This window comes from Paralichthys olivaceus, chromosome 9 (assembly GCF_024713975.1).
Source record: "Paralichthys olivaceus isolate ysfri-2021 chromosome 9, ASM2471397v2, whole genome shotgun sequence".
Taxonomy (NCBI): Eukaryota; Metazoa; Chordata; class Actinopteri; order Pleuronectiformes; family Paralichthyidae; genus Paralichthys; species Paralichthys olivaceus.
The window spans coordinates 13,992,588-14,280,945 of record NC_091101.1 but is presented as its reverse complement, the minus strand read 5'-3'; the positions used below and the strand labels follow the sequence as shown (position 1 = coordinate 14,280,945).

General features: G+C 39.8%; 2 protein-coding genes and 2 long non-coding RNA genes across 6 annotated transcripts; 2 read left to right on the top strand and 2 right to left on the bottom strand.

The window, feature by feature from the left end:
- The first annotated feature begins 132,170 nt into the window (after positions 1-132,170).
- LOC109632228 (uncharacterized) lies at positions 132,171-237,626 on the top strand. 2 transcript variants are annotated; one of them, XR_011244157.1, is made up of 3 exons: positions 132,171-132,252; positions 132,332-132,729; positions 236,661-237,626. It is a non-coding gene; the product is annotated as an uncharacterized lncRNA (long non-coding RNA). The 2 variants fall into 2 exon arrangements; XR_011244158.1 differs by having other exon boundaries at positions 132,179-132,252; positions 132,569-132,729.
- Positions 168,618-174,897, top strand: LOC138411481 (uncharacterized). Its single transcript, XM_069531954.1, has 10 exons — positions 168,618-168,834; positions 169,417-169,514; positions 169,705-169,839; positions 169,966-170,144; positions 170,394-170,530; positions 170,752-170,845; positions 170,978-171,307; positions 171,412-171,583; positions 171,811-171,950; positions 172,066-174,897. Exons 2-10 carry the CDS (start codon positions 169,421-169,423, stop codon positions 172,387-172,389), a joined length of 1,605 nt encoding a protein of 534 aa, XP_069388055.1. The 5' UTR covers positions 168,618-168,834; positions 169,417-169,420; the 3' UTR covers positions 172,390-174,897.
- On the bottom strand, positions 201,042-206,329 carry LOC138411538 (uncharacterized). The gene is made up of 2 exons (XR_011244159.1): positions 202,110-206,329; positions 201,042-201,477 (listed from the first exon to the last, which is right to left on the bottom strand). It is a non-coding gene; the product is annotated as an uncharacterized lncRNA (long non-coding RNA).
- Positions 237,627-247,040: 9,414 nt separating the features above from the next.
- On the bottom strand, positions 247,041-282,984 carry tsc22d3 (TSC22 domain family, member 3). Of its 2 annotated transcripts, none has more exons than XM_020085845.2 (3): positions 281,806-282,984; positions 249,459-249,510; positions 247,041-248,814 (listed from the first exon to the last, which is right to left on the bottom strand). In XM_020085845.2, the coding sequence occupies exons 1-3, from the start codon at positions 282,147-282,149 to the stop codon at positions 248,527-248,529; spliced, it is 684 nt and encodes a 227-aa protein (XP_019941404.1). In that variant the 5' UTR covers positions 282,150-282,984; the 3' UTR covers positions 247,041-248,526. The 2 variants fall into 2 exon arrangements, with proteins under 2 accessions (XP_019941404.1, XP_019941420.1); XM_020085861.2 differs by lacking the exon at positions 281,806-282,984 and adding an exon at positions 249,993-250,433.
- Between the last annotated feature and the right edge of the window lie 5,374 nt (positions 282,985-288,358).

The following is a 288,358-nucleotide window of genomic DNA, read 5'->3' as shown; positions in this document are numbered from 1 at the left end:
AAGCTAGGACACCAGGTGTCAGAGGCAAATACTTATACACCAGAGTCACCTTCCATACTTTTACTTCCAGCTGTTATGACCTTCACACATTGTTTCCTGCATTCATATAAAATCTAATCTAGTTGGCAATAGTCTGCCCCCCAAAAAATGTAATTGCTTGTGCAGAATAACTGCATATGAATGTAATTATTAGCAGATTGTTTTGCAGCCGAGCACAAGGAACACAGCTCCTATACGGGATGTTGTAGATATTGACAGAGACCGGACATATTGATGTCTTGTCACTTGATATCAATAGGTCATTCAGGCTGATTTGTTGGGTGATTTGTCAAATGTGGTTGTACAATAACCCACTGAGCTTCTGCAGAGCCTGTATTACGAGAGCAGTACTACAGTTGATGCTGCAAATACCTGTGTTAGTACTACTAATCATAATAAATCAGGATAGTAGGCCGTGTATACGATTTAAGGAGATGACTTTACCTGAAAGTTACCATAGTGACAAGGTCAATGGGATTTCTAATGAGTTTCTAATTTCAGCCGTCAACAAATTCTCAGTATACACGCTGCTACTCTTATTTTATCCTTGTCTAAATCAATAGTGCGGGAAGGCAATTATAGAAATTATTTCAAGACATCCCGCAGCCAGACAGCAAATCCATGGGTCAGTTGTCAAAATACAGTAGGCTAAGGAATGACTTCCAGGGAAGGAAAAAAAAAAAGGTGAGTAAGCCTGGACCTAAAAGCTTAAAATAGAGCCAGATATTATTTATTTTATCCCCCCAAAAGGTGCCCTTATCTCTACCTCTCTCTTCTTCTCTCTGTTTGTCTCTACCTCTTTTTCCGTTCCATCTATCCTTCGATCTATGTGCTGAGTTTGCTAAAGTGGAGTTAACGAGGATAAGTGGACCACACATGGGCGAAATAGTTCAATAACGAAAGCTGGAGCAGATGTTAATGATTATGGATTTACAAGAATGGGCTGGAATGCATAATCACTCCTCACCTGGTTCTACAGCTTCACTATGTGCCTTTACTTTCACTGAGAAAGTCTGGAGAAAAACATTTAATTCACTGTTTTAAAGTGCTTTCAGGAAAAAGGACTCACTGGAAATCATCAGACAGTTTAAGCGTTTAGAGTTACCTTTATGCTGACTTCACAGCATATTCTGTTGTGCTGTAAGAAAATATCCCAAACAATCCAAAAACTTTCATCACTTTGTATTTGGTGACTTTTTCCCCCTCCAATCTCTGTGCCAACACATTATAGAATGCTATCAGTTCCACTACCTTGCCTCATATTAATTTTTCCCCTGGTTGGTTTTATATCCTTTCTCTCACCCCTAACTCTTAACTCTCCCACATTAAGGCTGCATACCAATCATTCCAGTTTTAATACCCCGCTGAGATTAGCAGGTACAATATTATGGAAGACATCCACAGGACTGTAATACAATGGCCAGCAAAGTGCCCAAACTTGCACATAGTAATTTATTATAGGGCAAACTATTTAAAGATTATACCTTATAACCCGATGAACTGTGACACATAACCTTTAAATACAATTTAGTGTATCATCACACATCATCAAAGGGTAAATATGCAGATAACAACAACTAATGATGAGCGATGAAACTATATACTTTTGATGCCACACAGCAAAGTTTATACTTTGAGGGGTGGGGCATGGGGATGTGAGCAGTCCAACCTTTCCACAGTTGAGCTGCTCATTAAGTAACAAAACAGGTCATTGATTTTACAGCTTTGTCCAGGGATTTTATGGGACATAAGTGACTCTCATAAGATTTCACTATGCATCATTAAATCAGAGATGTAGATGATCCCCCAAACATTTTCCCTTCTGTAATGACAATCAGCCAAAGTCCTTAACGTTGCCCTCAAAGAGGTGCGGGGCGCGCGCAGAGCTGAAAGGACGACTCAAGGTCAGCTTAGCATTCTATTCCTGGGCTCACCCACACGAGTGTCAGGCATACAAGTGTATCATTACTGGAATGAAGCTAAATTTAAATTCTAAACACTTTAATGGCTGTATTATAATAATGGTTTCTTTTTCAGAGTAAACCAGCTAAATATGGTAATTCAGCCACAGCTTGTCCAGTGAAGAATGAGACGCACGTGCCTACCCCCCTTTTTAAAATTAATTTCATAATACATGAAAAGGCTTTTAAAGCCTTGCATAGCTTAATGGATGACCTTCTTCTGAGACAGTTGCAGTGAAGTGCAAAATTGTTGCTTGATCCCTAAGAGTGCTGGTAGACATGCAAATGGTGCCATCTGTCCACTTTGGAATTAATATCCTAATATGGGAACAAAATTAGACTTCACAATATTGATGAGGTGCCCTATTTCCACCATCATCATTTCAGCATTTTTTATTGCACATGATGTTGCTCACTTAACCTGTTCTGTGAAGGTTTTTTGAATTTAAAAAACGAGCTGTACTGCAAATATATAAATATAATATGTGTGTCTTTGAATTGTATTAATTATGAAATACTGTTAACCACATGATGTAAACACATTTGATTAATTTTTTTCCTCAAATACTTTGTTCAACTTCCTCTTTTGTCCCTCATTGATTTCATCGAATGATAGACCAGCCCTCTGAAGAGGCTGCTGTACCACATGAGCTTTTTGCTAGCAGAATACAGTATATGACTGGAGCTGTGCACATGCGGAGACATATAGATATATATGAGTTGATTGCTGGAGTTGTTAGAGGACTTTTACGGTAATGAGGTGAAACAACGCATGAAAGCCACACTACAGGCAGAGAAACAAGTCAGACACCTCAACCCCTGTGATCTCTGCACTGGCTGACGGTGGGAACTGCTCTTCTTTTTTGTCATCTCTCCTTTCATTATCAAGAAACAGTGCAGCTTTCACAATACCAGTCAGGTCTCATTTTGCATATATATGTATATATATGTTTATTCTAATACTGTAAATAGCCTACTACAGGTATATTTTCTCTAGCACCTCAGATTTATTTAAAATATAATGATTGAAACAGTACACAGCCATCCTCCATGAATCTTTAATTATGATTCAAAGATTTAGAAATACACTATGAACACTTTTGCTCAATATATTTAAAATGTGAATAGGGAATTGAAAGAATTGAAAATGTACTGTGTCAAATCTAGCTTGAATTATGAGTGTTTTTTTTTATTTTGTGGACTGTACTCAGTGGAATCAATGTTTATTGATTTATCTGTTGGCTTAACTGAATTTTAATTGAATGTGCTTTTCTGCCACTGCTAGAGCTGTATGGAAATGTTTCCATGAGCAGGTGAACGCCATGTTTTGTGCTTAGCTACAAGGAAGCATGCTCACATGCATAAGAAAGGGAATGGTGTGATATGTTTCTGCTGACTAAATAGGGCAGTAAAAGTTGCTAGGGGCGACTTTTAACCCTACCTTTATCATGCTAATTGCTACAAGTGGATATAATTGGAAGAGAAGCCTGAAGAAAACATTAACAGTGGACAATTTGCAGACATTTTAATAGGAATGTTTTGTCTCATATTTTAATATACAAGGTAATTAAGGGAGTGATATGTTCTACTCAAGCATATTTTTGTGCTGTAGGTGCGCTGTATTGACTGGCGTTCAGCACACAATGTATTTCTTTTATGAACCACGGTTGAGAATGGGCTGATCTCTGCATGTCAAGAGAACATACTGTACTTTCTCTAAGTACTGCACTGTAAAAATATTATACATGAATACATGATGCAACCATTTCAGATTTTCAAGGAACAAAGCATCCCAGTAAAATCCCTGAGACTCCAGTGATGATTAGAGCTTTTGCACAAAAAGTCAGTTGGAGAGTTGAACATGAAATAAGCAAATCTATTGAAAACTGGAGGAAATTGGTTTAACATGGCCAAACATGTCCCTAGGGTGCGATACCTGGAGTTCTCTCCAAAGGCAAGGCCCTTTTTGAACTCATTAAAATGTTGGTTCGGTATTGCTGACAGTCGTTGGGGGGTGACACATGCAGATGTGAAAATGGATGTGAAAATAAGATCAAACAAACAATGTAGAGCTGTCGTTGCAGGAGGCTGGATAAAATTGCATCTGTAAATAGTTTGATATGATGTAGTTTTTGACCAGATACTGAGTGTGACCCAGAGGGTACATAAAGAAGATGAGGAAATGCTATTTGGATTATTATGATTTACAGCTACTTGGCACAACAACGGTAACCAGCAGATCGATCCTAAAGAACGCAGCACTAAAGTAATTTAAATCTGACTCATACTTGATTGCAGTCAATGCAAAGGTATCTCTGTGATGGAAATACTGCATTTGTATCTTAACACAAACAACAATTTCATTTAAACTTTAATCAGACTCATTATAGAGCCATATAAAGTCTGGTTAATAGAAGTATATCAACACATTTGCATTTTAGTTTTTTGACCATGTTAACTTCCCAAATCACAGCCATCATTGTTGTTGAGTTGGACAGTAACGTACAAAAAAAATGCTTGGTAATCCACTCTTGGTCTTTTCATTACTTCCCTGGTTTTGTCAATTACTTTGATTTGGGCCTGTGCTTGATGAGGTGCTCGCTTGTCCAAAGGGATTACATGTCTGGCTGGTGTTGCCAGTGGCTACGGTGGTGCGGCAGGAGTTGCAGCGCAGTTATTCACTGTAACTGGGAGATAGCATCTAAATGTTTGTCAGATCCATTGCCCACTGTTTAGTGTTGCCATTACTTTTATTCTGTCAGGATTGTCACTTTAGCTCACTGTTGTCCCCTGAAGCAGAATGGGGGGGGGGGGATACAGCTTTCCACTTCTCAAACAGCCAGGCCTTCAGCTGGGAACTCTGGGTAATGCATCTCAGAGCAGGCTTTGTTAAGAATTATGGATCCTATGTCACAGAGAAAGTTTCATGATTTTGACATAAAATGCTTACATGATATGAACGCTGAACAATATTTACAACAATTTTAGTCTCAGAATTGGCCATTGTTTCTGTAGACTAATGTGTCTCAGCCACCTCATGGGCAAACAAAGGGAAATAATGAAATAAAAATAAAAAGCCTGTTATTTATTTGCTTCTTCTGAGGCATTGAAGTAACATTTCATGAATTAGTTGTCAGACGTGTTTTATTCTTTTTTCAGATCCTAATTTATCGTGTAAAGATATGCCATGTAGGTTCATTAAGAACACTCTCTTTTCACCTTGATGATTTTAAGATTGGCTGCCTCATCTCAAAATGCAGACAAGTGTCAGCACATGATACACTGAAGCTACCAGTTAACGGAAATTGTCTTTCTCACATACACCCCCTTCATCTGTCTTTATTTAATGTGTCACCTGCAAGATCCCAAAGCTAAAGCAATTTTTACAATATTGTCCTGAATTCAGTCTTGTATTCATTTTGTAACTTATCTGAGAGAGTGGTGGAACACTGTCAAAGCTGAATTTACAAATATATATAATTACAAGTAGAAAAATGTATATGATGCTTCAAAGAGAATAATAGTATGGATATTCAGGTATTAAGTTTAAAATGACCACGCTTATGTGCTTTTGCTTATGTGCAAAATATTACATTAATCAAATTACTTTGTTTGTTTAGCATCTAAGCATTTATAACACCATGCAATGATTGGCTTGATATAATATGGCTTTTAAAAAATATATTTTGTATACTGTCCTGACATGATCCCTGCAAAGATTGAATGTTGACATACAAGGGGTTATTGATAAGTTTGTGGCCTAAGGTGGAGGGGGATGAGTTATAAACAGCTCTTGTCACATGCTTGTACATCTTTTTGAGATAAGGCTGAAAGTTTAAAGGTAATCATTTTATGGGTGCCTCTTTATTTGAATGATCAAAATGATAAATTTGGCAATATTGGCCTTTGTGCAGCTGGCACTCTTGAGGCGTTTGGTCTTATCACCCTAAAAGATTCACAAGTAGAATGTTGAAAAAAATATGTATGCTTAAATAAATTACTTGATCTCAATTATTAGTTTTTGTGGCTCATTTCATGAATCAAATGCAAACTTTGCAATTTTATTCTTTATGAAAATTATTTAGTGCCAACCTAAAAATCCATGGAGGTAGAATGATAATATTGAACGTTGTTACAAATAACAGGAGGGATGTGGGGAGACCCACAGAAGAGAGAGAGAGATAAAATTTTAACAGTCCATGAGGGGACATATAATTTATAAAACTCATTTTGGTGGCAATAGACCAGAGGGTAAAATAGAATATGAACACTTAAATGTGAAGCAGAAAATTTCATCATTTAAATTATTATGTGTAAGGCCTTGTTCGTACCAGGCATTAACAAGCATCTTGGGTGATCTGACCACAGATATACCTGGAATAAAAAATGTGAGACATGAACACAAACATGCAGGATAGAGTTCAAAGGGCAAAGATGTAGCTGATAATCAAAAACGGTGTTACACAGGCAGTCTGAGCAGAGTGGAAAAACAAACATTAGTAACAAAACAAAGGCAAAGAATACATAAGGAAACAAAGACAATCTGGCAAGGGAACTATACACATATATATATGTATATATATTTACATGAGGTTGAATACAAGGAACATCTTGGGTAGAATGGGTAATCAGAGAAAAGTGTGGCTGATCAAGGGTAGGATTGTTGCGGGTGAAGACCAAGGCAAGGACAAAGTAAAACAAAAAAGACAGGACTGCCCAAGAGGGTGGCGGCAAAGGCAGGACCAATCTGCTGGGTGGCAGCAGAGGTGGCATCTCTCTTGAGGCAGAACAGGTGAATAATGCTGAAGACTGGATATCTCAAGAGCACAAGACTGATGGTAAAGGCAAAGTCACTTAGGAGGCAGAGAAGGAGGCAGACAGCAGATCCCCCCTAGATGGTGAGCTGGAGGCCAGCGTTGCAGGCAGTGGCCAATGGCGAAGACAGGATACCACCAGCAGAAGAACAGGAGGCCAATACTAAAGAGGGGTTTCCCTCAGAGGAAAAGCAGGGGGATGAGAGTAAAGACGAGGCCCGCAGAGGCCAGGCTCCAGCTGTGCATTGATCAAGGTGCTGGCCAGAAGCTCTGTGAAGCTGGTGGGCATGTGGAATCAACACCTCCTGCAAGATCAGGGCGAAAGCCTGGGAAGTCCCAAAGAAGACTGCTCAACGTTTAGGATCAGATGAGGAACGAGATGGCACAGCAACTAGACCAGACAGCAGACTGACCCACTGTTAGGTGTTAGGCTCACAAACCTGAGTTAAACAATGAGCTGGGGCATAAAAGCTATAGCATGCCGATGCATAACATGCTAGAGACAAACAGGACTGTCCAACTGGAGTGGTTGCTGGAGGCTAGCAGGTCGTGAGCTGCCTGAGAATCGGGGGTGTTAAAGTATGAAACACAGTGTGAACAGGGCCAGAGAAAGAGCAAAGGATTCTTCACATGTGTGGATTTGCTGCACATTATTGAAATAGATTAAGATGTCTCCTATCAATATATTTTTTAATATTGACTGAATTTTTTACTTCAACTAAACAATGCTGTGCTACTTTAAAAGCATATGTAGTTGGAAAATAATGATGCTTTCTGATCTTCTTTGTCGGATGTGTTAATATATAGATGCAGCAGGAATTCAAACATGTACAGTACATCTCGCAGCATTCAGAACAAGTATGTCCAATCATTTAAAATAATTTACTGTTCTTCAGTTGGGACCGAGTCCAAATGTTTTCTCACATTCATCGACTCTCCACAATATTATGTGCTAAAACATAATGTTGTATTTTATTCAGACTATTCCTAACCACAGTGCATCATTAAAAATGCCAACAGCGTCCACAACCATAGACCTTTTTATAGCATGGCTGTGCCGAGACACAAAAGGTTTCCACACTGTTCAACCTGCAGTTCAAAGACTGTGACATCACAGCACCACTACTCTAATCTGCTGGCGCCATAGTGATACATGTGGGCTGCTAGACAGATACATAACGCCTTATAGTTGCCCTCTGCAACCCACATATACTTTTTCTGAGAAATGAAGGAAGTTAGTGAGAAACAAAACATGCACAGATCATACAGATGTTATGAACCAGGGATGAGGTCAGATGAGATTAGCCTTCTTGGCTGTGTCAATGTTGTTGGGAGGAAAAGAATTGTTGTACTTGACCAAGTAAATACAGCAAGTGAACAGGCCTGTGGATTGCATAGCCCGAATGAAACACAGAAAATGCATAGTTTAATTTACTGTGAATTTCTGTTCAGTCAAAGCCTTGATCACAAGCAGTTCCTCCCAACATCTGCACTGTTCTTGTACTGCAGGGTTGATAAAAGATTTATTTCAGTGGGAGCTGCCAACAGCAAATGAGAGCCCAGATTACAATGAAGTGACCCAGAAATGGTAAATCACGATTGTAATCATTGATTACATAAAAGTGAGAACAATTTGGAAACTCCCTCCCTAAAACTGTTATATTCCTAATTTAACTGCAGCACGTTTATAGAAAATATAGATATTTTTACTGAAATGAGACAAGAGACTGGGTCTCCTCAGCCAAACTTTGCCCAGACCTTTGCCCAAGTCCTTCAAATACCTATTTTCCTTCTCCATTCACTTTGAAGTGCATACTGATGTTGGATCCCTGCATGATCTATATACACAGCAGGATCGTCAGTGACAGGTACATGCAGCAGAATCACCTCATTATCTGGTGCGATCATATTTAAGGCAAAACAAATCTTAAAGAGATTCTCTGTGAAATCTGTCAATCTGTCTATAATCTAGTTTGTGATGCAATGCATTTCGAAACTGGTTACCATTTAGAAGTCTTGTCATATGCCTCTAGAGTCGGGTGAATGCGGTATGCATGTGCACAGAAAGGCACTAGACGGGCTCTCTGTGCCCTCCTTGCTCCACTGATCTGAGTCCAATTTGCCCTTCTTTGAATATTTGCTGTGGGAATTCTGCTGCTGCTGGTGATCTCTCCCCACCTATATGGCGAGGTGAGTACACCTTTGATTGGCAGCAGCGATGCCTGAACTGAAACTGAAATCCCCCGGTCTTTAGAACCCACCTGCTGGCACGGCTTTCCTGATTGCCTGTCGGTAATTGACACATCCCTTTGTTAATTATCAATGTGATGCGACATATGTACTCATAGAGATCAGTGAATCTGCATTGCAGACACATTCTCTTCTCAGCGTGTCAGCAAGGTGTCCTTTGGAAGCAAGCCTCTGTCTCAGGTGATTAAAGATCCTGTCATGTTACATCTTACAGGGCCAATAATTAAAACAGAAACATAAAGCAGGGCCTAATGAACTGCAGCTCGATTATTATTTCATCAATAAATACATAGCATTTAGAACTATTTTTGTCCCTGAGTTAACATCTTGCTTGCACTTTCAGGGGAATGTCAGTAATTGCATGGGGCAAATAAGTCATCAAGAACAAGTGTCTTAATTGTAGAGACCTGTAACTGTGTGGGTAATGTGTTTGTATGTGTAATCAGATATATCATCACAGTAATTGGAATGTGTTTACACTGTAAATAGAAGGTATAGGGAAAAAAGAAATTTTAAGAGCTGCTGTTTTCACAGTTGATAAATTCACTTCAGTCAAATTAGCACAAATTTGAGAGCTGAAATTTTTTCCATTAACATTTTTTAAATTTCAAGTAAATTAAACACTTGACAGTTGGCTTTTCTATTCAAGGTTCAATTTAAGGTTCAATTTATTCATCCATAAAATCATTAAAATATGACAAAAGCATAAAGACCATGAAAAGGATGCCATCGAGAAACTTTTCCAAATTGACTTTTTGGTAAAAAACCTTGAAACCACTGTCATTACAAGGTTTTAATGTAATTATGGGGTCTTACATGTACATGTCAAATCGGCAGAGAAGTCTCAGACTTTTAGGTTTTCATTTAAGGAGTTTCTCAAACATCAAAATTGAGTTACATTAATTCAAGCAGAGGCCGTCCTCAACAGTAATGACAATGTGACATTGATGCTTGAGTGGCAGCCCTTCTGATAATACAGATTTTCATGTTTTGGGAAGTGAGAAATGCTAATGTTGTTTGAGGCCATGCTCAATATCTCATTCAGTAGGCAAGTGAATTATACACATAACTGCTCGTACCTAATAATTTTCAATCCCAGTTCCAGCATGAATGCAGTGTCAACCACTCTATTATATACAGAGTTGTCCCTCATACTGTATTTAAAGTTAGGCCGACATGTTTAATTCAGTGGAAGTCATTACATGATAATAAGGTGCTGGAGAGTGGACGGGTAGACTGGTGACTCAGCTGGTGTCAGACAGAATGAGCTCCTTTCCTAATTAAGATCATTTTGTTTTCATGTTCCATCATATTGTTCTGGAGTATTAACGCTTCTGTATAAGAAGGTCACAGCGAGCTCTCCACACACTATGGCTCATATATTAGGGCATCATCAAGCCTCAGGCACAAAGCCAAACGCCAACCTGGATGAGCGTGTCTGTTCCACTAATGATGGCAAGTCTCATGCATTTTCATCTAAGGCCTCCTATCTCCATGTACTTTTAAAGGGACAGCGAGCCAGAAAAAAGAAAGAGGCATAACTAGCCATGATCACATCGATTTAGTAACAACTTCAATGGTTGACAATTTTTGAGGAGGAGGACAAACAAGACAAATGTTTTTATTAAATAATAAAATATTATGTAAGAAAAGTGTTTTATGATGATGTAAGACAAGTTACAATACTCAAGTTAAAGCTCTTAAGATATCAACAAGAATAGTGGCTTAGAAACTGTCAAAGCAATGTAATCATGAGTGACTGATTATAGTATTCAATTTAGCACTTTTACTGTAAATTTAGAAGGATAAATGGAAACAGGGGTGAATGTACAAGTTCTACAATATCTCTGCTTGTACTCCTGCACACCAAGACTCTTCATTATTTTTGCACGACTCAACAAACCACGAAAAGGAAAAGCAAATGGAACTGGCACGGGTGTTTGAAAGAAAACCGGAGTCTACATATTTGGCTGTGGTGTGTATGCTTCATGGCTAACATGGCGGCATGGTAAGGAGGGGAAAGATAAGGGCTGTGGTCTTTTCACACAGCTGAGGGCTGTGAGAAGGCTCAGGAGTGATATGTGGTGACAGCACAGTGCTACGCTGTTGACACAGCATGCATCTCCTGGGTACTGAGGGCGGGATCGCCCCAGGCTTGATTATTTACAGGCCTGCGCACCTTCAAAAAATGTTCTGTAAGGACATCCTTAGAAACCTTCCTTTGCGAGGCTTTTTAATTGGATCATGGCTATCATTTATTAATGGGACCGACTATATGCAAGTCTAGTTTTATCGTACCCATGATTATTAATGGCTGCCAGATCAAAAGACTGATATGACCTGTATGGTACTCCATGTCAGCCTGAAAGACGAATACATTTCCATCACCAAATTGCATGAGTTGGAAGGGGGGGAATCTGCTGTTCACACAAACTTGGGGGGAAGCTCGGGATCTTTGGAGTATGTTGACCCTGTAAGACATGCATGGTAATTTCAGTGAAATCATGTAAAATTCTGACTTGCTTTGACTTGCATCATACACTGATTTTGAATGGAGGGTAGAACGGATGTTCATCCATATTGAAGGTTCAATACAGTCAGTCTGCTCCTGAAATCTCTAGGAAAATCGTTGTTTCGAAGAACGATTGTTGATTGTTGGAATTGTTCTCAGAAAATGTGTTAGACCATAGAATGCAATTCATTTGCTTCAGACTTGTTCTTGTTTGCACGTCGGCAACATCGATCATCAAGCATCATATGATGAATTTCATTCTTGCAATTTTAATTCAGTTGATTATTTCTGTTTGTCATTTGAGGTTAAATGCTGCTTTTGGGAACAACATCATAAAGAAGAGTAACATTCAGTAAGAATATTTTGATGATGTGTTTTTAAATGCTAAACTCAAGCTACATTAGACTACACCTCATCAACCAGACGTATATCTCCACCACTGTTTAATCTCGCCTTATAGCTTCATGTAGGATACTCTGTAACATATCTACATATTCTCATTGATTTTGAAACTGAGAAACTGAGAGTGCTCCTGAAATATGTAACAAATGCATAATGTGAGCGAAGAGAATTAACAAAATGAAATCCCAGGGTTGAACATCACTTCTCTGACTGAGATTCACTAACACATTTGTGTCACCGTGAAACAGGATATCTAGAGAAGCCTTCCAATCGGATCCTGTAAGCCGCATGTTTCGGACTCATCATTGTCGCTCAGCACAACCAAATGAGACGTGACATTCTCTTGACTGCTTACTTCTTCAAATTAATTATTCATAACCTGTGTGGAAAAGTGTGTCAGAGTGGAATTTAATTGTCAAAGTCTCATTATGCTAAAGGGCATTTTCTTGTCACTCACTGGACTGAATCGTCTGATTATCCTCCTCAGGACTCTCATCGACGAGAGAATATTTAATGTTGCAAAAATACAAGAACAGACTATTTATGTAACTGCGGAAATGAAATGCGAGAATTTTGTGCAGCTGACATGCCGTACACACAGTAGACAGGATATGCTAAGGCTGGCTATTGACCAAGTATTTTCAGTTGGGACAGAAATGCATCAGTGTCAAACAGGGACCAACAAGGAGACAGCTTCCAGCCATTTGCTGTCCCTATTAGTTAAAAATGAAGAGTGCATTGAGTCTGCCACTAGCCCTCTTTAGAATGCCACTGAGGATGATAATACCATACGTCAATCACTTTTAAAAAAGAAGCATAAGGGTGACAGTCACAACATGAAAAATAAAATGCAAGCACTCATCTTGGAAAAATAGCAAACCCTGCTTGTAACCTGTTTGTAAAGGTATTACCATCTCCACACTGCGGTGAGGATGCATCAGTATATTTTTTCACTTATGTCCCGGAGCTCACCTTTTATCACCAAATACAAGCCTGCTACAAACACGTGTTTATGTCCCTTACAGTCCTGTACCACTATGTGTGGCAAAGCTTGAAAGAATGTTTGAACCCTAAAGTTCAACATGATTGTTTGATTTGACAGATGTGAGAATAGGAGTGGGCGGACTTGACTGATGTTGAGCTCTCAGCGCTGTGCTATGATTGAGACTGGAATTACAGCTGTTGTGAAGAAAGAACCCGTGCCGACTTCTGACTGATGTGCTTGTGTGTTAGTGTGTGCATGCATGTGTATGTTTATGTGGGCCCAGATGCATTTACGCATCAAAACAAATATACTACTGATATGAATTGACAGCTTGTTGTCTACTTACTGAGTAAAAATCCTGTTGTTTCTGCAAATAACAGGTATGTCTGGTTTAAAAATATCATCCTTTTTTCGCAGGCTTTTAAAAACGTGTTATAATTCCAAACAGTCACAAGGGTGCTGTCTTGAGTGACGTGCGGAAAGAATCAAAAGTACAACATTAATACACAATGACTGGGGGTCCTTCATGTAGCAAGTGTTAATGTGCTAATGAGTTCAAACATGCTGTTTAACGCAAGACTGTCAATCAAGCTTTTGGCATTTTGGCATCTGACAGTTGGGTCATGTGTTCCTCTGAGGGACATGAGCAGTTTGTCCACACTTGCCATTCACACAGATTGCTCTGTGGATCCCCCGAAGGAAGGCTTGTACTTTACACTTTACACTATTAACAGCACTGAAATGCTAGTTCATTTCCATTGAGTTATCAATTTGGTTTGAATTGTTTTGTGTAATCTGTTTACCACGATGCTGTATCATTGAAATATCCAGCCCAATTGTGTTCAGCCATTATCACCACTATGTGATGTGATGCGATTTTGTGGCTCTGATCTGCAATAATTGCCTTGACCCACAGCAACTGAGCTGTTGTCTATAGTGAACATCATTTTCGTTGGTTCCCGTGGAGATAAAATAAGAGTTTAACTTACAAAACATATTTAACTACTTGTATTTTTTTAGCATCAGGACTATAAATTAATCAGGAGATCCCTATAAACTTTTCACATGGGATAAATATTTAAAGTATTTTTCCTCACATCAAACAACAATGATTTATGTGTAGACATCTCCTCGAGTGGATATTAATGATAAATATTTCACTGTCTGCTGAGGAGGAGACACAAAGATGTTAGATGAGGGGACTGATGAAATTAACGGAAATGTTAGAATTGAATGCTTGCATTGAACTATTTTAAAAACATGTGATACCTATAATTAAGAAATTATCTAATATAGGGTAAATATAGCTATTCTATCTTTGGTGACTATAGAGAGTGCGTTTCTTTCTTGCCCAAAATTTTTGTTTAGTCTGGACCCCAAACACACAGGGAATATATGGCACACTAAACCTAAATACTGAAATCCATGACAGTCATGTCGTACCTGCTTGTGAACATTGTTATCTTTAATCGAACCGAAATGAGATTGTCTGATCTACAGAGGATTTTCTTGATCCACGTGATTAGCTCGCCCCGTGTTGCCGCAGACACTGAGCAACAACGCTGTAGTTGCCTCTTGGTTTTAAAAATTGTACCATTTGCTGTTCAGTTGAGTTGAAGCCTGATACCTTAATTTAAAAGTGATGTCTCTCATTAAATGCTGCTGCCATTATCTCTTAGGAAAAAATGTTATCAGTGAAACGCAATAAACACCTATGATAGGTTGGCCTGCGAGGGATCCAACTGTTGGAGCCTTCGTTTCTCAGGGATGAAAGGTTGCATTTGTCTGCTGCAAGTCTTCACAATAGGACAGACTAGTTGAGCTACTTTGATGCAATTGGTCTTTAAATGCAGTCTAGGAAGGTGGTGGCCCCTGAATTGAGATGCTTATGATTTGAAGTCTCCTTTTTTCAAAATTTGCCCAAATTTGATCTGAAAGTAGATCTGCCTCCAGTGGAATGAGTGGGTGTACTGAATTCATGAGGATATGTGTTTTCTTTGAGTTTAGATGTAAGTTAGTTACCTAAAAAAGAAGGGGCAAGAGTTTTGATTTAATTTGTTGTTAAAGGTTAATTCCAAAAAGTATTTTCCATTTTTCACTGCTACAGTAACTGTTAATGTCTTGTATAACAACCTTCCCATTTCTTCAGCATTGAAAGTACAATGCTGCATTACTCATAAATAACTGTGAATTGTAATAATGCATGGATGACCCAATAATTAAACAAGAGACATGCTCACACAAATAAAAGAAACACAGAAAATGCAGAAGGGTGAGAACGCCATAGAAACTCAGGCAGTTTATCTTTCAAACTCACTTGTTCTGACTGTTCTGACAATAAGATTTGATTTCTCAGAGTCAACTCTCAACGTTTGGCATTACTTTATCTCTGTCATTTTCCTCAGCTGAGGTGAGACACGAGAGGACTTCACAGGGAAATTGGTCGGAAGGTTAGTCATCTTGAGCCCATGGAAACAAAGAGAAGGAGCGTGACAGCACCTCAATACTTTGCCTTGTCACAGGGGTCTTGAGAAAGTGACTGAAATTTTATTTTTGGAGTCGCTAACTTTTGACTTGTCAGGTTCTTGCAAGCTGTCATCATTTCAAATGTGTCTGTGGGCCGCCACTGCTACCTTAAAACTCTGACTCGAGTCCTGTATAATTTCCCCATCTTCCTAGATCCCTCTGTGCTAAATTGCATTGCAAGATGGATTTTTGGCATCTGAGGCTGTCAGGTCTCAGCCATGGAAGACTTTATGCACTAGTACACCCGCTATGAAAGTGAATTCTAGAGGGATAGAGGGGTATACGAGTGGTGAGTCAAGTACTGCTACTCCAGCAGGTCTTTGGGCATTTTTCTGACTGTGATTGTGGGCTATTTAACAATAATGCCAATGCTGTAGATCTCCCACCTTCTCATCTTTCCTTTCTCTGTCTCTCTCTTAATCTATTTCTCCCACATACCCTCAGCATCATTCTCTCGCAGGTTTCCTAATGATGATAGGATCTGGTCTGCCAGCAATCTAAAGACCATCTTCATTCCCGACTGAACTATTATCTTCATTTTCATTACAGCTATTGTGGTTTGCATATACATAGATTGTGGAACATATTTTAAATTATAGCATGGCCTGAAAGAATATGCTATTCTGACTGGCTGAAGGGTGTTCGTTAATTTTCGATAACCGACCCCTCCAACGAGATGTAGCTATCATCAGGGATGGAATTTTTTCTCGTCTGCATTGGTAAAAACAATGTGTCTGGCAAGTTGAATTTAGGGATGTCTGTGCTTCAAAGTCAAGATTTCCATTGTCTTCTCTGTGTCACAGTCACAGCACTGACACTGCTGTGATAACAATGTGCAAATCCAAGACACTGTGTATTTTTTTGGCATCAGCCTCTTCTTTCCCTACCCCCATTCCCCCTCCTGCTGGATGTTATTTGTGCAAACAAGACTCCTCCCTTCCCTGTATGTTCAAATCCCAATGTGTGCACGAAATGAAAAATGCATCACAGTTTTAATTCCCTTTGTCCCTGTGTTAATTGTTCATTTATCTATTAGTAGATAGTTATTTGATAAATCTTTTCAGAAAACCAATATCATTGTATTATGTCCATTAAAAGTCATGTCCTCTCTATTCCTGTGAAACTGTTTGACAACTGTTAGAGGCATTTACTAATTTTTCATTCAATGATAATGCTTACTTACTCAAATTTTTAAATCCCTATCCCTAACTGTAAATGCTTCCAGTTACCAACCAGTGCTCATGGATGTATAAGCTGTCCGATTCATCGGTTAAACCCACAGGCGTAGGAGGTGAAGAGAAGTCCTCAACAACTGGGAACAGGGTGTCGTCATGTCTGTCCATGTTAAACTGCCAATTACTGTCAACTATGCCGTGGGGGCGTGAAAAACATTCAGCGCTATTGGCGACTGTAAACACCAATCAATATCTACGACAATTCCAACCATAGCTTTGTATCTTTACTGGAAAATTAAATATTAAGATCCGAACAACACTCTGACTCTGACTTTAAAAATGTCTTTACCTTCTTTACGTTATTTGCTAAACACGCCAAACTCATTTGAAAAGGGATGAGAGTGAAAACGAGAGGCTTTCAAACCAATCAAGCTGCTAATGTTTGCAAACAATTACTTGACAATATTAGCCTCCCACTGTTTGGAAGAAAAAGCCTGATGTTGATGCTCATGAAGAAGAGAGGCAACCAAAAGGACTCTGAGAGGTCAGAGAGCTGATATTCTGTATTAACACGTATGCAATGCATCCATTAATGGCAGTCACTAATTAGGTGAACCGAGATATGGCTTGTATCATGAAATTTTTAAAATACTCCACTGTGGGCCACAGTATTCAAAGTATGCAGAGATCATCTGAAATATTTAGACCTAATAATTAAGCCTCACAGGGAGTCTCTATGGACAGTTGGTACATTTAAATGCACAAGGCTTGCACTGATGGATTTCATTGATATAGTGATACGTTGAGCTTCATGCATAACCTGCATGACCACTCTCACTGTGATCTTGGGGAAAAGGGACTTTATGTAGGTCAACACACTTGAAACTGGGCATCTACTTAACCGGCTGATTTTAATTGTTTGCTTAAAAGCCTTTGTCTTAGTTAGACGTGAAGCTAACAGAAACCTCATACCTCAGATTAAAGGACTTTAATTTACAGCAAGAATAAAAGGTGCTAGTTCGAAGTGTACATACAAACAAATGCTATTATTTTTATCACGATACAAAAACAATAAATACATAACAGGTTGTCTACATGATGTCACCTTCAAAAGATGTTTGACAGGTAAACTTGTCGAGTGCTAATTCTTCCACCTTCTGTGATAAATTAGTGAGGCAAAAACACGTCTAAAGTATAAAACATACTGTTCTCCATTTTAACTGGTGGACATGATTTTAGAGTTTCAGGACAATGTCAGGGGGACTTGCTCCTTTGTCCACTAACAACACTTAAAGGCCACTCTCCCCCCATTTCAGCTCAGACTCACTCTGCGCTCTGAGGGGTTTTCTTTCCAAGACACAGGCTAACAATGACTGATGGGTAACAAAGCTCGCTGGAAAATGTCACTTTCTATTCCACTCATGTGTGTCAAGCCATGTGTGGGTAGGGGGGGGGACGGTGGGAGGTCACCAAGGTCAAATGGGATTTAACGTGTACGTCCAATCTGTAAACAGCAATGTTTGTTTTTGATGATTGGTCACAAAGGATTGACTTTTCACAGAATTCACAGCAGAGCACAATACAATACATGAGCCTCTCTCGTAGAGCAGCTGATCAGAGGTAATTATACAGAGGAGCATGTTTGTATTGGTCAATCTCCCGTCTCCTGTCGTGGCATTAAGCTGGAGCAGTGTTTTGGCAGCGATTGTAAATCCAGACGTGATTGACAATGCGTAACAACACAAGTGTGGACAGATCAGTTGGATCAGTGGTGAGCAACACAGTGAAACTACTTTCACGCATCAGACTGTTTATTGCTTGTTTAGCCTAAAGTGACCCACAAAGTGTAGTGAGAGGGTGTTAATAGTGATGTCGATCAATATCAGCATCTATGTGATTACTGCAGGTTTTCTGGATTTTTGGTTCTGATGATTTTTTTTTTAACCTGTTCTATGAAAAAGAACATAGCAATTAGTTCTAGTTATATCGCCCAAGCAGAAACAATATAATATCTATTCCCTTTAGTGATGATATGTCTCTGGCGTATACACACTGGATGCAGACTTTTCTTTTCTTTTTCACTAAAGAAATAAATCAATCTGCAGACATCTTCCTTAAAATTGGTGACAAATGAGACCACTTTTCACAAACTTCCAGCAACATGCTTAAACCCATGTAATCAAAGTTAGAGGTTTGATAAATCCCTTGTTTTTACATTGTATAATTCAAACCACTCAGCAGAACTAAGTCTGACCCTGATAGACTAGCTTTATCCAAACAACATACAGAAACCAAAATATTTTCCCTGCACTAACAGAACCAGAGCGATTCAAACTTCAGTAGAGTTAAACCCCACACAACTCAAACCAAAAAACACTTCTCTGATTACAGATGAAGAATTCATACAGCTATCAGACCCTTAACACAACTCTCTATTCACAAAATGAAATTATATAGCTATGGTATGTACAAGTTTTCTTTTACAGCATTTCTTGGATTTTGTACCTTGGTAACTGTATAAGACACAGCCCTGAAAGAAAGTATGTATAGGCTGTGTGGATTAAAATGCTGCAGCTTAACCATGTGGTGCTGTTAGCTTGTATAGGAGCATCCAAGTGTGTAATGTTTCGCTGAAATTACTAATTCATGTGCAGAAATTAGTAAATTGTTCTGTTGAATAAATAATTTGTGTGCATAAATTACTTAATTTGTGCCTTTAAATTTATAATACGCATCCTCAGATAACCCATTCTTTTAAATTTATAGACACAAGTTGTCAAGACTATTCTGGTCAGTGAGCGAGATGCAAAAATCTAAGAAAAAAAAATTAAAGTTCAATGACAGCTGTAAAGGGGGGGCCTTAAAGAGACAGGTGCCAAAAGGTGTTTCAGACAGAGGTTGGACAGAGGATTGGCAGCAGGAAATTTAAATAAGATTATTATATATCTCCTTTAAACACAACAATCTGATAACTTGTGTAACATCTTGTCTGATCCAGTGTAAATTTGTGCAAGTCTATTAGGCCTTTTAGGTGATTTTCTTTATTGTCACAAATCATCAAACATTTTGCTCTGAGGCTGAATCCAAGTTAAAGGCCTTTAACACACACAAATAAATCCCATTAGAGGTGATTTCCTCCATAGTCAATTTAGAAGTCAATTAGTCCCCATCTAATGGGTGAGGACAAAGTTTCCCTGTTACTCAACCAACTTTACTCTCACACTGTCAGCAGGGTGCATTTGAGTACATGCTGTGGAATATAAATACCCACTGCCATTCATCGTGTTCCAGTGCATCTGAACTGCACTTTACAAACATGACACAAACAGGTCCGACCCTTACGTAACTATAATCTATCCTTGTTCCCTCACATAAAAAAGACTGATAGATCTCCTCTGTCTGTCTGCACCCCGCTCTCTCTCCTCTTTCTCTCCTCTACTCTCTTTCTCACCTTATGTTTGTAGAGCAGCAACATTCCTTGTCATTAATTTCTTTCAGGTGATATTTTCCTTTGCTGTCGCTCTTTCAGGGCCGCCTCTGTTTACATCCTCAGATGTTTTGGACTATGTGTCATTGCTAAAAGTCAAGTAATTAATGAGAAAAATGTTTAGCTAAGGTATAACACGGATAAGAACATCTAAACACATATTAGAGACATTCATTCAACAGGAAGTTCGCCTAGACAAAGAGGTGGTTGATCCTAATTGTGGTGGCTTGATATGTAATATGCCTAATCAGATACTCAACGTTTACTGACAATAACTCCTCTACATTCTTGTTCCCCTGTTAATATATATTTTTTCCCCCTTGCTTTTGGGTTGAGGGCAGAGGATGCCACACCTTGTTAAGCCCTGTCATTAAGTGAGATTTGTCAATATGGGCTATATAAATAACATTTGATTTGATTTGATGTAAATGTTTTCAGTCAAAATTAAGTGTGTAGCTGTGATAATAACAATGCTTAATTTCTTAATATCCACATATACATAATATGCAACATTGTAGCCAATTGTGAGACACACTACAAAATCATAATAGGCTTTGAGCAATGTGTTTTTCATTAAAGAGGGACTGCAGGCACGCTGACTTCTGTCCCTAGTCAGCCACGCTGAGGGCTGGCATCACTGGAACAAATATCAATACAACGGCTTTGGAATTTATTAAATTTAGGTTCTGAACAACATTGTGCGCGTTCACCACTCATACTTAAGCACAGGGTTCTGTTTTATGATTTCTCTCCTTGAAGTTAGGAAAGTTATAAAACAGGAACAATTTAAGGAGCTCTTTTCATCTTATGCTCAACTTGCTACTTTACAAAGGAAAAATATCAATGTGCAATGCTGATTAGCTGCCTTGGCTATATCAGCCACTCTCAGCAACGCTGGATCTACAATCAAGCTGATCTAGTGCGCACACAGATGCAGTGCATCCTGGGTGCACTCATATTGGATAATATGGTGGCATGAATTAATTTGATGACACATGTACTACAAATACAAATACAAATAAACTATACAACCAAATAGACTGCAAAAGTGTCTTTGTTGTGCGGCTCTTTTATCTCCAGCTAAGGTTCAGGAGACTGATGATCGTTTCATAAACCTTCAGCTTTATGCTGTACAACATTTTATCCAGTACAATCATGGCATAAATTTTTCTTCTAAAAGCTTTGAGGTTTCATAATGACATCTTTTATGCTATTTAATTTAAACCAGGTATGTCAATGTGCCCTTGTGTACAAAAATAGGAGTGAACAGGAGATGTGCAAGGTTTCTTTTTTGTTCTTTTCTGTTCCACATCAACAGAAGGGCTATGTTATGCTCGATATATCTATATGAAGGATATGAAGGTTTCATAGTTCTGTGAAAAGAAGAAAAAATCCTGTAAAGACATCGGCAAACATCTCCCCTGACCTGCAAAGCTCGCATTACTTGTTACAAAATATTTTATTATGGATCAAGGCCCTTAAACGCTCACTGGCCCTGTGTGGTCTTAATCCAGCCACTGCATTGAGTCACTTTAATGGCTGCAGAAAAATAAATAAATACAAAGATCTGCATGCCGCCAGATCTATGGGGCTGAGCTTCTGCCTGTGGTAATTTTTACTGTGCATTAAAGAACAGAACAGTGAAATGTAAACAGGACTCTTGGGGATGTTATTTTTCTTTAAGTACAGAATGTAAAACCAACACGTAGAGAGGGTTTATGAGTGAGTGAGTGAGTGAGTGAGTGAGTGAGTGAGCGAGCCAGGATGAGACATGCTCGCTGAGAACCGTGAGACTCGGCTGTAGTTACTCTGTCTGTCAGCTCTTAAATCAAGAGACTCTCCACTATTGGTAGTCTTACTGAGACACCAGGGTGATTTCAAAAGCATCGGTCTCCACAGTGGTTATCTGGAACCAGTGAAGCAGAGAAAGAGAGAGGTTTCAATTCTATCTCTTCTCACCTAGAAATTCTAAGAATGAGGCAATTTTAGTTCCCTATGGAAATAAGCTGATGATGTACTATCGGGCTTTACTCTGCATGTATTGGTCGCTGACACTGATTTATTCCCTCTAATAAAAGCCTTTTGTGAATTTATGTCACTAATGTATTATTCTGACAAAACTTTTGAGGTATATTTTCAATTACAAATTGCACCTGGCAAAATAAAACTTCACTGTTCCCTGAGGAGGCCCAATTGAGCTTTTCGGATGATAGCAACTTTAATTATTTAAATTCTTGGGTCATTACCCTGTACAACTTCATGTAATTCCCATCAAAGTTATATATCAGAGAGCTCAGCTGAGCTTGTGCAGAATTTAGTCTATAAATCATGTGAATAGGTAAAGATGCACAATATTTGCTTGACCCGTGGCTCTGCCTGCTGCAATGCTCTGTGCTCAATGGAGAAGGTGAGCCAGGAGCCATGATCACTTGCCAAGTAGCATGCCCATGGCAAATAACTGCATAAGCACCATGCCAAACCAAAACAGGCATTTTCTTTTCATTGAAAAGGTAACTTACCGTTTGCAAAGCACAGCTTTAAAGCAATTTACTTTTATAGAACCTTGTTTATTGTGCATTTAATTCATGTAAACACTTCACTTCAATAATGGATTGTTATGTCTGCGTATTAGATTGAGAAGAAAGTAATTTTAGGGCATACTGAAAAACAGACTATTAAAGAGTGAAATTTCCTGGAATAGAATGAGAGCTCTTAACTGAGAGTTGAGCTTAATCTGCGGAATGTGGGTTTCTCCTTCAGCATGATTGCTGTCCTTAGAAAAACTCCAAATGCAAGGTGCAGTTATTAGTCAGAGTTTGTTCGACTTCTGCCAGGTTTAAAGCAAAATCCCACCGGGATTGGTTTAGCTTTCATGAGACACTTTCGCCTCACTTTCTCTCTTCTGTTTCAAAGAGGATTACATGCCAAAGACATTAATGCCATAAAATACATTTCTGGCATAAAGGTGACTTCTACCAGAGTTAGTTTTTTTTTCTCTTTTTTCTTGTTTGAAAATTTACTTTCATAATAAATTCATGCAACTTTGACACGTCCTCAAAATATCTAAATGAAACGTGCAGGTATAAATGGGAATTAGGAAGCAGATTAGAGGCACAGGTTGGTTTTTCTGCTGTTGTGGATTAAATATCCAACTCTCAGCCAAATTATCTATGACGCTGACAAAGCTGTAACCCTGGAGGAAACATAGAGCTATGAATACTCCACATTACTTTTTAGTTTGTGGAATTTAAAAGTTGTTTTCTGTACACAGTTGAGTTTTTAATGTGAGTATGTTGAATTACCAGGGTTTGCTTTCTAATTGATAATGACTCTGTGAGTTACAGTTGGTGACTCTGAATGTAGATGTTGTTGGTGACACTGGCAACACAGGCAAGCAGGATGTTACAGAATTATGCAGCTGTCTTTTTTACATCAATAATCAATCAATCAATCAATAATCTCATTAAAGTGTCTGTAAATGACAGACACTGACCATCTCTCCTTCAAAACGTCTAAAAATGACCCCAGATTTTAATGAATAGTCTGATTGGTCAACACTATACATAGTTAAATAGGTGTGAGATGACAGTGAGGGGAAGAGCGAGGAAGGGAAATTAGTTTGGTGACTGGCAACAGAGGTATTCTGGGATAAGATGACAATGATGTGTTTTTTTCACCGTTTCTCTCTTATCTCTTGATCTCAAACATGCAAATGATTCTTTCACACTATTAAAGTTAAGTGGAGAAGATGAGCAGAAAGCGAGGGATTTGGTCTGTCATGGTTGAGCGAGTGAGCGAGTGAGGCAGACGCCAAGACAGAGGGGGAGAATACAAACTAGATGCTTATGTTTTGGACATGATGGCCAACAAGAAATGGGTGTTAGTACGCGTGTCGACCAGGGCCACACCGCCTCAACCTAATGAAAATTGGCTGAGCATAGAGAAACTGTGACAAATTAAATGGGCCATCAAAAGCACTGCTCGTGTTAGAAAGAAAAGGAGCAAGCATTTCCTGATGGAATTAGAATCATTGCACTTAATCTTTAACTGCCACCTAAACCACATTTCTTGTTAGACAGCACTCGAACATGCTACAGGGACGGAATGAGAAGATGGGATGAAATAACCTTGTATATATCGGGGCACTGGATACAGAGGGCTGACTCTACATTATGCCGACAAACTGCTGCTGATTGTTAACCGTATGTGTTTACTTTGCAAATATGAATAGTTTCTTTTTACACAATTCTGAATTCATTTGTGACATTTTGAAGAGGATCAGGCTCAAGTTATATGAGAAAATAAAGACTCAACATCTGGTCACAACAACCCTTTGGTCCTGGTAAAAGTTATTGTGTAGTAAGAAGTATTGTGTTGCTGCATATAGAGATGGACAATGTGTCTCCACTTCCTCCCACTATCGGGGGGATAGCGAGGTCCTGCAGATATATGCACCAAACCAATCACGAGTTAGTCTCAGTTGTCCATCGTGATATAACAATTAACTAATCAAAATTAAGGTTTTGACATAAATCAATGGGATTAGAAATACATTAAATGACAGAAACCATCTTTTAGAAAAATCTAATTTTTGATTTGGCCTATGTCTCATCTGTTAACATGGAGGAGACGGGGATTTACGACTTATACTGCAGACAGCCACCATGTGGTGATCCAGATGCTTTGGGTTCACTTTTTGTGAGCCATCATTTCGTCCATCTTTATTTACAGAGTATACTGACTTTTAGCACCTGAAGAGCAGTGTACGTATAGTAATCTATTCTAAAAGAAAGTTCACTATCCCACGCATTGTAAAACATTATATTAAACCATAGACCACATTAATATTTCCAAAATATGCAATATTTGTCATTGGGTATTCTATTTATTGACATATAGAATTAAGAAAGCATATTTTAGGTATGGGGTAGGCAGGAAGGTAGATTATCATTAAACAGGACCACATTACTCCCACTCTAACAATGATCTCTTTCGTTACACACTGCAAACCCCCCTGTTTTACAACATAACAGATGGTCGACATGTCACTGTCACTCACATCTCTTTTCTAGCACATGACACATATTGTATGGCTGAACGGATGGATGGATGGATGGATGAGATGGATGGATGGGATGGATTGGTGGGTGGACCGGTGGGTGTGCAGTTAAGTTTAGGGAACACACTTCACTGGTGACACTTACTTTGCTATTCTAAGGGGTGACGCTGTGAGAAATAAGCGGGCAGTGTAAAAAGAAAGTGACAGTGCCAAATGACCAATCCTCTTCTCCGATTCCAATATATGTGTTTCTGAGTGATGAGTGAAACCCGAGCGGAGCGGTGCTGACAGCCAAGAAATGATCTCTCAAATAGATTTCGAGAATGATGGTACACACTGCTAGGTGGGCGTGGATCGGTCAAGGCTACGGCTACAATGAGACACACATTTACACTTGCCATACAATCAGTGGATCAGTAGTGAGTGCAATAATTAATAGGAGATATAAGGAGATGCAATGAGGTACTCGAGGTCTTGATCCAAAGATATACGAGGAGCGGCTTCATCTCAAGATGTTAGGCCTGTTGTCCATTGACATCAGCTTTTAGCTTAATCAGACAGCATAAGCACCGTAAAAATGGATTGCAAATAAGTTTCCAGGTAATAAAGTATTGATGTTTGTCAGGACTTGATGTGTAAACAGCACAGTAATTCATAAGCTCTGCAGAGTGCTGACAGGCGTCCATAAGTCACGACTATGTGTCATTCACACAGTGTGTTCGAATCTTGTAGTTCAAAGCCTCCTCATTGCTATTATTTTTCATCTTTGCGCTTTTAAATGTATCACCCTGCACATCCTTGTAATTGTACATAGGAAATGGGAGGATTAACAGAAAACACATGGAGTTTTAAATAAAAATCACGACCTATCTTCTTTCTTTCCTATTTTTTATCTTTCTGTTTTTAGAATATGATTAAACATCTTCTACAGTTGCCAAGTTATGTTTCTGTTATGTTATTGAATTACTCTTAACAATAAAACATATTTAGATGGCTTTGTTTATGGATTCCAATCAACTGCTGCTGACTCCACTTCAGTACTAATTGTTAACATTAAAACATAATTAAAAAGTGACGATCAAGCAGAGACCCTGTGCTTTGCTAATTTCAACAATAACGTAATCCCCGAAGTATCGGTGTGCATATGACTGTTTAACGGAAAAGTTTCTAATGAGCACAGTAACGGCACTCTCACATTGCATCGTATTCATATATGGATATACCATAGAGCACTAATTAAGAGGTAGATTGGCTGTAAGTGGAAACAAGACAGAACATTGCTGGTGTGACTAAAGTAAAAGTTAAGCGCTCTTTTCCTGTGGACATGTGCACATTACAGAGGACAAGATTATCATCATGTTCCTCTACCGAGGGAAAGACGTCTCCTGCATATTAGCATGTGAGGTGGTCTGGCCCCGGTTGCATACCATCAATACATATTCATCAGTATAAGAGAGCCATTCATTTGCCAGATTGGAAAATGGGCAGTGAAGAGAGCTTGACATTCACTTTGTGCTGAATTGTTCTCACTTGACACCCAACTTGCTGATTGATGAGAAATATTATGGCTTGGAGGAAAAGCAAAGTGAAAGATGAATGAGTGTAACGCCGGGGCTCTCCTCACATCTCACAACCACAACTCTCTATTAATATTTTGTTTGGGCTTGTACCTATCCATCCCTGTTTATGTTACACAAGTAGGATTGGATCTGTCATATCGGGTATTTACTGACATTTGTCTCATGGCTCTCCAGTGTGTGTGTGTGTGTGTGTGTGTGTGTGTGTGTGTGTGTGTGTTTGGGTTCACATGCGCTAAACCAGTGTATTTAAATCGGTCTTGGGTCCAGTCATTAAACTGCTTGATAGTTATACTGTTAGCTGTTTGTATTGTTTTGCAAATGCGCTGCAACAGGAGATTCAATAACACGTATCAGAATCTACACTGCACTGAGGGACATGCAGAACATGAGACTGATATCGTCTGTCCAAGAAACAAACAATCAGACAAACAAAGCACTGCAGATCTTTATCCACAAAATCCTCCCATTTCAAAAACAGTTTTTTTATCCGCAGCCACAAGGACTCTGAACTCGTTGCAATAACTAAGATGGACAAGCACTTTAAACACTTTGCACAGTTGCTATAGAAGAGAGAAATAGAGAAAGAATTCATTCAACACAGAAATCTTGTCAGCGTCATGCTCTTGTTTTCTTTAATATCTCAGGGAACACATCACATCAGCCTCCATTGTTTGCTCATATACATTAGCATCAGTGCAAAGTTATGATGTAGTTAAATTGTATTGAGAACTCATGGATGCACCAAATAAAACATATGTGCAACGGCTGGATGCGCCTTCCCATCCAGAACAGGAACAATGGAGTTTGCTGTAAAATCCAGAATCATCAAAGCAGACCGGCGTAAACCTCACTGTTGCGAAAAGAAGGAACGGCTTGTGTGTGTAGGTAAAAATAAAAGTGATGACCATGACGGCCCACTTTACTTGACTGGTGATAATAAATCTCTGCCTCTCAAGGCTCTGCGTCGGGGGGGGGGGGGGGGTCACTTTTCCCTCCCATGCTCATGTGATCTGACTATTCACACTATTGTATTTGTGTTCAGGGGCAATTTGTTGAACTATGCACAATCATCCTTTCTTGTCTTTCTCTTACTTGTTAGCCTTTCTTTATCACCATGCCCTCCCTAAAGATGCTCCTGGATTGTAAAGGCAGTATCAATAAGAGGCTATTACCTGGATTCACTTCACCATTGTGCTTTGTAAAAAAAATATAAGTCCACTAAATGTTTACTTTGGTAATTAAACAGATTCCCCATATTTCAAATCTACAATTCACTACCTTCATATCAACATTAAAAACTAAATGTTGCTGGCTCTGTGCGTTCACTTGTTCCCCGATCAAAATCAGCAGCTCCATTATTCTGGCCTTAGACGCAATGGAGAGAAGCACGTTGTTATCGGTTGCTACAAATCATCACAAATGCCCCGATCGGCACATTAACGTGAATATTTCACAGCTCAATGAATATGATATGAAGTGAGCGAAATACAAAGGAGGGTGTCTATCAGGGCACACGTTCCTCCCTTCATTTTTAATTTCATGGGCATTTCCTTAACTTACAAGATTTTATCCTTTTTTCCACCAGCCCCCCTGTTAATTTCTGGCCCTGCCAATAAAATCCAAATTGTGATTCATCCCGTCTTTCTCAGCAACACGACACACGCTACTGTCAGACCCTCTTAAGCCCCCATGCCAAGTTTTAAGCCACGGAAAAGGTCAAGTGTCTGGGTGATATTCAGTGTCAGCATATTGATAGACTTCTTAGCCCAGGATTGATTGATAGATTGAATATTGATCAGCTCACGTCAAGATGATGTTTTGCCTAATCATTTCCCACACAGTTTATTTACGTTTTTACGTGCTTATAATGACAAGGGTGGTGGACATGTTTTCTCTTTACTATTTGGTGCTGGCTTTTGTGAAAGTGCAGCCCATTATCTCACAGTGGTGGTGTTTGAGATATGACATTCGGAAAGGTCATTGTGAGCTTTATGGTCAGTAGGGTGGCGCAGTGTTGACGGACCATCCTATAATCAGCCCCGTAACCTGCCTCGCTTAAGTGTCTCAAGTAAGACACTGAATCCCTCCCAACTACACGGGCATGGCTTTGTGCCCGACCCTGCACTCCGACTTCTGACCTCCCTGTGGAGAGGGGACAACACATTGCACATAAGAAAAAAAGGGAGGCAGAAAAGGAAGCGGTCACTTTCAAAAGTGACTGCAAGCACTGGGGTTTTTTTGTTTCTCCAAACTTAAATCAGGTCAAACCAAAGTTTCCCTCAAAAATTTCCTCAGGGCACAAGTGAAGTGAGGTTTGTGAGGTGGAACCCTGCGTGTCAGCCACTTCTGCCAGTACACTATTATTTCCACTGTGGCTTCGCTGTTATGCCAGAAAAACTGCAGTAGTGTTTATCTCGGGCTTAACAAGGGCTGAAAAAATGTATTTTGTCTATGCAGTATTTATTGAGGAATATAATCTGAAAATATTCCTGCTCGGTTTCAACTCTGACTTCGTGAAGTTGCTTTGTTAAACTGTGACTTCGTAATGAGGAGGCTGATTGAAGAACCTAGTTTGAGAATCACAGGTCAGGCTGATTTGCTTGATGTGTTCTTTCTTTCTGTACCACAGAGTGCACAACCAACAACTAGTGTTTGCGTGAAAAGATACCCACCAATTACTCATCTAGTCTTTTAGCTTGGAACAAGTGCAATCGACCAAACGATGCAGCAGACTGAACCCGTTCCACTTTGAGGTTTCTGTAAAGTGAAACATGTTTTGAAGACGCACGCTATACAGCAGGCTGCAGTATGGATTTTGCAGCAGCCGGCCCAAGAGCTATGGTTAGTAAAGGACAGATTAAATTATGTGTATACTGCATTTTATCCTTGATTGGCCTGTTATTAAAGCACCGGCAACAACTCTTTTGTTTTTGACAAGATGGTGATGAAGTCAGTGCAAATAAAAGCTGTAATTTTATTTTCTGCGGTTTTGTTTCATTATTAATGTCCCTGAAGTCAGACTTGTAGGAATGAAGCGAGTTAGGGGAACAGAAGTGGCGTAATGGCTTGCGCCCAGAGTTCTGCGCTGTGCTGATGTACTTACAGTAAATCTAACACTCAAATATATAAGCTTGCATTTGAATTTGAACTTTATGTAAAACCCAGATTTTTTTCCCCCTCCAGCAATCCCACAACGAAAGCATGGGCACGCATCAACGAGATTGTTGAATGTGTATAAGATAAGTTGATATGCTTGGACAATCTGAGTTTGTATAGTCCTTCCACTGTGCATAAAACAACAGAGATGGATCAGCATTTTAACTACAACAGTGCTCACAGAAATAGTATCTGCTGATTAAATTCTAATATCTGCAGAGCATTTGTGCAGAGGTACGCTGTGGCCTCATTTTTCACATGTCAAAAATAAGCTTTTATTTTCTTTTGTTTCACTAACTAATGGTAAGTGATGAGCAAGGTAACACCTAAATACCACTGCTAAATTTACAGAACAATACACAATGTGTATATTATTAAAGGTCTCCATGACCTTTAAGAATCCCTGAAAGTTTGTAGATTTAAGAAAAACAAGCTTAAATCTTGAAAGCTTTAAAAAATAAATGAATGGCCTTGAAAGTAATCAATTCTTTATTAAAACAATTTCAGTTCCTCAATGTGCCTCAGCTTTCTGGACCTGGCTCCCTCTGAGAATCATCACTGCACATCCTGAGGAAATTAATAGATATTTAATTTCACCTACATTCAAAAGCGAAGATTCCTCCTGTGTTCGTGTTGTCCTAGCCCATAGCATGGTGACCTTGACTATATCTTATTTCACAGTGAAATGTTATTTCAATTTTGGTGTTAGCATGAGTTGATAAAAAGCATAGTCCAGTTAAAAGTTACATCATTAATTCGACTACCCCATTATGTGCAATATTCTAAATTATTATTTAAAACCCCATCCTGATATTGCCTAATGTATGATGCAACCATCGATTTTTTCATTCTAATCAATCAAACTCCTCCAACAGAATGTTATGATGCGATTAAGACGTATACATGTCTACACAATGCCACTAAGGTCAGAATACTCTAAGTCTTAATTATCGATTATTGCTCATTCCAAGTATGACCTTCTTCATGTAAGCGTAATCAGAAAACGCTGTGAACACATCAGTGTTTTATATAATTTGATTATGTTGTTTACATGAGGTGTAAATAGTTTATGCCATTAATATTCCTATTTACAACAATTGTACATGTCGATGTCGCAAAATGCTGTGAAAACTCCATTAGAACATTATATTGTGATCAAGGTGTATATATGTCCACATAATACAACTAAGATTTGAATACTTCATGTCTTAGTTCAATTATTGTTTAATCAGAAAATGCTCCAGGTCTCATTCAGACTATTATCATAACTGTGTTAATGTAGGAATGTTGGTGTCAATATAAACATGTCTGGAGAGCACTGGAGCTCTACGAGTAAAGACCTTGAATGTCATTGAAGAGCAAATATGTTTTGTCCAGGTGAGAGGGGAATCTTGAAAACAGATAAACACTGACCCTTCTTCATTACAACATGGCCAGAGGCACATAGAAACAAGCTTCCAAACAGCTAGCTTATTCTAAGTCCTTCAGCCAAATGCCAAAATATAACATTTTATAAATAAGCAGTAAATAATTGATCAATGCATCGGCTCGTTATCTTAAAAAAACATCACAGTGATAAATTACTTGTGGCTTGATGTGTGCAGGTGTAGCCCAGAGCTTTGACCTCGTAAGACACAGTTGACACTGAGCTGATGGCAAATATTACCTTGGTATTAAAAAATAAAAAAAGTATGCAAATGATTTGTGTAATAATAAACTGTGAAAATTGGGATCCAACAATATTGTTTTGGCTCCTGCAAAACAGTATAAACAAGATTATGCTGCATTATGTTTTGTGCTGAATTCTGCCAGGAATTAAGATAATTACTTTTTCCCAAAACATCAACTGTTTACATTTTTAATTACTTTTCTATTTTTGATTGTTTTGCATGGGCGAAATGCACATTCAGCATCACATATTGAAACTTTTGTTTGTGTCCAGCAGCATATGCACTGTGTCCTGGTAATATCACACAAGTTTGTGTCAGTTCAGTCTCCTGTCTCCTGAGCAAGGGACTCACACTCACACATATCAGAGAGAGACAATATTTCATTTATTAAGAAATGATGGCAGGCCTCGTTTTAGCTTTGTTTAGAAGTTCAGCTCTCTAAAGACACATATTGAGAAATCAAATTTAATTTGAATGGCAGGATGTCAGTACAGGCTCACAGCTTTCAATATAACCTTGCTTGTATAGCGTATGAAATGCAAAGTGATAGAAAGAGCAAAAAGGCTATCAAAGCACTGTTAGGTCAGCCGGTGCATTGATTCCTGAAATAATATATTCAGGTACGCGGCCAACATCAAACAATGCATTATAATCAGGATGGAGCTGTTTACTATACATGTGCATACACACTTAATGTCTGCATAAGACAAGCGGAAGATATTCTCCTTAGCATAATACATACTATTCAATAGATGGCACAAGGAAAACAGCACAAGCAACATTTCAACCTGTTGTTAAGCTTTAATATTAAAACCACACTCTCTCCTCCCTGTAAAACGAGGGATCATTTACACCAGAATAACTCATAGGCTCATTTTATTGTTGCACGTCCCTCTCACATCCATTCTTTCCAAAGGGTAAATGAAGTTCAAAAGCACACATTCACTGAATTGCCGATTTGTCCTGGATGAAAAGAATAGTGGAGGAATGCACAATGGCTCCCTGCACGGCAATCACGAATTGGCCTGAATGCGCAGGAAGCCATGCCACCGTGGGTCTGGTCCAAGCAACTCTATTCAAATGACTACATCCATGTCTCCCTGTAGAAATGGCTCAAATGAGCCTGTTAGCCTTTAAACGAGTCGGAGAGGAAAACAGGACATGTCAACCAGGGAGAGATCAACAGGGAAACAAGAGGAGCATTCGTTTCCGCCTCGGGGAGTTGTACTAGCCAGTATCCTCCACTCTCCCCTGCACTGATTTGACAGTCAGTGCTGATCCCCCAAAATACTGCTGCATGTAATGAATGAAAGGCAACTTCACATAGTTTTATGTCAAATTTGTCTTCTGGAGTAAAACTTTGTTTCCGGCATGTTTTTTTTTTTTTTTACTCTTCGTCATGATGGCCTACCATAGACCATAGACATTGCATGACAATCAGTTATTATTAGAAGAAAAAAGGTGTCATCAAAACAAACAAATCCTAACAGTTCATTCTTTCCATCTGTTTTTCATTTTGTTAGTTTTTCCTGAAAATGTAGCACTGCATGCTTGATAAAACACACGGCAAACTGAAAATAATTGCTGTTACAGATTCATAGCAAGAATGTTTTTCTGGTCCGAAGCCAGTTCCTTGGCAAACGTGCTGAAAAGGAAAGAGTTTGCTGGCTCCATCACAGCTCCTCTGCTGGCAGCAACACTGTGTTTAACTATCAGCTTGACTGCTTTAAGCTCACTTGAATCAAGGTCTCTTAGTTTTGTTTTCACCTGGTCAACAACCAAATGTTATACCCCATGAAACTCATTTCCTGGTGTTTTTCCATTGCCTTGCATCATAGATTAAAACAACAAGAAGAAAAAAGGCTTTATCTAATTGTGGAGCGATGCCTTTCATTGTTCATGCAGGAAATTTTTGTTTAACACTGGAGATGAGAATTGGAATCTGTGCTACTTTGAGCAGTGGAGGTGAGTGTGTTGGTGTGAGGAAAGAGACGCCTCTTCCTCCCCAAGGGATCAACAACATTCACAGTTACTGTGGTGACCGATGATAGACTGCTCTCCCCTTGCCACATAAACCTTATTTACTATCGCAGCTGTTCAATTTTGCAACACCAACCCCACCTTTTCTCTTATTTGGTGTTCATGCCTGAAGAAGTGCACCTAGTGACTTGTCTCCACTGCTAAGATATATGCATCTGAGAGCCCTGCTGCGGCAAGGCCTCCATCTCCAGGTTAGAAAAAATGCTAATTGAGTGTCTTAAAACAATAATTAGAATTCAGTATATCAGTCGTTTTTATTAGAGCATTATTTAGAGTCTTGCCATTCACAATTTTCATTATTAGATTTATTTTGGTCCTCACAGGCTATTATTTTCTATGGGCTTTGCGTGATTGTCTGTTTATTTTCTTGAAGAATCGTGTCCATCACAGAGTGGACAGGAAGCATTACAGGCCTTGACATGGACACGCACTCACAAACAAACCCAGATAAAGTCCTGCCCACACAAGAGTTACTACATATAGCTGCATACTGTTGTGCAGCAGTTATTTTGCTGCAAACATACACAGACGGACTCACATGCTCATATGCCCACACACAAAGCATTACTTCCCCTCCGTCCTGGCAACTGGCAACGTTCTCAACGGAGAGAAGATTGTGACGCTAAACTAATAAAGTCAGCATGGTGGCCACTGCAGGGGCTGCTGCACTGTTGTTAGTAGCCCCCTGAGCTCCAGCCGCACTTCCCTGCTTTCTCTTTTTTGTTCTTGAGCACATCGTGCTGTGATTATATCACATGCTTGTGCCAATGTGGTCGCAGCCAGAGCTTCACCATCAGTGCTGTGACCTAAGAGACCAATTTAAATGGGCAAATGGTGTGTTAATGAATCACATAGTAATATAGCAAATGAATGAAGTGCTGTCTTATGTCTTGCCATCGTTTTTTTTGTTGTTTTTTTTACAAATGCACACACAGCCTGCAATCGCTTACGGGAAAGTTACAAGAAAGTAGTTTGAAATGCCAAGGCACTAATGCAATTAAATTATGCTACTTGGCACTGTTTGAGATAAGTCCCTCTTTTACGTGAGGCGCAGGAACATTCCAGTGAATAAACGGTGCGATCTGTGATGAGGGAGCAAGCCATAATGATAACGCGACCGCCAATGTTAAATATTTTCATTGCGATGAATAAATCTGAGTGTTAATGTAGAATTTAGCCTTTGGCCAAAAGAGCAGTCCACCTTGCAGGTGCTGGCATTTGTGTCATCCCGCAGACAGGAGGCACGCTGCAGGCACAGAACACTCGTCAGGTCTTGGAGGGTATGGGAATTAAAGTCCATATCTTGTTTCCTTTTAATAAGCAGAGTCAGAGCTCAAATGCAAATCTCCATTATTAAAAGTGCAGAAAAGTTTGGAGCAGTTAGAATGAAAAGATGATGTCAATCACCATCAATTGTTTTTGTTTTGCAGCGAGCACACCCAGATTGTGGCCTCTGCACTGCTTGGTATTTCTTAATGACCTGGCTTACCATCGAGTACAGTGACACAAAAATACATTCAAATGAGCTGCATGACTCTCAGAGAAGGAAAAACGCAGATAAAAGAAATTAAATGATTCTTCTTTTTAAGCAATTTATCCATGGAAAATCTGTCTAATCAAAACCAAGAGGACAATTGTGTCTGAGGGGTGATCTTAATGACTATGTAGAGGAGTAACTTTTTCAACATGTGGTGAGTGTGGGGGGAAGAGTCTAGAAATAGAAATGTGTTTAAATCCAGTGTCATGAATCAAAGTATGAGGCAAAAAAATGAAAGTGACCATATTTTGGAAAGTACAAAGAAAATAAAAATTTTCTTTTGAAGCTATATGGTTGGACAGAACCTGTAGTTGGTTTGCAGACACGTTAGAAGTTTCTGTCTTTCTCTGAGCTGTATATGTTTCTGCCTGAAAGGAAACAATAATAGGAATCCTTTATGGGTAAGACACAAAAAATAACCGAAGTCTGAACAGCACTTTCTTTCCCTGGGGAGTTGTAAGAGCAGCTCATAACTATGTTTCTGGGTTGAGCCTACAATAAAAATCAAAATGTTATAACACTGAATAAAACCATTATGTTTTGTTGACCTCCTCAGAATCACCTAGACTCGGCCAGACGACTTTCAAACCCTGCAGTTTACCTCATCTGTGAGATTATACACTTCCACTGGTGTTTGGTGTTTTTTCTGTGTTTGTCTGCCCGGAGTTAAATTGTATTTGTCAAATTGCACAAATGAAGAATCGATATATATGGAAGCATGTTTTCTGTTGTTGTAATACTGATTCAATTTGAAGTTTTGCTTCCTTCCTCTTGACAGGAAATTGCTCCACTATAGCATTATGAAAGCATCACCGCCCGCTCAAAATGCCTTTTTAAACACAGATGCGTATTGATAGTCAGACAGGCATGCGTGCGACTCAGTTATGCCACAGGATTTGTTCTGCCTGTGGCTGTCATGCTTGTTAATGTTGCATGTTTGAGTGTAATACATAGAAAATGTCTTTATCACAAACTCAATATCATGGTACATTACTTGAGTCTGAGTTCAGAATTAATCTCTGTGTCATCTGTGAGTGTTGCTTTTTAAGCTTTCCATCACGGTTTTTTTAAAGGAGACATCACTGAAAATCTCGACCCAAAGATTTTGTTCACCAAAATATAAAATATATCTGTCAAATCAAACACCAGTAGTCATGGAATTTCATTTCAGAGTCTTGGGAATTATATTCATAAATTCTGCTCCTCACGTAGAGTCTCTCCCTGTCCAGTGGAACTAAGGAGCAGCTGCTGCTTCTGGAAGTGTTTTTATTTTTTGTTTTTGTTTTTTACCTGCTTTGTATTCTGATGTGGTGGCACAGTGGTGAAGTGGTTAGTATTGTTGCCTTGCAGTCAGAGGGTTTTTGGTTTGAATCCTGGACTGCATGGCTTCCTCCCACGGTCCAAAATCATGCAGATTGCGGTTGGAGACTTGAAATTTGGTGTAGATGTGAAAAAGGATAACCGGTAAAGAATATAGATGGATGGATTTCAATGTGAGTTTTAACCAATATCCTAATGATACTTAATATAAAAGCTTTCCCAAATAGTGTATGAGCATTGAAACCAACCTTAACCATTCAACTTTCAATTCTGAGAAACACTTTTCCATAGGTCACTTTAGTACATCATGTGTCTCAATACTGCAACACCCATGAGCCTCTGCTGCTTTTGGAAAAGAAATCAAATAGCTGTTAATTTAATAGAAATCAAAACAAGGTGCCATAGATGCTCAAAATAAGCAAAACCAAGAATTGTAAACTGAATTGATTTAAGCTGTGGATTAATAATAATAATAATATTTATTTGTATAGCACTTTTCAATACAAGTAACAAAGTTCTTTAGAACAAACAATATGAAATTCATAAACAGAGTAAAAAATAATAATAAAGATACAGATAATAAAAGTAATAGACATCATGCAATAAGATCTTTTTTCATGGAGATGTGCCTTAAGAAGAGAGATAAACAGCTACCTGATTCTGTTAGTTCAATATCTTCCTGCAGATTGTTTGTGTGTAGGGGCCCTCACGGCCAAGGCAGATTTTGGAATTGCTAGCTACGCCTTACCAGAGGATTTCAGACTGCGCCCTGGCTCAAAGGGAGATAAAAGCTCTGAAATATAGGGAGGGGCCAGCCCATGCTTGGCTTTTAAGAGAATTAAAAGAATTTTTGAATAAATCCTTAAATAAACAGGCAGCCAGTGCAAGGATACTAAAACGGGGGATTCTTCAAGGAAAATAAGTTTGATTTTACCCCCCTACCAGTATTTTAATGATTTGATGTTTTTTGTTAATTTTCTTCGTTAAAATCTTTACTTGTATGTTTTTTTGTTGCTTATTCCCCTAATCACACCCAAAAAAGTTTATTTAATGATAAATTAACCTTTCCTAACTACTAACTCATAGAAACTTAGAAATAGAAAAAAATTGTCATTGAACAGAAAGAATATCACAAACATATTTTAGGGTTTTTTAGAACTTTCCAATATGAACATTCGTCTCTGGTGATTGAGTTGGGAATTCTTGGCCTCAGTGACGTTTTTCTCCAAACACAAATAATAAATAATAAATGTGTTGTATCTTGCAGATGTTTCAACTTTGGACAGAATAACAATAATGTGTAAGCATTCTCCAGGCACTTAAAAAAGCTATTTGCAAATTCAGAGCAGCTGAATGAATTTCAAAATTGACAAAGATTGCTGGAGAAAGTGCTAAATCATTAAAAAAAGAAAAAGAAAAGAAAATTGATTCACCTCTGCAGGACTCTGTATTGACTTTTACTCTGAAATGACTTCAGGTGTATTCCTCTAAAGTCTCTTCTACTGCAAAACCTTGTCCAGCAACAAAATGTTCCATCCAGCTGATGTCTTAAAAAATCACTTCTCCCACCAGTAATACAACCTAACTGCACTGCAATCCTGCAGATTTAAATCAGCATTGTTGCAGCCATCTTGTGGGAAACTGAGAAAATTAGAGGATACTGTCCATTTTGTCCTCAGTGAGGCATGATGTTGCCAAGCAATCTTTCAATTCGCACCTATGATGAGTATTAGCACCTGCTCAATCACTGGGATAAAGGCGCGGGGTCACCTTTAATGTTGTGCAACAAAAGACCATACTTAAAGGTTTGGTGAGCCACTGAAGTCAGATCAGCACTATAGCCCAGCCGCTGCAATGAGAGATCCTTTTTATGTCGGGAAGCTTGGCCTGATTGAATTCCTTTGCGTATCAGTGAATGGATCAAGTAAGAAAGGGGGAGCAGATTTGTGCTTGTGATAAACTATAACCTCCACTGAGCCGAGGATCTACAGCAGGCCCCGTTGATGAAATCCACTCCTGCAGTGTGTGCCATGTGGCCACTAAGGTATTTTTAACAGCCATGCATAATCCAGATGCAGGAGCTGCGAACACAAATTACCAGTTCAGGTGTAACGAATAATTAATGTTCTCCTCTGTGCCACCACAGTCATGTTAAGTGCTTGTGAAGCTTATTTTACTTATCTTGAATATTTTTATTTAATGTTACTTTATACAGACTGGGTTTAGCCTGTAGGCCACACCACAGTGACACAGTTTTGTGTCGTTCCTTTAAATCTAATGAAGCTATTAAAGGAAAACAATGAACTCTTCACAAAAACAGTCAATCTCTGTCGTAACCTTAAGAAAGAAAGAAAGATAGATGGATAGATGTGTAGATGTAAAGCTTTATGGATGTAGGCCTGAAGAGAGATGTATAAATAGATGTAAAGATAGATGTATAGAGAGATGTAAAGATATATGTATACACAGATGTAAAGACAGATGTAGCGACAGATGTAAAGATATATGTTAAGACTGATCTAAAGTAGGATGTATAGATGGATGTAAAGACAAACAGACAGACAGATAACCACCTTGTGGGAGAGTTTCTCCATTTGCCTGAATTGGCTTTTTAATAGTGCTGGAGATGTTTCTGACTGTGTTTTGGGCCATTTGCTGTGTGAGCATGTCATAGGGACACAGCCTGCAGTGAGCTGTGGCTATCAAGATGAGACTGCAGGAAAAAAGTAATAGCAGCCACAATAGCTGAAACCAATAAAAATAGAAAGAGCAGAGAAGTCTTATGTGCAGCAGGAAAAAGGCTTTTTTTTAATATAAAACAGGTTGAACATGAGCACTGTTTTTCAATGTGCAGGAGACAATTAGGGAGAGAAGCCTGTACAGGAAACTTTCCTCTCAAACATGGAGGGGTGTGTTTCTGAGGCTGCAGCAACACTTTTGATTAATGCATAAAAGTGTGACAGGCATTAAAGACAATAATGTATCGCTTTTTTTGGCTGCTTTACTCCCACAGCCAATCGCAATAACATCAATCTGAAATCACAGCTGAACGAGTTTTCAAGGCTTGGGCAAAATCACTACATGCAGGTTGGAGGCTTTGAGTCTGGGTGTTTAGAGTGTTATTATTATTGTTATTATTTGACTGTGAACACACATACTGGGATGATGATAATAACTTACACTATGGTGCTGATTGTGTATCATCTTCTGCTTTTTTGACTGCATCTTAAACGCTGCACTCAGTTGTAACAAGCTTACTCACCTCTTGACTACATTATTGCCAAATCCTGAGGTGCTACAGCAAAGTGCCCATTACATCTTGATGCATTTGACCACATGGAGGCAGACATGTGGACATGTACTGCAGCCCGTAGGATTTGAAGGTCTTGGCTGTGTAGTCAATTGTTTCAGTACATTCACTCACTGTCTTTGGGGAAAATAATCAGTTTCTCTTCAGTGAATGCTGATATTTCACAACAATTTGTGTCGCTACTTTCTTAATTGTAGATAAAAACTGAGTGATTAATCTAATTTGAACAGATTAATTCAGTCTATTGGTGTTTTACAACAATGGAGCGTTGGGATGTTTTCCCTCTCCACTGTTCTGAGTGAGATTGGTCCAAGCAGCAGCTGCAGTATACAGTAAATTCAAACGGTGATGATCGTGTCAATCATTTGCAATTCTCCCACTTGTCCTCTAAGGGTCTGGAAAGCATTTGATATAATAGATACAACCCATCTAACATTTCTCTATAGGTTTTAGAATATTGTCAGAGCTCAGGGAGACAGCCAGTTTGACAGTTATTTCCAGTAAGTCCTTTTTTTTCCCAATGCATCATCCCTCCAGTGGTTCTTAGTGTTCTCCAACCTTCCAAATCCCACTTAAGCCCCCAGGAATAAGGTATTGTGCCTCATTTTCCACATAGGTAGCTAGAAGCACTAGATTATCCTACAGAATTCAGCAGTACCACTGCAGGAGTAGAGACACCTGAGATAGTAAACTACAGAAGCACAACTTTAAAAAATATAGGTAATAATACACATAAACTTTGTAAGAAACAGTCTGTAGTATGTCCATAGTGTAAATTACAGGAGACATTTTCTTCTGAAACCAATTGGTTGCCATAGCCACAACCATAAAAAACCTCTAACCTTTATTGGGACCATTTATACCTCCATTGCCCCTGCTGATGGTATCGAGCAGTAACTGTCCTGGATTTACAATGGGCGCCCTACACTCTGTTTCTGTCCTTCTCCCCCTCCATCCCTCCCTCCCTCTCTGGAAAAATTGAGGAAATGGATTTACAAGACTTTAATTTGATCAGCATGGTTTGTTTGCTGAACACCATCAGCCAGTACATTTTTTGACATGTTAAATGAAATGAGCCTGATGGAACGGCAAATTCCAGGCAAATGTTAATGCAGGCCTAAGAGAAGATCTGTAATATGCTGCCGGAGGTCAATCTTTTTTAATGAATTTGTAGTAAATCATTTTTCCACCTGTATGGACTTTCCAAAATCAATTAGCCTACATTGCAAATTCTCTGTTTCTGACACCCTGTCCACACTCATGCACATATTCTGCAAAGCAAACCACTTCCTGTGTTTAGGCCTCTCGACATGCAAACGCTTTTTTAAATCACTTGAAATGAGATTATTACAAACATCACAAACTCTAAAATACAGATTTTCAAAAACTCCAGTGACACAACCATAATTTACCGACTGATGCATAACGTTTGTATTGCTTCATTTATTTATCCTTACACCTGTATTAATATTTGGTGTCAGTAGTCTTTGTTCATCTTATTTCTTTGTTAACTGATTACGACTATGTCTTTATAGCGTGCTCCAAATGTTTTTCTCTTGTATTTGACAGATAGTTGATTTTATCGCCACCTACTGGCCGAGCATCTTTGTTTGAGACTTTGAAGTTCTGTTTGTGTTCTTGTTTGGATGGAGATGTCTCGTAAAACAAAGGTTCTGAAGGAGAATTGTGTTTTTAAACTGGAGTGGAAATTAAGGTTAAAAAAAAAAAACAACTGCCTGAAAACTGAGCTGGCCACATACAGGCGAGACAGTGGTAGAGTGGCTGTCACCTCACAGGAAGTAGGTTCTTGTTTTGAATCCCGGTTCCTTTCTGTTCCCTTCTTTCTGGAGTCTCTGAATTGACCATGAGAGTGAATGGTTGTTTGTCTTTGTATGTCCGTCCTGTGATGGACTGGCGACCTGTGTACCCCGCCTATATTGCCCAGTCAACTGACATTGGTTCCAGCACTCTGTATAGATAATAGATGGATGGATGGATCTGATAGATAAAGCTAATCATCAGCTCAAACTTCATAAAAACATTAAACCATATATTGTTTCAATTCTTGATGCAGACGAATAAGCCAGATATCTTCTTTGAACCCTTTTAGTTAATTTATATTGCTGAAAATGTCATTCACTTACTTGCAAAGCGTCATTATGTTTAATCATTGTTGAAGTAATTGCAGAACCTAGACGGAACAAAAACAGACGACCTGCACTGTGTACTTCATGGAATTCACAAGCATCTTCCACAAAAGGATCAAAATGCTTTGAAATGTTATTGGCACATCATTTCACTGTGTTCCTTTTAGTCGACCACGTTAATCATCTTTATGTTGTCTGAGAAGCTCGTCATTCAGAAAGCCACAAATAACTCTTTTTACCCTCGGCCAGCTGATTTCTGTGTTTCAGCTATGCTTGTTTATTTATGAGCCCTGTCACTTTTGTCTAATGGTATTTACATGATTTAACTTCCGAAGATTCACAGGAATTTATTTGAATATGATTGTTTTTAAGGCCTCTGCTGTATAACGTTAGCACTGTGCCTTGTTACACACATAGTGAGATCAGTAAATTTGATTTCTTTAGATGTTTAGATGATGCATAATGTGCCTGCACATTACAGGTGCTTGTTAAAAACAAGCTGGAGCTTCACTCAGCGCTGTAAGTGTTGACACCTTTTCTTTTCATGGATTACCTTAGGTTCCCTCAGTTCACTACAACAAATCAATTGATGGGGAGAGTAGAAACACTGACAGCACCGGTCATATGTTGTCAACGGCTGTTTCTTGCTGACATCTTTCAAAACTTTCATTCAAATAGTTTGAGTTTCATAAGGAAACCATTGAAAAGGACAATAAGTTAAAAACTGAGTTAGTCCTGTTCTCCTTTTATTGATTGATTGATTATTGTCATAAAATATCAGGAGATTGAAGGATTGAAAAAAAAAAAAATGAAATGGCTCGCATATCTCAAGAACTGTTCATCAGCTTCAACTTGGCATGTGTGTTAAGGAAGGGCAGTGTCGCATTTTGTACAATTTAGAATCGTGTTACCTTCAAATATTGATAAGCTTTGAATAAACAGGTTAAAGGATCTCTGTAGCAGCTGCGACTTTGACTCATCAAGTTACGTTGTCGATCGTGACAACAGTATGCTCATGACAACATGATTCTCCAGTTTGAGGTTCTGCATACTGACTGGAGCTTCACCGAACTTTGAATAAACAGGTGAACAGCTCTTTGTGCAGCAGCGGTGGTGAGGCCTCAGGATTCTGCAGACAGCTCAGTCTCTCAGCTGGTCTTTACTCCACTCAATTTGGGGAAGGTCACTTTTTAAGTTTCAAAAAAAGAAAGCTGCAAACAGCCCATTCAAAACAAGGCAGGTTTCTGCATGGTTTACAAAAAATTGAGTTTGTTGGAATCATTCACTGAGACAAGTTCATCGCAGCAAGGCTAATATTGTCTCCCACATTAACAGCAGTTGAATATGTTCTGGCAAACAAAGATCCAGTTGTAGTGTTGAATTATACTGACACAATGTTGAAATACAAAGAAAATGTACATGTTCTAAGATTAATGTAGAGAAAAATGAGGCTGTCAAACAACCCCATTTGTGCATTTTACAATATACTATAGTATTTAATTCATGATGTTCTCCGTCTCATTCATGCTCTGATAGAAAAAATTCCCTCCAAGCTCATGTTAAATTCCTGCCTCTTGAATCGTAATGCGAGTGTAAAAACAATGGTCCTTCCTCTGTGGTGAAGATGCAAAATATAACGCTTGAGAAAGTAAAGTTGAGAAAACATGCTCCATCCCTGGTGGCAGCTCAGTCCTCTTTCACGCCATCACTGCAGGCCTCACGAGCACTGAAACATCTGCATAGCCAGAAAACTCCTCAAAAGAACTGCAGATTGTCTCAGGGCAATACCAGAAAGCATAATCAGAGGCTGATGCTTTGTTCCTACCCAGAGTGTTGTGCACTGTGGGGCCCTGCCTCTGAGCTCATATGAAGCCATGTCACATCACAGTAGGCTATGGGATCCTCCAGGCTTTAATTGGGACACGGGGAAATGAATTTTTCCAGCTATGACCTGTCTAGAATATGCAGCCGGGGCAAAATGACAACACTCCTGACTACTAAAAAAAGATTTCATCTCTTTGTAATCACAGAGAGGCTTCCCGCAATGAACCCATTTCCTTTCAAATTCAACAATCTATTATTTAATTGCTATCATTTATTCTGACAGAATAACTATGCAGAACATGCAATCTTTTTCTTTTCTTCAGTTTACTCTTGATGGCTCGCCACTATGAATTCTGTCTTATCAGAGGATATGAGATGCAGAATCTGAGATGATTGTGACCATTGTAAACTTGAACCAAATGTTATCTGTTTCCACTTTTCTGTACTTTATCAAAGAGAAGCTGAATAACTGTAAAAATCAACAGATTCCAGCATGCTCACCAGTGTGAACACACATTATTCTTATCTTATACAATACCCTTGGCAGAAAATGAGTCATTACATTGTAATTTCATGCTGCCAAGATGTTGTGCACCCTTCTGGAGAGCTTGTGTCATGTTCGTGGGGACAGGATATAATGATAGCCTTCACATAACAGTACATCGCCTTCTGTTTGCTTTATTCACCAGGGTAAAAGCATTAAGCTAAGAAACCCAGACAGACAAGCATTAAATTTGTATTACCTTTCCATATTCGGGTGGATTTCATTATTATCCTCCTTCCTTTTTTTTTCTTTTTTGCATTACTGTCTGTCCTGTGCAGTGGTTTAACTAAGTGATATTATTTATGAAATTCAGCCACACACCCTTCCTGCAGTTGTGCCGGACTCCCTGTCATCAAATTAACAGGAGCATGAGACAGTGAAGTAAAAAATGCTTGCTGCCAGGGACTATCATAGTCATTGGCTGCAAATGCACCAAGCTCTGTCATGCAGATAATCATCCCTCTGCTGCAGGGAATCACAGGGCTACATGGTGGTGGGTGTCAGGGGACCAACGGGCGATTGGACTCCCCTCTATGTCCTCCTCCACCACCAGACCTGTCAGAGGCCCAGAACAGTCCTGGTCCTCCGGTGTGACAGGAGTGACCCGGAGCTTGCGATCCCACCGCCGCCATGCCCCCACCCCCATTGCGTCGGTGACACTCGCAGGCCTAATCTGAAAGCAACATCGCGATGACGGGGTTCGGCACCACTGGAGGCCACACAGCGAGATCAGGTCATTACTGCAGCGCCCTTCAAAGCGAGTTCCTCGCAGTGCTGCTGCCTTTCCCCACTCGATCACACTTGGCGCGGGGTGCTTCTCATGCCTGCTGAGCATTTTTACTGACACTTTACACCCTGACGGGGGGCCGAAAGGCCTGGGTAGGGCCAGACTTCTGCACCCCGGAAACCTAGGCCTCCTACTTTTAATAAATGTGTATTCACAGCGTCACTCACACTAATTACTGTATTTAAGAACAATCCGTTATACAGTGGGAGGTGCACGTTACTGTCATTTAGAAGGAAAAAGGGAGGGGGAAAAAATCATCTTAGTGTTGTGTCTTCATCGCCTTGGTGATGCCATCCTCGGATTGCTCCGCTTTACATTCCCCATTTGTATCTAATAATATATTTCAAAGAGTATGACAGCAAATGCTGAATAGTTTTTTTAGTTCCCTCGACCCCCTCCAACCCCCCTCGCCTCTTCTTTGCGTTTTAAGAGGCATGAAGTCGGCTGGGTTTGTCAGTAATGGTTGATAACTAATTCATTGGTCCTCTCTCTTTTTCAGAACCCAGTCGTTTTCATCTTATTTCCCACTTTCCAAGTTTCACTTTTAATCTTTTACTTGGTTGGTCTGTCTGGATGCTTAGTCCCAAGCTGGGTGTTTTATATATCCTGCCAACAATAAAACCGCCTTCATGAACTCATTGCATCTCTTCACTTATTGTCCCCCAGTGCAAGAATGCAAATGCTCGGTAACTTAAATAAAAAGAAAAAAGTTTTACATTTTTGTTTTTGTTTGTTTAGATTAGTGTCTAATTAGTATGTAATCTTCAATAATTCCAGCCTGAGAAAGGCGAGTCACTTCCAGGGTTTTAAGGAGAACAACGTGGTGCATAATTTTTCATATCAGAGAACAATATCAGCCATGACTGGAGGCTACCTGACTGGAGAGCCACCTCAGGCCAGTGTTTTTGAGACTGCAGGCAGTATCTATCATAATCAAAGGCTTTTTTTATGCAAATCTGTGCTGACTGACTCTTTTAGAAGTAGAAAGGCTTTTGTATTTCCTATTGAGAATCACTCTCATTAGGAAATGGAAATTCCTCCCCTAAATGAGCTGCAAAAGCAACTTACGGAGCGACCGCCTTTGCCATGTACATCTTTACTGCGCCACACTTGCAAATTTAAAGCTACACGAAAAGATAATTGTTATAAAAGAAGAGACTTGATGTGATCTCTTTGAAAGCGTGCAAACAGGTAATATGCACGCAGCTTCACAGCACATCAGTATAGATGTGAACTGATCAGGGCAGGCAGTGGCACTTTGATGTCTGATGTTTTGCCAGTTGATAGCATGATAGTCACAAAGGATTAAAACAGGGAAAAAATGTCAGAGCAACAGGACTGAGGCTGATGTGCACACATTCCTGCTTTGACACGAGGCTCTGTTAGCAGTTGCTCAGAAACAAAGCTTCTGGTCACGTCAAATCAATGTCCAAGTTGAAAGCATCGGCTATTTAGTGCAATGTTAAAGCAGACATTCTTTGCTGCATTCAGAGGCACATACTCTTCAAGGCCAGTTGTTGTATTGTAGCAGTAAGCTTTTGTCAAATGTGAAACGGAATGTGGCTCTGAAGAAAATGTCACAGCTTCAGAAAAATAAAAAAACAACCATTATGAAAGCGAAGATAAGAATTAGTGAGTTAAAAAGACAGATTTGCCAATCTGAGCGATGGTGTGAAATGCATTATGCAATAAACTATTGCCCTCTGTTGGGCATCGGTGCGATCTGCATTCGTTCTGGCATGCAGTGGAGCGCTTATCAGAGGAGACAGACTATGAGAGCAGCATCTCTCCTCCACCATCACAGTATTTAATGTGAATAAATAAGGAAAGTAATTCTTCTACAGGGTGATTTTTCTAAAAACACATATGACTTTGATGTGCATGCCTTTGCTTTCTGTGAGTACATTCTCTGTGAATCTTCAGTTGAGGGCAACAATGTTGCCAGGACTCTACACCTTCCACTTTTTTAATGTAGTTTAGGTGGATAATTGGATAACACAGGTTTATCCTCGGCAAGCACTTTGTATGAGCAATCCAATTTCACATCCTCCTGAAGGGAAACCATTATTCTTAACCAGGGCTTGATACTCCTGTCACCCTTGCACTGAAATGCAGCACAAGGTTCTTCCCAAATCCTATCAGCTTCTAACCTCGTTACCAGCCAATCTGTATTATTGTGCTATAATTCCATATTTTGCCCTGTCCTCACTGTGGCACCATCATTTGAAAAGATAAAGCTTCTGCTGCCGTTTTGTTGACAACAATGCCTGTGTGGACTGTTTGTCTTCTATCTGTGAACATTGGCACGTTCCACTGCACTGTTCAAACCTAAGCGTCTGGTGAGCATTTAACTATTTCATGTTCTGTTTCAGAGACAAATGTCTGCACGCATATCACAGTCACATTTTATTTTTCATAAACACACACACACATATATATATATATATATATAAAAATATGAATACATAGGCTCTACATGAATATGACTAATACCATGCATATACATCCGTAGCATCAGTCTTGTTCAACATTCTTATATTAATATATATATATTAAAATATGAATCGATAATTACTTATGTTGGTATATTATTAAAAACTATACATTATACAACATTAAAACATAATAATATTAATACTAATAACAAAAAATTAATAGTAGTGATAGCACTAATAGTGATAAACAATGAGTTATACAAATTTGGATTCAAATACTGAGCAGTAACTCTATATGAGTCTCAGTTTTAGGGCATTTCTAATTCGTAACACATTTGTGATTTGCACAGAGAGTTGCTTCCAGCTATTGCTGCCATTTTTGGGCCAGTTTTGTTCTGTTAAATTGGATGATTGACTTCAGGATCGCCAGGTAGTCGGCCAGATAAGCGAAGGATTTCAGCTTGTAACTTATGAGACTTTACATGTGCTGCAGTGAAGACTGTAGTAAATAAATTGTTAAGCTCAACAGCAACAAGGACCTTTAATATCATTAACATCACACCAAATTCTTCATCCTTGGAAAATTTAAACCTCCAGACTGGAAGTGATTGAAATCTCTGAACGCCTATGTATGTGCTTCGGAATCAGATCTTTCCCATCATTTTTGTGGATGTATGTTATCATGGTGCAGTGTCAAACTAATATGCTGTCTATTAGAACTGGTCTCATAACTAATGCAGTGTTCTTTCCAGTTGTATTAGGAGATCTAGGGCATTTGTTTCTGGCATCTAGCGTACTACCACTTTTTTGTTGTTCCTGCCTTGTTTACTCAAAGTACAATAGGTGTTGTTCAGTACGATATTTGTTCATCTGGAGGGAGTATATGGTGAGAAAAATAAATAAACAAATAAAAAATGTCTTTATGCCCAGCACTCCGGGAATGTGAGATTGAAACACAAGACACGTCTTAGTTGGGGATTTTCAAAGATTCACTGAGAACATATCTATATAAGCCACATTATCTGCTGCACACTGCTTTCAATATTCGCATTCATGCACAGAGAAGGCTGGTGGGTAGCTAGTGTCTACTGCATCCTGGAGTCTAAGAGAGATATTGGACAAGCTGTCAAAACACGTCTTCCTGTTGGAGGTCAGATTCGAAGATAGTTTGAATAGTTTACATTTTGTGAAATACACAAGATGCTAAGTTTAGTTTGTATCTCATGCTTGTTTGTTAATGATGCTAGAACATGACTAGCCCTTTTTACTGAAGCATAAAAAACGCCAGAAATCAGCATATTAACATTTCTATTTAATATTTCTGTTTGTGTATGAATTTAAGAAACAAGTTTGATAAATATTTAGGTATTAATAATGACAGAGAAGGACAAGCTTTGTAACTCTAGTATTTTCATCTGCATTTGTGCGTTTGTTAGTTGGCAAATAATACTTCATGGATTTCCATGAAACTTGGTGGAAGGATATGATATAGATCAGGAAAAACACATTTGAATAAGTGGACAGATCCAGGACATTTTCTATTCACTTTCTTTAACATTACAAGATCGGTAGTTTTACAACATTGTGTATAATTTGATCCAGATCCAGATAAAAATCTAGTGAATTTAAATATGGTTTCATAAGGAGACTGTTGGGCTGAGTGCCATTCTTCTTCTTCATGTTAAATTGAAGTGAATCAGTGAATCTGATCATGAACAAAAGAGGCTCAAAAACAGCACATTTATAAAAAATTTACAAATTCTCTAAACATTTTCTCTAATGAATGCAGTTGTATAAAATACTGTATCATATTATTATTTGACCAATTACATTTAAAATACTAAAGGAGAAGCTAACACCAACATGGCCACAATAAATTGGTGATTATCTTACATGTGTGGCTTTGGTAGGGACTGTGTTTGTGCAATGTAACATTGGTAATGAGAACCAAGTCAGTGACCTAGCTGGCAGTACATAGCATCCTACCCCAACTATCTTCCCTCTCGCCTGCCATCTTGAACATTTATGACAATCTCAGTGTGTGAAATGTATCGGGGAAGGTAAATTGTATATGGAATTCTGCAAACAAGCAGGTGTGTTTTTGTTGGTTCACAGGGTCCCGGAGGCCCTATCCCCCTCCATGTTTTAGGGACTTCAGGAATTATGATCAGACGTGCCATACAATATTGTGAGCAACACAGAATAAATACACAAAATAACAACTTCAGAGAAAGATGTAACAAGGCCCGGTGCAGTTCAAGAAAGACTGGAGACATCTGTGTCCCTCGGAGATTTAAATGTGTGTTGTTAGGCCTTTTATTTTTAGACCCACAGCTCCCAGTGGGGGTTGTAAGCGTGTAATCCTGTGTTTGTATATACCTGCAACTAAATAACTCACTGTCAAATACAACCACTCCGACTTTCACTTCTGCCTGAATAATCCACACACCTAATTTTACATTTTTTTAAAAACATTTCTACCACTCCAAATGGGCAAAGGAGTGTCCCCCTGGGACTTATTACACTGTTGGCTTGTAAGCAACTGTTCAGGAAATGGAGGCATTTCAAAGAACAGAGAGCCATGATTTGTTTACAAGTTTCACTTGTCCTATCTGTGCTGCATAAACAAACATTTCTTTATATACTAGATCACCGCTTAGGTTTGGTCTTCAGGTGCAAATAAGGAGTAGGAAGCAATGTCAATGATATTCAAGTGTATTCAGGCAATAAGACCATGAGACAAAAAAATATGTGGTATGATTATCTACAATTCAACCACTGTCAAAGAAAATACTTTTTCAATTATTATCACTATTTTGTTATCAGCTATTTCATGTTGGCATTAAAACTGTTAACTATATTAACTGTATCCAGTTAAGAGTCACTCTGCAAGTGCTTTGTCAATAGCTGACAGTTTTCCATGGCACAGTCACCAAGGTTGTAGTATTGTAGACTTCAAAAGCCAAATTCAGCTTCCACCTGGAAGAGAGACACTTCACTCCTCTGTAGTGGCTTTGTAGCTTCTCCCACACTTACACACCATGGAGGGCTGAATGAGAATAGATTTAACAGATCACTTTAATGTCAATGCAATATGCATTGATAATTACCCAGCGTTATATTATATATTACCAAAATCACTTTGGCCTTGCAATTGCTATGATGCATTAAAGGTTTATCAAAGGTAAAGATAGATGTTACTTTAGTTAAATACATTTATATAGCTAGATTAGCACTCAGTAGAGCAAATACCTCCACCAAGGCTCAACAGTCCTCTTGTGAATCCACATTTAGCACTCATAAATATCAGTCCCCTAAACATGCCTCAGTTTTTTCATCAAGATCCATCCCCTTTGAAACCAACGAATATGTTGAAGAACACCATGTCTCTAAATGTTAAAGGGAAAAAGTGAACAAAGAGAAATCTGGCCCCCTAATCCGGATCAAAATTTTAATGAATCCAAGATTCGTGATGATCCGTCCAGTAGTTTTTGTGTGATAATGCAAACTGACACACAAACAAACATGGATATTATGACATAAGTCTATTACTCACTTGTCTTATGTCCTTGGTTAATGTTCACGGCATCATCATGTCGTCTGCTCTCAGACTGTTTGATCAGCGCACAAAACAAAATGAAATAAATCAAATTTTACAACACAAGTCAAAAGGAAGCTGCTGATGTTATTTCCTCAAAGTTATATTGGGCTGGCTTGTGTGTAAGTGCAGATTAGTCTTTTTGTTCTCCAGAGTGCAATTGCATACATTAAAGTAAACAAGTAAGCAGATTCACAAAAGCACATAATTTTTTTTTCTCTCTCTGATTTTAATATAACAGCACCACTGGTAATCATCTTGTTTTAACTACAACACAATTCTGTGAAGGCAGTTTTATTTCTCCATAGACAAGGACCTGACATGTGTTGTATGTCAGCAAAATAATAAAAACAATTTGTTACATGTATAGCGACAACTTGTACTTTTCGTGCTTCACTTAAAGCCCTACCCCCGTACAGTGTAATAATAGATTAAAAATATCTTAGTATGTAAGCCTTTTATTTGAGGAGTATTACTTCACAATTGTACCACGGGGCATGCTTCTGCTCTGAGCCTCTAACAATGCCATATCTCATAGCTGAATGAGGCATTTTCAGTCTTATAAATACTGCTTTTAATGTCTCACCTGAGACCGCTGCTCTGCCTTCCCCGGGCTACATTTCTACACATGTTGCCGGATAAGGTGATAAAGTGATACATGCTGTTTATTATGCCTGCGTTGACTCATTAATACCACGGGCATATATACCCCCTCTTTCACTTCATGTACTGCCGTGTCTTCCTCACGCTCAGGTGTGAAAGGGGAAATTTCCACAATATGAACCATCACTCTGTCAAAAGTACCATATGTAAAAAATAAAATCTCATGGGTCATGTCCATTATTGATTTAGCTGCCACTCTACTCACAGTTCTGGTTCTATATACTACAGGAGCTGTCAGACGGAACATACAGGCTCAGGCTCCTCTCCACGCGTTAACACATGTAAGTCTACACCGCATGTACGACCCTGCAATTCCAGTAAACAACACCATATGAGCCATTAACATTTGTCCATTAATATTTTTACAAGATTCCTCATCAAATATTCATGATGCATCGCATGACTGCTGCTCTCTGTGAGATTTTGACACAGTTCAGCTCTCTGGCAATGTCTGGTCTGGCATTGTGAGACTTGAGGCAGGATGTCTGTGCCACAGCTTTTGAAGAGGAGAGCTGTGAGAAGACACCAGGGACACAGGAGGTTTGAAGACGATGACAGATCATTCAGTACACACATAAAAAAAATCCTCTCATAGACCTTAAAATATTCCTTTAATAAAATCAACATGCACACAGTGTAGCTAAACACGCATATTAACACAAGAGGCTATGTCGCTGCAGGAAAATGCTAAATATCTTGAGCAATGTAAAAGTCAACAGCTACAGTACACATTTATTTCATATTTGAAATAGCTGAGTTCTGTTATTTGGTTCATATTTCATTTAAATGTTTTTTTTCCACTTCATATCAGTCCATTCACTATTGCTCATACTTCGCGGCGCAGTGTGATTATGTCAAGAAATCTGCCACTGAAAATGCCTCAACCGAACATATTTCATGCACATTCTCCTCCAATTAACATCCAACAAAGCTGCAGTCTTTTTCATATCTGATGAAAACTCGGGGTGGTTACCAATTAGTCTGCTGTTAATTATCTCCTTCTCCTTTGATCGCGACTATGAGTGCTCTGTCAGACGCACTCATTTATTCATCTCCTTTGCTTGGTGAGATGGACTTTTTTAGAGTTTGCACAGATTGTTGCACATTAAATGTGCTTCAGAAGCAAGCTGGGGTCTTGTGAGTGCGCACACATGGCGGTTGCATTTTCTTTGTATGCCTGTACATCCTCTTGCATCGCCAACTTCCTGCTGTGTGAAACCCAGACTATGTGAGTATCGTGTATATTTTCTTTTCTCATCTTTGGATGTTAGTGCTTAAAAAAAACAAAAAGGAAAAATAAAAGCACACGTTGTCTTTTAAACTGCCTCCACAGCGCTCACAATGAATACTGTCTATTATTATGCTCTACCTACAGCCAATGTTTCCTCTGATACTCTGCTCATGACATGAAATCTCTACTATACACATCAAACGAGCCTCCCCATGTGCAGGGAAGGAAGTGAATATTTAAGCAGTGCTCACACTGATGAACACGGTGGCACCTCCGTTTGTGTCGGCAGATAATATTCTTAGTTCTTCCTCTGTGCAGTGGACAGCAAGTTGAATCTGTATGACATCCGGGATTAGCATTAGCGTCAACACGAGAGACAACCTTGACAACTGCCACCCCGCAACAAGAACTAACATGAAAGGGGAAAAGGAAGATGTATGCTTTGTAGCACAGTATGGCGTTCCTGAAACATTGGGGGTAGTTTTAAACTTGCCAGGAGTTTGAGGAAGATTATTTTGAAAGAGCTACAGCACATCTTGCCATTCACACCAATGCTGCTACTTCCACTCACACCTTTATTCACATTAAAACAGATTTCCGCTTGCCGTGAATTGGCAGTCAGCCCGGATTTCTCAATGGCATTGACCCAAACGGGTATGTAAATGAGAATTGGCTCATGCATTTAGAGCTCTTTGATTTAAACAGAATACTGTATATACAGTGCGATGCTATGCGTGTGCTGCTTTTTCAATGAGCCATTAATGTGCATTATTAAAGATGTACCTTTTCACACATATCCACATACACCACGGCCTGTTTCACAGGGAAGAGAGCGAATGGAGAGAAAGCAGGACGGATAGAAGGGGGAAGAGGAGAGTGGAGAACGAGATGAAAATCTGTGTCCCTCAAGCCCCATCTTTGAGTCCCACCAGTGGAGAATCCCACTCAAGGGTAAAGGATAATCTCCAGCTGAGAGATGATTCCGCAGCTCGGCCAAAGCCTCGGCTGTAAGAAAGAAACAGCCCTCTGATCACTGCACAACAGGTTAAACAGATTACAAATAGCTAAGTGGGAAGCGGCACACAATCACAAATTAAAAAGCACTGCAGGACACGTCCTGGAAAATAGTAATCTACAGTTAACATAAACAAGCACAACCAGGGGAAAAAATATTTTTAGAAAGGCTGATTGAAGCCCAGTCATTTTAATTAAGCAGATAGTTTTATGAGAGAAAATTAATGAAAACATAATCATTGTTGCTGCCGTGCTAATCTGCACTTCTCTTTTTTTTGTTATGTGTTCATGGAGTGGAACAATTAAGGTTTGATTGCTTTTAGAATGAGCCATATCTCCGAGGTAAGCTTGCTGTCAAACCTGTGGCAATGATTTCATTTCACTCAGTTAATTTCAATCTGCTGTGCTCTTCACATTCCCGGTGCGAGTGCAGGCAACGTTTTGAAGGAACGTAAAAAAAACCAAACAAATAAAGCCAATTCATATCAACTTTGTTCAGTTTTATGACTCCAACAAGTGATTTTCATGCTAATGTGTGATAATTCTTTTATAAGGACACACACTGTAAAGGGGTGTTCGTTTTTGTCCTGTCTACTTGGAGAAGGATGTCATTGCTAATGTATGGTCTGGAACAAGCACGTCCTCCTGGGACGGGGTTAATTATGTGTTCAGAGTCTACAGCATGGTTCTCTGGGCTTTTATGCCTCTGTCACTTCTCATCCACTCAGCTGGATTGAATATATCCCAAGAACAACCTACAGCTCCGATTCCCTCCACAAAAACAGGTCACAGTGAGTTCGCCGAGTGTGGAATGAGTCTAATTATTGGGGTGCAGACGGCTGCGGAATACGTAATGGAGGAGCATGCTTTGACCCCCACCACCTACCCTCCCAAGACCCAGCACAAGTTTCACCGCTGGCTTTTCCACAAGGCACCCCCAGCTCGGTTACAGCCCCAGATGTTGGCTCGACTGCTGCTAAGAAGATCCAGGGTGTTACACACCGGGCATTCTTGGTCTTTGGGATTAGGATTTCTGGATCAACTTGGATCAGCCGCATAATGTAATCTTATTGACACGAGGACGCGCTATGACAGTCTAAACCAGAAATACAATAATCTGCATTAGAGAGAAGAAAGTAGTGCAGTTTCATTCTATGAGATCGTGTTATAGCTTATCCTGTTAACATCAATGTCTCCACATGTGACAGAAACTGATCATCGCTTTGAGTTTTCAGTAAAGCTGCAGAGTTCTTATTATGATCGTCCGCCCTTTGTGAGAGCTCAAAGTCAAAATCAAGCATGTTCTTAAACTGAGCATTGCCCACTTTTATTCTTTAACCAAAAAGGGAGAATGAAATGGTGATAAATCACAGTTGACACCCTGCCCCGAAATGCAACTTTCTTTTTCTATGTGCACCATTTTATTCCTCTCTAATCCTGAAAGGTAAACTACAGTCCTGGAGGGTGGAAAACAAGTCCACTGACAACCTCCAAGCCCAAGGGATGCAGTTGAACGCATGCTTGGTTTGTTGTATTCGCATGTAGACCCTCCCAATTCCCTTGTCTGCGTGTGTCTCTGTCTTCTGTCTGAGGGGCAGTGGATCAGAACCTCCTATACATGCAGTACACAGTTAGCAGGTCATGGTTCTGGAGCCCCACATAGCTGTCAGTGAGCCGGGCCTGCCAGATTTATCATAGTTTCTGAATTCTGTATTGCAGGCTTGTGAGGACAAAAGTTGATGCTGACGTTCTGAGTGACAAGCTGCTTTACCGTACGGAAATTCCAGCTGGACGGTTCCATATTCATGAACTGATTTAAATTCTGGCACTGTACATGGGTTCCTACAAGATATCAAGGAAGACAGTCAGTGTATCCAATTCAAATCTCACACAGCTGCCTTTGTGGAACACTGCGAGCCGTACGAGCCCGGGTGAAGCACACTGAGCAACAGGGATGTAAGTTTGTTTGAGTTTCAAAGGTTATTTCTGCGCAGATAGCAAATCGGTTTCAGGTATTGATAGAGTGAAAACACATATGTTGCAGACAGATGTTGATGGGTAGAAAGATTCCGGTGTTCAAACACAGTGCTTTGATACTAAAAGCATTTGTTAAGTTTCCTTCAAAGCTCTTGTATCTCAAAGTCAGACAGTTTTGAGGTATCTGAAGACATTTAAATATATTTTACAGCTGAAATGAATAAATCCTGAGCATCCTTTGTTATGTGCATTAAGAGGAATGCATTGATGCAAAAACTGAAAGACCAAAAGACCATAAGGCACATTTTTATATATATGTCACACAAATGTAAAATTTTGTTCATTTAATGATGGTTACTTGATGGGAATAAAGCAGGCAAAGATATCACAGATTCAAAGTTTTAAACAGTCAGGTGCCAAGGATCCTGACACACCCCAGTTTTATTCTTTACAGTTATCGTCTCACTTATCTTTTCTGTGGATTTAATGTCCCATTATGTTGTTTAAAATTTAGTTTGGAAGCCTACCTCACACTGCCAGGAATAAAATTATGGCACAGATATACAGGACCGGGCATCAAATCTCAAAAGTATCAACAAAAATGTATCTGTGGCGCCAAGTATTGAAAACTGTTAAGTATCCAAAGGTGGAATTGAATGCTTGGTCAGATACTTGGCTTGTGTGTATATCCTGATCAGATAATTCCTGAGTCACATTAGGAAACTTTCCTAACTTTAGGCTGCATTTGATTCGGGGGGAAATCCTTTTTTCAACCACTTTGATATCAAACACGGTTAAAATATCTTCTCTGGTATTGGTGCTGTATTGGCATTGATAGATGCCCAGCACTCTCTGATTTACTTTCTGTTGACCTGACAGTATTAAATTTGAAATACTGACTCAAATAAAACCGCGTTAGCTGAAGAATATAAGTCTTGTACACAACACCACAGTAAATGCCCTGCACTATAGCAGTCATCAAATCCTCCCATTGCATTCGATGCCACAACTAAATCCTTTCTTCAAATAGGTGGAAAAAATATAATATTTGTAGGTGTAGCTGTTTACGACATGTTGTGTTCACAGTTTGGAGGTTTGGGCAAGTTGTAACATATGCCCTGGAAGCCGAGCGAGGGATAACCAGAGCACGGACCTGTTGTTTGCATGTTTTATTGACTAGCTCCGGGGTCTTCAGCAGGGTCTCGCACTCCTGCGTCCGCAAGACTAATCGCAAGCTGGTCCCAAGGTTGCAAGGTAGGAGCACACCAGGCAGCATAATAAACAAGTTCAAAGTATGACTCTCTTTGAAAGACACGCATGAGTCACATCCCCAGGCCAAATATGATGTGTGTGCTGCCACAAGTATTACATTACAGAAAATCTATGGGAGCGAGCGACTGTCTGAGTGCATGGTGAGCCTCAACATTGTGTTCCATTTGCACAATGAGATTTTGTTGAAGCTCTCTGTTCTCCGGCGATGCAGCTCCTCAGAACCAGAGAGTCTGGGCTGGGTTTGTTTTAAACATTTCTGTCACCCTCTTCAGAAGCAACACATGTTCACACAGTGACAAATAAGATTTTATTTCTAATCTAATGTTAACTGTGCACGCTGCAAGGAACCAGGTAGGATGTGCGTGTTCAAGCTGTGCAGCTCTTTGATGAAATTACTGTACATTGATTTGTCACAATGATGCAAACGCACAAGTCTTGGCTGCTTTATTTATGCCACTTTATCCAACAACAGCAAAGGACCGTGAGAATCCTGCCACAGCAGTGAGAATAAGTGGAAATAGAAACTATCACATTCTCCAGTCACATGTGAGAGAGACTTGAAGAAACGGACATAATGTTCTGTACCAACAAATTACTCACATTAAATATTTTCTTGAAAAACCCATGAGACATGTCCCTTATCAAAAATACGACGAAGCCCGAATTCAAATTTTGACAGTTCAAACAACCCATCATGTTTTAAGAATTGATGTGAGATGCAGGGTTGCTTCACAACTCTCTGGCTTATTTAATTTAATTTAACTTTCCCTTTAATTTGCAGCTTCAACTGAAATATTTCTGAAATATATCAGCGTCATAGTTTAGTACTTTATGAATATAATGTATGATAAGAGGCAAGTATGTCAGAACGAGGTGATTAAGAATCTCTGTCTTTTCTTATTTGGACACCTATACTTGGCCATTTATGACATGTTTTTTAGAGTAGAGAGTTTGTAGAATATTAAACTCCGCGGTATGACTTTCACTCATTGTCTTGGGATCCTTGTGGAAAATTCCCTTTGCTCTTTCTAATAGTTCAGTCTACATAAAGATAATCCTGTCATAATAAAGCTACCGGTCTTTTGCTATAAATTTCTCCAAAATAATTGTTTTAGGGTCATTGGGGATGGGTTCCTAATTCCTTGAAGCTTTCCCAATTTACAGAGAGATTATTTAATTTCCTCTCATGAATAAAACAAAATGTGATATGCGGAGCGCCTCGACGGACGGTTTCCACGGCTAATGTTTTGCTGCTCTCCCTTGTTAGATGTTGTCTCCCGTCAGACCGATCATTGGCGTACCCAGGGACAAACAGGTTAGAGCCCACGTTGGACGGCGTGAGTAAATCATTGGCTTTAACATATGTGTGTGTGAGCTTGCATAATATCCCTCCCGGAGACCATTTACAATCTGACAAGCAATAATGAATGCCAGCAGACTTATTGCCCTGGAAGATAAACTTTAATCAGGCTCCTTTGCCTTTCCTCTGTTTGAGCATGCCCTGGCATATCCTGTGTTGTATGCGTCACAGTGAAGACAAATAGCAAATGGGAAGTTATTTAAGATTTTTCATTTAAATGTGAAGGCCTCTGCTAATATAATCACCTACGAAATTGCCAAGAGTGACCCTCCAATCAATCTCTGTTTGATTCATTTCAACCACAGACTGTTGTTCCATTAACTGACGCACATGGGCTGCACTTTTAAATTTGTAGGATGGCTAGACATTTTATATTTACATTTTTTAAAAATTGTTTAATTTGCATCTATTTCTTTATGCATTTCTATATGAAAGTAAAAAATATGTTTAGTCCAATTGTGTGTTTTAACAAGTTTCCCTTCAGACAAGTAACTGCACAATTCTACACAATCTTCTCAGTACAAATAATTATTTTAATTCAAAACGAAGCTAAAGAAAAATAAATGTTTTAAGAAATAGCATAATTAAAAATTCTCAAATGATTGAAGTTAAAGACGATTGTTTTCTGTTTTATATAATGATAAAAGCAATGTGTCATTTAACCACATCTCCATTGCAGTTAATGTTGTCAGATAAATAAACTTAGATCAAAGGGAAACATATTTTATTGTGTTGTCACAATTAGGACATAAACATGTGTCAAGTATCTCTCAGTCAGTCTGCGAGAGGCGTGATATGCATCTGCATGCTCATGATTATTTTAATCATTAATTCCATAAATTCTATGGAGAACTCAATTCATTTGTCTTTTTAATAATGCAAAATTTAATAATGAATCCAATTTGCCTCTCCTCAGTGGCCCCCTGGATTATCCTAGGATGCAGAATACCATCCTGGCATCTAAATGTCTTCAATACAAGATTAACAATTGACAAAGGGTTGTGGGTTGTGGGGTGATTATTGGCTGCGGGCGGAGATTAAAGCAAAGCAGCAGCATGGCTGACAGTTTGGTTATCTCTTTTGGACTAAATGAAAATCATGGCCTGAATCCATCAAAGAAGATTAGGAAAATGTGAGCCCATTACTGATGTCCTCTCACAGGTTGGCGTCTGTATGTCTGTCTTGTTTTTTTTTGTTTTTGCTTGGAAAACAAATGTGTTGATTCACCTCTGGTGCTCGTGAAGCAGACGTCTCCTTCCACCAATGTCAGCCACATCATTTGTGTATGCGCTTGAGAGCTGTAGCTGTAATTTTCTCCAGCGAGCAGCTGTTTACAGCTAAAAGAGAGGGAACTCTAAAAACCTCTAAAATACAGAGCTGCTTGAGATTCTGTGTGACACTCACCTATAACAGATAATATAACGAGAGTTGGGAACACACACACCAACTGTAACTGTTTAGTTTTTTGTTACCTGAAAACTTTGCAGGTTTATTTGTTGAAGTTGTTAAAGAACTGCTTGACTCTCACTCGACTATGAGACATCAGGAGGGTGGACTGCCCTCCAAGAAGTCTGCAGCACCACGATGCAGTTTGCCCACCGAGTGACAAAATCACAGCTGACGTTCGGACTGTCAAGGGCACATTTCCCTCAACTAGTGGAGAGATCCGCGGGGTAAAAGCGAGCGAGTGCATGTGTCAGGGAAAACAACAGTGTTTTATGAATTTCTCGGCCACTCACAGCCCCCCCCCCACCTCTTCAACTCATCGCTTCCTCAACCCTTATCCACTCTTACCAGGAGAGAGGAACCCACTAGATGCACTAGATGTTAAATATGGGGTCTTAGGGCAGTGTGAATGTAATAGCAAGCCTGTTGTCAAAACCAATTTTGTATATCACAGAGGGGTGCCACACATTATCATAACCCCGACTCAGCAACTAAAGCTCTTGAATTCATAATATAACAAAGGTGAGCAGGAGAACATGCTCCAAGGTTTCCATTTAGATGTCTGATATGAATGGATAGGAAATAACAGTGAGAAGTCACAGTAGAAGAATCATACAATACAATGAAAGATGATCTTGAGCTGAGTTGTATCAAAGGTAGAAAAGCATCTGAGGGTGTTGACAACTTCAAGTAATCTATTTTGTTATTTCAATCATTCATTAATCAATCAATTGATCAGCTACTGGTTCAGGCTTTGGTGCTGTGCAGTTATCACTTGAGATGAATGGATTGCAGTCCTAATTTTTTAAATGAAGTGATGTGATTATTTCAGCCAAAACAAATGTGTTTTCTAAACAATCCCCAAATTCATTATTTTGTGATCATAAGAGGAAGATTACTTTTATTTTGTGATAAGCGTTCATCATGCTGGGTTTCTAACACAACACAATATAACTGGAAATCATTTTGCAATTAAATAGACAGCTTATTGAGACAACAACTAAAGTAGAATTAAAGAATCATGAGAACATTTAAAAAGAAAATGCAACAAGCAGTTTGTTTTTGGTGTTTTGTATTAAGCGGCATAGTAGGTCCAGTATCAGGTCTGCTTAAAAACACTGATTAACAAAGTCGCGTGTAGTTAGTTTATCTGATAAATACATTGTAATCTATTGCTCCTATAACAGAATAAATTACTCTTTACATTACTTCAATATGCAAGAGCAATGACAAAACCTATACTGAAAATAGATGAAGTACATGATCAATTATTCCTTTTGTCTGCCTCATGTGAATAACAGGGACACACACGAGCTCAGACAAAACACGCACCTGCAGAGTGATTTTGACAGTGAAGAGTCAGACATGGTTACAGGAGGCATGTGGTAGAAGCACTTACCGGCTCCTCAGCAGCACGCTGCGATTCTCCATCCAGCTCCACCAGGAAGTTGCATCTTCCAACCTGCGATAGTGACAATTCAACCCAACCTTAGATCAGACTAATTAACAACAGCAAGAATTTGTTTATATAATTATTCTGCTCAGCAGAGCCTTCATTTTAAAGACATGCATGTCTAATGATAAAACAGAGCCAAATGCCAGTTGTTGGTTAAGCACCCGCTCTCAGGCCAGGCCTGTCATTTGTAACATGGAGGAGCCAGTGGTGTGAGACAGGGTGAGGTGGGAACACTTTTACTGCCATGGAATAAACAAAGAGTGGGTCAAAGGTTCTGACGCAGCCAAAGAGAACACATCGTAACTTTCTGTGTGTGTCGCAGTGCTGCAACCTACATCATGCTCATTAAAACAGAGCATCTTTCATGATGTGCGAGACATTTTGTATCAGGCTTTATAACAATGTATCTTTGTAAACCACAAAGTACTTTGCCTCATAATGGAAGCCGAGCAAAATCTAAAGCTGACTTGATGTTCAAGGAGGCTCTATGACTTGTCGAGGGATAAGAAATCCATCCGTGATTATATCTAGGGTTGTTAGTATTAGTACTGCGGCACACTCTATCCTTGGATAAAGGGAAAGACTTTGCACTGGAATATGACAGGAAAGACAAAAAGGACTTCCCAAAAATAGATTTAGTTTATCTTTTAGAAAAGAGCAGACACAGATGTCAATGTCTGTTTTTAATCCTCACTGTCGATATTTGGATCAGTTGTGTTGTTTGATTATGTGCTATGAATGATGTGATCGACCTCTTGACATGACCTCCTGCTGTACATAGTTAATATATTAGAGAGCTAAGACAGTGGGCGCTGCACAGGGGGATTTTAGCAGCATATACAATTATACAATAAATTGACAATAAACTCTTTTTTTTATAGTAATTCATCACAACAGCAATACTGTATCACTGAACATATCACTGGGGATGTTTACATGAGGACAATCTAGTGAGACAAAAAGGTTAAAAGACACATTTTATGATAATGTTGCAAATGAAAATGTGCTGAGGTATGCAGAGAAGCACCTCTGCAATTCCTATGAACTGTGGGGGTCTGAAATAATGGGTCCTCGGCGGTGCCTGCACTCCATCTCCGCACTCCAGCAGATCGACACATAAATGCCATTGGACAGCTCATACTTATTATGCTCGGATGGGTTTGGAATGAGACCCTGGCTGTTTTCTCAATTTGGAGCCTTAAGGCGATGATTTAAAGATTTAAAGAGGCTAAATTCAGGCACAAAAGCACTGTCTAATCTATCATTGACACGACCTTGACTCGCAAAGCAAACGGAGACACGAATCTCACGGAGGGGCATTTCCAAAGTTAACTGAGCTGATGATACAAAGGCGGAGTGCTGGGTGCTCTGCTTCTTACAACCAAGTCTCTCTGATAACTAGTGATATCTGCCCCGCTAATGAGGTCACTTGAGTATGCGTGTCAATGTAAAACCATATCGAGATACATGGGTAGATGGATAGTCGTACACACACACACACACGCACACGCACGCACGCACACACACAGCGACTGTCCTGGGTTTAAGGCAAAGTGGCTTCAGGCCAAACCAAGTTGAAAAAAAAGATAAAAACTAAAAAATGCTTTGAACTGCTTTGATAGATATAATTAAGATCAGCCCTTTCCAAGGGTTAATAACTAATAAACCCCATCCATGATTTGAACACTTTTTCTCACACACACACACACACACACACACACAAAACGACTTTAACCTCCACAAGAAAGAACCTTGGACAGAGAAGCTCACTGAATATGATGCATCATTAATTTGGCTTAATGATTCAGATCATAGTAGTGTGGTGTGCTGATGCGATAGAAGTGCAGGATTTTAGATAAGTGGAGGCCTCAGGTTCAGACCATGGGATGTTTTAACAGTCATTCTCCTTGATAAAAGCATCTGGATTCAGATGTTGAAAGCTATCAACACAAATACCAGAAGTGATGAGAGCTCTGTAGTTGTAATTCAGCGCCTTGTATAAAGTGGACCATGTGTCCTTATATCAAACAATGGGCAGCTGTGGCTCAGGAGGTCATTCACCAACCAGATCGTAGGAGGCTCAAAACCCCCATCTAATCCATTCCGCGTGCCGAAGTGTCCTTGGGCAAGATACTGTGCCCCTGATGCCTATTCCCAATGGTGTGAGTGCTGTATGATAGAGAAAGTGTGTGTGAACATGTGTGAATGGGTGAATGCAAAACTTTACTGTAAATCAATCACCAAAACTAGAAAAACTGTGTAAATACAGAGAGCTGTGTTCATAATTACACAAAATAACCATTAAAACTAAGAAATGTATTTGCTCCCAATTTGAAAAAGTCCTGCACAGATTTTTTTGCATTCTGTGGCAATTACAAAAACCCCACAAATGGGACACCTAATACATTATTTAAATAAGAATATTTATCTCTATAAATCTTGCAACCCACGCCATGAGATTTTCAGCAGCGGAGCTTCCTTTCATATTTTCTTTCCTCAAAAGCCTCTGATATTTATTCGCTTCCCTCCATTGTCTATCAACCTCTGTGTCCCTGTCAGCTGTCCTTTTCTTGACATCAGCGACTGCCATCTTCTCACACAATGATCTGATTAGACAGTCTGTGCCAAATTAAAGAGCAACAACCTTGGGCAGACTGTCAGGCAGGCATGTTACAGGACATTGTGGATAAATAGTATAATGTGCCTCCGGGCGGATCATGAATACTGACAGCATCCTTGTTCTAGCTCATATTCAGAAAAACTAAATGATTATGAACTCAGATTTGCACAAGTATCTCAAACAAACATTTATGAGTGAGGAAACATTTTTGAAGCCGAGCAACTATGGTATATATACTATTTGCTTTATTCTCCTAGATTTCAGTAAATGGTGAAACTCTGCAGATATAGCTCCATTACAGGGCTTTTCATAAAGATTGCAATAAAGGTGCTGCACCTTTATAATTCTCCTGTAGCACCATTATTCCTTTTCCACCATGTGCAGTACTTGCTTTTTACCTCTGCCAAGGAGATTATGTTTTCAACCCTGTCCGTTGGTCTGTTTGTTGGTTAGATTTTTTTGTTTTTTTGTCAACAGGATTAAGCAAGAAACTGCTGGACAGATGGGGGGGCAGATCTGGGTGTCGGTTCAACTTTATTTAATATTGTGAGATTGAGCATTTTTTGAAATTTTCATCAAATTCTCAGGAAATAATTCATGGATCTTGATAAAAAAAATAATTAGACATATGTTGGGGACTGATATGTATGTGTCTACACTTTAGAGTGGCATGCTCAAAAGTAAAGGGACTGTTTTCAATTTTTAAATGAAGAATTTTCACACTATTATATACAAAAACAACTGACACACAACCACAACATTTGCGCAACACAAATCTAAATGACAGGAGGAAGTCTGACCATCAGACTAATTTATCAGAGGCATAGGTACAAAGAACATTTACAAATTCAAGGCGAGAAAATGTCATTATGCATGTAGGAAAACCAAGAGGCACTTCAGCTCCAGAATGTCCATTTCCCATCAATATGCAAATCGGCTTGGTAAGATGCTTGAAATCCAATCAGAACTTTGCTATTTTACAGACGGTACCTGTGATCGAGAGGTGAAATGATGTACTCACATACTCTCTTTGATTTCAATCAGCAGAATGAATCCAACATTTTGGCCTTTACTGTGTTAATATATGTGCTAATTTATCCCATAAATCCCATACCATTATCTGTACTACAGAGGACACATGTGATGTTGGTGTGCAGCCTACATGGAATTCTGTTCAGAAGAAAACATCAACACAAATCTACCCACAGACAGACACAGAGATGCCCCCACAATGACTTAATGTCTTGTAAACAGTGTGACATGCTGACAGGATATAAAAAATGACACTGTCATGTGTCTCGCTGCCACACACAGGGAAACAACCGATACACAGAAGACAGAGCTTCAAAATAAATCTCTAGTTAATGTCTGTTGGCCTATTGACCTGTGAGACATTTCCAACTCTCAGATGACCTGTGCTTCAAACTGTGCACAGGAGGGCTTTGATTTCCATGCTTAAGCAAAGCTTCTTGTAGATCCCTGAAGAGTTGCAGACAAGTAGCACTGTTTGTTTGAATAAAGGAGCATGCATGCACATGCATGCTCATGCACAGTTACTGTAAGTTGCAGCTTTGAATGTTGTGTATAAGGTGAAATGTTGTTTTTTTTCATATTACAAATGCATGAATTGACAATGAGAATCATTCAATCCACCTTAAATATCAATATGACAACTTGGACTTATCAATGTGTTTTATTGACCCTGTTAAATGACATATGCTTCAGCAATAATTGGACCTTAAAGAGGTGCAATTATAAATTTCAACCCAATTATATGAACTATCATACTCTGTTTTCTCACTCACACACGACTGCTCCCTGTGTTACAGTTACAGCTAAGAAGTCCTTGTTCTGGTCATATTTTGTGCCAGTGAGGTAATATATCGGTCCACTCTCCCAGCAATGTTAGGTTATGTTACTAAATTTAATAGACTGATTCATGCACATGGACAGAAAGTTTCAAACAGTAACATCGGAGGAGACGCAATGAGATTGTTAGTGTGGCAGGGGACCAGAAACTGGGGTTTGCATCTTCAGTCTAGTCTGGAGTTAGGATTAAAAAAACAAATCCACTTCAGAAACCACAACCTTCTACTCATACTTTTACCAAGTGTGGGTGTTGAAAACATTTGCTGTTGTCATTGTGGGTCTACTGACGCGACCGAAAAGTTCTTGTCCATGCGCGTGAATCAATACATACAATCTCATGGTGAGAGCAAGAACACTCCAGCAGTAAAACGTAAAGAGGCATAGATTTTTCCAGTGAAGCTGCTGTGACCCACAAAGAGAGAAATAGCAAGTCCTGAGACATAGTCGCAAGGGTTCCGCAACTGGATCTCACATCAGTGAAGTAGCTTGACAGCAATCACAGCTAGTGCTCTACAGGCAGGCATAGTTTTCTGCGGAACAGCCAGGTTGTGTGATGGTTTATGGCTTTTACTCAGGTGAAACAACACGTAGTTAAAACCGTGTCATAAAAATACTGTTTAAAACTGGATAAAACCTCAATTTAAAATTAACTTCTGTCGGACATGGGTATTCAAAAGTTGAAAATACATACAAATTTTACGTTTTAACGCTACATCCATTTGCATTAATTATTGTATTCTTTCAAAGGAAATGTTTTGCCAGCATGTATGGTTTGGAATGTCTCTGTGTGATGTAGTAACAAGCCGAAGCATGTTCAGTGCATCTGTCATGGCAAAAATGGCAAATTTGTTGTCGTGTACAAAAAATGAATAGATTACATTCCTGCATGTTACTCATCCACTTATTTGTTGTTGGTAAAGTCTATGCTTATAGCGACTTGAGCAGTTGCTCAATGAAACCACAATGACGCCCCCACACCTACCACCTCACTCAAGTCTGCAGCCACTCCACGTTTTTACAACATCTGATTCAGAACAGATGGCTCCTGCATTTTCCATAAAATATAAACCTGACACTGACAAATAGTAACACTGACAGATGCAGTCAGAGAAAATGTAGTCTGTGATAATCTCATTCAAACAGAAAAAGTGATAGAAGCAATCAAGAGCATGTTCTATAGATTTGACAACAGTGTTTAAAGCATGTACACAAGGAGACGAGGATGAGCTTTACAGGAGATTTCTAGTTTTTTTCTGCTACAACAGACACGGTCCAGTGTTAACATGACTCTCAACATGAGTCTGTCTATTACGTTCCAAGAAATTGGTCCCTGATGTCCCAATGATTGGAAACTTCATGCATGCACGATGTCCGCACAGCAGCCCACTTGGCTGAAAGCCTGTACACATTTTAGTCTTGCTGGGACACGGGCAAAGGGGAAGTGGTCTGCTACACAACAGATAACTGTACAAATACAGTGGCTCCAGAGAGGAAACTGGGATGATCTTGGTTCAGCTGTTTTGGTCCTAATTTTAACCTCTCCATTACGAGGAGCCTTTCCTCTAAGTCCATGTCGATCATGTCATGGATGAATGTTAAAGTTTTGTGAACATGCAGCAAGTTAATAAAGAGTGACGGATCAACCATTTTTTGCGTATTAGAGTTTTTCAGTCTAATGTGCCATCAGGAAACCACCACAGTCATGTCAGAGGAAAGCAAACCCTCTGCAGCTGTTATTATCGTGACAAAAGCTGAATAACAACTATTTGCAATGTGTGCTGTATCATTAAAAAGATTTCATCAGAATGGAAAAGAATTGTACAAAGCTGCTGCAATGAAGCCCGGTCTCCTAGCATTTTCATTTAAACACAGTATCCAAGTAGGCTACTGCATCGAAAAAAAAAATTATTTGGGAAAAACAACAACAAAACAAACCACAATATCACCAAATATTTGGGGATTTCATTATTCATGAGCTGTGGCATCTTGAAACTCTCAAATGTAAGATGTATTCACAGCAGGGACCCAGTGGGACTCATTTTCAGCCCGGGAGTTTCATGCATCTGACCAGCTCACTTTAGATCATACTGGACCTAGTGTACATGTATATATGTGTATGTATATATATATATATATATATATATATATAGTACAGTATCTTAGCTGTTCCAAGCACTGTGCTTTTCTGGACAGTGGCTTCAGAGTCAATCGAAGTACTGAAGCCATACAACTCTCAAACATGACTAAATATAGAATTAGTGCACTGCTGCGGGGACACAATAATCTATTTTTCCATCTTAGCTTTTCTTTTTTCATCCCCACCCTTTAGCGGATGACCAGCAGAAAGAACATTCAACATACTGTAGATGTTAAATTCATGTTTGAAATTAGAAATATTACAAAACATGCATACACACAAGATTCAGAGGTGTTTTTGTGCAGTTCATCTGTAAATGTGAATTCTGTCCTTTAGAATATATGTTTTATTAAGTGATCATACCTCAAACTAACTGACATAGTTTACATGTGAACACATCATTGTTTGTTTACAAAGAATCTTCAGTTTTAATGTTTCTAGAGAGTACATTTTAACAGTCAAATTCATGCTCTGGACAAACAGCTGTCACATCTTATAAAAGTATAATATTAAGCTGCAGGTTTCTTTGGGTGTAATACTTGGTCATTACGCCAGAGCTTGAAAGGATTGACAGCAAATTTGTCACATCTGCATGGTCAGACAGTTAAGTGACCTCTCGAGCAACAAGCTTTATTAAAGCAGCTGCTAATTTCCCTTCGATGAAGCGGAGATCAGACGGGCTGATGTGAGCCGATGGCTTGACACTCCAGTGTACAAAGGGTCAGGAACTGTAAGCTGCACTATGCCATCCCATTTTAAATCACTATGTTAATGTTCGGAGACTGGAGCTAATGTGAAAGATGTGTAAGTACGTTAATTCTTAATGCCAGTTTTAGCTTGATTCTGAAGTTATCATCATCATCACCATCATCATCGAGCACTGGCACTTTGCTCCATTAGGCTCTTTGAACACTCAGGGTCATTAGAGATTTGCAGACATTAATAATAATTCCGTCAGCCAGTATTTCGATCTTATATTTTGTAAAGTCCCCCACCTGGTATTTAGTTTTGAATTATCTGAATGTGACTTTAGAGAACACATCACATCTAATACATATTGAATAATATCTTTACGAGGTGATGAATTTAAATTATGCAAGATAAACATTATCTGGGTTGTGATAAACATATTTTAGTTATTTTACTGGTATCACAAAGATTTACAGCCCTCATTAAAGTGCCTGCTTGTTTTCAGACATGCATTGAAGGTTAAAATAATCACCAGGGGGGCTGTATGCGAGAGCACAAATGTTGGTTGCAATGGACGTTGTCAGGAGAATTTTATGCCGGACCCCTTGTAAAAACTCCAGGGAATGTCAGAGTGAGCCCATGTGAGAAGACAGCATCAATATTTCCAGAGGATTCATTGCAAGCATTGGGGCACTTTTCTTGCATGCAACAGACACAAAACAAAAAAACATAAAAAATAATAATGAAAATACAAAAATCTTAATTAAAAAAGCATCATGCATGTCAAAAACACAGGCGAATGTCAACTTCAAAGGATGAGATTTGAGAGTTTTTGGTGATAAGGGCAGACGCCGGTGTTGATGTGTTGTAAACAATAACGTGATTTCCGCAGCAGAATTCCGTCACGTATTTCTCCTTCGTAGCTGACCTGGACTATCTTGTGCTGCGTTCTTCATTTGTAAAAGGCAAAGTCCGGGAAATATCTGCATCCAATTCGGTTCATACCGAAAAAGATGAATGATAATACAACATGCTGTTATGTCCACAAGAGAGTCCCTCAACAAGTTTAATATTTAATTATTTTTTATGAGTTAGCAATAACAAGATAAAAACCTTGCCATTTAAATGTCAACATCAAATGTATACATGTGCCACATGCAGTTTACATCATCATCGTCTTCAAGGATATGTCTTCAAACACAAAAAACAATGTTATCTTTCTACCTCAGTGTTGCTCTCCGTCTATCACTTCAACATTTTCTTTCCTTTTCAAATCCCTATTTAAAGCCCAGAAACTGGATGTTGCAAGCCTTTGTTGCCATTTCTGTTTCAAACATTTGATATGTGTGACTGAAACCATAGCTTATCCGCGCTTACTGGAGCATTCAAAGCACAGGCGTGGTCTTTGTGAGTGTGTATTTGCATGATGAAAACTGTGCGAGATAAGGAAGTGACTGTGCAGAGCTAATGCCATGAGGGGTGGTGGTGTATCTTTCAAAACCAATTCTCACAAACACAAACATTCCAGGATTGCTTTTGCAAAATTACCGTCATTTTCATTCAATCGTCTGATATACGCTTTCAGAAATTTGATGATGTACTTCAAAGAATGAAACAATACTTATTTCTTGCTAGTTGACACTATTGTTGATTCAACTGCCTCAGAGAGTGTTTCACTTTACTTGTATACCTCCTGTAAGGTCAGAGAGGTTTTTCTCTGAATCGGTGGTGGATACAGTGTTGCCATACCAACCATATACTGTACTCCTTTGATACATGCTCATAAAGACGTGAGAACAAAGGAGGCACTGTGCGCTCGATGTATTGTTTTAACAATGAACACAGATGCTGAGATAATTGCCCACCAGCAAGTTTGGTGATTTGTGCATCCACCAATTAAACAATTTTTAAAATGAATATGCAAAGCAGAACATTCATTTCCTATTCACTAGGTGTTGTTGCTATTCATTTACAATGTTAATGGTTTGTGATGATGTTAAGTAAAAAGGCGAAACATTTGTAATCATCCGTAAGGTGATAACTGTGCAGTACATGCATACTGGAGAATTAGGCAAAACTCCAAGTCCACTCTCCAGGGCAGGGCTAATCATGTTTCTTTATCACTCCCCAAAAGGCAGTGGTGTAATGTGGGCTACAATACACCATGATCTCTCTCTGCATGAATCCACTTAACATTCTAAAATAATAATAATAGAATTTCCTGACTTAGATCGTAATGTTTCCCCGGATGTCGACTCAACTATATTGCATGTGCATTTTCTTAATACACAAAATATACAACAAAATGTAACACAGGGGACACTGTGCCATAAATGTTTAAGATAGTATGATGCTGATTTGTGCTCTGTGACTTTATTTCAATTAATGAATAATTCAGATGAATTTGCAGGGTGTTTCATCAGAAATATACTGTATTAATAAAAAGGAAAAATTCCTTGAAGTAGAAATAACCCAGCATAAATGTTTCAGTGCATTCTGAGCGCTGAGTTTTTTTCTGCATGCAGGAAGGGCCACCACTGACATAAAGGGGGTGTCTGGGTCTCACACTAATATCAAGCTCTAAAATATTTGAATAATGGAAGAAACAGAGTCTCCCTTTCAAATCGTCAAAGTGAGTTTCTGTCAGGAGGGAGACAGGGAGAGAGCCAGGCGGTGAGAGACAGAGGGAGAACTTTGGTCAGTATCCTCTCTGACAGGGATGACATTTCTATTCTTGTTTGCTTGACAGAAGGCTATTGTTACTGGCTTTTCACACTGGTTAATGCACATCAGTCCTATCATAGAACATAAGCTTGATTTCTTTGTATCTGTCAAAACAGCCGGTTACAGTGCGGGGTAGCTGGGCTTGCCCCGTTTACACACTGAAAGACAAAACCACATGTAGAGTATGACGATGTCCCTTATAAGACCAATTTTAAGGTTAACAAATGACATATCAAATTGGCTTTAGGCCGGTTTGAATCATCATCATTGTGCAACTATGGTTGAAACAGTACCGTTTTTATTCCTGGGATATTTTGACCTGTTGAACTCCTCCACATACACTCCCACAGATTTTTACATTCAGTACTTTTGGGTGTGCACAACACTTAGCTTAAGTGCATGAGGCTAGAGAACAAGGTGGAATGGAAATGCAAAGGATAGCTAATGGACACCATGTTCTTCATCATATTCATATTTAAAGAAAGATAGATTGCCATTGCAGTCACCGCATCACAGCCATGGCTGCCTGAAAGCCATTACAATAATGCTGCGTTTTCACAGATTATTTATTAATCCGACAATGAAAGGTGCAACGAACCACCTTGGATGAGGCACCATCCCTCCAGTGAAGGTATAAACCTGCAAAGACTCTTTTCACCCTGCACCCAGCGTTGGGTTTTCATTGTTGCCGCTGTCAAAAGCTGACAGGCCTGAAACACTCAGTATCCTCAAGATATGTGCCCTCTCTGGGCTTCAGAGAGAGCTTGGAGGGACCATTAGAGACGTGAAATAAACTTTTGTGTCCTTGATGGGTGACTTTAAGAGGGATGTTTCCATACTTCAATTACCTTTGAACACTTTTCATCCCAAGGAGACTTTGTTTTTGGTGTGAGTGGAGAGGGTGAACAGGTGCTTTAGTGTTGGGTTTGGTGAAACTAAAATGCAGCTTTCCGTCTAAAACATAATGATTAACACTGAGGGACACCCTCATTCCTCTAGCTCCATGCTACCCAACACATCTGTGCAATTCTGAAAGCCAATTATTGAATCAAAGCCTAAAATGTACTTGCATTACAGGAGACACTGCACATATGGTACATGCATCACAACGGCAAACATTGATCTCAGTGGTCTTCAGTCAAAAAAATGTAAAGCCCAACATCTAGTGGAAAAAAGAGAATATTTTCCCTTTGTTGTTTCAGTCTGGTGCATATCCATTAGAGGAAATAGCTGTAACAACACTCAATGAATCAATACACTCTGAAAAAGCAGGATTGAAACAAACACCTCAACAAGTAAACAAATGAGCAGTAGTTTTCAAGCCAGGAAGTGTCAGTGTATGAGCTGTATTTTTCTTAATTATTCTGACAATACTGTGAGGGGACGAAGAGCAGAGTCTTTCTGGGGGATTATTATTATTATTTTAATTATTGAGTTAAAACCAGCAAATTGTGGTTTTGATATTGAGGCTTAGAGTTACTGGCTATTCATTGACCAATGCCTGACCATATCTAATTAATTAATTTGTATGGAGCAATTAATTAATGTAGCATGCAGGTTATAATATGGCATGGGTCTTGAAAGAGAAAACTGCAATTCAATATAACACTGTGCCCACACACTGTGTGTGTTTTTTTGCATGGTGGAAGGTTTAGTAAGTTCTGATATATAGCAAGACATATACAACACAGACACACACAGACACACACAGACACACACAGACACACACACACACACAGACACACACACACACACACACACACACACACGAAAATGGCTCAAAAAGAATAAATGAGCCACAAGGCACGTATTCCTTCTTGCAAAATGGTTTCTTCATACAGGTGGCCCCTTATGCCACTGGATAAAATCAGATCATATGCTAAACAAAGGAACGCACATATAGTAAAGATGAAGAGCGGACTGCTATTTTGAAAAAGCAGCTCTAATCGTTGATATTCTGAAACAGCTCCCACACAATTTCGCATACCCCCACCTCCAAGCTGAGACAAATATTACACATCCGACCAACAGCCACGGTTGAAGAATTAATAGAGTTCGGCTGTTGTCACTTGCGTCGCATTTTCACCGGCCTTACTCCACCGCAGCTTGTGGGGAGAGCTGAGACTGATTAAATTTGATAGAGGGCGAAGAAAAGGGAATATGTACATAGGGAAATTATCTGCAGGGGAGTTGTCAGCTTAGAGAATCACTGTATGTTGGTCAAAGTGATTTTGTTTAAAGTAATCTGAGAAACACAGAAGGGCTGGGTGGCCGGGTTTTGACTTGTGCAGATATATTCACTAGGTAGGGGAGGGGGGGAGTTGTGGATGCTATGAATTATGATTCCATTGTGGAGTTTTTTCCCCCAATATAGGATGTGAACAGAGCCTGCCCTGCTAACCTTGCTTTCACCACATTATGTGTTTTGTCTATGTACACTGAATGCTTGATCTCCTCCTGCCCCCCATCCATCAACGAATCAGGATTCACCCAGAGATCCAATAAATAACAACGGTCCATCATTGAGAAGATTAGGTGTCAGCTAACTTCCGCTCCGCCCCACGTGCCATGTAGAAGCCTCGGGGGGCCTGTGTCCCAGGAATGATGGGTAATAAAAATGAATCATAGATGAAGGCCAGAGACGGGGTGCTACAGGAGGAGTCTTGATGCATTAAACAGGAACAGTCGATATGTCCTCTTGTGATAATAGAGCATATAGGAGCTGCCGCCAAGCTATTTAACGCTTGTCAGTCTAAACCACAGAGGGTATCGGGGGCTGCACCAGCAGTCCTGACAGTGTTTCATTTGGGAGGTTAGGATGATGAACTTTTACACAGGTTTAATCGAAATTTTTCTCACCTCGAAAAAATCAGAAGTTGCAATATTAGTTAAACTATTTGTGAGAAAATAAAAACAAAAACAGACAATGGTATGAAATTTGCATAGCCAGCCTTCTCATTTGTCAAATACAGACGAAAAATGAGCGGGTTTGATAAGAAAAAATGCTGATTGCCTTACACTTGTGTGAGCTACTTCAGTAATTAACAACAACACAAACCTAAGTGCTGCATCGCAATAAGATTTAGAGCCCTGTGACTTTCCTCCCTCAGTAGTTAATTGCTTCTGATCTCACTTCCTTCAGTCATCATTCCGAGGAACGCTCTCTGCAAACGTAAAAGCCACTTCCTTGTTCCACCTTTCAGGAATAATTATGTTCCCTACACACTGATGGATATATTAAGAGCAGAGGCAGAGAAAAAAAAAACACTAATCCAATGCTTTCTCAGAACCATTTTGTCTTTCTTTTTACGTCGTCACTCAATGCATGCCCTCTCTCCCTCTTTGCAAAACTGCAAGTGTATTGGATTTGCCCATAGCTATAAAATCTGTTTAGAATGTCACTTCCCAGGAAGTAAGTACATCAGTTAAATCAGCGTCGCCTCTAATTGAACGGAATATGTCAGTTGTGGACAGCTTTTGCACCAAATGGTTTTGCATAATTACATTAATATGATGCATATTTACATGACCTTTCACAAGGAAAGTGAGGCTGCCACCAATCACTGTCAAACTCAGTCAGCTGACCTATGAAATCGAACCATGATGTGCGAGGCGTGACCTCCCGGTGTCCTCTGCACAATTGTAGCTACATGCTAACAATTATTGACACTTTCCCATTAAAAATGCATTCAAGACATAAACATACGCAGGAAGAAAGAAGGCGGAAGAGAGCTCAGGGTTCATGGTCAGTCAGTCTGCAAACACAAATACCAAGAGTTGAGCTTTGAAAAACACTTTTACTTAAAGGAGAACTTGTCTACCCGGAAACTCTTGCATTTTAGAAGTAACTTATTTCTTAAGAATAGCTGTTATTTCCCAGCAAAATGTTGTAATTTACAACTCTGTCCCTCAATCTGCCTTCCACGTCTGTTTTTCTAGTTAAAAAGAAGTGACAGATGGAGGAGAGAACAATGATGTGTTGTATCATGGTCATTAAATAAATAAAAATACAGTCCAGGTTTTCTGTGCAACCTTTTGCACAACAGCAGCACAGAAAAAACAATACAACTCCTGGACAGGTGTGGAGATTAGCACATTTATTATTCCACATTTTTTTATGCATTTATACTTCCTTTAGCTTCTTCACAATAAAAGCCTTTGGGCAAAGAGAATCTATTAGCTTAATTATAATAAATTATCATTGCTAATGTTTGTTAAGTAACGAGTGAAGGAACTGGCTCTAAATTTCTACATATATTTATTTTTCTGGCTAAGCCCCATGTAGGGGCTGTGAAAATCTTGGTTACTTTCCACTCAAACACATTCCCAATTACTCAGCCTGTCATTGAACTGCATTCTAGTGTGTCAAAGTTATGATGAGTGGAAAAATGATTATGTATTTTAAACACTTAACTCTCTGTGACTGTTGGAGGTTGGTAGAAAATAGTTTCTCTTTTAGAAGAAGAAGTGTCTTTTAGAAAGTTACATTAAACTCACACATTAATTTTCTGAATTGAAACCCACCTCTGGTCTGCACACTTGAATTTGCTTTTATAGCTGTAAACTAAATTATAAGAACATTCTTTGATGAAATATATTAATGTATCACTACATTTATTGGTTGAACGCCACCACTAAAAGTAATTTCTCCCAGAGGTGAGAGATTGATTTAACAGCCAATTCACACTCTTCCACTTTGTGGTGTGAATTTAAAGAGTTCAAGTTTTTAAAATGGTGATATTTACCACCTTTGTTTGCCCTCAGAGAGCCCCGTGTATGACCAGATGATAGGTTGGAACATTTTGTACGTACTTTATGAACTGCTGTTGTTCATATTCACTCCTGTTGATATATTTCTAAAGCCTTTGCACTGTTGTCAGTGAAGAGCAAAATCAATTCCTAAAGAAAAATCAATGCCAATTCCCTTCCCTCCGTGCTCATCTCTGGCTCATAGTATATGGAACAAGTGCAATGGAAATAACAATCTTGTTCTTCTGGCTACACTACCGCAATTTTTTTGACCGTCTGAAAGTGTTCTTGAGGTCTCCTGTGGAATAGGCCCTGAGATTTGAGTTCGCTCCAATTACTGTAAATTACCCCAACTCTCTCCTTTCTTGCCTCCGTCAAAAAGTTCCTCTCCTGTCTGCAACTGGTGCAAAGCAGCGCAGCGAGGGAGCAGACTGGATCACACAGCCAGCTTGAACATTTCAGCTTCCTCTTGCCGATTATGTTTTCTTTCTTTTTTTATTTGACTTACACACTGTACACATATTTTAATAGCATGGGTCTCTGCTGCAGGTGTTTTGTGTTTAATATCAATTTCAGTTATTTAAACCAAATTTCATGAAGTCCATAAGAGAGGCTTTATGATCTTTTTTGATTAAAAGCATGGGATCTATAATGTTTTGTCAAATACCATAAGGTCTCTTGTCTGAAAAAGACTTACTCATCAGCGTGGCTTTTGCACAATATCAACACAGGAGCACCAACAAACTGTACTGATAACACGTGTGGTATATGTTTGTTTGTTTTTTTCAGAAATGCCAACAAATTAATATAGAATGTGTACATGTCTGGGACATGGACTCCTGGCTGCGTCAAGCAGTGTTGTTAAAACACAATCTCTCTGCAGAGGGCAGCTGTGAAAGCCACAGGGAGCAAATAAACAGATTCATGAATACAATGCATACTCAAACAAATAGCACCATCTTCTGAATACTAAAAACTGCAGCAACTACCTCCTGCTTTGATTTAGTGCCACTACATTTATTCGCATCTATTTAAATTCCACTCTGGCTTAGTAATCACTGTGGAGATGCTTCCTTCTGTGCACGTCTAAAATATGAGAGAAATTTGATAAATTTATGCACGGAAACGCAGCCTTGTTTACAGAGAGAGCCTTCTTTCTTCCTTTACACACTTTATATTATCATTTTGCCATCAAGCTTGCAGCAATGTCTCAATCTTTTGAGATGCTGAAAGATTACGGAAGGGGGTGGGGGGTAAGAAATAATTTAGATTTAATTGAGTTGAAGGCCTAATGGACGCGAGGCCAAACTTATCTGTCCTCTTTTAAAGCAGTTGATGGTATCTTTGCATTTCTCCCTCCATCCCTCCATCCCTCTCTCTGCCTCTCCCTGCTTTAATCACAAGGGGGCCACGGGCAACTTGTGATGGGCCGTGGCTGTATTGCTGTCATAGTGTCCCTCCCCCTCTCAGCTCATGTGGTGCCTCAGCCAGAGCTGGAGCAAGGACACAACCCCTTCAGGCAACCACCTCCCAAATCTGAAGGGATGAAGCACATGTTGCCACAGATAAACCACTGTGATCAATCTCCTGGATGCACAGTGAATCAGTGGAGCGAAAGGCTTTGAAAATCAAGCCCTGTCCCTGATGTGCCCAGCAATGATTATGTGGTCAGTGGTGCCAAAGGCAACCAGCAAACATCAAGGAACTTGGAGCAGCAGGCCTGTCAGTTCTCAACTCTAATTAAACATACACAAGTAGTGAAGTGATACCATGCCAACAGGGCAAAGGCTGACATCCTTTGGTGCTTAATAAATTGAAAAATCGCGGTTGCCAAAGATATTATTTTATTAAAAGTGGTTATGAATTTATTTCAAACATCAAGGTACGATTGTGGAGATAGAGGTTAGGGGATGTGCTAATTGTGCTGGTCTCTCAGTGAACTGTGTTAGCCACTTTTGTAGCAGCTGTTAGTTCAAATGCTAGCTAAGTAGCCTTCTGTTTGATTGGCCTGCATTTACACAAACTTTATTGGAGCTCGAGTGAAGGTTTACTGGAAGACTGAGGAGAACATTTTCCAAAAAATAATAATGTCAGATATCAGTTAATGCACTGTATGCAGGGTTTGAATTACACTGGAGCTAAGGGGAGCTCGGCTCTGAAAAAGTGTTCACTTTGTGTCACAGATTATATATTTTTTTAATGTAAATTAAGGTTCCTGAAATAAAAATTAAAAAAGTACATTTTTGTTTGTTTATACACTCATTGCATTCCATTTTCTGAATCTGCCTCCACTAACTAACTCAATTTGGTTTCTTTTCCCACTGTGGTCGTCCATGCATGGCAGCACTGTGCTCAAATAACCAGGTTTACGCAGTCACTTGAACTTCCCATCACTGAGTTGGTGCACGATATTTGAATGGCCTGTAAAACAAGTCATGTTTTTATTCAGTATTTTGGGCAGTTTATGAATAAGTCAGAATGTCACATGGGAAACAAGAACCACGCTACAGCTAGCCCGACTGCAGAGGGGGACGCTTCGGCAGAGCCAGACACCACCGCCGCCACAAACCTGGGTCTGAACCTGGTGATGCATCATTGCCTTTCAATTGCCTCGATGATTTTCACAGTAAGGCCTGAAATTGACTGCGCTGTGCTCACTTATGTACAGTATGTGCATGCATGTGACATGTTAAGTATTGGAAATACAGTGTATTCCTGTAATCTGGCCTTTTAAGCTAGGCTAGTTAGCCTTTACTTGGGCTAGTTAATGTGTTACATGGTTCTCCATATATTTTCAATCTGCTGCCTTATTTATGAGATAAAACAGATTAAACTACTTAGATGTCTTCACATTAAATATATGTTTTTAAATGTATGGAAACAGGTTTGAAAGTAAAAGTCTCAAATAGTAACTTGAGTTAATTCTCCATCATGGTCATTGTTCCAGAACATAAAAACCTCACGAGACTATTAACCACATCATTTCTGTTCTTCATGTCAATACAGTTTTGACAGGCCCTGCAAGCCATTATTCGAGCTGACACCTTCCACACACTGAATAACAGAAAAGTTAGACAGCTGTTGTGATAGGCTTTATTGGTGCCTGTCTTTAATTTCAATCAGCCATTGCAAAATGTGAAAGACTCAACATTGACTGTGGTGTGACTCCGCTGGGCTCATGCTGACAGTTCTGATGTGTGACAATACAAGAACAGTGTGAAACCCATCGCTGACAGAGAGGCAGCTCTGGCTTGGGACAGTATTTTGCATTGTTAAGCAGGACAGGTGCAACTTGATAAATATTGATTTTAGGTTTTAACATTTTTAGTTAATTATTATTTTTTTGTATTTCAACAATATGATACGACCAAATAATATGAGGACATATTGATGATAAAGAATACAGTTTGAATACCAGCTTTGCATGAATTTTCTCATTTTAAACCAAGTAGCAAACAATTATAATATTAATAAATCAAAAACACTATTTCCTGAAATGTAACTAGACGACAAAGGAAATGTTGTTGGAAATATGGGACAGATCTGAGCAGGAGAGCGAGTTGTGAGGCTATTTGCTGTGGTGACCAGACATCAAATACCATCTGGTGTTTTTACATTCAAAAACAATCAAAGACAACATGGAGGAAGCAGAAAACAAGACGTAACCGACTGCTAACAACCTGGAGGCCTGTGGTCAGAGTCACACAGACACCTCTAGCAGCGGGGGGACACCCCGCTGTGTCGCCCTGCTTTGACCTCCAGAACATTCTTTCAACCTACATGGAATTACATACAGTAGAATGCATTATCCTTCAAGATGAGGTTTGGACGAAAGTGAACCCAACTTCACTGCTGGACAGATTGAATTGAAGATAGGATTGGCACAATGAAACATGAGTCTGAACACACACGCTCCCCCCTCAACAAGACAATTTCCCTCAGAAATCTGAAGGCCCCCCCTTGCTGCTTTTGATTGCTGCTCCTCTACTCTGCCCCAGAAACTCTTCCAAGATAACCTGTGAAACCTTTAAAAGGTCTTAAAGTTTTACAATGTCATGATTTTATTTCTTTTTTTACTGTTTCCATTTAGATATTTGTAATCCTTTAAACTCTGCAACATCCTTAATGTCAGCTACACATATGTATTAATGTTTTTTTAGCCAACATGTGGTGTTCGGTCTCTGTTATTTTTATTAATTTAAAGTAAGATAATTAGGCATGTGTCATCTGGCCTGTACAGAACAACATACCCAGCGGGGGTGTGAACACAGACACTGAGCATGGCCTCAGACTGTCCAGGCATCTCTATGAACCCTCCTGCTTGATTTTCCCACCCTTGCTGGAATGCATCGCTGATCTCCTTTGTTACTGGTCCTCTGAGTCCCATTCTGTCTCTGCGTTGCCCCACTAAACCCAACTGCAACAGAGGATATGTCCACGCTAATATGTCTTACAAGGAATAGCTGCAGATGAGCATTTTGGTATCCAAAACAATCTTCTTCCATACAAACAAACGGATGTCAAATGATCATTCATTTACAGTGGGCATGCACATGCTGGTGCAAACAATGTTACTGAGAGTGATGGTTGGCAAAGCTTGTAATTTATTATCTGTGGAGCATGAATTATTCTCTGAGAAATCAAGGAAAAGGTTGAAAAACCTTGACATTTTTAACAAAGCGAAAAAAAACATCCATCCACAAATCTACTGGGTTCTTCCCTGACCATTACCACATTCCTTCATCTAGATACGTGATTATCTGTCCAGTAGTTTTTACCCACAAAGGATGAAAACATAACCAGTCAGACATTAGGCAGAGGCAGAGTTCACCCTGGACAGGTCACTAGTCTATCACAGGGCTGACATTAAGAGAAAAACAACCATTCCCACTCACAGCCAATTTAAAGTCCACAATTAACCTAACCTCCATGTCTTTGGAGTACCCACAGACAACCCACAGAGGCACAGGCAGAACATGCAAACTCCACACAGAAAGGTCTGAGCCGGCCAGCAGGTTCAAAGCCAGAATCTGTTTTGCTCTGAGGCAACAGTGCCAACTATTACTCCACTGAGCAGCCCTCCACCCTCTCCCACTAACAGGAATAACTTTACCTTACACACAGCACACATGTTATAAAGAAACCACAAATATTCTTCTCCAGAAACATATTCTGTAAACTCGCTGAAGACAGAAAGACAGCTGATGTACCTATACTGTATATATGTTGCTCTGAATGTCAAATTTTAAACTACAGAGTGATTCTCAGTCAGCATCAGTTAGCACATAACATATTCTAGGGAGTGTGCAGGGCCCTGAAAGTACTTCAAATGATCCTCCACATAATCTTGGAACAGCAACAGAATCTGAAAATGATGTCTGCCAGACTCCCAGGACTTTGCAAAAGAATACCCATGGGCTCCCTAAGCTCATGACATTTTGAATTTTGTAAATTTGTTTTTCTATATATATTTTAGTTAATATCAAATGGGATTTTCTTGCGTTGCTGTTCAATCAAAATTGACCTCCAGATAAGCATTAGCACTGCATGACTGCTAATCTTTAAAGTGAGGCCTCAGAAGTGTTTTATATTCTGCTCTCAGAGGCCTTCCAGACCACATGAGCTTTATTTGTACAATATACATGAGGCAGAATTGACAGTACCGTTGTACCTTTGCACGTAGAATGTTTGTTTACTACATGATGATTGCAAGGTAACAGCAGGTTGCGGCATCATCAATTTACCGGCAACTATGGCTTGTTGCTCGTGATCAATTACAGCATGTGGGTGAGCTGAGGACCTGTAGATTCAACACGGAGCAAAATGCAGGATGGAGCAAAGTGCTGCAATATCATCTATCATCCTCATTCACACTTTGTCAGATACCCACCTGCGCTGCGAACACACTGTTGTTCTGTGATGATGCTGACCCTGTGGTTAAGTAAGGCTAACACTGTCTGATGTGTTTTGGGATTTTGGTTTTTTCCTCCCTTGATCTGGTGATGTCGCCTGCATAAATTGGAGCTGTGTTCTGTGGCTCCTCAAAAGAAACCCATGCTGGCAGCCCTCCAGCTCAATCACATTGATTTTCCATAACAATATGAAGAACACTGTTCACTGCTGAGGATTAATGAATTGCATCTTCAGAGTCACTTTGGCATTCCTAATGAAGGTAGATGAATTTCCCTGAGCAGGCCAGCTGTGTTTGAATTGGTGCTGACTGTGCCAGGGCACATCCGTGGCGAAGCACAAGAAAAATACAAATATTCCACAGACTCATAAATCTTCCTTTGGTCTGTCAGATAATTTTAGTAAAAACATATGATTCAAAGTGTGACATTTATCATCATCAGACGCAGGGCCCTTCATCTTGTTTCTCCCCCCTCTGTCTGACATGAACATGTTTGATGTTGGTGGAATCAATTCAGAAAACATTTCTGACATTTGACTGCATTTGTGGTGTCAGTTACAGTACAAGATCTGACAATGAGATATTGTGTTGTATGATTGACTCTCAGTAAAATCATTGTATTATGTGCAGTTCATTTTTTGTCTGTCCTACTGAAAGGAATGTCAACTGAAAAGTAACAGCTTTAAGGAGGCACCGCTAAAAACTTGGTAGCGAGATCTTGCCAAGACAAACGATCATGAGTCAGTCTCAGTTGCCAATCATGACATTTCACCCCGATTTTATAGCCTCAAAATATTTATTAAATTCCAACCTCCAAGTAAAATTTGCACTTACACTCACAAACTTAAGTGTCAGGAGAACTACCTACATTTCTTTTTTTTTGTTCAGTGTCCCCTAAACTAACATGGAGGAGGTGGGATTTATGACAATTATGGTGCTTTAGCTTCACTAGTGGGGAGCAGTTAAGTCATCCATCTTTATAGTTTGATCTTAATGCCTCCTTTAGGTTGAACCACAGAGGATGAACTATGACACTGAACTAAGACATTGCTATCGTAAAACCTGATCTAATCTCATCCAGATTGCAAAGAGTTTAAAACATGTAAATGTGACATTGGTTCTTGCAGCATATGTCTCAGCAGCAGTTTCGAGACATTTAGCAGAACAACTTATTACCAAGGGGTTCATTCATTTTTCTTTGTGATGAATAGATTAATGAAATGGAAATGAGGAAAACTCGCTGTGACACGGCTCCTTAATAGGCTGGGCAAGCACTGGAAGGGAACTATCTTGTGTCTAGATATAAACGTACACACTCACCCAACATGTCAGATTGAAATGCCTCGGTGGAATACGCTGGGATTCAAAGAGGGACCTGTTTTGCATTTTCCTTCCCGATGTAACAGTTTAGTTCAACACTTTGTCTTATCTAAGACAGTATGTGTGTATAAAATAATACAATTTGCTCAGATGTGAGCGACCAATCATCCCCAACTCCCCCCCGATTTTGTTTGTGTTGTCACATACGACGGTCCTGTGGGGCCATCGCCGCTGCACCAGTGGCCCCCTCTCCCGACTCCCATCCTGCTCAGCTGATTCTGATAACAATTAATTCAACGAATCAAAATCTCTGCCTGACATTCATTCCCATTTCAGACCACCAGTTATGTGAACATTGACTGAGGAATAATCATTTGTTGAACTTTCACACCAGCTTTCTTGATAAGCAAACCTTTGAATTATTTTTCTGCTTGGCTGTCCCTGTGAAATAGCTCTTGGCTAATGTAAGCCTGTTTTCAGATACAGTGAGCTGGATCTGTGGCTACAGGAGCGGGACTGCTCTGCCCACAAACACTGATCTGCTGAGGTGAAAAAGTGCTGTACAAGTTCCCATTTTCATCGACTATTTACTAGAGTAAAATTCTACCCTTTTCTCAGTACAATTGTTAAATTGCAGTCTGAACAGAAAGCTCCTCCGAAGAGAAAATTTGCTTTTGCATTTTCTTTTGCTCTGTTTCCTTTGTCGTAAAAAGACTCTCACCGACCATCCTTCTGTGGTGAGAGTGCTTCAGTCAAGAGACTGGGAGCTGGGAAACAACAACAATATGAAGTTCAATGATAGTGTCGGCCTGAGTGGAGCTTGACCATGCCAGCTTCTCTGTGGATTTAAAAGGGATCTATTGGCAGAAATTTAATGTAGAATCATTCTCATGATGTTTTCAATAGTTCGTTTCATCTTAATTTCAACACTAGATATCACTAAATTCTACACACTGTACCTTTAAGGAGATGCACAGGACACTAATCCAAGTGTTACAGTAATGCACATAACAGACAGATAAAACACCTCTCCCTCAGTATCCCTCCTAATCTCCGTGCACGCCCTCCCCACGAGGAATCAGATGATACAGGCAAGGGGCAGCTTGTATTTCACACACAATCACAAGATGCATTTTTTTCTTTCAATACACAAGCCACTCTGTCTGCAGCTCTCTCTCTCGCTGTCTTTTTTTCTCTCACTTCCACATCCTTCCCCTAAACTCAACACTTTCAGCAAAAATGGTAAAAACATTTGAGGAAAATAAACCACAGCTCTAAATCCAATTTTAACTTGAAAATGTAAAAAAAAAAAATCTTTTGAAACAGACCAAGCAGGATGGACTGGGTGGCCTGTTTGAGTGTATGGATGTAATTTGATTCCTAACAAGCATGACATCACTTGCAAGCAACTAAAATAAAAGGGAGAAAACATGGAGGAGATCCGCCTGGAGAATTCATCCCTAGTCACCCAAACTGGCTGGAACCAGCGTGAAACATTGCTCACAGGCAAACGAGATGAAGCACAGTTGGAACTGAAGGCAAACAAATCGACTCTCCACACTTGCATATGCTGTGTTTCTTTGCCACAGACGCGGATGCACACAGATAGAAACAAGGGGGAACTGCTTCGCCCGAGGCCATCTACATGATACCCTGAACCATGTGTGGCTCCTTGTGCCAGCTTTGAAATGTCTAACATTCAGGTCAGAACAGGGAAGTACATCTATCTTCTCTGTGCCGGAGCTCGGCATTGATGGATGACCTGGCCTGTTGAGTTGTGGTGGCCAGGTGACAGAGCTCCATTAATAAACAGATTGCAGGGCTTCACTCCTTTGTGTGCCATCAACAAGAGGTGCTCTTCTTTATTATTTCCGTGCCACAGATAATAAATACTCATAAACCTAATGACGCCTGATTACTTCTGCAATGTTCGGCTCATTAGGCTGATTAGCTGCAATTGCGCAACTCTGAGGATGGTGGCTGTTCAAAAATACACTCCTGGTGCTTTGTGTGTGTGTGTAGGTTTTGGGTTAAATTACAGATTACACCTCTGTTTCAATGGTTAACACATATTTTAACTCAGAAATTATACCATTGCCCTACATATTTTTAATGCACCTTTAACCCAAACCATCACAGGGTTGTTTTTGTGTGCTTTGCATCAACAAGGGCGTCCGATAATAAAACACTTCAATCATGTTGCCACTCATAAGATGCTCTGGTGCAGACATGGCTCTAATTTACAGTCCTTGGCAGAGGAAAAATGTCCTTCAGTGTCAGTGTGAACCTTCTGTGTCCACAGACAAATCAGCAGAGCGGGTGGAGTCACTGACCCCAATAATTTAGTGCATTACTCTAGACGTTTTCAGATGCTGTGGAAAGTGCCCATTTTTCCAAAATCGAGCCTATAGGCCCCTCCTTTTTATTACAGGTTTGTGACCCACGCTGGGCCCTGCTGAGCAGGGGTGGAGGAGCGGTGCTGGTGTTACAGCAAACAGGGGTCGTAGCAATGACACCATGCATCTCCACTTCAAACAAAACAGCCTGAAAGCTCTTTAAAGCAAGTCAAACTTCCTGAGCTCCCTGTAGCAAGTGCTTCAGAGTCAGCAAGGTAGTTTAGAATTGTTATGAATTAAAACAAAACTCATATATTACAGCGACCTTTGCAAAGCTATATAAAATCTATTCTTTTTTTTTCTGTGTATATTGTGCACCTCCAACTGATTCCATTCTGGGAGAAAATACAATGATTTTGTTTTATTCAATTCACAAACTGTAACAAAGGTGACTCCTCACTACTGACTTCATTTGCAACTTAGAGAAAACTTTGTAGCCATCACTTGTTGAAGAGCAATTTAGCTATTTTCATCAGAGTGATCACAACAACTCAAACAGTGTGTGCCGAGCCGTCATCAAGTAAGAAGCAGGAAATGAGAGTTTAGCAATTTGACACCCACAATTTCAGGCTGTCGTGCATGTGCCAAAAATGTGTTGAAGACACTGCATACACTCATGTAATAGTTGCATTATCATACCTTAAAAGTGAACATTTGATGTTTTCCCTTGCAGATCATGTGTTAAACTGTTAATGTATTCATCTCTCACCCTTTGTCATCTGTTCCGTTTGTATGGAGGTGTAGTATGTGGTTAATTGCTTCTTTTTTTTTTCCATTCTTCAGTTCAACTTTGTCATCAGCACATGGGTCTGCAGTCTCTAAGCACACTTGCATTACCCAGAGCACACGGCTAGATCCTTGGCTTTATAACTCTCTTCTCTAATACTGATGACACTAAGAACAAAGTGGTCAAATGAGTATCAAGCTAGAGTTGCCACAGCTGGGAGCAAAATCCAAATGATCACCACTGTCTTCCCCACTTCTGTGAAAGAAAAAGATCATATTTAAACCGCCTCTGATGGTTGTATGTGTGTGTGTTTATAGTTGTTGTTGGTGTGGTAAACTAATCATTAGCTGGAAAACCTGATAAAGAAGTAATCCAGTCCAATCAATTCAAAATCACATCTGTGGCAAGGCAGAAAATTGACACGAGTGCGCCAGCGAGCGGAGAAGCAAGTGTCTAATTTCGCCACATATCTGAACATCTCTTTGCACGAACGGAGCAACAACATGATGACAGTTCTTCACCGAGGGTAATAAAACCATTTCAGCGACAACAATGGCTTTTATTGTTTCTTTCAGCGAGGGCAGCTCTGAGCTTTTTTGTTTATGCACGGCGGAGGAGGAGAGTGAATAAGGGATGGCAACATTGATCTAGGACCCCAAGGCTTCATTTTTCCATGGAGACAGCATGGCTAATTAGGCTAGCATGTTGCCTGTTCCAGCACAGCTGCAGTGAGAGATTAGACAGACAGAGGCTGCCAGCTGTTACTCAGATGCAGTATCACTGACTAATTGAGAGCGCCGAATGTTCGTGGAGCAAGGCCCGTGCCAGTTGTTTCGCCCCCCCGTCCTTCATAATGTGTCCAAAGTATATCATCTGATGATAAGGTTAATCAATGGGACTGCTGTGGAACAGAGGACCTGATTAAAATGTAAAAACCCCAAATGTAAATGACTCAATTGATTCATGGGAAATTACAAGGTTTCCTCTCGAGATCTCTTTGACCAGACTTTGTAAATGATTTAGGGTTTTTGAAAATCAGAATAAACCGTCAGTGTTGAAAGAGCCGCTGTGGACACGTGCCAAAGTGAACTGTGCTGGGTCATCTATTGGCTGATGTTATTGCTGACATAAGCTGACACTTGTAATGTAAGTGCACCTCATAAATGTCTATCAAGTTGTTCCTCATCAATTCCAATATTTATAATATTAAAGGGAGTCGATCTCAATTTTCTTTTCTTCAGAGGTGTGCAATCTTTGGTCTTCCTTTGATAAACCAAGCTTTATTATGCTTTTTTATTTAGTCAGGAGAGATTCAACTGAGTCTAATGAGACTACTGGGCCCATGTAGAGAGATTCTTACATGCAATCAAGGATTTAATTGCACCTGGATTTTATATTGATAAGAAATTATTTCCATTAACTACATACTTAAAAGGTATCCAGAGGAGTAGAGGCTATTTTTGACTCATCTTGAAATCTGGAATAGAATTTGTGGTAACATTTTAGGTTATGGGTTTAATGTACAATATGTAATTTCAGCCTTAAGGGGTTTCTTAATAAATTGTTTTGACGTGACTCAGACTAATGTTATGTTCACGGACGAGGAAATACATTTTTTTAATTTAGGTTTCGCAGCAAACAGTAGCAGTGAATAATCGTGATCCATTATGAGTTACCAACACAAACAGTAGAAGGGAAAAACAACTGGGTAGCTGTGTGTATTTCCAGAAGTTACTGCAGAGACAGGCACAGCCATGGGTAAATAAGATTTGGCAAGATTAAAGGGCAGCTAAAATTAAACATCCAGTTACCTTAGATAAAATTGTTGATATCTCTGGTTCTAACTGTTTTTAGGTATTTCAGTTAGGAATTGTTTAATATTATATATTCCAGGATACAATTCTTGAATTCAAAACCTGTTCCCGTATCCTTCAGCAGCATGAAAAAAAACAATATTGTTGAAAAAGGATACGTGTCAGTATTTTGTCGAACACGCAGCATTTGTTTTGTGCTGTGATCCACATGGCACAACTGTGTACTGTGATGAACAGAGTGCTGTCTGTTGCTTTACAGGTTATCACAGCTGTGGGAGTGGAAGGATGACAGAGAATGTCGCTGTGGTGCAGCTCTCCATTGGATAAACTATCCCCTATATAGCCACATGTACTGAACAAACGAACAGATAAGGCATGGGCGCAAACACACACACACACACACACACACACACACACATCCAGCATGAACAGTGCCCCACTCCCTGTGCACCCCCTCTGTCTCTTGACAAACCATCATGTACAATCCTGCCACTGTATAGTGCTGTCAGAAGCCAGCCAAAATAATCTCTTCTGCAGGAGAATTTAACTCCATACCTTCTGGCACAGTGCAGCGATGCAATTTAATGCCTCCTGTGATAACTAATGGAAGAAACTCTTAAAACTTCAGAGCTTATAATAAGCTTGTCAGCTTATCATATTAGGCATGTGAGCTTATAACATTAGCATTTAAATGTTCCTCGGTATACAGTAATGTGATTGGAGGGTTTTGCCATTTTGACTTTGCCATTGAGGAGAGAGGGGCAGAGAGGAAGCGTGACGATGCTGTTGTGAGGACACGTTGAGGACACGTCCTGCGATTGTTTACAACAGTTGTGGGTTGAATGTCGTTCAGTAGCAGATGCCAGTCAGGCGGACTAAAAACTATTGTTAAAAGATTTTAATGAAAGTGTGGATGACTCCTTAGAAATTGTGATCTTTTACTAAAATCATAAATTGAATAATAAATAAAACACCGACTTATTCTTTGTCTTCTTCCCAAAGCTTTTTGGAATCGTCTACCATACACTCGGGTAATGAATTACCTAATTTCTCTAAGGTTACAAATAGAGAAAACTTGTATAAATGGGGCACAGGAAGTTAATCAATAAAGATGGAGAGGCAGTGTGTTATAAGACGATGGATATTTTTAGCTGATAGCCAGATTCTCTCCTCTGGCACCAAGCTGAACTCCAACAACAGCAAAGTTAATCGTGCAAACTTCGTCTCGCTGCATAACTTCTCTGCATATTTGTGAAACATTTTGCAGGTCACAGACATCTCAACCTTTATTATTTCACTTAGCTGCTTAACTAGACATCAGACTGATAAAACTAAACAGACTATCGGCTGTATGAGGCTTGAGGGTAATCAGATCCAGCCGCAGACACAAATTTGCAAAAGGATTAATTAACCCTGAGAGAAAAAAGTAAATTAAACATCATGAAATTACTCATCTACCAAAATTTGAGCATCACTGTAGGCCTCCTCCATTGTGATTAATTTTAGATTCAGTAGAATGGCATAACTAAATGTAGATTATAATGGTTTAAATCCATTTAAATTGATTGCTGCAATTGTTCTGTTTTTAATCTACTAGTGCAGTGCCAGTTGTAAACCCTCCTGTTTGGAATGGGCTGTTTGCTTGGCCTGTGGTAATGCTGGTTGCAGCTTTTTTTTCCTGAAGCTGTTAAAGTGACCTGCAGTAACTGAACCACAACAAGTAAAGAGCGGCTGCGGGATTCAGTCCACAGAACCCTGAAACTGCTCCATAGCTGCTGCACAAAGATCTTTTCATCTATTTGATGGAAGTTTGTTGAAACTCGATTCAGTACACAGAAAGCCAAGTTGCCATGGCAGTTACTGTGACAGAGCCTGTTTTCGTGAACGTATTTTTAAAAAAGGTCTCAAGTCCAAATCGCACCAAAGTCAAACTTCCCTGGGCCCTCAACAATACACATGCCAAGTGTGAAGCAGGAGAGATAAATGGTTCTAGAGATACGTGAGCCATATACACACAAACAGAGATTTCTGGAATTATTAGATATATTACTATTCTAAAGGCCAAGCAAACATTCTTACATGTATTGACAGGTTTTGTCATTTCTGGGTCATGATCTTTTTACTCATCACTCTGAAGGTGAAGGTGCAACCTGGCAGAGAAAGAAGTTATTATCTGTAAGCAGTTCCCCTATTTGCTACTTATTTTAAGCCCAAAACATGACTCACATTCTACCATCCATTTCATCTCCTGCCCCATAATACGATAAAGAGTCTACAACTAATGATCTCCTCAGCAAGACGTGGTAGCGAGCAAGTGAGCGGTTTTAGGATTGACAGAGATTATTAAATTAAACTAATTATAGTCATTGGTACAGAACAATAATATCCTGCATGCTGAAATATTAATGTGGGAGATTAAAATAGGCCTATCCATTAAAACATACGATATTTCATTCTATCTACAAGGAGGAAATAAGTCTAATAGGCCTTTTCATCTGTGAGGAAATGGACACCAAGCAGAGGTAGATCGGTTAATAATTAAATAAGCTTTCCCATCAGATAGAGCACCGGCTGTGTGCTTAGCTCTGGACAAATACAGCTGATAATACACAGCGTGATCTGCCATCAAACTACTGAAAAAATGTATAAATAGCACTCTGACCTGTTTAGCAGGTTGTTATAAAGACCTTACGTTATGGATGAAAACATTTCATTAAATGCATCCATATCTTAAGATGTTTTGTTTTTTAACATCAATTGCTTACCACAAATATGTTCTTTGTATCTTTTAAACCACAGAAAGAATATTAGTAATTATAAAGGTGACTAATTACTTCTTTCAGAGTGATAAAAACAATAAGACAGTAGCTAGCACACTGATGGTGAAACAGAGAAGATGAAAATTATTATTTTTGATGAATCCTATAATTGTGTCGGAGCAGAGATGAGACATTTTCTAACTCTTTTTCTTTTGGATAGAATACTCACTCACTTGTGTTATTCAGAGGACCATTCTCATTATCTGAAATAAAGAAAGACCCAAAAAATTACTGTTCTCTATGTAGGTCATCCATTACACTCATTACGAAGATGACTGCACAATTAAGTAAAACAAAAAAATCACTTCTTAATATAATTTTAAATGCATTGTTGTTGAAATGAACTAATCCCCTGTGTTGCTTTGAAGTGTTAAATGAATGCCCCTGTTCAATCCCAAAATAACTGGCACTCTGGCCCTTTTCAAATCTGGAATAAACATCCATCTCAAATGAAGTGGTCAGCTCTGAGTGCAGGTGTGAACCCACCCAGGACACATTGACACCCCATCACCTAGACCACATTTGGAGGTTAAAGCAAATGCATGCTGGACCACATTGAAGGGCCGCCTACTCAATTACACAACTTAATCGAAATAGATTTAAATATTATTTCACTCGCTCAGAACCTTCTGGCCTCTGTCTCCCTCTCTCAAACGCACACACACAGTCAGACTGGCTGAATATAACATGGTAAATAGAAACTATGAACATGTTTATTTGTATGAAATGCAAAGAAGCAAGATCCCATTCCAGGTGGTCACTCAAGATCCATGTAGAGACACATTCAATCTCCACTGTGAAGTGATTTTTCCTTAAAGCTGTCCACTTGTGATCAGAATCTCACAAGACAGATGTTTATACGAGGTGAGCAAATACCCATTAGCTCATAAATAACTCAAATTTAATGAGAAAATGAACCATCTTGAACATATCTGCATGTTCATAGATAAGTATATGGTAAAATAGCACTTTGCTGCTCTCTGGATATCTAATAATTTCGGATACCAGAGTGAAAACTAAACAGTTTTGAAGAGGTTTAGTCCCCCCCCCCCCCCCCCCCTGTCCATTTGTCAGTTGGTTGGTTTTTATGTTTGTTTGTTTGTTTGTAAGCAAGACGATGCAAAAAATACTGGATGGATAACCATGAACCTTAGCGGAAAGCTGTGGTATGGTTCAGGGAGGAATCCATTTAATTGTAGTGGGGATCCGGATCAAGGGGGTGGATCCATATTTTGCTATGACTATTTAAATGTTTAGTTTTTTTATATTTTCACAGATATTTTCACAAGAAAATAATTCCTGGATGTTGTTAAAGCAGTCAAAGGGAATGTGTGTGCAATTTGGTGCAGGTTGAATGAATCTAAAGGGATAGTTCACCCAAAAATGAGAAGTCACACTTTATCTACTCAGTTTTTGAATCAATAAAACAAACAAACTGTTTGGTTGTAAACAGTGTTGGGACTTGGTGGAAATACGTGCTCTTTCTAGTAATGCCATTCTAGTATTCAAGTGTCATTTCACGTTTTATGATTCAACCCCCAACCTTCCCCTTTTCCCCTAACCCTTACCAGAATACTTTCAAATGGCACAAGAAGCGCTTAAAATGTGTAGACATGTGTTGAAATGTCCTGAAAGTGACATGTTATTTACACACAATCCCCTGAGATAATTGATAATTGCTTCCAGAGCACAGAGAGCTGATAAATGTCTTGTATTGTTTGGCCCTTGAATGTGTACCTCTTGATTGAATGTAATCCAGGCACGTAGAATGTGGCAGTCTTCGACCACGCGCTCTTTATTCTGTGTCCAGCAATCATTGTTCAAACTGTGACTGCAGAGTTCTCATAGCAAGCTGCACAGTGTTGTTACATCTGTCGTTAACTAAAGTCAAGCCAACAAGCGTAGGATAAAAAGCACTCGTAAAGGTTGACAGCTTTTGTTTTCATATGTTCTGCCGTGGCATGAGGTCTAGTCTTCAAACATCTTGCAGAATAAGAACTAAATTGCCCTGATAAAAAGATGTCTTAAAGCTTTCTCAGTACAAACAACAACAAAGAGAAATTTAAATTCCCTTTGCTGTTTACTGTGATCATCTTGCTAAAGAATCTGGTGTCAGAAACCACCACTTATGTTTTACTTGTCACCTTTAAGACTTTCTTTTACCCCATCTTCAGGAACATCTGCATAAAATATTAATGATGAAATATCAGAGCAGTGCTGATTAAATTATACATTGATCAATGGGGTTAGTGAGTGAGTCATCAATAGTTAAAGAAGGACTAAACATATTTCTTCCTGCAGAATGTCTGTATCCTTTCTAAATGAACCCTCATCACATAATGAGCTACTTAACTGCTCAGGACCACCCCTGTCTCGTGCATGTCTTATGATGCACTAGCATAGAGCATGAAAACAACTAATCTCTCATTAATTAGTAAGGAGGCAGATTCACCTGCTATTAGACGTCAACATGCAGTTTGTCTTGTAAACAGTCACATTTTTGCTGGTGCAGAATTATTTTTCTTCTTCTTTCACGTGCTTAAAGGCAGAACACATGTGTTGAAGGCGTCAACTGAAATGCTGATTATTCACTTGTATGTGTTGATGTCATGTGTTGTCAAACTTCATTGTGGTACCATTGAGTCAGGTACATCACACTGCATGCGGCCAACCAGGCACTGGCCAATCAAATTGTTATGATGATCATGTGTGAATTGCTTAAACAAACATCCAAGCATAACCAATCAAATCATGTTCATAATAAATAGGTGGCAGAGGCAGGTGGCTAACCTGGGATCTGGTTTTGTATTACTTCATTACCTCTTTAGCATTGCATTGATTGAAAGCATGACACATAAGCTTGAATTCAAGTTATGTTCTGGGTCACAAGCATTAAATTGCAATTGTTGTGGCATCAGGCTCGGCCACTGTCAATAATTCACCCAATGCCTACGTGTGATTAACACTATTCAGTCCAAACAATAATTCATCATTTATAACAATTTAAAGTTTTCAATATTGTCGCTTATCAAAGCAGGATTTCATGCTATGCTATTGCACGCTAAAGAAATTCTCTGATGACTCATCAGCGCTCACAAACCTTCCTTCTGCCCACTTCAGGAGCAGAGCTTGTGCAGGCTGTAGTGTTTTTACAATGGAAGTCTTGTGGCGCTTGAATGCTTTATCAGTGTGGAGCAATCAGGTGTGTATTCAAATCAAAATGACAGACCAGAATATTGAAGCTCAATGACATTTTACAAACCTCGGATATTGCAGGGGGCTTTTATGCATTCTGAGATTCAAAATTAAACCTCTGGGGACTTTCACTGTTTCTGAGTCATCACAGGTATCCGCTGAATGTAGCGTCAATGTGGAAAAATCTGCTCATAATGGCACCATTAACTTTATGTTGCCATGTCTTTACTTAAAGGGCAATGAGTAGTAATAAAACTGTGTCCAAAGTAAATAGGTGAGCAGAGTCTGTTATCCTTAGAGACACCGACACAGTTTCTTGAGAAAGATATAGCTGTTTACATTCTGTGCTCCTAACTGAGCAATCAAATATACTTGTATGCGTTTACGCTAACAACACTGAAGGTGCATAAGCAATGGGATTGACCTCTTGGGCTTTTAGTGGAGTCATTTAACAATTGGCTTTAAGCATTCAAGCATAGTGCAAGTCTAATTAAAAATCAAATCCATAGGTATTAATACAGGAATTCTGGACCTGTTTTATAACCGTAAGAGACAGAGGGAAAGAGAGGGAGTGGATGGAGTAAGAAGAGGAACGATAAAGGATGAGAGACACTTTTTTTTTAGAATTAAGTAAAGTGCTCTTTGTTTAGTCAGGTGTGGAGCCCTGCGGTGATTAGACACTCATATGGCAGCCATGGCTGTTGGAAGCCATGCAGAACTAACAATAAGCCCGATCTCCATGGGCTAATTAGCCTTTGGAGTTCTCATATAAAACCTTTCATGAAGAGCCTGTGAATGGAGGCCATTATGGACAGAGAGCCATGCCAGAAGAGCTGCTGTGTCTCCAGTGGATATCTTCTTCCCTGTCCAGTCAAGCCTGTGCTTGTGACAAGTGCCCATGTCCTGAAACTGTACATGTGGGCTACCAGGGAATAGAAACCTGACACTATGCCCTACTGGAAACCAATTACAGCTCTTAAATCAAAGACTCATCGCCTATTACAGCGGGCAGATAGGGTTGATTGATCCCACCAAAAATCATTCATTTGGCTGTAAAGCTCAGATTGTGGTGACCATCATGGCCTGTATCTTTGGTTGCGTGGCTTTGAAGACCTTCAAAGTATCAGGGAAGTGTAGCTTGCTGCTGCTGCATCGACATCGCTGTGTGCATGGTTCTTTAGGGCTAAGAAAACCGTTTTTACTTGAAAAGGTTTGAATGACACTGAGGGAGGGGCTTTAATCATCCCTTGGTCTGTTTGCAGTCACTGTAACACAGTGAGGGTAGTTTCAGCCTCTTAATTCGTGCTCATACAGTGCACAGAAAACTCAGCACAGTATTGTTCAAAAGTAGATGGAGCCATTGCTGAGTGAATGCTGCACGTGGAAGGAGGACACATGGAAAAACCTGTTTTATGTTTGCCGATTCGTTGACTGCCGTGATCTGTTAACGTGCATGAGTCGATGTTTGTTGTGTGGATGAGTGTGTGTACATGCTGCTCTTTTTACACATGCACACGGTCCTGTTTGAATGTGTGCATGCGATGGCCGTGCACTGATATGTTTATGGCTTTCACAGACTAATCATAGCACCGGCTGAGGTCCCTCCTCATTCCGGATTCTCCTCACACCCCAGCTGTGAGTTTTAATTCACGTTCACACTGAGAGGTGAGCATAAGCCCCAGCTGCCAACTTTTGAGAGAACAAGAGCTGAACCCAAAACAACAAGAAGGAAATAATTTCTAACGCTTTGTTTTTTATTTCATATTTGCTCTGCTCTCCTGAGGCACTGCACTGAAGCGCGGTTGGGGTAACATCCTCAAAGCTTGGCATTTCCAGTGAGGATTAAATACCTGGAATTTGAAGTCGCAGGAAAATGAAAAACTGTCTCGCTTGCATCAAAGAGCAACCTTGTCATTATTAGCTGTAGAGGGAGAAAAATACGCAACTTGACATAAGTGAATATTGTCTCCTGCATTCGTCTTTCAAGGTGTCCTCTATTCTGTCAAGATGCTAACATTGGTCAGGCCTAAAATGTTACCGATTTAATTGGGATTTTGTTTGACAAGGTGTGCCCTTCGAACTTCTGGAAAATGTCTTGTGATCAACATTGTCACATTGCTCAGAGACATTTTATTTGAAAGAAGTCCCCAAACGGTAACAGTTAAAACTTAGAGCAAAGGTTAGATAGATCTGATGTAGTTTGTTTAACAGTTTCTGGAGCTAAATGTGATCCTCTATCACAGAATGAAAGTACTGTCACACTCCATATAGTTCCATGTAAAGAGGGATAAAGGGATCTCTCAACAGAACACGCAGCAAATGGAAATTAATAACCGTGATCCATTACGAGTCACCAATGGAAAAAACAGTCCACTGGCTATTATAACTGGCCTTCTGTATGTTTTTGTGCAAACGTCTGATTACCTTGAATAAAATGTAGGTTTTCTCTTGCTTTGAACATTTGGGTGATGCAAGTCAACATAATAAAATAGATCTAGATGGGATTGTTACATATCAATATTAGAGCATTTTAATGTTCCATTCATCTCGGCTAACAAGAGTTGAGTGAAGTCCTATTGCATGTTACTCTAACCTGCTATTCAGGTTGTTTTTACTGAGACACTGCACAGGGAAAAAACAGCACTGCATCAGCTGCAGTGCATATCAACATCTCTGTAGGAATAAAATACTGTACTTTAATTTGATTACATTTAGAGCCTAGTCTCTGGAAATATGGTGAAATGAGCATTATGCTGAAATATTGACTGCACGCCTGAAGAGAGCAAGAAATACATTTCAAGAGCATGTAAGGTTTACTTGAGTGTGGATGTACTGTTCCTGATGTACTGCAGACTCGTGCAGTGGGAAATGAGTGCTGCGGTCATGGTGTTAGACAGGTGGATACATTTGCCTTCACCTCTGACATCCCCGTTCCTGCCCAGTGAATTCAACATTTCTTACCCAAATTGTTTCTCACTTAAGCCTGAAAAACTTTAAACCATTGAATTTTAAGTTCCTGTTCACTCAAAATGGTGTTTCACTGATTTATGTTTCTTCCAGGATGTTTGACCCTTTACTAATGATAATGATGTATGTGCAAAGTGTTACACAGGCAAGCTGTTTATTTTCAAATTTAAAGTTTACTGTACATTGTGTATTGTACATTATGAATTAAAGTCACTTTTTTATGGATAAACACTGACAGAATTGCTGCTAATTACAGGTAAGGGTTTTGAAAGTCCGAACTTTGTTGCTAATATGAATGTTCATCTAACAGGTGGCTCCAGAATGTCTGGATGGAATTGGCTCCTGTGACATGATAGATTATGGCAGAAACACAGCTTCTCTTTCTGCTCAGATTCACCTGCTCCTGCGATGATGACGTTCTAAGACAAGTGTTTGCATCAGTCAGGTTGGACTTTACAACGTGTGCGTGTGTATGTGTGCGTGTGTGCGATGGCCACCAAGCTGGAAATGAAGACAAGTAACCTGCACTGAGAAGTTATTCCCCTGGTCCAGGGCAGAGACAGACAGATAGAGATAGATAGAGAGAAAAAGAGAGAGACCAATTTAAGAGAGAAATTGTCTGACTATGTTTGATAGATCTCACTGTAATATATTTGGTTTTAAATGAAAATTGTAGTCATCCAGCTCAAGCGATATCTGAGGGCTTATGATTTGTTGTGTGGATACACAGCCACCCCTGCAATTCCATCAGTCCCCAGTAGCTGACAGGAATGGATAGACTCTATTAACGTAGATATGGGGGGCCTAGGGCTGTGTTGTAACCAGTGCTATTAATCCATATAGTTGGTCTATTGAGGTGTTACCCTGTGCGGGATCAAAAGGAGCAGCCTCCTGTCACAGAAACAGCTCCTGAATTTAAAATGATTGTTTCACTGGATTGAAACAGATTTGGGTGCTCTTTGCTATGTGGGAAGATCTGCAGTGTCCTGCAGGTTCAAGTCATTGTTTCTCATTTAGAGCAGAATGAGATGACACAGATGATCAGTTTGTGGCACCTTTTCAAGTTGCTGCGATGGTTTACATTCAGCTTGTTTTGTTAACAAAGAACTGTTCATCCTTTTTTCTAGTATTGGTTTTCTCTGTCCTTCATTAATGTTGAATTTAGGGGGCTATTAAACAAAGTTAAAGTTAGTTGCATCGGTCTCAATGACTCATCAGTCTTGAGAGGAGAAGCATGACATGGACGGATCCTTTGATCAACCCTAAAATCATCAGGTCTCCAAGATATCCATTCTAGAAAGGCACACACTGGGCTTTTACACTGTGTACATTAGCAATTTAGATCCAACATGAAAAATATTGTTTAAGCATTTGCATCTCAAAGGCATAATTTTAATTTCTGAAATTAGTCTGGAGCTGAGGTGAGTTGGTTTCTTTTTTTCCCCTTCTCTTTTCTACATTATATTGCTTTTATGTTCTGAGACCCAAGAGGCAACACTGTATTTTTACAATTGGAAATTAAATAAATAAATAAGAAATTGAATGATCCATCACCGAAAGTGCTGCACCTTTTTGGTATAATATTACAAAGGTTACACTGGCATTCCTATTGATGTAAAACAAAGGGATGGTAATGTAATTTTCATTGCATTGATGCTGCTGCCATTTGAATGTAAATCAATTGTCTTTTGTTTGTGAAATGAATAACTAAATCAGTGAAACTTTACCACAATCTCAAACTCAGAGGGACAACATTGTCCTCTGAGCATAACCACATATACTGTAATGTCCTTCATGTACTGTAATATTAATGTAAATACAGGTAATGTAAGTATTTAAAAAAAAAAAAAAAAAACGCACAATATGTCCACGTGAGGATCCCATTCCCTCCAAAAGCCCACAAATCACAATGATCTTTACAGCATCCATTAATGAATTACACCTCAGGTTTCCCTTTCGGCTGGAAAATGTCTCTCGTAAAATGTGCAACTTATATCGATTGTTCTAAATGTTAATGTCCTTTGAGTCGGGACATGTGGTATTTCACCATTAAGGCTACAATAAAGCACGTAATATTGTAATGATATTTACCGACAGCTGTTCCTCGGCAACTCCCATGGGGGCTGGGGAGGGGGGTTTAATGCTTCCTGGTAGTTTTCTTTATTGATCAGTGGAAGACGAAAAAGAAAAATCTTAATGTCAGAAGATTTTCTTCCTTAACGACAGTTCTGCAAAAGTGAGGGTAAAAATTTTGCATTAGGTGACGCAAAAGACAATACATGACTTAACTACTTATTTAGTCATCCACATTTCATATATGTAAAACTGGCTCAGTCATTGCATTCCAGAAAAATGTATCCGCCACTCAGCACAGGAAATTACAGAAAGCTGAGATAAGTGGTAAATATGGGTATTATTTATGAAACATTCATTATTAAATTATTTATTCTGTCAGAAATTGAGATTTAGGCCATATTCAAATGATCTGAGGTCTCAGGAGCCAAAACAAACCTTTGATTAAAAAATACTCTGGATTTTCTGTCATTGCTTAAGACATGAAACACTTGATAACTTTGTACCAAAACGTGGTGGTTCTTCAAGGAACGAGCTGGTGGGGGACGGAAGCCATGGCGCAATGTAGTAGAAGCTGTTCCCATAATTGCTTCGTTAAAAACCAGTTGCTTTGTGTGTCCTAGAGTAATTAAGCAGTTGGAATTTTACATTACACTAGTGAAAATTAACAAAGAGCACATCTGGGTGTCCCATAGGTTTAGTCATTAAAAAGCCCATTATTTTTCAAATTACTTTTTCAATCTTTCAGCCCCCCTAATCCAGCGGTATTTCCCAAAAGACAAGTTCCCGTTCTTGTTTTGAATGACTCCTTTAGGAAAGTTAAACATTTAGCGGATGGTGTGGCCTTCAATGGCTGCTCCTTGCTTCTGAACTCGATAAAAAATAAAAAATAAATGTGGAGGAGTGGGAAGACACCTCAAAGATACCAGATCCACACAGTCCAGTCTTTAATGACGGCAGTAAAAAAAAAATCCCACTCTACTGACAATTACACACAAATGTATTAAATCACTGAATATTTCTCAGTTTGTTCTGTGTGTAGTTTTCAATGCTTCCCTCACTGACCACAGTCTCTTGTGAGAAGCATGGCAATCATTGAAAACCAATACTCTCACTCAAATGTGCCCCATTATTCTTAATCATAATTGAAAATGTTCTCTTGGGGAAAGCTGACATCATTGAGACCATCATACCATCGTTAAGAAATATGATGTTTTGATTTTCATTAACAGGGGAATCTTGCCAATTCCCTGAAGAATATTTTTGTTTTATTCAAGATGTACAGAAAAGAGGACCATTAAAAAGCCTGACAAGGAATATCAATTTTGTCCTGGCGATTGCTTTTAGCCTCCCAGGGACACTTATATCTCTATATTGCATGTGGAAAGTGCATAATGTAAATATACTTGATGTAGGAGTCATTTTCAATTTATTGTCACAGTTATCATTGTATTAAAATCACATAGATGCCCTGTGTTTAAAATCACCAAATTGAGGTTTAACCAGCTGTCGTTCAGTTGCACAACTCTTCCTGATTACTGGTCTGTCCTGGTCAAACATACATCTGGTCTAACCCATACCAGATGTGGAGGAAGTATTTTAGGCCACTCTGGGAAATTGGCTTTAATATTAATGTCTAATCCGTGACTTCAACTGTTGACAACAATTTGTTGAACTGAATCAATGAGAATCTGTTATTTTTTTCTTTTTTAAATCCTTAAAAATCCCCAAAACAAAAAAGATTTCAATGCCTCAGAAGTTGTTATTAAAACTCAAATCAATGGATGAAACACAAGGGAGACAATAATGTCTAATTTTAGGAAAAGACCACTACAAGATGTACATGCTCTGGGGCTGAGTATATTAGTTTACATCAAATCATATAGGAGCCTGATTTATTCTCCCTGTGGTTGAGGGTTGCTTGGAGCATTTCTCTCCGATGCAGCTTTCACGAAATTCTAGAATACACAGGACCATCCATGAAAAGGCTTCAAACTGAAAACAGAAATTCATGGCTGGCATATCAACAATGTTTTTCTCTTCGGGGGCCACTGGTGCTCCAACATCATAGGGATGCTTTGGTAGAGACAAATACATATACATGACCTGCTGTATACATTTGAAGTTGGTTTGCAGCACCACTATGTTACTGCATATTAGATGTAAAATTGTAATGTGAGATACAATACGGCAGGTCAGATCATAATCCTCAAGCTTTTATGCATTTATGATCTATGCTGTAAATACACTGTATATGTAATGTGTTGCAAACTTAAATATTTTACAATAAGATTGTTATTTAAATTAATGTCGTCCATGTCTCTTTACCATGGTATTTTTCCCTGCTATAGAGCTAAATGTCACATTTCAAAATGTATAAAATAGAACACAGTTTAACGGTACTCTTTTTATTTGAGGTTGCACAGTACCACAAGCAGAAGGGTTTTTCTTTTAAACATGTATGGCGGATTTAAATAAAGCATGCTTCCTATGCAGAGTCAAGTGAATGAAACTAGTAAATCTTTCATCACGATCCAGATATAATCTCAAGCTGTGGCTATCTTTATAAGTGCCACCTTTTTTCGTGGAAGGGAGCACGGCATAATGTACTCGCACCTCCTCAAAAATTCTCAAAGAGTACAAAATATAGGGAATGAATTATTTACCAACGTCAGAATATTTCTGGAGGTTGGCAACAGTGGTGGAGAGTAGCCAACTCTTTCATCCATGTGAGACTCTTGACAGTAGTTGCTGCTGTAAAAGCCAGAGCCCAAGATAAGAGAACGCTTTGACCAGCTTTGCCTCCCCATGATAAATCTTTATCATTTTAGGTGATGGCCTGACCTCTAAGACGGGTGCTGGCCAAGGGGGTCCTCATTAATACAACTTGAAATCCTCTCGGCTCATTCCTTCTATTTTCTTGATGCCTGTGACCTTTCCAGGATTGCAGCTATCAAACAAAACCCCTTTTTGAAGCCAAAGACCTGGAGAGGAGTTTAAAGAGTAGGTTGTATGATTCTGTTTGGTCAAAGAGGAGGGAAAGCAAAAGGCACTCTTGTGTATTCGTCATTGCTATTAACTGATGTTGAATGTCTTGTGAAACAATGAACTCCAATTCATTACCTTTATTTGTCTGGTCTTTCCAGCTATTGAATGACACGACTGAAATCAAAAGGCTGTTTGCAGACATGAGCCCAGGCCGTTCAGCTCGTAGGTCACAGAAAACAGCTTAGTAGTAAGACTTGAGAATCACTGAGATGGGCTTTTGATGGGTTTGTGATGTTTTGCGTCGCGGTTATGATTACCTGCTTTACACTGACGTGGCAACATTCCACACATGCTATTACTGAATATTTCTGGTGTGGTCAACAGACAACCATCCTTCAGAACTGAGCAAGGTAAGTCTTGTAGGCCTTCATATGTGGATTGTTGATGATACTACTACCACAGAAAGAAGCTTTTGTTCTTTATGTAGACTTCACAGAGGGAATAACTAAGATCAGGGAGCAGCCTGTATCCAGGCAACCAATAGTTTCACAACAAACCAGATCGGCAACACAGATATACTGAACATGCAAAGCCATATAAGAAAGTAGTATTATGAGATTGACTAGTACCCCATAGAGTCATACAGTTTTCACTACCATAAAATGATAGAGCTGTTATTAATTCCTTTAGGAAATAGAGGCTTAGTGTCACAATTAAACCACTGACTCTAATTATAGTATGATTAATGCTATGGTAATTGCGACCCTTTCATGAAGCACATTAACTCGGTCAAAATAAATCATTTTGAATAAAAACACTTAAATCCCAATGATGGAATGACAATTGTGAAGGGTTAAAGAACAAATGTGTACTGAAAGCTACCAGTCATGTACATTTGCAGTGCATACATATATATATATATATAGAGAGAGAGAGAGAGAGAGAGAGAGAAAGAGAGAAAGAGAGAGAGAGCGAGCGAGCGAGAGAGAGATTGTTAAGACAGGCTCGAGTCTCAGCGCTGTGATATTTGAAAATTGAATGATGAAGAATACTGCAGCCGAGCATTGAGCTGTATTTTCACTTCAATCATTAGAACATGTAAAACACCTTAAATATATAATAGAGGAATCCTTTAAATCATTAAATTATATACTTTATTCTCCTTTATTTAATTTGTTTTTTTAAAGACATTTGTCCGTGAGACTCATCTTCATGGCTTGTATGAATTCAAGTCATATTGGAGACTGGTAAAATAATGGCAAGGTTGAACATATTTTTTTGTACAGAGTCTGTCCTCAATATTCAAAAGATTTTGGCAAATAGACTGAGCTTTTAGCAGAGCCTTTTAAGAGCTGAAATGCTTTGCTTTAATCTATGCACATATTATTAGCGGGTCTGAGGGGGGAAGAGCCAAGACAAATTGATCTTAAAAGACACAAACTATTGTAAACTGCCCCTCAGACATTTGTTTAGTTGTAGTGTTTATCCCATCACCCAGCACCTGTAATTTCTCCCATATGGTGCATAACTGATATGGATTAAACAATTAAGAGTGTTTTCTCTGCATGACTTCTGGCTGCTCTCCCTGCCTTGAAAAACTGTGTTTCAAATTAAATTGCCCCAAAAGATGAGGCTGCTTTACTTCCCCCAAACAATTAAACATGGCAGGTCTTATTATCGATAATTCAAGAGAAAGGGAGGTGTTGTGACTCAAACTTAAATTCAGACCTTTTGTTTTTTCCTGAGCAGATGACGTTCTCTTTGTCTGCTTTTGTTTGGTCTGTCATATTTGCCAGTTTTTCTAATGAATCTTCTGAGACAATAAAGCTTGTTGTTGAGTTGTTGCAAACATTAAGGTCACAGGGAAAGTCTCAAAGGAAAATCAAACCCACTTAAATTCAAGAGTGAGCAGATTATCGTTGAATAATTTTATAAAAATATTTTCACTGCAGATGTACACAATGTAAAATCCAGAAAAGCAGAAGTAGAACGTGAGCTCACACTTTGATGCAGATCATAGCTACTTGTGACACATGCTGCTACAGATGAGCACTCACATTTGATGTGAGACAAAGCAACAGAGCGTAATCCTGTTGTGTGCCAACTGCTAACACTCACAGAGTCATTCATTTGAAACGAAATTAGGTGATTTTAAAAAGTGAAAATTTGAATTAACAACCCTTGCACACGTCCACGTTGGCAAGTTAATGCATTTTCCCATCACACAGATCCCTTGTCATCACATATATGTTAACACGTGCATTCTCACAGCATCGCTGTGGAAGGGTAGAAAAAGAAGTGCAAAAAAATGCCTTTTGATTGAGGGAGAGCTCAATCCAATTAAGCTTTATAAAGAGTGAGGACAGGTGTACTAGTTCTGTGGTGACTCAAAGATTTGTGACAATACCCCAAAGCAAAGGCTTCAACTGCACAAAGGACACCCAAGTGTGTTAGGGTTAATTGGATGACCCAATCCATCTCAATTAAAGACTTTAAGGCACACATCCCCCTGTGTGTGTGTGTGTGTGTGTGTGTGGAAATTGAAATCGGCTACAGATGGCTCTTCCTGTGGGGTTGCTCCAAATAATTGCTGGTAGATACCACCAGTGGGGGGTTGGGTACATTTCATCATAGAGCCATAAAATACTTTTAAGTATTTGGGTCAAATTCAGTGTTGACTAGCACCATGCGTGCCTGATGATGCTAATGCTACAGAAGATCATGCTTTCACAGACACCACGTTGAAGACGCTGTGCTTCATGAGGAAAAACAGAGCTCCATGGGTGACTGGGAGGTATTGATGTTATTTTTTTCACCTGAAGCAAAATAGGTCCTCAAACCTGACAATAATAAAGATGTGGTGGGTGATGTGATTGCACACAGACATCATGTCACACCTGGTATTAGAATCTGTCTCAATAGGTGTCTTGAGTGACCACTTGGGATCATATCTCATTACCAGCTCAATATGAAAATAAACACGTACGTCATCGATGTTTGCAAAGGCCAAATATAAAGATATTTTTGTTAGTGTGTGCAAGAGAGACAGTTAGAGAGCAGTGCAAGGAGGGGCTGAGTGAATTGATGTGCTGCATGCGGCTATAAAATAGGGAAAAAAATTGAAAATCAATATGTGGCGGGCAATGTTGATAATGTGGCAGGGCCCGCAACAAAGAAATCAATGAATGAGAGGCACAGAGAAGTGTAAAAATATTTTCGGTTCATTATAAAACTCTAGCGGGTCAGAGGAAGTCAGGGATCTTTAAATGTGGCCCGGGATGCATGTTGTGTTCACACTGCTAGACCACTCAGTATGTTAGAGTCGTTGTCAATGATCAATGCAGGATTGCTATGCAGTTCTGCACAATGATCCCCTGTTTTTAGATCGTAGTTTTTATTAAGGCCTTTACACAATCATTTAACAGACAGTTCCCTTCAGTCCATTTAAAAAAACAGAAAACAGAAAAACTGCATTTGGTCGGCTTTATCAAAATAATCTACATGGATTGACAACACAAAACCAATTGAACATATGTACTCTAGCACAATTTACTCACACAATTTACCTGCAGCTGAAAAATGTAACAGAAAGTGATGTTGTCACTTTCAACGTTCATCATGACAGAAATAATATATAAATAAGCAACATTTATATCAGATTATGTGTTTAATAGCCACCTCAATGAAAGTATATCCTGTTGTTTTTTGTACCAATATTAAATCATTTAAATTTTCCTTAGACCTAAAGGGGAATTAGATTTTAGATCTAGATTTTTCTCATAGTAAACAAATCAGATGAAGAGAACAAAACAGTGTTTTATTCTCTCCAGTCTGAAAACTAAAAGGAGCTGGAGATTATATCCTAAAGTAAGCATTTATAGCACACTTATAAATTTCTAAGACGTAAGTAGTTGTTAAGAATAAGAGAATAAAGGTTTATCAATTTAATATCTCTATAGAATTAATTACGCAACGTATGAGCTCAAATCGTCCACTTATATCATAATAACTTTCAAGATTTCATTGCACTTATAGATGCATTTCTTTTTTCTGCAAATATCTTAATATCTCTGCTCTTTCAACATATTGAGCTAGAGGTTTACTGGATCCTATTCATATGTCAAAAGATGTCTACAATAAGAAGTCAATGGGAAGCCACCAAGAGCCCATTAATTCAACCAAATGAAGATTTTCTCTTTCTGGAAAAGATTACAGCTGGAGGAACATCTGCTATCAATGTCTCAGTTATATTTTTTTGTGTGTTTTGTGCTTTTCATTGAAGCACAAAAAATATGATTGATTGCTTGAATTCATTTTTTCACTTCATTGGTTAATCACCATCATCATCATCACAATGAGAGGACACAAAGCTGTTCTTTTCTTTGTGATATATAATCAACGGGAGCATGGCACCATTCAGCAGCAAAATGGAAATGTCAAACGTGACTCATGTTGAAAGTTGAATGGATAGACACTATACTCCATTAGGACCAAATGTGCAGATAATACTGATTACACATTTCAGAGAATGACATGCCAGGCTTAGTCCACTGGACGGTTTCAGTGTCCAGCTGTGTGAATGGCCACATTTCATAATTACTGTGGTTATGTTTTGAAACTTAATTATGTGCATTAGTAATACAGAGTATTAGTATTATGTGCATTAGTAATACAGTAATACATTATAAAATAGTAACTGTATAACATTCATTCAATAAAAACCTACGTTGGAAAAACCATTACCACCCAAAATACATATGTTCTACCATCAATACTATCAATCTACTAACAAAATACAAGGGATATAATTTTGATATAATGCCGCATTTCAGATGTACAATTTTGTTTTACTTAAATGTTTGTACAGAATACTCAATATTTTTTTAACTAAGGTTGCATTACACAATAACTTTGGTTGTCATTTCCCTATTCTCCAAAGACGTTCTATTTTATTTTAATTCATACATTGTGTCTGCTATGTAAAACTGAGATTAAGGATAAATCATGTGAAAAAATGCACGTGTTAATAATTGACAAATTTGAATCATTGACTCCAGTCACACTCATGCCCCAGTTATCAATAACCTACATGGTTATTAGAAATGTATGGATGAATGCAGAAACATGCAAAGACATATATTAAAGATCGAAAACGACACACAAACGAGACACACATGCACACGTAGATATTCCCACCCTGGCCCACTCCCACCTCTCAATAGGCATCTCAGTCGTCTGTGTTGACACCTATGGAATTGATTTCCCATGGCAGCGAGGTCCATCTATTGCCACAAACATTGGCGAGGCTGCAGTCACATCATGTTGACACAGAACACAATCACTTCTGCTTGTCTGCATTGTTCCTGTGGCACACTAAAAAAAAAGACAAGGACTAGAGGATGTCCGGTGGGATGCAATGTATCATCTCTGAGATTCAATGTTAACCTCATTTTGTCATTAGCACTGAGATGCTCTCGTCTGCACATCAGACAGGGAGAAAAGCAGCTCTGTAATTCAAAGCCTTTTGCACCCCCAAATGTGCTCTCACACACTCACACTCACTCACACACACTCACACACACTCACACTCACACTCACATTCACACACACACACACACACACACACACACACACACACACACACACACACACACACACACACACACACACACACACACACACACACACACACACACACACACACACACAGTCATGTGGCTGTATCAACAGAGATTGAAGGAGAGTAAGGTGCACAGGCTCAAATCCAGTGGGGCAGGCTTTAAAGACTTAAGTTGGCGACTGATGTTGAACCTGTGACATAACCTAAACAAAACCATATCAGGGACATAAAGCTGTCAACAAACCAAAAATAAATGCACCATGAAGACTTATTCAACTAAAAAGTGCCATATCAAGTTCTCCCAATGTAATTTCAATATTAGGATTTGATTTCTCGCCAAAATTCACTATAAGCTTTTGAAAATAAAACAGGCACAAGATGAAAGATTTACATCAAAGACAGTTGTCTACAAGACAAATGCCTCATCAATGATGCTGTGACACGAAATCAATTGAACTCAACAGTAGGTGAAAAAATTTAATCCAAAAAGGGAAATGTTTTAAAGGTGGTCAAGCTTGTGCAATTATAATTGAACGGCTGTGCAAATATGGAATGCATACATGCATTTAACAATCCTTTAACACCTAGACACCACTGTTGATTTTGTAATTACAAGACATCTAATCAGATTTTAATCACTGTCCACACAGGCGTGTTTACATACGTCTTTGTTTTAACACCTGTCACATTTGTACTCTCGTCATTGCTTTCAGAGAATTTGAAGGTTCTGGGATTTTTAATTTTTGCAGAGACATGGTGTATCCTTGCATAGGTGATATTGTTATTTCAAAATGTGAGGAATAAAATAGTGCCAGTATGAAACATTCAGCAGAAACCTTTGCTTTTCATCCAGCAGTATGTGCTGTAGCCATGAACTTCAACAGCTCCATAATCCTTTGTCTGTCCAGCATTGATATTTTGAATGTCACAGTCTAGACTTATTTTGTGCATTCTCATTCAGGGAACTACATGACAATGCCATAGAACATGTTGTAATTCTGATAGCGTACGATAGAGTTTGCTGTATTAAAGTTTACCCACAAGTTAGTTGGAAGACTTAAGGTAATTCATCTTCTACACGCATTTTTTACAGAAAACACATCGAAGCCTACATGAAGTTTCCAAGTTCTGTGCCATGGACTTACCCAATATTGAATTTCAATTCAGTCAGGGTGTGGACCACATTGATATTTTGTTACAGCAACAGATGCAGCAATTATTAATGAAGACATGTCCCACGGGTAATTACAACACTAATTTGGCTACGGTAGACTGGTCAACTATCTGATTTTCCCATTGAACCGATTTGTTTGACCAAACATGGGAGTAATTACCCCATGGATGGGGAGTGACTCTGCTAACCGTTTCAGATCATAAGGTTCCTACCACAGTCTCCAATAAACAGCATTAATCTATAAACTGGCAGTAGCTTGTCATTATCGGCTGAAAGGTTTGAATGTGTGGCTAGAATGGACTTTTTTATTGCTACAATATGTAGATCAGTGGTCAGTGATAGAGGTAAAAGTTAAAAATGGGTTTTCTACAATAATTTTTTTGTTTCAGGTGAACATGCAGTAAAAAAACACAGATACATCTCCAAACTTAGTAAAATGAGCTACGGCCATCAAGTTTTCATGAAGTGTCAATTTGAAACTAAGAAATTACTTTGGAATCTGTAAAAAAAAACCTGCAGATGAAAAACACCTCAAATATAAACATATTTTACTATAAAATATTCATATAGTAAAGGTTATTCTTGCCACAAATATCCTTCATCTAATCCTTTCATGCACTACAAACACAAAAAGAAAACAATTAAAACGACAACTTTTTATTCAACAGAATTACAAAACTGAATCAAAATTATGTTTCCTTTTTTCCTAAATAACATCAAAATTTGAACTTTTAGTTTAGTTTTTTATTACAAATTTAATTACTTAATTCAACTTATCAATTGGCCATGATTTTTGGCTCAATAGGTGGCAATGTTATTGTGGATAAATGACAAAGCAACTGAGATTGACTGTAAAAAACTTGCCCCTGACTCACTGGGCTGAAATCAACAATTGTTTGCCGAAGCCAGATAATTGCACAACTGCACTTGAGCCTTGCCTCTTTCCAGCATCAGGCAACATTTGGATCTAGTTCCACCTCTCTGCAGCCACACTTCAGTAACACTTATTGATACACTGAATCAATACGCTTATTGATTGTGTTGGGTTTTTTGTATTTACTGTTGAAACAAAGCTAGTACATGTTTCTTAATTAAGATTTGATGTCGTAAAAGTCAGATCGAGCAGAAAATGAATTTTTTTGTGGAGTGCCATCAATACAGAGCAAGGGCAGCTTAAATTGTAGATGGACATGTGACGTGATTTGAAACTTTCAATTTAAGCAGCGACTCATTTACTCCATCCAGCCATCAATAGAGTTGTTGTAGGTGTATAAAGTGGTGAACCATCTTTGTATCACTATTCACTGCTCCTCATGGCCCAGGCCTCTGTAGCTAAGCTATGTTAGCATAGGTAACCATTTGGCACAGGGAGTTTAGCATGCTAACCTGAAACCCTGCACAGTCATTTGTTGTCATTTCAGCACATTATTTATCATTCACAGGGTTAGCTCACATTAAATCACACACCCAACACACAGAACTGAATTATGAACAAATTCATTATAAACTTACATTCATCACTTTGTTTGTTAGCATGACCTGTCATCCATTTTACCATGCAAACAGGAAGTGAGAGCATCCAAAGGTGCTTTAAAATGGGGGGAACCCGGACTGTACCATGTTGGCTGGAGTACAGGGAGATGCCTTCCTTGTTCGAAGGAGTAACTTCTTGGGAAAATTACATTTTTTTTTATTATTAAAGGGTTTTTTTATGTTTTATTTAACTTTAAACTTTGGGGGGAGGTGTATGAAGGGCTTCCTGTGTAAGAGGTGGGGTGTGATGGTCCTTAGCACATGTTAACTGCCTGATTGCCATGGGCATATCCGAGGTTTGTCCTCTGTAGAGGAGTTTATCTTCTTTTGTGTATGTATAGCTTTTTTTTTTCTAAACCAAACTGAGCTGCTTTGTTTATCTGGTGTAAATGACAGATATGATATTCACAGAGTGAAGGTTATTCTTGCCACAAAATATTCTTTGTCTAATCCTTTCATGCACTACAAACACACTTTTTGTGTTGAGGAATTTTGTAAAAAGAAAGCAAGTAAAATTGTGACTGCATGGAATAACACTCCTTCCAAACTGGCAACGAAGATATGTTTGTATAAATTAACACATTTATAAATCAACAAATGATTATACATTTTTTATAAGAAGTTGTAGTTTTCAGTGCATCACTATGATATTTAATTAGTCACGTCATATAAAGAAGCATTAACAAACCACCGACTTAAAGGTACAGTGTGTAGAATTTAGTGATATCTAGTGTTGAAATTGCATGTTGCAGCTGAACACCCCTCACCTCACCCTCTCCTTCCAAACATGAAAAAGAAACTATGGTAGCCTTCAAAAAACATGGCAACCTCCGTAGAGAGGGTCCCCTCGATGTAAATATAAAGTATTTGGATATAAAGGGCCTTTTCTGGGGTAAAGAAAACTTTAATTCATCCAATTTAGATGAAACGAACTAGTGGAAACATCATGAGGATTATTCTACATTAAATTTCTGCCAATAGATCCCTTTCACCTAAATCTTAAACACTGGACCTCGAATCATAAATGGTCTGAATTGATGTAGCACTATTCTAGTTTCGATGACCACTCTAAGCACTTTACAGTTTTGCCATTCACCCTATCACAGCACTTTCTCTACAGTATCTCGCCTCAGGACACTCCATGGGGGAGACTGGGATCGAACATTAGTGGGTGACTCGCTCTCTCCCCTGAGCCACAGGCACCGATCAGAGAAAGCAAGGTAAGCAGTTCTTGAACAGGTGAAGGTTAAAGTAGAAGGTGAAGTGGAAGGTGTCTGTACCATAAAGGATGTGATGTTGCCTGCCCCCTTCTTGTTATTTACCAACCACTCTACAAACTATTGTCTGTGGAAGTTAGGTTGACTACCAGCTGTTGTAAGTAACCTTGTTTTCGTGGGGGAACCTGTGTCCTGTTTATTTACATTTTGTTTTTTATATGTGCATCCATATGTGTGGATAATCCTGCAATCTTTGACGAGGGACTAGCTCTAGAGCCAAACGTGTGTTTATCAAGCTTTTATTGAACTGTTCTGAGATCAATTATGATATTGCACAGATTCATGCTGAGACTGTACTTATGCATTCGAAAGTGTTGAGAGGTAGTCGCAGCTTGTGAAAAATACATTATCAACACTGCAAGATGAGTTGAGTAAGTTGAAGAAGTTTGAGACAACACACTGTTCCAGCGTTACTCCTTTCAGGTATAGCTCTGTGCGTAGGTTGTGTGTGTAGGGAAAGAGAGAGAGAGAGAGAGAGAGAGAAAGAGGGTGAGTGAGGCTGGTGACCTGAGGAAAAGGGCAGAATGGGTTAGCAGGGTATCTGTAAACATAGCAGTGCAATGTATGTGCACTTAAGGCTATATGTCAATAGATTAATGCTACAACACATCAATACCCAAGCCAAGTTCCTGTGTCTTGCCAACTTCAGCCCTGGAGCAGGGCACACATCTTCCCTGCATAGTGCTCCCTGACTATGGTCTGGACGATGAGCCAGGAAAAGTTATTGGAAAATAAATTATTTGTTGTCACTGGAGTGTGTCATTGTCTGCTAATGTTAATAACCCTGGAAATAATTGTAAGATATTATTCCTTTGCACTGTAAATTGGATATAGTTAGATCAGTTCAACTGAATCTTTTTCAGCTTGGAAGAAAGTGCAGAGTGCAGAAAGATGCAGGAGAGACGGGCTGCTTGATAATTTAGGAGATACAGTACTTCTGTCCTGAAAATGTTATAGTGTGTATGCGTGTGGTCCAGGTATTACTTATGTTCTGGGGACCTAAATCTGTTTACTCAGTCATATCATGGAGACTTGTCTTCCTTATGGGGACAAAAAGCAAAAAATTATAAGTCAATGTAATATCCTCTGAAGTCATGGAGACATGACTGTGTCGTGTGTGTGGGGGGGGGGGGGGGTATCATATCATAAGGGACGATAACCTGATGCTGCTGTAGAGGATATGAAATGTGCCCTTAAATTGGCACGATAACATTAGTAATGACCTAAACTGGTCTTTATTAACAATCTCACAATCTCTCATAATACTGACATTAACTATAGATGATAATTTTTTATAATAAAGGCCGGGTACCTAAACCAAGAAAGATCCAATTTTGTAACGTACCCCGATGTATAATAATGAAAACACTACATTGTTCTGGGTAATAAATGGATCAACATAGTCACCAGTTGATCCTACAGCAGCCTCAGGTCAACACATGACACAGAAGGGGGTGAAGATTGGAATTGAGATGACATTCTAGTTTATTTGGAGTGAATTTTATGGCCCAAAACGTCATAGAACCACATTTGAGAGCCAGAAATTTCACCTTCTGTGGCCCTGATGAACCACCTTGTGAACCCCTGCAGATATACGCCAGTCACTGCAGCGGGGGGGGGGGCTTTTCTTATCACACTAGGCCAGTCGTTAGTGAAGTTGAAGCCTGTCCTGATGGTTTCGACAGCAGACTAACACTTTGGAACGTTTGGGTAATAAGCCTCACTAGTTTAGGCAGAGGACAGTACTTTACTCTTTCTTCCTTTCCTGCCTGACACACTCACAGACACACACACACACACACACACTTCAACATGCCAGTTTCTCCATGCCTACCACCTAATTAAGGCCAGTCCTTGCAGTTTCAGCTCGAGAGAGAACTGCATTCTCCATCTCCTTCAAGGCAGTCCAGTGCGTCAGTTGTATTTTCAAGGCACACTGATAGCAGTGCCATATTTTCAGGGGTGAACACCTGCATGTTTGACATCTTGTACTATTTGATACCACTTCTTTAAAATGGCTGAAGGAGCCTGCTAGTTTGTAACAAGATGTAACATGGCACCAAATCAAAACCCAGCGCAGAATGCTTTTGAAACCTAGTTTCTAATCACAGATGCCTCCTATGTGCAAACTTTGTGTTTGAAAACTGTTGCCTGGTGTCATGGTCAACTATCAAATGACATGCTGGTGTTAATAATTTAAAAACACATATGCTTGCTTAGCCAAATGTTAGCAAACACAGACAGCATAATGTCACTTCTTTTCCCATGTTTGATGTGCACATCTTCTTCCATAAAAGTGCACCAGCTCCATTGATCCGCCTAATTAACATATTCATTGTTTACTTGTGTCCTCACACTGGTTTCCAGGGTGCTGCTTAAGAGATGAGGTATGTTTCTGAGCGCACACACACACACACTTCTTAGTGCGTATGAGTGTGTGACCGGGAGTGCCCGAGCGCACACTTGTTTATGCACGACATTGTTGTTCCTGTCTACGCTCGCCGGTACATGTGCATGAGGGTGTGTAATCAGAGCCGCTTTGGAACTTTACAAGAAGTCATTAACAGTCAAGACTATTGTGCAGACACCATGATTTCAAAGGTGCTCCACAACAGCTTGTGCGGCAAGGGCTGATTGAACCAGAGCACTTGAAAGGGGGAGAGAGACGTCAGGTTCGCAGCATCCTGTCGCGGCCCATCTGCCTCTCTCTCTGCTCCTGCCGTCAGTCTCCTTTGTGAGGAGGAAGGGGTTTGAACATCAAAGAGCAGCCGTGCTACCTTGGAGACAGAAACAATTAGTAAGGGATCTGGTGAAAGGTGGCATAGAGGAGAACCCCGGTTCCACAATGTTCAAAAAAATATATCCAGGCATCACTGTGAAGAAAGGACAACACTGTATTCCAAAGACTGTACTTCATAGAGGGGTGTTGTGTATGAGTCACATGTTATAGCAAGATAAAACATTTAAGGAGTTTGTCTAATTGCACAAAAAAAATCCCCCCTTATCTATAACAGTGTGATGTTTTTTCCTCTTGTTTACTGTCATTGTGCCTTGTCATACTACAACACAGACTGTGACATATGGAACCAGCCCAGATTAGACACCCAACAGATAACACCTCTGACTGTGATAAGTATATTCTCATTAACACTTGTATCCCGCTGCATCTCCACAGCAGCCCGGCTTTAGTCCAGAGCAAATCTCAGGGGGGCCGATGCCTCATATAGAATACCCTTGAGCTGTTTCTCAGCGATCTAAAATCTCCTGGATGTCTTTGCTGTCTCGCTGCAGAAGCGACCCACCTACTTTCGGCCGTTTGCGTTTCATTAAGAACGAGCCATTTGAGTTGGCTTAGTTGCCTTTTAATAATGCATTTGTCATCAGTGACCAGGGCAGCTGAAGGGGTGAGACCAAACAAACACAAAATTAGGTCAATATCACTTGGTCCTCTATATTGAGGTCGAGCACTAACACATGGAAGGAGGAATAAAGGCTTGGTGCAATTTACTCATGTGCTCTGTTTGTAAAAGTTTCAGTCTCACCTCAGCACTGCTGCCACTGCTGACAACACTCAGAGAGTTATTCTTGTACAATAGCAAATTGTAGTTAACACATCTGAAAGTGAATACTCACTTGTCACTCACACACAATATATGCACTGTACTTTAATGATATATTTATCAGAACTTATGTATTCTATACTAAATGTGTAAATTCCACAGTCTGAGTTTAATTCATATTAATGACTCTTGATGCGAACAGATACGGGGATGCTAAAAGAAGACAAGAGAAGATTGGTATACATAATCAATTTGCCAGGAAATGAGGAAAACATATTAAAAGGACCAACCCTGAATAATTAAATTCAATTATCAGCCGAGGCAAAAAGAAAAAAAGTAATAATAGACCAGAGAGCAATAATTGCAGTGTTCTTCCTTGTGCATTTTCTTCACATGATTTATTGTCCCATATATTTTTTTAAATGTTCAGCCCATGTTAGACACAGAAGAGCTCCGTGCGTGTGCTGATAGATTTAGGTGGGACAATATTAATGGATGCATTAGATGTGATTGGACATCAATCTCATCAAGTGGAGGACACGCACAACATGACAGACAGGTTTGTATGTATGTATGGACGGACACGCACCATTAACAAGTAACTGAACCTCAACTCACCACCGCTTCTTGTCATATTTACAATCATCCTCAACTTGCTGAAAGCCTCGTTACACATTTTTGTTGATTTTCTTTCCATAGTTAATGTGCGTCCGCTGCAGGTTGTATAATCTCATCATTTTACTTCTCTTCATTAAGTAAAATGAGCATTTTCATCCTCTTGTACGTGGGTGGATGGGCAGCTGGCCGTTTTCTCCTGATATTTTGGAGCTTGAGGAGTTTCTTTGTTTGATGTTGTTTTTGTTTTTGTGCGTCTCTAGCTAAAACATAGTATGAAGGGGGAGATCTCTTTTCAAGGTTATTGCACTTACAGTTCCACCCACGTCGGTGCTAGGGAGAAGACGAGAGACACAGACAATCAGACAGACAACAGCTGACCGAGCTCTGCAGACCTGTAGGCATGTGAACAGCAGAGGCGGTATCAATCCATGGAATGGGGCCGATGACCGATTCCAATTCAGGGCCACATCAAAGAGTGTGAATGCAGCAGCACTAACAGGGATGCTGAGGGTCAGGGACACTGGCTGAGGGATTTAGTCATTTCGGGGCTTATGTGAAGCACCATGGAGAGCAGCCATAAAAGCACAATGTCACTTTGTGACCTGCAGTTGGAAACATACAAACCTAGAGCGATGTGAGGTTTGTGCTGTTTTGACACACTCAGACATGCACAGGGTTAGTGACTTTCACACATACACACAAACCCACACACAGACACAAAGATCAAGACTTAAAGAATAAGACAACTGTGTTACCCGTATATTTTACCAGCAGCGACAGCCTGGCTGGTATTGTTTTCACCTTTTGAGTCCGTGTGTGTTTGTCATCATGGCAAAATGTGGTCTTGAGGACACCAAATGTAGCAAGTACCCCTGCTTCGGCTTTCAAAACACTAGAAGGTGTTTATGTGACTTTTGGCTGTAGACAGATGTTGTCGCAGCAGTAGCATCACAATCATGTGAAATTCCCTCTCAAAACTTTACAGGTGTGTAATCTACCTGTGGAGTGCACATTGTTAACATCTTGTTAATCTCAACAGTTTCACACTTGGAATGTGTGTTTGAAATTCCTAGAGGAAGTGCAGTGTGATACGTTCATATTAGTAAAATTATATTAAATATAATCATAAGTATTCATGTAATAATGTAGTAATGACTACTGTGTGCTCATGTTATAATGTAGTAACATAGTTTACATATCATAATGTAGTAATTACTATTTATACTAATGTAGTAATGACTATTTAACACCCATGTAATGATGTCATAATGATAACTGAGAACACATGTAACGATGTAGTAATGACTACTTAGTATTCAAGTAATGAAGCTGTTTTGACTACTTAGTATTCATGTAATAACGTAGTAACGAGTAGTCATTTAATATAGTAATGGCCACCCTTGAGTCAATGGTTGGACTGTCCATATGTTAACAGCAGCCACAGCTGATGTGATCCCATCTCATGATGATCTCTAGTTTCCTCCTCTCTCACTTGAATCACTTCCATCCTTTTCCCCTGTCATCCTTTCCTTACATCTATTTCTTTTAACTCTCTCATAGTCACAGACAAATGAACACAACACGTATACCTCTCCACGTGCATAAATCCAGTGCTGTAAGTTCTAAGGATGATGATAATAAACGACAGTCAATTTGCCTCTGATGTCCAGTAAATTTGCAGCATTTTTTATGTTTTTTTCCTTTAACGCAGCTCTGCATGACAGCCATATATTGTCTTCTTCCGTGACATTTACTGGGTGAAACGACACTCATAGGAGACATTCAGATCTGTCTCATCCACATGAAGCGCTCCAAACATCCACCCGGGATTAGTCTTGCAGCTTTTAGGGCCAATAAAGCTCACCAGGTGCCATTTCCTTGTCAGAGAAGACCTTGTCCTTCAATAGTGTGACTTTTTTCTCTGTATGGGTAATCAAGAAAAGCTTGTATGGCCACAGGATGAATTTATCAAGTTATGTTTGCTTAACAATGAGCAGGGTCAATGCCACCGAAGGTAGATTTTTTTATAAGATGAGGGGAGGTAAGAGGGAAGGACATACTGTTAATCTCTGAAGTCTCTCGTTTTACTGGTATTTCTGGGACACGTATTAAAGAATGGCTTACAGTACATATAGTTGTTATGCTCCTGTTTATGTCACATAGACTTCCCTCTCCTTCCTCTTTGTAAGCATGCTGTCCACATCAGCGTTAATGAGTGCCTGCTACTGTCACAAGCAGCTCTCACATTTTCATTCAGTTGTAATGCCGTAATGAATCAAACTCTCTTATGAGTGCACCGTAGCATGCTGTGGACAAACCAGGGAAGCTACTTAGAGGCACATCTCAGCTGGGTGAATAACAATTTCAGCTCAGTCTGTTCACAGAAGCATCTCTTTTCCTCTTCCTCACATCTGCACATCTGTCCTTATGCGTTGTGACTGATAGATTGCTAATTTCGTTGGAGTTCTCCACCAACATGGCTAATTTAAGTCTTTTTATGCAGAGACGTACCCACCCCCACATAGCAATGCTGCCCCCCAGTGCCCGCTGCAGTTGACACCGACCATGAAAATGAATGTGGGGTCCGTGGTTTGTCCTTTAAAATAAATCTGGCCCTTTTCGGTAGCTTGCGTTTGATTTCTAAACCAAGTGACATAATTTATTTTGTTCCTTCTACATAATGCATAGGATACATTGAAGTTGTGCTCGCACTCCACAAACAAGTCCAGGGAGAAAGAAAAGAGTTACAGTGTCATTGCCTGAGTCAGTGCAGCTGTGATATTGCAGCTTTGGATGTGTAGCTGGCATCAATCCAGGAGCATGCCATCCCTTCCATTCTTCAAAGTGCATTTATATTACTAGAACTCTTGGCAGATAGGCCTCTCTGGTGGATAACACTGAAGCATCTCCGAGACTGACGATGATTACGACGGCTATAACATGAAAACCGTTATTGGCCCTGTTTGGTGATGGTTATTACGAGTGTATCAAAAAATGCACACATACATCTCCCTCTACCCCACCAGTTCTGAGCCAACGACATGTATAGGCACTAATGAATAGGGGATTCCAGTGATTCGACATGTGTCATAAATATTAAATGGCACTCTGCCCTTGGTTACCTTTGCTGCCAGCCAGAGCCTTTGCCGTGTAAACCGTAGCTGTTTAGCTTTTTACTTATTGACAGAGGTGACAGTAGGGGACATTCCAAAGACGCCGCTCAGGAGTTCAAATCTCTATCGTGAAATGTTCTTTCTACTGCATTTCTAGTGCTTTCAAGTGGGCTATATGTTAAGGGCTTGTGCAGTTATTTTGCTGTGGTGGTGGATAAAGCTATGAATGTACATCACAATGTGGAGGACAATGACAATGGAAACATAGAACTCAAGAATTACCTGAAAGTATTATTTCTAGTCAGCTACTAAGTTGTTAATTAGGTACATTCCACACTGTAATGAATGTCATATAATATGAGGGTGTATTGTGATTGCATTACCTGCATTAATAAAAAGGTTAATTTACATATTGGGAATTATTACTGTGTAATTTAGAGTTTCAGATATTTATAAAACAGAACTATTTACCTCTTTATGAGAATATTCAGTAGGCTGCCTTGTTTCAACAGCATTATAAAACTGTAGACTATGTTGAGGGAGTTTATTATTATTGTCTGCATTGTATTACCCTAACTCCCAGTACAAAGGTCATTAATAACAGTCTTGCATTTATGACCTTGAGAATACTATATTGTTGATCAGAATCCCAAGTAGAGGGTCTTCTGTGTTTTATCCATCAACAGATCTACTTTACAACTCTGGGCATGTGCATCTTTTACGTGACTGTATGAGACGAGGCAAAGAAAGTGAGAGAGAGAGAGAGAGAGAGAGAGAGAGAGAGAGAGAGAGAGAGACTTGTCATTGTTAGCATCTGGTGATAGCTGGTGAGCTAATTCACTGAAGCAAGACTTGAAGGCTATGGATACGAAAGGTATTTTTGAAAAGAAAAAGGAGCACAGGTGCAGGGGAGGCTGGAGGTGAAGGAAGAAGAGTTATATCATGTTGCTGCAGCAGCAGATAAGACAGGATGTGAGAACAAGCTCAATGTTGATGAGGAAGAGTTTTCTGTAGTTAGCTAGTCTGGCCCTCAGACCTTTTTATCACAAAGCGTCCATTCATGAAAACAAGAATAGCCAAGGTAAGATTTTCAATTTGATTAAAGCTACAAAAATCATCATAAATGAGACTGGAACTTCAATGGGGGTCAGAGTCTCTGAATGTTATCAGAGCCCATATGGAATAATGAGTATTAATGACCTTTTGGCTCCTATTGGAAGGCGGATGGAACAGTGCATTATAAGTAATTTGCTTACGTATATACTGTGAATGTTATGTGTATAAGAGAGCTACTGGATAGGTGAAGTAGAGAGAGAGTATCAGACAGATGTGACACAGGGTTAACACAGATTGTCATTGTTCAAACGGGGCACAGTTCAACAGGAGCACTGAATAGAAATAGAAGCTATTATGAGACCAGGGACAATTACATTAAAAACATTTGAACAAGGTATTACAAACAGATACATTGTGAATATATACAAACGCTGAGGCTACCTTGAAGTAGAACACTCCAGTTTTTCAGGTTTTCATGAAATTCAAGCTGCTCAAGTCCATCTGGTTGGTTGGGGTTTAATCCTTAAGAAGCAGGAGTCTGCTCTGTAGTGATCATGAGGTGAAGCCACTGTATTGAAGAACTGAAAGACGACGCTCGGTCGATGTCCCATCTGCTGAAATGGAGCTACCAGGTTTTTTTACCCAGCTAGCCACCAGGGGGCGGTTGAAGTGTTTTTGCTTAAGCGGCCATATTTTTCATCTTTATATACATTCTTTGGTTACCACAAACTTTCCAAACCATGTTTCATCCCCATTGTATAAGATCGATATGAGTGTGTTTAGCTGCTGAGTCAAAAATTTAAATTATAATTCGTTTTTTAATTTTTTTAACTCATATTATTATTCATTTATTAAATGTATCAACTTCAGAGTGAGACATTACACCATGTACATTTCAGTAAACTGAAAAATGGAGGTGTTCTCAAACTTTTGACCAGTAGCGGAACTCATTAAACCGAGGCAGATTCTTAGTAGAAGACATAACACAAGCAGGAGCGTTTCTAATAGTTGACAAGGTCTGGAGCTAAGCAAAGACCATTTGGGGCAGAGGTCATGGTGAATGTGGGCCCAGTGCCTGTGCCTTAAGGTTTTTCTTCTTTCTTTATGGACCTTGAGCGCTGTAACACATGGAAATATGTGGTCTTGAAATCTGTGCATCTCTTCAGCTTCATTTGACTGAGGAATCATTGACATAATCTGTAAATGGCATGCACAGTAGGCTTTTGGCCACTTGTCTGACAAAGCTGTTTGCAAAATCAGCAGAGCAAACGTCTGCAACTATTGGCCCATTACACCCTGTGTGGCTACACATGGACAAAACGCTAAACTTCAATTTCAAGTCAAATTTCTCTGAACAATCTTTTTTAACATCAAGAGTTTAGCATTTTGTTCCAGTTGTTCGTCAAGGTTAAAACATAAATAGTAAAACAGCAGAAGAGATTTTTACAATAAGTTATACAACATTCACACACATGAGGTTTGACAGCCATGTGGCACACTCCCCAGCTGAGGGGAAAATGATATCTGTTGCTTTGTTCCTGTTGTCTGGATATGAGAGGAGGCAGCCCCTAGCTTGACCACAGACCACCAGGAAGCTGCTTGAATTCAGACCCCTGTTTATTTATATGACCAAAATATTTATTGTGTGACTGGTAAAGATTTTAATGAAATTTGGCGTTCTGCTTTGGCCACATTCATTTTTCGGATCACAGTTAATCGAGATATGATCAGTCAAATTCACATTCCTCCCAAAAAGTTCAAAACCACTCAATTCATCACGATCTGAGACACATTTCGGTTCCATAGGTTTTGCATGTGACCAAATAGACATTAGAATTTAAAATCTGTGACAGTGTGGCCAAAAACTGACAATTTGACACAGAATGATCCAGCTGCTGCTAGAACAGCTAATTTTCCATTTCAGAAATACTGAGCATCAGAAAATCTAAATGTGTATTGAATGTATTGAAGGACTGTCAGCAGACAGTCCACACAAGGCCGTTTTTACATCAGACGTTTCAATTTGACATAGAAAGAGAAAGCACCTGAGTGTTACATATAACATTAAGGCTCTTTACCTTGATTTAATTCTCTGGGCAAAAACGTGACCAGCAGCTGACTTCACAGTAGTTAGGGTTTGCTCAGCTACCACGAGTCATTAAAGCAGTTGCACTCAAATACTGCTGCCGCATGAGGCTGACGGCCGAGCAGCAGCAGCACTGGTTGTTTCCCATCCATAGCAAACGAAGACACCAGAGGATTGACTTAGGTTGTAAACAGGATGATTTCACCCAGCCCCGCCCACTCCCTGCAGTGGCCAAATTATTACTTTGCTATTTAAATGATGAAGGATTTTTTTCCTCTGTCAGAAAGATCTAGACCCTCGTAAGCCTGATTTAAAGATGCCAATGAATATTAGCAACATCTCACAGTGAAGGACCTGTGTAGCTTTTTATTTAGTTTAAGTTTTTATTTATCGAGTTGTAGCTACAGTATGACTATCATGTACAGTAAAATCAATTAACTTTCTTTCCTTTAGCAGTGAATGCGCTGGAGGTTTCAAATGGACAACCATCTGCTTTTTTCTCTGACAGCAGTCAGTGGTAATATAGTTAGCTCTCCCTGGCAGCAGGGGAGATCATTTACTTGGCAGCTAAAATTTGTCAATATGCTCAAATGAATGTGTGAAGGAGGGTGATGATGAAAAGAGTATACATTCAGCAGATCCTCTTTCGGAAAATGAATCCTTAAATAGTTCCACACGATGGTTTACTCTCGTTGCAGCACCACTGGGCAAAGAGCACCACTTGATTTCTGTTTTTACAGATATTCCTTTCTGTTTGTTTGTTTCAAACACTGCTGAATGATTCCCCCATAAAAAGCCATTACTCCCTTTTAATATACAATAAGCCTGTATTTCTGAGGCAAGTATGCGGCGGAGAGATTAACTTTATTCATAATGAAATTGCATCGCAGTGCAATGCACATCTCAGTTGTGGGAAATTTGCTTTCTTCATTTGAGTTGTGGGATGGAGTCCCCATCCAACGGATGAGAAGTGTGCTGCTGTCATACTAACGCCTCCCTAACCATACGGAGTGTTTGTTTTAGATCCCGGACAATAAGCAGCAGTATAAACACTCCCCCACATCTCTCACGGCTGGGAGGCCTGAGCTGTAAAATGCACAGATTGATAGAGCAATGTTCAATTCCTCCCCTGAGTTAGAAGGGCGAACTCCTGTGGCGCCCCTGCATCAAGCATGCCCTCCCAGTGACTTGGCACTGGAGATAAACTTTCCCCGACAACAATGCGTCATCAGTGGCAGCAGCAATGGGGCCCTCTTTTATTACCGGAGCACCAATGTTGAACAATTAACGGCTCGCTGTACTCCCACAGCACAAAATACTAGAATGGCCAGGTAAGCACAGTCTTTCACTTTCCCCTTGCTCGCCTAGTCCCTCCACCCCCACCTCAGTACAACCACCACCTTTATCCCTCCTATCCCCAAACCTCATCCCCCAGGCCTCGCTGCAATGCAATGCAATCTCTCTTAGCACTCTGTTCTATAAATTGCCAACAGTGCGAGAAGGCAGATACAAATAAAGGTGATTTAGCCCAAAGAGATGCTGAGCGATGGCTCTCATTAGTCCAGAGTGGAGACCAAAGTCGAGATTTAACTGAGAGGGATTCCTGGCCATTAGTGCACTGGCAGCGGCTGTATTGATAGGTTTTTAATAAGTCGCTACATTAATGGTTATCATGAGTGAGTGGGTTTATGGTGATGGGAAAAGGCAGAGGAGGGGAGAGGAAGTCTCCAATGGGTTTTCCGTCAAACTCATCCTCGGCTTGGCTGCTGCTGCCAGCAGCTCGAGCATGTTCCTTTGCAGGTTGACAATTTTTGTGATGCAAACTCTCTCTGTGGTCTGTATATAGCAAATAGGGGAAAACCAGTCTTTTTTAGCTGTAAATTGAGTGATGAAAATGTGTAGAGGGTGGTGTCAGTGATGAACGACGCCGGAGGGATGTCTCCTGTGTGCGCAGAAGTCTTCATTTCCTCCTGTTAATCAGTTGGACTAATTCTTCCCCTGTTCCATTTTTAACCTTACAGTGTCACTGCCTCCAGTTGCTCTAATTGAAATATTAGCAGCCGGTTAAGTAAATTAAGACAATTTAATCAGTCCCCTTCTCGTGCCTTGCCTGTCTTTCCTTTTTTTTTGTCCTTTTCCCATGCGACGATGTGATCTTTCTATTAAAGAGAGAAGTTGAGAGATCAATTTACATGGTCTTTTTTTAACTAAGCTGACAACTCCATTGTTTCAGTGCCAAATGAAAGTGAGATTAACCTTGTTCGAGTGTGAACTTTGCCAAAGGGTGTCAAAGTCTGCCAGCAACTTTTTCCCCTCGCTGTTTCTTTCGCCAGCCACCAGAAGAAATCCAGCAGGACACGTTGGGTCTGAGGCGCCAGGCGCAATGAGGCTGTCCAATGAAGTCCCTGTGGTGAGTCGTTTCTTTCCAAAGCACAGCATTTTAACTTAGCTTTCCATGGATTTCAAACTTGCACTAATTTTCTGAATTCAAATTAGTCTCACTGGGGCCAAAAAGATCACTCCAGTCCAGGAATATTTGGATAATCAGCCTTAGGGTGTTTGATGAACAACTCCTAACTAACTTTCTTAGTTTTTCATCTACACTTGGCTCAAATAAGAATGATAAAAACAATCAGTTCAATCAGAAAGAAAGAAAGTTGCAAGACTAATAATTATGTAATACTGTAATATTACTAGTAGTAATGTAATCGCTAATATCAGGGGTGCATCCAGGGATGGGGGAAAGGAGGTACCGACCTGAGCTGAAATCTGATTGGCCCCTGAAGTCAGTAGTCTTCTTTTATTTAATAAAAAACTTTTCACTTACTAAAAATACTAACAATAAATATGGTTAATAAATACTGGTTAATCATTTATTTATTTTATTTTCCAGGCTTTTTTAAATTGTGTGTGCTTGAACAAGGAAAAATTAGGTAAATATATTTAATGATGCATGGCTTTGGTGACTCAAATGTGCACCTCACTGAATCAGGACCTGTGCATGGATGCTGTCATATAATTGTCCCCTGTGTGTAATTTGTGGCTCCTTCATGGCCTCTAATTTGGAAAAACCATAGATCTGCTACAGAATTATGTAAATACAGATCGTTAGTTAGTTGGGTGTTGTGCAGATTATATTGATACCAGAGATCAAACTTTCATCACTCAGTTGACAGATCAATACCAATACTTGTGTAATGGCTAAGGACCAAAATATACTGATGAGCTCTAACTCTTAGTCCACCATTACTTAAAGTTACCACTGAAGCACTGGAAGGGGTTCATTTTCCAACCAAGATTTACATCATTTTGAAGTCAAATTTCTCTTTCTTTAAATGCCTGCTGGCCTTGGTTTACTCTCCTGAAGACTTTAATATATGGTATCTGATTAGTTCTCCTCTAACTAAAACTCTTAAATTTCGATCAGGCACATTATTATTTCCTGCTACCTTGGCTGGCTGATCCCGCATTCAGAGAACTGTGTTCAAGGTGTCAACATTATGATCCTTACAGCTTCAAATCTAACCTCTTTTTTATTCTGTACTGAAATTTTCTGTATTTTTCGGTTTGCATCTCATGAGTCGACCCTCACATGTCTACCGAGGTCCAAATGCACACAGCATTGGCACATCACAACAGTGAGTCGAGGCTGGGCTACACTCAAAGCAAAATATTCTTATGATGGTTGTCGTCTAACCATGTTTGAAGGCAAAAGTACTTATACCCATTCCAAAAACCACTCTCAAAAGTGAAGAAAAAAAACTGTCATCATCTAAATCTGTGAAAATCTGAGCATGGATGCAGATTTGCAGGACCCAGCAGTTTCAGTCAAGACTCATTTCTTCCCACTAGTTTTTTTTTTTCACTTTCTTTAACATTAGGGTGTTTGCCTTGGCAGTGGTTTGCACTCTTCAAGCACTCTTCTACAGTATTTGAAGTGTGTCATCAGGTATATGATCATCCAGAAAGCAAATTTAAGAGAGATTTTTATGTTCATATAAAAACCTGATTGTTATTAGACAAGATTTTGTGAAATACCTGTGCACACACCCTGTAGTTTCGTTTCAGTTGGCACTTAGTGAAGAGCATTCCCCCTTAAAAACTCACATTAAATTTAATCAAGCTTCACCAAATTGCACATAGTCATACACATCAGACCCCTACATGTGCCTTTTTTCATTAAGATCCATGAGTTATTCTCTGGGAAGTTAAAAAAAAACATCTTGTAATATTAAGTGAAAAGAAAATCCTTTTTCCGGTTCCCCACCAACATTTTTGTTCTCAGCGCATAAATCATTCTTTCTACAAATTTCATGGAAATCTGACTAACAAACAAACCAACAGGGGCAAAGACATGACCTCCTGAAACATTATTTTTGCAAAATAACAGCATTGACTTTGTAATTAGATTTGTTTTCCACTTCCCCACAACCATCTCTGTTTCTCTCTTGGTGCTTGGTGTCATAAGTAATAATGCATTTCATTGTGCCAATATATTCCTGACAGGAAAGGAAAGGTTCTGCAGTCTAATCACATGATGCAGCTGACAGGTGAAGAATTTGTCATAATGATGTCTGAGAAAATGTTAACAGACATTTTGGCACAGTGACGGTTGGGTTTGTCTGTATAATATCTTTATAGTCTTACAGCTGTAGATGGAACAGATGTGGACAAAGCACCATCAGGCTGGTGTTTCTAAACTCAAAGTTGATATTTTTCCAATTAAGCCCAGGATTTCTTCCTAATTTTCACGTTCATCTGGAATTGAGATGACAGATTTTTAAGGGTAACGGTTCTTGAACATTAAATTAGACATTGTGCAACGGTGTTTTAACTTTTCATCACTTTTTTTGCCACCAGCTGTTCTCACTGAAACGCTAAAGCGTGATTAATATTTAAATCATTTGTTAATCATTTCAGCAGCAGGGCTGATTCAGAAGCAAAGTTTAACTGTATGTCGACATCAAATCACCCCTTTGCCTCAGAATGAGTCATATTGCCTCTTCTACCGCTGCAAGAAAATCATACTTTACTTTTCTCATTATGTCTTTTTCGTCTCTAATTAAAATATGATGACTTCATGGCTACAGGAATATTTTCAGGGCAACATCGTCACGACCCTTGTACTGCTTAGTTGTAAAACTGTAGGAATTCAACCTCATTTTTCTCATGCACTTATACCTGCGTCTCACTGTCAGCGTTGTTGCAGCAGTCTGCTACTGTCAGCAATATCTTTCTCCACCGAGTTTATCTTGGACAGTGGCCATCAACAATAAAATGTTTGATTCAATTACATTACTCATTTAATTTATATTTGGTTTAGAAAGAAAATGATTAAGAGTTGCGTTGGAAAAGTACTGCTCTTTATCTAGTGTTTGAACATATTGATATATAATAACTTCCACTTTTTTTCTGCTATGACATATGTAGCCTCCACTTTCTCTATTAACAGCATACAATCACTCAAATGGTTGTAAAATATTTTTTACGTCTGTGACATATTTAGATATTCAACGTTGTTAACATGGTGTCAATATGTCTTTCAGCAGATTGGTTTCTGTTTAGAACTATGACCATCATGCATGAAAAATCTGTGTCACTGAAACTCTAGACACATGCTGCTCCTGCGAGGCTTGACCTAGGTCTTAGACAGTCGTCTCACGCAGGCTGTTTAACCTGGGCGCCAAAATGGAGATGTTCTGCAAACAGCCCCGGCACAGGTGAGACATTCACCGTGGCCTGGGCCTTCCTGCAAGTTTAGGGCGCGAGTTTGAGCTTTATGACTCCCAGTATGTAAATTGTCATATGTGCTTCATGCCTAAACAACACGCCATAGGCTTTGTCACTAACTGTGACTGTACCATATAATTTAATTAACGCGTCTATCAATGTTTTGCAGTTACACATCAATCAGTATTTTTGATAGCACCTTCGATTTACCCGAACCAGATCATTTTATTTACTTTCAAAAAGTATGTGCCTTTTACAGTGAAGCACATGAAGAAAGTGGAGTAAAAATTGAGGCGAAGCAATCAGCTGATAAATCTTTCTTTTTTCAGTTTCCCTATCTGACGTGAAAGCCTGATAACCACCGCCACCCCCCTCCCCCTCCTCTTCTCTTGCCCTTCACATCTGTGTGTCTGCACAGCAGCGATAAGCAAATCAATATCCTGTCACTTCTCATTTTTACTTGCCCAATTCTGCTCTCTGCACTCTCCACAAGGTGACGAGCTCCTGCCTCACGGTCTGGACTGGACAATGTCAGTTTCCTCTTTGTAGAATATTGTCTCTCAAGCGACTCAGAAAGACACACCGATGCCAACATGTTGGTGCCGATGCATTCAAGGAGTAGGTGCTCTTTAGGGCTCTATCACCCTCTTCAGTTCACACTTGGGTCATCAGATGAAATAATACTGTGAGTTGCCTTGCAAGATTATTCATGTTGGGTATTAGTACTTTGCTATATTGAGATTGCATTGTGGTCCCACTACAGGTGAGGCCTTACAGCTCTTATGCAGTGACAGTGCAATGCTGCAACATCACTGGCTTTATCCCAACCGCTCCAATTTGAGAATCAATTCAAACTGATCCTGCCAAAATAATGAAAAGAAGGTTTGTTTACATTTCATGTCCCACTTTTGGATACATTTTACCGCATCCAAGTAATCACCTTAAAAACTATCGTAGTCATTTGCAGGTATGTTTGAGATTTTTTTCTTTGGCTTTGATGAATTTCAATCATCAAATTCTATATTCGTGCTGAAAGCTTTCAGGAGATAAAGACTCCATGCTTAATGCCCTGAATATTAAACAAAATAGCTGAGCATAACAACCAGAGCCACAGAGGAGTTTTGCATCTGAAATCACTAAAAGCTTCACTCGTTCCCTGTGCTTCACGACAGATGTTAAAATAATCGTACATTTATTGGCAACAAAAGATTCAAGGAAGTTTTGGTGCATATGACTTGAAAACTAAATGTAGTTGTCGGAGGTTACAGCTAAATCACCGGAGGTTTAGAAAAAGTTTCAGGCCTCATCAGAGCTGCTGCTCTTTTAAATAAAAGACTGCCTCCGCCATGCTTTTCAAGGTAAAGCTCTGTGCCAACTCAATATAACCTAACTATGCTCATACATCACTTGGAATTGTGAAAAATGCTCACCCGTCAGAATTGTGGTTGTAAATCACTGTGGACAGCATTATTGGTCAGAACCCTTTCCCCAGATTATGAGCTCTCTTTTTAGTTTTCAGAGGTTGATAGACATATGTCACGTCAAGATGCAGCCAAAAACAGAGATAATTGAAAGACAACTCTGGCCTGATCTTTTCGGAGGGCTGCTAACATTCACTGGGAGAAGGTTGAAATTAATTTAGTTGGAGCCACTCAGGCTTTTTATTCACACATTTCTTGTCTAAGGGCAGCGGAGAAGAAGATGTGTTTAAATATTCAGTGCCCAAAGCAATGTCAAATAACAGCGAACCCTGATAAGATTTTCAAGGCTTGCCATAGAAATTAACGCCTTAAACAATGATTTCTTGGAAATATTTATTGGGGCTTTAGGTTTGGGTTTTAGAGGATGAACTGTGGAACAGAGGGATGATGTGTCACTCCACAGAATCTTTTATATCCTCAACTTGAAATTGACAGTCATGGAGTGGGCATAATGAAATATGAATTGAGCCACGGACCATCACTTGCACATTAATGATTTCTGCCAAATGTGTATCCTCCAGATTACTTCTTATCACTACCAAGACACACACTGGTGTCCTGTATTGGGTAAATAAACACCAGCATCTGAATGGGCAGGGCAAAACACAACCTAGAAGGCTTCATGTCCATTTTTGAAGTCTGGAACCATGGGCTAAATGGAATTGACAGCCATGCATAATCACCTGCAGTTTTAGCTGGGGGTGCTTTGGCTCGCTAGGGAAACAGCCTTGTTGAGAGCAGATTCAGCCCCAAAAGCCCCATTAAACTCTAATCCTAAATGGGGTTCCATGCCCTGACAGTTTAGGAGAAACACAGCACAGTTATACATTTCTTGCCAAATAAATTTGGAAACTATGCTGCTGGGATAGAAATATAACATGAGTTAGTTATATTTCTTTTTCTGTGTTTACAATATATTTACAAAGAGAACAATAGTTCTACTTATCTAAACTGTCTTAATAATCCATTGTGTCACCATCCAACATATCTGTCCCACAACACAAGGATTCAGATTCCCATTTGCTTTATCCTTGATACCACAGGGCTTGATACATAACTAATTGATTCAACCTTTCAAGAGACTTGAATAATGCAATTGTTCCTTTTGTTCACATAAGTGTCCCCACGGGACCTACTTGATCAATTAACGTCAGATGAGCCTTCTCTTTCATTACTGTCTTTCTCTGCAAACCTTATGGGGAACTAATGCAAAGAGTAGTGCAGATGTTTGGGAGCCTCCATTTTGATGCTTGATTTCATTTGGGCTGAGTATGTTTGTCATATTGGGTTTTGTGTGTGTTTTTATTTTAGACACTGAACATTAAAATCATAACTGGGCTTCTGTGGGATTTTTCAGAATGATCAACTGTTAAAGATGGACGACATTACTGCTCCCCAAAAATGAAGACAAAGAGCCTTGATCACCTCTGTGTTATTGGATGGGACATGAGCCAAACTAGAGAAAATACACATCAAACTTTTTTCCATTTTGGGTAGTTTCCTAGCATTTTACTTTTATGTTTGGTTTAAATAAATTATTTGATGCTATGGAAATGTAGTTAAATGTCAGAAACTGACTTGCGATTTCTGTATAGTGGAAGGAAGTAGAGACACATTGCCCATGTTTGTATTGACTTTATGTTCAGAATGACAGCCAGTATCTTATATTGATATAATAATAATAATAATTATCGTCATAAGTTGAAATTAGTTTCAAGTAGGCATTTGAAAGTGGACTGGTCAGTGCAGTCACTGATGTCTTAAAGGGAGTGATATTTTGTTGTTTTTGTTTTTTTAATTTGATTTTTGATTTGACATCATACAAACTTAAATTCATTTGTGCAAATCATTTGCGCAATTCTTCATATTGAGGACGTATGTAACCTCTGAGTTAACACCCCAGTGTTGTAGGAAAACACCCAAGAGTTAAGATATATGTAGGATAAAAGTCCCAGAGTTAAGATATACTCTCTCTATATAAACCCCAGAGTTAAGAATTAGGATAGATTGGAGATATACATATATATATAATATAAAAATCCCAGAGTTAAGATATATAAAGTGTAAAAGCCCCAGAGTGAAGATATACAAAGTGTAAAAGCCCCAGAGTGAAGATATACAAAGCAGTAGTAATCCATTGCTACACTAAAAGAGATGTCACTCTAAAATATGTAACTTCCTGAAATGGTTTGTCACCATTTAAAACATAACTAGTATAGTTTGGTTGTAAAGACTTCCCTCAACATGAGGTGAGACAGACTACAGGCAGGTGAATTCACCTGATTGGTCCTTTCAGAGAGTCCTTCAATTTCTAGTAATATGATTGGTTATGGGGCGGGACTAACAGAGGTAGGAGAAGGAGGATGAGTGCTGTAGCTGGGGGAGTAGTGTGCGTGTGCGCGTCCCCGTCAACACACCGGCCATGAAAGTAAGTCAGATATGAAGATGAATTCAATTCAAGTCGCTGGACTCGTTTGTAAAAAGTCTGTTATCGGTGTTTTTGACAGTTTGACAGTGTTTAGGGAGCTGAACACAACTTTGAGCTGCTGCGTAGCTGTCAGTTAGCATCCTAGCTAGTGTGGTGCTAACGGCGTATCTACGGACTTTGTAGCTGCGTAGCTTAGCGTCTCTGCTAGTCTGGTGCTAATGGTGTATGTGTAGCTAAGCATCACCAGACCAGGAAAGCATGGCTGCACCTCTGGCCCCCAGGGAGACCCACCATTGTTCTTCTTCATGACCGTCAGGGCCCAGGAGGACTGCATTGTTTTCTTCATGAGGACACAATGAGGACTATCTGTGTGTGGGAGCACGTTTGGACAAAGTGAGGAGACTGTCATTGAACTGTGCGACCCCGCTGGGTAACCTACTGCGGCCCAGTGGAGGAAGACATCAGCACTGCTCTGAGGTACCACACACACACACACACACACACACACACACACACACACACACACACACACACATACACATACATACACATACATACACATACATACACACAGCATTAAAGCTGCACACAGGCCAACAATTAAGGTTTATTTGCTTTTGATGGCTTTTTTTCTTCTTTCTGTCTTTAAGCTAAATTGATCAGCCTTGGTGTTGTGAATTATTAATTTTGCGATTCAGGTTGTATTTGAGAGAGAATAGCAGGAATAGCTTTTGAGAAATCCAGTCAAGGTTGAAGATTTTGTGACTTGTGGTTTAAGTTTGCCATAAGAACATTCTGACAAAAGATTAAAGGGTACTTAGGTAAGTTTCATTTTCATTAGTGCAGTGCCTACTTCAGAATTATTCTGTGTCAGCAGTAAGTCCTCCTCAAACAGTTCAACAATACACTCTCACTGTTTTATTGTTTTGTGCATTGTGCTTATATTTCAAAGACAAATTGTTAAGTGGTCTGAAAGTAGTTGCCATAGCGTAGATCAGCACCTGTCACGGGTCAGTTTGTCTGTGTCAGTGCGATTAGGTGGAAAGAAAAAAGTTTCAACTGCATTTGAGGACTCACATTAAGGCAAGACATCAGTATTAAAGGGTATCGTAAGGGGAGGTAAGATGTGTGTTTTGTTTAAGAACCCGGGACGCTATATCTAATGCTCAATTATACATAGAAAAGGCTAGACACGGTTGTATGTTTCACCAACATGGGAAACTATGCACTCTTTCTATGGCATCGCAGAAGGGAAGGATGGAGAGAGAAATGTGTATGTTCGTGATTGTCATCAGTAGGGATGTCAGGATTAACCGGTTTTACAATAACCGCGGTTTGACAACGTCACAATTTCATAACCGTTAGAATTGTAAAAACTATGATATCTAACTATGGTGTCCTGCCTCTCGCGAGTCACATAATTTGTGTGTATATATTACTTGTTGTAAGTCTTTTTTTTCTATAGTATAGATAATCGTGAAAACCGTGAAGCCATGATATTTCGTCAGTCAATCGTGGCACCAAAATTTCATATCATGACATCCCTAGTCAGTAGTCTTACACATCCCCCTATTTTTTTATGACCAATCCCACACACATTCAGGTGTGCTCCTGCCCATGAAACTATCTGACATTACTGCACTACGATTAAAGTAAAAGCAGCCGTGTCAGCATAAAATGACAAGGACTGACATAAAGCATGTGCATTTCAAAAGTGCTTTTGAATAAATAACACTTGAGTGAGTAAATACAATTATCTCTGTCCTTGAGATAAGTCATGAGGCATATTTTTTGTACGATTATAGGATAATGCCAGCGGTGAAGTTTACAGTTCAGGTTAGGGAATTTGTACGGGAAGAAGAATGTGCGTGTGTGTAAGTACAGGCAGTGTTGAGTTTACTTTGTGCTTGTGTGTCAGGGGGAGTTCAGCTAAAAGTGAAGTGTGAGTGGGTGGTTGTCATCACAGCCACATGGGGGTCACACAGAGAAACTAGAACATGTCTTTTGTGTACAGCAGAGACAGATCACCTACTTCTTTGTTTACATAATGCTCCCAACCACGCAGAGTCAAGACGTTCAAGTCAAAGTCCAGTCATGTCAACTGTAGCTACTAGTTACTGTAGCGGGGTGACATCTTAAATGGATTTTATTTTAAAAAAGAAGTTGTATTGGAGTGTTCATACTGCACAACTTTGCAGTTAAAGTAACTTTGCAAAGAAATTAATTCTAGCTCAAACTATTGAGTGTTTACAATGTAATTTCACCTTTATGCTTTGCCTTTGACTTTCTGATGCTTTGAGATTAGCCTCAGACTGGTCTTCAAAAACTGTAAAATGACATTGATTTGTGAAATCCCAAACACACCTGTGTGATCCTCACTCACACAAACAGATGCTTTTATGGGTTGATGTAAACAGGTGAAATTTTGGACAAGATACAAATCTTTCACCAGTCGTGAAGCATCTAATAAGGTCTTCTCAGGATACATGTGGAGAATGTGCATTAAAAGGATGACAGTCCCTTACAGCCTGCGGAAGAACAAAGGCTGTGAAGTCTTCTTTTGCCTTTGAGAGATACTGTGACCTTGTGTTGCCCGTGCAATATACACAACACACAAGTCAGGACACGATCACAAACACAAATAGACACTATTGAACAATAACATATATGCACATGTGTGCAAAGTTTCATTGTGTCCATTCACAGTCACACACACACACCTTTTTACACCCTCACATAATCAGGATCCCACCCAAACTCACCCGTATCCACATATTAGTACGCACACAACTGCAAAGCTGACTCTCTCACTTTATTTCATAAAGCAGTTGGCTGAACATCTATAAATAGGCTGTAGGGCACAGCACAACCTCAATTTGCCACCCCCATACACTCCTATAGCAATTATCCCAAGGTTTATTTCGGTTAAGCAGTCAAGCACGGGGAATAAACGACTCAGCCCATTCAGCAGTGGTTAATAGGAATGAGAATACTTAATGGCAACCGGCGATCAATCAGATCAAAAGGGAATGAGTCGAATAAGCTAATTTGTTAATTTCACATGATTTTGGAGAATTGTGCCAAAAATCTTTTTCACTTTTACACTAGTCTTTGATAATGCATCCTAAAGTACTGTCATACTCTCATTTTAATTTGATAATTTCAAGAGTTTTGATGTCATATATTTTGAGGTTGAAGGCAAAGGCCCATGGCACAGTCGTGTTCTGGGCTGTGTTATCGGCTCAATCAGACAATGTAGAGATGGATAATTCTAGCAAAGCTTACCTCACATGGCTATCACCAGTATACAACAAAGCAGAATTTTGTCCATTTAATACAATATTACTTGTTTTTATCCAAAATGTTATAAGAATAAAGACTACGACTAGAAGTAATTTGAAAAAAAGAAATCTTCATTTGGACTCAAAGATAAACTGAGTAGATGGTCAAATGTCACGGGTCAAGTTCAATGTGACCTCACCTTTTTTGAACATGATCTATCAGGAATGCCTGAAGGGATCTTCCTTACATCTGGCAAACACATTTACTCAGACTCATGGATCACCTGATTTAGAATTTGGTGGTCAAATGTCACCGTGAGCTCACACCACATATTTTTGGCTATAAATCAAGAATTGATACTTAGTCTGACAAAATACACTTAATATTTGTATTAAATTCGTTGACAGTCTTCACTACATATATTAAATGCAGTGTGCATCTGGACAGACATGGATGTAAACTACAGCTTGACTGGCTAGCGGAGGCACACAACCGTAAGGTGGTAATTCTAGTTTACTTTTGAAATATTTTGTATGTCTGCTTTTATTTTTGATGACAGCTTTGATTCATTCTCACAGGCATGGATGATACAACTCTTGCACAAATCTGTGGAGAGAGGTCCTGCCAATCTTCACAGATGGTTCTTTTCAGCTACTCCCTGCTGGAGGGGTTTTGTTGCTCTACCTCTACTTTAAAATACAATTGGAAAAAAAGGTTTTCTATTGGATTCAAGTCAAGTAACAGGCTCGTGCAGGTCATAGGATATACTATTTTATTTTTGTGGGAATTCTGCAGTGTCTTTTGGGTCATTTTCATGCTGAACAATCCATCTCATGCCAAGTTTATTGAAACTGGGAGTCATTTTTCATTCACTATTTAGGTGAACACATTTCATCTCTTGTCATTTCCATTACACCTTTTTGCACTCATGCAGTGTCATGGCACACTCCCACCTGACCAGCTTCAAGCCAAAAATGCTGCATCCCATCTGATCCACACAATTTTATTTAGCCTTCTTCAGTCTGAAGTATGTGCTGCCAATTTTCATCAGGCTTCTTTTTTTGCCTATTGTCATTTTAATTTTGGAGTACTGTGCCATTTGGTGAGCAATTATTTTCTTATTGGACTCCATCCATAGAGGTTGACTTCACACTAGGTTCTTTGCAATGTGTAAGCAATAACTTCATCACAGGAAATCCTTTTCCCAAATAAAAAAGACTTAAACAAGTCAACAACTCATGACTATCAATGCAAGGTTGTGTAAACAGCTAAATGTCTGTGGTGTCATAGTATATCTGAGTTTATAATATTATTACTACTATTGTTAATTATAACACCCCGTTAAACAGTGTGTAAAAACAAAAGTTATACAACTGTTCCTGCCCCTCCTCCTCTAGTCTTTCTCTCATTTTAACCCCACAGCTCAAGGAATAACAAACCCACCTTGAGTCTGGTTCTGATAAAGGTTTTTTTTTTTCACTGTTGCCAAATGCTTACTCACTTTGGGAACTGTGGTTTCTCTCTGATATTGAAAGATCTCGACCATATGAGTAAAATTGAATGTTCATATAAATGATTCTAGTGATGCACCAAAAAAAGCACATATTATAATGATATCACTGATCAGAAACACAGAAAATTTTATTTTCTCTCTTTGTCATACAACCAGCAGATCTTCATATTGTCCATAGAACATCAGACTCTGGGTTATTTATTTTAGCCAAGGTTTATGGTGTTATACTGTAAACTCTGCAAAAACATCTGTTTAACTGACATGCTTCTTTTCCATAGTTAGGTTTATTTCACCTGAAAATACAAAAATAATACAAAAATCAATCCCAAGAGATTCAATCCAATGAGCCATCAGCCCTAAAGGATAGCTTCAGTCTGTTTCAGTGGGAAAAATTGTGAACCTATCCTGTGAGCCCTCCATTACACACTGATTGGTGATGTATGGCAGTGGCTGGCTGGTGAATGGGCCCTTCCTGCAGCCAACAGGCAACATTTCTCCCGGGACCAGAACAACATATGTTCTCTCCTCCCACGCCAATTTAATTTAAGGTGCTGTTTATTTGCTTGTGGCGATTATGAACTCCCTGCACAAGGACATTAGTTTGCTCAGGGGGACTGCCTTTGTTGTTTACCTGCACTGTTCACCACATTATCAAACAAAGGAGAAAAAAAAAGGTAATTTGGTTCATCATGGCTGGTGTTGGGATGCGGCCGTTGCTTATTTTTCCCTAAGTTACATATCCCATATATATTCCACCAAATTAATCCAGATTCCTGTTTTTGCTTCTCAGACAAATAGCGGCCTGAGTATGAAATATTTACTTGCACAGCAAAGAGTTATAGCAAGTGGTGAAAGTTTCTCTCCGTAAGACAGTTATTGTGTTATGTTTGAAGGTTATAAAAATCTCTACTAATAAGAATAGTTTCTCAGCTGTACCAGTTAAAAAAAACAAAACGACGCAGTACATGTGCAGGCTTTCTCGTGCCTGAAAGCTGATAACATTTTAGCCAATCATGTGCCTGAATAAGAATCTGTTATGATTTTGCGATGACAGCCTAATTGCTCACCATTCAAATCCCTACAACTGCTGCAAATAGACTGTTCTTGAAAGCCTCAAATGATACTTTCCCAGAGAAAAAACATGAAACCTAAACTGCTGCAGTTGATATGCTCAGAGGCAACAGTATACAGCATTGAAGGCAACTGCCGTGTGTGTGTGTGTGTGTGTGTGTGTGTGTGTGTGTGTGTGTGTGTGTGTGTGTGTGTGTGTGTGTGTGTGTGTGTGTGTGTGTGTGTGTGTGTGTGTGTGTGTGTGTGTGTGTGTGTGTGTGTGTGGTTTTTCAATACCAGGTACGCCAAGTTCAAGCTCCCACACTTTGGGAGTTTGAACTTGTCAAGTTTGACTCACAAGTCCAGACTCTCAGAGAAGGGAGACCTTTATACAATTGGAACAGCAACACTCCTGTGAATATTAGCTCAGGTCACATTAAACGTAAACACGACTGTATCTGACTGTTCTGTGACAAAACAACCATTTTCAGGCAATAAATGGAATTTGATAGCATACATGTAAAATTCAATATTGACCATTGTTCATTTTTCCTTTTTATGTATTTATTTTTATTGAAATGTAGTGGTATATCTATACATATGAAGCCCACAGCAGCAGTGCTGTTGTTAAACTGTTCAACAAATCATGTATTTATTTTGTATTCAGCTTCTTCTTCTCAGACAAACTAGCAGTTAAAAAATATATTTCAACTCTGAGGGCAAATTTCATCTTCTAAAAGGAATTTTATCATATATCACAACGCTGCAGACGACAGAGCCGGCAGTGAATTGCCTAAGGGTTTGCTAAGATTGTTCTCCTGGGACGACGGAGCATATTGAGAAAAAATATCAAAACTTAATGAAGTGATAGAATAACAGTCCTAGGATGACGATTGTTGCAGCTTTGAGCCTGGCTCTGAGGGTCCAAAATTGCTGTTGGTTACATTCTGGGACACTTCACTTCCCACAAAAGTCCCCACAAGTCACTTCCTGATGCATCCTTGATAAAACAGGCAGAGGGAGAATACTTTTCAGATATTTAATCTGTACTTGGCTACATGCAAACTTTGAACAGTGGGCTGTGATTGATTCACAAGAAGACAAGTACTGAGAGGAATGCAGATTGTGGAAATCAAAAATGATGCACTTACTTAACTTTAATGGTTAGAAAAATAATTAAATTTCTATTATGCAACAATGGACCAGTCAACCTATAGTTCCACTGTCATTACAAAAGAAGATGTATCTCTGAGGGAATTAAGCCGACATTGTTTGAATATGATCAGGTCAGTCAGTTCATGTTGAACAGCACAGGGACATCATGCTAATCCTACCCCGGGCACGGAGGGCAGTACCTTACTCTTCCTCTCTCATCTCCATCACCTTATCTCTGTCTTTTTTCTCTGTCCTGTCATCTTATCCTGTATCTGTCTCCTGTTCTCAAAGCTGAGCTTTTAGTGATGCAGTCTTTTCATTTTCATCTGTGTCAGTGAAGAAAGTAACCACAGGGTCAACTGATATTGATATGCAAATGTTAATGGCCTCTGCAAGGGTAATTTTGACTGAAAAAAGAAATATATAGGTGTACCTAAGCTGAAGATGCATTTAATCCTTTTAAAAAACCTGGATTAATAGAAAGAGAAGTATTTCAAGTCTCATTGAGAGTTTCAGTCTGGCATCGGTATGATAATAATGTTGGCTAAGCTTTCTGGATTTTTTATTCACTACAGGGACACTAGCTAGCATACATCCCCATGAACAGGCAACTGTTTAATGTAGTGCAGGAACCTTTGGCCAGATGATGTCTGCACATGAAAGACACTGAACTACAAACAGTCAAAACTTGTCTTTACTTGGTTCACGGTTTGGCAGATTCAGCTGCATGTCATTGACATAATCAAAGAACCACTGTGTTGTAATAACCATCATTCACCCAACCACCAACATGATCACACACAAGCAACAATGCAAGGATAATGCAAGGGATCAGTACATCTTTGCAGTACCAATGTTGATATTTTTAGGCAATTATTTTACAACTTTTACCTTGGAATAAATGCAGTCACAAGGTAATAAGCATAGACACAGTCTGTGTACAGCAAGAAACTGTTCTGTTTTCAGCTGTTAAGATGTTTTGAGATTTATTATTAAATAGTTTACCACTGTTGAAATGTAAAATGTCATTAGCAATTAAAAAGAAAAATGGAAACATGAAAAGTTGTCAATGTAGGCCTTTTTAAAAAAAATTAACAGCACTTTATATATGATATATATAATAAGTGCTAGTATCAAAGGTATAGTCAAGGCTTTGCAGATGTGCAAGGCTGTGTTGGAGTCTGCACTAGAACTTGCAATGCCGCAGTGTATTACGTTGAATCAGAAAAAAGAACACAATGAAGATGGAAGGGCTAAAGAAGATCGTGTGGGGAAGTTGGCATACAGAGAGTGAGAAAGAGACACAGAAGCTTGGTCTGAGAGAGAGCTGTGTATAAAGAAGAGGAGAGAGAGAGATAGTCTTTACTGACAGGGAACATTAAGTGGCAGTCTAACCGACATCGTGGCTTTGATATCCGCTCTGCTTCAAACTGACCTTCACCTGCTCCAAGAGAACCAAGCAACGGAGACACAAGGTGGACGGACTGTTCCCTGAGCTGTCCTTTAGCTCTTGCTCTAGTTACAGTAATAAAACAGCGTTGTCTGGATGGCAAAAAGTGACAGCGGAAAAAGCTCCTGCGACCTGCAAATGCAAGCTGTTTAATGACCGTAAAGAGATGTTGGGGTGAATCATATATATAACCATAAAATTATATGGATGTGTAGCACTGTGTTCATAGATGCTGAGGTTGTGTCACATCTGACATATTCTTATAGTGGAATTAATTAAAGTATGTAAAGCTTGAATTTGATAGCATATCGTTATTTTTGTGAGATACATTTCAATGATTAATGCGGTTTATTTTCAAAATTTTCAGAATTTTTGTACAAATGATAAATGTAACTTTACGTGAACAAATGCAAGCATTTCAAAAACTTGGCTTCACATTTTAGATTTAATTTGTGCATGTTTTTATCAGATTGTGTACAGCAGAAACCAGTACAAACGATACTCTACTGATAATCTCTCCTGAGAGGTTTTCCTCTCCATTGCTGTAATGTGAACATGAGTCTACCGAGTCATACCAACCGACTTTACAGCTTCCTGTATAGCCACTGATTTCTCTTCCTGAAATATTTATCATCTGGGTGAGAGGGGGCTAGGGCTGTGCCATGGGGATCTGATCCACCTGTGGGGGAAAGGATTGTGCTGAAATAGCCAGACTCCTCACTGCCTTTATCAAATCCATGAAGTGAAGGATCTGCTTCTCCTTCAGTCAGAGAAATGAGAAAGTGCCCTCTGGGAGACGTGTTTTAGGTTTACAAAAGTCAGAAAGAGACAGTTCTATGAGTATTCATTAATACAGTATATTACTGAGATTAAATATTTCATAGGGACTATTTACAGCTGCCTGTAGACTCCTTTTTTATCACAGCACATGCACTGCTCACACATGAGCTGGGTGCGTGAGTATGTCTTGCTTTCGCCTTCTAAGATGTTAGAGAGCCTGGATTTACGTATGTTCATGTTGCAAGACAACTGACATCAGTGTTAGTTGTTATATTTAATGTTCATTCAATTAGAGACATATCAATCTGCTCATCATTAAACTATTCCCTGAAAATGAAAGAAAATAGATAACTCAACATTTACAATTAAGATTGTATTACACTTTAATATGTGACGTGTAACTTAAAGTTGCAGTTATAGTTAAAATATAATTACATTTTAGATTGACTTTTAGATTGAGTTTTTATAGTTATTTTTGAAGGTAGGTTAATTTGAGCGTGCACAGCTATACAATTGGCATGCAGTGATTTCAATCCAATAGAAAACATGGAAGTGCCAGATGAATCATCCACAGTGGCTTTATTACCAGAGTGTAGTAACCTTGATACACAGTCACAGGCCAGTGTGAGCTTTTAATGAGTACAGAACAGTCACAGGTTTTCTAGGTCCACATTGGGCCATGCCATAAAGATAATGGGTGGGTGTGTGCAGGTATTAAATTAAGGCGAACACATACATAGGAGAAATAAACTTTTTTTCTTTTTTAAAGCCACTTCTACAGCAGGTCTGGGAAACCTGGTCTTTAAATGGCCATTCTTGAGTAGATGCATTGAATGAAGGGTGGCGTGTTTGCTTTTGCATTGGCTAATTAAGACTAGGAATGGGGAGAGAGAGGAAAATAAAGAGTGCAAAAAGAGAGAGATGGAGAGAGTTATATGTCTGTTTCCATTTTGAATTCATCTGCAGGAACGAAATTACAGTTGACTCCTCCACTCTAGTGGGAAAGTAAACCGATATGAAGGAAGAAAAAAAACAACACGAGCAAAGCTTTGAAACTCGGATGCAGTTCTCTTCATTAATCGCACACACCACATTGACTCTTCATTCCCTTTGAACCCTCACACCCTTTGAGCTTTCTTTGATTAATGTTTTTTTTATCAGACAGATGGCTGATCATACCTGACAGTCATTATCATGACCCTCTATTATATGGCCACTGTTAATAGATCTAGTTATGCTTTAGTGGATGTCTTTTCTTTTGTGTTTACCAGCTTCTTCTTTGCACACCAGTGACAGTCCTTGGAGCTCTACGTAGCTCTATGCAGATGGTTTCACAACGTTTCATTTAGCACATTGAAAATGCTTTGTGATCCTCGGTGAGAGTGAATAGGTGTTTTCTTTCCTCAGCAGCTACTTATCTATCTCTCTGGAAGAACATTTGACATTCTTTTGAGCAGAGGTAACAAGGTGAGAGCTATGGCTTTCAGCTGCTGTGTTGAACTCTGTGAACTGAGCCCACGAAGTCATTTAAGAGCTGGTTAATGGAAATTTTAAAAGAGGCAAATTTCTTGCTCTATTAAAATATGTACAGACAGGACCAACAACTTAAATAAATGAACTATTCATTTCAATAAATGATGGTTGGCCTCTGAACTTGCACTAAATAACATTACAGCTTCCCTGAAATCATCTCGGTTATCTTTAATATCCCTGGCGGATATTGGTTATGAGAAGTCACTTTTTCACATTTGCATGTCTTCTTAATAGCCTGTTAATGAAGATACATGCAGATTCCTTTTTGTTTAATAGGACACATGTCAGGCTTCACTCGCCTGCGGAAGCAGCGCTAAAATTCTGGAGCAAGCCGAGTGTAAGTCTTAAAACTGTGACAAACTGCACTAAAAGAGGGGGGGTTGCCACAGGCAAAGGTAAAGCGGGAGAAAGATAAGTATGGAGGGAAAGAGGAAAGAGAGGGAAGGGAGACGTAGGGGTGTCAAGACAGAATTACTCCTCATTACAATGTCGCAAGAAGCTAGTAAATCAAATGCCACTGCAGCCTTTCTGCAACTTTCCCCCATCATCAGTCAAAAGCCCTCCCCGTAAAACATGCTTTGTGTTCTGGTGCACGACTGCCTCCAGACCTGTAATAATAGAAACATGTCCCAGTGCACTATGTTCAACAAGGTCGCCTCCTGTGTCTCCCATCTGAATTGTGTTGTCCTGTGGGTTTGTGACCGAACAACATTGGGGAGAGGAGGCTGGGGTGTCTTTTTCATGGTCAACAGAAGGTCGATTTATGGTATTGATGCCCGATTTTCCAAAGTCACTGAAGTGTTGCTGGGAGGTTTGATGCCTGGCTGGTCCACACACGCCATCAGCTGTGCAGGTGATGCCATCTTTTCACAAATGGCACGTTGCAGCACCTTGACATTGTCGTGGTCGCGGGGTGAAAAACGATGTCGCACTTCATTAGGTCCCTGCTGGTGGAGAGCTGCTCGTCCCATTAGACGCCGCGGCGTGTCGCACCATGTTACTGCAAGCCCCATTGCCATTTATTTCACAATCGGCCAGATGAAACGGCTGATATTAACAATCTGTTCCTTGATGTGTTTCTCTCTCTCTCTTTCTTTCTCTCTACTCGCTCTTTCTCAGAGGCTTCTCCCTCCCTCTCTTTTCCCCTCTCCCTCCCCGGCTGCCAACTCCTGGCATTAGCCGAGACAAAATTTTAAAAAACATTTGTTATGTTGGGTCACGTTTCAGGACACAATAAATGGAGGGAATCATGTTGACAAGTAATTTGAATCATCAGCTCCATTTGTTATTTACAATTGTCAATTAATGCCGCCCTGAACAGCCCTTGTGTCAGCTCTCTCCCTGCCAGTTGCCAATTACTCTTCAGCCCACCTTGCTGACCTCCTGGCAGGGAGAGAGGATGGGGAATGAGACGAGCACAATCCCTCTGAGATGTGAAACATCCCAGCCATCTGCCGCCCGCATTCATGCCTCCGCGACCAGGAGAGAAAGGGAGGAAGCGTGTAAGAGTTACAAAGAGAGAGTGAACGAGGGGACAGAGAATAGAAGAGAGAAAAAAAATTTGAAATGAAAGCAGACCAAGGATAAAGTGATAAGAGAAAGGAGGACAAACCAAATGACCTGATTTTTAGGGGACGGATTTGACCTTTTGGCAAATTGACTCAGTGGAGAGTTTCTGACAGGAGGTAGTCAAAATAGTAATAGCAATCTATTCTGCTCTATTCATCTTTCCCTCTGTTTATGTCTGGCATGCATGGGCTAAGTACATGTCTTTGTAGGTTAATTGTGTTCAAATGAGTCGTCTGTGAAAGAGATGCTACACATAATCCACTGACATATGTAACACATTTTTTGCCCCATAAAAAATATGAACAAAGGAAAGGTAGCATTTTCCTACAATATTGTGTATTTCTATAATTTGTGAAAATTGTTATGTATTTTATACTTCTCTTACACAAGAATTCTATCAATGGTTTATTTAATATAACATGTAATCGTGAATATAAAACACATAGATCCAATACTGTTGAATATATCTCATACTAGATGTGTCATTTATTTTTGAATGGCAAAAATACATCATATTATATTTATGAATTTGATTATGTTAAAATGGTGATTTTTGTGAAATGACTGGTAATCATATATACAACATAACTAATATACATACATATTTTAAAATATCGTTTTTATTAGAAACCATGCATTCCTCTTTTCTCTCATCTTTTTTCTTCTCTTTTCTATGTTTCTTTGTAATATTAATCTTTGCCTTCCTGTAAAGGGTGTATAGACTGAAAACTATTAGCAGATCTTTTTGAATTAAACTTCCTGAGGGGATTAAGGCCCCTCCTCATACATTTTACCAGTCTGCCCTTATAGAGTATCATTTTCTATCTGAAGAAAGAGAAACAAGGAGGAAGTGCGAGGGATGACATTATGGGATGTGGAATTGCAATTTGCCACAGCGGGCACCTCGACACATACAAATGACGAAGAGAACTAAAATTCCAATCCCTTAGAGTCCCCTAGCTGGAGGGTATTGCTTTGTAAAAGGAACATGACATAACCAACCTTGCAAATGTGTCTGATGGCTTTGTTATGGAGGGACTGAGCAGTGAGCATGTAGAGGAGTTACTGTATTTACTATTGCCAGCCGCAGAGCTTTTCAGCCTTTGTTAGACCACTGATGTTTTGGCCAAAAATTACCACGTTGATGCAGAAGGTCTAAATGCTTTATGATGCAATGTTCATTCTGACCTTCTTTCATGACAACAAAGGCAAATCAAGTGCCTGGATGTTTGGGTTTTGTCTGGAGGATATCAACAAATGTTAACCTTCAGTGACAAGCCGTTATACCAGCTGACGCTTTAAATGTGAAAAAAGAACATGAAAATGAACCTTGAAAAACATATAAGTGCCATATGACTGGCGAAGTTTTAATACTTCAGAATGTTGCCTATTGAAATTGGCCCTTCATTAATTGAAAGTTAAATGGCACCTTTCACACCTGTTATTTGGAAAAGTCTGAGGTCTGGAGTCTGAACCAAACAAGTTATGTGTGAAAGCTCCACTTAAGCAAAGCGAGCGGCCTCCTGTTCTTAGTTCTTTGCATGGAGAAAGTTTTTCATTACAATCTGTTCACATCACAGATGAGGCCTCTGAAGGCTCTGGGATCATAGTTGATGGCTTGGTAGCTTAGGTAAGCAAATGTTTTTGCATGTTGTACTTTCTAAATATTGCTGGCCTCATAAAGTTAAATCATTTTTTTCGTATCATTACATTTTTTTGTGGAGATATGGTACCTGGTCACAGAGCAACTTGTGTAAATGTTCAAAAAGGATACAGGTCACTGGTGTGATTTTGCCATCATATATGGCATTAATGAAACCATTCGTGGCTGACCGATGAATGATATTTCTATTGATATTTCTATATTATTGTAGATGTCAGTGGGGGTGATGTTGCCAGTGTGTCTGAAGTGCTGAATAACTACTGCTGGACTTCCTTTTGATTCCTTTGACTAGCCACCATGGCCAAACATTACAGTGTCTAACCTGTCAATGACATACCACGGATTGCTATTGATTGGCACAGTTATTGCTACTGGCTAAATTCATTACAGGATCGACCAAGGTTGCCTAAGACGGGCACTGGGGTCTGAGCGTCTCAAAGAACCAAAAAGGTTATAGGAAAAAAAAGTGAGAGAAATAAAAGACTTTCAAGGCTCAGAGCTGAGTACAAGGAACAATAAAGGAAGGAAGTCATGTTGGTATCAAGTCAAATCATCTCTGGGGGTCATAGACCAAGCAAATTGTCTGTTAAGCCTTTTTATTGTAGCTATGTTTAAATTTGCTCATGGCTCCTCTAAATACTGGTTTTACAAATGGAACTCAGTCAAAGTTGAACCAAATGAATGACCAACAAATAAATCATTCATATGATGCCACAGCCACTGTTTTAAATGCTTATGTGATTAATTATACCTCATTGATTCATGAACTGTATATTCACTACTCAGTCTTAGCTAACATGGGCATCATTAAGCCTGGGTATTACCTTCACATTCCTTTTGTTTTTTGCTGTAATGCATGTCACAGAGTAGTATAAAGTGCATATCTTCTGGCTAGTTCTCCCAAATCGGTTTGGTAGAATGATTGAATGCCATTGTTAACATGGCTACAAAGGGAATTACAGCAGATCAGGAAGCCTCTGGGTAAGGGGCAGCACATTTCTGACATATAATCACAAACAAAGGGGCTAACTGACCAATGACAGAGATGTGGATCAAGAGATCAAATGGATTGTTTGAGACCGAGGGTGAAAAAGCACTGCAATTATGTAGTTTGAAACACATTTTTTGTACTTAACAGCATGTACACTAATTCTATTATATTAAAATGGTGAACCTGGCCAAAATAAGGGCACTTGAAAACGATTTTGCATGTGCATATGAATGTGAGAGAAGGCACTGAAAAGAAAGGGAGAGAGCACACTGGTTTCTTGTCATTGTTGGCATCTTGTGTTAGCTAGTGAGCTAAGTCACTGGAGCAAGACTTGAAGGCTATGGATATGAGAGGGTTTTTTATTAAAAAGAAAAAGGGGTGCAGGATAGAGATGGCGAAAGAAGAGTTATCTCATGTTTTTGTAGCAGCAAATGAGTCAGGACATGAGACTGCCTCATGCACAGGTTCAATTTGGTCTATTTAGGTTTGCTAGTCTAGGCACCAATTCAAGAAACAAGAAAAAACAAGGTACACCTTTACATATAGCTATGTCAGTGTGTGAAGAGATGGTGGTGGGCAAGAAAATTAGAGACAGAGAGGTTGCAAGCACAACAGGAGCACAACAGTGGAAGAGATGAGGTTTCATAATGTTAGACGGGAAAGATGCCTCTACAGAATGGAATAATGCATTGATGATTTGCTTTTGTGTTGTAGAATAATTAGTTGGTGTGTTCCGATTAGTTTAAGTCTCTGTGAAAAATGTATTTAAACGAACAATTCATGATCAAATTGTCACATCAAGAATGAGACATATAGGTTTTGGTTGGCATATCCTGACTGCATCCTTTCAGTGACCAGGACAGGAGAGTGTGGAGGAGGAGAGGATGCATCAGACAGATGAGCGATCGAGAGAGAGCTATTGGAGAGGTGAAGAAGTGGAGAGTATCAGGCGAACCCAGTTTGAATGTTTCACAGTTCAAAAAGAGCAGTTGACACTTAATTGAAAGAGAAGCCATGATGAGACCAGCATTTTCAGAATTGAACAATAATAATAGTAATAGCAACACACAATCTAGCATATTACTTTTTCATCAACGCCAAAACAAAAAATTGTTTTACTCATGGTGCTGAAATAAAATATAATTGTGAAGTTCAATGAGAACTCAGATTGCAAATTTTTTTATGTCAATTTCATTTGAAACTTTGAAAAAATAAAAAGCACCTAAAGCAGAGAATATTAGGGGTTGTTTCTTTGAACTGTTTATCCACCTTGTCAACGAGCGCATCACTTCACAAAAACCATCACTGCATTTTATAAATACCTGAGAAAAAGAACCTTTTCTCTAATATTTTTTCGATGCAGAACAAGCTGTGCTCCCCCCTCTGTCCATTGATCCCATTCTAATTTCACCATGCTATGTTGATTCTGTCGAATGGAGTAATGTGGCCAAACAGTTTGTCAAATGAAAATAGAGACACAGCCATCTCTACGCCTAATCTGCTACTTCATATTGATAGATATAAACCCTCTCCTGGACTTCATTTGCTCTTCTTCCCATTAATCCACCACTAGGCATTCTCCATCCAGGGGCTTAGTAGGTCTCTATTCTTTCCTTCCGAGTTGGAGATTGGGAACACCATAGGGGGCCAGAAGATCCTGTGGAATACCAATTGGCCACACCGGGGGGGGGGTTGGGTAGGATGAGGGATCTTGATTATAGATTTCGCTTGAAACTTTTTTTTTTTTTATATACGTCCTCTTCTCATTCACAGACAGAGGGCTGAAGGAGAAAGGGGAGAAGTGTACTTGCAATATTGCGGGATGTAACAGCATCATCATGTTGGTGTTTACTGGTCTTAAGTAGCGGACCTGGGCAAAGGGATCTGAAGTTTTTCTTCCTTGGTTTACAAATTGCAAACCCGACACCAAAAGTGCAGGCGGAGGAAGGAGTGAATTGCTTTTCTAAGATGATTTCACTCAGTTCTATACTATGATTGGCCATGTAGGTACAAGGTACGTCAGCAGAGATGAGAGAGAAGTGAACAGAAGGAGGCGAGGAGGAATTGGAATAGCTTCATTCATCATAAGGTTGCCTGCGATTTCTCGCCTGTGTGATTCTGCATGATCTGGGAGGATTTAGTTCTAGGGCTGAAGCCCTTCGAGACAAAACTGTACAAATTGAGTTTGATAGTTACCCACTCTTATATTCTGCCATAAATCCAGTCTTTGCAATTGAAACTCATACATTTGTACGGACTTGGGTTGTATTTGTAGTTGTTTTAATTAGAGTAGTTTTACATTTTCTTTCTTGCGTAAACTCTTTTTACTTTTTTCTGCTGCAGACAATGAAGATAAAAAGGAGAATTAGCTTCATACGCCATCAGAATACAGATAAGTCATAGTCTTGCACACCCCTAGCATCACTTGAAAACCTTAAATAAGAGCCCAAGGCATGTCTCCCTTAAGACATCACAGGATTTAATAGACGTGTGATAAATTGCTTTAAAAACACCAGTCTGTTTCTTTGCATTTGATATTCCCTTGTGAACAACATATTCCCACTAGAATAACTCCATCAGCATCTTATTAATATCTGACAAACATCAGTTCGTAGTTGAAAGTGCACCAAGAATGTTCTTAGTCTTGTTTTCGAACTCACAACACATGTATACAGTTAAGGATATATATAGAATCTTCTGATATTCACTAGAACATCAGAAGATGATGATCTGAAAATCATGACTTCATCCCAGGCCTTTACTTCAAGGAGAAAAAAAATTAAGTTGCAAGAATATTGTGTGGTAGTTGAAAAACCAACACTTTGTATCGTATCAGATAAAAAATATTTGCCCAGAGATGCAATCAGGCTGATAATCCAGCATCTGGTTTGCCCTGGAGGTCAGTGGAGCAGCCACTGGCAGAGGGGGCTCTGGGTCTGTGTGGGATCGATGCTGATCGCTGTAGCTTCCCCTCTGTCAGTCAGTGAGCATGTTATCTTCTCTCGCCTTTCACTCAGTCACCCATTCACTCATTCACCTGCTCACTCATTCGATTGCCCACTCCGTCATGCACTGCAGCAAGTCAGACAGGCCCGTCACCCCCAACTTTCTTTCAAAATAACAACACTGCCCCCTTTTGGTCAGACTCATCTGTCACCTGGACAGAATGATGTCCCACTTGAAAAACGACTGCACCGAACAATTTCTGACACCCACCCTGTCTCCTTGATTTATAAATCTTCTTTTGGAGAAAAGAAAGAGTTTCTTTTAATCGAGAAACGATGGATAAGGGTTGAAGGTTGATGTACTTTTCGTTGGCCTGACATGGCTGTATCTTCGACTGAATCACTGCCACTCACAGCTTATTACTGAGACACAGCCATTTCACAAGTGCCGGGGATTCACAGTGAAATAACGCTTGTGGGGGAGATGGGGCTGTACTGGAGTCCCGGGGGGAGGGTAATTATCCGTTATGATCACTGGGAGACGACATGAGTCTGCGTGTGACAGCTTTTGTTATTTTGACCGCCGAGAAGAAGAGTCGAGGCGAGAATGGATGATTAAAAGTGTGTCTGCCCTCCTTTTGTCTTTGGAGGAAGAAGTATGGTGACACCCGGGTGGTTTCTAGGGATGTGCCTTGACAGTAGAGTGGGAGAAAGAGCAGGGAGAGGGATGGACATGAGAGAAAAGAGTGTCCAGAGGGGGTGTCGGCGAGATGTTTGAGGCCCCTCCAGCCCCGCCTCCCTCACTTTGTTGCTTGGAGACATTTGCAGAAAATGCTAATGAGCAGGAAACAGAGGGACTGCCTGATTGTATAAACAGTTACACAAACACAGCCGCCACAACAGCCACACAGAGAAGTGTGGATAAATGGCTGATTATGATAACAACTGATAATTTAAAGGATGCACTAATGTAATTTATGCACAGCATGCAATGACACTTTTTACAATCTGAATAATTAAACTTCAGAGAAAAATGTAACCACTGCTGTAATATGAGTGAATAATAACATATCAGAGAGGTCTCCGCCTGCTTCGGCTTTTTTTCTCCAATTTGACAGCTTCACATCAAAGACAAAAATGACAAATCTCAGATGCTAGCCAGTTTATGTGGTGATATCCCACATGCAGCATCCCATGCCAGTTGTTAATTATTGTTAATCATTCACCGCAGTTCATCGTGGGAAATGTTTAATTAGACCACAAAATGTCAGCCTTTTCTCTGACAAAGGCTTTAATGGGATTTGGGTGTTTCAGGCTCTCTGTGAGTTCTGTTGACACTCGCGTAGTTCCATGACAAGTCACGGATTAGATTGAGGATGGTTTATTCATTTTCAGTGCACTTTATGGCCAGTTGTTCTCATCTCATCCCTTAAAGCCTTTCTCTTGTTTATGCCCCCCCACTAAAAATAAACATGAAACATTGGATTTGAAGCGTGAAGAAAAAAGCTGACAATATAACTCAGAAAGAGAGAATAAGAAGGAAAAAAAAAACTATATCTACAGAGCTTTTTTTCAGTGTGATGAATTAGCAATGTGTAGGAGTCTCAATACACTGGCCTCATGATTCCCATGTTAATAGCCCAAGAGTGTAGGGAGAGAGATGCAAGTCCAGATTTCAGCATTTCATCTGAAGTGTATCTCTCTCTAATTTGTATACAGGCTATACACTTTTTTTGTAATGAATATATGATTATATATAAAAAACCATCTTATTCAAAAATAACAAGACATCTAGTGCACAAAAATCCAATTGTAAAAACATGGTGAGTGGGTGGAATCACACTGTACATACAAGTATTAGCCTGTATTTAGAAAATGTTCATATAATCAAGATATGCTAAGATAATGAAGTTATACAGATAAAAATTACTGATTTGAATCAAAAATATATGCCTGATATCAGTTCCATATAGATGTACTCAGAGTAATATGAATGAAGTTTGTGGCCCAATGTAGAGTTTGATTTCAGCCATGCAGGCACTCAAACAAATGCGAGTAAACAATTGATATTCAAAGTACATATAATTACAAAGACTAGACGTTAAAGAATAGCTGTCCCCCCTGTAGCACAGTCTGTAAAACATCTTCTATGGTTAAGTGGTCAGACATGAAACTGTAGACTGTGTATGAGCCAAAGGGAATCTATGATAGTGAAAGTGATTTTCGTAATTGAAACGACCCAGTCAGCAAGTGGTAGTGATCTTCTATGTCATCGTTTCCAAACATCTATCTGCTCGTCCAGAATAAAACTCTGCCCTGTAGAACTAAATCGGTAGCATTTCCAAACTTCTCCTCTATAATGCTCTAAAACTTTGGAGTAGGGATTAAGCTAGGCGTATCCATAGCAGACTTGATTATTTTTCCAACAAAAACCTACAAGTAAGAATGTAGCCTATGTGTAATGTATAATGAGTCACTTGTAGTAATTAACCCAACGAGAATTATCACCTGACTGAGTCCTATGGAGCTTTAAAGCATCTTTTAGCTTTTTGTTTTGCTGATGTGGCCCAAGACTTTCATACTCTCGTCAGCTCTGTTTCCAGAAATAGGCTGTCGGTGAAAAAGGCTCTGAGTTACCTGCCAGCACCAAATGGCAGACAGGAAAAGTGAGCTACGAGCTGATGAATATAGTGAGGCATTTATCAGATAAAGAGACAGATATTTCCCTCAAGAGTTGGTGAAATAAAAAATAGAGCATAAGGAAAAGTGAATATTGAAGTTAATATTTAATATTTGTCTGACTCCACTGGGAAGTTGTCAACTCTCGGGGAGGGACTAACTTTCCTTCTAAACCTAGAACCAAAGTGTAACCATTCCACAACTTTACCAGTGCAAGCTTCAAATGGTCATATCTGAGGGTAGGGAGCATAGACTCTATATAAAGATGGACGTTACCTCTCCACTTCCTCCCACTATTTAGAAATGAATCCAAAATATCCCAGACAGGTGCGCTGCCCTCTTGCGAACTTGGAGCCAGTAGTCTGCTACATGCATCTCAACAAACGAGTCAGTCTCAGTTAATATTAAACCAAAATTACACACATGAACTACCTCAAATGACAGAAACCATCTTTGAGGTTGAACTAACCTGTCCCAATACACTTAAAAATCAATGTGGTGTGATACACATTTTTCTACTTTGATTTGTTCTGGGGTTTTTCCTGTTTCATCTAAAGTCATAAAACCAGTGTTGCAAAGAGGGCTGTGTCTTACAGTCAGGGTCAGCTTATATCAGAGCCAGTTTGATCCTTTACAGTTTTTCTAAAGCCTTGTATGCAAGTAAGAATTCCTTACTTTCTAAGCAGCCACTTTTACTTCAGAGGGAAAAATCATATTACAGAGATTCTTAAGTTGCTTGAGATAGAATCCATCCCACTTTTTTCTGTCTTTTTATTGTATATCAAACTTACATCATTGTGTGGTAATGCAGTTGCAAAAGGGAACATGTTAAGAAAACTGCTGAATGACAACATTTGCAAGAAACAACCAAATTCACATTGGATTTTTCAATATGAGCATGCTTGATAATACTGTTAGTGTTCTTGTTTTGATTTTCTGACAACATGGCTTGAATGAATGAAATGAATTTTGGCAGCCGGATCTAAAATGTGCCAATTCAACCTCCCTGGGGTCCTAAGCAAACCTCTGCTGGGAGGTGATGTGTTTCTGAGCAATGCAACGTGGAGTGCATTTGATTTTGAAATCTGAATTTTATTCTATCTTGCTTCATGCAGACATCAGTGGTACTTTGCCAGTTGTCATATACTTTGTTTTTTTATAACAAGTTATTACTGATAAAGTGACCATGAAGGACAGGGTGATGTCTCCAAACACTGCTGTAAGGTTAAGCCAAGGCTTTTTCCTCTCCTTCAGGTATTCTTAACAACACTGACACATTTTTGAATATTTGCACTCTTTCCCCCATTTAAACTTATGTAAAGCACTTCTGTAAATCAAGTAATTACATGGAACTGCTGATGTAATGTTTCAGTACCACTGTAGTCTGCTCTATTTCAACAGAAGGCTCGCTGTGACTTTCTGCCAGGGCTGCGGAGGCTGAAAATCCAGCATCAACTTTTAACTTTAAAATCCCGTCAGTGATCCATCCATTATATATTGCGAGACAACATATCTAACCTTGGCACCCCCATGCAACCCAAACTCTCAGTCAACATGAGATTATTTGACTTTTTTGCTCAGAGTTTGTTGTTGGTATGGCAAATTATAAAGAGGTATAACACTTCCTCGTACTGTTCATACGATTATAAAGCTATGTCTTGTCAAATTCATTAACATTGGTTTCATCAACATCATAATCATAATTCATAATTAAGTTTCCTTAATAGATGCAAATAAATGCATATTCCACTGAGAAACTTATATAATTCAGTCATATTTGAGTAAATCAGTGCATTCTAATACCGTTAAAATCTGATGCACTGACAGGTATTCTCTAACCTGATGACTGCTTAGCCAAAAGCAAAGCCTCTGCAAAGCTAACTTGTTTAGAGTGAAAACAGAAGTTAGCCCTACTTACCTGCGCTGCTGATCCTGCAATCTTTCATGCAGTTATTACTTATGTATTTATTTATTTATTCTTGCTTTTCCTTTGTCCAGAGGGATAATGCCACTTTGATGCCATCCTTTCATAGCATTTACAACATTTGTAACGGCATTTTGACATTGGTGGGCAGGGCTTTGGGCAGTGCGGGGGCACTGCACAACTTCCAGTTCCGCTTGTGTGTGTGTGTGTGTGCGTGCGTGCGTGCGTGTGTGTGCGTGCGTGCGTTTGTGTGTGTGTGTCCCTAATTCAGCGGCAGAGCCTAGAAGGCAGTGAGAGGTAGAGAGAAAACCACCTTACTCTCCTATGGTTTGGCTTTAGCACTGCAACATGAAGCTATTATCAGGCCATGGCAATAGGGGTGAGGAAGGGGCCTCCGTAATAGTTTTTATGGGTTCACCACTGCCCTGTCTTTGCACCTGGCATTTATTACCCCCTGGAGGTGCAGCAAATGATTTTAAATTAATAAGCAGGAACAGGATGGGCTGCCTGTGATGGGGTGGAATGCCCTGAACAGATACATGAATAACTGCCTACACAGTGTACAGTGGAGCCTTCCATTCTGTGTCTCTACTTTCATATATAGATATGGATAAATCTGTTTTTCTCAGTGTAAGAATGAGCACAGTGACTAGATGGGTAGAAATCTATAGAAAATGTTAAACTAACCTTTTCCACAATGTTGGATCTAAAGGAGAAAAAAACATGAAACTGTGGGTATCTTAGTCAATTGGCTTATACACAAGTAATCAGCAAGATGCCTCTAAAATACAAAGACCCACCATCTCAGTTGCCTCCACACAGCTTCTGTCTGGACCCCTGTGTCTCCCTTCTGTTTAAAGTTATGCCTTGCCTGGCAGCAATAGTGACTTGGTGCTGTTTCGTTGCTTATATTTAGAATAAAGTTTTGGTATGTGCAGTAGAGTTGCAGTATGTGCATAGTGCTCCATCTTGCACAGTCCATTTTGTCCTCTGTGTTCAGGTCTGCTGTTCATGTGAGTGTGTTGCAAAACTGTCATCTTTCTGACAATGTGAAGATAGCTGCTGAAGTGATCATTGAGTGCTGCTGTGCAAGTGTTGTTTTATTAGTCAGTGTTAATTAGACAGAAGGTGGGCATACTCAGCAGGTCTTTCATTTTAGCCTTTTGGCAGCATTTGGCTTTTTGCAAACATCTCTGTTTTCTAACTTTCATTGACTGCTGCCCACTCCCATGGCCAGGCCATTTCATTCCAAGTTCCAGGTGTTTGGATGTGGGAAGTCAGAGAGGCGGGGTGGGAGGCTGAAGTAAACAGCATGTGTGCATGAATTTTTATACACCCTCAGTTATCCTGTATTCTGGTTGGCAAAATGCCTTGATATCAGAAAAATACAGTTCTTGCATTTTACAGTTCCACCTACACACACATTGGATTGTACACACATGGAGGCCGGTGAACTCAATGACAGCAAACAGAAAGGAACACAGTTGTCCACGAAGGCTCAAAAGAACGTATTAGCATGCAGCCCTACTGGTACAAATAGAGACAGAAACATCATACCTATTCATCATACTCGTATTTATAAAGTCTGCATAACATACATAAACTAGAACGGTGCTCAGAGAGCACATACCTCCAATAAAGGCTAAGACCCTATAAGAAAGTGAAAAAAGTTCCTGGATCTGCCCGTTCATCCAGATCCACTCCGAAATTGAATGGGTTCCTCCTTGCATCTTGCTCCACCCCTCTATAAAGCTTTATGGGAATTGGTTCAGTCGTTTTTGAGTAATCCTGCTGACTGACAGATGGACAAACAAATCGCAATGAATATTTATCAAGCACTTGCCCGTTTCTTAACAATCACTGTTTTCAGACTATTTTACTATAAATTCTCCAGAAGACAAGAATAGTCTCATTAGATTGTTCATGATATTTTCCTGCTCCAGTGTGTAGAAGTTGAAGAAGTTAATTCCCTCAAAATTAATTGGTTTCCCAAACTTTTGAGTCATAGTCATTTCAATATTTTGAATCCATGTCAAAAAAAGAAATGTAGTGAACCATATATGAAGCTCTGTTGATGATCTTTACCAGTAGAGAAGAGACTAGACAAAATACTGCAGTCCTTTGTACTAGGATACAATGTTTCATATTAAAGTTGCGTACTGATCAAGACTGTCTCCAGTCAGCATCAAGGTGTACTACAGTCGTGCTAACGGCTCTGTGAGACTGTACTTACTGTGAGACTGTACTGTTCTAATGTTAACGAATCATTGAATGTACAGTGTTACAACTTAAATAATTACAAATACGGATACATGAAAATAACAAAAGTGCAATAGGCTGCATCTGTCAGCAGGTCAGTTTGTGTGCAGAGTCTGTGAGATTCATTAGGGGTTGTATGACAGTGTTAAACTCAGAAAAAATGTCAGTCAGGACAAGAGTATCTAGTATGTGAGACAAACGTTAGCTACCCACATATTTATATCTATATTTATATATATATATCATATATCAGAGGCAGAGGCTGGTAATGTTTGCACACATGGATTGATAAATTGACCATGTGTTTACTTTCTTCACTGATACAGATGAAAATGAAGAGTCCGTGGACTGTTTGGGGTCCAAATAAATTGAGAGTTGGATTTTAGGGATAAGGAAGAGTGGAGGTATTATCAGTGTTGTGTCAACAGATTTTATTTGGGAACAAATCATAATAAACAAAAATAGTCATCAGACAGTTAGGGATATGTTTAGGCCTATAAAGGAGTCCTAAAGGCCAGATACAGTAGCTTATTGTAAGCATTTCCAGTTCACTATTGGGCTAGATAAGTAACCGAGAAGTCTTCTGGAAGTAAATTCCCCCAAATGCCACCTTAGTGGATTATGAGGACATCCAGTGCTGATCTTCCTGATAGAGCATCGGAAAGAAAGTGGATGAAGGCCAGTGCAGTAGTTCACCCAAACCAAACCAACAGACACGTCCATCATACTGATACACAATGGCACCAGTGATGTGGGATAAAAACATGGGATGTAAATAAACTGCCTCAGGTAATGAAAAATATAAAGTTCACTTCAAATGTTAGCAAATTTTTTATGTTGATAAAAATATGCCAAGCCAGCAACACCTCACAATGTTGATGACAGTCTTTAAATAATTGATTTGTCCTTTAAAGACAGACAATATAATATCAGCTCCAAAAGGTCAAGTAGCCACGACTGATACTTAAAATTTCTGTTGTGTATAGCAGGTTGGAAACATCACAGGTGGCCATGGCCGTGCACTATATATATTGTAAAAAATATATATATCCTGTAACGATAAGAAACTCCCTTCTTTCCCAACAGTCGTATAAGGTAATAATCTCACACAGCGCTTTCGATAACAGTACATGTGTCTGTAAGTCTCCCGCGGACTTCTATGATTGTCAAAACCATAAATATGTGCACTGCTGTCGGGTGAGATTTCAGTGTCAGATCAATGCAACACTCTTCTACTCCATTCACCCCCAGATTTCATCAGGTCTAGCGATCTCCACTGAGCTCATCAGAATCCTGCTCCACATCACATCTATCCATATTTTCAGCAATCACTCACCTCTTCTTCAACACCAGTCCAGACTCCATCAGGGAGAGATATGCCTGCACTGCTCATGGTCTGACCTCTCTTCCAACAAGATGATTGAGTTGAATGAGTTGCCAAAGACTCAAGTCATAGATCTTAATTTTCTTATTCAGTAAGCTATCTAATTCAATTTGCATGGTTATTTCTTTAATGCGAGTTTTGCAAATATCGGTGAAAATCTGTCCACCGCAGAGATTAGAGGTGAGTTTGTGAAAAATGTCTGGTGGTTTAAGCCTCTTCTTTAGCTGAATCTCTCCTGATTGCACTTAAGTTGGTTAAGCATAAATATGACATGACATGTAAATACTGCAGCTTGTTGTTACAAATTAAGTGATATGAGTTGTGCTTAATCTAGCCATAAAAACCTGATTAGTTAGTCCAGCCTCACAGATGCACTAATATGCACAGTGTATTCACCTATTCTTGCTCTGGACTTTCATCACTGTTGCTTGTAAATTTTATAAGCTTCCCGTGTGGCCTCCCTGTAACAGATTCCTCGCCTGCTGTTAAAAGCAGTGAGACAACGCAGACTCATTCTTCCCCACTACTGTTTGTTATATTATTATTTCCCAGATGCATCATTAGTTCCAATCACATTATGGGATACATCAATTCTTTATGTTTAGAAAAACAGCAATTTTAGATATATTGACCAAAAAAGTCTAAGTTTGCATGTAGCTGCTATTTCAGGTAAACTCATATTTGTACATATTTACTTACTTAAATCAGGTTGATACTAAAAAATATTTAAAATACTGTCAAAAAAAGCATCAATGTACACAACATTTGTTGCTAATTATATACTCCTGCAGACCTCATGTCTAGCAAGAAGAGATGCTGCGCATGACAGTGAACAGCAGCGAGCTCTTTGTGTACAGGATATGAGTTGGCTGAGTCCATCCTTTGCCAGATTGTACTGTCATGGCTCAGAATTGTAAGGATTTAATTGCACGACTTGAACACAGATGAAATGTTCAGAACACTTAACTTTTATTTAGACTGAACAGACAAAGCAGGCAAGGAGGAACAGGATGTGAAGTCAGGAAGTGTGCCATGGTCAACAACAGACAGGAGAATCAAGCAAACAGAAGGCAAAGAAGGCAATCCAAAACAAGCAGGCAGTCAAAACAAAACAGGTGAATGATGCTGTAAAGCTTGAGCTGGGGTAGCATAATAGACAATCTGGCAAAGTCTAGGTGGAAACGGACTAGAATTAAAGAGTTACATAGGGAATTCTGGGCAGATGAGTTGGTGGACAGGGTCAGGTGACGGGAGTCATATGGCTGGAAAGAGCTAAAGGTTGGAGTGAGTGCAGGGCAGAGGGTGTAACAGGGCCTGACATTACAAGAAAGTTGCAGTTTGAACAGACTATGTATGGAAATTGTTGAGAGCGGTGTATCTGTACAAGAGCTGGTTTCAGCATCAGCCGGTCAACTGGACTTTGTATGTGTGTGAGCACAAAGAGAAAACCATGTACCTGCACAGTTTGTAAAACTTGCTCACACAGTACTTCAGTGAATTTTGAACAGTATTTAGGGTTGTAACATTTTTATATAGCTAACGTACATGGCTGCCAATTAGTCTGGTAACATTCAAAGTCAGCAAGTCGATGAAGGACTCATTTAGTGTAAGATAAGGATACAGATACATACTCTTTCCATAGTGTTCATTACCTTCACCAAGGAAGTTTTGCTATTGCCCCTGTCTATTTGTTTGTTTGTTAGTTTGTTGTTTTTTGTGGATCCAGTATTTCTTTTCACTTTCTTTGACATTGCAGAATTCTTTTGACGTTTTCCCAGTTTTCCCAGGGAGTAGTTAATGGATCTTGATGAAAAGAATCAGTGAACAAGTTTGTAGCTATAGATGAAAGCAGCACCACAGGAAACTTCAGGGGCAGTGTAGCAAATATATAGTCATAACTATTTTCATACTTAAAAAAGAGCATAAATATGCCTTTAAGAGTGCAGGCGTACAGTTTTTCTCTGTTGGCAGTATGTACCAATTAACCAGCACTTAAAGTCATTATGCATTATGCAATTACTTGATTTTTGAGTGTGGCTTTAATAAGCACTCTTTAAATGGAACACCCACATCCCTTTTCTTTAAATTATGTTATCACTAAAGTCTATAATCTGTTTTTTAGCTTAGGGTGTTTAAATGAATGCATTCAGAAGAGCTCTGCAGTATAACTCCACAGGGGATTCCTGACTAAATCCTCCACAGATGTTACTACAATTGTTTCTGCTGATTAAAGTTCTGCTCAGGTGCAAGTGTTGAGGTGTTATTTTGACAAGAGCGATCACTGAAGTTCATGTGCTAATAAAAAGATAATGCTGTATTTTATTGAAATGTGCTGTAAAATGAAAGCATATTTTGGTTTGTCCAACTGTGATAGGTGCAACAAAAACTTCAGATCAGTCAGATCAAGCACAATTGCCCACAGAGTCCTAAGAGGTATTATCAAGTACAATAAAAGAAATCAATTCTGTGAGGGAACCATGGGTGTGTAAAACTTTTAAATGGAATACCTTTAGTTTGAATGCTGGCTCCTAGAAGCTAAGGCAGTAGTGGGAGAAATATCCTAACAAACTCATATTACCAGGATATTGACCCTTAAATACCCAGTAATCAAATTGATCAACAACAAAAAATAATAGAATTTTAATTTAACTTTAGCATGTTTGTTACAGCAACAGCTCTCCAGGTTTGGGAAGCTTGGGATCATCAGAAAAGTTCATGTTTCAGTTCAGTTTCAGATTTGGATGAGGCAGTTGGAGCTCTGGGGTCTCATTTATAACCGTTGCGTATGCACAAAACGGGGCCTGAAACGTGCGTATGCCACTTCTCACGCAAACGTCGGGATTTATAAAAACAAACTTGACGGGAAAATGTGAGAGCAGCAACACTCGTGCGTGATGCTGCGTGATGGATACACGCGAATGGAAGGATGAGGAAGAAACGAGGGTTCAGCAACAATTGATCAGCCGATATAAATTCTAAAGATCTGTGATCCTGGATCTTTGTGCTAATCTGAGTCCAAGCAGCGCCAAGTAAGAATGTTTCCAGGTGCACTGTGATTTATAAAGTGAACATTGCGTTCAGGTGTGCCTGTGCACAGTTTTGTAAATAGGAATTTTCATCTGCGTATGCCATTTCTGGCTTTTGTGCCCACGTACACTTTTAGTATTAATCCCTTGCACTGTTTTATAAATGAGACCCTTGGTCTTTGTTTCTGTACATGAAAGCTACTTAACCTCTCAGACCCATGCAGAGCCCAGAATTCATTTTTACCTGTCGCTGCAGAGTTCAATTTAAGTTGCATAATGTTAATTAATCTAATATGTTAAAAGTGTTCTCAACCTTGTGTTCATACTGGTAGCATCATTTTTAGTTTGGCCTGCAGGAAGTTGCCAGTTCTGGACCCACAAAGTAAAACTAAATATATTCAAATGTACATTTTCCATAATAATTAATAAAAAGGTTTATGCAGTTTAGTACTAAATCAAATAATGTCAAAGTTAAGTCAAAGTTCAATATTGCTCCTAAACCTTAGCTACTGTATATCACAAATAAACTTCATCAGATGTGTAAAACATTTCTCCCACATGAAACAGGTCACTGAACAGAAATCCGTCTCCAGGGCCTGTCACAACTCCCTGTTTGTTATGTAGTCTCACTGAGCCGCAGCTCGCCAGATTAAGGGGGCCTGGCTGGTACATCTCATCCATGCACCAGTGACATGAGGCAAGCACATACACCTGCATAGCAGATAGATATTATGCAGCATAACGCTCACTCGCACATCTGTTGAGGAAGAGACTAGATGATTTATTTATTAGCACCCAATTAAAACTTCAGGAACAAGAACACTTCAATGGGAATATAAATATCAAATAGAGTAAGCTCTACACGACTATTTAGTCATGCAATCTGGCTTCTGCATCGTGGCATGCCAGAGAGAGAAAGAAAAGCTGAAGATCAGGAAAAGGAAGTGGAAACACTCAGATCTTTTGTGTAGCAAAAGAATCTTTTATTTCAATCATTTTCACCACCTCCTCTCCCCTTTCTTCTTTCTGTGCTGTAAATGTGATTTCTTTTTCATGTCCTCATCTTTCTTCTTTTTTTTGGAAAAAGAAACAGGGTTGGTATTTCATTTTGATGGAATCTCTGACCACAGTATAGGCCAATCAATTGGCCTCACTTGGTTTAGTGTAGGAATAAATGTTGTGGGCATAGCCAAAGGCTGGAGAGATTGTGTGGCATTTGTTAAGCTCACCAGGGAGTCAAGAGCAGTAGTTAGGGTGAATATGGATTTCGGCACAGCTGAAAAGGGAATGACTTCTCTCAATGGAATCAGATGTGCACGTGAAGTTGGTGTAACTGCAGGTAATGACAGTGCCATGTATAGTACATCCCATACTTTATCTGTCAGTGTCAATGATTTTTTTAAGCCATCACAAGGAGAATCAGTGGCTGCTTCCTCTGTAACTCTTCCGACATTAAATGCTCCATACGTCGTCCTAATGGTAATAGTGGGACTGTTAATGTGCAGGACACATGGCTCACTTCCTCCTAAATTAATCCATCAAGCCTGGGATACTTTTAAAGATAAGTGTCTTCTCTCACACATGATCTGAGATTTGTTTGAAAGTCATTACTTAATTAAAAAAGATTGGTATCAGGAGGTTAAAGAAGGAAGAAGGGTATTCTCACGGGAGGCTGAGTAATTTCCACAGAGATTCAGACATGAGTTATATACTTATAACAACACACTCTCAGAAAAAGTGCTCTTTCAATTATGTAACCGGAGTGACAAAGACGTAGTTTTTATCCGATACATCTTATTAGATAGAATAGAATGCCTTTATTGTCATTGAACAGGGTACAATGGAATTATATATATAGATAGATTACAGAAATACAGTGTGTTTCTAGAAATGCAACCACAACCCTTCCAACACCCACGTTTGTAACAGGCTTGGCTTTGACAATCACATACCAGCTTCTTCTTTTTAGGCATTTTCACACCTGAAGGTTTGGACCAATGCAGACATTTCGTCCCCAAAGTGTTTGCTAATTGTGGGAAGAGTTGAAGTTAGGTCACTTTCAACTTCCTTTGTTTCTTCTTTTTTTTCTCCATTCTTTGATGTCTTTATTAATCTGTTTAAAGGGGACTAACATGCATAAACATATCAATGTCCAAATATACCAGATTTAGTCATTCAGGCTAAATTTCATCTGCCATCCCTGATAATAAGATCGAGACACCCAGGGTGAATTTGGGTGCAATTTTGTTTATGATATCAGTTTTACACATTAGATCAACACATTATACCTTTCTGTCATCCTTACAATGTTTTCTAAAGATAGCAGAAGAAAGAGTGGAAGTATCATACTCAGAGGAGATGTTCCCAATCTGTTCCCCATTGTTAAATCTTATGTCACTGACCTTGTCATGTAATTCCAAGGGGGAGCTTCTGTTAGACACTTGCTCAGCCCCTTTCTGGAACAGCACCACCATGAAGTCACATGATGTCCATGCTAAACCTATAGGAAAAGTCCTATTGACTAGATTTTGTTAGAACAGGAAATAAACAGACTGAAGCTTAGATGTCCCACATTACCTGAATTCAACCTATCTAAAAGAATCACACAGGAGTACATACACAGACTTATTTTGAGTAAGCACATGCATTTACACCTGGCTTAGGTTTGATCTTTGATTCAGATAACATCCATGTATGGTTCTGTTCTACAGATAAGGTCTATGTTACAGTGCCAAGTAGATAACAGTGACAAGAAAAATACTACTGTACCGTAAGGCTGAACTGGCACAAATCTGCACCTGCATTAAAATAAACTAGTATCTATGTCAAGTTTTTCATCAACTTTTTTTGGTGGTGAATCAAAACATCAACTCTTCATTTTGAAATGTTCCGTCAGCCTCACTTTTTACAAAGAGAGAAAGTGAGTGAGACAGTAACAAGGGCTGGAAGTCTTGTTAAGGACCAGTTAAATCACTCACAGAACAGCGGCACATCTGTAAAATTAATAGAAAAGCCTTTCATAACAGGGTGCCTGTCTGACATGCTGGCAGCCTGCCACCTATCACCAGTGTGTCCTTATTACCTCTGACATATTAGATGTGATGTGATCTGTAGCTTTGGTAATAAACTAGAATCCCCCTACATCCACAGTCTCCACTGACAGGTCCACATCATCAGCATGTTCCATTTGATCCTGTCTTAGCCTCTTTCTCCTCCTGTCATTCATTTACTAAGGACAGATGGTCAGATGTGTGAGGATTAGATTGACAGAGGAGGTATAAATAATAGTTGATGACATGCACAAGTCTCACTTTCTCAATACATTCATTATTATTTGTGTGCATGTGTATCTGTCTCTACTTTCTATATGTCTGTCTTCAAGTGGACACTTCTAATCACTGAGCTGTCTGTTTGAGACAGAACCTCTTTCGCCGCAGCCTTTAAAGGCGAGACAAGGCCGAAGCAGGTCGGGGGGACTAGGTAAAGATTTGTCAGAGCAGACCGAAGACGAAAACCTGCACACAAGCCAAGCTTAGGATGATTTATAGGGCTTATTTCTGAGAATGGTAAAGTGAAATTAATCACATTCCCACCTGACATCGCTGCTCAGCAGTGATAAATGACAAGCTGCCAGGGAGAGACAGTGAGCCATCCATGAAGCGCCCGCCAAAGTGCTCCTTCTTCAGATAGCCTGACCCAGGGTGCTGCCTTGCCAGATGCCCCCCTCTGGATGGTCAGTGCCAGGTGTACTGGGGCCAGTCCCGTCTCCTCCTACTCCACTCCAGTCCCCCCCAGCCGGTTACACATACAGGGGCTTAATGACTTAGGGACAGCCTGCCAAGCAGATGGAGAGTGGAGCAGGGTCTTACGCTATCAGCTAATGGTGCAGTCAGATATTTGGGCCAGAAAGTAAGTCAAATGTTGCTTCCAAATCATAACCGCAAGAAGGCATTTTGTATTTATTTAATTTACTTCAAAACTCTTGTGCCTTTTTGATAAGGCCGTTTTCACACTTTCACACTTCTACAAAAGTGACAGGTTCACAAAATTACTGTGAGGAATGTTGTGATCTATTTATACTCCTGTCTTCTCTTTCAAATAAAATAATTCATGAATATGCAACAGTATTTTTATTTTGTCTTAGAACACTGGTTGAAAGAAGATGTCCAGTCAAAGATTGAGCAAGAAGGTAACTTACTACTCCACATGTCTAACAATGTAAAACATGTACTTTTAGATGTAGAGCATCACTAAGCCTTCAGTAGTTTGACAGATAAGTAACAGAGCTATCATTCATTAAGGCAGTAGAATAGAACAGAGTAATTTTGTTGACATGCGTGGTGCTGAATGTTGAAAATAAATTCAAAAACCCACCCAGAAGATGGACGTATACTGGATTTATAGTTCGAAGGTCTCACTGGTTCTTTTCTCTGCTCTGCTACAGTGTCACTTAGTTTTTACCATTATTACCTCCGCCAAGTAGGTTGTGTTTTCACAACTGTTAGTTTGTTTGTTGGCAAGATTATGGAAAACTACTGTACAGATTGCCATAAAACTTGGTGGAAGTTGTGGATGTGGTATAGTTTATGAGGATCCAGATCAGCAACTTTGTTTAAAGTTGAGGTTTGCATTTCTTAAAATATTTTCCTTGATTACTGAGAGAATAATATGTGGATCTTGACAAAAATGTATCAGGAATGTTCAGGGGACTGGTTTGTATGAGTGTGTACAATTTGGTGCTGATCCAAACAAAAATTTGAGTTGAGTTTTTAGTTTAAACGTGGTTTCATAGGATTGTTGGGCCTTGGCAGAGGTTTGCACTTTGTTTAGTGTTGTTCTAGGTTGTAGGGTTGTTATTGTTTTCCTAGTGAACTTGCTTTCTCCACAGTGGGATTTACTTGTTTATGCATTTATTTGTAAAGCATGTCATGATTACATTTGATTTGATATTGAATTTATTTACACACATATGAGACATATGATTCTGGCCTGTATCTATCAATCAAACGTTCTGTGTATAGCAGCTGTCATACAGGTTGCAGTTCAAAGTGCTTCACTATTTACTGTTGGAGGATTAACTGAGATTACTTTCCCATAATAATAGATCAAAAGTACTTGCACACACACGTGGGTCATCAGCCATGAATTATTTTAAAAGTTAAATAATATACAAGCTTATTTTTTGTGTGTGTCTGTGTGATATGATTTTCAAATAAGCAGTTTAAATGCACATTGGAGCCTGAACATGAAACATTTCAAAATTATATTTTATCTTTAATCTTTCAGGGACCCTGATTTATTTACTGAAATCACATTGTGACAGCCTGAGCTGCCTTGACCTCAAGTATGAAAAGATGAATACTACAGTAGTATAGACACACCTCTTAGTGTCCATGGGTTGCTACCCTCACCACAGCTGTGTGCTGTGTCTGCAGCACTGTGAGTGAGATGATTGTGTGCTCTGACATAGTTTTGATCTCATGACTGCTAACTAAAAGAAGCACACATAATGAAGAGCACAGTTTTCTTTATTCACATTAGTTCAGACTGAACAGGTACATTTGGTGTAGCCTTGATTTGAACACAAGTTTGTGGGTGCTTGTTTTTTTCCCCCCAGCGTGATTATTATATTCTTTTTCTTTGTCCTCGTTGTTACTGTCAGATGAACCCTGGGGTCTGAGTTATCTCATGTCACTGAACATTAGGAGCAACTATTATTCACATGCACAGTTCAAGCTTTTGTTAAATATACAACATTTATCTGGCCATTCGGAGCATGGAAAACAAATCCTCCCTCATTAATGTCAGTGGTGACATTGCGACATTGGTTGCGCCTATTATTTCCCATAAGTCAGGTTAAGCCATTTATTGCCTTGAATGGTAATGTAGACATTAGTGGCCTTTGATTGAATGCCCATGTTTCCCCCGTTGTTCTGTTTAGAGGTGCACATGTGTGCATGAAAAATGACTCCCACCAAAAAACCCCAAAGCACTCACCTGCGACATGGTTTCACTCTCAGCCATGAAAATAAATAATCTTTACCCTTGACAGCCACATAATTAATAGTGATGTTTAGCAGGTCCATTTCAACAGACCCACTTAATCTAATTTTCTTTCCACTCTGCGATTTGTAAATTACTGCAAAATGACGGGCCATTTACCACTGTCTCTGCCTGAGACAATGGCAATTTTTCTTCCTGGGTAATTCTTTTTGTTGCTCTTTTTACAGAGAATTAAAAGAAAGTATCCTCTTCTGTGTTCCTCCTCCTCCCTCTACTTTCCCTTCAGCTGCTTTTCCAACTCCCATATATCCTTCCCTGCTTTTTCTTTCCAATTTAGCAGCATCCAATGCTGCTGAGACTCCAGAAAACATTAGCCATTTTACAGCATCACCAGAACACATTATGACCACCCATCTAAAATGTCAGCACTACAAATGCCCTGTCCACATTCCACTAAATGTTGAACATTTATAATCATAGAGTTACATTGACATTTGAGAGCAAGGAGTGAGAGTGCCGCCTGGTGATTTGCCGCACCATTACATATAGTTTGTGAACATGCTGAGACATGATAATCTTCCAGGTGTCTTAAGATTTATTTTCATTTGGTCACAGAGAATTGTCAATAAGAAATACTTGATATCTGACTGAAAAGTACTGACGGGGGAAAGGTTTCACCAAGTGAAGACACATATTCAACAATCTGTTTAATAATCAGTCAATACTGCATTGCAAAAATTTCCACTGCCCTGCTCCAGTCTGTTATGTACAACAGAGTATGGTCATGTTGAAGATATTCTTAGATGAAATTCTGAGTTTTTGAGAGTAAATTTGTAATTCAACATTATGAGAACAAAGCAAAAAAACGAACTTTCTTTTAGAAAATAAACAGTTCCACTTCTTATGGATCCAAAATGTTGATTTTCCATTGTTTCATGAAACACTATGAAAACCCTTTTCAGAAGAATTTTCAAGTGTGTTTGGATCGAAGTTTCGTCTTTTCCTGATACTTGTGATAATGTGGTGTTGGTGTGGAAGATGAAGTATTTTGCTGTTTCTGAAACCAATACTGAAGTAGAACTTAACAAGATACTCTACACAGCAAATGTGCCAGTGTTATTTTTTCAGTGTTGGTGTAAATTAACAGGGGTTACTATTAATTTTACTCAGAATTGATCAAAATTAACTCCCCCTAGAGTCCGTTCGTGATAGTGTAAGAGTTGATATCCGTCGTTCTGAGAATCACTCTGAATTTACACTCTGGCTCGTTCAACTGGCCACACCCACCATTTGAATCGCTCGCTGTGGCAGGCACACACACAGTCAGCACTCAGACTGCAGTCATACTTTCGTCGTCCAAATCTCTTCTTTCTACGGTAAGTTAAGTTTCGGTCGATAAAATTGTCTCTTTTGGATTGATATTAGCGTTTGTTTGTTTTTTGTAGTTGCCTGTGGCTGCTAGCTACCTAGCGAAGTTGGCTAGCTAGCTAACGTTAGCTTAGCTTGCTAGCTGGCCAACACTGCGCTGGACCAGGATTTAGCTAACATTAGTTCCTCAAATTATTAAAAGTGTCTATAAAGGAAAGGCTTTTTGAGTAATAGGAACGTATTGAAAAGGTTATAGACATACGAGTATAGTATGGCAACATTACACATGTGCATTGCCTACATTGTGTTATCGTTAGTGTTGGGTTAAATGTATGGTTTACAGTGTTTCCCATGAACGTTAATTAACGAGACACGGGCGTTTGGGTCTGCTACAGTCTCTCACGAAAAAAAAAAAGTGTTTGTATATATACATATCTAGTGTTTTTTTGGCGGCATTTCACCGTCAGTGTCATGTGCGCGGTAGTCGCGGTAATTGTACAGTGTTCAAATTACCCCCCACCCCGCGGGAAACACTGGGTGTAAATGTAAGAAATTAGGAATAATAAATTATGCCATTCTTGTCTTTGAAGCGACATGCTGGTTCCTGTAGAGTATAAAGGAGTCAGCAAATGGGTCAGGGTACCACAGGCGGAGGACGAGTACAATTACTCCCAGTTTTTGCAAGCAGGTAACTGTTAGACTAATTTGACTGTCATGTTTATTTGTGCATTTAGGGTTTTCCAATGTTTTTCCTAGAGACTACATATGAAAACTAGCTTTCCTGCTAACTCCGGTGTATTTATAGTTCATCAGCTCTGTTCATTAATGGATGTTTGTCCCTCCCAAATCTTGCTTATCTACATTTTCTTATGTTTTAGTGCTGGCAAAATTTAATTTGCCAGGTTCTGCTTCCTTGAGCCTGAAGGATTCCTCTAACGTGGAAGTGGATTCGGACATATTTGATGAACTCTTGAAGTCATCTGGGGTGTCTTTCAAGGCTGAAGAATGTGATGGTAAGGGATTATTTTGAATTTTTATGAATTTGAGTCTGTTTTCTACAAAAGGTAAATTGAGCTGTAACTCGTTTCCTCTCGTGGTCACTTGAGTCATTTACAATGCAAGGCTGTGTGTTTTCTTAGGTAGCAATGCCGAGGTGGAGTTCTCAGAGGGCTCATCTTTATCAGACTGGTCACCATCACCATTACGTGCATCCCAAGGGTCATCATCAGGTTCTGACTCAACGCTGATACTAGAATCTACCAAAGCTCGGAAAAGACAGCTGGTTGAAGGACCCCTGGATAGCAACGTTGCAAGAGATGTAAGTTAACCACCTGATATTTACTCTGATGTCAATTAGACCGATGTCAAACCGTACATTAAAATTTCACAATAAGTATATTAGTACTGCAGCTTCAGTAGGTGTCGGACTGAGAGCTCCCAGAGCGCCGTTATGTTAGCTAATTCTCATTTATCATGCACCCCCTAACCAACGGTTACATCAGCCTGGGGCACAGGCTGAAATACCTACTGTACCTGCAGTGTGAAAGTTATGCAATTGTCGTTTCAGAATGTTAGAGTCGCTCTGTATTCAAAGCCTGGTGGAAAAGAAATATTCAAAGAGTACGAGAAAACAAGCGCCATCAGTGATGTTACAAGGAGAAAGATGGTAAACATTCTTGTGGCAGATATGGTGGAGAGCCATGGGTAAGTGAATGCACTGTCACTGCTATCTGACATTCACTTTAGTTTTAGTTTTTGTATTATTATTGTAGTTTTTATTTAGTTATAAATATAAAATAATTTTTATTTTTATTTTCTGTCTACTAAATTATTTTTAATGATACTGCTAGTTTTAGTTAACTATAATAACCCAAGAACACATAAATGAAATTTGCAGTTTTGGGAGGAATGATCTCTCTTTTCAGGAGGGTCCCTCCGGTGAATGTGCGGATCCTCTACGCACTTGGGATTACAACATTGTTCCCTAAATTGAAGGACCCGGATTCCAAGAATGGCTATGTGAGTATAAAAGCCTCCCCATATATTCTGTGTTGCTCACCGTGAGGTTTCTCCAATTTTTTCCCAGTTAAAGGGTTTTCCTGGAGTTTTTCCTCAGTTGATGTGAGTCGATGTGTTTTTCTTTATCAACAGGAACATTTCTATGATCACCAGAGTGGTTCTGGCTACCTAGCGTGGAGGCTGAAAACTGTTCAGCGGAACTCTGCTCAAGACAGCAAGAAATCCAAGACCACTTTCCAAGAGGGCCCCAAGACTCCACGCAGTATCCGTTCAGATGAGAAGCAGTTGACCGGTGATGAATGCAGGGAAGCCATATCGGTGATGAAACACTCAAGTGATACTGCCCTTGTCAAAAATAAGATGAAGGCAACATTCCAGCACAGGCAAAAGGTGGTTCAAGACCCAGATACGGCCTCTACTGTCCTGGATCTCTTTCCCAGATTCTTGGATACACCTGGCTTGGTAAACATACAATTAATTGCTGACGACTTTGTGATTGCCTTATTTTGCTTGACTGTTGCTTGACTCATTCACACGAACATACACACAAACGTTTTCTGTTCAAGATCGACCAAGACTTCACAATGATCTTTGGTGAGGAGGTGTCTGGTAAATTCCTCTCCAAGTGGCCAACATTTTTCAAACCAAGAGTCATCACAGATTGCTGCAAGAATCTAACCCCGAGTCCGCATGTGGATGAGCTACTTCTGTCTGCACAACAGGAGTCTGATGATGGTGGTAAGTGTTAATTGAATAGTGGACGCAGTAGATTGCACATGCCTTTAGTGTACACAAGAAAAGAAGACATTGTTGTGTCCTTTCATGTTTTTGACCCCTTTACTACAAATCACATACTGCCAGCCATATACAATCGATGGTGTAATTTAAGAAAACTTTACTATAACTGATTCTGTAATGCTTATAAGGAAATAAAGGACATTTTATAGTCACTTCTAATTCTGCAGTGTGGCATTCTGAAGAGTGGGACTCTGAGATGGCTGCCATCCTTCTGCTGCTTCACCTCTTGCCTCCAACAGTTAAAGGCAAGAAGGCCGGCAAGATGAGCGCATCGGAGGCTGCTAGACGCCTGATCAAGTTCATGAAGGTATTTTCTTAGGGCTGTACTTTTTTCAAGTTGTGTATTGCGCACATCCATTCATGCAGTCATTCACACATTAATTAAAATCTCTCTCTCTCTCTCTCTCTCTCTCACTCTCAAGGTGGGGTCAAGCATGGAGACCTTCCTTAAAGAAACTGGCCCCAAACAGCCCTTTCTTCTCGGAGTCGGAGAAAGAAGCAACAGCATCCAGGATTTCTACATCATCCTGGACCAGAAGGCCATTCCCTGCAGGATGCAGACCCCAGTTGCTGCTTTTGATGAGCTATTCAAGGCGCATTATGCTTTTGCCGTGTCGTATGATGAAGCGCTGTCCAGCTTCTTCATCTTCATCCAAACCACCGTGTATGGAATCGACGTCGGCAAAGTGAAAGAGAGTCCTCGGGTAAAAGAAATCAGAGCAAGGCTTCTTCACTGTGAAATTTGAAGACCGATTTTGACCAGAAATGTACACATGTTACATTTGCAAGGTACACCACACCAGATGTTCAGTGTTATTTAGACATTTGAAGTTTGAGCATGGATTGTATCCCGGAAGGTCTCTGCGCTTGAACTGTGGAGAGTCTGGTTGTTCATTTGTTTTTTGTACATATTCTGGTTACAAACGTCACCTATCTCGAGCACATAAAGACTGTCTTGATCCAGATCCCGTCAGCAGTTTTGAATTTGAGCCTGTAGCTGGACCTTCCACACCAGTGAATGTGGATCCTCCTGTGAGGGTCACTACACATGTTCCAGTTGAAAAGAAGAATATACTGGAGATGTGCAGCTCTGTTATTGCTCAGGTTCAAGCCTCAGGTGTTCCAGAGAGTACTGTGCAGTGTTTAGTTGGCTCAATGGAGGAACTGGTTAATGACATCCATGCTCACACAAAGGAAGCTGTTGTTAATTGTTTGTCTTCTGATGCATCTAGAGAAACTTTGGATAGAGTTGAAAGTTGTTTTGATCAACTAGAAAACCCATTTTCAAGTCTTAACACAGAATCTAAAAGGATGAGGCATTTTGAAAAGAAATGGAATATAGTAGAACCTGTAGAGCATGTTCTGGGTGTCCGTTTTGATGTAAGAAGAGATAGAATAACAGGCACGTATAGGCAAGTTCCGGTCAATGATAAGTTCATGTATGTACCTATCCGGGGGTCTCTCTCATCTATGTTTAGTAACAGTGAACTCTGTAACAGTTTCCAAGAAGTAAAACCACACCAGGAGGGATTTTATAGAGATATAAGTGATGGGTCCTACTTTAAAAATCATAGTTTATTTTCTCAGCAAGAACCCGCTCTTCAGATCCAGCTCTACTATGACGATTTTGAAACTGCCAATCCACTGGGCTCAAAAAAGGGTGTGCACAAACTTGGATGTGTTTATTTCGTTTTGAGAAATGTATCACCAAAGCTCAATTCTGTGTTAATGAATATTCATCTTGTCGCTCTCTTTCACTCGGAGGATCTTAAGAAATATGGGTTTGAGCCAGTTCTGAAGCCACTCATTGATGATCTTAAGATTTTGGAGACTGAAGGAATACAGTTGCCCTTTTCAGCTACACCTGTGAAGGGTTCAGTCATTCAGGTTACAGGAGACAATTTAGCTCTACATGCACTTTTTGGTTTTGTTGAATCATTCAGTGCGACGTACTGCTGTAGGTTATGTTTAACTGCTAAAAGTGAATATCAGTCAGTTTTCAGTGAAGATCACCCGGGATTAACTCTACGTTCAAAAGACCTTCATGTTGAGCATGTTCGTGTCATCCAGGAAAATCCTGCTTTGAAATCAACATTTGGTGTCAAACGAGACTGTCCACTCAATTCCCTTCAGTTTTTCCATTCGTCAAACAATTACGCTGTAGACATAATGCATGACCTGCTAGAAGGAGTGGTGCAATATGAGTTAAAGCTTGTGTTTCAGTATTTGATCAAGAATTCAATATCCCTTAGTTCATTGTCTGAAAGAATTGTTAGCTTTAATTATGGATACACACAGAGAAAGAACAGGCCAGGTGGGCTTAAGCTGGATGACAACAGCAAAGATCTTGGACTTAATGCTATCCAGTCTTGGTGCCTCCTACGCAATGCCCCGCTGATATTTGGAGATTTAGTTAAAAGAGAGGATACCTGTTGGCAATTGTTACTCCTTTTAATTCAAATTGTAAACATTGTGTTTTCACCAACTGTAACTCATGGTATGACTTGTTATTTGAAACATTTAATTTTTGAACATCACAAACTTTTTAAATCCATCTTCCCAGAGCACAGTCTCATTCCAAAACATCACCATATGATCCACTACCCAAGCTGTATTAGAAGAATTGGACCACTCATACACATTTGGTGCATGCGATTTGAAGCGAAACATAATTTCTTCAAGAAATCTGTTAAAAACTTCAAAAATATTGCCAAGACTCTGGTTAAGAAACATCAGGCTCAGTTAGCATTTCATTTTGAGAACTTTTATTTCCAAAGATTACAGTTTGGTCCGATCTCCGAAGACCTGGTCAGCAGTATAGAGGGTGGAGAGGTGCTGAATGAAGCTTTTGATGTGCCGTCAGTTTCCACCACTTCCTGGGTCAAAAACTATGGCACAGAGTATCAAGTTGGGATGTATGTGGTTACTGGAGTTGAAAATGAGATGCCTTTGTTTAACAGGATTGACAGTATAATTGTTAAAGACAACAATGCCTATCTTTTGATTTGTAAAGTCTCGAATATTTTCTTTGATGATCATTTAAATGCATTTGGTATTGAGGAGAAAAATGAGATTTTCACTGTGATCTGTGTAAATGACCTGGTATATTACAGACCTTGTGATAGGCAATTTTCATATGACACCGATGACCAAGTGTACCTTGTTCCATACTGTAATTATATGTGAATCCATGCAGACTGTTGATTCTTAATGTGGTGTGGTGACCATTTAATAAGATTAATTTTTCTGAAGAAGTGTTTGCCTTGTGTATTTTTTGTGATAGGTTTGGCGGGTGGTTAAGGGGGGGTGGGTTTATTGGTAGTCAAATTTTACATTATATTGGTCTGAATGCATTGGTAGTCAGTGTAGCATTTTCAACCGCAGTCAGTGTAACATTTTATTAAAATGACACTAGTGTAGAGTACTATTGACGCTATACATGTGTTAGCTATAGTAATTTCAACACTGTAGGGAGTTCAAAGTTAACACTGGTTGAGTGTAAAAACACTAACACTGACACTATACATGTGTTAGCCAGTGTTAATTTTGAACTCGCTACAGTGTGGAAATTACTATAGCTGAGTGTAAAAATATACACTGACACTAGTGTAGAGTACTATTGACACTTCACAAGTGTTGGCCAGTGTTAATTTTGAACTCCCTATAGTGTTGAAATAACTATAGCTGAGTGTAAAAACATTAACACTAGTGTTAGTGTTAAATTAACACTGAAAAGAGTGGACGCATATACACACTTTCTTGGTGTTAAATTTAACACTCTCAGAGTTGATTTAACACTGGCTTTTTTGCTGTGTACATTCCTCATTTTATCGCAGGCAGATGTTCTGATCCTCTAAAATGACACACTCTTAAATTATGACTCAATTCTCAGAAATGTCCAAAATATATATTTTTTAATATTCCAACTTTGTTCTTATAATATTACCAATTTGACCTGAAAATCTCAGACATTTTTCTTTAAGTGGCCCTAATACTCCATCGTATATGCAACATGGATTGGAAAATGTCTGAATGTTGAATAGTTTTTCATCACATTCAACCTAGTATTCAGTGCAATATTTGGATCCTCTGGTATTCAGTTTGACTTGGTGCTGACATTGTAAGATCTGTGTAAAATGTTTTCATGTGAGAAATGAAATAATTTGACGTTGGAATGATCACACTGTGATTCTGTTGCAGTTATCACCAACTGTATATTCTCATGGGCTTAAATTAGGGGAACAGACGTCTTGTCCGTCCTCACATAATACAAAGGATATGGAACCCAGCCAGAAATAATGTAGGGTTAAATCTTGCCTTCCTCTTTTGGGAGAATTAATGAGGCAAAGCAAATTATTTGAACAAACCTCTGCCCCAAGGAGAGCGGGGGCCTGACCTGACCACCTTTCACAATGTCAACTAGGTGGGCTGTCATTTTAAACATGCCACAGAAGACTGATGGAGCCTGACAAACGCCACCAAGTTAGAGAAAATACAATTAGCAGGCTCGTTGGACAGGTCAGGAGGCAGCCATTTATTTAAACTGCTGGCTGACAGCTACGAGCTGCTGCCTCACAATCTCTCCTCGGATCTGTGTGTGTTTGGATCTGACCTTTCTAGGCGGTACAAGTTGAAACTGCCATCATGTACTTGAGTAGATGCTTCTTCATCCTCAGGCAGAAGGGGCCACACTGCCAGGCAGCATTCAATCCCAGTTTTTAGAGAACACTGACTGAACATTGATTGCATATATCTTGCAGCCGGATACTCCATGGCTTTCATAGTATCCAATGACAGCAAGAACAAAATTTGTTTATTTGATAAGACGACCCTTGGAGACAGTGAAAGAGAGGAGAGGGGACAAAAAAGACAAAAAAAGAACAGACAAAGGACTATATGAGGGATGGTTTTGGAGAGAAAGAATTGGGAGAGGGAGAGACAAAGTGCAATAGTGCAAAATAGGTTTCCAGTACAACCATGGCAGCAACGGCAACGATGAAAGTCATGTATCGATTGGCTGGAGCGAACTGTAAAACAAGGTCCTGCCAAGCTGTGTGGCTATTGTAAATGACAGCACAAAGAATGTTCAGCTGTTATTTCATTTCAATGATTCTATTTCAGGGTCTGAGCCAGTTACCACACCGCCCCACTTTAGAGGAAAAGCATCTCAATAGAGCACTGCTGCAGACAGGTTGGAAAGACGATTTTGTGTGTGCGTGTGTTTTGGGGGGGCATTCACAGCAGACAGGCAATCAGACAATGTCTCTCAGGGACGGTGATGCGGCCAAACAAAAGTCTGCTGAGGAGGAAACTTGAAGAAGGAGGCAAATTTGTCAAAGCTACTCACTCGCATTCAACAACAACAACCTCCACTCACCTCTGTGCGTCACAGGAACTTAACTTAAAGGAGGAAAACAATCATAGCTGACAGGAAATGTATTAATGCTGTTATGATTCACAGCAAAATGGGATGACATCTCTTTATATTTTTAGTTATACATCTCCTTGAAATTCTAGTTATACATGATTTATATACATGATTCACATTTTTGGAAACCCCTACTGGATGTGTTTTTGTAGATAATGGCTCCCAGAGGATTAATCTTACTGACTTTGGTTGTCATCTTAGTTTTGCTATAGTTTCACCAAGAGTTTCACACAGTAGGCTACGGTGTGGATGCCATAGGGTCTGCGTTGATCCTACGCTGAAGTATAAACCAGGCTGCAGTAGTTGCACATGTAGTCAGGAGCGAAAACCCATCTCAAAGCTTCAAACCAAGCAATAAAATTGAAAAATCAATTGTAAAACTCATTGGAATTCAGTGAAGGCCAGCAAAGATGGTGACTTCTCCCGGTACGTGTAAAAAAATAATTGCCATTTGCCATTCCTGTCCCCCTTCAAACATGCTAACACGAGCAGATCACAGTGCGTGTGCTAAATTAAAGTATTTGCATCTACTCCTCCCAGTATTTTGCGCACCCGGGTAAAAACACCCAATGTTGCATATTCATTAAGGCAAACGTACTAAATGGACAGTATGTGTTACACTGTACGCAATCCTCAGTGCGCGCTGTTAGTAGATCAGCTTCCATGTTTTCTGTGGGTGAAATCAGGTTTGCTCACGTTTTTACAAACACAAACCTTTAGTAGATCAGTCCCATAGTGTACTAACAGTATACCAGCTTGTTAGTATGCTAATGTTAGCGCGAAGCTTAGCACCCTGCTGTGTCAATGTACATCCACACAAAGCTGTTTACATTGTTTTAGATATTTAGTCTTGTTCAGGAGCTCATTTTTGATTTTTATGAAGTTACACTCAATGTAAAATCCCCCTAAACATATAGTATATCGTAATTTATTCTCTCAAAACTAGTTTCCTAACAAAGGAAAGGAGCAGCTCCACATCCAGCAGCTGCAAGAGCCTCACAGCCAGCCGTAGGGGGAGTTTCTTGGTCTGACTCAAGCTCATCCTCAGATTCACTTTCATACTTCAGACTATTTCTACATTATCCCCGTATTCTGAAACATCCTCCTCTTCCATTTCACCGTGGGCCTCACTCTCTTCCAATATATACTCCAACTCCTGGATATGCCTGATTTATGGCAGCCAAGTCTCTATTGTTGTAGATTTTATTTTTCTAAAAAATTCAGTTAATCACAAAAAAACAAATGGCACTTCTATTGTTAGATCCAGTCGAGCAGAGATGAATAGCCAACATGAATCATATGTTATCTACATTGTTTGGAATTCAAATAAAGATGGTTGGAAACTTATTCAAAAATACATTTTTATTTCTGTGTCGTTTTTAAAACCATAATAATGTCCTGAGTTAATTAGAAGCAAAGAATGAACAAGTGCCAATGAAGTATACATAATACATATTATTGCACTTGTTAAAAGAACTGTCAACTTATTTGACAGAAAATTCAAATCTTGCATCTCAATTTTTGGCAGGGAACCAGCTCTTTTGTTTATGTCTGGATATGGCTTCTGTTTTTTAATTAATCACCACTGTCTAATGTAAGCAGCTTGAGTTAATGCACTATTAGTATTCGCTCTCCCAAATATGCAGAATGATTGACTCACAGAGATCGAAGTTATATTAACAGGCTGTTTTACATGTCCCATGGTGCTCTTCTCACAGCGGGGCTCTTAATCCAGCCCTTTAGGTGTCTACTTATGTGCTTTTATGGATGATGGAGCCAACACTGAGCCCACGCCTGTGGCACCAACAGCCTTTGCCTTTATTCCATTTGCACTTCCTTCTTGGCTACTGCAACACACACTTTTCACACAGAGGCCTTACGTAACGACAGTGAGAGAGGTTTCTATTATTTATACAGGTGGAATGTTCATCTAAACGTGACTCTCTCCACTTTTTGGACACTTGCCTCATTGTACCATCTCGTTCTCTTTCTCTCTTTTTTTTTCTTTAAGCTCGTTGATTTAGAGAGTCGCTATTGGAGAAGTGTGTTGCATGCATGTATGCATATCTGTCTGCACCACAATGTGCTGCACAAAACATTGAGCTCCTTGCATCTCTAGTAGGTCAGGTCCCTCTCTCGCCATGCAGCCGTCTCCTTAAATGAATATTTGCACAGTATTGATTAGCATTAACCACACAGCGGTGTCTTTCATTTGCATGTGGCAGCTGAGGATCTTCACTGGGGAAGAGAAAAAATGAAAAGACCCATGAAGAGAGGAGGAGAGATGGGACAGGCTAAGGGGATGCAAGAAAAAAAAGATAGAATGTAGGTTGTGTGGGTGGTGGCAAAGATGTCAAAAAAAATATTTTCTCTCAACAGGGCTTCCCTTAATAATCCACCCATTATCTTGTGTTTCTTTGCTCACCGTCGAGCCTCAGATTGCCATGCTATGCAATCTGGCCCTCATCAGTGCAGCCAGCCAGACAGAGGGAAGAAGCAGCGAGGCTGGCAGAGGCGTAAAGGGTTGCAGTGAATGGTTGGCTGGGCACCTCACTGTAGGATACCTGAGAGATAATAATGTGTGGAGGCAAGCAGGAGTCATGTATGTCTTGCAAAAGAATAATTGCTACCCTTTCAAGAGCCATTTCTTAATTGGCCGGGCTATTGTTGAGGGGGAACTTGGAGAGGAGACAAGTGTGAGAAAGACTGAGGGTAAGAGAACGAGAAGGAGTTAGAAGAGGACACAGAGAGAGCGGGAGAGAGAGTGAGAGAGAGAGAGAGGATCTCATGCACACGGCTCAGTCTGCGTGTGTGTGTGTGTTGCAGCGGTGGGAGTAGGTGTTGTTGAGTTTCTTTCTACCTTCTCTCTAACACCGTTGCCCTGGGAGCAGTAGTCATGGAGCTACTTTTCAACCAGAAGATATTTCACAGATGCACATTTAGTCACAGACAAAACGCACACAGCAGACACACCCAGTCACAGACGAGCACATAGACCAATTAGCAATACACATGGTTGTGGTTGCACGTGCAACTATTTTTGACAGATATCACAATTTAGAGCTAACATGTTTAGTTTCCCCCTCTGTGACAATACATTCATCCCTCAGTAAACAAGTCAGTTCATACTGTACTAGATTTTCTGGGCAAATTCTCCAGACTTTTCTTTTTTTTAGTTGTTTAAGTGATGAGTCATTGAGTCCTCAGACCCCTCAAAACAGATTCAAACTTGAATCTTATTTCGTTTTTGGGAAAGAGGAGACACTTATTGTAAAAGACAGGCTGTGTACCATGAATGATTCAGTTTTCAGGCCTAAGGTTAGAGGGCTAAAAATGCACGTCAAATACAAACAGAAATAACAACTAAATCAAAGGGACAGTATGGTTAAAATATCATGACCCAGAGCACAAACTATCATAATATCTCTCAGCAGGGTAGATTGGTGGTTCAATATAATGACTACAGTCAATCAGCAAGTGTAAATTTTGTGGGTTTTTTCTAGTGCATTATGCAGGTTGTAAAGGTCTGCAAAGTTAAAAAGCCCAAAAGGTGTTGAAACCACAGAAGACACTTCAAAAGATCAGTCGTCATGTGACATCACAATGGCTCACATTTGCTGATTGCAAGTCTAGCGGCTAGTCAGGCACACCCCTTACAAAGCCAGGGTTGGCATTTCCTACATGCACTGGAAGTGGTTGACCAATCACAACACCAGTGGGCCAGCTGGCCAATCACATCAGACTGGGCTTCATTGGGGGTCCTTAAAAAGACACACGCTAAAGCCAAGCGTTTCAGACAGAAGTTGAAAAGAGGAGCTGCAGCAATGGAGAGTAAGGGGAAACTGATGCAATAATAATCATCCTGAATATGAGAATAGTATGTCTCCTTTCAAAATTCAGTTTTTCTTATAACGCCCCCTTTCAAGAACATTCCCTTGCCCTTTGAAATGTACAGTTTTTCCATTTGAATACTTAATTGCAGAACAATGCAGAACAACCGCATATTTACTGTAGTTAACCTCTTCTCCTTTAGGTCTTTGCAGTCTTAAGGCCATTCAGCATTAACCCCCATGCATTGGATAAGGTCTATTTGTGATGCCAAATCAGCTACAGCATCTTGTGGGGTCAGGGCAAAAAAATGCCCTCAAAGCTACAACCCTTTTGGACATTATTATGGTCAAGGTTTTGGCCTGTCTTTGAGAAGTTGTGTCTTTGAATCTGTGGCATATAGATAAAGGCTCCCAAGACAGCACCTTCGTGTTTGAAAAGATTTTGGTCAAAGTCTGAATTTTAGGTCTGCTAGACTCAGAACCCCTCATTAGAATTCTCGCCAACAGGGTGAAGTCTTGTCATTCTCCTCCTGCTATGATGTGAAAGAGGCCGCTGTGCCCTTGCTTAATTTCTTGAATTAATTTCTCTAGTTATCTCAACCTCACTTGGGATGTCCTAATCAGTGGCGAGTGGAGAGGTGACAGGAAATAAGAGGAGAGAGAGAGGAGGGATGATATGCAACAAAGGTCCTGAGCAGGAGTCCAACTGAGTATGTTTTGACATGTGATCAGCATTGTAGACGGCTAAGCTGCATGAACCAACCAAATCTTTGAAACAGAAAGTATGAGACGTGAAATAAAATTGTAAACAGCTCTGGTGCTAGCAGCCATAATCCTGTGTTTACCCTTTCATCTCGATTTTGTTCCTTTTACTTCCATGATTCCATCTTGAAAGTAAAACTGTGACAGCAGTACATCATGTATTGCTGTTTTATTGAACTATGTGCTTGAGAGTGAGATGTATTTTTCTGGCTGCATCTGTCACACAACCAAATATTGTATAGGCTTTGCTCCTCATCATTATTACACATCTAGCTTTATGATTAGTGACTGTAATGCTTTGGCTTTGTTTTTCATATAACAAAGCCTATTATCGTTTTGCCTGTTGATCATGATGCTGCAACATGACGGAGTCAGCTGTATGCTTGTCCGACTTTTACTGCATGTTTCTCTTGCCTATATATAGTTTAAAAGAATAAAGATGCAACAGCGTGGTAAACAAATAGTCTGTAAACTTCCACCTTCCACCCACCCTTTTCCCAGTTGAAGCTCTGCAGGTGCCCCCTGAGCTAAACATATGAAAACAATCATTCTCTCCTGCTTTTTCACTTGCTGGCTGAGTAGCAATGTGTTGACACTAACGTTTCAAAAAGGCGCTTTTTGTACAAACTGAGAAATATAATCCTGGTGGTGTCCCTGGTAACAAGTAAACAAACTCTTATGAGAGGACATGGTGTATCAGTGGTTTTGCTCATCCCCTTATCTACCACTTGTTTTTAAATTTCATATTAATTCTCCTCACCAACTTCCCTAAACCATTAAACTTTTGACATACCATGGAAATCAACAAAACAAACTTTCCTTCATCATCAGCACGATCTCAAGCAGGTCCTCAGCCAGCGACTGAGCACTTCAGGTTTCTTGTTTATGGGTGAATATCAAACTGCTATTTAAGCCTCCTGTTAGCGAGTTAGTGTAGCTGTTTGTGTGCAAGGCTGCCGAAAAAAAGAAAAGACTGATTATTCATATGCCTGCATGTCGGTGTCCTTCTTGCTTTTTTGACATCTCTCTGATTGTTTAGTAACGACTGAGCAATGTAAAGATGCCACAAGAGCAACTGAACAGTTTAGTGAATTCAACACATAAGTTGTGAATGCTCTTCCATAAAAGGAAATAATAAGACATCGTTTCTGCATTTATTCAGTCCGGAGAGATTTAGCTTTCAAAGTTAAAGCTTTAAGTCAGACAGATTGGACCAGATAAAGGCGTCCATGTTAAGAGAGAGGGAGCTAAAAGGATGTCGGCAACATATATCACTACAACACCTGTGACAATGTGACAACTGGTAGACAAATGAAAAATACATGAAAAATGTGCATGTACCTAACTAGTAATAGCCCAATTTGTCCCATTGTGTGTTTGATCAAATTTAAATTGTAACTCATGATGAATCTCGTCTGGCATGGATATATGAAAATTTTAAAACACTGACTCAATATATCCACTCAGTGTGATTATGTTCTTGAATAGATGTTATACAAGTGTTGGAACATGACATATGAATATTATTAACTTGTACCAGCCCCATTTGCATTTTACAATTGTATTTTCTAAAATGAACTGAGTCTTTAAAACCTTGATCTCTGACAACATCTATGCCTTGTAATCCTTAACGGTGTCATTTCAACAGACTTTTGCACTCACATGTGTAACATATGGTATATGCAGCGTACATTGCCCTGCAGCTAACTTCATGAATCATATGCAGTACTCAGCATTAAAAAACAAGACCTCAATTAATGCAAAGCCTTCTGCAGTACCCAGTAGCCTCCTGTTATTGGTTATAGAACAGGTCACAGAAGGAGGGACATTGGGGGGGAGGAGACAATGGATTCTGCTGTGTTTGCTGTCACAGCCACACCTGAAGGGATGTGATGACCTGTTTGGAGAGTGTGACTCGTGGTGTTTGTATGTGAGGGAGTGATAAAAAGATAAAGATCACCCATGGCAGGAATTTATTTATGCTCTGTTTACTGTACATGTAGGTTATTTTACTAACCGTGCTGCAAGGACAAGGGTTTGGTTGAATTTCTGCACCCAGGGAGAGTGAAAGAGAAAGCTCAAGGTTTTGATTGAGTGCCCGTGGAGGTCCCATCAGATGTGGCTTAAAGGAATAAAGGATTCATTTGAAGGAGAGTGAGAAAGATTACATACAGTTCTCACATCTATCCAAATCCCTTCCAAATCCCTCTACATCGCATTTATCAAGCCATGTGCAGTGTGGTATACTAACTCCCATTGGTCTTATCACAAGGCTACCATGTATCACTGTTGTCTAGCGGACATTATCCCACGATATACTTAGGAGCATGCTCGCAAACCTGAGTGAGTCACCGGTCTATATTACAAAAAGTCTAAGTGGTCATCTCATTCTGTTTTCTTATAAAGTTTATTATATAAACACTTGTTAGACGGTACATATACATGTGGAAGCAGTGTGAAACCCCTGAGGTGCAGCCTTAAGCATATTCTTCTCTTTCCTCAGGGCACCTCAGTTGAGCCAAGTGCCTCATACCAATGCACCTATAGTCCGGTACATCATGTTGACCATCCAGGTTCCAGCAGAGTGTAGCAGCAGTTTAGTGCAGGCATTGTGCAGTATCCCCACTCCAAGCTTACCAGATGTTGATAATTTTCAATCTTCACATGATACAAATATATAAAAAACAGTGTCTGACATTTGGTTTAGTCATTTGACTTGTGTTTCATTAAAGCAGCAGTGTGGAAACAGCTGCTTTGATCTGTGCATGTTATATTTGTCATTATAGAATAAAATAATGTAGCTGGTTAGGGTTTTAGATCTGTGGAAGTCAAACTATTTGGTGTTGTTTCTTGCTGTGCACTTCTGAGCACTTTTCAACAGCTCACCCACACTCCCTGGTCTCATTAATGCCATTTATTCCACATTACACACCGATAATGTGGTCCAGGAAAAAATAAAAATATATATGTCACAAGATTTCTAAAGTTCCTAATGAGATAAAGTTTAATTTTGTAGCAATGTTAAATGGGGGAGCTGATGATTCTGACCAAAAACTCTCCCTGTAGTTTTCATAAAATCCCTCTTGCTGTGACGAACAGGTCGGGTAGCGACAAAACAATTGATTGACCTCTGGCGATGCAGATGGCAGCAGGAGCCAAAAGGTGTTGAAACCACATCAATATGCTGGAGAGTTTGCTTGGCTGCACTATATCTGTGATAGACTTTCTGTGGTGTGCAAGATAATACTTTATCTCAATTGCAGCTCAAGACAATTCTGATGTTTAAATAACGGTTATGGTCAATTCAAATTAATGCTGAGCTGTCCAAATCAAAATCTAATCTCCTTTGAAATCTAGAAATCTTTAAATTGAAAATGCTCTGTGTAGTGGATGTACAGACTTACATATTTAAATTATTGATATTACACTTGAAATATTTGCTGAAATACTGTCGAAGGAGTCGGAGAGAGAAAAATAAAATATATTTTAAAAGTAAAGTTGCAGTTATTTTGTATTGTATGATTTTATGCCAATCACTTAAGAATAACTAAAACAGACATATAAAAGGGGTGTACATGTGACTTAAAGACTGTGTTAAGCAATTAAAAATATATTTTCTTAGTTTGTCACACCACAGAGCAATGTGTTATCAACCACCCAAGCACATTTGATTGCTTAAGAAGATTGCCCAGTATATAAAAATATGGTTCAAAATCATGAAAAAAATTAGCAGTATTCTGCTTCTCTCAAACAGCTCTCCCTAACTAGGCATGGCTTCTATGGCTGCTGGGCCGGTTGCTGTCAAAACACTACAGAGAACAACCATGCTGAAGTCTCCCGCTGTACACAGTTTGCCCATTTACTAAAGCAAAGTGGGCTGTTGAACTGTTTTTTTAATTAATTACTAGTGTACTATCAAAAATAATCGTCAGTGTCGTGTTTGATTGCAGCGGCATCAATTCACAGCTTCCTTTCATCCTGACGTTCTTGAACTCATCACCTTCATGTGTGTCTCCGTGTATGTGCTAGCGTGTGGCGCTAGCTCTGCTGCTAATCTCATTTGATCAGTGGAGAACAGCTTGGTTTTCATTTCGCTGTTTACACAGGCAGGGTGTCTGCCTGAAGACAACCGCTACACGCAGCAGAACCGCGGCGAGAGAGAACCGTTGATGCTACGGTGCTCTACCTCTTTTATCATTTGCTAGGCTAATGATGGTTGCACTTCGTCATGCATGTTGACCAATCAAATCTTTGATGGCGTTTTGCAATCACCCTGTCGAATCAAATGTATTAAATCAGGAATGCTGTAAAATGGCCAAACTTCATAATTCAGTACTACATAGCTCCCATTTTTTCAGTAATCACTTACTAATATGTACAGCATGTTAGGAGACAAATGACTGATTTTGGATTGCGGATTTTCTTTATGGTTTACTGATTAAACAATATGTAATTACCTCTGTCATATAGGTTATGAGTTTCTCTGTGTTTGTTTGTCTAGTTGGATGAATTACCACAAAACTTTGTGGGTTCAGAGAAGAACCTATTTTGGTGCAGATCCAGATCTTTCTCTAACTTTGCGAGATAGGGCGTTAACTACTAAAATAGCAATTCATGAATCTCTTTGAAAAGATTTTGTCATGGTTAGGGGTGATGGTTATTGATAATTATGAGTGTCTGCGGTTTCATAGGGGGGCTGTTGGGCCTTGGTGACTGTATGCGCTCTCTGACTGCCATTCCAGTTTGCAGTTTAATATAGCTGTCTTAGGTGGTGGTGTAATGACGATGGGAAGGATCCAAATCAGACACAGAGCTGGAGCTATACAGTTCAGGGGTTTACTACAAATAATGTTTACAGCAAGGTGAGTCAGGCAAAGGTCAAAAGAAAGAGACACCGTCCAAACCAGGAAACAGAACCAAAGGTGAGCCGGCAGATCCAAATCCAAAATCCAGGGAAAACAGAGCAAACCTCCAAAAACAGGCATTAATAAGTGTTTTATAATGACTAATAAAGAGCCAATATGCCTCTAATATGAATGCTGATAAGAAACTAGTTAATGGTTTATATGTGTTCCCTAATATAAAGTGTTTTCCAAATTAGCAATTAATAACAAACAAAAGGGAACAGTGATTTTAAAATAAGACAGTAAGTCAAAAGGTTCACAGTGATGCAGATCAGCAGGTGTTAATGGTGGGAATAATATCCCTGCTGTTGACAGTTTAACACAATCACGATGTGACAGCAGCAGTCGTGCAATTCTATTTGACTTTTTATGACTCTAATATAAAGCCACTTAAATCGTTCAAGTGAATATCAGCAGAGTTCAAACTCCGACAGATTGAAGGATTTCGAGAAAAACGTGGAACATTGAGCTGTTGCCATGGCGAGCAGAAAGCATAATGGAATGAGCTGCACAATGGTTCTTTTAACTCTCATGTATGAGTATTGTATATCTCAAGGTTTTTTTTGTAGCTGATGCTGCCTACGCTTTACCTTTTCAGTAGTCTCTCTGCAGCTGTGTAGTGTTTATGTTTTATTCACCCTGACTTTTCAATGAGCAATTTTTGCAATTCACATTTCACCAAATTGTGTTGAGAAGCTTCTTCCACAGGAATGATAAACTGCTGATGGTCACCACCATAATCCTTCTAATTCTGTGCTCTGCAAGGAGGTGTGAGCAGAGGTTGTGTTTTGACAACCTCGGAGGCAACAGAAGCGCGAGGGAAAAACTCACCTCACCATGTAACCCAATAGAGCTTAGTGAATAATGTGTCTCTGCTGAACTAAAAAAGGGGAATAAATAAATAAGCTCCTTGTGAGTAATAATCCAGACAGCGGGCGGGTTGAATTGAAATATCAAGCAGGGGAAATGGAGGGATAGCTTTGCGAGGGTGACGCTATGTAACAGGGTAAGAAACACCACACCATGGTCAAAGTAAGGAAATCATTAGAGATGATGAGACAGGGTGCATTTTTTAAAGGTCTGTAAAATTTACTGTTGTTTGAAAGGTCACTGTCTGGTGCTGGCAAGCAGCTGGGAGTAGTAAACGACCCTTCTTATCAAATGTTAATGCTGGCAGACCTCACGTCACACGCCAGCAGCAGGAATATGTCTTTGAGGTCCTGCAGGTTCCATGGAAACAAGTCATTTCATTTACATGTGGAAATGCAAGCAGCTAATTGCTTTTCATGGAACATCAAATAGCAGAATGGCTTTTTGTCGTAGGGGCCAAATGGAGTGCTCATGGGAGGGAAGGAAATGTAAGACCTCCCCGGGGTCTGTTGAATCAGTCTGTTTTTGTCACCATATGTGTCACCGGTTTTGTGGGCAGTAGACTCAAGTCCGGAGAAGAAGGGAATAATATTCAGTGTTCCTGAGGGATGTTTGTCGTTTAGAGGAAGTGCTGTTTTTGCATAGGGACAAAATAAGGGTCACCCCAGGCATTAATGCAAAGAAAACAGTTGGTTTTTTTGTAGTTTTTTTTTTTACATTGCATGCATTTAAAACTCAGGCTTAGAATTACAGATGCACTGTAACACTGTATAAGCATTTTTACGTCTATGTTTGTGTGATCATATGGAATTTAAAATTGCACATTGTAATTTGTTGCCATCAGCTGATTCTCCTCTGGCAGCCTCTAACTGCTGACTAAATTAGGATGTGTGCCCACACTGACTCAATAAATCCAGCCAATGCGAATATTGCTATGTGGTGTGTCTCTGTTGTAAACATTATCAGAGAGATAGGGCCCATTACGATGTGTGTTAAAATGACTTTGGGCCACAAGGAAGATGACACTTACTGTCTGTTTACCGTCTCAAGACTGATAACATGATGTGACGGAAGCAGAGAAATTGATTAAATCTTCGGCGGCGTGGCAATGAATGTTAATTTTCCTGGAAGATGTAATCTCTGCCATGAATGGTTTGTCGTAGACATTAGTGTAAACCCTTATGTGACTGTTATCATTTCCCTTTTGTCCCAGCTGAATGGGAGATCAAATGATCTGTGATTACAGTGATACGGTGTTATTTTCAATCCCAAACATGCCGGAACCAGGAAATGTAGATGGCAAATCCCCCGGAATTATTCATAAATCTAATGATATGCTCACCACTTGGCAATTTCAAGAGAGGAAATAAGACTTGCATATGAATCTTCTTCTTTTTTCATTGAGAGCTATGAATAAGAGTAAGTTCTCGTTAATGGGGACACAGAGAAAAAGCGAAACAAAGCAAATATATGGCTAACACACTGAGGGCCCACGGTTTTCGTATTTACGAGTGCCCTGGAGACACAAGGCATACTAATCACCCAGCCAAGGCTTGAACTGGTGTCTGGAAAAAGTAACAGTGTCACTGGTAATTACGCATGTAGAGCGGGGCTTGTCCAAACACAATTGAGATGTAAAACAAGGGAGAGAAGGCTGAGAATGTAAATTCACCGGTTTCTTTTTCCGTTCCCCCCTTGATACACTGTTGTGTTGTGCAATGCGCACCTCCCAATTCCTCTTTTCTCTCTTTCTCGATCCTCTCTTCTTCTTTCTCCAGACAAGACTGCAGCAGCCCCATCAGTCTGAGAGGACAAAAAGTCACCGCTCTAACAGATACCTCATTTAACACTGCCCCCTACTGTTCAGAAACAGTAGGGACAGTACAGACAGAGAAGCAGAGATTGCAGCTTCTCGCTTCAGTTGCTCCATCCAAATGCCAACTTCTGCACAAAATGTTTCATCAGAACAGTATTTTTATTTGGATTGCCAGTGGTTTTAATTTTTTTTTTAAATGCAGCCATACAAGCTGTTAAATACATTAACGCAAGTTTTAAAATAGCATTCATATCTTCCTACCTGGTTTGTGCGTGTGAACTCACTAAGACTTAAACAAAAGATGGGGGGTAACACTGTCCATTTAGGACTGTCTGTTTATCAGATAGAGAGCGAGGGTCGGAGAGGGAATAGTGCTCAATTGCGAAAGAAAGAGAAGAGACAAAGACAGAAAGAACCAACCAAATCATTAAGATAGACAAATATAGATTTCCTGTCAGTGCTTCATTGTAATTGCACATCTCTTTGGTGTAGAAGATGTAAACTAACCTGAAGAAAACCCAGAATGTGTGTTACGACTATTTCTTCTTAAGCCCTGTAGGAATGCATTCAGGCTGCCTCTTTAAACAACCTCTACAGGACGACTGATAAAAACAACGAGCTAAGAGTGGAGAGAGAGAGAGCTGGAGAGTAAAAGGAAGAAAAAATGAGTAAATTCGCTGGCACAACACGCTGAAATTGGTGCTCGTCTCTATACGTCCCCTCCCACCTCCTCCCTATCCTTACCTCCATCCCAATCTGAGCCCTTCTTCCCCTCCACCCTCTCAATTGGTACTGTCCAGGAAAATAAACGATCTGCAAGTGCAGGCACAGCATGGTGCCAGAGTTAACTTAGCCTGAGTCAGAGAGATGTTTTAAATTGTATTCTCAAAAGGTCATGCTCCCCTTTCTCACAGTCTCTGCTTGTCACCTCAGCTTTGTGTGTGTGAATCCTCTCCTATTGATCCGGCTTTCTCCGACTATAGCGCGTCCTCGTCGGCAACGCTGCTCAAACTGCGGAGTGCTAGTGTGGGGAGGCTCCAACAGTGCGCCCAGATCACAGAGCGTTTGATAGAGGAAGGAGGAGTGAGAGGCCCCAGAGATGGGGAGGGCTGGATTGCAAAGAAAGAGGGATGAAATGGGATGGGGATGACAAGGAGGAAATGGGGAAGTGGGCATTATCTTCAGTATGAACTGCAAATTGTTTGCAGCCTCTCCCCAGATGTGTGAATCTTTTTCTTTTTTGTCGAGCTTTGAAAATCCAAAAGCTCTCCCCCTCCCCTTCTTGGCTTGTTAAACCAAGGCCAAATCACAAACCCTCATGTGTAATTTCTCAACAATGCTTCTGGCTGCCTGGCTTGATGGCTCAATGTTCCCTGTATGACATACACTGCCTCAAAGGGAGGTCTGCGCTTTTATTCAGCTCAAACTTGATACCAAGGCTGTTGAAACACCACAGCTTTTCTTCTAAATACAGACTGTGCCTGTACGTGTGTCTGTGTCAGTGTATTCGTGCACGTATGAGATAGAAAGGCAACATGACAGGTGGACTGAAAATACATTGTATGCAAAACATTTTATTCAGTCAAGCGACTTGTTTTTCCAGCGTTTCTTCATCACTGTTGTCTGTCTTTTCTCCATTTCTTTCTTTCTTTTTCTGTTCTCCCTATTTTGCTGTCTGCCTTTCTTTGTCTTTCCCTTTCTTTTAAATACCCTTTATATGGCCTTTAAAAGGTGTGCCATGCCTGAGAATGAATTACATTTTCACTTAGCATGACAAATTAAAAGATCTCTCAAAGCAAGCAAATGTCATCTTTATTTGGTTGGGCCTATCAATAAAGTTGCTATCGATCGGCGTCTCTTTATTTGCAACTCTAGTCCTGTGTGTGGGGGACATTAATCACGTTGCCAAAGATTCGTGTGGTCACCAGGGATCTTAAGAAACAGCCACTTGGGATACCAATAGGCCGAGCGGTTGTTGAATTAGTGCCTTTGAGTTGTTGGTCTGAGTGAAGACTCCTGTCCACTTGTATGTGAATTAGCAATTGATCGCAGGCAGCGAGTGCCAAAAGGATGGAATTTCTGAGTGGGCAGGGGCAAGAAAAAAGAAGTCTGTTATCACAAGTGGATGTTTTATTATTAAAACAAAGTTTCCTGAAAAAGCTTCCAGGCACAAACATTTCCACACATTTTATTTCGGGTCACATTGAGAGCAAACAACATGCTTTTAATGGGACGTTTGAATAATTAGTTAAATTCATCCGTAACTAGTGGACTGCTCCTCACAGCACTCTGACACAGCATCCTCCCACGCTCGTGTCTATACTATCAGAGGCAGGATAATGAACAATCCCATCAACCAACAGAACTGAACATTTAGCCTCGGTGTCCTGTTGTACCGCTCCATAGGCAGCTCTGCACAATGGTCTCAGCTTGAATTAAATTTAAATCTCTGAGCGAACGTGTAACTTGTAAACGTCCACCTTCACCATCTGTATGTACACTTTATAGTTGAAGTACACACAAAGAAAGCAATGTAATGTTTTCTGTGTTTTTTCTGAAGTTGAGAACCTGGGCCACAAATTTCCATAAAATTCACATTTATTAACATTATTCTTATTGTTCTTATTATAATATTTAATTCTTTAGAATTATATTATACTCTCACACACATTTTGTCCACCTAAACTTATTTCTTTGTATTTCTCCCAACATAACATTTTCATTTTTGTAAATTTAAAACTACAGTTTCAAACTTGAAATTCCTGATGAAGTGTAAGAGTAGCACTCATCCCAATATACATTTTTTTTTTAAATTTTGCTGGTCAGATAAGTGATTTAGTGCCTATTCACACGGTTCCAGCAGTTGTAGTAAATATGTGACCAGCACCGCAGAGCAAACTTGAGTTTTCTCTGAGGTGAACATGGCTCTGATGGCTGGAGAAATGAAATCATAGACACAGGCATAAATACTGCTCTCTAGTGCCACCATGTGGGAATTTGAAATGCAACTACTCACTAAACTGAGGAAATCATGCAGCTCTGTAAGATTTATTCATTTTAGTTATATGATAAAACTCGTTAAGGAGCATTGGGTCTGGATCCCAGTTCTACATCAGTTTGGACAGAGGATAGGGGGCGACCTGTAGGAGGTCCAGTCAATAAATCACTCACATTCATATTCATGGAGGCTGTGAAGTTTCATACAAATACTAACATAGAGAAACATTTTCACTTCTGTCAGGAGACTGTAAATTTTCCCACAAGTCATTGATCTTTATAAAATTGTGTTTTGTCATCTATCAGCATTAATTATTTGAACCAGTTCTCTCCTCCACTAAAACTCGATACATGGCGGAAGAGTCTTTTTTCGATTAATTTAATCATAAGTGAGGGATTTATTTTATAAAGGATTTTTGGATATTCAATAAATTTTGACCTGATTAAGAATCCGATGTAATCTAATTCATTTCAACGGTGTCGTCTTCTGACACAGTAACTTTAAAGATTTCATCCTACAGTTATTCATCATTTTGACTTTGCCGTTATAATTTCTTTATTTCACTATAACTTACATTTTTCAACCAGACCAAAAAGTGTGAAGACATTTGAATAATGTCCTTAGATGGGAGTATAATCTATAAAAGATTCATATAGAATAATGTTGTTCTGTACTGTTATTGTTTATATACCAGATCCTTTATGTGGCAATGACCCGACGAGATGGATGATCACTGAGCAGGCCAAAAAAAGTGACTTGCATGCAAATGGACGCAGCTCAGTGAGGCTCACTTACCCAGGCATCACTGTATCGCACTCATTTAAAGATAACCTCTGCTGCACTAAGCAGGGAATCACAAGAAATGTATGTATTTCAAGCTATAAGCTGCATGCACCCAGATAGCTCAAAAATCCCTACACCATCACCATCTTCCCTCCTAAACACGCGCACACTGTGCTACGAGATAATCACTGCCGTAATGATTCCACAAATTAGGAGGAGAACGGCACGCCAGATTAGTGCCGAGCACAGAGCCAGCAAAGGGCTCTGGGAGAGGGGAGGTCGAGATGATGGAGGAGCAACGGTGAAGAGATAGAGAGGGAAAAGTCAGAGGGAGAAGGCAAGAAAGAAAGTGCTGGCAGATAGTTTTATTCCTTAATTACTCCCCTTGTTAACCCCTCTCAGTAACTCTAAGTCTGGTTCGTGCGAGGTCAGGACTACAAAGTGTCTGGATGAAGAGGCCGGGGACAGTTTAATCCCACTTCCTTGTGTGTGTCTCTGCCTCACCTATAAATTCTTTCCACTGTCCCTTTCTCCTTCTGTTGTCTCTTAAACCTTCCTGCAGAACCACACACGCTCTTTACTTCCAGAAGGCAACCACCACATGTTATTTGAATATCAGTTTTCCATCAAATGTTCACATTCGCCTCAGTGCAGTCAAGAGTATAAGCTTTACACATTTATGTAATGCAGCCAAAATATGCAGCACATTTTAGTTGTGTTGTCTATATGTTCATCTGACCTGAACTAAAATCTCTCCATCTGCACGCAGCTGACTCTATAACGCAGTGCACCACGTTTCCTCTTTTCATAAACACGCTCACCTTGTTTCATGTTGTTTTTTCCTGTAGCAAGAGCACATTGTGTCCGCTGCTTTTCTGGCGGTGGATGTGTTCAGAGATAAAAGTTTCGTTATCAATAAGATAGCACGATAAGGTTCGCATGCACACATCTATTACACACTGACCTTGGAGAGCATTGAAGGACATGCTCTCCAAACATATCCAGTGGAAGCCAGATAACATGCTCTGCAGTAATTACACTGCAGTGACTGGGACTAAAGTCAAAATTGTGTAAAGTAAATATAATACATTTTGTCACATTGCCTGTATCATGATTTCACAGTAGCTGCTCATTACATTTTATATAGATACTTTATTATAATGTAATCCACAGCAAAGGACAACACATGCTGCAGTAAAAGACAAAATAATGTGATGCTGGTGAAAAATGTCACACTGCAGAGACTGGACTGTACATACCAACAGGGTCCAGAGGATTATTGGCGGCTCAGCTTGAGTTTAGAATGGCCAGGCTGTGTGATCTGAGGGAGCTTAAATATGGTATAATGGTTTTTGACCAGGCAGCTCAAGTAGAGCTACTCTCCAGGGATTCTGACTTGTTTTTTCAGCGTTTAAACGAAAAACACATCCAGACCGTCCAGAAAACAAACTAGCCTTTCGTGGTGGTGGTGGTGATACAGGTCAATAGCAAATAAATAAGGTTTAGGCGAGCCTCGCTACAACAGTGTGCAGAGGGGCATCCAACAAGTGGTGTAGCCCAGACATGGAGGGAATGAAGCAGCAGTTACAGCAGTAATTATTAGTGAGTATGGTGCAAATGTCAGGATGTTCGGCCACTGCTGAAATAGACTGCTGAGACTGGTATTCAGACAGTGCTGAAAGTAAGAGTACTACCTCGGATCAGCAAATGTAGCAAAAATACTACATTCACATGAAATCTTTGGATTTGTTTTTGTATCGTTACCTCTGCTAAAGACGTCATGTTTTCACCCGTCTGTTCGACAGATTAGGAAAAAACTACTGAATGGATTTTCACGAAATTTGGTGGAAGGACGTGATCTGAGTCAGGGAAGAAGGCATTCAATTTTGGTGCAGATTAATTCATGCATCTTGATGAAAAACATTAGACATGTTAAGGGAAGATTTGGTACAGACCCAATTTAAAACCTGTATCTAGTGAATTAAATGTGTGGTTTCATAGGGAGACTGTTTTATGTACTCTATTGAGTGCCATTCTAGTTAAGTGTGTATGTAGTTCATATTAATCTGGAAACATTGTTCTTACAAACCACTTAGTAAATGCAAAGCTGTTCTTGAAATGCATATTGAAATCACATTTTCATCAATCACTATAGTATTTTTAAGGACTACAAGCTCCATGCAAATTAAAACTGCCCCTGTATTGTAAGTTAATAACTACAATTAAAGCATTTATTTTCCTCAGTACTTGTTTTACACATATGACCACCACAAATTTTATTAGTTGTGCTTTTCCCAAGTAATGATCAGCCCATGCACTGTTGTACCTGCAGTATGCACAGGTGGTTGTTCTAGAAGAGTACAGAAAATATGTTTATGCAGAAGATTTAATTTGCTAACATATCTCAATATTTTTTCCACATTTTTGAATTCCAATTAATCTGCAACCGTGCATATGTTTTATGAGCTCAAACACAAAAAATAAAATATGAAACATTTATGTGTCTTTCCTGTAAAGAAATAACATGTAAGACTTAAAAGATCCACTCATAATTGGTTTCAAGGTGTTTTTGTTAAACTTGATTCAGCAGTATTAAAACAAACTGCTTCACAAAACATAAACCAGATAAATAATAAAATAAAAATACCACTGTTGGTTTTATCATGGTCCATGCACACTTCATACAACCACCAGTAGGAGGAGGCACACGCTTCACCTCCAAACCTCCTGACCTAGTTTCAACCCAGTGTCTAGGACATTTTGTTCTCGTCTCATCCATCGTTCCTCATTTTGTCACGTGATGTTCACAGTTTTAAGTAGCTTAAAGGCCAACACCTCTAAAGAAAAACAACACATTTCACTTTCACGGCTCCCGGCTGAAAGGAATGTCCTTGTCCATGTAAACAGTTGATCTGTGTCCACCACAATGAAGGAATTAAAAGCTGAACCTTTAATGAACTTGAGAGAGAATAATAAAGGGCGTCCAAGCATGAGCTGTGGTGGGCTTTTGTCCAAGGCCTGTTTATTGTAATCAAATGTTTTCCTGTGTCAACTCTTTAAACGCATTTAACTCGGATTCCATATCATTTTCTATACTGCAGCCTGTGGTAATTAAACAAAACTAGCCAACATCTATGTCTGTATATCTTTATTGGTGGACTACATGACCTCAGACAGTGAGGAAAAACACACACACACACACACACACACACACACACAGGACTACTTGTTGTGGACAGATATGTTGAGGAAGCACATGTTAGTTTCGCCATGGAATGAGAAGCAGATACACACTCACTGTTTTGTCGCTGTGCAGCTTGGTGCAGTGATAGTAAAAGTTTTCAAAAATTCAGCACTAAGAGGATTATGTTACGAAGAGCTTTTTGCCGTGTGTGCTAAGGTGTCTTTATCAGCGTTGCTGATCAAATAGCGATCGCACGGGAGCGGGATCATGCGGGCCTCTATGTGAAGATGCGCTTGTGCGATGTGTGCATGAGTTTGAAGCTGTCACTAAACAAGAGGTTTAGATGTGCCCTGCTGGTTTTGTGCATGCAAGTGACACATTAAAAAGCTCAGCTGAAAGTGAATTCTGCAACTGCATTACAAAACATTCAGGGACGTCTGTTGTGTTATTTTGGTTAAGGAAGATTCACATGGAAATAACTGATCTTAATCAGATTATACATGAGCACTGTCTTCCACATTAGTTCAATGTATCTATCAATTATTATCCAAGTGCTCATCTACCTTTTTTTTTCTCTGTAGTCTCAGGGTGACGTCAATGTGGCAAACAGGTTTTGAAAGCAACTCCCAGCAAACTACTTGAACCCAAAGCAACCATCACAGTCACTGAAGCTTTGGTGTAGCTGATAACACTTAGTGATAATGGCTGCCACCATCCGGGGAATACTTTATTCCTTAGAATCAAGCAATTGTTTAATTCCACAACAGTAAATGGTCATGAAAACAAGGCAGATGCCCCTTTGGCAAAACTCCTCTCCAGGGAAGATATTTAGGCTTAGGAGGAAAATCTCCGACGGTGTGTCTGTGCAGCGACTCGAGTGGCTGTATGATACCGACCCATAAGGCAGACAAAGCTGTCGGCAGACATATCCCACAGCTGAACAAAATGTACAGAGCAGCCACCACTAAACCCATGAAAGGCCTTGCCAGTCAGCCAAAACAGCAGCCTTTGTTCACTGTATCACTAATCTTCCACAAAATGTTAGGATGAGGCACATTGTGCTCACCACCCTTGTGGTGACAATGCAGATTAGAGACATACAGGGAAATGAGCTGCAGGATGAAATGTTGTGAAATTAACTAGTCTATGTCAACAATGCCAACTGACAAAACACATTTAGGCAGGGAGGTGCTCGTGTTTTTGTCAGAACCTCTGTGGTATGTCTATACATGTGTTTCTGTGTGGATGTGTTTTGTTTTGCACATGTCTCAGAGGAACACAATCCAGCACAATTGCGTAAAAGAAAAAGTGGCTTCAATAAATGGAGCTCCCTGCACAGTTGTCTTAGATCACCTTGAGGCTCATTTTTAAAGGTGCGTGCCTTTGTCTCACTCACTGAAAACATGTTGCCTGCACATTCGTCATCAACTTCTCTGTGGCTGCTCGACAAAGTGAAAGCAGTCATATTCAGAACAAGCTGTCCTTGGTTGGTTATTACAAAAGGAAGTGGCTGAAAACCACCTACACACACACATACCAGCCTTCACTTACAGAAAGACATCATTACTAAAAGGATGTCGTGCATCTGTTGACAGTGAAAGGAATCTAAGCTGAAAAGGCTTTTATGAAAATATCTCATATTTTCCAATGGTAAATTAGTGCTTGTGGCCAAAAGACTTCCTTCGATCAGTCATAAAACATTAGTTGAACATATTTCAGAAGTTATCTTTCAACAGAGACACAGAAAGAACTTTTGATTTTATTCGACTTGCTGATACAGTGAAATGCTGCATGGATTCTTCATTCTTACATTTACTTCAGGCACAGAATCATCATGTGAAAGTATGTGCAACAAACCCAATGTTTGAACTGTGCTTTGAACTGACTTGTATTTTAATGTGACTTCATCATGGTTGGACAATTTGTAATTAAGTGGATGTTGAGCATGATCTCTTGTTTGAAGAAAAGATTAATTCCCTTTCTAAAGAAAGGGATTTCATACTGAATACACAAATCATAACCTTATTATGCAATAGAAAGAGAGCATTAATTACGTATACTGTAGGTATTTCTAAGCAAGGTTAGAGGGCATGCTCCGAGGCATGCAGAACCCCATAGGAGAAGTCATTTGTTTATGTAGTTTTTCGAGTACAGACTCAAGGCTGTTGATATTGTGTGTTCTCACACTGGGACTGCAGCTAAGCCAACTTGACCTTATATCACAGCAGCAGCTCCAGTTGTAGGGAAGAATGCACCATCCTCCCACAGCCACAGCTCATTGAAAGAGAAGCACACTGGGGGCAAAAAACAACTCCAACAAGAGGTAAAAACCTAGAAAATAAACATGGCCACAAATGTTTTTTTATTGGAATGCTAGAATGCTAACTTTCAAATTTGGGGTGGGTTTACACAGTGGGAATATATCATAGGGTAATATACAGCTGCATACTGGTTATTTGTTATTTTATATAGTAATGTGTAGCCTATGCCAGTATTGGCCCGAGACTGATTAGATGGTAAGTGGTCTGAATTTATAGTATAATTTAGAGTGCTTAACAGGACAGTTCTACAATTCACCCAGTCAAGCAGATTCATGTGTGTTATATGCAGCACTTTCTCAATCACACCACTCATACACTGCCAGCGCAGCCGTCAGGGGCAATGTGGGGTTCATCGTCTTGCCCAAGGACACTTTAGCACATGGAAGGGTGAAGCCAGGGATCAAACTACCGACCTTCTGTTTAATGGATGACCCGCTCTACCTTCTGAATCACCATTGCTGCCGGTAGATCAAGAAACACTGTGGACACTGTACAACCGATGCCAAAACTCTAAGAGAAGACAAAACTCCAAAATGTAAAAGTTATGCCCCACAGCATACTTGGACTTTCTTTGTCAACATTAATGCTCATTTGACAATAGATTTTGAGAGTTGGTGTGCATTCCTAAACGGGCTGCTGTGCACTTACAGTGGGGCCTGTGCTATTATCGGTGTTATATCGGCGTTATAACAAAGCTAAATATTTACTAGTTTGCACCTTTTTGTGCATAATAAACTAGCGAAGAAACCATATTTTCACATTTCCATTGCAATCTTTTTGAAATTTTAAGTTATAAGGACTGCTATTCTAATTTTTTTAACAAATCAACAGCACATAATCAAATGCCGTGTCCTCAGTTGCTCTGAAGTGATTATTTTATCTACTGAAGACATTACAATTAGATTAAATTGTTGATTGATCGTTTTAGAGTCAAGTTTTCCCATGGCCCAAGTCTGCTGTAGTGTTTTACTGCCCAGATCAAATCTGCTCTGACCTTAAAAAACAACAAGGTCACATGAAAAGTGAGAAAGAGATAGAAGAGAAAGAGGGCAACAGTGCAACTTCAGTATTTCCATAAATCGACTTTCCAAAAAACCTGCAAGTAATGTGCATGATAATGTGACCACCTCTCTTACTGTCCCTCATGTACTGGCGTGTAATGAGGCAATAAAATGAACAAATGTCACTGTGCCCAATAAAATATTTATAATAAATAAGCCTTAATTAATATGAAATTGTTAGACATCCATCATTGCTCAAAATGCTTTCAACAAGATTTGCCAGAGGGGGGGAATTAGGATCATTGCAATAACAAGGCTTGGAAATTACTTCCTCTGCTCGTTGTATGTACTTTATTGCAATAAGGAGAAGTAACATTGTGTCACATTAGCTTTCAGAAAGAGTTTAATATGTGATTATGAATTCTTTGAAGGTAGAAATGAGCTCAGTGTAACAGGGTCAAAAAACTCCAAAATCCTCCTTCGGGAACCATAACATGTCCTCCACCACTGCCAACTTCATTCACCAACTGGCACATTCACTGTTCTTAACATGAAGGGCTTTGAAATGCATTTGCCCTATGATGACTGGGATAGTTAACGCAGGTGTTTGGATCCCTTTTTGGCTCTCACATTAAAATATATATGAATTGGTCACGAAAGCCCATTTCCCAAGCATGCAGGAATAAAGCCAGCTTGTTTCCACCCTCTTAGTGTTTGTTTGTTTTTTCTTGTATTTGGGAAGTCCACCCTACTGACATCATACGGATTTCCTGTACTCTTACTCTATAGTTTCTGAAAGGTCTGCACTCCACACACAACTCCTATGTGTCAACATTACTACATAGAAACAGTGTTAAGTAGTGTTGCTTTTTATCCTCATAAGGAAGACGGGTCCCAAGAATGTTTTCAACACACACACAAGCCATTGTGAATCAACTGGTCTTTGTCCAAAATGAGTCCCCAAAGGTAGACTGTGATAGAAATACACACACTCCCACGCACACACTGGCAGACACACACAAACGATAACTGGTGAATCATCTCTAGAGCCCAGATGCAAATCTACCCAAACAGTGGTGGCACGCAAGCAGCAGTTGTCTGGGCGCTGTGCCAGTCTGCAGAAGGGAGACGCAGTGTGCTAGGACAGGCGAGGTCGTAGAGTGCTTTTTCTAATCAGCGCTTTTACTGGGCAAAGAAAGTGCATGTGAAACATAGAATAATATGTCCATTATGTCTCATGCAGCTGTGGCTTCTGCTGTTGCACAGAAAAAGCAAGAAGCATTTAAAGCTTATCTGGCACTGTTTGAAAAGTATGTAATGGTTGTAGCAGTGTGGGACCACCCACACTGTAAGTTTGATTGAATTCAAACCCATAAAAAGTCAGGATCAAATTCAGAGAGGAAATAAAGTACAAACTTGCAGTGTAAGAAAATGTATTATATGATAATTAGGAAGTGCATACAATTAGACTTGGCACAAAACACACACTTACACTCAGGCGCTCATTAACATATGAAGTCATTTAATGTTTTTGTACTGTGCGTGATATAAGACAGCTCAGGCTGGTTCCATCCTCAGGTAACTGATGCAACCTGTGGGCATGTGAGTGAGGGTGCAATTAAAATATCTACCTCTAGGGGGCTCACTGATACCAGATCACTCAACCAGTGCTCTGCAGGGGAGTGCAACTGTGCATCCATGAAGTGACTCCAATGATTATTTGACAATTAGATGTGATAGAATAAAACATGTGAAGTTAGACAGCTGTGAGAAAGCACTTGGCTAAATACTTGCAGTTGTATCGGGATACAAGCAAAATAAAAACAGTGGTTGTGGAGGTTCAAGGTTCCGCTGGTTCTTACATTTTACACATGTGATGCTTGATGATGCTGTGAACTACAGCAGGACAGGAAACCAGTGATGCTTTGGGCTCAGACCTGAAGAATAAAGGGCAGAAAAGAAGCACTTTTAATAAATAATATACCTCACAACTGCTCTGCTAGACTGCTACAGCTGCTCAACAACTATTGACAACTGTGAATGATGTGAGCACAGGCCTGAGGCCTCTAGAGGGCCCACTAATACTACCTGTATGGCCCCTGTCTCTGTAGTAACGTTGCATCAGCAGCTTCTTGTCTATCAAGTGGGAGACTTATACAATGTTTGAATGCAGCTTGTTAGAAGAGTGAAATGTGTCTCTTCACATACAGGATGTCCTGCATGTGGTTGATCTGGATTTCATGGTGACAAACAAAACAAAAAAATCCGCCAGTGAGAAACTACAAAATACAGGTCATAAATGGTGCAGGCTTGAATGTGTGGAACCTAATGAATGGGAAGTGAAGTGTTGCTGGCAATAACATAAGTCCTGAATTGACTTTTCCTGGATATGCAAGGGTTGGAAAAACAGCGGCGAGCCTTTGGATGACATGAATGTGGCGTTACAAAGCTGTGACATTTAAGTAACTTGTGTCTTTTGTAGAGCAGCCAAAGTGACTCGTGCCAGCATGCCATTACCGCAGCCTTCCCTCCATAACCATTGAGTGTGGCGTGAGCCAGATTTCTGCACCTGCTTTATGTCTCTGGCAGTCCTCCCAGGATCAAGCTGACTGTTGAAGATTTGTTGTCCTAAGACAGCAGCATTGAGTTGTGGAGAGGAAAGACACAAGTAGACAGATTTATCAGCTGCAGAAGAGGAATATGGATGCGTGAAGTTGAGCATGTGTGTTCACATTTTGTTTGTTGGTTCTTACAATCCTCCCCGTTTCCAGATAGATCAATAATGTTCGAGCTCATGCAGCAACTTGGCCGGTATCTTCACAACAACTTACCACCAGCTGCCAGCAGCTCTTTAACTCGCACACAAACAAGTAGTGCCTGGCCGTGATTTTACAGCTTCCATAAAGCTGATTTTTTTTGGGACGTAATCTTGCCCAATCTCTTTTCATTTGTTTGGCTTTTAGTGTTCCCATAGGAGACTCCTCTCTTTGGCAGACAAATAAACCCCTGCTCGGAGTTTGAGCCAAACTGCTCAAAGGAAACATTTATAGTTGAAGCTGAGGCAAATCACTATGAGGCTGAACCTTTTTTCCCTGAAACAAGTGTACACTGAAGCTCTAGGAGGTGTGTACAGTAAATTGCTTGCTGGAAAACCCCCATGGATTGAGTTTCAGTTTAATAGTCTGTTTGAGACTATTGCCACATTGACTAACAATCACACACACTTCCAGTTATTGTAAGTGAATGTAATTTATGCTCATAAGATTTTGGAGGATGAAAGAGTGGTTGGCTTGTTTGAACAGGAACGAAGGTTACGTAGGAAATGCACTGGTTACCAAATGTGGGTCATGCTTCTTTGGAAAAGAAACTAGTGTCAGCCTCGACAGAAAGCAGGTAACTGGTAATTTAATGTAGTGGCTGATTGGTCTATGACACTGTACCTCCTTTATTACCTTGTTATGTGATCATTTCAAATTCCAGCTCCGTGGTTCAGCATGTCTGATAGTGTAAGGACGATATGACTTCAAATCAATATCACAAATATTTCAACCTTTTACCTCGATCATGATTAATGAATGATCTTATAACAGAATCAGAATCTGCAGGTAGAACTTCTCTCCTGTCTGCAGGAGTATGTGTGTGTGTCTCCTCGTCCATCTCGCTCATCACATTATTATTATTATTATTAATCGATCTTGTCGGATCATGAATCCGGATCATTCTGGTCACTTTAACCCTGATGTCCTGACTGTGCACGCCAGGTCTCATGTTGTGTAACTCCTAAATTGATCAAATAAACACAAAGTAAACTTCAAGTCCCGTAGCCTACGTGTCCTAAAAACTTCTGATTAGCGTTGGTGTTTATTGTCAACGTGAAATGTTAGTGCAGGTCAGAGGGTGAGTGAGGAGGGAGGACATGCAGCAGGGTGATAGGCGCAGGACATAGTAGAAACCCGACAGTTCCTGAATGCAGGTAGTTGGGAACGTATTAACAACATTAACTGACACAAGCAAAAATTATAGAGGTTATAAATGTCGGTTTCCATACATTTTCAGTGAATTGCCCAACCTTAGTATGCAGCAGTCTCTAAACTCCATGAATGCAAATTTACAGGTGTGTCCTGTGATGAACTGGTGACCTTTCCATGCTGTGTCCATGTCTTCTACCCAGTGTAGTCTGGGATATGCAAGCTCTCGTCTATGAACAGCACCGTAAAGCTGCAAATACATGTACTCTTAGATATCAGTCCCATGAATATGCCTGATTCTTTTCATTAAGATCAGTAATCTACTCCCTGGGAAAGCAACCAAACCTTATTTAGCAAAGCATGTGATTCCTGGATCTTCCTCTTTGTCCAGTTCAAATATGTTCTTGCTAGGCTCATGCCCCATCCTTTGTTTCGTGGAAAATCCGTTAAGTAGATTTTGCAGAATCATACTGACAAAGAAGTAAAAAAAATACAGGGCATCTATTGTAAATTTAGAAATCAACAATAGATTTCTAACATTTATTTCAACATTATTATAGGAACTGGAGCAACCCTATAGGGTGGGGTCTGAGGGGCCCGAGTCGTTTTTGCCACTGTTCTAGATTGCTGTCAAAGATAGGAGAAGTTTATGGCCACAGAAAATCACCCCAGTGCTGTGCATCACATCAGTGGGGCGTGATGGGAAACCACCCCAAGATGTCACTTCACTGTCACATGGTCTACTTCTGCATTTTGCAGAGGTATAAAAGCCGGAGGAGCTATTCTTGTGCTCGCAGTGCGACTGTGCTGCAACCGAACAACAGGTTGGGTGTGCGTTCGTTTGCGGTATCGATTTGGAACTCGCAAAATAAGCTGCTTGTTTCTGTATTTTAGTTTTTACAAATCTCATAGGTAAAGTTTTCTTTGTTTTATATTGCAGCTTTGACACACTTAACAAAAGTATCTGAAGGGATGAGTGAGTGCACACTTCCATGGCCATTTCAATATTGTAGTTTTTATGCTGGGATTTAATGAAATTTTAAATTTAAAAAAAAATTTCACCCGTTTTTCTGCTGAGTGGATAGTGGCATCATTTTGTGAGAGGAGGCGGTGGCATGAGATGGAAGTCATACATTACTGTGTGTATGTGTGCATGGGAGCCTATGTGTGGGTTTGAGTGTTTACTTCTATACCTATCATTATGGGAATGTATTTGTGTGCGTCTCAGTGCTTGTGTATACTGTGTCTGCCACTAAATTGTGGAATGGCGCTGCCTGATGCCTTTAAAGTCCTAAGGTACAAAACAGGCTTTTTACAGAAAGACATGAGCCCTGAAGAACCAAACTTTACTCCTTTGAGCCCAATTTAGAGGAACCTTGGTCCTCTGCTGCTGTCTAACTTTGTTTAACCACTGCTTTGTGCCAGAGCAGCTATTGCATAGGTAGCACACTTCCTGTTCTGTGTGAGGGCACTATAAACACAACCAACATTAAAAGGTGTGATTACAACATAAAGGATTATGAGCAGTGATGTAGCTCTTTCATCCTGCGACATTAATATCTTACCAGATCTGGCTGAGCAAATACACTACAACATTTTCTGATATTGTTTAATAACAGGTTACTGAAACTTACCAGGCAACAATGAAAGTTTCCTGTTTTGTTTTTTTGTTTGTTGAGCTTTCTTATGTCAATGTCACAATCCTCCCAAGCCAGCATGCATAGCCTCCATTAAGGTCAGATAACCACTTTCTGAATAGCTTTGTCACAGTGCTCTGGGGCATTATAATACAGTAGAGTTGATGTTTTTAATAATGTTGATGGGGGCTGCGGTGCACACACACTCATAGAGGTTAAAGCATTTGTACATGTAGCTCACAGACATCGGTAAACAGGAAGCCATCTGCATGTGTGCTCCATGAGGTTTTACGTAAGCATATCTCAGCTCAGACCTGTGCAGAAGTGCTGCTGTTGTCACACCTGTGAAGCCTTCTCAGTGCTTGTGTATACCAGACTGAAATGTCATCACCTCAGGATTACCCCTGCCTGAGCAGGGCGTCGGCTCGCTCTGCATGGACCTGCTGTGATCTCAGCTGGGATGGGAGATGAGGCACACCCACGCAAAAATGAACACACACCGGATTACATAAGTACATTCATTACAGTAACCCACATACAGACATAAAAAACAAAATGATTATAGTATGTATTTATCCTTAGACTATTCAATTCTGCAGAATAATGTATTATGAATATAATATTTTAACATACATGTTTAAACGTACATTATAATATTAACACACACACACACACACACACAGACGGAGGACAAGAGATTTTGTGACGTTTGTAATCTGGAGAAATGTAATTTTTTATTTATTGTAGATACAAATAAAAAATATAACAATAGTTCTAATACTGTTTTATTATTTTTTTCTATATTTGTAATGTCTGCTGCGTTATTGATTTTGTAAGTTAAGCAACATTGTTTGTTTTCATTATTTGTTCATCTTTTTGCTGCGTCATTTCAAAATCTATGCGCTGCATTCTGTAACTGGTTTACTGATTTTTGTGTTGTCTTGCTTCGATATGTGTACAAGGTATGTGTGTGTGCGCGTGTGTGAGGGAGTTGAGTTTGCACACTCAGAAGGAACTCCAACATGCACACAAACAAACCATGTTCTCACCTGCAGCTGCACTGGTCTGGACTGGTTGGAACTGTCAGAGGAGCGGCTGTTGTGTTGCTCTGCAAGGAGACATTTTAATTAATTGGTCATCTGTTTTTTCACCAGTCTGGGACCATTATGTAACTTTGGCAACAAGGTCACAACATCTCACATGGTGGCAAACATTAGTCCCTAAAAAAACCTGCTGGTAGCAAGGCAGACGTGCTGAAGGGGTTATGAAACAGCCTCTTTGCAGTGCTAGGGGTTGATGTATTCTGCAGTAATTATGTTCTGTCATTACAACACCATAAAACCTGATAAGAGTGTGTGTGCATGGTTTTGTATGTGTGTACAGTAGACGAGCATATGCATTCAAGTTCAGCATGCGTCACATGAGATAAACTTCCAGAACACAAGTTTATCTTTTCATGGCTACATGTTCAAGTTCTCTTTGCTGAATACTATACAAGTATTTGAACAAAGTCCTGCCTGTCTGTTAGTGGCCACTCCCACATTCACACTGATTAATAATTAGCAGATTGAAATAAAAAATGAGTAAAAGAAACAAGTGCACCAGTTCTTAGGTCTGCAGGTTATTATGATAAGAAGGTCAATACGTGTTTGTTTTACAATCACGTCCCTGATTACAAGAGACTGCACAGTATATTATTCTGTTACTATACCTTGGACTCAATGTTGGTTGTGTAACGAGCTGTGGTTCAGGCTTTGTGCTCCAGTTGTCGTAAAGTGAGTGGGGAAACTCATTTTCTCTCAGATACGTAGTTTAAAGTATGCACTGTGCTGTGCTTCTCATTTACATGTGAAATCTGTGTAACAGGTCAAGTCTGGCTTTGAGGGGGATGCACGTCTGACCTACTTGCTCAAGTCCTATTTTGTTGTTTTATTTTCATTATCTTTGACATTCTGGTGACAATTGTTGACTGGAATCTCAGCACACAGTTATGCAAGATATGCTGTGAAGCATTTTCCCACACCCTGGAATATATTGCAAGATAGTTGCTGACAGTGGCAACTTGCATCATATCCCTCTCACTGACAAAACAGGCTCACTGGTACAAAATGAATCACAAAACTGAGTTAAAAAAACAAACATTGTGACTCACTGTCGACTACTTACTAACTTTATTTTATCCGTTTTTTCCTTTTATTTTGTAATTTTGTCTGCTGCAATTCCTCATGAGTTTTTTGCTCTTTTGTGAGTCGTGACATGTACTGACCCTCACTCAGAGACGATTTGTTCCATGTGTACTGGTCCATGACTTGTGAATGCACAACACAGCACGCTTCTGTGCCTCTTATCCCTTTTGTGTTCAAACGAAAGTGTGATCTGAGTTAAACCAGTATTTCACTTTGCTAATTTATTAGAACAGATATCAGCAACGTCATCCATCCCAAATATTAGAATGGGTTTTTTTGTAATATTTTTTAATGAAGTAAAACAACCCAGAATTTTGTATTTGGATAGAGTCATTGGGCCAAAGGGTCCGCATGACCCATATTCACCTTTGTATAAGTAATAATTAAGTGCACATTATGCGCTCAGTCAAAATATCTTTATTATTCCCTCTTTCTTCTCCATCTTCCACTAATCTAATACACCATTGTCTCCTCTCTCTCTCTCTTTCTCTCTCTCTCTCTCTCTCTCTCTCTCTCTCTCTCTCTCTCTCTCTCCCCACTTCTGTCCCCTTCAACTAATCACTTGTTTTGCTAATGTACCCCTGCGGGAGGTGGTGCAAGGGGGCTGTGAGTTGTAGCCAGTCATAAAGCATTGTGAATGGGTGAGCAGCTTGTACCAGACGCATACAGGGTTGTTAGCTGTCTGGATCCCAGGACTTAATCCGTGCACTGGTAGGAGTTAATAAGGGTTTAGAGGCGGGATACTGTCTGTTTAGGCAGAGCTTTAATGTCCTGGTAGGGTTGATGTGGCATTCAGGAATGTCCTCCTGCTCTGAAACACATGTGCCTACTACCGTGCCTTTGGTTACCGCACATGTACCTGCGTGCAGCAGAGCAACCGGCACGACCACGTGAACGCCCATGAAGACATGAGTGTACTTTTTATACAATGTTCACAAAAAATTCTCAGCTGTTTGCATGACAAGTGTCTTTTACAAACCACCATTTTTTAAAGTTATATTAAACTTTAAGGCAACAATACATTTCATGATATGGTACCATGGTAACTAATCTAACACTGACGATAAATTAACTTTTAATTGTTTCTCTAAGAATATGATTGCAATCATTTTTCACAGATAATAATAGGCACAGTGGGAGTAAAGCTTCCCCTTCTCCAACACCTCTAATATAATTTCCTGTTAGATCGCTTCATCATGCTCATCTTGCCTTTTTATAGTATAATGAAAACCCAACCCATTTCATGCTTCCCCTTTGAGTGAGCACCTGACAGGAAGGTGAAAAAAAAAGGGTTGTGTGCAAGTTTCCATATTCCTTCTCCCACGAAACTGTCCAGTGAACGTCAATAGAGGGTGTGTAGCCATCCTGTCCTGGGGTCTCCGGTCAATCATCCCTGAGGACAGGAAGTCAGATGTCATCTTTGCCAATACACCAGCGTAAGCAGGAAAAGGGCTTTGGCTCAACACTGGAAACAACTTCTTCCTGAGTCATGGTCGTATCGTGCATGCGCAGATGCAAGCACTAACACAGAACTACTGAGCACACTCACACACACATACACACACTCAGCAGCATGGTTCCTGCTAATCTCATCAGCAGCAATATGGTTCACTGTACCTGGTCAGCTCCCTGTGGCCTGGATGGCAAATGCAGTGTCTCATACACAGTGAAAAAGAGTTTCATTTTTCCACCAGTGAGGGCTGCTTGGCTGTTAATAAAACTACACAACACAAAATGTTTTAAGCTACCTTGTGGAGGATTTATGACTTTTATGACATTGGGGTCAAGTAGAAAATGTCCAACACCATGATATCTGTGGAGGAGTTTAGATTTCATGGAGGTTCAAACAATATCACTTCACTTTTAAGCTGCCGGAACTATTCCTGCCAGTCTACTAGTAGAAAATGTATAGAAAATGTTCAGCCAGTGAGCAGGGGGGAAGTGGTGACTTCTAACATGCTACAGACCGCATCTATACATCATGTCCTATACCCACTGCATGGCCCACCCAGATGCCACCCTGAAAGTTATAGACATTCTCCTGTTATGAACGTGTCTGACCCGATCTCCTGCTGCGTGAATCAAATGTGAAATGCAAACTGCAGAAAATGTCTGGACCCTATTTCCACAACATTTGTTAATGCTGATCTGTGATGATGATGGTGGTGAAGTTAGAAAGTTTGCAAAAGGAATTTTATCTCTGTTGTTTAACACCAGCAAACATTTTGGTTCTTCAGCTCATGATATGGTGATAAATGAATATGGACAAGTAGATATCATAACTTGTTCATTCCACTGCCAGTTTGCTGTTGCTTCAAGCCTTTCACACATTATTGTTAATTTTTGAGCGAATCGGTTTGTGCATGATTTTAAGCCAAGTAGCTGCTGTTCAGGTCCAGAGAAAAAAAGATGTCCAGGTCATGCAAACTATTTACTGTTGCTATTGTTTCCTCTGTAGTGCCCCTGTGTAATCCAGTGTGTGTGTAGCAGCTGCCTGATATTTGTTATACTATCAATAAATCAGGCTTGTTACAGGAAGAGGGCTGGGCTCTGTTACTGTTTCCTTTTAGAAAGAACATTTCTTCCCCTGTGCAGAACACATTCTACACAGATCCTAAATATCTGTTTTTGTCATTTGTATGTGAGCATACTGCAGTGAGTTTTGAGAGATATCTTATCATTATTTCACTATCACAAATCCAAGATCTGTGGGTAGAGTTTAACAACAACAATGTCATGCATCATGCATTCTGCAAACACAATCTTTAAGTATTTTTTTATCTCTAGCTCTGTAACAAACTAAGGTGCCGCAATATGTGAGAGATTTAGTTTTTAACACACCCTGTATCTTTTATACTCTTGCAACCTTAACCCTAAATCAATTTTACCTTCTCAGGCTACGCTGTTGATTAGACATGATCTCATACCTAATTAAAGAGAAGACGGCATTCTATCACAGGGTGTTGTTGCCCTCGGGATGTAATTTTGTAGAGAATTAAGCATGAAGGTGTATTCTAATTGACAGTAATAGCTGAGGTTTCCACAGTCATTATGCATTACATAGTGTCATGCAACTGTTAATTATAGATAGTCTATTTATTTGGTTGACTGGAGTATTATGTTTGAGATTCACCCAAAGTTCAAAGGTCATGGTGTTTTGTAGGAAGAACAACCAATGCAATGATATGAAATAGATGTTTACATTTTAACTTTTACATTAGAAACATCATTTAACATAAGATGGAATGAATCCCCTATCTTTATCACGCAAGAGCAGAAAGAGATGACCAAAGAAATATATTCAGACTTTGACTGACTGTAAGAGTGCATTTATTTATGGTGGGCATCAATATGACCAACATATTGTGAAGGGGTAAAAAATGGTATTTTCAACATTGGTGCCAAGAAAGGATCCATGAGTTGCAACACCATACATAAACAGATGGAGCAATGATTTATCAAATTAAAAAAGCATTATGTGAGTGTTGAAAGGTGCTAAATGTGTGATTTTTTCTCTGCCACCAAATGTGGTGTCTTTTTTGGAGCAGGTGGCAGTGAAGGTCGCTTGCCAAGAGCTTCTGCCATCTTCGTGTGTACAAGATAATACGGCCCATAAGTAGAGCTTCTTCTTTTGGGATGAGTAGATGATACAGTGACCCGCTATCAGAAAGTGATGAGTCAGAGCTAGCTGGTTAGCATTCTAACTGAAGTAGAAGCAAAGAATTGTTAGAAATAGAAGCCAACGTAAAGGAATGAGATTTAACAGCTTCTGCATCAAAGCTACGCTGTAGCCTATGCGTGGGCGTGTACCTTATGCAGAGGCCTACGCAGTACTCTGTCGTGCACCTCCCCAAAATGTCGAGGTGAAGCAGACCACAAACGTACCTACGGCATAGCTTCGACGCAGGGGCCTTAAGTCCCTTTAAACAACAATTTAGAACAAACTTATTTAATATCATTTTAAATACTTAAAACAAAGACTAATCACAAGAACACATGTGGAAAAGTAGCAATATCAACCATCCATTGGTTCGAAATAATGAACTGTCACAGCCTTGCTTCCCAGTCGCAGTCAGCCATCACTCACACCAGAAAGTCGAGCTCCACCACCACGTCTCTCATTGGCTGAATTTGCTCTCGTTAGTTTTGATCTGCTAATCGCCACACCCCAAAATTGGCACCAACCAACTCATGTTCTCATCAACCTACCTGAGTTGCCAAAGAAGAACAAAACAGACCACTGTATCAGCAGTGACCTAGACATGTCAGACAAGTTCAAACAATGGCTGTTCCAGCAGCATGGCACAGTCACGTTCTTAGTCAGTCCTTACAAGGAAATCTTCTGACTTGGAAATGCATGTGTGGGTGTGTTTGCTTATTTTGGAGTTCTGACCCGTCAGTATAAGGTTCTGCATTGGTAATGATCAATGATCAATAATCAAGACTTTCTACTCACCTGCAGTGCCTGTGTGGCAACACGAACCTGGTGAAAACAGGCGCTCACACCAGAGAGCCAAGTACACTTGTACACACACACTATGTACACAAGCATTTATATGAATACACCCATATTTCCAGGGAAATGCACTCATCCACACTGTGGAGGTGAGGGGGCGGGGAGAGCACCTTCACCTGCACCACAGAGGATCAGTCAGTGCATGTGAGAACTGTAGAATCAGCTAGATTGATCCTCAGGTTTAAAAGGCAGCGGTTGAGCTGCCTCAGAAAGGACACTCAGGACTGAGATGCACAGGGAGAGACGGAGCTGAAAAGCTACCCTTTACGTTTAGTACTTACAAGAGTTTTGTTTTGATTTAATAAAATAAAAGATGCTGTGGCATGGTTTACTGCCACACACACACACACACTCACCTTTGCACATCTGGCTCCACTGCACATGCACTTTGACCTTGGCCCAGATATGTTTGTCACAGGACTAAAAGTGCAGGAGAGGATCATTTTAGATATGAATGTTAATGACAACAAATTGAATAAGAATCTATTCATTGCAGCATTGTTTCAATATATTGTGGTTTGGGGATAAGGTAGATTATGCCACGTGACCTCCATGATGCAGCTCAGCCATCACCCAAGTGAAATAACTTAGGCATGACCAATGAAGGCTACATAACATGTCTTTACACACCATGCTTTGCATAGCAGTTGTTACATTTGGTGCAAATTTGACACTAATTACGTGGAAAATGTATTCGTGCCACTAAACTTTGAGTTTCTCCAATGTTACCGCATACATAGACATTTAGTAAAAACTATTTTACCCAGTTTCCTGGTATTCAGTGTGCTATTTAACTGGCTAGTTAAACACTGACTTTGGCAGCTGTCCCTTATCAAACACATAAAAAGACATTTTCTCATCCAGTCTGTTTTTGATGTTCTTGTAGCTCCACAGCAAAAGTTATGTGATGCAGGGTTTGAGTTTCAGACTTTCATTTGTTCCAAAGACATTCTGTTTCTCTTTTTGCTTCCCTCCGTATGTGAAGTGGCTGTGTGGGTGTTTTTGCAGCACTGTGGCTGGTTGCCTGCCAGTGACCGTACTTTGAACCAGCAGCAGCTGGGGCGTGAGCGAAAGCCAAAGATAGACGACCATCTCTCTCTCTCTCTCTCTCTCTCTCTCTCTCTCTCTCTCTCCTTCTCTCTGATAATTTCTGTCTGTCTCTTGCCCATCTTCCTCCTCCTCTCTTTGCCATCCTTGCATCCTCTTCCCATGTCTCTGAGCTCGCTCTGCCAGAGTTCTAAAAGCTCCATTAAGGAGAAATCTGTGATGCAACCCTGCCAAGCACATTTTTCTTGCCTTAATTTCTTGGTCTTAAATCAGCGTTCCATACTCTACCAAGTGAGCACCAGCAGAACTTGCGGATCCTACGTTTTCTTTGAAATCCATGTTGTTTTATTTCTTTCCAAAGGTGACTCACTGGTTCCCCAGACACACTTATATTTCCAAAATCGCTGTTCATTTCAGCGGACAGGGTGGCCTCTATTTGTAATGTTAGTGTTGGAAATGTTTGGATACTCTCTGTCCCACCTCTTTTTTCTTCCTTTTTTTTTCCTGCCTCCTCTCTCTGTTTCCCTCCTTTTTACCCATTCATATAGAACTGCTTCTTCTCCAGGTTCACTTGAGCCAGAGGGTCAGTTAGGTTCACGACCCAGAAGCAGCGGTGATAACTGTAACAGTAGAACAGGGAACAAAGCAGAAAACATTCAGAAAACAATAGTGCGGAAGCATTAAAACTTTATTTATAGAGGGTGTTATGTCATTTTTACATCTGCTTCTGTTCTGTGGAGCATGCACTTTTTGTTGTTGTTGTTTTCCTCTGGGTTCTTGTTCTAATAATAGCTTTTGCTTTTACCCTAAATAAAATGCTCACTAATGGACTCCAGGTTTCCTCTCTTCCTGTCCCCTCACATCTCGCTCGCTGCCTGTTTTCTTGCTTTAAATCTCGCTGAGTCAGGCAGAGGGAGGGGTTGCAGCTATATACAGCTGCCTTTGTCGTTCATGTAAGGAGAAGCAGAAGTGTTTTGCTCATACTTTATCAAAGATTGTTATTCTGAGATTTCATAAGATTTCTGTCGAACTAATTACAGAAAGGTTAAGCAAACTGCATCAAAGCCTTTTTGATTGTAAGCGCTGGATTGCTTTGATAGTCTCTTTGTTTCACTTCCCTGTTATTAATGTTAGAGGGCTTGCTTTCAGGGAGCACATCGATTGTTCACTTGAAAACTTTGTCATAAATCAACCCACTTGAAACTTTGATTGTGAATAGGTTCACTTCAACAGAATCAGTTCACACCAGTTTGAACACTCCAAATTCTCATCCAATAAATTAAAACGAAAACCTATCAGAAGGTCCATGTCCCATGCTAATATGGAGGAGGCAGGGTCATTAAAGCAGCCAGCCACTAGTTGGTGATCAAGATGATGTGGCTTCACTTTTGGGACCTATCATTCTGCCATGTTTATTAATACAGCATGTAGGTTATTAAATAAAAATACTAGTGCTACACACAGTACTGTACATGTATTGCACTGCAGTGAACACTTTTGAGGAGTTCCATGTTTTGGCCATGAGCTGCCATCTGTCAAGGGCCGGACTTTTTACCTGCCAGGTATGACATGTCAGGCAGCAACTCTGGACTGGTTTCATAGAATCACATTTTAATAAGACACATCTATCCTGTTTTCTGTTATTATTTTTTTCCTTTCCTTGTCTGTCTTGTCCTCACAAACATATGTAAAGCATCCTTGGGTCCTGTGAAAGGTGCTATATAAATTCAAGCCATTATTATTATTATTATTATTATTAATAATAAATGAAGCCAAAAGGGAGTAATGGAAGCATTGATGAAAACAATCGGTCATTGGGCAGGAATAATAAGTCAGACAGCTTCAAGGGGAGAATAAGTTGCCCTTTGTTAAATGTTGTGAGTGTTTTGAATGTGAGTTAAATAAGAGATGTTTAATTTAAATAATATTTAGATAACAATAGTAATAATAAACTTGATATAGCACCTTCCAAAACACAGTTACAAGGTGCTTTACAAGTTAAAAAAAATTAAGAATTGCAGGCAAACTATAGGAAATAGTATTAAGCAGTTTGATTTTCACACAGTGTAAGAGCACAAATACAAGAAAAAACATTTTACAGATAAGAAAAAAGTAAATACTAAATAAAATAAAACATTATACAATGAGGAAGATCTAAGCTATATTAAAAGGTAAATAAACAAAAATCCCCAAATCTTAAACCCTGAGAAAGCACACTTATAGAAGTGTGTATTTAAGAAGAGCGCGACAGGTTTGGTATTGGTAATACTCTTTATGTTGGCTCTAATGAATCCTTTCATTCTTTTCTCAGGTCAGTGGATTTACTGGGTGTTGGGTTTGACCCACATTCTCAGTCATGGCTCGTCTCTTAAACACCCTGGCAGCTACAGGAGGTGTCTTGAGCCCAAGCTGCTCACCAAGTGCCACTTCTAACATCCTGGTGCCACAGCATCAGACCTCTTTACACTGACTGTACTTTTGTCCAACTAGAACCAGAACCATTGTAGGTAGGGCCCAGTTATTTTCCTTTTTCCATATTAAAAACAGCCACAGTTATATATATATATGTCTGACTTACCAGTGGAATGGTGGAAATTAGAGCCCTATAATAGAACAAATCACACAAATCTGAGAAGTGGCTGGAGATGCTGGGGGAAAAGTTGAGTTTGAGGAAAAGGGCCATATTGTTGAGGTGAGGTCATTGCTGGAAAATGAAATTATGGGGCCCCCAATCCTCTCAGGAGACGAATAATGGGTGCTTCTTCCCGTCCCTGAAGGAAAACAAATATTAACTGCTGCTGTAGATGAAAATCATTTTAATGGGAAAGAGAATATTTTTATCCCGCTCTGGCTTTGGCTTGAAATGCAATGAACAAACTTACTTTCGTAATTTATTTTTTAGTGTATACAAATCTTCTATTTATTATAGGTGTTTTTTTCTCAATGGGCCCCGTGTTATATAATATGCAGCATTAACATTTAAGAGTGAATAAACACATAAAGGGACATTTTCTTGCTTCAGCTGGGCGCAGTAATTTTTTTAGTGAGTCTAAAACCAAACATGGACATGAGCAAACATGAACTCATCTGAGGGGCAGAGAGGGAAAGTTGAAACAGTTTATTAACTAACGTCCGCTCTCCGCTCGTTCAGCCTCACTGACTCTCCTCGAACCCCCCCAAACCCACGTGACGATGAAATGGGTAATTTTGGTCACGAGAGGTGGGGTAGCTCAGATAGCGGATGAATGAAACTCTTGTGCCACCACCTCTGTATCAACATCGTCATTGACAACCAGCGGTGTTGATTTTAACGCCAAATATAGAAGCAGTATGCCATGTAATGTACCCGCTTTAGAAACTGCAGTGTGAGCTTACAACTTTGTGATGCAGGGTGGTATGACATCTTCTGCAGCCAATCGTTTACTACGGGTTCCTTTACTTTTTTTTTCTTACCCAATATGGTGAAAGAAGGGAAGGGCTGTTAAAATGATGATATCACTCAGCTACTGTGCACTGTTTCAGCAGTTTTCACAGACGCAGTCATTGGTTAAAAGAGGAACTTTGTCGCCTTAGTAACCCCCCACACTTCCTGCAAAGTAAGATAAACAAGATGTGCCTCTACAAACAAGAAATGCAAAACCAATATACAACCGGTGATATATTTAACATAAGTCAGAAGAACACAAATAATATAAAATATGATCAGTGTTTCATTTGTTTCAGTGACGTCAGGTTTGCTTGTAGTTAAGTCACACCATCTTCTTAAAATACAATTTTGGATCACTTCCTCTTTTCACTTTATTGTTTATAACCATGAGCAGTTGCCTTAGCAATAATGGAACAACAATGCCATGTGTGCCAAATGTATTTTCACAAGATCTGCCTTTTTATTTGTATCTGCACCAAATTTCACACACACTTAAATATCAGTCCTCTAAACATGCCTGTTTTTATTTTTTATCAAAATCCATGAATTATTCTCTCAGAAATCACCGTAAAAGAAAAACCTTGGTGGGGGTTATAAAGGTGCAACAGGGAGAAATATCCCAACTGTGCTCAAAACAGCTTTCGAATCAAACCCATTTGATATCCAGAGCAGCTTCTTGTACAGTTGTTTGTGTCTCTTCAAGAAACAAAGGGCAGTTTGCACTTGACTTTTTATAGGCCAGACAGCTTTAAGAGTAAGGGGGGAGGGGGAGTAAAGAGGATTTTTAGGTGGAAAGGCTGTTTGGGTCTGGCTCGCTTCCTGATGGTGACTCAGACAAGGCTGGAGGGGTGGGGGAAAGGTGGGGGGGACGGGTGGGTGGGTGATGGGTGTTCCCCAAGTCTACCGTCTGTGTTGTTGTTTTTTCCCCTCCTTTATGTGACTCTCCTCTGTCATTCTTTAACCATTTCATCACAACCCTTTCTGTTTCTATTTTTTCCCCTCTCTGCCCCTCCTGGTTTCTCTCAGAGGTGGGAGCCGGGCAGGGGTCTGTCCTTATAAGGCCTAGTGAGGGGGTCTGGTGACAATAGGCCTGCTGTTGACATTCACTGCAGTGCCCTGTCTCTCCCAGGGAACAGAGTGGTAGGTGCTTCCCGACGGTCCTGCTACACACGCAGATGCTGAAGGTAAACAGGAAGCAGATAAAAAAGCAACTCAGCCCCTGGGGTTGACATCATCATGTGTTTTCCAACTCTCTTCTGAGGCTTTGAAGAGGTTTTCTTTGTAACAGGAGTCTGGAACTAGACACTTAAAACAAAAAGTTGTCTCACTAGGCAGAATAGGCCTGTGGTGTCCTGTGGTTTTTACCTCACAGCGGTATTATCCCTGTTTTTCTTTCTTTGTCTTTCTGTCTCTATCTGTGTCTTTTCAGCCAATAAGATAAGAATCAAATCTTTATTCTGCCAAGGAGGTTATGTTTTCACCCCCTGCACCTTTGTTTGATGGGTTGGTTTGTATGTAGGTTTGTTCTTAAGCATGATTTGTCCAAAACATCTGAATGGTTTGCTATGGGATACGGTGGGAGGATAAAATATTGGTCAGGAAAGAACCCATTCAATGAATTGTGGATTCGGATCAGGGGGTGTGAGGGTGTTTATTCACCATTTCACACGTTTCTCACCGAATAATTAATTAATCTTGATTAACAATATCAAGCACATTTAGAGAACTGATATTATGAGTGTGTGCAATTTGGTGCAGCTTGATTGGATTTATGGGGACTGCTGAGCCTTGGCAGAGGAATGACTGCCATTCTAGTCTCATTCAGGATTGGATGCTGCCATTTCTCTGCCAAGTTACATTCCTTGGATTTTCATTAGATGTTTAGGGAGAGAACTACTGTGTAGAATTTCAAAATCCACTTAAATACAGTCATATTGGTCTATTTTTCTGATTATTTGTTGAGTTTGAAATCAAAAAAGCAAACCAGACACATGTGCCTCTCATATAATGAATATGACCAGCCATCCCAGAAGTGTAACAGCCCCAGGGAAACTCCTAATTCCTTTTCTCTTAATTATCTTTCACTTCATTACCTCAGGGTAGCAGAGTGTGCTAAGTAGAGAAGATAAAAAGAAATCCTAATCTAATATAATAAAACAGAAAATCCACACAGGATTTGACCTTCTTCCATGGAATAGTGTTTTAATGACAACCACATCTCAGACAGTTGATGAATGTAACCTTGAGTTTAAGGTAACCTCAGATGGGACATTCCTGGTAAATTACTTTTCATATACCTGCTTTTTGACATGCCAATCATACTGATGGAAGACAACATGATTGCCTCTGTGATGACTTTCTAATGTGGTAAGAGCTTGCCTTGTAGTATTTCTCACAGGCCATCAAAATCATGGAGTTGTCTGTGTTTGCCACTGTGTCTACTGTTTGTGTTTTATCAGTGGGTTATTGATTCATTGGTATCTTTAGTATCAGTTTTAATTGATTTCTCCTCCCTGAAAATGATTTTCTCATACTTTATCTTCGTGCAATTGTTTTGTTTCAACTTAGATTTTTTTATTAGTACTGCGTAAGGCCAAACAATCAGAATGAAATTTAATCAAGATACACTTGAAAACACAACATATCTATTGTAGTAATAATTACCTAATACCTGGACTACATGAGCTTTTTAAATGTAAGATTTAACCTCTATAAACATAAGAACATAATGTATAAACAAAGCTGTTTGTGATATGAAAGTTGCTGTGGAAAACTTTGTATTTGTTCCTCCATCTTTGTCCCCAGAAGACAATAGCTTATTGCTCCACCTATGCTACGTATATTTCCTGTCAAGACAATTAACATATATATAATGTTTTCCCTTTTCCCTCTCTTTTTCCGTATTTTACGCTTGGGTTGGATTCTTTTTCTTTGTCGTTGTCATTTTTAAGGCTGTGTAAGTGTATGTTAAATGTATAAGTTAGTCAAAGCTATTCTTTAAAAACAATGCAACAAGTTTAGAAATGTAATGATTCAATTGCTAGAAAGGCTGAGAGCAAAGAGGCGTAGGGCTCTCAACAACAAACTAGAAAAGCAAACAAATGGGGCACACGTGTGGAAGAAAAGAGTGGGGCTGTTGAGTTGATGAAGGGTGGAACTCTGGGAGAGAGATAAATGTAAGAATGAGAGCCCTGAGAGTCTGAGGATGCAGAGCAGATATGATAAGAGGATGCTCATCGAGTTTCTCAGAATTGATTTCTGTGGAGGTTGTGAGGCTTATATTATATCTCAGAAACACTGGTTACTCCTTACATTTGCATTGTAAACTCACACCACCCTGTGCACATGGTTGCCATGGAGCAGCATAATGCTGTTGTTGTATTGGTATTGGTAACCAGGCATGAAGGGAGAGCAGGGTACAAACTAAATGACTCATACAGAGAGTGGCGCGCCCATCCTCTTCTGCAGATTCTTGAAACACGGTCATGAAATGAATGAATATGAAATTCTTCACATTAACAATGTATATTAGTATTAGCTATAGTAACCAAAGTAACCACTGTCATTACATCAATGTGTCTGTGTATCGAGACTTTGTGGTTTCTTTGAAGTATGATGCCTCACAACTCATTTACATTTTATTTTTCCATGAATAATCTTGCCAAAAACAATCAAATGTACATCTAACGTACAAGTGACCAAATTACTGGCAAATAACCAACAATCAGAATGAATCAAACGTTACACTGCATCTAAACAATCGCACAGAAGTCGACTCTTATGAAAGACCGACAAAACAACACACTTGTAGATGTCAGCCACCAGTGTTGAACAGAGTAAACAGAGCCAGATGGCACTGACAACACACTGCCGGCATGGGCAGAGACCAGCGTGGAGAACATTTAAAACAAAATGAGACGTGACAAGGAAACAGGCACTTAAACACAGAGGTCAACTTGTCACACTGTGTTACTTCTGCTGCAAAGCTGCGTCCACAAGGCTTCAACACATACTGCTGAGCTCTGCCAGGATGTGTCCACTTTTCCCTCGGGAGTCCACAACCTGACAGTGTTTACTAAGGACTAGTCGAAGTGCCACTGGAGGTGAAGGCCACATGTCGCACACGCAGATACTCATGCACTCACACCTTTACTGTGTTCAACAGTGTGTCCATGTTCTTCTGTAACAAACATTGTTCCAGTGAGCTGGAGTTTTTTTTTTTTTTTAGATTGTGGTGTGCTGAGCCGCAATATAGGGCAATGTGCTAGGTTACATAAGCAGTTCAGAGATCGTGTCTTCTAGTAAACCACATAGGGAAAGAAATGTTTCATTTTGTCTTGCAAAAGGCGGTAGAAAACATTTTCTATGATTACTGATTTTCCTCAAATATTTACTTGTCGGGGTAGTTACACAACTTTGTATCTGCTGCATGTTTGTTTGCATGTCATATTACATTTACATCTTGGGACTGTCTTTGTAGTTGATTATGTTTTGGCATGGAGAGCCTGGCATGGGATTATATGGGAGTAACTGTTCCCTGCTCTATTATAAGCACTTTCAGGAAACTGCTGGTTTCGTAAGGCCTAGGGAAAATCTGCATAAGTACACAAAACAAAAAAGTCAAGAGACAAAAGGACAAACAATGTTTTCTGTTTGTTGACAGTGCAAGGAGACATGTACATGATCTACCTCAGTGACTACCGGGTATGGGGTTAGCTGCCCCTATGCCCAAAAAGGGGTGAAACTGCAACCTCTCTTCCAACCCCTGTGTTTTTCTCAAGTCGACCACAGTAATCCTGTAGTGAGTTCAGTGCTAGTCGTGTGATTAAATACCCATCTGTTTGCAGTCAGACACGCCACACAAAGGCAAAGGCTCGCTCAAGGCCATGCACTTTGACAAGTGTGTCTGTTGCATAACTAATGGTTTGTCAAGAAGCATTCGCACACTCTCACTCGTCCTGCTGGAGCAGGTGCATTCCATTAAGAAAACATCTTTCTGCATAATTTGTAGTTTGTCTGTTTGCATACCGCGAATGTAAGGTACTGTGACAACATAAGCTAATGCACGAGGGAAGAACACAACGCATAGTTGTTTACAATCACTGACTGTTTCTTGACAGGACCATAAACGCACTGCAAGTTGGCAAGATGAAGGTCAACTGATAAAAACTGAGATATATCTTCAAATAAACATGACAAGATAAACCTTAATTATGTACATGTTTTTTATAAATGTCAGTTGTGATTAGTTAATCCAAAAGCACACTTTTTAATGTTGATTACATGTGTTGCCAAAACATTAGCCAAGGGTCAACTGTCAAGGTCACAGTGGCCTCACAAATTATGTCTAGGTTTTTTTCTTGAACTTGATATTTTAAGATCAGCATGACGGAATGTCTTCAAATTTGGTACAAACATTTGCTTGAACTCAGAGATAAACTGATTAGATTTTGGTGCCTGGAGATCAAAGGTCAAGGTGACAGTGAACTCACGTTCCTGTGAATGTGCTATATGAAGACTGCTCATAGGGAATTTCATTACATCTGGCACAATTCACTTTGACTCATGGGTGACCTGAATAGACTTTGGTGGTCAAAGGTCAAGGTCACTGTGACCTCTCAAACACCTTGTGAATGTAATGACTCAGGAACCTCTCAAGGAAATTCTTTCAGATTTGGCACACAAGTTCACTTGGATTAACTGATTTGATTTCGGTGGTCAAAGGTCAAAGTCACCTTGGCCTTAAAAAACATGGTTTTGGCTTCTTGAATGTGATATCTCAAGACTGCCTTGAGGGAATTTCTTCAACTTTTGATCAGTTGTCACTTTGATTCGATTTCAGTGGTCAAAGGTAAAGGTCACAGTGACCTTACATGAATCTGGAAAAATAATTATGTTGAAATATGTAGAAGGAAACTGCACTGGGTGGCAGAGGCATACGTATGCTGCTCCAGAATTATTATAACCCACCCAATGTATGTTTAATATTGTTATCATAACAACTACCATGTCTAATAATAATGCCACAAATAGTTGTTGGACCCATTAGGAAACAAATGTGCATGCATGTGATGTAATTGGTGTGAAGACATGAATTTGTATGAATATATCTGTGCGTGTGTGAGTGAGCAAGCTTTAAATAACATGTGTTTTCCAATCCATGTTATCATTGTTAAATTAGATCAGATCAGGCTCAGTATGAGTCTGACTCTGGAAAAAGTTTGACTTTTTATCTCGTCTTACAAATCGGAGAAGTTTGTTTCTGTCTATAGATAATATTGGACTTTCACATCCTGTTGAACCTGATCTGTGCTTGACACTGACCATGCAGTGTGATGTCTGGACTCTTTTCGAAATGTTGATTTACAGAGTGGGTTGAGTTGGGGTAGCGTACAGTACACGTGCGTAAAAGAACTGTACTCGAGTCACCCATAAGCTTGACCCAACATTTGACTGTGTACTTCCACTGAAAAGAGGTGACATGAAACAGAGCCCAGCTGCTGATGATACACACCCATGGAAAACAGAAATCATGGGGGATGGCCAGTGCTAACAAGTTTCCCAGTGTTTGGATCCACACCTAACTGCAGTGTGCGACTTTAAACGTAACTCATTGTGGGGTTGGGCTATTTTAAGACTAATGACTGAGACTGTGATGAGTCCCTATTTCCTCTCATTTCTCACCTCTCTCTGCAGCCAACTGTGTTTGTGTGTCTCAGCGAGGCTCTTATCTCCATGGTTACGATTGTACAGGAAAACCCATAATTAACGGACGAAATCTGACTAAGAAATTCCTTCACCGCTCACGACAGTGAAGCAGCAGTATCCCAGAATAGACGTTAATGAGGCCCAAAGGCTTCGGGTTTTTTTTTGTTCTCTCATGTAGTAAATCACTGAGTGTGAAGGGAGAAAATGGAAGTGTCGAGTTGTAGTATTAAGAGTGACAGTTGGACGTGATTCTGTCAAACCCCCCCCCCCTTTTGTCTGGCCTTGAACGCAGAGATAAAAAAGAGAGGGAAGTGGGTCACACCCTGGTCAGCTGTGGAAATCTAACTCGGCACAGATGTGTGTCACCAGGAGTTCTGGCACGGCTTCTTTCAGCAGAAAAGCTGCACAAAGCTCAGACACACTCAGTGCCTGGTGGCTATTGTCCAATGTGTGTCCGTTATAGGATCTGAAACCGAATTCTAATTAGGCTCCCAGAATCAAACAAGATGAATTATCTCTATTACCGTAAAGAAGCTCTGATAAATAGAAACTGGCTCGCTGGGTTAATGATCAGCTGTCTGTTACGCAATAAACCATAAATACAGTGAATTTGTTTAATCTGCATATCTCTAAACTATAGTCAGAGGCCAGGCTGATGTGTACAGCTGTCCAAATAGGAATGCGGCCCTGAGGCAGTCATGGAGGCCAGTCTCCCTCTGTGTGCCACTCCAGGCTAATCTACAAAGCTGCAGTTTGCATGGGAAAGAAAAATGTAACAGTACACAGTGCTGTACATAAACACATCATTTGTTCTCCTCCAGAAACTTACATGGATCAATTGTGCAAGAGCCATGAAATCCTCAAATAACAATTTAGAGGTAATGTGACCTCTTTTGGTCTAATCCGCAGGGTTACTATTCAATCACCTGATCTCAGTGTAGGACATATTAAAAAAAAAAAAAAACACCTTCAGTGCATAATTGAGCTTCACTTTTGTGTCACACAAATGTCTGTCTTAAAAAATGTAATTGCTGTTTTCTGTTACAGTTTACAGTAGAAAAAGATTCCACGTCAGTATAAACAAAACGGTTGTTGCCAGGTATTGGCGATTAACATTCTAGAATAGAATGTTGAGCACATACATCCACCAAGGTCCCCAATGAGTTCCCTAAATTCAATCAAGATGTCAATTTCACATACTCATAGACATCCATCCACAATCCCTACTGATAAGTTGTCTGCATATCTCAGGGCAAACATACAGAAACAACCATTCACACTCACACCAATGGTCAATTTTAAGGTTTCAAGGAAAGGGGTGCAAACATTACTGTATTGACATAGATAAATATGTGAGAAAAAAGCTTGATTAACTGCAGTGAGAGCTACATGAAGTCCAGAGAAAGCTGGGTTGGACTGGATGATGATCACAGACTGGCAGGTTGCTACACATGACTGTGCAGTGTGTAATTTACTGTGGTGGTGTCACAGTACATGATTTTTTGGGATTTAAAAGCCTTACATTTCAAACTCAACCTGTCACTCTTGTTTTGGGCCACCAACACACACAACATCAGCAAGGTCTAAAATTAACCCACAGCGTTTTTCTAAATTACAGATTACTGCCTTTCTTAAGAGAACATTAATGCCTGTAAGATCAACATACCAAAGCCTAGGAGGAAGCACTGAGGGCTCTCTTCTGCAGAGAATTATGGGATTTCCCTCAGTTTTAGGCCCACAGATGTTACATCAGAGTGGCAGACATATGTTGCCTGCTGTGGCACATATTGCAGAAATGTTTTGAAAAAGGATTTTTGTTATGAAAAATATGAACCAAAAATAACACGTCCTGCTGGTGTGTACGTATGAAAAGATCAGCAGATCCTCAGAGACAGTGTTTCTTCATTCTTTGTTCAAAGTTGCTGATTTTCTCTCTGCACTCTGACTCCTGAAACCCCGAGGGGAAAATGAGAGAGAGCACAGCAAGATCTCTGAATCTCATACTGTGTTTGTTTAAGTTTTAGTCATAATAGTTTGAGTACTCTCTGAAGTTTGGTACCTTGCAAATGTGAATCTTAAGATGAAATATTACCAGTGGTAAAATACAATGATTGTAGTGATGCAATTTAGTTACGTTAAGATAGTATTATATATTATTTTTGTATGCTTTTAGTTCACTTTTTAAGTTTGACATAATTTCTTAACACAAACAAAGCAAAATGCAATTGAATTGACTAACACCTGGATTAGATTAGCACTGTAATCTTAAAACAAGTCCTGATTGATCCATATCTGGCAGTTTTCTTTGTGCCAGGCAGGTTAAGCTTATCCACAGCTGGTTGTTGTTGTGCAAGTTGTTCCTTCAGTGGACAAAGGGTGAACACTTAAGCCCCAACACCACCAGCCTCTGACAGGTACCCCACCAGTGTGGAAACAGCTGGTCGAAAAGACTAATCCTAAATGCTTCTCGAGTAGAAATATAGAGGCCTTATGTAATGTTTAATCAAGGTCATACACAGTTGTGCAGCCACAAATGATCACTGCCTAAACTGTGAATATAGAGAAAGGACTTATTTTGTCACTTTAGATCAAATTTAATGTGATGAGATTACATGCAAAGTCTATAGATGTGAAATTTCCATCATTCGCTTCCCCTGTGAAAAATTGCGTGATTTTAGAAAGCCAACCAGCATTGAGAATGAAAATCACTGGCGAGTGTAACTGATCCGAGCAAGTCATCAAACTGGCAACTGTTCAGCTTCAGGTAGCACTGTAAACTGCTGTAATCCAGACGCAGCTTCTGGAGAAGACTGAGACATTCCCTGAGCTTTGTGCGCCTCCAGATGTTCTTGTAAACCCACTCACAACAGAGCTGGCTTCTCCGGCATTTACACATGTACAATGCAGCAGTTGTAGTCACTTCAGCCAGTACTTCTCCTCTCCTCTCTTCCACTGGCTTCCTCCGGTGTTTCCACAACAGGTACAACACAGCAGATGCAGTCCATCAGCCAGTAGTACTCATCTCCTCTTTTCCGGGGGAGAATATGTGAATATTTGCAGGATGTATTTACTCCATTGTTCCAACGAGTATGATAAGTAAATACAAATGATCCTGCAGGCAAACTTGCGTGAGTTATGCAACCCTCAAATTTGCTTTGCGTTTGGTTTTAACAAAGCATAACACAGAGACCATGGAAGGCCACTTAATGTGAACCATTAATAGTCCCTGCAATTTGTAAAGGAGATTTTTTCTAGGATGTTTTTCATGCTAATTTCAAAAATACTGCAAAGCTGGATTTATCTAATGATCACAACCATGACATCAGCTCTAGTCAGCATATATCTAACATCTAGCAAATTTTTCAGCTGGCTGGGCTAATTTTCTATTATGATATCCACAAACAATTGATTTACACCTACATTGCCGATAATAATAATCAACGTCAAACAACAGTTAGTTCTTCAGTCTGTCATCAGCAGTTTCGGCAACAGGCCATCTTGGCTGCTGACTACTGTTTGTTTTTCTCTCACTTTTTCTGACCAGAATGCCGGCAGCAATCCTACAACAGAATCTTATTTGTTGACATTGTGACCAAAGCCAATGCTTTACTTGTTCAATTTCTGGCCGTTTTATTTGTTTATTTGTTTGTGAAGACAAAGCTGCATTTCACAAATAGTCAGCCAGTGACTCATCCTCGCTTACGCAATGGCAGTCTTCAGCCAGCATTTGACATTATCAGACAACTTAGCAGTGTCTCCCGATGATGCAGTCGAGAACAAGAGCCTACACTGTTGTATTGTGAAGGCGCTTCTGCACTGGCAGGGTTCAATGACATGCAAAGTCATATTCAACAAGGATGACATTATCTATCTGTACAAACTGTGACCATATTTGGTCTGTAGCGTGACAACTTTGCCACAAATACTATCAGCATCTTTGATGTAGGTCACAGGAGAGCAGCTTTTTAATGGGGATTTTTTTAACACAGCACTCAGTTTTGGATTCCGCATCTCAATTTAGATTTGGCAATTAGTTATATGGTGGATACTAAAAGAGCTGTTAAGTTGATGAGAAATTAAACTTTCACTACTGCTGAGATTTAGGCTGCACACAAATCCTTTGCTGTGCATGTGTTGAATTCAAGACCCAGTAAAAAACGCTTTCTGCCAGTTCAGCAGTTGTTTTCATTGACTGGCTTTATAGGTAAATAAATGGGATGCATGTCAGTGTGTTTAGAACTTTGAAACTTTGAAGTTGTTTGACTCAAATCCAGAAGGCATGGCATCATCTTTTAACATATGTTGTGTTACTCTATACAACCAACAAAATAATAAATTGAGGCATAAAACTCCCAATGCACTCTACGCCAAATTAAACTATAATGTCCCTCCTTTTCATTATGACATTTGTTAGCCATATAACCGGTCAATTAACTGAAACAGCCTTCAGGACATTGCATTTACAACTGTACTGCCATCAGGAAATTAGTTTAACCTTCTTGTTTAACCTTCTTAAACCAAAACTAACAGAATATAAATGTGTAGGGACAAATAATAAACCATATTCATCCGTGTATACATTTATGCTGCACATGTGTTCATACTGGGTAACATTGGAACTTTTGAACTCTTGGTGTTAGTGCTGCACAGGACTGGTCCTTCAGCACCATGGGAAAGTATCACAGTTATTTACAAATGAACTTAATTCGAGCTATAAGCACATTACACACGGTCTTAGAAAGAGGCAACATTCACTGTGATCCGCTTTCAAGTTTTGAATCAGATTATGCAGAGAAAAACTGGGTGTTGGTAACAAACTTACAGGACAGCATATACAACTCATATACACTTTTATAAAGTTTTGTCTAAAATCCTTATCTAGATCAATGAAAGTCAATATACTATGTAATTTGTAAGTTATTTATTGCAGCAATACCATTTTCATCTTCTATATATTTGTTGTAGCAGAATGAAGCATTTTTATTTATAGCTGTCTATCATCTGCTTTGACTGAAGGGTGAGAAAACTGTCCAGACAAAATACAGTTTTCACACAGAGTCAGATAAGACAAGAAAAGCTGTGTTTTCACTGCAGGAATTAGGAACCTTTGCAGGAACTCCATATGTTTCCACTGCAGGAAACAAGGTCAAAATTAAATGCTGAGAAAAAATGTTTACCTTCCAAAAAATCCCTGTTTAGGGTGGGTTGGATTTTACACAAGTACAGGATTCTTTGGGTTGTGGCTTGCAGCGCTAAAGAAACCTCATTGTTGGAGTATGCCAGCATTTCAGCTGATCTTAACTTGTAAAATCTGTTTCCTCACTTGTGTGTTTTGAATGCACTTTGACAGTTACCCATGCTTGTCTGGCATATAATCAATAATCACATTTGAAAAGCAGTGTTTACTGTTGTAGTGTAGCTAATTTCACTTAAGGTCATTGTTGTATAGTTGTCTGCATTTTCCCCATCTGATGGACTAGAGTGGATCAGCTTGTTGTAGCTATTGGTTGTACATACAGTATGTCAACAGTATGCTTTGCCTGATCTACCCTGGTTTTTACAATGCGGTGCAATAGTTTGCAGGAGGCTTTCTGTTCTTGGGACTAAAAGTTCCAGGTAGTGACGCTATAGGCCACTCACCTGCTCAAGTAAATTTATTATTAAAGTCTGGGGGCAGTTATTTAAAGTCAATCGTAATATTTTCCACAGCAACATTTTCTTTTTGGCTTTGTTGACTTAATCATCTAAAAATAATAATAGCACCAGAAAAGACAGTTTATATCTTTTTGTATTTCCACTGCATCAAATGGGTGGAAAAGATGTAATTAACAATTGCCCACATTTTCAGCATGGCATAGAGCGAGGAAGCTATCTTGTATATCAACAGATTGTAGTTCTCAAACAACGGATTAAAGGTTCCTAGACATTTAAATAGGCATATGCAGTATATATTATTGATAAGAAGTAATTTATACAAATACTGTACACATTATCCATGTTATAAATTGGCTGGTCTCCACTCTGGTTTATTTGGTAGTTAGCCATGCTAGCAAAGTAGCTACTCAGCAGACAATGCTAACAGACATTTCTGAATCAATTCAGCTAAGTAGGAAGCTGGCTAGGTAGCATTCAACTAAACAAATCATTCAACTAATCTACAAAAGAGTGAATAATAGCAGAATATTGTGTAACTAGATATAGTTATCCATATTTTATACAAACACATTAAGCCCAACACTGTATTGTGGCAAGCACCAAATCCAACTCGAATTACTTATAAAGTTTGACCAAAACAAGGGATAAAGAACTGGTACAGAGACACTGGAGCAAGTCAAAAAAGACTAAGTAGCACAACCACGACCTTAATCTGTCCATTGTATTTGTGCTATACAGAAGAACTCACCAAGTCCACCATGTACTGGCACCCTTCAAACAAGTTTAACCTAATGATGCTCAGCAGGAATGTTCTCTCATCTGTGATCCACATGACTCAAAAATAAACCAACTGAGCCAGAGATTAGTCTGTAGGGTAACTTACGTGAATGGATGTAGGTCAGTTGATCCAACACTACAGAACGTCACATGCAGTAACTTTAAGTGGAAGGGTAAAAGTTTATCCTAGGCTCCTGTCTGGCTTCATTCTTTCCAGAATTAACACATTTAGTTGGCATGTAACTCACGTGTGTCAAGTTCACAATCTCTCTGATATCAGATTGTGTCAAGTCACTGCAGCTACAGAAAAACAGGAAAGATTGACTGTACTTTTATTGCACTTTACTAGTTTTATCAACCACTATAAGTGCTACACACTACATGCCCCATTTACCCATACACACACATACTGATTGCACAACCATCAGAGACATTTTGGGGTTCAGTATCAGGAACATCAATGCATCAGTACAACTGTGGTTTGATAATAAATTGGGTAAGCTAGTGGCCTTATTATTAAGGTTAATGCCCAGAACAGAAATATCCATGGTCAGTGGTCCGCTGGTGAATGCCCAGCCTAGCTCGCTCTCCTCACAATTCCAAATCTCTACTGCAAACATACAGACAGAAATAATGACCGATAGTTGATGAAAGGTAGTGTTGGTTTTAATGATTTTACAATGGGAATAATGTGAAACTAAGGAGAGAAAATAACTGGACAAATAGTGGGAATTGTTGTCATATTTCAATGCATCATTAATGATCCATTTGAAAATTTAAATCTGTACATTAAGTGAATAATTCAACATTTCAGGGACATCCTGAGGTTTCCAGATGAAACTCGAGGAGCAAAGGCAGTCCTTTCAGTCAGGAGACCCAGCCCCTCATAAAGCCTCAACTTGTTTTTAAACTTTGGTTTCGGGAAAGATTAAACAAACAAGATATAGCATGTTAATTGGTTGGCTTAAGAAGTGCTGGTAGGCCAACAGAGCCAGATGAGCTGTTACTGTTTGTTTCCAGTCCTTAACTAAGTTAAATATCTGCTGGCTGTGTTTACATGTAACTCATAGTAAAGAAGTGATGATAGAAATAGCATTCCCCAAAATGCTGTACTGTTGCTTTTAAAGCTATTTTAAAAATTTCAAGTCACATTCTGCTTTTGGAAAAGTCAGTGCAGGGAAAGGCGGAGTGACTCAAAATGAAATGTAACAAAGACCACAAGCCAAAACTACACGATCCCATGCTTCCTAAAAAGATGAATACACTGACAAACAATATTTTCAAATTGTACATGCATATGGCTGAAAATGTGCTGCACATATAGATGATATTGATCAAAGTATGAATTAGCTCTCACCTTGAATATACAGTATTGTGTTATTTCTGAGTTGCTGAGTTTGGAAACTGTGTGCCAATTTTGTTTATTATTATTATTATTATTATTATTATTTTGGTTTTCGACTATGACCTATGAAAGAAAATGGGAATTTGTTTGTTTGAATACCATTGCTGTCACAGAGACTCCTTCTGTATTATCTGAGGGGAGATGGTATCACGGTCAGAGACTTGAGGAGATACAGGAAATAGCTGGGCCCTGAGCCTGGACAGCCCCACCTCCACACTGTACGGGTAGTTAACCCACTCTTCAGTGGCTGGAGCGCTGCTTTGACAGCTGAGAGGAAATGATTCTGAAGTTGGCCAGTGATCCCTTCTGTCCAACTGACAGTCCCACAAACCCTGTGAGAGGGAAGCAGAGAGAGAGGGCGGGCATGTTTGTGTTGTCGGTGAGCCAGGGAAGCTTTCCCTGAGGAAACTCCTTGAAAACGCATAGTCAAACCTGAACAGTGCTTTGTGAGTCCCACACTGCAGCTGAGGCAGCAGCAGCAGCAGGAAAAGCCGTGAGGATTTCAAATCTTTCCTCAGTTTATTTTCATCTCCGTAACACAGTGAGAGCCTATTGTTAATGGAGAGCTCAGATAGCAGGAAATAACAGGACTACAAAGCATCCCAGTGAATAGTTGTCGCACACAACTTGCACAGTTTCCCTCAGACTTTGATAGGCCTGCTGATAGAGCTGTCAGCCCTTTTGTAATGTGCAATAAGAAGAATTCATGCAAAACCCCTTCTCCCAACCTGTGTGGGCCACTGGGACAAAGAAGTCAGGCCATTAACATTTCCTTGACCTTGTTTGACTCCGTGCCGACAAACCCTGTTCCTTGGAGAACATTAACAGCCATTGTTTTTTTCCATACAACAATTTTTTTTTTTTGCTGCACAGCAAACCACTTCCTCTGCTTTTAATCTCTGACAAACATCATGAGCCTTACTCTCATTATTTCTGTTTTCTGTGTGAATCGCTACCTGCGAGTATGGTTACATTATGTTCAGGTCCACTGTAGGTAAAAATCTTTACTCTCTACTGACCATTTATGTGTCATTGTTTTCTCTTTATCTAGGTCCCACAATGATGTCTCCCATCTTATAACCCATCTTATATTTCAGCATAACAATATATTATTTATTTATTCTACCTCTTTATCTGCTTATTCTTTTTAGTTACAGTGAGCTGGATCTCGTCCCAGAGTTCCCTGGGGAGAAGCGTTTGAGTTTCAGTATAAATAATGAATTACAAACATGCTGAATCGGACAGCTTTGCATTCTGAATGGTGGAAAATGAGTGAGATTGATTACCTCTGTCTCATTCCTTACTACACTTATGATCTATGTCACATGTATTAAGCTGAAACAATCAGTTTGGAACACATCGCTGCACAGTTCCCAGAGAATATTCCTAGAATTATTTTTTTTTCTATGACCATGGATAAACTTTTTACACATATTAGAGCAAATAAAAGGGAAAAAAATATATGTCATAGAATCTATGAGGATATGTAAGATTATTATATATTGTCTTGTTTGACATGTTGAATGTGCATTTCACTCATCAGTGTTTAGCTTTTGGGTCGATAAAGCGTGCCCATGATCATCATCATAATAAAAACCTTTTCCTGCAGAACTTAAAAGAATATTCACATGTAAATCAAGTGTAAGTCAAAACTTTTTGCAGAGTATATTCCAGAAATATTATTACATCTGCATGCACAAGCACAGCTCAGTCTGGGAATCAAAGCAAACACTGCAAAGTAAGCAGGACTTAATATATACACACTTGGTTGGGGAGTGTTGCGTGTGAAGGTTGTTGAGTCTGCAGAGCGAGACAGTCTCTGCTCTGGCCTCCGTCTGCCTCAGTTATGCAACACAGGCTTGGCCACAACACGCGCTGGCTCCTGATTGGCTTCACAGGACTTGCTGATTTGAATGCCCTCCCCCCACCTCTCAAAACAGTCTCTGTCTCAGAGTTCAGCTGACTAAGAGCAGGACTGTTTTGAATGAATGACTTTATTTGGGTTTAAGAATATTTAACATCTATAACTCTGACGTAAAAAAAGAAAGAACATCTGTCTAAAGGCAGTGAACATAAAAGACTTAACTCAGTCTTACACTGCAGGGAGGGAGTGAACTGTGTGAACTGAAAGACGGAAAAAGGAAAAGACAGTTGATACTAAATCAACAAATTCTATTTCCTCTGGGGAATGGTTTCAGTATTGTTATCGAATATGGGAGGGCACTGCACTTCCAATGCATGACAAGTTGAAAATGAAAAACCTGCCTTACGCAAGAATATGAATTCCACTTATGGCTGCTGTGAGACACATAGGGAAGATATTGTTTTTTCTTTTGTTTATGTAAGGTAAGCTTGACCTCCATATCCAAAACCTAATATTGAGTGTCTGAATGCTAAGTCTTGAGCTTCAGCAAAGTCCTCAACCACGTAACCTCTTATGTTTCATGGACAAACAGTATGGTTTCAATCAATAAAGCTTGGACTCATGTACAATACTAACAAAACAAAACGGCAAGTGTGTCAGTAGAATGCTTTACTGTATTGCTCCAGGTGTGCCACGTAACACAGATGCCCGCTGCTTCTGCTGAGAGGGTCAAAGACATAGAAACAGATGTGACCCTGCAGGTAGTCTCTCTCCATCCTGCCTGACCCTCTATGCATCTGATGGTCAACCTGACAGCATCAAACCATGTCATTAAACAGCCCGGCCTTGCATGACCTCAGAGGGAGAGTAGGACAATGAATCAGACAAAAACGCTGTCATTTTCCCTGCCTCTCAGAGCTTCAGAGGTTAATCGCCATCTAAGGCAAACACACCAGATACCGTGGGGGCATCCACCTTATGCCAAAGAGAACGCAGACAGCAGCGACCTTCCTGGCGTCACTCCCTGTTCAGGTTGGCAGCGATAGCGAGGCTACGTTCTAAGAAAAGTTCAAAACTTGCATCATATATTGATTTTTAATGCTAAATGTTGCAGGGTCAGCCAATGTGTTCTGCTCTATTTGATTTAGTTGGTTTATCTGGAAATCTGTTTGTTATGTACAAACATATCCTGGAATGAACTGGGTCATAGATAAGTTATATGGTAGCTTGTCTTTTTAGTTGCATATTTCAGATATATCTTTTACACAGCAGCTTATATATTTAGAATGATATAATAAAATCTCATACAGAGGAACTGGTTTCAAAGTACTGTGTGCACATTTTATGTTCTATTTACAGTATTTAGCCATTTCAAAGCCTCACAATAAATAATTGTATTTCTGTGTACATCTACATTTATTGTGACTTTTCAGCCATTAATCAGCACCTTCTTAGGGGTAAAATAAAAGTTCTGGGTTAAAAGGTTGGAAACACAAAATGTCATCTATGTCCAACTTCTTTGGAACGTACAGTGAGTGCTGGAACACGCTCAGACTCTCGGACAGTATATTTCTAATCTCATATGGTGTTCTCATACTCATTTGTTGCCCCAACGTGAATTCATAACTGGGTGTCAAGACAAATTCACAATAGATCAAAACATGTTATTAAAGAATGCATGAGGTGACCTGGGTGACAGACAGACAGCACATAGAATCCTCATGCATGTGAGTATGTCTGTGTGCAGGTTTGTTCACATTTTGAATGTGAAAAACTATCTTTACTATGTGTGTTGTCCCACAAGTCTATGTACACATCTGTCTGTGTGTGAATGTGTGTGTACATTATAAGTTCTGTTTGAGTGCGGTCTGACCTGTTTGTCGTCTGTACATTATCATTAACACAATAATTGGCACAGCAAGAATTAAGGTCGACTGTAACGAGCTGGTTAGAACAACAGTAACTCTGCATGGAAGCAATCATGATAATGAACTAATAATATATTTACAACCTTAAGTCTAATTCTCTGTTAACCTGTAGAAGTTCTGAGGTTCAGCTAAGTCAGTTACGTAATGTCAATATTTGACATTTTGAATATGAACTTTAGTTCAACTTTAAATTAAAGTTAAAGTCGTGACAACTTGTACTTTAAACAAAGTCTTTTGCTTGTATATCACTGAATGAAGTGTTAATGCTGTTTATTATTATTATATTTGTTGATATTTGAATTTGAACTTGTTGGATCCTGATCCTGCTGCAGCTGAGAAGCAACTGCTCAGAATAATAATAATCATGATCATAGTAATAATTACAGTAATCATATTATGGTACAATAAAGACATCAAATATGTGGCATGTGTTCACATTAACTTGACTTAGTTTATGACTTAACATGTGGTTCCAAAGGGCTGGCTCTTATCTTATAAGTGGTCTGTCTATAGGAAAGCAAGCAGATGAAGTGCAAGGTGAATGTCGAGGTGTTTATATTATAGGTTATTAATAACCAATATATCCAACTGCTGTGGAAAAATTAAACCTATTGTAATAAATGTCATGACGAGACAAGATCGAAATGATGACAAGCACATTCAAGGGAAGGAATATTAATTAAGAAAACTCCTGCCCCACTGATGCTGATCTTTGACCTGGTCGAATTCGAAACCCATTATTTTAGACTTAAGCTCACCAGTGCCTGAGAGCAGAATGACAACAGGTTGCTGCTCTCAGGTGCCTGACGTGATCAATGGTTTGCTGGCGTGCAGAGGGCTCTACAGTCATTTGATACATGTGAAACTGTATGTTCTGAATGTGCTGTGACAGAATGTGCTACCTTGACACAGCAATTTATATTTTTATCTGATCCTAAGCTGAGAAGAATGTGCTGCGGGGAATAATTGTACTCTTTTATGTAACTGTCGCTTAAGGCGTAAATCGTCTATGTGTGAATGTTTGTCTGTCTGTGTCAGTTTAGTGTGCTCATCAGGTAAGTGAACAGACAGAACCTTTGTTTTTTCCTCTTTTTATTGCAAACTCTACAGTAGCTCCAGTTTCATAAGTGTCTTCCCTGCAGTGCATCCTGCCACACCTCACAAACAGATGGTGGGTGATGATTACATAACATTTTCTCTTCAGATGAGGTTATTAGAGACACATCTCCTTTCCTTTGAGCTGAGAAGGTATATCCAGCTCATTACTCAAAATCCTTTTGCAGAGCTCTGACACACGTGCTTAGAGTTGAGCGAGTTCCTTTCTGGTGATCTAAATTAAAGGTCAGAAGGTCAAGGTGGTAAAAATGCACTACATGCTGGTGACCTTTCCGATGCATTAGTCTCAGTGTGTGTGCGCATGAGAATGTGCACCAGCAGAGCTGTGTTTGTTTGTTTGCTCAGCCTTGTTTGATTTCATGTGTGCGCTCATGGCTGGACATGAGGTGTGGGGTTGAATGCATGATGGATAATAATTTGCAATTTATTTTGAATATGTGAAAGGCTTCTACCCAGTTTCATAGAGGATGACATGTTCCATATCATGGCACTGTTCCCATGTACAGTATTTACAGTGCAAAAGCAGCAGGGTGACACGTCCTAATCCAGGCCAGGTTATGTTTCTTCTCTTAACCTAATCTATAACTGTGACTCAGAGAATGACAAGAATGAGATCACAATGTTCAGGACCTCTACAAACATAGCGTGGGGCGGTATGGGATGACCACAACACTGCCTGAATGAGCAATGATAGTAAATAAGGTGAAGTGATGAAACACACTGACATTAGAGCTGAAACAGGGCTATTTCTTGCTGATTCACACACAAACATTCTTCAAACAGTCTTCTCACTGCAAAGAACATTTTGTCTTTGAAATGGCACACTTGCACTCCAGCGTCTCGTGACAGCTCAGTGTGAATGATGTTTTCTCCTTCCTCTCAACAGCTTCGATTCACGTTTGACCCAGTGACAAGTTATTAGTTTTGTGATTTGTGCTATAGTTTTTGGAGTGTGTACAAAATGTTTTTCTCGCTCGCCCAGAAACCTAAACCCATCCTATCCAGGCTATAAGTGGAGCATCTCACACTCCACCCCAACAGCTTTTTTTTCCTCTTCACACTGTCAGTCACCTAAACCCGAGCAGCTGGGAATGCTGTGTTGCTGATGCGCCTCCTCTGCACATCGACACCTTAAAGCCTCAAAGCTCATCAACAGTGCCAGATGACAAATGATTTACAAGTCAAAGAGGCTGTGGACATGCACGTTTATGAATGGTGAATTACACTGTCGGCGTAGCACAGTCCCCATGTCTGCATTGAAACTGACTCATTTGTGCTGCTGCTGCTGCCATATAACTTTATTATTGCAAATCATTTCAACCATTCAGCTTTTTTTTTGTTCACACATTTCCACAGGCCTTTAAATGACTTTATATGCCCTCGGCACATGTTGTATATGGCAGTAAAATGGCAGTGTAGTTGCACGGAGGTGTCGTGTGAATATAGGGTCAAAGAGTTAAAAGTGTGTTAACGTGTTCTTTGGTGTTGACGTTCTGAATGTGTATGTGTTCATTTTTTTGTAGCTGGCAATAAAATGTGTTATGTAATTAACATGATGTGTGAACTGATAAACTGCTAAAACACATTCATCTCACCTGAGCATGAACCACAAATATGTTGAATTCCTTGCATTGCATGCTCATACTTGAATGTATTTCCATTTCTCAGTTATGGGACTGTTGATGTGTGTTTATCACTATGACAAAATAAAAAGTCTGATCCAGAATAATCAGTAATTCAGGAATGACACAAAACTCAAGTCATGCATTAAAGTCATGCTTATTCCAGCCTATACAGGTTTTCTGCTTTTATATAAACAACAAACAGTGGCACATTTCTACTATGCACATAATCACCAATCACTCATCTCATGTTGCACATTTTGCATTTCATAATGCATCACTAACAGAAGTTTGGTTCAGTTAATTGATTATGAACTGTCATTGTCAATTTATTAATTATTATAAATGTATTATGTAATAATAAGAGTATTAATGCAAAGATGCAGATCCAGAAAAAATGTTAATCAACACATAATGTGCAGATGCAATTTTTTTTCATGAAAGCTTATGAATCATAATATATATATATATATATATATTTAAAAAATCCTTTGCAAGGATTAGTACAGATTTAAATGCAATAATATAAGTAAATTTAGGCACAACTCTAAGTCATTGTGTTCTATAAATGTTTTATGGCAAAGATAAAAAATGTAAAGATAATCTATTGACGTGAATTAAACTAATAAGGCCTATTCTCTATTTTACAGCTGCAGTAATAAGCTAAATCAGCATATACCTATAATTGTGTACATTTGCACATGTCAATAACACATTTATTGTGATTGATTTTCCTCAGGTGTTTAATTGCAATATGTAAACGATCATCACTGGCCCTGAAAAATCAAAAAACATTTCACTTAGATCATTGGTTACTATTTGATATGAAACCTGTGAGCTGTTAACCTTCGAAGACGCGGCGTCTGTGGTGAATAAAGTTGGAATGTAACAGCAGTGTTAAGCACAAGCAGAATAAAAAAAGCAGAGGTCACCCAACTTGTAATTAAAAAAAAACATAACCATCAACCGCCAGCATGGGAACAAAACAGAGCTGGCCCACTATCAATCCTTCCTGATCCACAATAGCTCAACACAGCTGGGGACAGGTTGAGCGGCTGTAAAGCAGACCTCAAAGTTCACAACCCTGGAAAACCGCGGTAAGGCAGTGAACCATCAGAGAACACGCTGTTCCACCATCCAAGAGGAGGGAAGGTCACGGAGGAGGCGTCCTCACAACATGCGAGTATAGGACAGGACAGGTGTGAAGGACGTGCAGTTATACAACATCCATATATGTGTTCAACTTTTTGTGCCAAATTTTATGGGTCAATGGTAGCTGCTGTAACCGATTTAAAAAGATCATTCTTTCCCAAACTGCTATAACATCATCACTTTAAATTCTAAAATCAAATTAAATAACTAAAGAGTTTTTAAAACATACAGCATGTTTAATTGAAAATGTCATTTATAATATAGTGGTTTTCCACTGTTTCTGCACTTTAATAATAGTAACAACAAAACTGCAATAATTATAATAATAATGCTTTAAAATGAATTAAGATTACTGTGGGGACAGGATAAACAGCATGGACTCTATCTGATTCACTTATCTATCAATCAAACTTTATTTGTATTGCACCTTTCATACAGGTCAGTGCACAAAGTGCCTCAATTGACTATGGAGCTGAAAATAAGACAAACTTAATACAAACACGTGAAGTATAGATTATGAGTGAAATGCTGTACAATACATTTTGAAACTATAACATTAAATTAAAAAAATTATATAGATAACTAGACAAAAAAATTTAACAACAGAGGATAAAGTCATGATAACTAGAATGGCATCAGAAGACCATATACCTACATCCGGCCAACATCCAATAGTCCTCTTAAAAAGTGATGAAAAGGTTTTTAACAGGTTCTTCCCATAGACTGTTTATAAAAAGTTCTTCCCTGACCCACACAACATGCTTCCACCAAGTTTTGCGGTAATCCATCCAGTAGCTTTTGTGTTAACTAACAATCAAACCAATGCAAATGAAACCTTCACCTCTTGGTAGGGGTAGTATTAATAGCTGTACTTACAACCTGAAACCAGTTCAAACTGGATGATTTTGTAAAGTAATTTCATTCCACTTTTGTTTATGAAAAGATGTCTGACTCACCATTGTGCAACATGTTTGGCTTCACTTGGTTTTGTAACGGGTTCACTATTGACGTCAACCTGTCACCTGAGGGAAGACTGGGAAGAAGAAAGTGAACAACACGCAATTATTTTGAAAGCATAGATGACATGGTCATTGGGTGTAAGGTGATTTTTAAATTTCTTATTAAGCAACATGATTTGAGAAGTTGAAGAGCACTGACTCTTCTCACCACAGCATTTACCGTGTGAATTTCTAAGAAATCGATGTGGAAACTGTAAACACGCACAAGACTGATCTGACCGGAGACTCACTAACACAATTTAGCCGTGAGAAAGAGGGAATCTACAGCTGGTCAGGTGACAAACTGGATACATATCTCAAAGCTGTTTTCTTGTTAACATAAGACATTAATATCACTGTCTTATACATACAGTGTTTTGTTTTCCTCATGCCGTGTGAATTCCACTAATGTTTTTATAGCCAACAAGGATAGTGTGACTTTGACAAAGACTTATAACAATAATACTCCAGCCCGTGTCAAATTGCACAATGGTTTATTGTGTTTCTTAAAAACACAGAGCCTGAGACAAACTATTTTTCCAGACGTTGAGTAAACATTTAAGACAGAATGGCAATGGTATCGATCTAACTGAAACTAATCCTGCTCAGCCACCCCCATTCAATTAAAATGCAGGAATCCTGGAGCAGAAAAGGAGTTTAACTATGAAGCAGCACGATTATTATTTCTTATTCTGGCCAGTATTGTTCTGTTTTTAATGAATATTCAAATGTCAGACCTCCCTTATGAGTAAGTTTCCCCATTTTTACAGCAGATATTTGACATGTAATAACATGACCAGTGCAGGTGTAATTAAGAACATCACAAAGGACTTGGGTTACTTTCAGTGATCCGGTTTCATGAGCCCTGGTGTTGTGCGTAGTTCACTGACACTTTCATGGACAGGAGCCACTGTTAGTGTTATTACTTAGGCCTGTTGTTTTCCTGCTGTGAACCGTCAAAAAACTAGTATTGACAGTTCCAGTGTTTAAGAAAGATCCTGAGCATCTATTCTCCATCCTGCTTTAGAGCTATGCCCTTTATTTAGAAAAGCTTTTGCTCTGTAGGTCCACATGTTTCTCAATTTATAGTTATAGTTTATAGTGTAACATTGTTACAAAGGTGACACAATGCAATTTCATGACCAAGTTTGTCTTTTATTGTCTTAAACAGCAAAAGGCCTTTTACACAGAATACAACTTCTTGAATCTCGTTTCTCCGTCTGTGTCATCTGTGTGTGTGACACCTCTTTTTCGTCCTGGCATTTTAGAATTCTTCCAATTTCTCATCTCTTGGGTGTTAGAAACATCATAAACACGGCTAATCTACTCAGGGGCTGGCAGGAAAAGAGCAGAGACATATCCCCAACTGAGTGTTTGAGCAAATGAACCAGTTGCAAGACTGCAGGTGATAAACTACAGTTGACCTACATAACAGCATCATCTGTTCTGCTGACTAGTTTTACATTGTCTGTATTTCTCTCCTTGTATTTGCCCGGCCTGGCATGTCAGAACAAAGGCAGTTTTTTATGTCTACATGCCAGCCACAGCCGGTGGCCGGATGCATTATGTTCTCAGGTTGTCTGTCCATACGTACGTCTGTAATTTTTTTGGGCTGTTTGAACACGATACCTCCAGAACGCTTTGAGGGAATCCTGTCACATTTGGCACAAACTTTTACTTGGACTCAGAAGTGATTTTGTTTGCCCAAAGTCAAAGGTCACATTGACCTCACAAAGTAAGTTATATCTTCAGATCAGCTTGAGGCAGTGTCTTCAAATTTGGTACAGACATTCACTCGGACTCAAAGATGAACTGATTCGATTTTGGTGACTGGAGGGCAAAGGTCAAGCTCACAATGACCCCGTGTTCCTGTAAATGTGGTTTATCAGGACTGCCCCTGGGGATTTTATTACATCACACGTCACAGGTCACGGTGGCCTAAAAAAAGTTTTTGGCCTCTTGAATTATCTCAAGTCTAAGTTTAAGGGATTCCTTCAATTTTTGAATTGTCACTTGGGCTCAAAGATGAAGTGATTATATTTCAGTTGTCAAAGGTAAAGGTCACAGTGACCCTATATGAATCTGGAAAAATAATGATGTCAAAATACGGAGATAGAAATTGCACTGATTGGTGCAGGCAGAGAACCACAGTGTGGTAATTGTAGTTTCCGCTTTATATTTTCATAAATATAGTGTGTGATGGTTACTCTCATCATTTGTTCATGTAGGTGCCTTGTTCCTGACATGACTTGCTGCTGCAGCCCTCTGCACCTCCACCTCACTGCACTCAATGAAAAGACACTAAACCTCCATGTGGGAATCCGTGTTGATGTCAACAAGGTCCAAAGGCTCAAACATGAGGGAAGAGATCCCACGTTATTCTGCATGGTATCCAATTGCTCAATTGATGCCTTCATATATTTATAATCCAAATTTCTCCCCACTCCAAACATCACAATCTGTGATTGTGTTTTTGATCTGTCCACATGCAACACATATTATTCAAAGTTTTTTCACATGTTGTCGATTAACCAAACAGTTGTTGATTATTTTGTGTACGATGGGGCCAGAAAGGAATTATAACACAAACCTGTTCCCAAGGTTGTGTGGAGTTCATATCCGCCTCTGTTGACATCGAACCTGACTTCCTGCAGCCCACTGGACAGCACAGACCAGAGGAGGATGTTTGCCACACGAAAGACACACACACATTTTCCGCAAAGTAGGAGGGAAAGTTGTGCAATCCTTTACAAACTCTACCAGATTACTCTTAAACTCATGCTTGTGGTAGAAATACATTTGTATAAATAAACAATATTTATATATTAAAAGGCTGCCATAAACTGAAGACTGTAAATTGCCTTGCTGCCTTTGTGCATTTCTAAATGTTTACTTTAGTCTCATGAACCAACCTCGTTTTTTAAGTGTTACATTCTTATAGTTCGAGTCAGATATACAAGAGGTTAAATCTAGATTAAAGACTGAATTCAGAATTACAGCCGCAGAGCACATTACTACACGGCTCTTCTGTACATTTTAAATGAACTTTACTTGCATCGACTGAAGCTCTTGAAGATTGTGTGAACATAATGTTTCACTCAGTACCCATGAAATAAAACCAAAAAAGTATTGGTTTTCAGCAGAGCTGCCCCGAAATCAATTTAAGTCAAACCACAAAGACATGTTTTATAATTTAGAAATAGAAAATCCTGTTTTTGATTTTTTTAATATATTTATCATTGTGGAGAAATTCTCATTACATCTTAAGTTTATGTGTCACAACCATCTTGTGATCATTCACCACTGCGGGCTACATTTTCTGCATTGTGCAGGTTATGCAATCGACTCCCCTTTGACCCCACATGTGTCACATGTTAGGATGAGGATCTGCGGGGGCTTTAAATTATGTGCAGGCTCTTGCTGTGCCGCGGTGCCATGAACTGGGGTATGACCGTAAATCCGAAACCAGTGGCTGACCTGACCTTTTGTCCTTATGAATAAGATGTCCTGAGTTGGCCACATTCCCAAAGAGGCTTTGATCTATTGGGATACAAACACAGCTGACACTGCCTCGAATAAAAACAAGCTAAAGAACAAGCTTTTCCACTGATCCACTCACAACAGCCATGAAATATAAACCACCAAAATGCAAAATGTATTGTTTTCATTTTGTTATTAAGTTTGGAGCATATAGAATTTTAAGAATGGCTTATTCATGGTTTTATTTTCCAAAAAAAAAACTAACTACATTTAGTGAATGTTAATCTATTGCTTGGATTAAGGTCAAGGCCATTGGTGAACTTTTCACATTTTAGAGCTTCTTCCTACAATCATGACAAACTCCAGACGACTGACTCACATTCTCCCTTGTGTATGCTTAAAATACACTATGTTTATCAGTGTCATCTTCCAAATAGCATTAGTAATGCTGCTTATAATACAGTTCTGCACTTTTGACCTTTCAAACCCAAAACAAATATTTCAACTTCCATTTTCACATGCAAGTTTAATAACTTTGTCAACAAGCTCTCGCAGGGAGAGTGTTGTCTCACAGGTGAATGTTGCAAACCCCCTTATTTAAACAGGGAGACAGAAAAGAGTAGATGTCAACTTTTTGTCCATCGTGTCAAATGTAGGCAAAAATAGAAGACAGTGTTTATGAGGACAAACATCGCGCAGTCATCTCAGTGTCTGTGTGACTGAACTTTCAATTGAAAACGATCCAGAGGCAACAAATGTGTCCACTCAGGGTCTTGTGTGTGACGCAAACTGACACAGTCATCACCAGATACCAGAAATTACCAAATCTATCCAGGTAACTTGTTGGTTAACCATTCAGATACAAATAATAAAAAAAAAAAGAATGAAATATTACAAGTTTTAAACGGACATAAAGACTGCAGCAACCCCCGTTGTGTGTTCTCCTTCAGTAAAAGGCCTCCTGTTTCAAAGAGGTCAAATTCATAAAATAAGTAAAAATACAAGTTGTAAGAAAGCAGACATTAACCAAGTCGTATTTAAGTTGTAAAATGTCTTTGTGTCACTGAAGCTATAATAATCATGTTAATATATAGTAATGACATAATTACATTGCATAACCATTTTTCAGCAACACTTTGGATTAGCTTTTCTTTTGAAGTCAAAAGAAAACAGTGTCTCCTTGTTCATGCTACAAGAAACATGCCGTGCATGATGCTGCATAACCGTGTGACATAAAGCTAAAAGCTTTTTTTGTTCAACTTCAATGTTCTTTGTTGACATGATGAATGTGCTGACATTCAGACAATGCACATGTAAGTCTGCATGAGAAACAGGCAGACTGACTCATTCCCCCTGCATGCAAAACCAAACCGCACCGTGGCTGCAGCGCCTGCTTATTCCAGCTCAATCCATGAATTTCCATCTGAAACAGATGTTCTTTTTTTTTCAAGCATAACACCAGTAATCCAACACAAACTCTTCTCTTGGCTTCCTGGTTTCAAGCAATCTCCAATCTAAAGTTTTTAATTCCGGCCCCTCCCGCTCTTGTAATAATTAACTGTACTTTTTTATGGAAAAGGACGTTGAGTCACCGATGCTTTGACTCAACTTCTCAATGTGTTTTCGTGAGTTTTAAGAGAGTTCGGCGGAACCCAGAACTGGATGCAAGTGTTTACTCATTAACGAATAAAGGAATGTAAACACCTCCTACACACAATCTAGTGAGCTTTTAACCAGAGGTGAGATCAATGTTTGATACATGATTTCCACACAGAGAACAAGCTGAAAATCAGGTTGTGTAATCTTGAACATCTCGGTTAGAAGAATGGATGGATGACATGTTTTACATCCACACATGTTACAGTGATGTCAGAATCACGTCTGCAATGGAGCATCTTCACATTTTAATTCATAAAAAGTCTTAAACTTCTCTCTGGCTGTGGTTTAGGAGGTAGAGCGGGTTGTTCACTAACCAGAAGGTTGGTGGATTGATCCCTGGCTCCTCCAGTGTGCATGCCATTCAATATGTGAGACAAAAAGTGCTGTGAATAGAAGCACTGTATGGATGTGTGTGTGAGTGGGTGAGTGTGATATGTCCTGTAAAGCCCTTTAGGTGGTGGATAAGAAAAATATAAATACAGTCCATTTATCATTTTGCTTTTATCAGGGATGCCTGGAGGGAACAAATAAACAAAAAGGCCAATGAAGAAGCCTCAACAGAAAACATGATGCTGGCATAGACACAAAAACGTCCACAGAAGTATTTTTCTGATGTGACTTCCATGTAAACTAGAGATTAACAGCGAATCAGTTTCTAATTTAAAAAAAGCTGCATGCACTAAAGTCGTTCGATAACATAGTGTGGTCAAACCAGTCTTGAAATAGAATAACTTAAAACTTCTAAAAGAAATTGTAAATACTGAATCAAGCCAGATTCCTTATTGTCTTCAGGCTTTTTTGTGACTTTCTGGAGTCCTTGGTGTGCTACTGCCAGATGGATTTTCCACTGTTTGAGACTGCATTAGCCATTAGCATTAGGTATGATTCAACTGCAGCGGCTGACCCTGCGGCCTCTTTCCATCGACCTCCACGAGGTAGTTCAGTTATGTGTACAGGAAGCATAAAGACCATCTCTAATTATCTTGTGCAAAAAGAGCCAATAAACACCTGTCCCTCTGCTCTCTGCCACATTAAACACATCCTCCTCAGTCGATGTGCTGCACATCCCGCCTTCTGCTAATTAAATGCAGAGAGCATTTTAGAGAAACCGCATCAATCAGGTTTCACATATAGAGTCGGCTGCTTTGACACAAAAACCACCAGGGGAGAGAGGCCGCAGTTCCATGTGTGAATGAGAGTACTGGGGAAGACACTGTGTTTACTCTGGTGCCATTTGATCTGTGATGGTGGTTCTGGGCCGGAGCTCAGTCTCTCTCTCTCTCTCTCTCCTCTATGAGAGATTCATGTGAGACTGCTCTCCGCACCAGGAAAGCCAGAACATATCTGGTTACACACAAGCTGCACTGACTGGCTGCCAATCTGTCTGAGGGGAAATGCTCCGAGGACAAACAGTTTTTTCCCCCTCTGGTAGATTCCAGTCCACTTGCAACCAACTATTATTACCTCACTATGATTAGTGGCCACCCTGTTTTTGACTTTGGGGAAAAAAGTTGTTTACCATCTAATAAACATTGTTTTCTCTTAGAAAACAATAAGATTCTTCTTGCTGAGGAGCCGTTGTGCTAAATTGAAAATACTTCTCTCTGATGTACGGGGCCTTGTGGCTTGCTGCAGCTCTGAGCCGAGATTCACAGATCACATGCTCGTCATACTAACTTTGTAAACACAAACAAAGGCTCACAGATCATCACCCAGGAAGACAAGTCCTGGTGGAGCTGCACAAACTTGTAACAAAGCAAGGTTACTTCAAGGAGCGCATGATATGTTTTCTCTAAAATTAAAATGAGAGGGATTGTGAAGGCGTGATGAACAGTAGCAGTAAATGAAGTCATCCTGGGTGTTGTCGCAGATGTCTCATCTCTTTTCCCTGCCTTGGTTTCCACTGAATACATTTCTCCATTGCATAGAATATATGACCTTTAATGAGACCTTCATAAGGGAAAGACCAGTCTGATGCTCTCATGCCTGTGGTTCAGTGTATTAGACAACAGCACAATTTCTATCAGTGACACGTCACATATGGTTGTTAAGGATGAACTCAAAAGCTCAAAAGTGTCCTAAAAATAAATATAACTCCAATTCCATCATTGTTTATTGGACTTCAAACTATAGATTCATTGTTTACTTCAGCTCTTATCCTACCCAGACACTGAATTTTCATGTTACTGTAAAATTACATGTTTGATAGGGATTTATTTCCATTTCCCTGTTTGTTGCCCGTACGTGTCATTTACTTTACTTTAAACGCTGAATCTCTTTTGTTGGAATCAAAATCTTGATCCAACAATGGTTTGTGTCATGCATGCAGTGAACAAAACACAGTGTGTCAACGTATTGCATTATGTAAACACAAGGTTTATTGCAAAATGTGCAGCTGTATCCAAACACTTCAGTGAGCAACCATTTTTCCAGGATACTGTACAGCAACAACACCGTTATCTTTACAAAACACATAGAAACTTTAGTACTAGCTACGAACACAACTTCTCCCTGTGAAGTTTCACACATGGTCCTGGTTTTGCTCCATTTCTGTTGTTGAAAAACAAACAAACAGACAAAGTCTTTGGTAGCTAGAAAAACAACGACAGCAGAGTTCAAATCCTCTCACTACGGACAGGCACTGTTGTGATGCCATCGTTTTCAAGTCGGCATCCGAGCAAATGTTAAAAATGTAGGAGTGCATCTGCAGCGAGGAAAGCAGGGCTCCACTTTCTCGCCATCTCCACTACGTTTTTACCTCATGACGTTTCAACTTTATGTACAATGTAGTTTTCCTTTTACTTTTAAGAACGAGGCAAACAAGGTGGGCAGATATGCCTGTCGAGCCCTACTTTATATATCTATATATATTTATATATATATAAAACATCTTTTAAGACCACTGTACAATGCTCCTATATTACAACAACTGATTTTTGTTTCGAATCACAAACAAAAACAGAAGATATAGCAGGATTAATTTCCCCCATAAGCAGCAAGCCCCAACTGCAGACAGTACAAGATTACACGTGCTGAATGATTACAGCACACTGATCAGTCCACTGCAGCGTCCACCAGCTGTGACTGGCAGCTTCCGCTGCGTCCACCTCCGCGTCAGCTCATCCTGGTGATTATTCTTTTTAGGCATGAACAAATGAGTAACACATTGTAGGTACAGGATAAAGTCCGAATGTTATGTGGCTGAAATGCTGTGGCAGGGAGAGTCCTTTGAAATTTTTTCGTGACCGGACAAATCTGCATGATGGGGCTCTCTTCTTCTTCTACTTCTTCTTCTTCCACAAGACTTGGAGGAACGTCTCACATGGGACTCCTCTAGGTGAGCGGGGAGCAAACTTTCCCCGTCTCACACACACTTTCCCAACGTGGCACCTGCAGGTCCAGCCCACTCAACACCCTCCTCCTCCTCCTCCTCACCCCTTCTCTTCTCTCTAGTGCAAAAGGGTGATGGCTGGAAGGGTTCTGCCAGGCAGGGAATGCCCCCCCCACCCTCCCTCTGTCTCAAAGCAAGCGCTCAGCGGTGACGAAGTCAGACCACTCTCTATTTCTCAGCGCTTTTGTCTACAAAAGAGAGACTAACGACAAAGAGCTGGACGGAATCAGAGGACGGGCCTGACACCGCACCGGTCAGAGCGTCCCAAGTTCTGTTTTGTGCTCGTCAGTGTCAGCAGTTCTTTTGTGTCCCATCGATCATTTACAGCCCTGATGCTTCACCTTCACTGTCGAAAGGCTTCTCAGCGGCGAATTTGTAACACTTTCATTCAAAATGGAGGTCCATTACTGTAAAGAGACAGTGGCTCTGCCCGCCCCAAGGCAGAGCCACTTATACAGCAGAGCCAGCGCTGTGGTTGCAGGTGTGCTGCTGCTGCTGTTGCTGCTGGTGCTGGTGGTGGTCCGCTGTCACCTGGGCGCTCTGGTTATCCAGCGGTAACAGCACATCTGTCGGAATGCGAGACTGGAACTTCTCCAGCTGTTCTGGACTGGCCAGGTTCTTCAGCAGGTAGTTCTCCCTCTCGAGCTGGTTGTTCTTCTCCGCCAGCTCCTTGATCTGCTCTTTGAGGATCTCCACTTCCTCGCGCACCGCATACATCAGGTGGTTCTTGACAAGATCCTGATATGACACAGAAGAAGAGATGGATCAGTTTGGATTCAAAAACCAAGAAATCTGCTTGGTTTCACATCAGATGCCAAAACAAAGATGAGCTTTACAAGGAAAGTTTGCTTTGGGAAGGCAACGATTATTTTGTCTGTTTACTTGCATTGATCTCTTTTGACATAATGTAAACAACAAACTACACTTGATACAACTGTGCTGCATTAAGTATTTTTATTATTTTTTACTTCCTGCCCCAACTCCAACACATTTTCCTCTTTATCACATGAATAAAGCAAACTGCCTGTGCTGCCTTCACATGACTTAGACTTCCCTCTGCATGCACACAGAGCTGGTTTGGTGCAGAATGCTTTAGTCAGTGGTTTATGTTCGCTCTTTAAGTGCTGATGCACAACATCTAGTGTCCAAACAGGCCATCTAATATGCTAACATTTGATACTTGCACTAGTTGCCATGAATCCATATGACTAGAAGTATTAGCTCACTGCTAAATGCTAATTGTGCATTGTAGAAGTCATTCAACTGAGCCTGGACAGCACTTTGATTATAAAGACATGCACTTACAGTTTCATGGAACACATACACATGTATTTGTCTGCTGATTTTGTGTGTGTGCGTGTGTTTGTTTTATCTCAACTCACCATCGCCTGTTCTATCTTGTTGTCAATGGCCACAACGCTAGCACCAGAGGCACTGCAGGAAAAGAAGAAAAAAGAAAGAACATAAATTAATAGTTCAGAGACACAACTCATGTTGAGTTCCAGTTGCGCAACTTATTTCCAAACTACCAATGTTGGTGTTTCCTGGAATCAGACAGTGAAACTGAAAGGAAAACTGTATCCAGCTTTTATCCGCTTCATCATTAATATTAATATTATTATTATTGTTGTTGTTGTTGTTGAGAATCAGCTGCATGTTGACCATTAGACCGTTATGCTGTTATTCAGGTTTCAGTGTGGCACACGGAGCATGAGGCTGTGACCAAGTGAGTCTCCACTGGGCAGCTACATGATCAAAGTACAAAGACAGAGACTTCACAGGAAAGACAAACACCACTTCGCACTGTGCACGACTATTTCACCCCGTGGGTTCGAGCTCAGGCCCACGGGTTCGAGTTATTACACATGTATGAAGGAAATCGCTGTTTTGAAAGCGCAGCCCTGACTCGTGTTTACCTGTTGTCTAGTTTGACCGACACGACGTCTCCTCCGAGCAGCGAGGAGAAGAAGGAGATGGAGAAGTTGTGCAGCTGGTACACGGCCACCTCCATTGGGCTTTTAGCGAACATCTCCGTGCTCATGTTGAGGACCACGCTCGCTTGGATCACGCTTCTCGCCACGATTGCGGCCGGTGGTTTTCCTCGCTGTGGATCCGGGTTTAGTGCGTTCGGGTTTCGGGTGGTTGCGATGCACTGAGCCGCTGCTGTGGAGCCCAGTGCTGAGTCTGCTGTGGAAGCTTCGCCGGCGTGAACGAGCGACTGTCTGCACGCGTTTCCTGCCGCGGACCGCTATATGGGCAGCCGCCTTCGTGACGTCACCTGACGCGCGCCTACATTAGTGAAACAGGGAGCGGGTGGTGCTGCCTTCCCGTGCCTTAGGAAAAAATCGGACTTTCTGACATTAACCTTTTTTACGCGCGTCAACGTTTACATAATAAAGCCAGAGGGAGGGATAACAAGGGACAGGTACCAATGGTCAAGTATTCACGGAGCCCAAATGTTTCTGTTTTATGAAAATGTAATATTTATCTCACTGCTTAGGGGATTGTTTATTTATTATTTGTTAGATAAGACTCACTTACATTTGAATAAGAATTCAGTAACTAAAAGAGCCTAGTATCATACAATCAAGTGCACCAGCATGTTGACAGTTCTGTCTTTTACCACTGTGTACCACGTTTTTATGCTGTTTTAAATATTTTTACTTCTGTGTTTTCAATCGTGAAGCAGTTTGGAACTTTGTTTTGAGAAGTTTAGAAGTGCCAAATAAAAAAGATGTTATTATTATGAAAAGAATCATTGAGAGCATTTATGTAACACAAACTACTGTAGTTTGCAGAATTAATAATACTTTTATTATGTATCAAAATATCAAAATAAACTCACCACTGCAAAAACACTGATTGTAGATTCAAAAGTGAGTTGATAGGCTTACATTGTTATATTATGATTAATATTTATCAAACCTTATCTAATCGATAACATCAGCTCTTATCCTATCAATCCAGTATCGTAAGTCACCTGTCGTGTTTATTCTGCATTGCAGTGCCAAATACGCATCTGAATTCAGTTCATTTATAAACAAGACAAAAGTCACTGGAACATTTTATATTGGATTGCAATTTTGTTTTTGTAAACAATAGCGCTCTTTGAAAAACCGAGCTTTAGAGGAGCACTTGAACATATCACTGCACATGCCCTGCTTCTGAACTTCTCCTCTTTCTCTGCATTTAACCCCCAGACCCAGAACCCAAGGCAATAAACAACATCATCATAACATCACAACCAACAGAACATGTATAACCAGTGAATCTAATATCTCACTTGTGTTGCTGATAAATACAAGAGCTAAATGAAATCAAATGTTGCATATCACAAGGTTTTTGTCTCATTTGATTTTTATCTAAACTAAGATTTCAGAGTATGTGTCTGTGACTAGTATCTTAAAAGTGTCTTTATTTTCCTACTGAAAACTGAATTATTCTGCTAACTGCAACTGGCTACTGTTATTCTAATGATGACAACATGCTATTGTCCCCATGCTTGTTGTGCAGATATGTCACAGAACATGCTGTGACGGAATATCATGCACGGTGCCCATGTGCACATAGGTGGACTTCTGCTGCTGCACACAGGTACTTTTCCATCTACTTTCACTGTAAATTTCCCATGCAGTATACATCTGTACTCTATCGGTCTCTCGTGGTGAAACAGTAGAATACACCACAGCCCCTGCAGTGGACACTGTTCAGCTGTGTTCCTGGACTCATGTGTTTACCGCAAGTAATTTTCCATAAACCTTTTTTTCCTGCTCCATAAGTTCACAGTTCTGGAAAAAGACAGGTTTTTTTTATCTTGCTTGGAAAACGTATGGAAAATTCTCAAAGGGCACTTAATGACATTTAGTTGTTTATTTATTTATATATGTACTTATGCAATGCTGTTCTTATCACTGACTCGTTACTTTACCTTAGTTTTTATTGCACTGCACTTCACCCTCATTTGTAAGCCACAACATAGTCAAGGGTACTTTAAGGTAACACAGACAGGTTTTTTTTGTGTATACCACCACAGTTGGGCTATATTTAGTATAACTATACTCAACTGGCATTCAGGACTCAGTCTGGCTAAAAAAACTGAGGCACTGTTCCCCGCCGTGTGACCCCTCGCACTTCATATAGTCTTTTGGACTTGCATGTTGCCACATGTGACGGGAGTACATTCTTACCTCATGCAAAATGTAATAAACAATTTGTGGTGAATGGCCGACCACAGAAGAAGCAGAAGGAGGAAAACATACCTGCTGTTATCTCTCTTTTTCTCTCTCTCTCTGTGTACACCATTTTCTACCACATACTGACAGTGGCTGTTATTGAGCAACACAACTTGTTTTCACTGAGGTGTCCGTGCAGGTTTTAATAGCTGTAATGTCATTTCCCAGCATGTCTCAGCTGTCACATTATGTTCCCTTTTGTTGTTCCAATTATCTGATTCGATACTGATAATAAGCCACTTAAATCTCTGTTAGGGAGCCACTGGCGCAACATCATTTTTCTTCCGAATCACCAGCGATTTGTAGAACATTATCAGCTCATCATAAAAAGAAAATTAATGGAACTTTCTTCTGAATGCATGGACCTCACATCCAACACTAGTGTTCAAGCATAATTTGGTTTATTCATAGTTCATAAAATCCACATTTCTTCAGTTGTATCCTATGAAGAATAATAGCTCTGTCTTCTTATAATAACAAAAGACATTAGTATTCTTGAGTCCGCACATTTTAACTGACAATATAGTGGGAAATTGGTTTTCCATGCAAATTTTCTGTGAGACAGCAAGATCGGAAAAATGGAAACGCATTTCAAATTATAATAAATGACCCAAGGCCCTTCTGTTCTCTGTGTACTGAACTAGATGTCGTCAGTGCATGGACAAGGTCTTCTGGAGAAAAGGGAGTTGTGTTACGTGACAAAATGTTCAGAGTGGAAGGGCTGAATTTTGGTAGGCCTAACAAGGCTAAGCAAATAGCAGATTGACTGGGTATTAGGGCCCGTGGTGGCTGTCGTCTCGCATTCCATGCTGTGACAGTATAGCTGCCAGGTTTAATATCAGGCCCTGCTGGTGATAAGGGGCTGAGTTACCTTGCCCCGCTGTGATAGTCCCATTTAGGAGGGACGAGTCACAACAATTACCTGTGGCTCAGCTGAGACACATAACTGCAGATAGTGGGGAGTCGTCCTGTACCGTTCCACTGAAACACACGAGATGAGCCACACGCACCAAGATGAGGGCAGTCATAACCTTTCTGCTTTCTTCACATGTCTACAACTGCGTCAATACAAATCCTAACAACTAAAAGATATTTACACACAGTGACAGATATTGACCTATGCTACCTTTTCAAGATATAGCACCCTTCATATTTCTGTGGAACACTTAATGCCTGACAATGTTTGGCAAGTGGCAAACCCAGTGAGTCACTGTAAAGCTAGGCCGCGGTTTCCATCAGATGTCCCCGGCACAAGCCAACCGCATTATATAACACTGTGATTCATCTGCACCAAAAGCTGAAGACGAACGAGGCTGAGACATGCTGCCGGCCTCCCAGGTTTTGTTTAGCAAGGCTTTTGAGGTTTTTGAGACACCAGATATAAAATCTAAACAATACAGCCCAATGAGAACAAGCGACGAACAAGTCCAAAAAGATTAAAACACTTCTATTGGATTAAGATTGCCAAAATTTGCGGCGTACGTCCCATCTGCACACTCACAATTAGGAATGCAGGGTGTGTATGAAAGTGGGGCCATACGCTGCAGCCAGAGAGCGGCTCAGAGAGGAAGCTGTATGTGAGGGCAACACGACCGATTACAACCAATGAATACTGAACACTCTCCATACATCAGGACAACCAGAGGCAGTCACTGAGGCAATCAGCTCATTAACACTGCAATCACAATGCCTAATAATGACATATAGATTTCCAAATACTATTTACATTAGAGAAATGAAGATAAAGAACAGGTTACAGCTTCACTTCCTGTTGGCAATAAAACAGATTTCGGCCTCACATGATTCAAAACGTGACCATTCAGTCTAAGTGGAGCTGCAGGACGAGTCATATTTCATGACAAATACAGCACCCACAGCTCTATATCATTTAGACACTGACACACAGCCGTTACCATCCATCCTCTCCTGAACCGTCTTTAATGTGCACATATGTCACTGTCACGACTCACTGTCACATCCAACACCCACTTACACACAAGACAAACTCTCCTGGCTGCTACCCTCTGCTGCCCCCACTTACCGCCGATCTAGCCTCTTGAACAGACTTGGTGAGTAAGGGGGCGAGTAGCTTATGGCTCTCTCTGGATAGCTGAAGTGCTGGTGGTGACAGCAGAATCTGTGGTGCGGCTCAGCCAGCCGGAGGGTGCATACCGTCCTTGGAGAAGGCAGCCGAGGCTCGGCAGAGGCAACATGAGCGAGACGTGTCTGAGAGTGTCCCATCTTGGCTTCCAAATGGACGCCCGTTATAGAGGCAGGAGTCCTTTGACTGCTCGTCCACTGTCCTACTGTTGTTTGTTCTCAACTAATGTGTTCTTGCAGCACAAAGGAACAATTGAGCTCTGGCGATACCTCTGGATATGCAGCCATAACTGTGAGTGCCATGCTCAGACTGGCATTGGATGATGTGTCTCCAATTCAGTGGAACACAATGGCCCCAGAGTCACAATGCAAATGATCGTTTCCTGAAATGGTTCATCCCCACATTGCACTTGTGTCAGACAGACAAGGCTAAAAATCTCTCACTTATTTTCACATCTTTAAGTCTGGTCCATGGTCCAAACCAGGATTATGTCTTTGTTACATTGTTTACATTTGATCCAGTTAGTTTGGGTTTCACATTGCAATTTAGGGAGCACGCTATTCGACTTTTGTTTATCATACATATACGTCCTAATTTTAGATAGGCACACCTCTGACATTGGCACATTGTCAAGTTGGCTACTGTATGTACTAACGTTTTTTGAATAAAGTGCATAGAAGAATCTAGTCATTCTGTTTGAGTGGAGAAAATGAATAAACATGTTCCTTGGTAATTTTGTTGCCACTGTAATATAATTATATTATACCAGAAAAAAATCATCCTTGTCGTTCAAACACTATATCATCAGACGTGAAGAATACACTGAGGCATGAAGAATACTCTGAGGCACATTTCACTTCTGTTATTGCAGACTCCACTGAAAAATCTGACAGTCTAGACCAAACAAAGTAGGTGTGAAAATGCCTTTACTTTGCCTGAAGGGAACAGTCATTCTGCATATCTACATACCTTCAGTAGTGTAGTGCAGAGTATACGCAGGTATACTTGCACATGGGAGCCGTGCATGTATACATTTTGTCCTGCAAGCCAATTCTTTCCCAGGGTAGTATTGATATAAAATCTGCATCAGAAATTAGATGATAATTTGCCCATTTCTGGGTGAACTAAATATGCAAGTTTAGTCTTTCATGTCACTGTTTATATCACACAGCTTTTATCTTTTGCTGGACGGGCTGAGTATACTGAATTCTCCAGGCACCACTACACCACTGTGTACCTTGTTTAATCACTGATAATGTGGGTAGTAAATCATAGTTGGTTCATGATGTAAAACAAACTTGTCCTCCTTATAATGACCTTGTCTTGCAGCAGACTTTCCAAGACACCTGGGGCGGCCAAACAAGAGCAAATATCATATTCTTCACTCACTTATACGACCACCCACTACGCTACATGGAGATACTGTTACACAACAATTTAAGATTTTTAACTTTAAGCCAATTAAGCGGATGAATTAGCTCAGTGCTTTCTTATGTAATGCTTCAGATTACGTGTGTGGCACGCACAATCCCCAGAACACTTTTGAGATTCTGATTAAGTGGGTTCGCCCCTTTCAGTAAGCCTCTTTGTCATCATGGCTGTAATTAATGTACCACTGATTTGGAGACCTATTGCTGCAGGTAAAGGTGTAACAGAGAAACGTAAGCTGCTGTTGCCACGATTACTTACATACTGCTTTCTTGTTTGGCAGTTCCGCATGAATGCTTTACATCTCTGTCTCAATTTAATCCATTTTGCTGGCAAGTGGAGGGTTTAGATATTTGACACGCTACACAGAATGTGATGCACAGACAGTTTGGAGTTGCATGACAGATAAAACCAGTTTCTGCATGTTGCCTTTGGCTTGTAATATTTGTATATTCATAGTTCTCACCACATTGGTAATAATGTTGCAACTAATTGTTACCTTAAGGAGGTTATGTTTTCTCTGCCGTCTGTCTGTCGGGGGCATGACCCAAGGAAGAGTCCAGTCAATCCAGATCTGGAAAAAATGGGTGTTGCCAGGACTTTTCCCCCCGCTTTCTTGAAAACATGGCAAGATGGGGCGTTGGCCTTGGTGGAGTTATTCGCTCTTTTAGTGCCCTTCTTGTTTGTTTATGACTTAAGTTTAGCATGATGGGACAAATGTGATGTAATGAGTGCAGGGAGGGAGCGTCGAGCCCAACTGTCAACACCAGAAAAAGCTTCAGTCAGTGTCAGTTTGAAATGTTAGTTTGTTGTATACGTTTAGACTTATAAATGTTAATTGGAGCAAATTTAAAGTAACTTCATAATTTGATAGGTGCCATTTGGTTATGTGATTTATTATACCCCACTCTGACTAACTTAATAAACTAGCTGTGGAGGGAAGAGGTGACTTGGACGGAGCATGTTTACACCCATCGAGAAAAAGAGGATTAAAACATTTGATCCTTTTGTATTTACCTTTGCCAGTCAAATTTAGTTGGTTGTTTTTTCTTTTCTACCATCTACAATTTCATGCCTTGTTATGTTAAAAGACAAGCCATCTTTTTCTGTAATGTATAGTTTATTTTTCTTTATGTAGAACCTAATTTTAAATACTTTAATGTATACCTGAACATGTATTTTCACAATGTTTATGCCTCCAGCTAGTGATAAGACTTACATGAGCTGAAACTTTCCCCTCTGATGAAACCACTGGGTAACACAGCGACTGTGTATCTTTGTTTCTTTGCAAACCACTTGTTTTTGTTTTTCTAGTGGTGCCATGTAATTACATGTTCTCTGACAATTATCCCCTCACACACATGACCAATACTGTCTGTACAAATATGAATAGACACATCCAGAAGAACAGCTAGAATTCACAACAAGATGATTATTGTTCTGATCCTGTCATTATTAGTAACACCAATTCATTTCTGTGAATATCGGAATCAAATGAATTAGGGGTAAAGACAAAAATAAAACGAACTTGTGCTTTCATGAAAGCAGAGATGTCATAAATCCTGTATGTATGGAATCATGGTACAATCAGGTTTCATGCCTGTTTGTTAGTCAGAGGCCATAAAATACAATATGTAATGTAGTCAGCAGGACTCAGTCTGCTGTGTGAAACTGTTGTTTTCAGACATGCACTGAAGTCTGGAGGGACTGTATGAGTCATTGTTACAGAAGGAGTGAGCCCATATGAAAAATCAAAGTGAGCGATTGGATATGTTGATGATGTTTCTAACATGTGATGGAAAAAAACATAAAGAATATAAATATCTCAGGTTGAAAAAGAGGTGCAGTATATGTAGGAAATGAATGACTTCAAGACGTCAACTTGGAAAGGCAAAACTATTTGTGAGCTTTTGATGAAAGGTCCTACCTCCTGCTTGTGCTACCAAGGCACCAGTGATCGCCTGAATGTTTTCCTGAACGTGTCTGACTGTGACTATGTCCTGCTGCGTTCTTCTTAGGTGAACAGCAAAGTTTGTGTCTGAAACAGCTTTAATGTTAGACACAGGCACCTGTAGAACCACTTCTACATGGGTTTGCTCTTAGCTACAGAAAGGTTTGAATTGTGATTTTTATGGTTGGAAACAGCACCACTTCTTCTTTTCTAATTGAAGCTGAAATGAGAAGACATCACAAGCAGGTGTGTTTACTCACATCTCTGCCTTTCAGCATCTGTGGAGAATTGTATTTCATGGATTAGTCCCTTGATAGAGGATCTTCTTTTCTATGTCTGCCTGGGTGACATGCTAGTCTTTGATCATTACTACTAAGACGACAAGATGGGAACTTGCTTGCCTTGAATCAGTTTCCTGAGATAACACGGCGGCCCACGTTCATGCTTTGATCACCAGAAATTACAACACTTAATTTCAGTAGACATAAAATGCTGTAGATTTTATTTACAGTAGCCTTCACCGGAACTAATAGCAATTTACATCAGAATGAGATGCGCTGAAGCAAATGGGGCTGTGCCGTATATTCTAGTTAACAAGCTCGGGGTCTCCGCAGCATCTGGCACTGGCCTGTGATTCAGCAGAAGTCAGATAGCTTCAGGCCATAATGTATAGCTGTACCGTGTGTTCTAACAAGGAAATGTTCTGGCTAAATTTACTGTGAAAACTGAAATAGAGCCAATTCCCAGAGGAGTAAGTTGAGGAAGCATTGCAGTATTCATACCCCCAACCCTACATCCCCCCGAAAAAGAAGTAACAGTATGTTCTAGTCCATAGCCCATAGGATTGCCATCTGTGTTTTAGTGCAAACATGTGTACACACACATATAAAAAACAGTCTGCCCTGGGAGCAGGGATTTAACTCTCAGTTAAACGATTTCGATAATGAACCTGTGGGGGCTCTATGAAAGGTCAAAGGCTGTGAACCCAATTGACCATGCAGTGATAAACAGTAGTGATGTTTGTTATTAGCTATGTCAAAGCCCTTTGACTTGTCACAGGTCGCGTAGCTTACCACAAACATGTGTGAGAGCAGTTTGTGCAGTTCATTATTTTTTCAGTTCTGCTGTATTTAAGCACACAAAAAATTAACACCACACGGGTTTGAATTCTAAAAAATCTCTCCATATTTCTGAAACAAAAGAAAGGTACGATAAAGGTTTTGCCACCTTCACGAAACACAAAGCATGGTAATGTCTGCCACTTAGCATGACAACTGTGATATATGCTTGTGTTGGGTGGATCACATCACAGAACAAAAGGTTACAGAGTTCAGTGCCATCTGTCCGTGTTCATCTGCTGATGGTCCTCCAGTGCAGAGTGTACCTCAGCTGTCTGAATCGGTGTGGTTGTGCGTCAGAATGCTGACATCAGGCTATAAGATACAGGCTGCTTCAATAATCCATCACAAGACTGTCATGATGCTGAGAAATGGAAATCTATAGTCATGTGCTGTGAAACTGATCGATACACACAATCGTCTTGCAGGAAAATCAATGGGCTCGACCACATCAACACTTTCAGCTCGAAGTTTCACTTTTAAAAAACTGAAAACTGTTGCCTGAAATGTGCTGAATATGGAGTTTAAAAGTTGATGTGTTTTGACTCCATACATTTATCATAAGCAAAGAGTGCTATCACTGAGAAGACTGGTGACTACTGAGAATCCAAGAATCTTTAGACATAGCCACTGAGTTGAGTCATGAGTTTTTCATGAAGGCAAATGACAGAGACAATCAAAAAACATCTGAAAAAGTGATGGAGAACATCTTGTAGTGGATTGAGTGATGACAAGAAACAATTGCGAGTGATTTGATTGATGTGTTCATCCTGGAAAAGAAATTGTAAAATTTGTGGTGGGGCCTTTTGTTCAGATTTAGCAAGAAAGCATCACAATGATTAAGCTCTCCTCACTTAGCTGCATATAAAATATCTTCTTTGCAAAGCTTCCATCCCTGTATCTAATTTTATTCTTTCAATCCAGTCCTCCCTGTCATGTCTCCCTCTTTCCATCTCCCCACTTTTCCCATCATGTTCCCATCCAGCTGACCTTGCAGCTGCTTGACCTGAGTCACCATCAACTGGGACAACACGGAGGGAGCTGGGCCCTTGATGAGCCGTCCCCCGGTGTGTGTTTGTGTGTTTGTGCGTGTTTTTGTTTGCCCGTGTGTGTATGCCGATGTGTGCGGTCGGCCAGACGCTTGCACACGCTCGCATGCTCACGCACTTCTGGCCTTGTCAGCAGGGTCTGGATTTAAGTGGATGATAGGCACCCCGCTATCCGTCGCTGTCAGTGTCGTCCGCACACTGAATCGTTCCCACAGACTCCAGCAGGCTTCTCTGCTGAGAATTAAAGCTAATCCTTTGTCACCTGCGTGATGACGAAGGGGCAATGATTCAGTTCCCAGGGAGAATTTGAGACAAGTCATTGGCGGTCATTGCTGAAGGAAAGTGCGTGAACAACTCAAATCAATCAGTAGAAGCATAAATCATGTTTACAATAGCTATTGTTTGATGTATCATGAGAATGGACTTTTTTGTGAAATCATTTCAGCTATATCCATGGCCTCCATGTAATAGATATTAGTGACAAGGGCAGCATTTTTACTAAGTTACTCATATTAGCCTGAGGAAGTTTCATCAGCCTGACTTAAACTGATGTTTTCAAGCCAAGAAAATCAGCTCAATCTCCTGCAACAAGACCACAGGAATGACTCCGATCGTAATTCACTCACTTTTCCCGTTTACGTAAAGCATGCTCTGACTCAAACAAGTACACATCAGTGATAACAGAAATAACATGCAATTGTTCTGCTGCAGGTATATGTATTATATTATATGTATATGTATTACATTAGTATAACTAGAATAGCACATGGAGACATACTTCCGCCAAGGCCCAACAGTCCCCTTATATAACCACGTTTAAATTCACTAAATCCACATTTTTATTCATACTCACACCAGATTTTTTTAAATCAAGATCTATGTGTTATATCTAAGTCTATAATCAGTGAAAATGTAAAAATAAAACACTCAATCAAGGTTCACATGGGTTCAAAGAAGGAATTGAAACAGGACATGGACCACTTCTCCATATGAATGTACTCTTCAGCTCTTTAGGCCAGGGATCCTACCCCTGCTCGTGTTTGAAATTGAGGCAGCACTATTGAAACCTTGGAGTGATCGCCACAGACACAGCATCTGTGCAGTCGGCCATTAAGCTGCACTGTGTTCATATGTTAATATGCACATAAATTCTGCCGAGCCGTACAGTTGCTTTAAAACCATTCATATGGCACTTTTACTTTCACTCTGGGGGGGGCTGTGATATAACTCAGAGTGCAGCTGTGAAGTAGTGTATCTGGGGAACTCATGTATATTCAGCACATTGTATAACTCTCCCCACTAAATAATGTCACGTATTAAAACCATTCAACTTTGGAGTGTGACAAAAGTACAAGGGCGATAGGTCTGTGCCTTCTGACAGAGGTACAGTGTGCGAACAGAGAGGAGGGATGAAGCCTGAGAGAACATCGTGGACACAATGTTCCCTCAGCCTGTGTGCATGGTGAGGATTGCCTTCCTACTGCTGATGGGCAGAGACAGAGGAAGAGGGGGCCAGATGCATGGGCCCCGTTCAACTGCGTCTTAAAAGGAAACATGTTGTGGTTTATTAAAAGAAAGCCTCAAGAAACGCTAATGAGAAAGTGCAATTATAAGGAGGCTACATCTCCTTCAAGAGAAACACTGAAGTGTACATCCAGATGTCGGCCACCCGCATTAAAACTGTAAAACAAATATGTTCGGGCTGTAAACGCACACATTACATCATCATTCTCGCTGCTAAATTCAGTAAAGTTAATGAAGAAATGCGTGTTAATCGTGATGCACTTTAAAGAAGAATGACGTGAAAGCAGTAAATGCAGCCTTGAAGATGCTTGACGGATTTTGTTAAATCCCTGATATGGTCTGAAACTGTGTGAATATGCAAAGAATTCAATAAATCATCAAGTTCCCATAATCTCCTTATACTTATATTAAAATGTATTATAACGGGTTGGTAGTAGAGTAGTAAACACTGCAGTGCTTTCTTATCTTCAGCAGTGTTCTATACTGCTGCTCTTTCCTCACATGGTATGTGTGAGTGGTTTGTAACAGTACATCTCTCACTCTACATATAGTTTATACAAGTCTTATTCCATTGTGGAGATGCGTGTGGTTATAGATTAACCAAGAATCACTCACTCGCCTCCTCTTTGCTGTGCTGTTGAGCTGTGGCTGTAACACATGACTTGTATGAACTCAGCCTGTCTCCGAAGGTTTGAACATGTAAATCAGGCTGTGTGTTATATTCATTAGAGTATAGTCACAGTTATGTCTGAGCCTTTTAAAAGTTTTGTGATTAGTACAGTTAAAATGTTCCCTGCATTTCTGAGGCGATACAAAATCTTTATCAACCTCAACTACCGTCTTGTGTTGTTTCTCGGGATTGATATCAGTCCAGCAGGATTTATAGTGTAACACAATCGCGCCATTTCAGGATGTGACTCAGCCAAGGGAAGGATCCGTATCAAAAGCTGCTGCATGATCCAAATAAACTGGGAACAGAGTGATATCCAGCCCTGGGAGTTAACAGGAACCCCAGCCTATCCTGCCTTCAAAAAGGCCAAAATGCCTGCCCTTCGTTCAAAGATGTAAGTCTAATCAGCTTCACTGATTGGTCATGTGAGAGGTTTGTTTTTGTTTGTTTGGTCAAAGTCTATTTGAAGACATGCAGCAGGGTCAAGAAGAAAGGAACAGACAAGAACTTGACTTCAGGATATTTGCTGACAAATGCATTACATAGACAATAACTTCATGTGAATAAAATGAGTATAAAAGCATCTACAACATCAGGGTAACACATGACATTTACTGAGTTTGGAGATGATGTTTTTGAGGCTACTTTGAACTGTGAGTGTGAGAGAGCTTGTCTTTTCCTGATGGATCCTTCTTGAGAACACCTCTCTGCAACAGCTCATTTGGCAGGTTGCTTTGTAATGAATGCAAATGTGTGAACTGATATGCTGTGCTGTAGTTGCTGAAAATCCCACTGATGGTGTGTCTACCTTGCATTCTGCAAAACCAAAGGAGGCTTTGAGGTTGGGACAAGTTTCAAGGGGAATATTTTGTTTGCTGCTTTTAAAAATACAAACATGTGGATGATCACCATCGAGTTGAATCGTATGTTCAGGATTGAATTCAAACCTTTCCATTAAATTTGAGGCTTTTACAGCAGATGATCGTTTGAAAGCAAAGTTGAGGTTCAAGCTCTCCTCCAAGAAACAAACAGGAAATACTTCCACTTGAAGTGACTTGAACGCGAGGTTGGTCTGAGTTCATGAGGCAAACTTGTCTTTTAGAGATGTCATTTTCCTGGTTTCGAAGCAGCACAGCCGCACCAGTCATTGTATAAAGGCCAGGGTAAACAATGCCGTTTGCACTGGCCGGCTTCCAGCTTGTCCTCAAGAGGTCCAAAGTTCACTTATGAAACCACAGAGCTCTCTCGTATCTGTTTGGCATCCATGCGGACAGGTAAACAATTGCACTGTCATGCAAGTAAAGGTTTGCGTTCAAGCATGGCACCAACGGATGGATGCAAAAACGATAAACCTGCATCAAGACACGAAGGCCCACATTCACAGAAACTGTTATGCATATATGCATGAGAATTTTTAAAGGCCAATGACGTATGCAGAAAAGCTCAAACACACACACACACACACACAAATGCATACCAGCAAGCACGCACAAGCACACACTGTTTTTTTCTCTGTCTGGACGTGTAGAATTACAGTGTTGGCAGGCGACTGCTCGAATTCTTACGACACTGAAATAGAGAGATCATTTATCAACTTTACACCTTTCGTAGGACTGAGCTCTTCTCTATACTGCATTAAAGACACTTTAGACAGAAATGTTCTAGGAGATTTAAAAAATACGCTTGCAAGACGATAGGATTAAGGAGAAGTGACAAACTACATTCTTAAATGCCATTCAGTGGAATCAATCAGAATAAAAACTATTTCGAAGGTGCAAGGTAAAAAAATAAATAATGGTGGCTTGATTTGAGATCTGCTGGAAAGATATCTGAGGTTGACGTAAAATGTCTTATCAGATCTGGCCTCTCAGCGAGGAGGCGCACGTAAAAGCCCTGTATTGTTTTCAAGATGGACAGATTTTCCCAAGTAAGCACTGTTTGAGAGCCAGTTAGCTGTCACCTTATCTTTGTGCCCAAATCACAAGAGTTCCAGCATTCTCATGTCACAGCAAGGTGCTGAGAGAGGAACGTTGGGGAGTTTAAGTTGCAATTAATTGTTAGTTAGTAAAACATTATTCAAAAGTGTTCCCTGGAAAACAATCACATCTAATCAGAGAGGACTGGGAGAGGTCAGGGAGGTCAAACACTCAGGCGTTGTTCTGCAGAGCAGCGATCTGATTCAGGATTGTCTTTGGCTTGGATACTGTAAAAACACAAGAGCAGGCTGCAGCGCATCGTGAAACAGGAGAAATATGCCAGGCTTAGCTTTGTTGTTACAGAATTCCTGCATGGAAGAGCAAGAATGTGGCATCGTGTTTATCAAACACAGCTACAGGTGCTATATGCTACAGCTATCCTACAGTACAGCCAACTGTATTGTTTTAATACGCACAAAGAAAGTTATGGGGACCCTGAAGTCCAAATCACAACAACAAATCACAAAACACAATGGCATTAACTTCCAACGGTGAAGGTTCCTGTTAAGGTTTGTCTCTGAGTGTATGGGTGCGTTTTTTGGAATAATTGTGTTGTTTATTTACCATTGTGCTTTGTGCTTTGCTATTGTTTTGTGATTTGCTTTCCTGGGCCACCGCACAAAGTGGCTTATTGAATTTACATTTCTGGAAAGACCACTGACCATGTCAAGTAAATACAGCTCAGATCTTGTGTCCTTTCAATATATTGGTTCAGTGTAAGATTTCCATCTATCTCAGTAGATTTTCATGATGTGAAAACGGTATTATATAAGCATGTGGTCTCCTTTTGTTATTACAGTAAATTAACATATGAATCGTAAATGAAACTAATGTCTGTTCAGCTGTCTGAGCAGAGAGGAACTCTTTCAGGATTTGCAGAACTGAAACAAAATTGGGTGTTTCAAAGTTTCACACACCCACTGGATAACTCCTGACCTGTACGCACATACACATACAGTGCACGCAATCAGTCAAAAATGCCAAGTCATTGTGTTTGCTTTCTGGTGTATGTGACTTCTTCAGACCAGTTTAATAACTGTGATGTTCTTTCTTTGTAAAACTATAATTATAGTCCAACCACAAAGGCAGGAGTGTGGCGCCTGCGAGGCAGCTGCCAGTGTTTACTACAAGGATACCCCCCATAAAACCATAACAGCAATAGTATGAGTATATGCTCCTTATTTTTCTTTTGTACATTTCATTCATATAATGGCTGATTTGGCCGTGCAACTACTGTGTCTTGCCTGCCACCTTGTGCACAGTCATTTGTTCTGCTCTCTGTGTCCTCTGGGGTCTTTTGTTTGTTCTGTCTTGGTTTGCTCCCCGCCTCCTCTTCTCCTTCTACTTCTTCTTCTCTTTACATGCTGCACGCCTCCTTCTAAAACAGCTATTGTCATTCCCGTTTTTTTTTTTTTAAATATTCACAGTGTCTCTGAGCTGTAAATCTTCTCTGACTGGCAGCCTTCAGGACAGCCTAACCCAGGAATCTTCCCTCGAGGCAATTATCCTGTCTCACATTCCTTGTTGTCTGGTGCTCGCAGGCTTATTTTTGGCACAGGTGTTGCTAATGTGGCATACATTTTCCTTGTGATGGGAGCATGCACGAGGGTGTGACACTGCGCTCTATGTATGAAATTGCGAACAGTAACTGAATTCAAGGTGGGAGGAGTCACAGTGAAAACAACAGCCTTGTGCACAGTGAGTGGTCCCATGTCTGGGCTGTGTTCCTGAGTAAAGGTGAACTTCCAGTGATGCCGTCATGAACCTTCCTCCACTTTGTTAAAATCATAAAACAAAGAAATAGAAACAGAGCATCTATTATCAGCTGCAGCGCTGAAAGTATAAATTAGACTCAATCATCGGTGTCTGCTATTGTGAGACATGACCCTCATGTGTACGCATATAAATACACATAAGCTTATGTATGTGTGTCAGCATTTATAATAAATGATCTGCGTTCAGGCACTTTCTGACGCTCTCATGGAAGTTAAGTAAATGTTGCAAGATTATTTCCTTTCACACTGAAATACAGCAAACCCCATTTTGAGGCAATATATCTTCAGTTCAAGCTAAAAGGACACGGTGTAGTCACAACAACATATTTCCCATTATGTTTGGATTTCGAAAATAAAAAGTCTCCAAGCCATTGACGCCCAAAATGATCACAATAACAAGAATCTGTGGTATCTGCTTTCATCAGAGTACAGTTCACCGGATACTCTGTGTCTGCGCTCGGCAGCCCTGAGGACAGCCCCTTGCTTTGTATCAAAGACTGAGCGGAGAGCTCACACCAAAACAGGAAAATGCAGAAATGAGGAAGAGAAAAGAAGAGGAGGAGAGAGAGGGAGGAAGGAGAGGGCTTTCACAGCTGTTGTTAGGCAGTGTTTCCTCTGATAGGAAGTGTTGGCTGTACTCCCAGTTCTTTAAGTAAACTGTCAAAAAACTTGGTTACCTTGAGACACGAGGGGAGGAGCTTGTTGGTGAGCTAGACAAAAGTCTTAAATGACAAAGACGTGAAAATGGAAATGTTAAAATGATGCAGAAGTTATTTATGGATCCTCTGGTGGATTAGGAAATTGCTGCTGTGCATGATCTGATAAAACTTTCAAAGTGAATAATATTATCTCTAAGAACAATATCAACGACATAAATGACACTATGATCAAGTATTTGTGTTATAACTAAAAAAGATAAATACTATGTAATGAATAGATCAAACCTCCACCTGTTTTTAAGATGACACATCCTGAAACTTGCCCATCTGGATGTTGTGGAGGAGTAACAGTGCTGACATCTGCAAAACTTGTTAGCCTCTTATCATTGGATCAAGGTAATAAGCAGAGACTGAGTCTGTAATCTGTCCTGCTGCACGTCTCATTCTGTCTGTGACAGCAGGTGGGGGGAGGGTGATTAGACTGTCACTGTCTCAGACAAAGTGGAAATCTGAATCAAAAATATGAATTTTAACAAAGAAAGTTTCCAGAGAGAAAATATGTGAAAACATGAGGATTTTAGTATTTTATTGCATCAAAGTTAACCTGTTGCCATGTTCAGATGATTAAAACTCTGGCTTCATTACATCCTCAACAATAGTTCTCTGAATCCAATAAAACACATTTTGGTCATTTTAAATTTTAAATACATGTAAAACAGATTTGATCTGATAGTAATTTTGGCTTTTTTATGAAGAAACATGTGAATAAAAGTTGCAACAATACAAAAATAAAAAATCCTTTAATAATTGTATAACACTATATAAAAATTACGTCTTTTGTCAAGGAATTGTATTGATCTGATTAAAACTGTAGATTGGAGCTCAGCAAATATGATCCCACACACACCACCCACTCTGTCTTTCTTATCATACCACACACACATGCACACACACAAACACACACACAACAGTATTTACTGTAGACTGGGGCTCTCTTGTGTGTGTCAAATCTCACTGCACAGCTTTCACAGTATGCACTCTCACACGCAGATACATGCATACTTACACTTAGACTTACACAAAGACTTATGAAGATAAGTCTTTGAATTGAACTAACTTGCCCATTGCTCATGTTAAAACAAACAAGGTAGGAGGGCAAAAATGAAAGCACACCAATCGTGGCTGTTATAAGTTAATTAATTACCTGAAAATACTGTTTCTGCAACAAAATTGCTCCTTTCATTATCTTGAATGCCACAAGATACACAACTGAAACCACTTGCAGCATGTTGATCATCCACATGTAACTATTGTGGTTCCTTAAAATTCAAATGTCAGTTAAGATGCTGAAATGAGAGTGAACACCAGGGAGAGGAAGAGGTGCCTTTTCAACACAATGGTCCAGATGTTATTGAGACTTAATATTGCAATATCCCATCACTACACAAGTGCTACAATGTCTGAACCTGATATCTCCTTCTAGAAAGCTGATTTGAATGTGAAAAAGAGGAAGTATCCTGCTCGTCTAGTTTTTTAATTTTATATCTACCCTCTCGCTGGAATAACAGTGAGGGACTTTGTTTGTGTGTGTTTTTTTTAAATCAGGGTGTTTCTCGGAATTTCCCAACAATAGCATCCTTTTCCTCCAGCGGGCTTTAGGAAATCGACCCATGGATAAAAAATGCTCAAGAAATACAGCAAACTGTTTAATCCAACCACCAACTGGAAAACATAACACATCCATTTTAATTCTGACAGATTCCACTGACAAAATTTCTATATATTTGTTGGAGATCAGCTTATTGGATAGATGTGTCTTCCTTGCATGACTTTCTACAAGTTGTCTCAGATACAGCCACTGTATGCTAAATAAGAACCAACAGAAGAAAAACAAACAGAACACATTGTTTCGTAACAGCTTTATTCTGTTTTCCCTCCAACACAACTTGACCTTGCATACGAGTGCAGCCTACAGTGAAGCTAGGCTTAAGCTATGCTAAACAAGCCCGAGGCTGATGGATCAGTAAACACATTATGGCTGAGCAGTGTAAGTGTGTGTGGAAATGACAGATGGAAATGTGAAGAGAGGAAAAGAGTCATGCAGCACACAGATGATTATGATTTCCTGTTAAATTCCTGTAAATGTGAGCCTCCACTTGTGGCAGAAAGGAAAAGGATTTATAATGTGAGCTGCTCCTTGAAACTCATTCACGATTAACAAGGTGGTCTCATTTAAAAAGACATAATTTGTTGTTGCTTTCAATATGTTCTTTTTTTTCCCTTTGGAATTGATTAGCTCAGAGACTTTATCCTCTTCGGTTGTTCAGGTTGACCTTTGAGGAGCACAGAGCTGTTAAGAATGGGTCAACCACCAGGTCAACTATCAGTCTCCCAGCTGAGCTCATGCTCTTAGCAGAAGATGCACCTACTGACGCAAAAAGAACAACCTTCTTGACCCTGACTGACTTTTTCACCGTCGGCTCACAAGCACTGAAAGGTTGTGACTTGGAGCGTTACATAAATTCCACTCTTTTCTCTCTCTCCCTCTGCCAGAATACTGCAGGCTCCACTTCCACTTTATAACACCTTGCAATCAGGCCAGTAAGAAATAGGTCTTTGTTTGCAGCCCCCTGACAGACTTGTGTCAGAGTTGTTGATGGTAGTCTGGATGGAATTGGGTTGTTGGGTTTTTTTGTACTGGATTTTGGAGGAACAGATAAGGAAAAGGAGAGAGAGGACATTTAAAGCATTTGTCAACATTCCTCCCGGAGTCGTACAATTTCTTGGCAGTGACCTCGCTGCTTCCTCAGCCCAGCATCAGAGCTGCATGTGTTACTTTGCTGCAAAAGCATCTACATTATTTCAGATGGCTGTTGTTTAGCTTAATCCCAGACTGTGTAAACACACCACAGCATGCAAACACAACAACTGTCTATGAGTCACTCTGCTCCATGACACCATACTGGAAGGAATGCAGAGAGAGGTCATTTAATTTCACTGGTGCTAATTGTGAAAGCACAATAAGAGGGCTGGGGAGAGAGAGACATAATGCGCCTGTCAGATTCGAGCCCCGCGGGATGCCCCTTTGGTACGACTGCCTCTCATAAACACAGTGACACAAAGGCACAAGTAAGGCCTTGGACAGGACGCATCTTATTATTTTTGCTCATTTGCTATGTCTCTCTGCTGGGCAAGGACCAGGACCAATCACAGACTCACTGAAACTTAGCACAGGCATTCATTTTTCTTCTTGTTGGCTCTTGTCTGCCATAAAGTTATCCAGAGAAAAAGAGCCTGGCAGGACAGGTCCACGTTTTCCTTCCACTGCTGCCAGTTGAACCTATCTGGTCGTCAGCCCTACAAGCTTCTGCTTTTTTGCTGTTGAAGTCAGAGTGAGGAGAACTGTATACGAAATAAAACGCTGATATGAACAGTTTTATCTTTTCACGATCCTTGACTCACTGCAGTGAGTCTTACACCACATTTCTCAGTTTTCTTCTTCTTTGCTGGTCTCCAAGGTTCCATCTTTCATCCATCCATTGTCATCCTCTTATCCTTGCTCAGGTTGCCGACCATGGTGCAACCCCCAAGGTGTTTCCTGGCTAGATGAGATACGTAATCCCTCCAGCGATTCTGGGTCTACCTCGGTCCTGGCTGCATGTGCCCAGTAAACCTCCTGATTTGATGCACAAACCACCTCAAATGTTCCCTTTCAACATGAAGGAGCAGCAGGTCTACCCTGAGCTCCCTCTGTATGTCTCAACTGCTCACCCTGTCTCTAAGGCTGATCCTGGCAACCTGACAGAAAACTTAATTTTGTCCGATTGTATTTGCAATTTTATTATTTTGGTCACTACCCAGAGCCTGTGACCATAGGTGAGGGTTGAAACACAATCACCTATTAAATCAAAAGTCAAGTTCAGCTGAACGGTTCTATCTTTCAGCTTCTTCCTTTTTTCTTTCTCATTCTTGCTTTTCTTTTTTTTTTTTGCACAGAGTCTGCCTTCAATACTGCAGGGACACTAAAAGCCAATGAGAGTTTGGAAACTTGGAAGCCCCAGTAACAAACAGGAAACCGTACAGTCAAAGTTTGATTATAGTTCATGGGGATTTGCCAGTCATTTAGCCTTTTTAGAGAATGTATACTGTAACTGTTAACTCAGGATGGCAGCTATATGACATTGAGTTTTCTGCCAACCTCTGCCTTGGCCTTTATGGGAAAAAAAATGCTTTCTTGATTTAGCAATGAAGTTTATTGCATACCACAATTCATCTGGTGCAACAAACGCGTTGCACCAAAGCATGAGCAGGTTGCCCAACATATCTCACACTGAGTTTTCCCAGCTTGAATGTTGACGTCTCTCACTCATATGTATTTTATCCTGTCAATGTTGTGCAAAGGCCTGATTTAATGATGCAATTAAAGATGACAGCACAACACAAAGGTTCCCAGAGGTGGGTGGGTGTTAAAAGGGTGAAATGTCTTTCAAGATGATGTAAATGCCTCTTGAACTAAATGTTCACTCAGATGCTGTGGAGTAACTTAACAGTGTCATTGTGTCATGGGAAGTAGAGGCCACTGTCTCCAGTATGAATCTATTTATACATTTATTTTTACTTGTAAATGCTTACATTACATCATTTTAAATGGGCCACGGCAAGATTATGGTGTTTACCTGTGTTTCACGTGAACTCTCAGACCCAAACCATTTCCTGTTTTGCTTTTAATACCAAACTCATTACCATTTTTCCAATTGCATGGCGGGAAAGTCATGCTCTGGAAACGCTGAGACTCAAATAGACTGTTATTAGTAAATAAAAAAAGTTAAATCAGAAAAAGGAGTGTGTTGTCAAACTGCAGTAAACTAAATTAAAAAACATGTGACTGGTCATGATGCTATCCTGTGTTCTCGAAAGCGTGATCTCATGACCTGCAGAAGTTCAGAGAACTAATTGTTTTCTTTCCCAGTGATTCATTTTCGTTTCTTAGTAATGGGCTGTGGCAAAGTCCGTTGCTAAAGTATTTTCTAAAACTGACGTCGTGTTTGAGAGTGTTTGTGTAATAGCGTGTGTGTGTGTGTGTGTGTGTGTGTGTGTGTTCTTTTCTTTGGATGAAGGTTCATGGACACATTTGTGTGAGTTTTGAGCTGAGGCAAGATGGCTTATTGAAGTGCATCCTAATTTCCCTGCTTTTAAGTTTTGCTACTCTTCCTTGTGTGTGTGTGTGTGTTTTGTGTTTGTGTGCATGCACACTTTGAGTACATGATGTACCCAACCTGTGTGTGAATAATGCCCAGGCTAATGATAGGCTTGGCTGAGACCCACTCCACAAAAGCAGTGTCTGGCTGTGTTGTGCTTCAGACTATTGTGGTAAGGAAGAAAAAAGAGATTCAGTGTGGGATAACTGCTCTTGGGAGTATGAAACAGTCGTCGAGGGAGAAACAGATGGAAAAAGCCTCAGAATGAATTTGAAATGAATCGTGGGTATGCCAGTCCTTTTAGGGCATTCTGCCAGGCAAAGAAAAGTTACATTTCCCCCAGAATTGCAATTGCATTTTTTTTTATTCAAGCTCTTTCAATTTGGACAACAAAACACAGTCAAGCTTTGACACAGTCAGTTGCTAAATTTACTTTATCCCCATGGATCTGCAGAAAGATACAGTCCGGAATTTTTATTTTTATTTTTTCACATCTCAGCCAAACTTTAACTTGGCATTCAGTCAGTTACCGCACTCTCACTCGTCATGCATTCAGAGAAAGAGCGGGGATCCCATGGTAATGAATATAGGACTGGAGGAAATTTTTATTGCCCTCCAGCCGGGAGCTCGTACCGCTCAACATGGGCGGTGCAGGTCTAATCGAGGCATCATTTAAGCTTCCATTCATCCAGACCATGAACTCTAGACAACACACATACTTTCCATTATCTGACTAACACTGTAGTACAGCATGTTGTTGTGTGCAAACTGCAGTCTGATGAAAATAGCAAACTAATGTACATCAACGCTGATATTTCTAATATCAAGTGTCATGCAAGTGGCATGACTGTCTGATGTCTATTTAAAGAGTGTAATTATAATACATAGACTGTTTGATATATAAATACTCACAGTCACATCCAGGGCTGTGTGTGTGTGTGTGCGTGTGTGTGTGATGGCATGTGTTGACAGGCTGCCTTATTATCTTAATAGGCGCCATAGCCATGGTCCAAACAGATAAGGCAATGAGCACGAGCCTTGGTCAGTCCAACCCCCTTATATAAGTCCAACTTCTGCCAAGTAGAACAAGTGAGGTGAAGAGATGGAGAAAGAGAGAATGAAGAAAGAGAGGGGGAGGAAAAACAAGGATAAAGAGACGGGAGATAGATGTGGCAAATATACGATGAAAGGGCAAAGAGACTTGCATAATCATGAAGCATGAAAGGATTTTAGTGGATGGGTGGTGCTACTTCTTTCTTTGGAAGTATTTGTTGAATCTTTTTGTAAGAACACTTCCTTCCTTTTGTTGCTGAAATATTTCCCAATTTGTTCGTTCCACACCCTTCCTACAGGTGTCTGCCCTCAGCCGTGTTGGTGGGAGAGTCATGTAATTATTTTTGATTTGATATTTATTCATATTTATTCTGGCTTGTTTTAGGACGGCTTCACCGTTTCAAAGTGGTGTTTATGAGGAGAGGCTGAACCCCGCAGGCATTAGTACTTTCTAGTATTCTGTAAACATTTTGCTCCATGATGACAACACTAAAATATGATTTATGGCCGTAGCAAAGCAGTCGTGACATAGTTATAAAGCAATGAGAGAATTGCTTTTTGATTTCTCACAAACTGCAAATTTTATTTTCACTTTCAGTTCATTACTTTAGTTTTTTCTTAACTGCCAAATTATTAGGATTTCAAAGTCTGTTATTATTTGTATTTTAGGAGAAGCAAAAACTCAACAAAATATTAAGACAATTCTTGTTCAATCACGATCTTTTTCTTGTGTATAATTTATTTCCCTTTATGTGGCTCTTATTCTCTGTCATAGAAATAGTTATCAATGACATCTAAGTGACTTTTCTTCCCATTAAAAGCATTAAAAGTTTGTATGACTCCACTTTAATGTTTCATTTTCATGTTTAACTAATATATGGGATATATTATAAATCCAGAAGATGGGCATGGTCAATCATGTCTCACAAAGACCTTTTCCGACATACTCTGATCTTGAGGATTTGATTCAGATGACAACCTTGACGTGTTACTTATATACATGTCTAATCCACCTCAGGAACATACTGTATCTCCACTCTCTGTCACACAGGACAAAAGAGCTTAGCTGGATTCTGCTGTGGTGATGGCTCAACAGCAACGTAATGCTGTGGGTCACCTTTACCTCACCTACTGTGAGTGTCTTCATGTTTGTGTGTGAGTGTTTGTGTTGCCAGGGAGCGTGTCTCTTGTCTTCCAGACAGAGAGACAATTGATTAATCCCAGGCACTTGTGGCTGTCATTGAATAACATTGGTTGATTATGAGAATTATTTCCAAAAAACTAAAAAAATAATATATTTGCTATTATGGTTGTCATGGAGTCTTTCCATCTAAACCTTAGAGAAGAGTACTTTTGTCAGATGTTTTCATTATTACCAACAATTTCTATTAAAAGACCAAAAATGAGGATCTATCAGTTCGTCTTTTATATGCAGAGTCCCAACCCGTCTGTGCTGTCGGACTATTTATTGAAAACATATACTATTAACAGCATCAATGCACAGTGTCATTTTCAATAGGAAAAGGAAAAACACAAAATAATTTCAAGATTTCAAAGTGTTGAAATTTGAATTGTTAATTTTGAGGGAGTATTTCTTTCTGCCAATTACTATTTTCTGTTATAAGGTGTATATGATCATCTCAAAATAATATGAAGTGCCCGTGTTCTTCATAATGTCGGCCAGTGCAAAGGGGTACTTCAGTGATGAGTTAAAAAACAAAAAAGATTCAGATTTCCTCAGTCATAGGTAAACAATATGTATTAGCTTGAAGATAAACTCTTGTTATCCACTGAAACACAGTGTGCATAGAGGGTGACACTGTAACAGTATGATTGGCATGGTATGTTTGTCATGAAGTTGTTGGACAAGTTAACTTGTAACCACACTGGTGATGATAAAGACTGAACATAGGTAATTGCATCAGCTGCGGTTCAGGGTGTGTCTGTAGACGTCTGTCTGCTGGAGACGGTGGAAATAATGGAATTCATTGCGTGCGCCTGTGTGTGTGAGATTATCGGTTAAATGTGTGTGATTGTGAGATAAATCTATGCCCCATCAACTGTTTAGACAGCAGAGACGGTTGAGCCAATAGAAGAGCTCTAAAAGGACCACATGCAGTGACTTTCACACACATCTACACACACATGTAGTACTTGCACATTCAACTGAGTCTCCAGGCATCTTGTGGCACAGCACCAAGGGCAACCCATTCACACGGTCACAACACAACAAGGCAGTAACTCAAGAGGTCCATTAAAAAGCCATTATTATACATCCCTCTTTAAATTGGTCCCACAGTGATGAAAATCAGGCACAGGACTCATTTGTGGTGCAAAAACACCACATATATACTGACACGTGTTAGAAACCCCAAAGTTTTTCAACACTGTTAATCAATCCCTCGCTGTCCGACTGTCTCTTTTCAACACTGAAGTGGTCGAAGTCTGGCTGTTGAGGAAACTCATTAAAACGGCTGTAAAACAATAACTTTTCATGGCTTTTTACATCCTCCAGAAACTAAAGAATCACTTCCTTTAGCCACACAAAGGGCAACTGCAGTCCACCTATATCTTAGAGTCCGACTTAAAGTCAACAGCCTACTATTTTTGGCAGCTCCTGTCTATGTTTTGTCTTTGCGCCAGCCTCCTGTCTGGCTGTTTGTCTACCTCGGACCCTCTCTCCCTCTCTCTGCCTGACATTGCTCAGCTTCGTGCCCTTTGTTTGTCAAGGATTGGCTCGGTAAGACTCGCCTAGCCATGGATCTGTTCCTCCACCCCGACATCCTTCCCTTCGCCTTCTCCCAACTAATCCCCCGACTTTTGTTTACATCCGTCCTGCCACCTGCAACCCGTGTAGATATGAAACTCTCCTCAAATTTCTGTTGGACACGTAGTGTTTTCTTTTGACAGGAGACACGCAATAACACCATTTATTTCAGCTGCGGAAAAAAAAATTCAGACAGAAAAAATGTAATTGGATACAGGTTCTGTCGTCAGCAGGGATGAAAGCTTTTATGTGGGCAGACAACTGAGAGAGACCACCACAGCAAGAGTTTCAAACTCAGCATATTTCTTCCACCTCATAATGAATTGTGTTGTATACATATGCAGGGCTTAAGATCGCACTTTTCTCCCCTGTGAATTTTTTTTTAGCAGTAGAAGGGATAAGAAATTTGAATTTAAGCACTGTTGTCATATTCACTCTGATCCCAATGCATGTTACAGCTTGGAGTAGCTAACATATAATAGTTCAGAAACAGTGATATGTTTGTGTTATGCTTGTCCTGTGCTCTGGAGATATTTTATTCCCCCATTCTTTACAATTGGTCTGGAAAATCTTACAGAAGTTAAAGAACACAGAGGAAACGGTGTTTATTTGACTTTATCCTACATCTTTACATTCCTGACAGATTCACCTGCTTCTATCATGACACAATGTTATCTGTATTAGTCAGATTACACTCAGGGCTGGTGGTGGTAGGAACAGCCAGATGTTATTTACTCACAGTTTTCATCACGTGATTCAGCACCTTTGTTTCTCCTCTCTCCCTCCCACATGTTTTTTCAGCCACTTTTCAACAGAAAAATCTTGGAAGCATTTACACACAACAAAACATCCAGAGGCAGAGTGCAATATCCTCTTGGAGTGAGTCCTCCCTAAGTGTGTGTCGCCTTTTTGATGAGTCTACTATGCAAATCACAAGCCGTTGGTCTCTGGGCAGGAAGGACTGACAGATAATGTTATCAGGTGCAACATACATGTAAATTAACTTAACCGGTCAATCTCCAGGAATTTTGAATGTATTTTATTTTATTTTATTCTACGGTGCTGCAGATAATTGGTCCACTGTCATGTATTAATGCTTAATAAAGGAGTTTTAGAGCTGACAGATAAGAGAAGTCGTGAAACATGTAGACGCTTGCTAATTGGGTCTTTTCAGTCACGATGCAGCCTTTGTTGATGCAAGCTCCTAGGACCTCCCCCAGCAGAAAACAGTGGTTCGCCTACTAGTGTAGACGATACGTGGATAATCAATTACAGGCACTGCTGTTGTTTTTGCTAATGATTCAACTGCTCATATGCGTAGGAAACAAGCTAAATCATTCCAGCAATCTTCGATAGTTCCCGTGTGCTGCAACGTCTTCAGCCCTACACTGGGTGTATGCGTGTGTGGACAGAGATCATGTTAGTTTGAAACGAAAAAACATAGTAATGTGGATGTAGAACTAATCTGACACTGAATCCCTCCCTGAGTTAGAAAAACCTCCCTTAATAGTCACAATTTTAAGAATTATTGAATATGAATATATATGGATTTCTGGATGTTGCAAATGTTGAATTGTCTGTAGTTATATAACGCTTTCCTATGACCACTCAAAACAGCTTTTTCTATGAGGGGTAATTCAAGGTTCAGTGTCTTGCCCGAGGACACTTTTTATACATTGCAGAGACACTGTCCGTAACCTTTCCACATCGGATCACTAAACATAGGTCTCAGATCAGAACAAACTTGGATATATAGAGGCAAAGCTACTCTGCGGTTTGCATTTGGATCACAAAGTGGAGCTTTAGAAACCAGCGGGGTCTCTGACACAGCTGGAGCCTGTCTCCACTCAATCGTGGGAGGGCCGAGGCCATGTTCAGTAGTTTACTGGGCCATAGCCAAAGGCCAGTGTCCATCTTAGTGCGACTTTTAACATTGTAATGACACCCATGGTTGTCAGAGCACAAGTGTCAGAAGGACAAACTTTCAGTCAGAGCAGCAAATCAAACTTCGTCTGAGAGCGAATGACTGTAACTTTTAACATAAAGGAAAATTAAAACTCAGAAGCATAATGTAAAAGCAAAATCATATAGAATAGAATAGATTATTCTTCCTCCAAACGTTTTTTGATCACCAACAACTCAAATACTTCAATTGATTTTATCCATTCAAAATGAAAAATGTTCTGCTTGTTCAGGACATGTGTGCTTTTCTTTTTCTCGTTCTAACTCCTCATACTTTCTGATGTATTCAGCTTTTTCTCAATTTTGGGGATTTTATAATAAGTGTCTGTGGGAAGTTCAGAGAGTGGTGACATCATCAAATGCATTTGATCTTGGCAGTGTGTCAACATAATTTCATGCATTTTAAAGCTTCGTGCATTTGAGCACTAAGCATTCACTGCATATTCTCAGAGAACGCATTATCTAGTATTGGCACTTTAATAGATAGGTCATTATGGTCTTATGGAGTTCTGTCCTGTGCAGCTCTGCCCTGTGTGTCAGATGCCTCTGCAGATCTTGGTCTTTTCTTTTATGAGTTCTTTGACACTTTGTTACATCTTTTGTCTCACCACTAGTCTTGACGTACTTTCTCTTTTGTGTTTTGACCGACTGACAGGTCGCAGACATAAAGTCCTGTGATACATGTTAATGTGTCATCGCTGCAGGCTCCCCCCCTTGACCATGCCATGTGAAAGAGTTTAGTAGCTGCTTAGTGCTGAGTGACTGCCTGGGGTGAAGGTGTGCCACAGTGCCTCTCTCATTCCAGCCAAGTGTAGCCCTCTAAGCCTCAGGAAATCAGCACATTTCCCTCTGGTCTTATCCTGTGGAAATCACAGATCCCGTCCCTCTCAGGTCCCTGGCTCTGCCTCAAACAGGACAAATTCTCCTCTCAGCACATTTCTGTGACCCTTGAATCATTTACATAATACGTTGTCTGCCACTGCTTGATACTGATGTGCAACAAGTCCAAGTCCACATCCGTGCACTTTTTTTTCGGGCAATGCACTTTGTTCTGTTAACAAGTGTCAAATGAGAGTGATGGCTTAAGTAGAATGACCACCCATGTTGAGGTCACAGTAAAATACGTTGGGCAGGGCTTTCATCAGAAGTTGGGCCCTCCTGAAGTGAGCACTTGAAAAATGCATGAACCTCTGCAAACCTCAGCTCAGCAAGGCAGCTTTCTCCTCCCAACCGCCGGGATTACATTGTGAGCACATGTGTGAATGAATGAGTGCATTTGTGTTTTTTCAGGAAAAACCCACATTGCTACACATTAGAAATCAATGTTTTAATCCTGCGAGAAAGCCACTGCATGAAAGCCACATGATCCGTGTCTGTGACTCTCCCTCTCAAGAAGGGAAGTTTAGGAACAAAGTGTTCTTGTTAAAGACTCTGTTTGTCAAGCAAACAGTTGGCACAGACAGGTGCACAGCCACTCTGACCAATGGTACGAGTGAGCACATTGACTTTGTGCCAGAAACTGCAAAAATATTGGCACTTATAACCTTATTTTCCTCCCCCTGGGACATGCCAGCTCTGTGCCTGATTCAATGTAGATACATTTTCACATAAACAGACAAGATGAAAACTTTCAACACTGAATTGTTTGCTAATAAAAGCATTATATGAATATTGTCCAAAACTGTAAACAACCATGAAACCCTTGGTTAGTGAAGAAAGGCCTGAATCAGAGCAGTTCAGAAAAGCTTGTGTAACACTTCCAACAAAGCCCTGCCAGCAGTCATTAATAAAGGTATGACACTGTAATCACTGAATGTAGGGAATAATAAATCATCTTAGCACATCCAAGAAGTCTGAGAACAATTCAAATGCCCTAAAAAAACGTTTTGTATGAGAAGCCTATTTGTTCTCTCTCTCTCAAAGCTCGTGCCAGTTAGAGCTGCTAGTCTTCAACCCAGAGTTTCTTCACCTGTTGTTCTTCTGCCAACAGAATCATAACGACACACCCTCGCCATCATAAATAAATCAAGAACAGATTGTCCTTTCGTTGAATAATGCAGCTCCGATCAGCTAGAACAATATCAGCTAAAACGGTGTCAAATTAATGAGTATTGAAACAGCTGTTATATTACTTTAACGGACGGAAAAACAGAGTGTGTGGTTCTGCAAATATCTCGTACAGTTTGTCAGGTGTAAAAACAATATAAAACTGTTCTTTACATCCGTCTGACAGTTTGGCACTGATTCACTTTTACAGACAAAAGCCACAGAATCAAGTTAAAGCATCACTTGCTGTGCACCATAAATGTGTTTACTCTTATTGACTGTAGTCAAGCAGAAACTATCGATACCGGCGATAAGAAGACTCTCAAACAGCCTGTAGCATATAACAAGTTATCACGAGTTAAAATTTAACTTACTTGGCAAATTCTGCAGCAGCCTGAGTGTGATAAAATGCTGATAATACGTCTTAGCCAGAGAACATTATTGATATGTTATCATCAGCAAATTACTGTATCATTGATAAGAAATGCCATACATATGTTATCAGGGTAGACAGTATTGTAGATCTTTTATCTGACAAGGAGGGAAAATAGTTTTACCTGCGATGTGTTTGTTAATGTCACAAAAAAACCAAAAAAAACCCATTAATATTAACATAACATTCACACACAGAGGGTGTTTTTAAATCGATACAGTGTTAGTGAATAATTTAACATTTAGGAAATTCATTTATACTAACATAGTTTCCCGATATTATCTTTTCTTTCTTTAACTTGAAATATAATAGAACAAGAACTTAGTTGTGCCGCTTCATAAAGAGTCAGTATGGGTATAGACACTAGTCAGTTGGTTTGAATGTACAGTGACTTCAGTAAAACAACCTGTGGACAAAAAAGCAACATACGTTTGAGGGTAAAGGTCAATTATTATCAAGATTCCTTTTGTACATCATAAAAAACCCTTTTATTACCCGATTATCAGACTAATGTTATCATACATGTCATATGTACAGTATGTCATGATCCTGTAACACATATCTCTGTTTTATGGACTCAAGTGATGACAGTTCCAGAACTTATGACATTCAAAGGTGGCCACAATAACAGTTTTGTGTCGTTTCATTGCTTTCTGTCTTTCCCCGGTACATCTCCACATTTTACTGCTCTGATAAGCACACACGCCATGTGTAACGACAGCTTCTCCGCTGGCTCAAGTTCAGGAGTTCAGCGACGGTCAAAAACTGTAGCCGACTGGAAGGATGGTAACTGTTAATTTGAGGGCTGAAGTCATTTGATGGCAGCTGCCAAACAAACCATCACACTAACCATCGCCAACAAGTTTGTAGCAGGATATTCTCTTTCTCGCAAAACAGTGTGACGTGAGCTGCCGAACACCAATTTATAAACAGTATTTGGTGGAGACAGAAAGGGAGTTGGGCCAGTTTTAATTGACCTTTAAAAATAAAAGATCATTTTAATTGAATCAATATGACAAGAAACTGTTGTTTTAGATTGAGGTTCGCTCTTGTTTACCTCTGTTCTCTGGCATGTTGTGTTGTTTTGAAGTAAAGACCCTTTGATTAGGTTTCAGTTCTACTCTGAAACTGAATATAAGAACTTCTTTCTTGGAGTTAAAAATATGTCTTACAGCTATTAGTCATCATTAAAGTGACAAGCCTCGCTCAAAGGAAAACTCATAATAATGTGATTACAGTTCCGCACATGGACATATCGTGTTATGTCTATTATGTAACGTATAAGATTCTGTGTGACGGGCATGTTGGACACCGTGAGCAGCATAAATGTTTGGACACTGGTATGTTTTGGATGCATATTCCTACTACTACTACTTTTTATTTAAAATAATAGTAAGAAAAACTCAAAGTAAACTGAGTAAATTAAACAAAACTTGACTTGATCTGCGTTTGAATCAAATTATGTTGCCCCAAACTTTCTTGTGGTGGAAGCTATAGATGTGCCTTTACACTGTAATATTGGGAAGCCTCTTTCTGGCCATATCAGTAAAAACTTATGTCAGCCTTTTTAGATGATTGGCTCCAGGAAACCAGACAGTCTCCGAAACCATCTGCTTCACTGAAGCAAAATATCAGCAGTACGATGCTTGATATGTGCAGTTTCATAAGAGGTGAGGAGAATTTTAAATTTTAAATTTCCCCAACAGAAGACTAACTTTCAGCTGGCTTAAATTTCACATACTAAATAGACTAATTTCAGTCATCTGAAAAGAGAACACCAGACGTACCTGTGAAAGAAAAGCAGTATGGACAGCATGGTCTGGTCAATGTTGCTGTTGCAGATCCCCTCGTTGAGTAGGAAGCATGGGTCCCTAACCACCGACTCCAGGGAATCCTGCCTCATGATGTTGTTCAGCTTGTCTGTGTTCAGGTTCTGGTACATCAGCTGGTTGCGGAGCTGGCGGAAGTGACTGACGCTGGGGCTTGTGGGGCTTCCTGGCAGGGCCCCCGTGGTGCCCTGTAGGCCCTGAGCCGGACCACCAGAGATGGAGTCATCACAGCCGTTGGCCAGGTCCAGGCAGCAACTGCAGCAGTCCAGGCCGATGGGCGAGCGGCAGTCATCGTCTGACATCTTGGAGGACAGGTGGATGAGAGGGAAGGACGCCCAGGTGAAGGAGGGCAGACGCAGGACGACACAGACTGAGGTGTATGTGAAAAATAAAATGAAAGTCTCTGTCAGTATCAGGATGTGCTCTTCAGCTCTGACGGAGAGGCTGGCAGGCAGCCCGGGCTGGTCTACAGTGAACAGTCCTGTCCCCGCTTCCCGGCCTGGAGGGCTAAATAGCAGGTTGAGTTCCTCCCTGAGAAGTGCAGTCACGCTGGGCCACTCTGCCTGCTTCTATCCCTGAGTTTCCCCTCCTGTGGCTCTGCTGCGTTTATCCTTTTGTCCGGGCTGACGCTGCTGCAAGTGTTGCTACTGTGGCAGGAGAAAGAGTGAACGCCCCACACACACACACACACTCACGCACATACACACTCACTCACACCGATTCAGCAGGAGTGCGCTTGAAAGCAAAACCCAGAAGCTGCTTGCTGCTTATCACTTTTTTTTCCCCTGCACTTTTTTTTTCTTTGGTTGGCGTGCATAGAGACCGAGGGAGGGAGCAAACAGGGACAGAGGGAGGGAGCTGAGGGTGGGGAAACCCATGTGATTGGTAAAAAAAGCATCGCTGGCTCATGTACTGGGCCCTCCTCTTTCCCTTTTCAGCTAAGCAGTGCAGGCATTAGAGAGAGAGAAATACAGAGGGAGGGAGAGAAGCATCCGAGCATGCCTAAAACATGTGCAGTTCTGTCAGCTCCACCCTGCCATGCTGACAGCACAAGGAGTGGCTGAGTCTGTGGCTGCTGCAACACACACAAAGCAACCATGTCTGTCGTGAGGAGATGAAAATAAAAACTATTTCCAGGAGATGTTCAAGGAGTTTTTTCTATTTTTTCCTACGTTTATTTAATGAGGAAGTAGCAGAATAGTTGTCACATATAGCTCAAGACATATAGCTCAACCAAAAAAGTTGTGTTTTGTTAGAATTTCAAGAACTTTGGAGGCCCTAGGGCAAAAGGGACTAGGGGGGCCCTTCATTTAAGCAAAACAGCCCCAAATCCCTCCCAAAAAAGAAACACGAACAACAGGGATCTAAATAATAGTAAAAATGCAAAGTTTAGCCTCAAACGACCCCAACTAACTCAGGCCCATGATACACACACATGTAGACATTGTGGTCAACCACACCTCTAAAACTAGCTTTTGGCAGAGAGTGGGGCCTCTTTTGTGGGTTTCTGATCCTTGTGTCGTTGCTGTCTCCTGAACATTGCTGATCACAGAGTTTATAGGGGCTCTCTCAAAATTGGACTAACATAGCCATGCTCATGGTCCCCTCTCATCTCAGTGGCCCCAGGTCCCCTACCCTATTGCAACGCCCCTGGTTTTCAGCCGTTCCACCCAACTTGGTGAAGATGATCTGTGGCTGCCGGGTTTGAAAAGAACACATACGGAGTAAGGGGCAGATCCAGGTTTGTTTTGTTTTATCACAAATAATTAATTTAGGTTTTCAGAGCGCATCCTTTACTATAAGAACTAGAGAATTGCGTAGGTCTTGTTTGGCTTTGAGGAGGTATGTGTTCGTGTTATGAGTGTTATTTTAGTTATTGGTGCGTTGTTAAGCACTGCTACTTTATGGTTGGAAAGTCATGAGTGTGATTTCACTGTCTCATAAGGGCCTTTCTGTGCGTTGTTTGCATGTTCTCTCCATCACATGGATTTTAACTGGTGCTCTTGTTTCCTTCCATTGTTTCTTAGATTAGATTAGATATACTTTATTCATCCCACAACAGGGAAATTTACTTTTTCAGTGAACTCTAAAAGAGCCCTGTGTCAGATAAGGATGTGAATGCAAATGGTCTCTATACCCAGTGATTGACAGACCACATGTCCTGGGTGCACCTCACATTTCACTCAGAGTGAGCTGGGATGCTCTCCAGCCACAGTTAAGCCTATAATAATATAATAAAAAGCCATAGATAGGGAGGGCAAAGCAAAAATATTATAATGATAATGACATCCATGAAATACATAATGCACAGTGGTGGCATTAGTTTCCAGTCTGCATGTTTGTGTGAGAGCTTTGTTTGGGAGTAAAAACCACTATACGGGTTACTTGCATAGTAAACAAACATATTTATGTTTGCCTTTACTGTTGACTATGTTGAAACCTGAGTGGTTTGTCTCTTGATGCTGTTGGAAGACCCCAGCAGCTTGTACCCAGACGGCTTGTGATTGGGTAAGAGTGTCCTTCGCTATTTGTTTTCAGACGTGTGTTTCACAAGCGCTGGTGGGATAATGTCATTATAGACATGTTCAAGAGGCTCCAGGAGGAACAAGCTGCTGATGCTCTGACCTCAGATGCTGACCAACAAGTGTACAGCATGGCGTATGCAGATGGTCGGTCACGCAAGAGCACAACAACAAGATAATTACAAATAGCACGTCTCACTCTGAGGCATGCTGCTGTGTCTGCTGCAGTAAAGAAATGTCACACCACGCATTGTTGGGTAGCAGTGGGATCAATTAAGCAGAGAAAATGACTGACTATTGCTTTATTGAGTGTGTAATGATATCCTCGGGCAGCCGGGCTGTTACACTTTGGTGGGTGGATGGATGGGACTGAGGAATGTTTTAGGTAGGGGCTGCCCTCTAGTGGGCTACTGTTGGTATAGTCATTGATGTAGCTAGTGGAAGTCAAATAGTAGTCACAAATGTAGTACAATACTGGAACTCCACACTTTAAATACTTATCTTTAAAAAAAACATTTCATTGTCATAGGTGACATTTGTCTAGTTTATCACTGAAACATATTTTCTCCTCAAGTCATTCTTAAGCCCAAACGGATTGTATGTGCAAAAACATGTCTGTGGTTAAGATTTTTCTCTTGTTGATTCACCAGGTTAAAGGCTGAGGATAGGAGCTGTTCTTTCCTGGAGGTAAATGTGGAACTATGAAATCAATTTTGGACAATTCATTCAATGATATTTACAAATTAGATACATGAAATACGAGATCGTATAAATTAACTACTGCAAAGAAACTTTACTTAAGTTTATTTACAATCAAATTAGTTTAATTGACTCTCATGCAAGAAAGAATAGTATCACCAGCACCACAATTCAACATGAAAGCAACAGTTTGATGTTTGGGATACATGCATATGCGCTTTCTTGCACTGACTGAATGTAAAGATGGATGACATGACAGCTCCCAAAAGTGAAGCCAAATCATCTTGATTGTCTCCAGGTGACCTGAACCGAATTTTCCAGTTATTGAAATATCTCCTGTGAAAACCCTGTGAGATCCTGTGTTAAGCAGACCTGATGCCAGCTGCAGCCCAGGTCTTTGTTCTCTGCTGGCTCAGATTTGGGTGCAAAATTTTGTTTCTAAAACGATTGATTGTACTGAGCTAAATGATGCAAACAGCGTATATAAATTATTAATTGGAGGAGATTTGCCTTTTTACAGACTGACTCCCACAGCTGTCAAAACTAGGTCAGGGAAACTAGGATAGTGGAAGCTCATCGCTATCACTGGCACATTCCTAAAATCTGTCCAAATAACAGTGATAGGTTCAACAGGCCGCAAGGCACATGACCACCTTTTGTTCTCACTTGCAGTTTGCAGGAAGGCCACAGAAAAAGAAGAAGGATTGACTGGCAATTTTGAAAAAAAAATTCTAAAAATATATATTGAGCTTATATATTATGCATTTATTTTGAATTATTTATATATTTTTTGTTCATTTCCCCTTCCTATCTTATATGAACTAAGAACTCACTAGAGGAGGAGGGCAGGAGAATAAGGAGCTGAGGGGAGGGTGGAGGGAAAGGGTGGGGTAAGATGTAACTACAATGAAGAACTGCTAGAGTTAAATGGAGGTTGGTAAGATATATAATATGACAAATAATTGTATTTTAAATGTTTAATTCTTGATAAAATATAAATATTATATTTTTTATCTTCAGAACTTCAGCTTCAAGTAAAAATAAGCTTTTCAAAATTACAATTTTCCTTATTTTTAATAGGACGGAGAACAAAATGTACTGATGATCTGAAGTCTAACTAAACACTAAAATTGAAAAGGGATTACAGGTACTTTTATTAACAGCTAACTACCATATCAGTTTGAAAATCAATATGAATTAATTTAAAATAAATAATTTAGAATTAAATAAACACTTTTACAAAAAAAAAGACAAAAATTACATTTAATTCCAGAACCTAAAGAAACGGAAAACACAGTGAAACATAAATATTTTATAAAATGCTGTAAGGCATTTTGGAATTTACTGATCATTGCCTGTTCAGTATTTCTGAGTATTTGCTGTTAAAGTCCTTTTACACTGCCACAGCAAACATTAAAGACGTTACAGGAGCCCCTGTTGACAAAGTGGTTAGTGAATGTAATGAGTTGGCACTCAAGTCATATGACTCAACTCATACTTTCAGTCTGCAGCAGTGGGACACAGTTGAATTTGGTTCATTTCCCAATGCTCAATAACTTATGAGAAGTGGAATTATTGATGACTTGTTTATTGGATTTAATCTTTAAAGGCTGCCAAGTGAGTCGAAGCAAATTGGATTTCTGTCCGTCCCTATAACATTAGCTGGATGTAATGGATTCTGCTGTACCTTTGTACACTTTCATTTTTTCAGCTTGTGTACCAACATGTGCTGTAAAACATTAAATATGATAATATACAGACTTCAAAGTTTAAGACTTTCCTGGGATTACATCTACTATCATTCAGATGTGAGGACAAAAGCAATGTTTCAATTCAGGGGTCGTATCCTTCAGCGGCTCAGGGGCTGTGTCGGCAGTGTGTGAATGATGTGTGAAGGAGAAAGTGCTACACATAGAGGTACTGTATGAATGTGTGTGCTCTGGTGAAAAAGCTAACAAGCTATCTATGTGGATGGCTGAGCTGCTGTAAGTGCAGCTGCTAGTAGCTGGTGGTAAGAGCATGACAAGCTGGAGACATGAATAGGAAATCCTCTGTAGACCAGACCGTCTCATTTTGCTCCGGCCTTCACGGTCTGTGTGGTTCACGAAGGCTTCCTTGGTGGGCTGAGTCCGCAGCAAGAAGGACCCTGAATTAGGACACAGCAAGAGATTTCACATTCTAACCTGGAGGAAGAGAAGTTTGAATCCACAATAGGATTCCCACAGAGCTCCTGAGTGGATTCCTTACATTACATTACATATCGTTTTGCTAACACTTTTATCCAAAAATTTTTTATAGTAAGTGCATTCAACCATTAGTGTACAAACCCAGAACAGCAAGAATCATATAAGTACAATTTGCCTAAAAAAAGCCAAACTACAAGTGCTACATGTAAGTGCAATATATAACTGCAACTACTCGCAACTACTACTAGACCATCATCTTCTTAACCAAGGCGTAGTCGGAAGAGATGTGTCTTTAGCCTCACCATTTCATTAATTGTCTCATTCACCGGTCGACCTTTCTGAGATCTGCAAACAAAACACTGGTTTGCAGGCCCACAATGACCTCAGTGTTCAGCTGCAGAGTGAAGAGAATCCAGCACTGTTACGAAATACGACTGACCAAAGGTAGCACTGAATGCAGGTCATCGAGTCTATCAGCAGATACATGTTAACGCTGCTGTGTACACAGGTGAAATACTTTCACATTGTTGTGACAAGGTTGTGTTAACTGATCACATTTATGTGTCAGTGAAAGAACACTTGATGATGAATTTGTGTCAACAAGAGCAGGTGGGAATGTCCAACTGCTAACTGGGTCATCTGCCCCATCCGTGCCTACATGGTAAACCAAAAACTTTATATCACTGGGGTTATTCACTCACTTTTTTCAGCCTCTGCCTCAAAGGAGAAGTAAGAATATTTCTTTAAATTAACCCTATTCCTCTTTCTTAGCTGGATTGGAGACCTTTCTGTTGTTTGTGCACCATAGGGGTTTCTTTATTCAAGAAACTATTTCAAAACAAGTGCACTTTTAAGAAAGACCCCTGCAAACCAGTGGAAAATGTGCACAGCTTGAAATCAGTAACTTGACTCAGTTAATGGGTGTGTCAATCGAGTACGCTCAATAAAATAACACACGTTGATTTGCTTTGTTAGCGTTATCTTATCGCAGGCATTACAAGACAACTGAGTGATTCAGTTCGGCTGTGGGACGATTTTGATTGTACCTTGATCTTCCACACAGAGTTCCCAACATCTTGATTATAGCGCCGCTCTTTGGCAAGT

Excerpts from the sequence above, each read along its gene's own strand:
- LOC138411481 (XM_069531954.1), top strand. The coding sequence starts at position 169,421 with ATGCTGGTTCCTGTAGAGTATAAAGGAGTCAGCAAATGGGTCAGGGTA. Across the intron at positions 171,584-171,810 it reads ACAGGAGTCTGATGATGGTG|TGTGGCATTCTGAAGAGTGG; the intron begins GTAAGTGTTAAT and ends CTAATTCTGCAG. Across the intron at positions 171,951-172,065 it reads GCCTGATCAAGTTCATGAAG|GTGGGGTCAAGCATGGAGAC; the intron begins GTATTTTCTTAG and ends CTCACTCTCAAG.
- tsc22d3 (XM_020085845.2), bottom strand. The coding sequence starts at position 282,149 with ATGTCAGACGATGACTGCCGCTCGCCCATCGGCCTGGACTGCTGCAGT. Across the intron at positions 249,511-281,805 it reads ATACTGCTTTTCTTTCACAG|TGCCTCTGGTGCTAGCGTTG; the intron begins GTACGTCTGGTG and ends CTTTTCCTGCAG. Across the intron at positions 248,815-249,458 it reads ACAAGATAGAACAGGCGATG|GATCTTGTCAAGAACCACCT; the intron begins GTGAGTTGAGAT and ends GTGTCATATCAG.